This window comes from Eschrichtius robustus, chromosome 3 (assembly GCF_028021215.1).
Source record: "Eschrichtius robustus isolate mEscRob2 chromosome 3, mEscRob2.pri, whole genome shotgun sequence".
Lineage (NCBI taxonomy): Eukaryota > Metazoa > Chordata > Mammalia > Artiodactyla > Eschrichtiidae > Eschrichtius > Eschrichtius robustus.
The window spans coordinates 45,770,065-46,052,774 of record NC_090826.1 but is presented as its reverse complement, the minus strand read 5'-3'; the positions used below and the strand labels follow the sequence as shown (position 1 = coordinate 46,052,774).

General features: G+C 51.4%; 3 protein-coding genes and 1 pseudogene across 13 annotated transcripts; 2 read left to right on the top strand and 2 right to left on the bottom strand.

Annotated features, from left to right (window-relative positions):
* Positions 1-47,831: 47,831 nt before the first annotated feature.
* On the bottom strand, positions 47,832-48,143 carry LOC137761074 (transcription and mRNA export factor ENY2 pseudogene; annotated as a pseudogene).
* Positions 48,144-53,715: 5,572 nt separating this feature from the next.
* Positions 53,716-220,347, top strand: SSBP3 (single stranded DNA binding protein 3). 3 transcript variants are annotated; one of them, XM_068539955.1, is made up of 18 exons: positions 53,716-53,897; positions 54,917-54,989; positions 55,212-55,273; positions 57,879-57,963; positions 170,222-170,311; positions 192,796-192,876; positions 193,790-193,849; positions 198,013-198,079; positions 198,192-198,268; positions 206,431-206,495; positions 207,178-207,226; positions 207,848-207,883; positions 208,356-208,410; positions 209,754-209,824; positions 217,278-217,356; positions 217,594-217,622; positions 217,737-217,838; positions 218,708-220,347. In XM_068539955.1, exons 1-18 carry the CDS (start codon positions 53,842-53,844, stop codon positions 218,735-218,737), a joined length of 1,167 nt encoding a protein of 388 aa, XP_068396056.1. In that variant the 5' UTR covers positions 53,716-53,841; the 3' UTR covers positions 218,738-220,347. The 3 variants fall into 3 exon arrangements, with proteins under 3 accessions (XP_068396056.1, XP_068396057.1, XP_068396058.1); XM_068539956.1 differs by lacking the exon at positions 192,796-192,876 and having other exon boundaries at positions 53,719-53,897; XM_068539957.1 differs by lacking the exons at positions 53,716-53,897; positions 54,917-54,989; positions 55,212-55,273; positions 57,879-57,963 and adding an exon at positions 116,106-116,182.
* A 168-nt stretch (positions 220,348-220,515) lies between these two features.
* MRPL37 (mitochondrial ribosomal protein L37) lies at positions 220,516-250,000 on the bottom strand. Of its 2 annotated transcripts, XM_068539954.1 has the most exons (8): positions 249,597-250,000; positions 246,238-246,421; positions 246,028-246,143; positions 236,824-237,009; positions 234,331-234,488; positions 231,015-231,218; positions 229,238-229,242; positions 220,516-220,778 (listed from the first exon to the last, which is right to left on the bottom strand). In XM_068539954.1, the coding sequence occupies exons 1-8, from the start codon at positions 249,940-249,942 to the stop codon at positions 220,541-220,543; spliced, it is 1,437 nt and encodes a 478-aa protein (XP_068396055.1). In that variant the 5' UTR covers positions 249,943-250,000; the 3' UTR covers positions 220,516-220,540. The 2 variants fall into 2 exon arrangements, with proteins under 2 accessions (XP_068396055.1, XP_068396054.1); XM_068539953.1 differs by lacking the exons at positions 220,516-220,778; positions 229,238-229,242 and adding an exon at positions 228,914-229,136.
* Positions 250,001-250,099: 99 nt separating this feature from the next.
* CYB5RL (cytochrome b5 reductase like) lies at positions 250,100-276,672 on the top strand. 8 transcript variants are annotated; one of them, XM_068539950.1, is made up of 8 exons: positions 250,127-250,166; positions 254,589-254,743; positions 255,475-255,741; positions 256,662-256,810; positions 259,836-259,923; positions 263,307-263,411; positions 267,248-267,451; positions 271,298-276,672. In XM_068539950.1, exons 3-8 carry the CDS (start codon positions 255,550-255,552, stop codon positions 271,499-271,501), a joined length of 942 nt encoding a protein of 313 aa, XP_068396051.1. In that variant the 5' UTR covers positions 250,127-250,166; positions 254,589-254,743; positions 255,475-255,549; the 3' UTR covers positions 271,502-276,672. The 8 variants fall into 8 exon arrangements, with proteins under 8 accessions (XP_068396048.1, XP_068396050.1, XP_068396051.1 ...); XM_068539946.1 differs by having other exon boundaries at positions 255,338-255,741; XM_068539944.1 differs by having other exon boundaries at positions 255,253-255,741.
* The last annotated feature ends 6,038 nt before the right edge of the window (positions 276,673-282,710 follow it).

Below are 282,710 nucleotides of genomic sequence, written 5' to 3'. Positions count from 1 at the left end.
GAGTATAGAGCACCAGAGCCAACCCCTCAAGTGGAGGGCTGGCCAGCTAGCTGAGCCTATGATTCAGTCCCTCTGAAGTCCCCATGGTATAGAGGGCTGGACTGAAAGACAGGGGGCTTGAGTTCTCACTCTGCTGTAGGACTGATTTCTCATGTGTAAAATGCCCTATTCTGCTTCTGATAAACCTCTCTACAAGGAGCCACTGAGGGATGAAGGAAGACTTTGTGAATCCAAAAAAGCCACAGAACCCCAGGAGGATTGGGCAAAAACCCATGTCCCTTAGCAAGTTGCTCCCCTCTCCTGGACTCACTTTCCCCAACTGCTCAAAAGGGTGCTAGATTCATTGATCTTAAAGGTCCAATCCATCACTGGAAGCCGGTAGGATGCACCCACTGTCTGCCAAAGTTTTAAATTCTAGAGCCAACATAAAACCTCACGCACGACCGCAGAACTGGCGTTTGGAAGCCCTCTTCAGGCCTGTCACGGGTCACCGGGGGGAATCACTGCCACCCCTGCCCTCAAGGCCCCTCGCCACCCCGGCTGCAAACCTACTGCGGTGGCCCCTAGGGGGCAGTGTTGCCCCGAACTTGGGCCGCCGCGGCTGCTGCCCCCGCCCCAACGGGCGCCGGGAGAATACTTGAGTTCTGGGAATGTTTGACACCCCCCAGCACACACACCGCCCCCCGCTGCCAGCCCCAGCCCCGGGGGCTCCCGCGCCGCTCGCAGCCCCGGTGCGGACTAGCTGCTGGCTCTCCCACCTCTCCCAGCAGAATACACTTCGCAAGGACAGGGCTTTTATTTTTGTTTTCTCGCAGGAGTGGGGGGTGGGGGGGCAGGTATTGGTCTCAGGCTGCTCGCGCGGACTAGGATGTCTCTGTGCTCAGAGATCGAGGGAGAAATTTGTGGGGAAAGGGGGCTTGTTCTCCCAAGAACCTGTCAGCTGCTTCCCCCGTCAACCACGTATCCCTTTGATAAGGGGTTGGCGGGCATCCACCTCCTCCCCCCAGATCCTTCTGCAAGGATCCCCCAACCCCGCCAGGAAGCAGCCCGAGGCGGAGGGTCGGGGCTGCAGGGTCCGATGTCCCCGACCCCACCGCTAGCTTCGCCTTCCCCAGCTCAAGCCCAGGGCCAGGGGCCGGGACACAGCCCGCGTCTGAGGGGCTGGGTTTGGGGGGGTGACTTCTGCTGCTAAGTACCCCCACCCCCCAGCCCCAGCTGTGAGCAGCAAAGTCAGGGTCTGGAGTGAAGACGGTAAAGGGGAAACGCAGGGAAAACCCCATTCAAGTTTGGTCCAACGGTTTAATGGAGGTGGGGGGGGGGAGTAGGAAGAATTTAAAAGCCCCGAACCCACGAAGCAGACTTTTTAAAAAATTATAATTGAAAACATCTCGAAGTAAGGGCAGCCAGGAGCGGGCCAGCTCCCCCCCGCCGCCCCATCCCCCTCTCCTGCTCCCCGGAGTCCTATGAAGTCATGATAAGTAGGCTGCAAAAAAAAAGGGGGGGGGGGCTTGGAGGGGCTGCGGGCACCGGGGTCCCAGGCTGGGGCCCCGCGCGGACACAGTTTGGATACTATGGTTACGCGATCCGACCCAAACAGCGAAGGCGGACAACAATAGCGGCCGCCAGAGGAGGAAATTCCTTCCGGGGTGGACGGCGCGGGGGGAGGGGCGCCTGGCTGGAACGCCGAGGCGGCGGCTCGGCCAATCAGCGCGCGGCCGCCGGCGGTTTCAAGGTGCCCCGCGCCGCGCGCCCCCCCCTCCCCCCTCCCCCCCCAACCCCCCCCCCCCCCACCCGCGCTCCGCTCGGGCGCTGGAATTGCTGAGACGTTTCCCTGCACGCGCCCGGGTAACCCTGCGGGGGCTGCTGCTCAGGCCAACCCCCTACCCATCCCTTCTCCTCGCCCCCCTTCGGAGCCCACCGCCCTGGGAAGGCTGAGCGTTCCGCTGCTTGAGTTGCTTGCAGCTGAGGGAGGTGGGGGAAAAAAATCCCTCCAAACTACCCCTTTCTGTGGGGTTGGTTCTGCACAAGCCTGTTTTCTATTTTAAAGCATAGAAAAGAAAAAATGAGAGAGGGAGAAAGGAGAGAGAGAGAACGGGGAGAGCGAAGATCCACCCCAACTCAAGAAGCCTGGGAGGCTCTGACCTCTGCCTGCCTGGCCGCAGGGGCTGTTACATAAGTTGGGTTATTGATATTGGCGGCCCTGGCCGGGCATCTGGCATGCAGAGGTCCAAGGGCAAAGCTGGCATTTAGAAAAGCCCCCCTCCAGTTACTGTTACCTTCTTTATACTGGACCAGAGGAACCAGGGGCTCCTCTCGGCCGGCCTCTGGGTTATTTATGTGGTGCCCATGAGGTGACCGTGCCCGCTTCTCCCCCCACCTACCAGGGGGATTCTTTGCCCAAGTCCCCCTCCTTTAGAAGCCCCGGGCTGGCTCCCGAGCCTCTTTCCCCGCCGCCAGGCCCTCCGCGGTGCCTCCTGCTCTCCTGCCAGCTACCCGAAGCCGGTATCCTGGGCACTACGAGCACCGAGCTGGTCCCGTTCCTTTTTCAAACTGAACCAGGTTTCTGCTTTCTGGTGCCTCCTGAGCTCGGAGCAGCACTCGGATGAGGAGAAGATGCCTTCTTATGCATTGCCTACTGAGAGATTCACTTCTCTGGAAGGCTCTAACGCTTAAAAAGTATTTGCCTCTCTCCCCCACTGTCTCTCTCCTTCTCTTCATATATAATGGGGATAGCCCTAATCCGCCAGTTCCTCGCGTGTCTCTTTATAAATAAATAATGAGATTTTATTAATTATGCACGTATAGTATCTGCAAGCAGATTGCTCTGTCTCTTGATGCTTAATAATATTTTTTTTTTAAAAAAAGGAAAAACCCTCCACACTGAAGCTGGGTATTTTGGTGTTTGGTTTTTTTTTTTTCCTCCCTGCAAGCAAAAACTTCAAGGGGCCATATGTCCTCCAAGGAGGGGAGAGGAAGGCAGAAGTTGGGGAGTGCATGGGGTAAGAAAGGGAAGGATTAAAGGGGGTCCCTTTGCAGATTTTCAAGGCAGCTGAAGGCGAATTTCAAGTAGCCTGCTCATGTTTGTGATTGAGCTGCTGGTCTGAAAACATACCAAGGTTCGCCTGGGCGTTTGTGTGCTAGGCTGGATGGGCAGCTGTTAATAGTAAACAGGAAACCAGCAAGAAGAGAGCTGGCTGCAGCCCAGTCCCTCTCCCAATTCCGTGCCCCTCCTCAGAGCCCCCAAACCCCTGAGCTCTCAAAACACATTGGGTTTCTGAGCACTTGTGCATCAGTTTTTTCCTGGGTGCCCAACACAATTCCTGGCATATAGTAAGGGCTCAACAAATATTTGCACGTTGAACAAATGGAGCTTGGAGAAAATAGCCGGGTGGGAAATGGTTGCACAGTGGCCAGGGGCTAGGTCTTGGGGCAGTATGCCTTGAAGGCATAAAAGTTGGGCCTTTAGTCCTCAGACAATGGGGGAGGGGCTCACCCCTCCAGATTTCTGGTCCAGGAAGTGACAGAGCAGAGCTGAGCATTAAAAAACTAATCTGAGCGCGGGAGACCAGACAGAGGTGCAAAGATACAGGCATCGTTAGGCGGAGTCAGTATGGCTAGAGAGAAAAGGATACAGGGGTAGCCTCCTTCCTTTAGCACATGGAGATGAGGGACTGGGAGGGGTCAGAGGTGAGCTTTGATTCAAAACATTCTGGTTCCAGTTCTGAACAGCAAGTCTGTATAGAAATAGAGATTTGAAGGGTGCAGAGATGAAATGCAAGGACTGCTATAGAAGAGTCACCTTAGACTGAAATTTTAAAAACAGAAAAAAATAGAGACCCCAGAGGAGGCACATATAATTAATTGCCCATCAGGTTGTTTGTCCAGGGAATTATCATTTGAGACCCAGAGACCCCAAGAGGATCAGGGGCTAGTCGGGGGTCCCACAGCAAGACCATGGCCCAGCTATCATATCACTCCACCTTTTTTGTCTCCTTCTCAAGTAATTTGCACTACACGCACCTCATAGGAGAGAAACAGTTTTCTCACCCAGCCCAGGGCAGACCAAGCATCGCGACAAAAGGGTTAATTAAACTGGGTGTGTGTTGCGAAAGTTCAAAAATATTTTATTTTCAAGGGAGAAGTTCTGGATGCCATTTCTCCTGCCTGTGAGAGGTCTATATATCGCCAAGGAGTTAAAACATAAAAATAAAATTGTGCTGGCTGAGGTTACCACAAAGCTATCAAGCTGGGTCTTGTTCCCGGAGTCCTGGCATCTGCTGTGTAATTTGGGGAGCACTGACTCTCCCAACCGTGGGTTGGGGCGGCTGTCTGACTCCTCTCTTTGTATCCTTCTAATTAAAAGGGACCAGGATCCCTTACCACATGTGTGAAAGGACGTCTCTTGCACCAAGGAAAGGCGAGGAGATACAGATGCTATGGGCACTTGAGATTTGGGGAGGGGGTACCCGGATCCAGCATGAACCCATCCCACCACCTCCCACCCATACCCCTGGACCGGATGTGTCATGACCTGCTGTGTGACCTGGAGCAAGACTCTCAGTTTTCCCACAAATTAAGTTGAGGAAGGGAGAGGAGGTTGGTTGAAGATCAAGGATCCTTCTCGCTCTCTGCTTCTAAGATATGGGTCCAACAGGACCTCAGGGCTATCTTCCCTCGTGGTCTGTTGGGATGGAACCTCTGCCCCCATGCAGTCAACATGCCTGTATCCTGCCCCCAGTTCCAGTTGTGGGCCAAGGTCCAAAAACACAAACCACCTTTAGACCACAAAGTTTCCCAAATTGTAGACATGCCCAAGCTCCAATAGACAGTGTCTCCCACACGCAAATGCAGCAAAACCCTAGGTTCAGACACCATCTAGGCTGATAGGTCACCAAGCCCAGCTCACCTGGGATGCACATAAGCCCTCTACAACATCCCAGGCTAGTGTTCGTCCAGCCCTTGCTTGAATGCGTCGCATGACAAGGAACTCACTATCCCTTGTGAACCCAGCACAGTGCACCACTTACTGCTCCTGTCCACCACGAGGTCCTGCTAGGATTTCAAAGCCAGCATGTACCAGGATTGAGCTCTTGATGTTGTCCTCGATAGACCTGGTCCTCTTCCACTTCCTCCCACGTATCCTGGCACAGGCAACTGGCACCACAAAGTAAAAACTTACGACTTCTTCCTGATTTCTCGCTCCCCCTCCAATGAGTCAGTCCCCAAGTCCTGACATTCAGCCTTCTTACTGTCTCTCCAGTCAGTCCCACCTCCTCATCCCCACTGCCTCCTCATCACTCACCTGTATGGTAGCAGCTGATTCCTAGCTGGTCTCCCTGTCTCCTGTTTAGTCCCATCCAAATTACCCTCCATGCTGCCTACCAGCGGGCTCTTTCTAAACCCTTAACCTGAATATGACACTCCTCTGCTTATAAATAAATGATGACTTGAGTTGCCCACATGACCAAACTCCAAAATTCCTTAGCACAGTATTCAAGGCCTTTCTCGATGTGGTACAGACACAATGCAATCCCATCGCCCACTCCTCCTGGCAAATTTACCTCACAACACAGCCACACCGAATGGCGCGCTGTTCCCTGAACACACTTTGATCTTTCATGCCAGTGTCTTCGTCCATGCAGTGCCCTCCCCCTAGGACACCCCTCTCGGCGTTGAAGAAAGAGATGAAAACTACAGGGTCCCTGCCCTAGAAGAACCCACATTCTAGAGCTGCACTATCCGCTATGATAACCACTCACCATGCGGACCGATTGAGCCTATGAAATGTGGCTAATTCAAATGGAGGTGAGCAGTAAGTGCAAAATACACACCAGATTTCAAAGACATATTACAGAAATAATAATAGTAATGTAAAGTAGCTTGTTAATAATCTGTTTATGTTGACTCCATGTTTATCATATTTTTGATATTTGGGGATTCATAAAATATATTAGTAAAAGTAATTCCATCTGTTTCTTTTTTTTTTGGCTGTGTTGGGTCTTCGTTTCTGTGCGAGGGCTTTCTCTAGTTGTGGCAAGCGGGGGCCACTCTTCATCGCAGTGCGCAGGCCTCTCACTATCGCGGCCTCACTATCACAGGCTCCAGACGCACAGGCTCAGTAGTTGTGGCTCACGGGCCCAGCTGCTCCGCGGCATGTGGGATCCTCCCAGACTAGGGCTCGAACCCGTGTCCCCTGCATTGGCAGGCAGATTCTCAACCACTGCGCCACCAGGGAAGCCCTCCATCTGTTTCTTTTTACTTTTTACAACGTGGCTACTAAAGAATTTAAAAGTACCGGTGTGCCTCCCATTTGTGACTTGAGGGGTATGTCTGCGAGACAACGCAGCCAAGAGTACAGACGTGGAAACCAGTGGTTCGAATGATGATGTTGGGGAGTGACGATGGGGGGAAACACAGAGTGCTAGAGGCCAAGGTGAAGGCAGCGCCCCCCCATCTGATGGTGGTGAGTTTAGGCTTGCCAGCACGGCCGTGTCCTCAGACAGCACCTGGTCCAGCTGGCACACAAGGACAAGTGCTGGCAGAAGCAAGTGCAGAAAGGGAGGTAAGGAGTACATCCAGAGCTCACTCAGCTCCCACCCAGGCACTTTCTCTGGAAGCCATCCCTGACCCCCCGGTCCCATGCCCCAGCCTGGGTGAGTGCTCCTGAGGGCTCCCACAGCCCTTCTGCTTCCTTCCCAGTCACAGCACTGAGCAGTCTGCGCTGTCATCACCTCTGATGCTTGTGACCATCTGCCCACCCTCCCCGCTCAGGCCTGAGGGCGGGCGGCACCTCACGTCCTCACAGTGGTGTCCCAGGGCTTGGCACAGGGGGGACCTCAGTGAATGTTTGTTGAAAGTTGAATGAATTCCTTCGTTCAACAAACATCCATTGACCCTGAGCGACCTTTCCAACTACATCCTTCCACAACCCCACACATCCTGAAACGTGCCTTCCACCAACCAACCGAATGAACCCACGTTGCTGCCCAGAACAGTGACGGTGCTGGGTTTCACTGAGCACCGACCATGGTTACAGTACTTATGCAGGTTATCCTGTTTCATTTTCTCTATAATCCTGTGAGATAGATTCCCTATATCCCCATTTTTGTACAGGTGAGGAACTTGAAGCTTAGAGAAGTGAGGTGACTTGCCCAAGGCCAAGGTCACAGGGTAGGTCTGGATGGAGCTGACTTTCACAAATCCACCCTCCAATTCCCAGGCCTATGGCCTAAGACAGGGCTCATGCAGGGTTTTCCTGGGACTATCCCGGTAGACTGCTCTACACCGTCTCCCTTTACTTGCTTTCTCCTCCTTCTCCCTCTATGTCTCCAGCCTGTGAGAAGGCTGCGTTTAATGCAGACACCAGCAGTAGGGAGGGCCCCTACCCCACACCCTGTGCAGGGGAAGTGCCTCCCCCCAAAGGCCGCCCAGGGCTGAGCACCCCGCCCCCAGCTGAGGAAGGGAGGAGGGAGAGAAAGAGAAACCCACCGGGGCCTCTGGGGCACAGCCCTGAGGAGCCCCGGTGTTTGGTTTCAATTAGGAGGACAAATTCCAGGAAGCCAGGCCAGTGCTGGGGGTGGGGGGGTGCTCAGAGCAGGGCTCAGAATGAGGAGGCCCCTGGAATCTGGCCGCAGGAAGAGGCTCCCTTAGGGTGAGGGGCCCGCTGGGGAAGAAGCCTGGCCCCCAGGGCCCGGTTGAGGTCCCAGTTCATGGCTAACAACTTGCGGTGTGCTGTCAGGCGGGTGGAGAACATGGGTCAGGTGCCTGGCACCCAGTAGGCTCTCGTGGGCCCAGGAAGTGGGGGCCAGCAGTGCTTCTGTTCATGCTTACACTGTTCTACACTTTCCACCTCTGGGCGTGGGGAAGGGTGCCCAGTGGTAGACAATGCAATCTGCTGCGTGGCAAGCTGAGGGTTGGGCCCTGGGGCCCCCAGATGACTGAAGCTGAGAGCTCGTGCACAGTCCAGGAGCGACAGGTACAAATAACTGCCGTGCCACGTGGCCAACATCAGAACAGCACCAAAAGCAAGGCTCTGGAGGCTCAGAGGAGAATGGAAGATCCAAGAGGGAAGGCGCCTCATCTGTCCTGTTTATGCTGGTGTCCCCGGCCCCTAGCATCACGTTGGGCACAGAGAAAGCACCCAATAGATAGTCATTGAATTCATGGATGAACTCTTCTGGGAAATTTCAGGGAAAGCTTCTTAGAAGAGGAGTGCATCTAAGCAGGGTTTTAAGAAATGAATCAAAGCTTGGAGTACAAGAAAGGGAAAAAGGGCATTCCAAGCAAAGGAAATAGCTGATGCAGAGATGAGGCAGCAGGGAGCACGTGGCAAAGTGTTCATTGATTCACTCATTCAACAAATATTGATGTGGACGGACCTAGAGTCTGTCATACAGAGTGAAGTAAGTCAGAAAGAGAAAAACAAATACCATATGCTAACACACATATATGGAATCTTAAATAAATAAATAAATAAATAAATAAATAAATAAATAAATAAATAAATAAATAAATAAATAAATAAATAAATAAATAAATAATGGTTCTGCAGAACCTAGGGACAGGACAGGAATAAAGACGCAGACGTAGAGAATGGACTCGAGGACATGGGGAGGGGGAAGGGTAAGCTGGGACGAAGTGAGAGAGTGGCATGGACATATATACACTACCAAGTGTGAAATAGATGGCTAGTGGGAAGCAGTCGCATAGCACAGGGAGATCAGCTTGGTGCCTTGTGTCCACCTAGAGGGGTGGGATAGGGAGGGTGGGAGGGAGACGCAAGAGGGAGGAGATATGGGGATATATGTATATGTATACGTATAGCTGATTCACTTTGTTATACAGCAGAAACTAACACATCATTGTAAAGCAATTATACTCCAATAAAGGTGTTAAAAAAAAACAAATATTGATGGTGCACCTGTGACGGTCCAGGCACTGTGCTCTGCAGATGGCTGTGGCTAGACTGGAAGGGGATGAGCTGTAGGAGGAGGCAGGGGCCAGACCGCAGTGGCAGGAGTGGGGGTGGGCTTGTGTGTTTTGTAAGGCAGTCAGGACTCTGCCCTGTAAGGTATGGGCGGGGGGGGGGAGGGCTGAGGGGGTTGATATCTTCTGGAAGAAATCATGGTAATATAGGACTAGAGCATGGGAGGGGTCCTACCATGCAGATGCGGAGCCTGACGCTCTGAGCTATGTTGGCACTTGCTCAGGGACAGCTAGGTAGGCAGTAGCAGAGCCGGGCCTCTGGAGTCCCACCGCCCAGGGCTCAGCCTCCTGTACCAGGTCTCTCAGCTCTCCCCCAGTCCAGCCCCACCCTCAGTCAAAATCCTGGGTCTCTGGCTCCAGGTGGCTAACTCCCTTTCTGGGTATCTCTCCTCCTCTCTCTGGACCAAAGGGCTTGGACTAAGGTAGAGTCTTCCAAAGTGTGGGTCAGGTCCACCCAGTGGGATGGGGGATGAGGTCAGGGAGGACGCAGACCTGGCCACAGACCATGGAACCTCAGCTCATTTCAGGAAAGTTAACTCCTTCTTGATTCTTGCTCCTGACTAAGTCAAGGAGAAGGAGAAAAGCCCATTCTGAGGCTGGAATGTCTTTAAGGCCTCTCTGATGCTTGCTAACCTCCCTTCATAGCAAAGAGAGAGGCTACCTAGCAAGCAAAAGTTATCTAAGCTAGAACTGCTTTGTTTTCATTGAATTAATTCTTGTATTTACCTTCTGTTTTTGGAAAGCCAAAACAGAGTACAAATAGTTTCTTTTGTTAAAGTTTGGTAAAAGTGAGTTAATTTAAGCAGATGAGGTAAGATACAGCAAAAATCATGGAGGTGGTACTAATGACCAGGCTTTAGGGACATCCTGGCTGGGGCACCTCTGACTCTTCAGTTCTGACATCAGACAGTTTTCTAGGAAACTTAGAGTTTGGGTGCGCAGCATGCGGGATCACGGACCAGGGATCAAAACTGCACCCCCTGCAGTGGAAGAGCGCAGTCTTAACCACTGGACCACCAGGGAAGTCCCCTGTTCATCTTTTTTACTTTTTATTTTTTAAATATATATGTATATATTTATTTATTTATTTGGCTGTGTCGGGTCTTGGTTGCAGCACGCGGGATCTTTCGTTGCAGTGTGCAGTCTCTTCATTGCGGTGCGCAGGTTTCTCTCTAGTTGTGGCGCACGAGCTCTAGAGCGCAGGCTCAGTAGTTGTGGCGCGCGGACTTAGTTGCCCCACGGCATGTGGGATCTTAGTTCCCTGACCAGGGATTGAACCTGCGTTCTCCACACTGGAAGGCGGATTCTCAACCACTGGACCACCAGGGAAGTCCCCATCTTTTTTAAAAAGGGGGAGAATGGGACTTTCCTGCAGGTCCAGTGGTTAAGACTCCATACCCCCAATGCAGGGGACACAGGTTCGATTCCTGGTCAGGGAATTAAGATCCCGCATGTCGTGTGTGTGGCCAAAAAAAATTAAAAATATAAAAAGGAAAAGTTAGGAATTTCACTGGGCATTTCACAATGGAATTAACTCTGTTTACCGAGGAATTTCCCTCAGCACACTTCAATGCCAGCTACAACACTCTGACCATGCCCTCCGTGAAGGTGGGGATGAGGAAGGTAGCCAATCCTGAGCCACTGTCAATGTCCTTCTCCTGATTCTGGGGGTGCTCTAAGGAGGGAACTGTCTTTCTGTGTGCCCCATCTACCTGGCTGATTCCTACTCCCCTGCTGGGGAGCCCTTTCTCAATCCCCCCAGTATGCTCCAACCTGAGTCAGGGCCTCCTGTGGAATTCCAGCTTCCTTAGCATCCCAGGCACCCTAAGTCATCATTGCCTCTGTGTGTGCCTACTGTCCCATAGATGGGGAGACAGTGCCTATGTTGTCTCTACATCCCAGCGCCCAGCACAAGGTCTGTAAAAGCAGATGCTCAATAAAGCTTTGCTGAATTGAAGAGGGTACTTTTTAGTGTGCATGGTGCTGACATTAGTTCCAATCTCTCTGGGACCTTTCATGGGATTACTTTTCCTCTGTTGAGTCTCCTAAAGGGAAAGCTGCCTGTGAAGAGTAGCGAGAGGCAGGGGAAAGGTCAAGATCTAACATCAGATAGAGGTGCGTTCAAATCCTACTTTGCTGTTCAACTGATTTAGCTGAACCAGCGTATTGTTAAAGGGGATCCTAATCCCCACCACAGAGGAAGATAGGGCATGATGAATACAGGAAACAATGTGAGAAGAGCAACATCCACGGGTCAGGGACACACTTGCTTATTAAAACATGGAAGTGTTAGAACTGTAGAAAGTGCAGAAAGCCCAGACATCTGGGGAAACTCATTTTGCCCAAGGGACTGAAGCAGGGAAAGCTCTCTACTTGAGGGGACTTTTGAGTTGGGCTTTGAAGGATGAATACGAGTTGCCCCATGAGTTTGAGTTCCTCAAACAGGAAATTGAGATGAAAAGGCAGAGTGTCACACAGGGAGAGCACTCCCAGCCTCTACATGGAACTACAGCAAGAAGAATTTTAGTTAAGAAGAAGAAAGGACTTCTCACTCCAGAGCTTGGGGACAATTCTAGTCCAGATTCGACTAAAGGTGTAAAGTGGCCCAAGAAGGGTCAAGGGCCCCTTCATCATAAGTCAAAGGCCAACTTGTCCATCCCCCTATGGCTAAGCCACCCAATTACTTTGTCCCTAAACCTGCTTCCTTCGTGCTAGAAGGGAGTCCCTCCTTAAGTGAGGAGGGGAAGAAGAAGGAGGCTCCCCTCTGATTCCTGGGTTTATAGCCAACAGTCTGGGCCCAGGGCCAAGCAGCCCCCTTCCCTCCCTCTCCAAAAGCCTGATCCCCACCCTGCCTAGCTCCTTCATTTCTCCCTGCAGCCTTGATCCAGGGCAGTGATACCAAATTGGAAAATAAGCCCCCTCTCCTGGGCCGGGGAGGGACAGAAGGAGGCAGGGCCCATTTTCTAGGTCAGAACGCCTTGTCCTTGCCCTTCCTCCCCCAGCCCATGTTTTTCAAAACTAGACCTTGGGGAGAGAGGGAGAGGGGAGAGCGTGGATGCTTTTGTGTGTGTGACTGAGTGTGTATGTCTGTGTGGAGAGAGGGAGAGGGAGGGACAGAGAACAGAGCCTGGGAGTGTGTGTGTGGCTGTGTGACTGCGCGACTACGTGCAAGAGAGACCGGGGTGTATGTGTGTGTGTGTGTGTGTGTGTGTGTCACTCCATCAGCAAGCTGTACCTTAAAGGCACAGACCCTGCCTCTGCCCTGCTCCACTCCACCTCCACCCCAGCCAGAAACACCTCCCACCACCATCAGCTGGGAACCAGAGCCGGCCAGTCCCCAGTGACTCCTGCCTGAGAGAAGAGAAGCAAGCCCCACGCCTTGGCTGAGGCTTTGAGAGCTCAAAAACGGGTCCTACAGGAGGAAGAAGAGAGGGGCTTTATCCCTAAGGAAAGGAGGGCCTCCCAGAGGACTAGGGGCTGGTGTGGGCAGGGGGCCCAGCTCTGGGCCGAGACTGCCCGGTTGAGGGTCCCAGCTCTTCACTTACTAAGGGCAGGGTGGGTGGAAGGAGGCCACAACCTCCACACTCTTTCACAGGGCGGGGACTCAGAACAGAGCTGTGCAGCAGTCCCAGACGGAGACCATGGGCATATGGGTGGTGGCAGGACACCCTCGAGGGCAGGCGAGAAGGCCCCCTCTCAGGTCAGGCAGCCTTCCTGCCATCTTGGCAGCTGGAGCGTGCAGAACCAAGAGCAGGGGTGTTTGTTTTCTTCCCACAGCCACCTGCCCCTCCCCCCATGCTCACACAGGGTTTTGGCTCCAAGGCAGGAGGTGATGGGTGGAGCATTGAGAGGCTAAGACCTGGTTTCTCATTCTGCCTTAGCCTCCGACTCCTTGCCTGAATCTGGACAGGTCCCCTACCCTCTCTGGGCAGCCGCTGCCTGCTCTGTATAATGCAGACATTGGGTTCAGAGAATCTACCAGCTCTTCTGGCTCTGACATTCCCTGGTTCTGGGTCCTATGACGGGTGTCATGCGATGAGAACATGTCTCCATTGGAAGAGGATCAGAAATTACCCAGCCCTGAATCCTCCAGGCCCTTTCCCAGAGCCACAAAAAAGTAGGGTGCGCTTAAGTGTCCGTGAAAGTCTCCTGGTCCATCTCCTCCATTTCACAGGGGAGGAAACTGAGGCTGGGAGGTGGAGGATGAAGGTAATGATTTGCCCGAGATGTACAGGGACTGGGAGCCCAAGCCAGGACTGGAGCCCTGGTCCCCTGGTCAAAGGGGGTTCCTCCAGCTACTCCGCAGACCCCGAGTCGCCAAAGAGGCAGCAGGAGCCGGGAGGTCGGGAGGTCGGGAGGAGGAGGAGCAGCTGGGGGTGCGCCCAGCCGCCCCGGCCCCGCGGGCCCCTTCCGGCCCCTCCCCCAGCCTGCGCACCGTCCTGCCACCTGCTCCCCCGCCCGCCGGGAGGGGCTGCGGCCGCCCCCCCGTCCCCATGGCAACGCGCGCCCCGGGCCGGCCGCCCTGGCCTCTTTGCCGCCTCGCAGCCCATCTGGCCCCAAGCCCTCCCCAGCTGGGTCGCCTGAGGCCTCGGCCGCCCAGGGACCCTCACAACACCCCAGGGGCCCGAGACCAGGGCTGGAGCGCCAGCACTCATACTACCCATGCCAGCACCTGGGCTGGCTGCTGGGTTCATCCTGATGGGTCAGAAGCCACCCTGCCCTGCAGGACCTCACATTCCAGAGAGAACCCTCCCCAAAATATCCACCCAGTGTGGCAGGAAACAGCCACGAGATTAGAGGACGGCTTTCTGGAGCCAGCCACCCTGGGCTCAAATCCCCAGGTAGTGTGACCCTAAGCAATTTACTCAACCTTTTCCCCATCTGAAAAATGGGGGTGATCATAGAACCTGCCTCAAAGGGTGGTGTTGAGGGTTAAATGGTTCAATAAAGAAAAATACATGGAGTTAGCACTCAATAACTATCAGCTGTTATTATTACTGCAGGTGGCAAGTGCAGCAAGAGAGAGCTGGAGCCCAGAGTAAGGGGCCTAACCCAGCTGGGGGTGGGGGGGGGCAGGGATGGGCAGCATGGGTGGCTTCCCAGAGGAGGCCGTGCTGGTTGGAATCTTAGGAAGTAACAGTTAGCCAGGAAGCAAAAGGGAAGAGGGACCAGCAACAGCAAAGACAGAGAGGTGAAAAATAGCAAAGAGGAGAGTGGGCATGGGGGACGGGGGACTTATGAAGCCCCTCAGTGTTGCTAGAGAGTATAGAAGAGCTTGGCTTTTAGTCTTAAGGGCACTAAGACAGGAGCCACTGAGGAGTCTGAACAGAAGCATGCCATGTCCCTTGTTTTCTTAGACATCACTCTGGCTGCCATACATTCAATGGCTTGGAGGGGCCAGTGGTCCTTTTGAGAGATGGTGAGGCCTGAACAAGGGGAGATGCAAGGTCAATGGAAGGTGGGGACCTATTCATGGCTGTTAAGGAAGTAGACATGGCAGGATGGTGACCTGTGGACCGATGTGGCTAGACAGGGCAGAGTTAAGGATGGCCATGGACACTCAGGCAGTTGCTTTGGGCACTGGGAGGGCAGCAGGGCCAGAAGAGGGGCAGGTCTGGGGTTGGGGAGGAAGATGATGGGCTGTGAGTGTGGAAGAAGGGCGCAGGAGGTACTGCCCAGCTTGAGAACATTTGATTTGGGAGCCAAGACACCTGGGCTGGAGAGACCAGCATGGGAGACAGCAGTGCCTGGATGGTAACAAAGAGGCAGCAGGGGGTAAGGACCCTCACCAGGCCACATCCTCTTGCACAGAGAAGAGGACTTTTGCTTCATGATTGAATTCTAAGCTTTGTTTCCCTGGGACCAAGTAGAATCTGACCAAAAGGAATTCAGAATTTTGACCCAAATTCTATGTGTGCCATTATCTCTTTCTGAGGTTGTGGGGTTTGGGAGGAGCAAGAGAGTCCAAGGAGATAGCATGTTGTGCTGAGCTGTCCCAGCTCTGTCGTATAGCAGCTGTGAGGTCTTAGGCAAGTCTCCTTGCCAGCTGGGTTTCCTCCTAGCTACCTCCCTTGCAGGGTTATTGTGAGAATTAAACAGGTTTCTGGACACAAAGCTCCCAGCATGGCCTCTGGCCATCCTTGTTAAACATGCAAATTCCAGGAACTTCTCTAAGACCCAGGAATATGAATTTCCATGGGGGAGGGAGGGTGGGTCTGGGAATCGGCAGGCAAAACTGGCCCATCATTGGATCAAAGCTTCTAACTACCACCCCGGGACTTCCTTGGCAATGGTCCCTCCATAGGGCAGTCCACCCCTAACACTTGCGGCCTAGGGCAAGAGCTCAAATGGCAGGCCACCTGCCAGGTTCCTCCTTCTCTCCCCACCTGCTTCCTCCCTTCTGCAAGAGTCCTTGTGTTCAGACCTGGGGACTCAGCCCCATGTCCAAGCTCGCAGGGGCACCTCCCCTCCACCCCCGCAAACAGGTTCTTTGTCCACCCCACAGGCCTAGGGTTGCATACACCTGCAGCACAGTCCACTGGGAGGACAGACCCAGGTCCTGGGAGTGGGCTCAGGATGTTTCGGGCAGGGAATTCCAGATCCCAGGTGGGCATGTCCCCTTGGCCCCAAGTACACCTCACCTTGCAGGGAGGAGTGGGGCTGGAGGAAGGCAGAGGGGAACCCTACATAACAGAGTTCAGAGCAGAGGCCCAGCTGCCCAGGTCTGTGGGCTCCCCTGCCTCAGTTTCTATCAGCCTTTCCCACCAAGGCCCTCTGGCCAGCCCAGTGGTTCCCAACAGCCAGATCATGGAGGCTACAGTCATTTGTCCATCTGCCTGCTCCCTGCCCAGCTGAGGTCACCTCAGACTTTGCTTCCAGCCTCTGCTGACCCTGAGAAGTATGGGGTTCTGAGGCCTCCCACATAGCTACCTTGTGGGGCATCACAGCCTGTACATGACCAGTCCCTGGCTTGTCATGGGAGGTTCTATTATTGTTCTCCTCTATTTAAAAAAAAAAATTTTTTTTTAATTTTTACTTATTTGGCTGCATCGGGCTTTAGTTGTGGCACAAGGGATCTTCTTTGTGGCCTGTGGGATCTTTTCAAGTTGCGGTGCATGGGCTCTTCGCTGCGGTGTGCAGGCTTCTCTAGTTGTGGCACATGGGCTCTAAAGCGCACGGGCTCAGTAGTTATGGTGCGTGGGCTTAGTTGCCCTGCAGCATGTGGGATCTTAGTTCCCCAACCAGGGATCAAACCCTCATCCCTTGCATTGGAAGGTGGATGCTTAACCACTGGGCCAGCAGGGAAATCCCTGTTCTCCTTTAAAAATGAGGAAACAGAGGCTCAGAGAAGGCAAAGGAGCAATTAGTATTATAGAGCACCTACTGAGTGCCAAGCGTGAGGTAGGTGTTTTAAAGACATGACCACGCGATGCCCCTGTCAGAATTATCCCCAATTTACAGGAGAGGACACTGTGGCTCGGGAAAGAGAGGTAACCAGCCCAGGGTCACCCAGTTGGTAGGAGGCAGAGTGAGAATTCAGACTCAAACTGGTCAGACCCCCGAGCCCAGACCCCAGGGATACATAGTAGGCCTTCAGTAAGTCTTGCCAAGAGGAGCTAAGGTTGATTGGAAACCTGGGCCTGCAGTCTCCTGTGAGGGCCACGGAATGTGAGGAATGTCCACCCCCAGGTCCAGGCCCTGGGCAAAGTGACCTCTGGGGAGATAAAGTCGAATTCCAGTACTCAGGAGACCAGCAGAGGCAGAGCTGGGAGAGCTGGGGTGGTACTGCCAGGGACCAGGGCCAGCTGCAGCCGGGCACCAGCCCCCTGAGCCAGTAGTTACAACTGGGGCATGTGATGGGGGACACTGCTATACCCCTGCCCCTGCTGTTACCTCAGTTGGAATCTCCTTTCTCCCACTTTGCCAATGACACCTCAGTCACTATGCCTCTAACCCTGTCCCCAACTGTCACCTAAGCATTTCTACTTGGAGGGCCCTGGGGAATCTCAGCCATACTGTCCATAACTAAACTCACTGTGCTCCTTGACTTCTTCCCACCATCCTCCCTGGGAATGCCACCTCCCTGCCCCAGCTTGGTTGCTCAGATGTCAGGGTGCTAGCCTTGCCTCTTCCTTCTCCTCCTCACTCCATCCAAACTCAATCTCCTAACGTCTCTACCCTCTCCTTACTGACTCTGGCCTCCAGTCTCAGACCCTCCAACCCAACTCCCTGTGGCAGTCAGTGCAGAGTTGCCAGATACAGCAAATAAAAATATAGGACTCTCAGTTAACTTAGAATTTCAGATAAACAATGAATAATCTTTTTAGTATAAGTATGTCGCAAATATTGCATGGGACCTATTTATACTAGAAACAAACTATTTGTTGCTTATCTGAAATTCTGAAATTTACCAGGCATCTTGTATTTTACCTGGCAACCCTAAGCCAGTGTGTACTTCACCACTTAAAACTCTCCAGTTGTGTCCTGGGGGCAGAGAATGGAGAAAACTCCCATGTTTGGAGCATTTTTTCCCCACTGGTCCTTCTCTGCCAACCTTCAGCTACCTTTCAATTTTCAGAAGTCACTTCCTCCAGGAAGCCTTCCAAAGAGTTGTAGACTGTGTTAGGGGCTGCTCTGTGCAATTAGAGGCTCCCATACTTCGCTTATCAGAGCCCTAAGTGCACTGCTGTCTCCCATCAGAGGTCCATGAGACCAGCACCTTGTCCTTTTGTTCACGGTGTTCCCCAGCCCCTAGCACCATGTGTGGCCCCAAGAATAACTGCTGTGGAACCCTAGCTAAGCCCACTGCCTTCTCTGGGCCTCAGTCTCTCTAGCCAGATGAGACAAGTTCCTCTAAAACGGCCTGTGAGGCTCCTCCCAGCTCATTGCCTGCCCATTTCGGCCACCCTGCACTTTGACCCTGGAGATCATGGGCAGGGGTGGCATAGGGGGCAACTCTGAACTCAGTAGGGAAGACCTGAAGACCAGCCCCAGCTCTGCCTGTTTGCCACCTCAGGCAAGTTCCCCACCCTCTCTCAGCCTGACTTTTCTCCTCTGCCAGGCTCTAGGGAGGAGGGGGGTGTGGAGATCACACCGCCTGCCTGTAGGGTTGTTAGGAGGTTGAAGTCAGAGAGGTCAGAGAGGTAAGGCCTGCAGCACAGAGCCAAAGCCGGCACTTTGGAGGCCCTCAAAGAACACCAGGTGCCTGCCTGCTCTTCCCATTCAACTGGAAGGCCTAAATGCCCAGGAGGGACTCAGGCAGTGGGGGCCGCAGGAGCTCCAGGGGGAGAAGGGAGGGAGAAGCTGGGTTGGGAGCATTCAGGCAAGACTTTAAATCTGGTCTTCAATTTATTTATTTATTTATTTTTAAAGGGCCTGAGCATCTTCCCTGAAAGACTCAGAAATCAGTCCAGCCCAGCAGAGGGGGACAAGCTGAAGTCAATCAATCTCCCACTCCTTTGTGGGTAGGGGGTAATTTTTCAGCCTAAGTGGAAGGCAGGGAACATGTGGGTGTAGGGGGAGCAGACTTGGGAGACCTGGGTCCAAGGAGGCACCAAGGTGGGGGGCTTTCGCAGCCTTAGAGCTCCCCCAGTCTCCTCTGGGCTCCCCAGGCCACCCCAAATAAACATGCACTTGACTGAGAACAGGGTGCTCACCGGCTTCAAGACAAGCTCACCCCCCACCCCCACTCCAGTCCCCTTTTGAGCGGTGGACCCATGAGGTGGGGAATTGCTGGCAGGCCCCGGGGCCACCCAGCTCTAGGACCCGCTCTTCTAGTGCTTGGGCAGGGCCTTCCCAAGGACACTTTGGGGCAAGGAGGGGGACGCTCCCTTCCAGGACAGTCTGGGGTTCTGGGGGATGAGACGGCAGTGAGTAACTCAAGAGCTATGAGCCCCCATGAAATGAATTCTTGCCTCTGAACAGGAACCTTAAGACAAGGCTCTCTCATGCCACTTCCTTCTCCTCCTCCCGCTCCTGCTCCCCTGCCGTGTCTCCGAGCCTCTGCTGAACTAGCTTCCTGTGGCCCATCAATCAGGCCTGATCTGATCTCAAGACCAGAGAGGCAAGAGGAGGCAGGGAGGGAGGAAGAAAGGAAGGGAAGGAGGGAGTTGGCCTCCAGGGAAGCCCGGTCAGCGCAGCTCACCATTGCTGCCACGGTCTCCTAGGGCTCCAACCACCCAACGTGGCAGAACCTATTGTACAGGGGAGCAAACTCAGCCTCCAGGAGCCTCGACATTGTGACAGACACACAGCTGATAAGGAGCCAACCTTCAGCCTAGGTTTCCAAGGTGAAACCCAGGTGCTTCAACTGACCCCAAGGAAGAAGAGAGGCTCCCACATCCTGAGGCTGTGAGGCTTAGGTCTTTCGGTTCTGAAGCCAGTCTGAGCAGGCAGGAGGGCTGGACTGGCCAGTCCCTGTCCCAAACAGGCTCGGTGACCTGAGGCAAGTTACTTCACATTTCGGAAGATCCCTTTGTCCAGTTAAAATGTGTCCTGGAGTGACCTTTGCCCTCAAGGGAAAGGGGAGAGGTTCCTGGGCTTTGGAACTGGACTTGATTTCAAATCCTGGTTCTGCTCTTTCCTAGTTGAGTGGCCAGGGACAAGTCACTGCCCTCCTTGACCATCACTTCCCACCCCTGTGAGATGGGGTGATGAGACCATTACATGGGGTCTTTGGAACATTGGGAGAGCACAGTGCTTGGCACCTTTGAGGGCTCCACAGCTGGTGGGCGAGGGGTGGAGAGAACCCAGTGAGAAAGCCTAGTGACTGTGATGTGTGGGACCCAGGCCTACCAAGTTCCCACCTCAGGCAAGTGGCTTTCCCCCCACAAGAGGCCAAAGCACTCTTGGACCTGGGAGGGCAGACTAGAGACTCATTTGTCTGACCTTTCACGCTCTTGGACCCTCAGAGAACCTACCCAGTCCTGGCCAGTACACATCCATCCTGCTCTGTTCTTCCCCAAGCTGGCCCAGGCTCTAGTCCCACCCTACCCCCAGAACAAAAGGGACATTTGACATTCTTTGTCCTGTGCAGACTCATTCTCTGAGTGTAGGACCTACCAGGCCTTGCAGCTGGGACCTGCCGCCTCCCCACTTCCCCCAAGTCCTCCCCCCTCCCCCCAAGTCCTGGCCCAGCTCTCCCAAGAGTCTAGAGGAGAGGGAGGGAGGGAGGGAGGGTCCTTAAAGGAGCAGTCTGCTCTCAGAAAGTATTCCCCACCCCCACCACCAGAACTGGCAGGAAGGAAACCAAGTGGGGGAGGGGGACAGGAGAGGTGTCCAAGGAGATTACCGGCATGTGACTTGTTTGGGATTGGGGTGGGGGCTAAACTGGGGCTAAAACCTACTCTTCTCTGGGCTCCCACCCAAGGGCTCTTTTCATTAACAGTTTTTTAAGTATCTTTTAAAGGAAATGGTCCCAACCCTGCCTTGATTTGCTGTGTGACCTTGGGTGAGTTCCTTTCCCTCTCTGGGCCTTGGTCTCCCTTGTATAAAAGAAGAGAAGGAACTGGAGGATTTCTCACATGAGAGATTTCCTTAGCCAGACCCTGGCCAGGTGCTAGGATACCAGAGACAAGTCATGCCCCCAGAATCTAGTCCTAGGATTCCCCTGAAAGAGTCACAAAATGACTTTTAAGGTAAAAGCAATATGTTTCCATGAAAGTAGGACCACCCACCCCCCCATCCCCACTGCCAAATGGTAGAGGAGAACTAGCATCGCTTCCCTCAAATTGATACAGTCCTGTACGACCTCCAAAGCTACCCCCGCCCCTTCATCTATCAATAGTCTTGAGAGACAAACAAACCAAATAGTGTTCTCCTTTTACAGAAAATAAGGCACACAGAGGACAGGCCCCAACCCGCCCTGGGAGCTGGTGTCTGGAAGTGATGCCTGAGCACGGAGCCCAGTGGGGAGAGATGGGCGATGGATATTCTGGTCGAGGGACCCAATGAGCAAGGGAGAGGCACTGACACAACTTGCTGCGGTTCCTTTGGCTGGAGCTCGGGGTTTGCCAGAGGAGAGCAGAAAGAGGAGGCTGGAGGGTCTTGGCTGCCTGGCTTAGGAGTTTGTCCTCTGGGTGCTGAGTAGCTAAGGGGGGATTTTATGCCAGGCGGTATTTGCTCACCGCTGCTGTAGTAAAGGGAATGTATGGTGGGGGCCCAGACAGAGACCAAGGGACAGCTGCACACACAGGTACCTTCTGACAAAGGGGCCCGAGGAGCCTCAACACGCCATGGGGGAGGAGGAATGGAGCAATTCCTCCCGGGAAAGAGGGGAAGTGAGTGGGGAGATGAAGCAGGGGAGAGGAAATGAAAGATTAAGCGCATAAAGGCCATAAAGCTCAGAAATGTCCAGGCTGGATGGATTCCCGGTTTATAGATACATTTATGTTCTAGGATGCCCAGCCAGGCCTGATACCCCTGCAAGAGCAGCCACCCAGGGAGGCAAGGGGACACGGGGCTGGAGGAGACCCCTCATGCCGCTGTGCTCCTCTCTTGCCCCCTCCCCTTCACCTACCTCCAGCTCCTCCTGGCTGGCTGACAGCCCAGCTGGAAGCAATTGTGGGAGCCTCCAGCCTGGAGAGCTGCATCCCACAAAGGGCCCTGGGAAATAGCAGCCCGCACCCCAGACGGCCTGCAGCCCCCTCCCCCCCTGCAGCCCCCTGCCCGGAAATTTAAAACAACTGCTCTACACAGTCTTAAATCCTCCAGGAAGGAGCTGGAGTTGGCAGGAGGGAAGCATGAGGCTGGCCAGGGCCCTGCGTGGAACTCCCTCTCTCTCTGCTCCCACCCTGAATTCCCCCGAAAGACTACCTCCCACCTGCCCCACCCCGCCACAAAGTCTTGCCATGGGCTTCCCAGGTCCCGGGTTTCCTATGCTCGTGTTCACTGCAGGGCACCGCAGCTGCAGCCTGTCGGAATCACCAAGTAGGCTGTGAGCACCCAGAGAACAGAATGGTCCTGAGCCTGCTTGCCCCCAGCACCGGGTCTACCACAGAGCGAATGCACAGTGTATACATGCAGAATGAACAGATGAAGCCACCATGTGACCTTGAGCCATTGCTTGGCTCTTTGGGACTCAATTTCCTCATCTATCAGATGGGCACGAGAACTTTTTAACCCAGTCTACTTTCCAGAGTTGTGAGAGTTCAGTGAGAATCTTTGTGCAAGTATTTTATGAACCGCGAAGCTGATGAGTCACAATGATTCAATTCTTGCCTTGCTGGCCTCAATTTGCTCATCTGTAAAATGCGGGCCTGAGTTAAGTGCTAGCTAGGGTCTCTCCCAGCTTTGATATGATATTCTGAGACTTTCGCCAGTGATGAGGATGCCCAAACTTTCTTAGGTTCCTTAAATATCAGCTGGGTGGTAGGGGAAGGGAAGAGGGTGAGGTGACAGGGAAAGAGCCCTGCCTAGGGTTTAGAAGGGCACTATTTTAGTTCCAGCTTGGGCCCTGACTTGCTGTATGATCTTCTCTGGGCCTTAGTTTACTTCTCTGTAAAATGGGTGTGAGTGGACACAGGATGCCTGAAGTGACCTCTAGCACTCAAGTTCTATGATGACAGGACATTATCCAGAGGACAGTGGGGAGCTACTGATGGGCTTTGAGCAGGACAGTGGCATATACTAAGAGTCGTATTTCAGAGCACTCACTCTGGCTGTGGTATGGTTTATGCGTAGAAGGGTGAGGAGTCTGGAGTCTGAAGACCTGGAAGGGGGCTACTGCCTTTGCACAGGCAGCAGAAGATAGCAGCCTCCATGCCTTTCCTCATGCCATGCCCCAGGCCTGGGCTGCCCTGCCTCTTCCCAATATCTCCTGCTTTTTAAAACTCACCCATCTTTAAGACACAGTTCAAGGACCACCTTGTCTATGAGGGCTTCTCAGATTATCTCTGATGCAGTTAATGAACTCCTCCTCTGCCATCCAGTTTCCTAGCTTTGTGTACCTTCAGCATGGGATGAGTTTGAATTATTGGTGTGTGTGCGTTTGTGTACATGCATGTGTGTGCACTCTTGCCTGGGCTGTGAGCTCCTGAGGTAGGGTGGGTGCCCCATCCCTTCCCATATCATCTCCAGCACCCATCACCTGGCTTGGCCCAGAGGAGGTGCTCAGCACATGCAGAGGACTGAGGATGCCAGAACATTCTACTCCTTGAGTCCACCTACAGGGTAGGACACTGGGCTTCAGCCCCAGCTTAACTGCTAACAACCCTGTGACCATGGGCCAGTCACTTCTCCTCTCTGGATAAGGGTCCCTTTTGGCCACATGGGAATTATCTCCATTGTTCATTCTCAAGTCAGGACTCTGAAGGGAGAGACCATCCTTGGGCTTCTTCCCTGTCACCTCCCCTCACTCAGCATTTCCTTTTCTGTGCCCTGGATTACAGTGAGCTGTTACAAGTATGACTCCCACTGGAACATGAGCTCACTGAGAACCTCACCCCTGGGTCCTGCACAGTGCTCTCTGCTCGCTCAAGGGATGCTCAACAAGTCTGTATAAATGTCCACTCCTTGGTCCCAAGACAGGGTGCATAGTAGGATCTCCGTAAACAGTGATGTGAGATCAAATGTGCACCTTTGCAAGAGGCCAGGAGCCTTCACTGCCCAAGCCCCGCCGCAGCCCTGCCTCTGTCCACCCACCCTCCTGCCCAGCCATCCACCTGAGAGGTGTGGGGAAAGGGTGCTGTCAGGAGATGGATCTTTAGCCAGCACTGCTCTGCCCCAGGCAAGCCCTGCTCAAAACTCAGCCAGAAACCCCCTCCCACTCCCCCGCCCCCATGGGCTGGGACAGACCTCAGCCAGCAGGCCTCCCAGCTTTGATCAATACAGGGCAAGCAGCCAAGACGGCTGCAGGCTCCATCCTCCCAGGAGGCCCCAAGCTCAGCCGGGGTCACATGGGGGAGGGGGCTGCAGCCTGGCTCAGGGACTCTGGGGGGTGGGGCGGGGCAGGGCAGGGGAGAGCAGGAAAGGCAGGCATCACTCACAGAATCATTCATTCCTTCACCCACTCACTCGTCTGCCCACATATGTTCAGTCCACAAATATTTAGTGGGCATCAACTATGCACCAGGCACTGTCATCGGCACATGGGGACACCGTGAGGACAAGACAGCAGCTTTTGTGGAAATGAATGTTCTAGTGGGGAAGAGAGACAACAGATGAATGAACAAAAATAAGAGGTAGTTTCAAAAGGTGATAAAAATAAAATAGGGTAGGGTGACAGATCGGGGCAGCATTGCCCGTGTTGGCCAGGGAGGATGCTTAGCTGAAACCGGAATGCTGGTGAGATGCCCACCAGGTGGCTCAGATCAGACTCCCGGAAGCAGATGCCGAGATGGAGATTTGCACGCAGGCAGCTTGTTGGGTTGCTCAAGGCTGGACACCTATGGGCCAGGGAGGGAGGCAGTGCAGAGTCAAGGGAGAAGCTGGGCTACGCTGGAGTCACAGCAAAGGCCTCCGCTCACCCCCATGGATCAAGGAGCAAGGCTAGCCTTTAAGAGTTGTCCCAGCTCCAGGCAACCAGGACGGGCCTTTGTACCCTCACACCGACCAGCCATTGGGTAGCTGCCCCCAGGAAGGGGCAAGACTTTGAGCAAGCCAGCTGTCTTCAGCAGAGAGTCATTACCGGAGTTTCAACTGCCAGCTGCTGCCAGCAATACTCTCAGCAGCTGGGGGAATGAGGACCTCAGCCCCGAAGGGAGACATGGGGGGCACACCTCAGTATCCACTAGGCGGGCCAAGATCTGGAGGAAGAACATTCCAGACAGAGGGCACAAGTGCAAACTCCCTGAGGCGGAAGCGAGCTTAGCCTGACTGAGGCACAGAAAGAAGTCCAGCGTGGCCAGAGTGTGCCTGAGTGAAGGGGGCGTCACGGGACAGCAGTCAGAGAGGCAGGCAAAGGCCAGTCCAGAAGGGCCTTGTGAACCATGGGACTTTATCCTAAGTGTAAAGGGTCACCCCGGGAGGGCTTTAAGAAGAGAGCGATCTGATAATTACCTATTAACACTACCCAGGCTTCTGGGTGGAGGAGGGGAGGGGAGGGAGGTGGGCGGGGAGAGCAGTTGGGAAGCTGTGGGAGGGTCCAGGTGAGAGCCGCTGGTGGTTTAACTGTGACGGGCAGGAGTAAGCTACTCGCCAGGACTGGACAGAGCTGGGAAACTTCCAGAAACCTCTGGGGGGCGGGGGGGGGGGGTCTGAGCAATGGAAGTGTTGCAACTCAGAAGTGTTGCTATTGGAACAAGATAAAGCCACTACTCATCTATTCGTTTATCTAAAATATGTATTGATTGGGCATCTGCTCTTTGCTGGGGACTGTGCTAGGAGCTGGGATGACAGCAGTGAAAAGTACAGCCGTGGTTCTGACCTCACGACGCTTCCCGTCTGCGGGGGGTGGGGGGGATGAGTAGAAGCCAAACAAGGAGCTAATTGCTGTTGGGATCAGTGCTCTGAAGAAAAATCTGGATTTCCTCCTGTAAGCAACGGGGAGACATTGATGAACACTGATGCTTTAAACTTTTTTATGTTTTTTTTTTTTTTTTTAGTCTACTTACAAACAGTAGATTGTCCAAATCTTAAGTGCACTTCTTAATGAATTATAACCACCACTCAGATCAAGATTCAGAACATTTCCAGTGCCCAGAAGGCTCTTTCATGTGCCCTCCCAGCCATATCACCTACAGAGTAACCACTATTTTGATCTCTGTCACCACATATTCATTTTGTCCGTTTTGGAACTCCATATAAATGGAATCATATAGTATGTACTTGTTTGTGCCTGGCTTCTTTTGCCCAACATTATGTCCAAGGGATTCATAAGTGTTGCTACATGTAGCAATTGCCTGTTCTTTCTCATGGCTATATAATATTTCACTCTCTATATATGCACCTGTATATACACACACTATATTTTATTTATCTATTCTACTGTTAATAGACATTTGGGTCATTTCCAGTTTTTGGTTATTAGAAATAATGCTATGAATATTCTTTTTTAAAAAATAAATTTATTTCTGGCTGTGGTGGGTCTTCGTTACTGTGCGTGGGCTTTCTCTAGTTGCAGTGAGCAGGGGCTACTCTTTGTTGCAGTGCGTGGGCTTCTCATTGCGGTAGCTTCTGTTGTTGCGGACCACGAGCTCTAGGCGCGTGAGCTTCAGGAGTTGTGGCACTCAGGCTCAGTAGTTGTGGCGTGGGATTAGTTGCTCCGAGGCATGTGGGATCTGCCCGGACCAGGGCTCGAACCCGTGTCCCCTGCATTGGCAGGCAGATTCTTAACCACTGTGCCACCAGGGAAGTCCTAGCACCAGTTGTGTTTTTTAATACCCCTTTTCTTCTAATGAATTGTCATGGCCCTTTTGTCATAAATCAAGTGTTCATGTATGTATAAGCCTATTTCTGAGTTCTCTGTTCTGTATCATTGGTCTGCTTGTCTACTCTGTGCCAATACTATATTGTGTTAATTATTAAAGTTTTATAATGAGTTTTTATGTATGGTAGTCTAAGTCCTCAAGTTTTGTTCTTCTCCAAAATTGCACTGTCTGTTTAGGTTCTTTGCATTTTCATACAAATTTTAGAATCAGTGTTAACTTTTAAAAGCTGTTAAATTTTTTATTGGAATTACATTGAATCTACAGGTCAGTTTGAGAAGAATCAGCACCTTAACTGAACTTTCATTGTACTTTCTATATATTTAGGTATACTGATACTGTGTATAAACTTAGTAGACTGCATAGTAAACTAGATGATTAGATGTCTGTATCTTCCTTAAGAGGTGATCCCTTTTTTTTTTTTTTGGCCGTGCAACATGACTTGTGGGATCGTAGTTCCCTGACCAGGGATTGAACCCAGGCCCTCAGCGGTGAGAGCATGGAGTCCTAATCACTGGACCACCACAGAATTCCCCAAGAGGTGATCTCTTGGGCTACCAAGTCATCTTTGTATCCTAATACTTAGTAAAATGCATAGTATATGGTAAGTGTTTAATATAAGGTTAAGCACCTTATATTGAATGAATGAATGAATGGATGGATAGAATCCAAGTCACTTTACATCTCAGAGGTTGTCACTTTAATCTCTGCCATTGCCTTCACTCTTAATTCTGCAATCTGACCAGTTCATCAAAGTAAGGAATGAAGTTGGAGACAGAGCAGGTGGACAGCTCAACCATTCAATGCCACAGCTAAAGATAGAACTCAAACTGTATACCCTACTGTCACTGAGTTAGTGAGAGCATCTCCATATATGGACCTCATATTAAAAATGGGGTGATCCTCTGGCACTTTCCATGGCAGTTCTTAGCAATAAAGCTACTTATCATTGATATGAGAATTATTTCTATTTGAATGCCTCATAGGAATAGGAATGAAACATTCACTGTCCCCTTGCTGTAGTCCTATCACCACACACACACAAAAAAAGTACTAAGTCTTCCAATCTATGAACATGGTATATCCCTCCATTTATTTAGGTCTTCTTTTACTTTCTGAAGCACTAATTTAAAGTTTCAGAGTAAAGGCTTTGCACATATTTTATTGCATTTATTCTTAGGTATTTGATGCTTTTTGATGTTATTATAAATTACATTTTCAAATTTCATTTTCAAATTGTTTGTTGCTACTGTAGAAAAATATAATTATTTTTGTATATTGTCCTGTATCTAGAAACTTTGCTAAATTTTTTTTTTAATTTATAAATTCATTTATTTATTTACTTATTTATGGCTGCCTTGGGTCTTCATTGCTGCGTGTGGGCTTTCTCTAGTTGCGTCGAGTGGGGGCTACTCTTCGTTGCGGTGCGCGGGCTTCTCATTACGGTGGCTTCTCTTGTTGCAGAGCATGGGCTCTAGGCACGCGGGCTTCAGTAGTTGTGGTGCACGGGCTTAGTTGCTCTGCAGCATGTGGGATCTTCCCGGACCAGGAATCGAACCCGTGTCCCATGCATTGGCAGGCTGATTCTTAACCACTGTGCCACCAGGGAAGACCTCCCTTTTGGTGTTTTTTAAAATGCTTATTGAATTCACTGAAATACAAAAAGTACCTTAAGAAGCTAACTCCCCAGGATGAAGCAAAGTCCGTGTGAGTAGCTGGGCAGAAGACTTGGCAACACCCAGGCCTCCCAGGGATGGTTACACCATGCACATGTGAAGCCACTGGCAGGAATGCAGACACCTCCCTTTTTACATGGATCTCTGAAAAGGAGAGGATAACTTGCTTAGCAAATGGACTATTTTTCTAGATGGACTAGGGTAGGGTGGTGGCCACATATCTTACTCTGCCCCTTCAGCTTTCATTCCCCTTCTTTGGTGGCAAAACCCGCTTTTCCTTTCGGAGGAACTCTCTCCGTCTTCCTCTTGGTTCTGATGAGGCTGACCTCACGCTGCCTGGCTGATCAGAGCATTCTATGGCCTTTGAGCACAGGGATGGGGGCCTGAGGTGGTCACTTGATCCACAACAGGCCAATGAGAGGAAAATCTGGGATTCTTGGCAGAGCTACCAGAAGGGAATGCTGCTTTTTCGTGGGACTTACCAAGCTGGAACCATCAATGGCCATCTTGGCTTTTTAGGGAGAGTCTGTCTGAGAATGAAGCTGACACCAAAGGAAGCAAAGCCAAGAGTTAGAAACACATGCTAATGGTGGTGTTTGAGGGCCTGGACCCAGCCAAACCTGCTGCCAGAGCCACCCCTGGGCTTTTCAACTACATGAGCCAAAAAATTCCCTGCTTTGCTTAAGCCACTTCGAGTTAGGTTGCTGTCAAATCCAGATTAAGTCACTAGGTGTGGGAATCTTTTTATTTCTCAAAAGTCACATTAGGAAAAAGCAATTAAACTGGTCATAGTGGGGGTCACCACAGAGAGCCCCTGGGTGCCTGTGGGACAGGGCTGGGCAGAAGATTTACTTTCTTCGTATCTGTCCAGTTTTATGCCTTTAATTTTTTGACAATTAGAATGTATTTTCTGTTTATCTTTTTTTTGTTTTTTGGCCACGTTGCACAGGTTGCGGGATCTTAGTTCCCTGACCAGGGATCGAACCCAGGGCCCCAGCAGTGGAAGCACGGAGTCCTAACCACTGGACTGCCAGGGAATTCCCTATATTTTCCGTTTAAAAAATTCAGTTGTTTACATTCAAGCCATATAGCTTGTTGTTGAAAGAACAACAGTAATAGTTTGCTCACTTACCTAAGCACATTTCCTTATTTCCAAGTTATATTATGCCATTTTAGAAAATTTGAAAATACCAAAATATTGCAAAGAAGAAGAATCAAAGCATCTGTAACCCTGCTATGGTTGGCATTTTAAGATATTTCTATTTGGTCTTTAATTACTTTTCATGTTTTGTTGTTATTCAGTCTTATTTAATACCTATAGCAACCCCATGAGATAAGAACCACAAGTGCCCCATTTTGCAGAGGATAAAACTGACACTTAGGGACTTCCCTGGTGGTGCAGTGGTTAAGAATCCTCCTGCCAATGCAGGGGACACAGGTTCGAGCCCTGGCCCGGGAAGATCCCACATGCCGCAGAGCAACTAAGCCTGCGTGCGACAACAACTGAGCCTGCACTCTAGAGACTGCAAGCCACAACTACTGAGGCCTGCGTGCCTAGAGCCTGTGCTCTGCAACAAGAGAAGCCACCACAATGAGAAGCCTGCCCACCACAACGAAGAGTAGCCCCTGCTCACCACAACTATAGAAAGCCCGCGCAGCAACGAAGACCCAACGCAGCCAAATATAAAAAACAAACAAACAAAAAAACCCCTGGCACTTAGAGAGGATAAGTGACTTGCTCACTTATTCAGAGCTACTAACTGGTGGAGACATAACACACAGACACACACCTCACACACACATAATTTGGGAAAAAAATTGTCTCATACTATATAAGTAGTTTAGATTTTATGTTTTTCACTTAAAGTTATATTATAAACATTCCCCATGACATTGAGTATTTCTTTAAAACATGATTGTTAATGGCTGCAAAATATTCTCTGATATGGCTGAAGCATTATTACTTTTATCTCATCATAACCTCTGGCTATTACAACTGTTTCAATGTTTCTTTCTTATTCATTTTGTTGTGATAAACTCTCTAGTATGTGAAAGCTGGCTTCTCTGGTTATCTGTTCAAGTTAATCCCCAGAAGCAGACTTACTGGGTCAAGGAAGAGGAATTGTCTGCCACCCTGCCCTCCAGAAGGGCTGTTCCCAGGGACAGTCCCAGCAGCATCCGTGAGCGTGTCCTGGCCACCACATCCTCACTAGCATGAGTCACTATTTTACTCACCTGCCCACCCACCCCACATTTCCATGACATAACAAGTGTCTACATTTGCACTTACCCTTCTTGTGTAGAATGTGAAAGGTCTCGGATACCAACAGGACAGCAGGCTTCAGAATTTCCTATTACTTTTGTCTTTATCACCTGCAGTTTGGTCACAGGTCCTCACTCCAAGCCTCTCCTCTAAGTTGGAAATAGAAGCTCTCTCTTGGTTAAGAAAATCCAAACATGATTAAACAAATGGAAGAAGTAGTTGGGAATATACAAGACCATGAAGAGAGCAAGTTGCTAGCAAAGTGTGCGCTCAGGAATGAACACATCTAAATGAAGTTCCAGATAGAATCAAGATTTTAACATAGGGACTTCCCTGGTGGTGCAGTAGATAAGACTCCACGCTCCCAATGCAGGGGGCCTGGGTTCGATCCCTGGTCAGGGAACTAGATCCCACATGCATGCCGCAACTAAGAGTTCACATGCCACAACTAAGGAGCCCGTGTGCTGCAACTAAGGAGCTGGTGAGCTGCAATTAAGGAGCCCAGAAGCCGCAACTAAGGAGTCCGCCTGCTGCAACTAAGAACTGGTGCAACCAAATAAATAAATAAATATTTTTAAAAAAGATTTTAACATAAATGATGAAATCGAGAAAGTGCTAGAGGAAAACATGGATGAATTATTTCATAACCTAGGGAGGGCAAAGACTTTCAGGCATGACACTAACCTAGAAGCTGTCAGAGAAAAAAAATAATAAATTTGAGAACATAAAAAAATTAAAATTTCCATGTGGCAAAAACTCTGTAAACAAAGTCAAAAGACAATTAATATACATTATATATATATATATATATATATATATATATATAATATATATATATGCACTATTATAACTTATTTATAAAAAAAAGTCTAATTTCATTAAAATATAAATAATTTTAATAATTTAATGACTAACAGACATAAAAGTAAATAAAGGATATGAACAAGCTGTTTGCATAAAACAAAAACAAATGGTTAATAAACACAGTAAAAAGATGAGCCCCTTACTTATAATTCAATTAATTAATGCAAATTAAAACAATGAGATACCAGATTGTCAAGACTGTCAATGAGATCCCAATGAGATATCAGATCGTCAAGATGAAAAAGATGGCTAGAATGTTGACAAGGAGGAAAGCTAACTGGAACGTTCATACACACTTAGCGACTATATAAATGGGCATAGTAATTTTGGAGGGTAATTTGTTCCCCTATGCTACGCAATACTATGAAGCTGTTAAAAATAATGAAAAAAAAAAATAAATAATGAGATGTCCCTATATGTAATATGAAAAGATGTCTAGGATATATTGCTAAGAGAAGAAAGCAAGCTACAGAATAGTATACATAACATGAATTCATTTGTTAGAAATAGAAAGGATATACACATAATTTGTGTTTAGAGGTATATAGAAATATTTGGCAGGATACACAAGAAACTTCTACCTATTAGCTGTTACGGTTAACTGAGGGGGTTTAGGTGGGAGGAAAGGACAATGAGGGCTTTTACTTTTCACTTTTTCTGTACTATTTGAACTACTTTTTACATCACACATATGTTTTATTTAAAATATGTAAAACATGCATACGGGAATATTATTTCCCAAATTAAATCCTCAATGGCTTCCTTTTTCCTGTAGAATCAAGTACGACCCTCCTAGCTAACTCCCACCATTACTCTTCACCGTGCCCCTATGCACCATGCTGCTTTACACCTCTGTGATTTTGCGATGCTGATTGCTTGTCTCCCGTTCCCTGTTCCCCCATCATCTGCCTGGAAACTCCTCCTCATCCTTTAAGACCCACCTAAGCACTTCCTCCTCTGGGCAGTCTTTCCAGATTTCCCATAATAAAATACTCACTTCCTTGTGATACATTACGCATCCCTTTATCTTAGCTCTTATAATTTCCTATTAAACTTTATATTTGTGTCTGTCAGCTTTATTAGACACGAGTACCTAATATCTAAGCTTGGTTCATGTTTATAGACTGAAAAAATGAACACACCACTTGGAGTGTCTCTATTCCAAGACTCTTAAGTCTTTACTTGTTGTTCTCTCCCTGCCTTTTCGTCATGGTTCCCTAAAAGTGATACCTGGTCAGTGACCATCAGTACTATCTCTGCTGAAGAAAGCTGGCTTAATGTATATGCAAAGCACACACACAGACACACACACACACACACGCACACACAGAGAAATTCATATGTTTTAATTACAGTGTGATTCCATCCTGTGCCCATAAACTCATGAAGCCCCCCACCCAGGGCCGACACCTTGGTCTAAGCAGGCCCTCTCTCAGCTGTGGTACATTAAGGACCCTCTTTTAGCCTGGGAGCACACCCAGCCAGGGCTGTTGATGAGTCATAGGTATGTCTTTGCTGTTCTCAGACAGGAGTATGGGTGAGAAAGGCAAGAGTGTGTGAACCCCTCCCTTTAGGAGTCCAAGTGCTCTCTTGGATTCAGGGAGGACAATGATGGGGGGGGAGCACCCTCAGAAGACATGCCTCAGCCCTCCAACTTTACCAAGGGACTTTTCAAGAAACACCACAGGAAAATGTTTTGTTATTTGCTCTATGACAGTATCTGAGTTTGCTCTCTGTGATGTCACATGTTGCAACCATTAGCATTTTTTTCATCTTAAGCAACAGAAATAGACAAACGTGAGCCTGAAAGGAGTCCACTGGTAGGCTATGATGTGGCATGCAGGTGGACCATCAGGCCTTGGAGAGGACACCGTGGGTATAGTTCTGGAGATCCCGGCAGCAGGAGCCAGCAGACAGCCTTCCGAGGTGTGTATCAGACATCTCTCTGCCTGGCTCACATCCTCTCAGGCTCCCTTCTACTGCCACTGTGGTCTTCTCTGCAAGGGTTTTGACCCAATTTGCACTGACAGTGCTTCGTCTCAAAATGAGATGCGCCCAAGCTTCTCACTTCCTGCCCCAAGCTTCTCTCAGGCTGCCACTTGTGGTGCCTGTGGGAACTTGCTGGGCACGCACTCAGGGGCCACCCAGGGATGCAGGGGTGAACATCTTTACCCAGTAGGGTCAGGAGTCAATGGACACGGGTGTCTCCCTCTACCCCCCTTGCAGGCTGTTCTGAGACTCACGTTCCACTCCTCAGAAGGTTCCAGTGGACTGGAGCATCCAACGTGATAACCTTTGGTTTAGATTTCTCTTCCCAATTCCTCTCTCCTGCTCCTTGGAATCACTTCCCAAATATACTTCCTGCACAAAAGCCCTGCTCAGGCTCTAAGTTCAGGGGAGCCCAGACTATGACAAAACCTCATATTGGGGGATGGGTGATTGATTACTTTGCTTGAGACAGGTCAAGGTTCAGATTCCAAAGGAAGCATTTAATTGTCCAGGCTTAGATCATGGTCCATCCTTTGGTCAGAATGATGGCAGCCCCCCCAAGACTCTATCCAGTGGTGGAGGGATAGTTTCCCAAAGCCAATCAAGATGGTTATCAGAAGAAAGGCGAGAGATGACCTTTAGTAAGCTTGCCTACACTACTAGTATCTTGAGGCACCATGTACATACCATGTCTAAACCGAGCTCTTAACAAAGCTTGGAAACACCCACACAAACCTTCTTCTGGCATTGCCTTCTCAGTACATGGTATCACCATCCTCCCAGATGCCCAAGCCTGAGCCCTGGGAGGTTGCCTCATCCCCTCTCTCATCCCCACACAGCCAGTTCATCACCCAGCCTGGTACCCAACTCTGCCTCCTTACTGTGTCTTGACTTTCTCCTGCTCTCCAACCATCTCACTGCCATTGCCCAATCATCTCTTCCCATCTGCATAAGTCTTCCAACTGATCTCCCTACCCTAACACTCTCTCTCTCTCTCTTTCTATCTCTCTCCCTCCTGCAAATTGTTCTTACCTATTAGAGTGATTTTCCTATGATACAGATTTGAACACATCACTTCACTGCTAAAAACTCTTGGCCAGCTCCCCACTGCCCTCAGGATGAAGTCTTGGAAACCTCATGGCATAATCTTGTCATGACCTGGCCCTACTGGCCTCTCCGTTGTCAGCCCTTGCCATTCCTCCTTCCCATACAGCTTCCCCTGCAGCCACACTGAACTACAAGCCACTCTCTCTCATCTAGTCCTGGTGCCTAGAATGCTCTTCTGCAATAGTTAGCATTCTTTCAGCTGCGAGTAACAGAACACCTTGACTCAAACTGGCTTAAACAATCAGGAAATGCCTCTCTCACTTGGCATGGAGGCAAGATGGGTCCTAGGCACTATACAATTAGCAGCTCAAAAATGTGGAGGAGTCAGCTCTTTCGGCCTCATTCCTCTGCCACCCTTGGGAGTAGATTCATTCTAAAATAGAATCCTCTCCAGGTTGGAAGAAGATGGCAGTAGATTCGTACTTCACTCCTAGACATGACAACATCAACAGGAAGAAAGAGACCATGCCGAGTGTCTCTTTATTAGGCAGTTGGAAACTCTTCTTAGGAGCCCCCTAGCAGACTCCCCCTCACCTCACATTGTTCAGGATTGGAAACATGCCCATTTCTAAACCAATCACCAGCAACAGAAATGAGGTTATAATTGGTGGAAGAGACAGGGGTGGGGGTCAACCTCCATGACTACAACACCTCCCCACTTAATGTGTCTGGCCAATTTATTTCAAAACTCAACTCAAGGGGCTTCCCTGGTGGCGCAGTGGTTGGGAGTCCGCCTGCCAATGCAGGGGACATGGGTTCGAGCCCTGGTCTGGGAGGATCCCACATGCCATGGAGCAACTAAGCCCATGCGCCACAACTGCTGAGCCTGCACTCTAGAGCCCGCTAGCCACAACTGCTGAGCCCGTGTGCCACGACTACTGAGGCCCGTGCGCCTAGAGCCTGTGCTCCGCAATGGGAGAAGCCACCGCAATGAGAAGCCCGCGCACAGAAAGAGTAGCCCCTGTTGCCGCAACTAGAGAGAGACTGCGCGCAGCAACGAAGACTCAAAGCAGCCAAAAATAAATAAATAAAATAAATCAATTAAAAAATATATAAATAATTTTTAAAAAAACAAAACTCAACTGAAGTGTTATCTCCTCTGGAAAGTCACCAAATAGAAACATTCTTCCTCTTATGTGTCTGTCACCATCACCACCACCACTGCTACCATCCTCACCCTCAGACCGTAAGCTCTTTCACAGCAAGAAGCGAGTTCTTATTTACTCTGTATCCCCAGTGCCTAGCTCAGGGCTGGCATAGGAAAACCTCAATTAGTTTGTTGATTATTTCTGTAATTTAAAAAACTCTATTCTTTTTTTCTTTTTTTTTTTTTTTGCCATACCATCCGGCTTGCGGGATCTTAGTTCCCCGACCAGGGATTGAACCCAGGCCCATGGCAGTGACAGCACAGAGTCCTAACCACTGGACCGCCAGGGAACTCCCAAAAACTCTATTCTTTAAATCAAAACGTATTTTACCATATATTCTCTCTACAACCAAATTTTTCCATTTAACAATACATTATAAAAATCTTTCCATCATATTATATTGTCTTTTAAAATAGCTACATAGTATTTCATAGTATTGACACACTGTACCACAAATTATTTACCCAACCCCTATGAGTCTTTGGTCATTTAGATTGCTTCCAGTTTTTCTGCATTAGAAACAATGTTGTGGTAAACTTCCTTTCACATAGATCTTAGCCACTAAGATAAATCCCATAGTTCCCTATAATAAATCCCCACAAGTGGTGTGTGGTCTCAAAAAACAAATGGTTGCAAATTCTTTGATACTCCTCCTATCAAGTTCTCCCACCTGAAATCTGGGAGAACTTGTGCAGCTTTAACCACTAGAATTCAGCAAAAGTGATGCTATTTGACTTCTGAGGCCAGGTCATAAAGATTCATGCAGCTGGGCTTCCCTGGTGGCGCAGTGGTTAAGAATCCGCCGGCCAATGCGGGGTACACGGGTTAGAGCCCTGGTCCGGGAAGATCCCACATGCCACAGAGCAACTAAGCCCATGCGCCACAACTACTGAGCCTGCGCTCTAGAGCTTGCGTGCCACAACTACGGAGCCCACGTTCCTAGAGCCCGTGCTCTGCAACAACAAGAGAAGCCACCGCAATGAGAAGCCCATGCACCACAACGAAGAGTAGCCCCCGCTCACTGCAAGTAGAGAAAGCCCGCGCGCAACAACGACTACCCAAGGCAGCCAAAAAAAAAAAGATTCATGCAGCTTTCACCTCGGATTTTTGGAAAGCACCCTCTCAAGACTCTCCCGTTTGAAACCCAGGTGACATACGGTGAAATGCCCAAATCACACAGAGAGGCCACAACAATCCTAGCTGAACCTAACTTTTGAGTCATCCTAGCCTAGGCACCAGATGTGTAAGCGAAGAAGCATATGGAAGATTCTAGCCCCAGTTGTTGGAGTCTTGCTAGCTGAGTCCCCAGACACCATGGAACAGAGGATGGCCATCCTTACTGTGCCCTGCCCAAGGTGCACAGAATCCCTGAATATGATAAAACAGCTGTTGTTTACACCACTAAGTTTAAGGTTGTTGGTTATACAACAATAGTACCTAGAAAACTGGAAATTCCTCTTCTAAAGAGCATACACATTTTAAAACTTTTGATTCTTTATTAAATACTTAATAAAATTTTACAACTCAGTGGAAGAACACTTTTGCTTCCTTTGAGAAAGTGCCTCCATGACACAGGGGGGCATATGTATATCTGGGTTGATATCTTGAGCAACTACACCAACATGCTTTTGATTGGGTTCTCTGGAAACCGACTGACCCTGACTTTGAGAGTTGTAGCTCAAGGTTTATTGGAAAGTGCTCTTGGAAGATATGCCTGTAAGGAAGGTAGGAAGGCAGGATTGGTCACAGGTATAAGCTGACTTGCAATGTGGCTGTAACTGAGGCCTCAGCTGATCCTACAGAGAGCCCTGGAGCTGGGATGGCCCTTCAGAGGTGTCCCAAATTGAAGCGAGGTAGCTGGGCACGGCAGCTCCACATTAGCCATCCCTGGGAGGGGGCAGACCATTGGGTGAGGACCCCTGCAGCAGTATTCCAAGCAGCTTAGGATGGGTGGGTCAGCCTTAAAGAAGAGATCTAGGTGGGGACCAGAGTGTCCACTACAGAGTGTCCCCTTGCACTGTCCTGATCCATTTGCTTCCGTGAAGTTTGACCCATTTGGGAATCACTTCTCCAAGATTCCAGTTGGGTTTGTTTCCTGGGAAACTTGAAAGAGAAGGGTTAGTAGGGTGAACTACAGCACCAGCTGTGGAAGTTGCTCTCAAGACTACAACTGATACTAGTGATCACTATTCTACCACCTGATCTGGATTCTCCTCACCTGCTAATATCTCTTCTGGTCTAGGCAACTTTCCTGGTGGAGACCCAGACCCTCAACCATAAAGGGTCTGAACCCCACCTTACCACACTCTGCCTGGCTTGCTCATGTACCACGAAAGCCAGGCATGTAGCACACAGGACGCCCCTGTGGATTACCTGAACATGACACAGATTCTCCTCTGCTCCTACTGCTTAGCCATACCTCCTCCTGATGACCAGGGTCAATCACCTCTGCCAGGATGGGGATTCCTCTCCTTGCTGATGATCTTTAGGTCAAGGAGTTCAAAATAATCGGGCAGCAGCCATATTTGAAGTTCATTGTAACACTTCCTGTGTCCCCTGATGGAAATGTTACCCCATTTGGGACCTCTAGATCTTAAGAGCAGGACTAAGAAGTTCTACTTGAAGGGGAAGCGGGGAGGGTGTCACTTTGGGTGAAGTAGTTCCCTGCAGCCAAAGTCACTTCCCAGGGAGGAATGCTGTTGTGAGCTGTTGGCAGCCAAAATTCCCAGAAGCTGAGGGATGAGTGCATTGGTCCTGGAGAGGACATCTCAGTGAAGCACCATCACAGTATCCACTGCAACATCTGAGATTCATTCTCCTTCCCAGAAAATGGGAATAACAATGGCTTATTGGCAAGGGTACTGGTGAGGAAATAATACTATATATGTTTAAAATACCAGATTGTACTCAACAAAAGTAGTTTCTATCCCCTTGTGTCAAGAGCTCCATAAGTGATGTTTCCCTTTTTGCCTTGGCCAGCGAGGAGCTTATAGCTTTATCTGGTACTCAGTCCCAGCAGATGTATCATTCATTTTTATTCTCTTTTTATTTCCCTGGTCCTGCTTTCTTTTCTCTCTTTAATTAACCTCAAACACAATCTCTTTGTTGCAAGGTTTTTGAACTGGAATCATCTTTGCAAAGTGGCAGAGGATAAATAAATGCCTAGTAGAGAAACTTGCTGCTCTGAAGACAGTTCTTTCTCAAGAAGTGACAGTGCCTCACCTACAACACCGCCCCAGCACCTTGCTCAAACCTAGCCAAGCACTTTGCTACTGGGTCTTTGATTTGTTTTGGCATCTGCCAGCCAACTAGCACATAGGCGTGGGAATCCCTTCACTTAGAGGGTGACTCACAGCTCTGACAAGTTGAAAAAAATTTTTTTAAATGGGGGAATTAGTGTTATCAGGCACTTCCATCAGCCAAAGTCACTGCTGGTAATCTCTATTCCCACTCTCTTTCCAGAAGGAACCCTCCATTCACCCGCAGATGGCTCAGTTAGCAGTCCCATGCTGCTCTCGGAATTGACCTATGTAGAGAATAGAATGGGGCATATGTGGCCCAGATGTTGTGACTGAGCTGGGTCCTCCCATCCAGGCTATCCATTGGGTTTGAACCCAGCCCCAAGGCATTTGGGGGGCTCCGTCCTGGAGTCTGTAGGCTCCAGGTGGGCCTGGCCTTGTTTTCTGCCATGACATCCTTTCACTGTCTCCCAGGATAATTCTTGTAAGCAAACGCCTCCATCTCTTCCCTCCCTCCGTAAGAGGCCTCGGAGGAGTGCCAGTGGGGTGCCACACCTACTATTCTTGTTTCCATGTCACTATACAAGATGAACCACATTCATGAATAACACTTCCCTGGAACTCACATCAGAAGACACCCTTTTGCTAAAGGACTTCACATGTTCCATTGCTCCTGGCTCCTGGCTCTCCCCACCGCTCTCCCACTATTTGTGGTTCTATGTCAAGTTCAAGAGCTTGGGGTGTCCTGGATGGGCCTGGGTATTTAGCCTCCCAGAGCAGGGGTTTTGCTCCTATAACTTGCTTCCTCTTGCAATCACATCGTTGCCTGGCGAGAGTGGGCACCTGAGCTTGTTCAGGGAAGACTTATGGGCTAGGGCTCAACTTCTAAACTTTGGGTGCTGATGCCAAGAAAATGGCTGAAGTCAGGATACCCAGGTTCCAGTCCTCACCCTGCCTCCTGCCCGCTGGGTCACCTGGTAAATCACTCCTTCTCTCCAAACCCAGCTTCCTTCCCCGGAAATGGGTGAAATAACACCCGCTTTTAGAACAGCTGAGACAGTCAATGAGCTAACATTTGGAAAACTAGTATCATCTAATAGTTCCTGATCACACACCAGGCCAGGTACTTGGCCAAGCACTTATAGCTATTATCTCATTTAATCCTCCAACAAACCTAAAGAGTTGGTGTGACAACTTCTATTTTACAGACGAGGAACCCCAGGCTTACAGAAGGTCAATGACACAGCAGTAAGGGGCAGAACGAGGCCTCACACTTAGGCCTCTCTGACCCCAAAGTTAGAGCTCTTAACCACATAAGACCGGCCTTTACTCCCAGCACAGCACATGTTTCATATATCTTTCCTCCATTTTTTTTTTTTTTTGGCATATCCTGTGTCCTAAGAGAGAAGTGAAGATGGTATTCACTGAGCATGTACTATATGTGAAGTGCTTTATATACTTTACTCTAAATCTTATCCCAAAAGGATGGTATCCTGACCCCCATTCTCCAAATGAGGAAACAGAGACTCAGAGAGGTCAAGTAGTTTGCCCAAGGCCACACAGAGAAGAAGGGGTAGAGCTGAGGTTGAACCAGATCTACTGTGGGACTCCACATGGTGTTCCACCATCACATCCCACTATCTCTCAAGTAGGGGCTGTCTACAAGGCTGGTTACCTAGGGGTATACAGCCTCTTTCTCTGAACCCACCACATACTGTCCCCTCATGCTTCTAGGGGCCTAAAACACCTCTTCCTGGGGCAAAACCGTTGTCTTCCCCCAGGCCCCCAAGAAGAAAGTTTTAGACAGGCCTCTGAAGAAGCCTAATAGTGACTAGGGTCACACAGGGCAGTGAGTGGCTGCCTCAGAACCTTTCCCTACAGCGGATTACTGGGAGGGGCAGTCTTTTGGCCCTGGGAGGGTCTCACTGGTCAGGAGGGGCACTGGGCAGCGGAAGACAGTGACTCAGGAGCCAGCTGAAGGCATTAGAAACATCTTGCTGACTTCCCAGTTTTGCTGTCAGCTGCCCCAGTGCCTGGTCCTGTTTATAATGGTAATTGGGGGTGGGGGGAATGTGTGTAGGCAGCTATCTGAGGGTTGAAGCTGAAGGCTTAAAGTTAGACTTCCTAAACCCACATCAACCTAGGAAACATTTACAGGAAAGAATGCCACAGATGGTTTTGTGTGTGTGTGTGTGTGTGTGAGAGAGAGAGAGAGAGAGAGAGAGGGAGAGGGAGACCGGCAGCAACTGCAAGGCAGAACAGGGAGAGAGGGAGAGAGGGAATGAGAGAGACTGAGCAAAAGAGATAGACAAAGACAGAAAAAGAGAGAGAGAAGCAGAAGTTAAAAGAAACACAACAGCTGGGCCAAGAGAGGACAGAGAGAGGAGGGAAAGATAAGCAGCAAGGGAGAGAGAGAGAGAAAAAAAAAAAACCAACAGACATATAAAAAGATAATTCATTCGACAAATGTTTGCTGAGCACCTACTACATGCCAGGTGCTGCCTTAGGCATTGTGGATGCAACAATGGACAAAACAAAAAACTCTGTCCTCGTGGGTCTCTCTAGTGGGAGAATAGAGAAACCCAGAGAGACAGGTAAAAACCCAGAGAAGCCCACAGAAAGACCAAGAGGCAACTTTATGGAGAGACCCAGAGACAGAAGAGGCACAGAGGATAGGAGTGCAGAGATGGAGAGAGCAGTGGACCTCAAGACAGAGACAGGGCAGAGGGACGTGAAGGTGTAGGCTGGGAGTGCGGGTGGACGGACAGCATTCCAAGGGTGGAGAGGGCACAGCCCGGTGGACAGTGCCGAGAAGCCTTTCTCCTGCTAGCCTGCTCTGTGCTCCCCCTCCCCCCTCCCAGTGTGCTTGGGGGCAGGTCCCCAGCCCTTAGTGAGCAGGAAGCAGATCTCGTGTTCCAGTGACATCAGCCTTGGAGACTGTGGGCTGCTCTAGGGTCAGGATCCCAGTCTGACCCTGAGATGCCCAACAAGCACGTGTGGACTTCAGGTACTATCTTCTCATTATACGGATGGATGGGTGAACTGAGGCCCAGGCTAATGAGGCAGGAGGGCTGCTGGGCTTCCTGGGTTGGGGGCAGCGCTAGACAAAGGACAGAGTGCTGACCTGGGAGCCAGGGCCCCGTTTTTGAGTCTGGCTCTGCCCGTGATGCCTGGCTCTCCTCCTCACAGAGCGGTGGAGGGTGGGCTGCTACCACCGTGGAGTCTATGAATCATGTGAGAGTAAGTTTTGGAAGAGACCCGTGTTTGAAAGCCGGGACTTTGACAGTTGCTGATGTCTGTTTCCGTGGAAACGGAGCTCAGAATGGGAGAATGAGCTGGAGAGCTCTGCTCTGAGTGTCCCAGATAGCTGGGGAAGAGGGCAGCCACCACACCCTCCTTCCTCTGTGGGCTCTGGAGTCCTCAGCGCCCCAGGGGCTGACCCCACGGGAGGGGTGGCTCCCAGGGACATTGACTGAATGCTCACTGGGTGCCCCGGCCCGGAGCCATGAATGACTCGGATGAGGAAAGCCTGTGGTCTACACAGCACTCACCCTCAGGATGGACGTATTCTGTCTGAGCACAGATCCTTCGTTCACTCAACGCACATGTAAGCTAGGTCCTGGGCAGCACAGAGGTGAACAGGACACAATCATTGGCTTCCTTCAGGGTCCATGGGTGCCTACTCTGGGCCCCGAGTTCCCAGGTGCTCACAAAGTCAATGCAGAAGGTGCCGAAGCTCCCCGGTGCCCCCTCCTTGCACCATGCCACCCCCTCAAACTCCCGAACCAACTGTGGCACTCTGACCTGTTAGCTGTCCTAGGCGTCATGCTGCTCCCTTGCCTGGGATCCCTTTACCACTGCTGGGCTGCCTAGCAAACTCCTATTCAACCTTCAAAGCCCCAGCTCCAAGCTTACCTCCTCTGCAAAGCCCCCTCCACTAGACGGTGAGTACCTCGAGGGCCCAGGCCCAGTCTCCTCATCTCATTCCCAGAGAGGTTCCCATCTGTGTCGGCTGCTACCTTTACCATCTTCTTAGGGACTTTGCTCTAACGTCATCCTGGACATCTACTCAGGACCTCTGGCCTCTCCCTCTCTACTCCATCCTTCCAATCAGCATTTGCACAGGTCTAGTCTCTCCTGTCTTCAACCCAAACACAGCAAAGCTCCTTACCCTGAGGTGCTGGTCTGTCTCTTACCCCCTCACAGCCAAACTTCTTGAAAGAGTAGTCTGCACTGATTGTCTCTGCTCCCACGTGTTCATTGCCATGATCTGGCTTTTGCCCCCATCGCTCCCCTAAAACTGCTCTCACCAGCCCACCATGCCCTCTGCAGAGCGCTGTCTGAAAGCCATGTTCATGCACTCTGCTACTCAACCACTGTCAGGCATTCAACATCCTCCTTGCAGCATTGTCTTCCCTGGCACCCCTCCCCAGGCTTCTTCCCCACTGGCCCCTCTGGACAGGCCTTCTCAGCCTCCTTCACCAGCTCCTCTTCCATCAGACCTGCAGGTGCTCCTCAGAGCTCCATCTCCAGCTTCTCCCTGAGAGCGCTTGTCCGCTCCCATTAGGGTCCAAGGAAGGCCACCTCCTCCAGGCCACCTTCCCTGACCCCCCAGACCAGCTTAGCACCACTGCAATATGTAAAATGCCTGTATCCTCCGTCGTGACACTTGTCATGTTGTATCATAAGTACCATTGGAGTTGTCTGCTGCCCCCATAGGCTGCAAAGTCCCGGCGATCACGTCTACCCCTGGTGCCCAGGACACTGGTGAGCGATGGGCTGCAGAGGGAGACAGGAGCCAGATCGTGAAGGACCTTGAACTTTTTTACTGAGGACCTTGGGCTTCATCCTGCAGGAGATGAAGAGTTTTAAGAGAAAGAGTTTTAAGCACTGAGGAGTCTTAAGCAGGAGCATGCCATGGCCACACCTGTGCCTTAAACGCATCCCTCTGGCTGTCAAGGAGAGGGCGGATGGTTGGGGGAGAGTCTGAAGGCAGGGAGATCCACTGGGGGCTGTAATCCGGGGCTGGACTGCAGTGATGACAGAGCAGGGAGGGGCTGGGGGGAGCGGACAGAACGTGGGGTGCCTATTAGATACAGCTGACCAACCCTGGTGTTGGCTGGAGGTGAGGAAGAAAAGGAGCAGAGGTCCACTCAGGTTTCTGGCCCAGGTAACTGGCTAGGTGCTGGTGTGGTGTACAGGAAGAGGGACTGAACAGGAATCAGATAGGGAGAAAGAAGGAGTGCAGTTCTGGATACTTGGACTTTGAGGTACCTGAGGAACATCCAGGTGGGAATGCCTTGTAACTACACAGACATGGTGCTGAGAAAAAGCTCTGGGCCAGATTCAAGAGTCATCCTCATGGAGGTCAGGTGTGGTCCATGCCATGTGCATGGCTGAACTTGCCCAGCGAGAAAGAGGTCAAGGACAGAGCCTGAGAGATGCTCATTTGCGGTAGACTGTGTTACTGTTTAGCAAACATCCACCCCCTTTCTGTGGGAGGCATACTCTTCCCTTCCCTACTGAGGTTGGGGTTGGCCATGTGACTTGGGAGCAGATGCGATGCTCGCATGGGTTGGCTTGGCCCCTGGCGCTCTTTTCACCCACTCTAAAAAAACATGCCAGGCAGCCTCTGCCCCTCAGCCTGGGTCCGGGCAGGGGTGACCCACGGAGCAGGTTCGAACCGCACCCTGAAGCAGAGCCATCCAGTTGACTGCGGACCTGTGGGTGAGACATAAACGGCGTTTATTATAAGCCACTGAGGTAAGGGGGCTCTTTGTTATGTAACATTGGATTAGCAATAGCCTGACTAATAAAATTTTAAGAGGAGGCTGGAGAAAAAAGAATCCTTCAGAGGATAACAGGAGCAACAGTCAGAGGGGAAGGAAGGAAATCAGGAGAGAGCTGCATTCCTGAAACTGGTAGGAGCGGGTTTCAGGAGCGTCAGGACTGCTGATGCTCCGACGTCCGCGCTGTTTGCACCACGCCTGTTCTTCCTGACAGGTTATGCTTGGGTCACCTTAGCTACCCTTCCAGGCCTGAATTTAAATTCCAGATATTGATGACTCTCCGAACTACATCTTCAGGGCAGGCTGCTCTCCGGGGCTCCAGGCTCATTACCTACCTGTCTCCTGGATGTCTCCATCTGGACATCCAATGGGCTTTTCAAACTCATCACATCCAAGACTGACCTCTTCATACTCCCCACCCACAGACCTGCTCCCCCACCTGGACTCCCTGACTGGCAGCCCCGTCACCCACGCCAGAAGCATAGGAGTCATCCTTAGCACCCTCACATCCTGTCAGCTACCGAGCCTAGGAGATTCCCATCCATCAGCTTCTCTCTACCTCGCTGGCCCAGCATCCCTCACCGCAGCTGCCGCTGGGTCCCTCACTGCATTCCATGCTTGGCTCTTCCACAATGGCCCCCTGAGGGCTCTTTCTGAAGCACAAATAGGTCACCCCCTGGTTAAAGCCCCTGCCGGCAGGACAAAGACCAAACTTCTTAGCATGACACCCAAGGCCCTGAATGGTCCAGCGTCCGCTGAATGAATTAATGAATGTCATCCCTTCTGTCTGAAACACATCCTACACCTGCCCCCACTGCCTAACTCCCACTCAACCTTGGCCCCCTCCAGACAGCTTTCTCTGACCACCTCCCACTTCATCCCCCCCCTCCACACACACACACACACACACACACACACACACACACACACACACACACACACTGAGCTAGTTTAAATGCCTCCCACCATTTTTTTTTTTTTTTTTTTTTTTTTTTTTTTTGCCTGCGTTGGGTCTTCGCTGCTGCTCAAGGGCTTTCTCTAGCTGTGGCGAGCGGGGGCTACTCTTCGTTGCGGTGCGAGGGCTTCTCATTGCAGTGGCTTCTCGTTGCGGAGCACGGGCTCTAGGTGCACAGGCTTCAGTAGCTGCGGTGTGTGGGCTCAGTAGTTGTGAAGCGCGGGCTTTGCTGCTCCGCAGCATGTGGGATCTTCCCTGACCAGGGACTGAACCCATGTCACTGCAGGCAGATTCTTAACCACTGGGCCACCAGGGAAGTCCCGCCTCCACCCTTTTTTGGTGCCCCTTTTGAGGCCTCATGATATCTTGTATTGGACCCCTCTTGTGCCCTGCCTCATAGCTCTCAGCCCAGTTTTTTTCCTCTCTCTTTTTTTTCATTGTGGTAAATATACATAACATAGTATTTGCCAATTTTAACCATTTTAAGTGTACAGTTTAGTGGCATTAAGTATATTCATATTGTTGTGTAATCATCATCACCAGAAATTTTTCATCTTCCCCAAATAAAACTCTGTACCCATTAGACAACAACTCCCATCCCTCCTCCGCCAACCCTGGCAACCACAGTTCTAGTTTCCATGTTTATGATTTTGACTACTATAGGTACCTCATATGAGTGAATTCATACATTTGTCCTTTTGTGTCTGCTTATTTCACACAGCATAATGTCTTCAAGGTTCATCCATGTTGTAGCATGTGTAAGATTTTGTATTACTTTTTCAAGGCTGAATAATATTCCATTGATTAGATATACCACATTTTGTTTTTCTGTTCATCTGTTGATGGACATTTGAGTTGTTTCCATCTTTTAGCGATTGTGAATAATGCTGCTATGATCATTGGTGTAAAAATGTCTGTTTGAGTCCTGCTTTCAATTCTTTTGGGTATATATCTAGAGGTGGAATTGGTGGGTCATATGGTAATTCTGTGTGCAATTTTTGAGGAATCACCATACTGTTTTCCATCGTGGCTGCGCAGCTTTACATTCCCACCAACAGTGCTCAAGGGTTCCAATTTCCCTGCATGCTTGCCAACAGTTGATATTTTCTTTTTCTTCCTTCTTCTATAACAGGCATCATGATGGGTGTGAAAGTGGTCAGCCCATTTTGACTCCAGCCATTGCCTCGCTTCCTGAAGTATTACCTTACAGTACCTCCCCTCAGCTGTGGGAAAGAGCTCTTGTTTTCTGCTCCGGGGATTCTCTGATACCATGGCAAGAGACATCTGCTGAACTGCTGGGCATTCTGCTCCTGCCACGAGGACTAGCTATCAATAACTCCACCTGGCAGGCTCCTCTCTGCTGCAGAGACGTCCCTTCCCAGCCTGGAACATTCTCCCTTTGGTGGTTCACTCTCACACAGCCTTTAGAATTCAAACGTCACCTCCACAGAGAAGGCCTCCCTGACTACTAACCCCCATGGGATCATCCTCTACTTGGCACGGTTTGTCAGAACATGCTTACCTGTGTGCCTATGGAATTAACCCCGTCTTTCCCGCTGGGCTGTAAGCTCCAGGAGGAGACCACGATCATCTTATTCACCACTGTATTCTCAGCACCTACCACGATGCCCAGCCCATGCCAGATGTTCAGGAAGTGTTTGTTAAGTGAATTATTTTATTCAACATTTAACACATTTTTATTGAGAATCTGTTCTAAAAGTGGGGATAAAACTCCCATGCACAGTGCTTAAATTCTAATGAGGGAAATAGGTAAGAAAAAAAATAAACAAACATATGTCAGGTGGTAATGGTTGCTATGGAGAAAAATAGAACAGGATAAGGAGGGGGGGCGGGAGCCATTCCACAGAGGTGCATTAGGGAGGGTTCCAGTGATGTTTGATCAAGGACCTACAGGCAGTAAAGGAATGAGGGAAGCCTTGATCTGGGGGAAAGTGTCCCAGGCAAAGGGAATAGCAGGAGCAAAGGTATGGCAGGTGAGTGAAAACAGAGGCATGCTGGTCCAAGGCAGGGTAGAGGAGGCAAGGAGGAACCCTGTCACGGGACTGGACAGTTTTACTTTCAGAAATAAAACCACAAAACAACACAATCTAATTCAATCTTTTTTTAAAAAATTTATTTATTTATTTTTGGCTGCGTTGGGTCTTCGCTGCTGCGCGCAGGCTTTCTCTAGTTGCAGCGAGCAGGGGTACTCTTTGTTGCGGTGCGCGGGCTTCTCATTGTGGTGGCTTCTCTCGTTGAGGAGCACAGGCTCTAGACGCGCAGGCTTCAGTAGTTGTGGTTCGCGGGCTCTAGAGCTCAGGCTCAGTAGTTGTGGTGCACGGGCTTAGTTGCTCCACGGCATGTGGGATCTTCCTGGACCAGGGCTCGAACCTGTGTCCCCTGCATTGGCAGGCGGATTCTCAACCACTGCGCCACCAGGGAAGCCCTCTAATTCAATCTTAAAGGCTGGCATGCTGAGCAAGGAATGTTCTTATTCTTTGTAGGAGCTCCTTCTTTACACTGTCAGGTACCAGGGCTCTGCCTTTTGGTGTGATTTCAGCCACCAAGTCATCAACAGTAACGTGTTCTAGTCCTTTTTCTTTAATTACCTCTTTACAGTGTGCCTTCAACTGATCCTTCCAGCCACATTCAATTAATTTAGCTCTCAGCAACTCTTTGAGGCATTCTCTTTCTCCAGTTTCTATCAACTTTTGGTTAATCGTTGCTCTCATCTGCGCATCTTTGTTCATCTTACTAACCACCATCACCGCGGGTGAGGGCCGTCCCTTCCCAGGGACGAAATGACCCTTATGCTGACGACCGTTGCCTACCACACTCTTCAGCTGCCCGGACCTAGACCCTCCATGGAGCCTTCTCCTTGAATTCACGAGAATGAACTCCAGGCTGGGGCACTCTGGACAGCAGGTGAGGGAGGTGTAGCAGGAACCGGGGAAGGGGCAGAGTGTCAGCGTCCTCGCCCTAGCCACCCCTGGCATGAACTTGCTTTGTATATTTTTGTACTTCCCAGTGTCCCTGGCTCAGGGCTCAGCACATAGTAGGTACTTTCTAGACAGAACTAAACCCATCCAAGAAATTGCCTAAAACCCATTTTGCTACAAGGTGGCTCAGGACATCAGAAGGCGTCATCAGAAGATGTAAAAACACATTTGATTTTTTTTTGTAGCTTTTTTTTTTTTTTTTTTATGTGGGATCTTCCCAAACCAGGGCTCGAACCCGTGTCCCCTGCATTAGCAGGTGGATTCTTAACCACTGCGCCACCAGGGAAGCCCAACACATTTGATTTTAAACTTAAATCCTTTTCCTTCTTCCTGAGAACCTCTCTGTTTGCTGGCTCTGCTATGCTAATAACATCAGGAGTAATCATCTTTTTCAAGTTACAAAATGTTACCCTAATTACTACCTCCTTGGAGCCTCCACACAACCTTCACGGTAGTGACTCTCCATTGTCCAGGGATGTCAGAACCGTGGGCTCGGCCAACACTGACGGACAGCCCAGCAAGTGATTTCCCCATCAGTTCCTTCATTTAACATCCTCATTTCACAGACAGACTCAGAGAGAGAATATCATCTGCCCAAGGTCCACCAGCGAGGCCCTGAGCCAGGCTGAAGCCAAGTCTCCAGGCCCTGGATTTTGCACTCCTCCCATGGAAGCCCCCGATGCCCTTGAGGAAACTTCTGCTAAAACTGGGGCTGACCAGCCTGGGCCTGAGCCTCCCTGGGCAGAGTAACCCAAGGTATTGACCCGAGGTGCCTCCTCAAAATCCCAGGACCCAGTGGGGAGGAAGGGGATGGGCTGCATGCTCAGCATCCATTCGAACGTCCCTGGGCGGGGTGTGGAGGACAGTGCGGCAGCCCCCAGACTCCCAGCAGCTGTGGGGAACACAGAAACAGAGCTGCAAACCAGGGAGAGGAAAATGGATCCTCTGGCATTCTTGGCAAGCACAACCTCCTGGGTTGAGCCCATGGACCTGAAGCCTCATTCCTTTAAGTACCACCTTCTGGAGGCCTGGCCCCCGCCAACCTGATCCCAGAGCCCAGGATTTCTGCCCCCCCAGTTTCTGGCACCTGAGAGAAGGAGTGGTCATCTTAGCCTAAGCTTGTAATTCACCTCTCCTTCCCCTCTTCCACCCCACCTGCCTGTCCCTCCACATTCTCGTCACTCAGTTACTCACTTGTTCTGTTCCTTTCACCACTGTTGCTGTGCACTGGAGGTCCACAGGTGAATGATGATCATTCCCTGACCCAGAGGAGAGGCGCTCACATTCCCTTGGGGGAAATGCACACAGGACCACACCCATGCACAGAGGCCAACAGCAATAGGTCATGGTCAGGGAGAGGCAGAGGGGCCACCAGGGGATCCCTAGCCCAGACCAGGAGCCCAGAGATGGCTTCCTGGGAAGGCTTTCCCAGGCTGGATTTTAGAATATTAGAAGTCTGTCACAGGAAGAGCCTTTAGGGCAGAGGATTTCACACCAGTGTAAGCAACATGGCGTAAGGATTTCTGCCTTAGATTATTACCCAGTGCCTAGAACAGTGCTTGGTACATAGTAGATGCTCAATAAACATGTCCTAAGAGAAAAAAAAGGAAGGGAAGGAAAGAGGGAAGAAGGGAGGGAGGGAGGAATAGAGAGGGAGAGGGAGAGGAAGAAAGAATGAGTATAGGGTGGATGTGTAAAATAGCTTGGTGTATTCTGGGAACTGAAAGTACAGTAGTTGCAAGCTGCTATAGTTTAGGCGGTGGGGCTGAGCTGGGGGTGTGGCCTTATCTAATCTTATTGTTGTTGGTGTGCATTTCTTATTTCCTTACCTGTCCCAGAGCTACTTTGGGGATGAGCTCACTTTTTCCTTTCTTGTTCCCCGTAGCCCCTGGTACGTACATTGAGTGCTAACTGCACACAGGTACTGAACCTGTGCTGGGTGCTGGAGACACACAGATGACTCAGAGTTAGTTCCTGCCCTCCCAGCCCCCCAACCACCTCTGGCTGGGGAGACAGACAGTAAACAAATGGCCACAACAATGGGCAGAATGAATGGAGAGCTATTCTGGAGGTTCAAGCAAAATGAGACCAAGCAGAGGGTTAGAGGGATGGGTTTTACTCCAGGAGTGAAAAGCCGGGAGGTTTTTATGGAGGAGGCATTGGAGGGGATGCAAGCCTTAAAGAATGAGCAAAGAAGGGGGCTGGGGTGGGAGGCACTCCGGGCCAGAAGATGTGTGGGGGAGGGTGGGGAAGGTGGGGATTGGGGGATCCAGTGGAGAAAGATAGTCTGGGGGAATGGATGGGGCACTTGGGGTAAGCGAAGAGAGAGCAACTGCGCCCTAATTTCCCAGGTCTGCCCACCTATCAAGTTAGTCCCTCGGCTTCTCCAGAGAAAGTGCCATTCTGGGGTAGGGTGTTTGCTTCTGATCTGACTGCATTTTGGATCATTGTGCTAGCAACTGCACACCTAGTTGGGGCTGCTCAGTGGTCCTACTTCCTGGGAACCCATCAGCTCCCCTCTCTCCAGCAGGCTGGGAGGTTATGGCACCCTCCCTTCTCGCTCTGCCTGGGCCCTCCCACTATCTCTTTTTGGTCCACCATGAACCTACCAACATTCTGTGTCAAGCCCCAGCAAAGGGAAGACCACAAGGACAGAGAGCCTGGCACACGTTCCCCAAATGCATGCCACACCTGATCTGAAAGGAGGTGCTCGTCCTTTTTTCAGGGTGGGGTGTGGGGAAAGAAAACTATAGAAAGGAAATCTTAGCAACATAGAACATCAGACTCTCAAGAGATATTAAAGATCCCCCTTCCCATTTGACAGATGAGGAAAATGATGCACAAACAGATATACCTGTGTTGCAGCCCTAACTCTGACACAGCATGGCCAAGTTGGTAGAGACTGTGATGCAGTAGGGCCAGAGAAGGGCAGTGTTTTCCTTTAGCTGGGACCTAACCCACACTCATGACACTCATAATTTGTGGACCTTGCAGACCCAAGATGAGTCAGGCTTCTTGTGAGTCAGTCTGTTGACAAGCCATTCCTGGCCATTCCTAGCCCATCAAAAATAGAAGTCCAGGGGAAGGGTATGAGCAGGCCGATTTAATTAGTGTGGGCTCTAAGGTACCTTAAGTTAGCCCTATTAAATTAAACCGCCTGGGGGAAAAAAATAACTGTAATTATTTCCTTCTCTCCCCTATCGTTGTATTTCAACTCCCTCCCAACCTCCATGCTTCTCTCATTCACAAAACAACCTTTAAACTGGGAGCTAGCACAGACAACCAGAGACTAGGGTTCACTGTTTTCCTTTTTCTGCAACCTTCCCCTTCCAGCGCTAGGTCCCAACAGAGAACACAGTGCGTCCAGAAGCGTCGGTAGGGCCTGGCTGTATTCTAATTTAGGGAGGCTGCTACACTGAGCAGAACATTATTCCAAAAATGCACGCAGAGTCTCCTTCCTGAACCAATGCAGATCTGTTTGCTGCGGGGCATTTCTTTTTAAAGCCCCTTTTTCTCTCTTCGACAAATCAAAATAAGCAAACTTTAATGGTAGTGAATTATACTTGATTTTGTTGAATCTAGTTCTGAGTTTTCCTACTTGAAACGTGTTTCCCCAGGACACTGACCTATCCTTTAATTGTTTGGTGCGAGGCATGTTAGGGGGAGGGGCGTTACTTGTTTATTGGAACAGCGCTGTTAAAAAAAAAAAAAAAAAAAAATCAACCTAGGCTAACAGTTTCAAGGCTCCCCTAAAGATGTATCCAAACAGGCAGCCAATCAGCGCTTACACAGCTTTTTCTGCTTGACTCTTTTAAAGAGACAGTGCCGACAGTGTTTTATCACATTTAAAGAGAACCGCGCTCTAAAAACAGTCTGAAAATGGGGGAGTCTTCTCGTTTGGCTGGTTTCTCGTCTTAAAGAGTCTCTAATGAGGGACACTCGGTGTGTCCTCGGGTTCTCGCCGTGGGCAGAAAGGAGTCAGCAGCAAATAGCTGGGTCACTCTGCCAGCCCCCCCCCCCCCAATTTCCCATTGTACACCTGGGTCACTGACAATGGAAGCTTCCCCTCCCCCCACGCCTGACTCTAGTCCCCCGCTCCCCAATTTAGCTCGATTAATTTGAAGTTCGCAGATTTCTCCGGCGCGCATTCCGCGTAGCGGGGCGCCCAGGTGACGCCCCCCTACCCCGGAATGGCACCATCTCTCGTGGAGAAGCCGAGGGGCTAACTTGCTAGGGCGGGCAGACCTTGGAAATTTGGGAGCAATCACTCTCCGTTCTCTTAGCCAAAGTCCTCAGTCCCTTCCCCCAGGCTCCCCAAAGCAGTCCAAGGGCCATTTTCGCGCGACTCCACTTTGGGGTTTTCCAAAGTATTTTAATGATCTAGTAAAGGAGCAGCCTCGCGCTTCGGCGCCGGCTCAAGCCGCCCAGTTCTCAGCGTGGAGCCCCGGGCCCGGCGCTCCGAAGCCAGACTGGGCGAGAGGGAGGACCGGGGGCGGGGCGGCCAAGGGGGGGTGACGAGTGGGAGTCTGGGGAGGGGGCCGAGGTCGGAGCCCAAGGGGAGGGCAGGCGAGGGGGAGGGGGAGATAAGAGCTGGGCTGGCGCAGGGCTGAGGCTGGGGGAGGTGAGGGGCAGATAAGGGAAAGGGACGTGGCGGGGGGGAGCCGGCGGTGCTCCGCTCAGGGGTCCGCGCCCCCTCCCCTCCGACTACGCCGCAGCGCCCCCCCGCTCCCCAGCGGTCCACGCCGTGGAGAGCGCCCGTCGGACCCCCTTCTCGCGGGGGCCAGGGGACTAGAGCTCCCCTGTCCCGATTCGTGTCCCCTCCCCACATCTAGAGAAAACAGAGGCTCGCGCCCCCGGACACCCCCCCCCCCCCAAGTTGGCCCGCAAGAGCAGGCATAGCGGCTCCTCAGTGGCAGCCGCAGCGGGGACTGCCGCGGTCGGGCGCTGACAGGGCGTCCCTCCCGGGCCGCCCCGGCCCCGCCCCCGCCCCCGCGCGCCGATTGGCCGAGGCGCCTATCAATCGCGGGACGTTGACGCCCGCCTTGCTCCCTCGCCCGGGTAGCCACGTTCGGTTGAGCTCCAAGTAGACCAGCGGCGGCGGCGGCGGCGGCGGTGCTGGAGGCGCTGAGGGAGGCGCAGGCGGAGCCGGGCGGGCGCGCGAGCGAGCCAGTGGGCAGCCGGGCCGGCGGGAGAGCGGCGGCGGCGGCACCGGCACCCCAGGCCGAGCCGGCGCGGGAGGAGTTCCAGGGCGATGGGGCCGCGGCCGGGGCTGACGCTTTGACAGCTGGAAAGAGCGCGGAGCCAGCGCCTGGGGGGGAGGGAGGGGAGCGCGGCGAGGAGAGCGCGAGCGAGTGAGCGAGCGAACGCCGGGGAGGGGGCCGGGAGCGAGGGGGCAGCTCGGGCGCAGCCGGAGCGGTAGCGGCGGCGGCGGCGGCGAGGCTCGGCGCCCTCTTCTCTGCAAACCATGTTTGCCAAAGGCAAAGGCTCGGCGGTGCCCTCGGACGGGCAGGCTCGGGAAAAGTAAGCCCTATTTTCCAAGTGGCGGCCGCGCCGCTGCCGGGCTGCGGGCGGGTGGTGGGAAGCAGGTGGGCGGGCGGGGGCTGCTGAGCCCCGGGCCCTGGCGCCGCCTGCTTGGCCCCTTCCCGAGGCCGCGGCGGGCGGCGTGGGAGAGCCCATTGTTGGGAGCCGGCGGAGGTTGGGGCGTCTGGGGGCGCCGCCGGGGGAGGGGGCACTTGGTGGCCTTGGGGCGTGCCGGGCGCGGGGGCCCGCGGTGAGGGGTGGACGAGGTCCCGCGAGCGAGCCTGGGCGCTCGCTCCAGCCGGGGCGCTCGCCGCGGTGACGGCACTTTGCCCACCGGGCGCGGGCAGGGGGCGCGTGGCTTTTGCAGCCCCGAAGTCTCCTTTTGTCCGCCCGCGGCGTGAGGAGTGCGTGCCGGGGGCTTTGTTCGGCCGGGAGCGCTCTCCCTTCCCTGCCCTTGGCCTCGCCGCCGGCCCCGCGCCCTCCGGGGCGCCGGGCTGGGCAGGGACGGCGGCGCCGGCTTGGCCCTAGGCTTGGGGGACAGTTGTTTTGGGGGGAGGTGGTGAGGGCGGCGCTTTGCTGCCCTCTCCAGAGCTCGCGGAGCACCCCAGAGTCCAGGACTGAGTCTCCCCGGACCCTCAAACGTGGGAAGAGGGTGGGTCGGTGGCAAGGAGTGGATCGGGAAAAGGAGCGAGGCTCGGGGGTCGGGTGACTTGCGAGTTTGAGAGACCTAGGTGGGTTTGGTCCCGACAGTACTTGGAAGTTCAAGTTCGGGGGCTGTTCTCCAGCCCCCGCGGCTTTAAGTAAACGCGTTTCCTGATACCCACCTCCTAACTGCTGGCACCCGTGGCCCTAGGCAGGACCGAGCTAGCTGCTCACCTCTGGTCGGGGCCACAGTGGGACAGCACGGACAGGGTTGGAGGACAGGCTTGGAGGCCGGCTGGCAAGGTCCAGGAGCTTGCACCCGGTGTGGTCTGACGCCTTCCCTCTCTCTCTCTCTCTGCCCGCTACCCACTTTCCAGGTTAGCTTTATACGTCTACGAATATTTACTGCACGTAGGAGCACAGAAATCTGCACAGACCTTCTTGTCGGAGGTGAGTGGAACTCCCCCCATCATCCAATTTCTTGACACTCCTCCTCCTCACTATTCTTAAAGCCTTTGTTTTCTGGAGCAGCCACTGTGGCCACCATTTTGAATTTTTATCACCTTTTGGCATTTATTGTTAGTTGGTCTTCACAGCCTTTTGGCTCTGGGAAGCCCCTAGCCCACCCCTTCTCTCTGCTCCTCTAAGCTGTCTCTGCTCTCTCCTTTCTAGATTCGATGGGAAAAAAACATCACGTTGGGAGAACCGCCTGGGTTTTTGCACTCGTGGTGGTGGTAAGTTTGTGTGATAGTTTTGTGTGTGTGTTTGTTTTGTTCTGAGCCCCCGGCTCCAAGTGAACAAAGATGGGAGGTCTGGAGCGGGTCCCTCCATGCCTTAGTCTCCAGCGTTGCATAGAATAGGGTGCCACGGGGCCCTCAGGACTGGCAAAGGAGGAAAAGGGCATACGAGGTCGGTGCCTAAGTTTCTGCCTCCTCTTTGCCCACTGTTGAGAACCCTAGTAATCGTGCCTGGTGTTTGGATAGAAACTCCTTACTTTTACATCTCACTCTGAGGCGCTAGGCATGGGCTTGAAAAAAAAACCTGCATGGGTTTTTGTCAATTCTGCACGTTGCTTTAATTAGAGGGAGTGGGGGTGGGGCGGATGGAGGGGTACCAGGTCTGTTTTACAACTGGCCTGCCCCTTTCTTTTTCTTCTGTGAGTTCAGAACCTTGAGAGAGAAATCCATGGGGACCTTTTCCAGGCACCCTGAGAAAGAGCAAGAAGGGGCTGCCACTTCCTTTAAAAATACTGATTTAGACTGACTGGACCTTCTATTCCCGCCCCCCCCCCACCCCCCCACCACTCTAAGTATCCCTAAAACCACCAAGTTTCGTTTTACTGAGAATCTGGCAGAGTGCCTGTAGTTGGTAGATGGGGGCTCTTCTCTTGTCTGTGACCCTCTCCCAGGCCCCTGGGCCCTGTCCGGGTGGGACCACTGCCGGTCTGCTCCCGGTTTGCAGCCCGCAGGAGGGAGGCTTAGGGTCAGCGGGAAGGAGTTGCTGTGAGTGTAAGACTTGGGTGTTTTGTGGGACCGATTGGTGGAGTCTTTGACATCCTTTTCAAAAGGAAAAGAGAGCAGAGTGGCTTTTGATATTTTGGTGAAGTTCAGGAAAACGGAGTGCCCTGTCTTGGGATCTTAGTGCGTTTACCTGACCGCCAGCTCGCTGGGGTAACTGTTTCAAGTGTCTTTGACATGCATGGGGATGAAGTGTCTGTTCTAACTTGCACGGAGAAAATGAGGTTTTAATTGCTTTTGCCAACCTCGGAACTGCGGAGTTGGAGGCATTCGGTGTGGTGTAAGGATTCTGTCTGTAGGAGTGGGTGGTAGGTTTTCTGGGGCGGTTTTTGGAGAGGAGTGTGGGGTTGGAGCTGGCGGGTCTGTCCGTCGTGGATTTTGCAGAAATTTAGGCTTTTGAGTAAAAGTTACTCAGAAGGGACTGGGGAGTTTGTAGTGTTAGAAATTTTTAGTGTGTGGAGGAAGTTAGTCAGATGTGTGCAGCCTCAGAGCACAGAAAGAAATGTTCTTGAGCCTCCCTCTGCAGTCAGCAGAAGTCCCCGATTATCCTGTTCTAGCCTTAATCCCCCGCAGCTTCTCCAGCCTTATCTCAGCTCCGGGAACTAAGAGCGTGTCATGCTGGGCTCAGGCAGTGGTGGCTCTGTGATTTGACACCGACCGTGGCTTTTGGGGTGGCAGGAAGTGGTGGAGCTGATCTGAAGAGGGCCAGGCTGCGTTCTTCACGCACCTGGAGTGAGGTGCTTGTCTGGTGACTGGCAGAGCTGGCAGTTGAGATGGTTTCTTCTGTGCTGGCTGTTTGTGATGGTGACAGGAGCACTGGTCTGGTAGTCATAGACTTCCGCTCTGGTGCACATTTTACCCTTCAAGCAGGTTCCTATCCCTGGGCCTTGGGCTCCCGACCTGGAGAGGGTTTCTAAGGCCCCTTGTTGATACCAGTGACTACCCTGTGTTTGTATAGGATTTTACTGGTTGACAGAGGATTTGTATGTCTGTTTTCACATAGTGCAAAGTGTTGGGGTGACCGTACAAGAATCATGGAGGGGGGTTAGGCAGGGAAATCCGCCCTCTTCCTTTTGCTGGGCAGGTGGTTGTCTGAGGAGGGCTCTGTTTCAACATGAAAGAACGAGATACTTGGTTATCCATAACATAACCTTTGGCTAATTGATATATGTTCTTTGGTGGGCAGGGGAGGAATGGTTTCTATATTACCTCGGGCGAGGGCCTGGTTGAGAGTCGGGTGAGCTGGCAGGAGATGGGGGTGTGGGCTCTGGGATTAAGAACCTGTAGATTCCCTTTATTGCCAGAGTCACCCAGTTTGCTGTGCATATGAGTCATAGTCCTGACTTTGACAATTTAACCTTTTTATGAAATGCAGCCATTTTGGGTGGAGGTGGGAGGTGGTAACAGGAGCACAGATGAGACAGGCATGGATTCTCATCCAGATTCCTGTCTGTCCCATCTGGGCATCAGTGGGTGGGTTACGCTAACCTGCTTGAGCTTCAGTTGCCCCATGTATAACATGGGGATAAAATCACCTACCTTACAGCGCTGTGGTAGTTACAGGCAGTGTCATGGGCGTGAGGCATCCAGCACATAGTAGGTGTCTGATGGATGAGAGCTATTACTCTTAGTGCAAATGTCAGGCTGTCAGAAGAGGTTGGGTCCCTTTTGTTGTTACGCTGAGTATGCCCAATGAAGGCTGGGAAGGTGGGATTGAGCCTTGGGGAGACGTGGTGCTGTTAGCACCGTGCATTGTACACTTGCTGTTGGGCACACAAGTAATAATTAGTAACCTGATCTTATTTTATTTTTCAACTTGCAGCGTATTTTGGGACCTTTACTGTGCAGCTCCTGAAAGGCGAGACACTTGTGAACATTCAAGTGAAGCAAAAGCCTTTCATGATTACGTGAGTAACAAATTTTTAATCCTGGCGATAATTGCAGGGTTGGATAACTCGAACTTCTTTAGTACCAAAAGCAAATACACAGCCGACTGGCAGCGGTCTTTGTTTTCTCCTTGCCTTTCTTTTTGTCCTGCCCACCTCCCTGCTGCCCTCGCCCTGTACTCTCCTCCAGCAGCGGTCTAACTTGGTGAATGGTATTTCATAATGTTACAATTATGCAAAAGAGTGGAGATACCTATCTGGAGAATTAAATGGCGTTTTGCAGGGCTCAACCATGTGGGGTTTATGTTCTGATTGGGCGGTCACCTGGGAGGATGGTGGGGCTGAGCCTCTTTGGTGCTGGTTTATGAAGAAGTTGACCACAACCAAGAAAAATGAAAAGTAAATATGAAACTTCTGTTTTGGAGTAGAAGGCGTGTTTGAGTGAGAATTTGGTGAAATAGATTCTTAGGTTACTTTCCAGGGAGCGATCTTCCAAATTATGTTTTTGGAGGGGGGTGCGTGTGTGTGTTTATGGGGGGGGCTTGCGTTGTGTCCCTTAAGACAGTGTGTACTTTGAGGTCCTTGGCTGGTCCATAAACCTGTGTTGAAAATGTTCTTGTGAAGATAGTTTCATCACATTGTAGTGCTTTCTACTCTATCATTTATTCTCCCTGGGTGAGTTTCTTAAGATTAATGAAATGCTTATAAGAGAGATGTCTGCCACATGTCCATATCCCACCAAGGTCCCCTTAAAAAAAAAAATTGGACTCCAGTTGGGGTGGAGTCAGACGTATGATCAGATGAAACAGGTTAGGATCTTCTGGGGGGGGATGGAAGGGGAAGTGTCTGAAGATCTTCCCAGCCTCCTTTGCTTCCTGTTGGTCTTGTAGAAGGTTAAGTGTGTGTGTGTGTGCCTGTATGTGTGCACACACATGTGCACTTAAGAGGTGATTTATTGGATTTTGCACTTCTGCATGAGGTGGGAAGAAATGGTCCCAAAGCTCTAGGGCATGGAAGTTGGTTTTTTGAATGTCATCAGAGCCCACCCACTTGGCCAGGCCATCTGCATCCCCTGCATGCAGTTTGAAACTGGCCTGGGAGACCAGAACCCATTTGGTTGAGTTTCACAAGTGGTCAGATCCTATGCCACAAGTATCTTTCTGGTGAAAATTTTTCCTTGTAATATGAGGACTTAGAGACTCCCCTGGGGGCTCCCTGGTTTTGAGAATATTCAGTGCAATGAAATTTTGCTATGACTGTAAGGTTAATACCCTTGGAGTGGAATGCTGAGGAAATTGACCAGTTCTTGTGCCCTCTCCAGGGTTGAAAAAGAGAAGCTGCTGAATGGTACTTATGGCCTGGTGAACTTTTAGTAGTAAAAGGTGAGAGGGCTGGTTCACTTGTGATGTGGTTCTTCTGGGAAAATCGGTGGTGATGATCACAGGGTTTCCTGGGGTAGAGGCTAAGAGTTACATTAGCCGTATAAAAATAGTTGGTGAATTTGACTTTTCTACCTAGTAAAAATCGTGTGTGTGTTTTAACCTGTGGACGGCCAATTCCTGTGTGGCCTGTATTTGACAGCTATGCAAATGGTTTCATTATAGAGTGGGGCGGGGGACGTGCCTATTTCCAGTCACTGTCTTGATATAGGATGTCTGTGCTAACTTTCAGAGAAGTTAATAATTTTTAACTAAGTTTGTCTCTCTAGTACATAACGTGAGACTCTCTTTGGCAATTTGTGGTTTGGTCCGCCATCTTGGAACAGTATGGTGGTAGTGAAAGTTTGCATGGGTTTTCTTTCAGTAATTTGCTGAGGAAGGGCAGCAGAATTGTGTAGAGATTGCTGAGGTTGGTGTAGACATTTAGAAGAAGCTACCAAGAGCTGAAGTCACAGTGACTGAGGCCCAGGATTCACAGATCTTGGGATCAAAACCCTTTCTCCTGGTTTGGGATCCACTTGGTGTCATGTGGCCTGAGAGTCAGGTCATGTGAAAGGAGGGATGGAGTGATGAATGGGGATGGGGAGGGAACGTCTCTATTGTGAAGGAGTTAAGGGGGGTGGGTATTGAGTTGCAGGGGTGAAAGAGAAGCAATGGGAAAATGAAAAAATATTTAAGAAAATGAAGAAAAGGAACCCTCTTTTCTCTTTGACCTCCTCAAACTTTCATGTGTTCTCTCCATTCTCATGGCTACTATCTTGTTCACCCTCATCTTTTTTGCTAGAGTTATTGCTGAAGCCTCTTTTTGGATTCCCTTCCTTTTGTCTGGGGTGAATGCCTCTCTTATCCGTCACATCCTGTCCACTTTTCAGCTGCTTTGTGGAGGACTTTGGTGATAGTTTGCTGTACACTCTGATCACTCCTTCATCTCAGTGTCTATACAAACCACCTGTACAAAGCCTTTGTTGGTGGCTTTCCATGTGCTGGGCACTCTAGGTTCAGGCTCTCATTTCAAGCTGCCAGCGGCCCTGGGAGAGAAGACATGTTGCTAACTCCATTTTGCAGATGAAGAAACTGAGGCACAGAGAGGTTATCATAGCTGTAAGAATTAGGATCCAAACTCAGGTCATAACTGACTCCAGAATCTGTGTTCCTAACACTGCCAAGACTTGGCCACACAGGTCCATGGCAAATGTCACCCGTTTGCACCTATTCCTGCTAACTTCTCGTTCAGGTTTGTCTTTCTAACCACAGCTTATTCATTTTTTCCATGCCAGAGACCATTCGTCTAAGAGCTATTCATTTCTGTAGCTCCCACAATACCTTGCACATAGTAGGCACGCATGCTAAATGAATGAAGGTGTTAAGGAACTATGGGTAAGAAAAAATACTCATTTTTGGGCATTTTGGTAATTTGGATAGCCAGTAGAATATTGGAAGATGTTCTTTTAGTGACTCGTTTTTGCTGGGTCATCTTGAGTCAGGTAATTTTAATGTGGGTTGACTAGTTAGTTACCTTAATTCCTTTTTAGAAGATAAAGTGGAGTGTAAATAAGAGCATGCGGTAACTGGCCTTCTGTTTTCAATCAAGGAGATTCAAAGATTCTCATGGTTTGTCCGTGCAGCTCAGGTATACCTGCCTGGGCCTTAGTGGGTAGTGAGTAGTGAGTGTGTGTGGGGCATGGGTGAGGAGGGACTCCTGTGGCGCTGGGAAGGTCCTCATCCGGGAAGATCCTGGTCTCAGCTCTCCTAGAGAAATGAATTTGTGTTCCTGGCAAGTGGTCTCCCCTTCCTGGTGGTGGGTCAGTCCAAGCCAGGCTACAGGGCCGGGAATGAACCAGGTGACTCAGCGGAGAGGGGGTTTAAATTTTCTTTGAATTGGTGAGTTTTTATTTGAGTCACAGTCTATTTTCCTCCACACACCTGGAAACTTCAGTTTGCCTGGCTCATTGTGTATAAGCCAGAGCACCCTGATGTGGACCACACGTAATGAAGAGCGATGCAGGGTTTGGTACCCAGAATGTACTTTTCTGAGAAATTGGTTTACCTGAAGTCAGAAGAGCCCAGAGGCCATAGGAGGAGGCTTGCAGGGACCCTGCCTGTGGTTTCCTTGCTGTTCCCCTCCGGCCAGAGCAGAGGTTCTCTGGTGAAGCCCTTGGGTCCCTTGGGTTCTCTTAGATGCCGACGTCTGTCTGGTCCTGGCCTTTTGTGGAGTGGACAGTCCCGCCTACTAGCTCAGTGCTTCTGAGTTGAAGGTGCTGGAGAGCAGTGACCCTCACATTGCTGTACTTTTCAAAACGCTTTTTCAGTACATGGTTGTGGTTTGGCTTCACAGCTGCCTGTTGGTCAGGTTTTATTATTTAATCTCACCCCCATTTTACAGATGAGGAAACTGAGTTCTAGAGTTTAGATGGCTTGTCTGAGGGCATGTAGCCAGGAGGTGGCAGAGCTGGGACTAGACCCCCACTCTTCCAAATTCCACCTCTGAGCTTTTGACAACCCTCATTTGGTACAGAATTCCTGCAAAACAGAGGGAAGATATTATCATTTGACCCAAAGTGTGCCCATGTATAGTCACTGAAGAAATAAATTTAGCAGAGAATTAAACTGAAGCCCCTGAGAGGTGAATTGCAGAGTCACTGGCAGAGGTGGGACCTGGCCTCCGAGAAGGGGGTTTGTTATGGTGCGGTGGCTCTTTTGGCAGGGAAAATGTGGTAAAATCTATGGCCTTTCCTTCCAGAAAACGCATGTATCCCCACTGGGGAGACTTTGTACATGATTTCAGGAGGTTCATGGCTGCTGTCCCCTCTGTGATCCCCAGTGAAGAATGTGGGGTGCCAAGTGGATGTGGAGTCCCATGACCTTGGCGAGTCGTGGGCCTCAGTTTCCCTGCTCTGAAGACCTGCGGTCCCTTCAGGTCAGCCTCAGTGGGGCTGGCTCTCTTACCCCTGTGCTCCCCCCAGCAGGACTCAGCTGACCCCCCTCCACTCCCAGCTGTGAGCCTGTGTCTCCAGGCGGGTTGGTTAAAGTCGGAAAGTGCCCCAGAGTCCTGGGCGTGGATGGGAGCTGAGGTATTTGTGGCTCTGTGGCAGGGGTCCAGCGTCCTTGGTGGGTTTGAAATAGCAAAGTGATATTTGAGAGGGCTCTCCTTGGATGTGCCGAGCTAAGGTTCCTGCCAGGCAGGGAGTGTCCCCGCCTGCCAGAACCCTTTGGGGGCAGGGGTGTGAGAGAGTGGCAGCGTGGGTAGGAGCGGGAGGAGAAGGCCGCAGCTGGGCTCTGAGGAGCTGGGGGCGTGCTCTCCCCCGCGATAAGCCGGCCTAGCTATCTGCCCAGAGGTCCTGGCAAGTTCACGGCGTTGCCTTTGGCTCTGACCCTTGGCACCCTTGTGTGGCAGATTATAAAAACAAAACATACACACCGTTGTTTCTCCCCCCGCAACCCCCCTCATTGGAGCTCAGACTGTGTGTTGTGGCCTTTCTTCGGGCTTCCACCCTGTTTGCTGCAGCTCCTCTTAACCCCAGAGGCTGCCAGCCTCCTCTATCGGTAGCTAATTAAACACTAAATGAGTAACTGGACTTGCTTTTTTGCCAGAACCCGGGCAGTGTGGCCATCTTAATGGGTTTCAAGTGGCGGCAAGACCCCAAATTGCAAATCCTTGCCCTTTATTTCAAGACGGGAGGTGGGGCGGGGGGAGCAGGGGGGACCCAAACAAAGTTTTTGGCAGTGGTCACTTCATTTGAACTCCAAGACCAGCCGTGCGCTCCAGTCTGTGCATAATGCCATCTTTGTTAGCTAAGCCTTTGCAGACTTGGACCAAGAGTTAGCTGTGTGCCATTCTCCGCTCTGAGGGAGCTGGGAGACACCCAGCTCGATTTTCCAAGGCAAGCTGCTTCTGTAGCAGGGACCTCGGGCCAGAGCCTCCTCGCCCCTTCTCTTGACCTTCCCGCCTCTGTGGGTGAGTGTGTGTGTGAGCTTAAGAGGGAGCGGTGGAGGGGAGGTGTGTGTGCTTGAGGGCCTGTCAGCCAAGATAACAGAAATGTTACACTAGCTGTAGCCTTTATAATAGTGTCTGGGGTTTAGAGTATTTAGAAAAATTAATCTTTTTTAGCTTGGTAATAATTCTGACCACGGCACAAGTGCATTAGACGATTCACATAAACTTCTTTAATACATGTTGCTGGGAGCTTACAGAAAATAGACAATAATGATTGTTTTTGATTTGCCAGGGTAATGGGGTTTTTTGTAGCCTTCGCAAGTTGAGTTTTAGGAATGTTTCTCTCCCATGTTATGCTTTTTTTCCCCCCCTTGGGCCCTGAATCCTCTGGATTTTGAAGGGTTTGGGTTCTGACTGGTGGCTGGGATGCACCCCTGAGTTCCAGTTCCTGCTCTGTCATTTCCTGGAAGGGTGGACTTTTGGAGCCTTGGTTTTCCCATCTGTAAAACGGGGAAATGGTGAATCCTTTATGGGTTTGTTGTGAGGGTTAAGTTGGATTATATATGTAAAATGGTTGTCTCTCTGTGGCCAGTGCTTGGTGAGTTTGTTTCCTCTCTTTTTATATCCCCAAAGTTTTCCCCAGAACCTTTTAATATGATGGAGATAACAGCATGTTTTTCTGGAAGAGCAAGTTGACCCTAGGGAACTGGATACATTAATTTCCCGATGATGCCCTCCGGTGCCTGGGCTCCTCTGATGTGTCATGGAGTCCTCCCCCAAATACCAGTGTCTTGTCTCCCCACCCCCCAGACCCCTGCCAGGGCCAGAGCAGGCGGTCCTGGCATAGGCTGGCACTGATAAATGCTCCCCTGAGACGTCTGTGCCCCTTATCTGTGTCGGACAGAGTGGTCCTGTCCCACTCCCGTGTGTGGCTTCCGCACGGCTGAATGGGAAGAGCTTGCAGCTTGGCACGTGCAGAAACCTAGATGCAAATTTCGGCTTCACACCCCTTGTCAGCTGCGGGGGGTCCCCACTTTTCAAGGTCCATTCTCTTGACTGTAAGGTGGGCACAAGGGTCGTACTTGCTCAGCCTACTGTGGGGGTAACTGTGAGAAAGGCATGGAAAACTGTCCAGGGAAGGTTACCTGTGCAGGGCAGTGCTGTGTCAATGTTTGCAGGGATGACCAGCCTCAAAAGCCCCGCAGCTGGGGTCTTGTCTTTGTTCTCTTTGGTACATATGTTGCCCTGGCTGGCCGCGGGCCTCACTTGACCTTTGGATTGAGTGAGGAGTCCCTAAAAGGGCCCTTAAGGAGAAGGTGAGGAAGGGGTGTGTCAGCCATCACACGTCCACAGGAAGCTGTTTCTGGGTGCCCGAGGCCTTGGTCAGCTGGCCCCCAGACCAGGAGCAGAAGACACTGCCAAGTTTTGAGGTATTGATTCAGTCCAATTACTGAGTGCCCGCTCTGCTCCGTGTCCAGTGGAGGAGACAGATGCCGCCCAGGATGCACTGCGTGTGCTTAAAAAGCCTTCTCTTTGGAGAGACCAGGATGCAGAGCATCACGACTGGTCGTGGGAGTAGGTAAACAGCCCCATTCCCGCGTGGTGGCCGGGAAGGGTATTTAATGTAGTGTGTGTAGTAGCAGGGTTGCAGGTGGTAGAATTGGAGGTCACGTCTTACAAGGAGGTACCCTGAGGCCCAGAGGGGAAAGATGCCCCACCTGAAGTCATCAGTAGGACTCAAAACCTGTAAACCGTATCAGATTCCATAACTCTTTCCTTTGCCTTATGCTGTCTTGCTGCACTTACAAGCTGTGTGAACTTGGGCACCTTAATTAACCTCTCTGTGCTTCAGTTTCCTCAGGTGGAAAATGGGGTTAATAAAGTATACCTGCCTCATGAGGTTGTTACAAGGACTGAATGAGTTTATGCATGCACACACACATTAAACACGCACACACACGTGCGCACACACACACAATACATATTGTGTCTGGTACAGCATAAGTGTCATAAACGTGTGCTATTGTTCTTTTTTTTTTTTTTTTTTTAAATTTTGGCCATGCCACGCAGCTTGCAGGATCTCGGTTCCCTGACCAGGGATTGAACCTGGGCCACGTCAGTGAGAGCACCGAATCCTAACCAGTAGACCACCAGGGAACCCCCTGTGCTCTCATTCTTATTATCTCATTTCAGGCCTGGTATGAGTCCTGGCTTTCTGATGGCCGAAAGGGGGGGCAGCAGCAGAACGATGCTGGTGTGAGAGGTGTGCTCCTGGGATACGTGACCCACCTGTTGGTTGATTAGCACTTTGGACCCCTGGGTTTGAATCCACCTTCTTCAAGCAGCCGCGAGTGACTGGGGGTGGGGTTCACACATGCAGCCTCCAAACCAGCCCCGCTGCTCGTGAGGATGAAGTGCTGACGCGTGGACGCTCCTGGCCAGCACCGGCCTGTGGTGTTCAGTCATTGTCGGTTCCCTCCTCTTGTAGCCGTTTCCCTTGCTCTGGGAATCTGGAACTTCCCCAGGCCCCTCTGACCCGTCCCTGGTGTTTCTCCTTGGTACTTGAGATGGGTTTTTTGCTCCAGCCCTGCTGTAGAGCACATGCCAACCTGGAATGTGGCTGCCTCTACCAGGCCTGCCAGGGCCGCCCCCAGGGGAACACCCACCTTTTCTTCTGTCTTCCCCCCGGGAACTCTGTGACTTTTACTCATTTGCTCTTTGCTGCCTGGAAGTAGAGTGATGGGGGTCAACGTTGTATCTCTTCCTTTCCCTCTTCTAGATTGAAAGCTCCTGAGGGCAGGAGCCCTTATCTCCACCCCCTTTCTGCTGCCCCTGCTCCTCGGGCCTGTTGCAGAGTTTTGAGTAAATCCTGAGGGTGGTGAGCTAGGCTCTGGGCCTTGAAAAGCGAGAAGGGTTTGATCCCTGCCCAGGGATCAAGTATGTTAAATATGCGTTTTAATGGAGATGGACAAGTGGTGAATGGTAACTGTGAGTTGTGACCCGTTAGTGCTTTGTGAAATCAACTTAGTGGGTCATGAACTGGCAATTACAAAAAAAAAGAAACTCTGGGGCTTCCCTGGCGGTCCAGTGGTTAAGACTCCGCACTTCCACTGCAGGGGGCATGGGTTCGATCCCTGGTCAGGGAACTAAGATCCTGCATGCCGAGCAGAGCAGCGCAACCAAAAAAATCAAAACAAGACAGAACAAAAAAAGAAATTCTGTGTTGCAAAGAGTAAACATAAGCATTGTTTCGGGAAACTTCTGTTTTCAGCAATTTATGGGTGCCTATAAGCAAACATGTGCCCTGGGTTTTCAATGTAAAATTTGCCTTGTTGCGGGTCTCAGTCTAAACTTTGAAATCCGCTTACCCAGAAAAGGCTGAAGTTGAATCTTGGTTCTTATAGATTGTGTGACTTTGGCCAAGTGGCAAGCGATTGCTGACCTCAGTTTCCTGATGGGTAATAAGGAGGGAGTCAATCCCACCTCTGAGGGTTCTTGGGAGAATTGATTCCCTGCCGTGCTTCCAGGGTGGCGCCTGGTGGTTCCTGGGGACCTTTGCCTTTGGTGTTTGCTGCTGCCATATTCTTAGTTCATGGAGCCTGTGAGAGGTGCCCAGCAGTTGCTTGCTGAGTGCTGAATAAGCAGTGGCTCCCACTTGAAGTCCGTCGCTTGTTTCTGCTGGGTGGCAGCTCCCTCTGCCTGTCTGCAGTTGAGGTGGCAGTGGGGGGGTGGGTGGTGGTGGTCTCCAGCCCCTTGTGGTGGTTGTTGTCTGAACATCTGCAGGGCTCAGGCTCTGGTCACAGCAAGAATCTTGAGAATAGGTCTCAGGACATCCTGTCTGACCCAGGTTGGCCCAGCCTTCCAAATTCCCTGTCCCCTCCTGGTGACAGCTGTTTGCACAGCTCCGAGGCGGGCTTTGTGTCCCCCGCTCTTTGTGTGTTTGGGTGAAGCGCCTGACATTTCACTTCTGTTTTACAGTCCTCTGACCTTAAGAAGCACAGCTGCTCCCTGGGGCCCCCGTCTGAGGCTTTCCTCTGATCCTTCTCTCCCAGTCACAAAAGGCTGTTTGAGAGAGCAGGCTCTGGGGTGGCAGCCCTCCCCGCTGCCCGGGATGCTGGCTGCAGCTTTGCGAGTTCTTGGGATGGACAGAGTGTGGCTTTGCACACTGGCCCAGGATAGCAGTCGGCTGGTGGGCAGTTATTCCTGTGAGCCTGCTGCATGCGTGGCCCTGTGCTGGTTGGTGATGGGACTAAGGCAGTGTCATGGACAGCACAGAGGATTTGGACTTGGATAACCGGGGTTCAGGTTCTGTTTCTTTCAGGTGGCCTTGGGTAAGTCATTTGGCCTCTCTGAGACTTGGTTTATCTTTGATAACAAATGATGTGAAACAAGGCTTGGTTTTTTTTTTTTTTTTTTTTTTTTTTTTGCCTCTCAAGCTTTTTTTTGAAGCCAGGTGAGAGCAGATAAGAATGGTTTGTAAACTGTGGTCTATTTCAAATGTGAACAAATCATCAAATCATAGAACGTATATCAAGAAAGAGCCTCTCAATTTACAGAGGGGGAAACTGAGGCTTGGGGTAGAGTGGTAACAAATCTGTGACTGGATGGGCCCCTGATATCCGTGGCAGCCACTGACTTTAGAAAACCTGCACCTGGGAGGTTGGCGCCTGGGTCTGCCTCTGTGCCATTCGGTAGGAGTTTGCAGCTTTCTTTGGGAGATGTCATGGGCTTCCCCTGGCTTTGGCCGTGTGGCCAGTGCTGAGGGGGCAGACGGCCCAGTGGGCAGGCCTGGTGCCGGGCGTGTGCACGCGGCCGCTCTGTTCTGTCTTTTAGAAGGCTTCCAGGAGAAAATGTTATCCTCTCTCTGGAGGCCCTTCCTCTTGGCAGTGCCCACTGGTGTTACACGAGCGGTTCTGGCCACAGCTCTGGGCGCAGGTTTCCCTGCGGGTCTCCGGGCTGCGGAGCCACTTCAAAAGGGGATTTTACAGCATGACAGGGAATTTCAGCCACCGTGTTATCTCCGAATTGGCCAATTGATGGTTTCAGCAGAGCATTTCAGCATCGGGGAAGCCAATACAATTTGAGTTAGTCGTGATGGCTGCCACTTTAAATACCGCAGTGAGTTTCTGTCAGCGGGCTAACGCGCAGCACAGGGCATCGCAGAAAACCTGATCACTGGAGTGCTTCAGTCGATTCTGACCCCAAGCTACGGAAAATGAACTTAAATCTAGTGGGCTGTCGCCACATACTTTCTTCGGCATTATTTTGCTAGCAGCATCTTTGTCAAAGGGAACTGGAAGGGAAAAGAGCAGGTACAGATCACCGTGTTTGCCTGTGGCCACACCCGATTTGAGGGAGCGAAGATCTTCCAGGGGGAGTGAGCCGCTGGGAGTTGGGGTGGTGGTTTCCTGGTGAGGAACGAGTTACTAAACTACAGCGTCGTGCTTTAATAATGATGACTCTCTAGCGAAGGAGACTGGTGTTTATTGAGCACTTACTATGTGCCAAGTTTTTATTTTTTTTTAAAGTGTTCTTATTCAATTCTCACCCTATTCAGGCTGGGTAGGGGACAGGACATTCTTCCCGTTTCGTGAAGGAAGAATTGATAACAACGAACAATGATTGAGTGCTAACTGTATGTCAGGCACCTTTCTAAGTGCTTTGGGTTTTATCTCATGTTGTCCTCAAAGCAGCCCCGTGGGTCAAGTTCTGTTTTTTTTTTTTTTTTTTTTCTTTTAATTATTATTATTATTGTTTTTGGCTGTGCTGTGTGGCATGAGGGATTTTAGTTCCCCGACCAGGGATCGAACCTGTGTCCCCTGCAGTGGAAGCACGGAGTCCTAACCACTGGACCGCCGGGGAAGTCCCTAAGTTCTGTTTTTATTCCTATTTTGTAGAAAAGGGAACTGAGGCACTAGAGGGATGCAGGAATGTTGAAGGTGTACTTAAACTGAAGTGCTCTGCACTGCTATACCATGCTGTTTCCCTAAGAGTTAATACCAGATTTGGCATCTTTGCTGCTTAAGTAATTGGTGACCCACTGCCCAGCCCTGGTGGGTCTAGGTGGCAGGACTAGGTGGGAGTGGTCCCAAGGGGGCAGATGACCTGAAGCCCTGTCTGTGGGTCGTGTGGTTCCTTATCAGTGCTGTGCTTCCCAGAGGCAGAGGGGCTGGGCTGGTTTTCAGTGACCTCACCCAGGAAGGAGATATTTTGCTTCAGGCTCATCATATACCTTAAGGAAGAGTTTCCCCATCTCTTCACTTGTAAGGCTCCCTTTTATTAATCCCCTACCACCCCACGTGGACTCCATGCTTGAAAATATTTCATTTACCAATAGATTATATACATTGTTACCATTAATTTTACTGAAGACGTAGGAAAAACAAGTGCTATATGGTTGCTGATTAGAGCATTTCATCAGCTCAGAAAAAATTGGGAATTTGGGGTTTATTTCAGTTGAGGTAGACCCGATTTTGGTGTTGAATTAAAAAAAAAAATATCAGCCCGACTCCAGAGTCCCTGAAGTTTTTGAGGGACCTGGTTGGAGTCCTCAGGCTGGGAACCTCTGACTTAACGTCTGTGCTTCCCCCACCTACCTAGCAGTGTAGGTGGCTCCTTCTAGCTGTGTTCTAGAATGGCCAGAGTTGGGCTCTGGTGGAAGAAAGGCCCTCGCGTTCTCCCCTGAGAGTCAGGAGGGTCAGAGGTCAGAGTTTGCTCTTAGGTCATCTACCAAAGTTCAGGCAAGGCTGCCCTGTGAGGGAAAATGGGGGTTGGAAAACGGACACCACAGGTGTAAGCTCCTGGGTGGAGAGCTCCCACCTCTGGAGGATGCACCAGAGGCCCCATCCCTACACTCAAGTACCATGTTCCCTGCTGTTCTGAGCTGGCATCCAGTGGAGGAGATGGATCACTGGACTGTGAGTCCAGAAATCGTTCTTCTCAACCAAGCTTCCCCACTTATTAGCTGTAACCTTTGACTGGCCATTGTCTTCTTTCTGGGCCTCAGTTTCCCCATTTGTAGCATGGGGACAGGGAGGGATACAGAAGCGATTTCTGATGTAGCAGGGACCAGCCTTTATTGCACACTTACCCTGGGCTAGGCGCCGTGCATGGGCATCCCGTCTAGTCCTGTAACTCTACAAGGCAGGGGCTGTTTTTATCCCACTCCTTGGATGAGTAAACTTGAGGCTCCAAGAAGCGAAGTCATTAGCCTTGGTTATGAAGTCATTAAATAACGGAGCCCGATTTGAACCCAGGGCCCCATTCCTAGTCTTTGAGCCACACCGTTGTTTTAATAAACTTTAGGATGACTTTGAGAGATGAGGAACCTTGGGGAAAAAAAATGTTCTTAGAAAGAATTGAATCATTTCTGTAGAAACCTGTGAACGTGTGTCTTTAAAAAAAAAAAAAAAAAAAAAAAGATGTTAGTGACAGTTTGCTTCCCAGTGATATGAACGCAGATAAACCTATTTTGACTGTTAACTTATTTTGTTGCTTAAAAGCCAGTGACATGTAGCGTTGAATTTATTTTTCTTCACAGCGTTTAAGTGTTTGCCCCTTCTTGAGTGACGTGTGTGAATCTGGGAATTGCCTGTACTTTGGGGATCGAGGCCGCTGCTCGCACTTCAGGATTTTGCCTTAAGAGGGGCGACTCGGGGGAGGATTTGTGCGGGCGCAGGGTGGAGCCGAGAAGTGGCTTCCAGCCACGCGCTTACCTGAGTTTCAGGGTGCTGTTGGAGCCAGAGCTCACTCCGAAGTTGGGGTCACGGTGGAGAGCTGATCGCAGGAGTCTCTGTGACTAGAAGCCTAAATATTTATTCCGTTCTGTCCCTAATGAAAACAAATTGTCAACAGTTGTTCAGTAACTGACTAAATTAAAATCTGTAATTAGTCAATTGGATTAAAGAGTTGGCACAACCTGATTGTATCATGCTGGTTAGGTTATTAAGAGAAAGGGTGTGATTTTTAATTACTGAATGCTAATTTTGACAGTTTCAAAGAGAAACAGACGTGTTTCTCCCCCCTTTTCCTAATTTTGAATGGTTTGGAAAGTAAAGACACTCGATGTGTAAATTATGTGTTTTTTGAAGGAAAATAATCCGAGAAGGCCCTTCTGTAGAGTAGAGGGATTTTAGTTAAGAGGCCACATTGGATTTGGTTGAAAGGGTTAGTTGGAAATCCTTCCTTTCTTGAAGGAAGGATGGCCCGGCGTTTGGCAGCTTTGCTTTTGCTTTGAATGAGAAGTTGGATTTCACATTCAAGCAATTCAGTCATTGAGTTAGAGTCCTTTTTAGTGTCTCTCCCAGTCAGTCTCTCACCTCAAGGGGGTTTTGTGACCAGCGTCCTGGAGGCGAGAGGCAATAGGAGACAGAATCCAGTGAGGACACTACTGTGTGTATGAAGCACAGTGGGATGGCAGAGACACCACCAGCCCATGTGAATAACATCATCAGGCTTCTTATAAAGTATTTTCTGATATGCTGAGCAACCCAGTGGGAGGGACAGGAGGAGTGAAAGTTCTTACTGCCCTCCTTTACAACTGAGGCAGGTTGAGAGCTGGGACAGGAGGTGCCCAGGTGTGGAGGGTCCAGGCGGGAATGGGCTGGGGGCTGGTGGGGGAGGAGGGATGCCAGCAGACGGGCAGCAAGGGAATTCCGTTAGGTAGTGGTTGGGGCCAGACAGAGGCCAGAGAGGAGAGGGACTTCTTGCTGGGGAGGAAGGTGGGATCAGAAAGTAGGGCCTGTTTATGGATTTCAAGGCACAGAAAGCCAGCCAGAGCGTTGAGGACGAATTGGGTAGAGGCCAGTTTTAAAATGGAGCAAGCTCTTCTTCCTGTTTTGTTTTTCTGGGGGATGCTGTGTTGTTGCCTCCGCTGCGAGGCTGGAATATGGGTTGCGTAAGCAGCCTCGGAACTGGGAGTGAGGTCTGAGCTGCTTCCAGCCACAGACCCCGATGTATAGCCTGGATCCCCTCATCTGCAGAGGGGCCCTCCCCCCTTCTCCCCCGCTACCCACCAGCTCCTTGGGAGTTCACGACATGGTCTGCTCTGTAAGATGCTAGGCCTGTGGGTCATGTTAATTGGAGAACCTCAAGCCTCAGAGGAGGTCTAGGGATCACAGCAGGAAGGCCACCCAGCCCTCGCTTCTCCCTCCCCAAGTTCTGGGGGCAGCGAGAGGGTAACCTCGGCCGCTGGGCTGCCAGCTCCTTGCAGCCCTTCGGGCAACCTCCCTGTCCTGGGGAAAGCTGCCCTAGACCCTGTGCGTCCAGGAGCCACATGAATGGTGTCATCGGTGTTGAAGCACAGGCTCGACTTTCTGCTGGCTGGGTTTTCCGTGATCCTTTTTGGAAGCGCCAGTTAAAATGGCCTTTTTCAAGCCCCAGTTTTCAAGATTTAGTATTAGAGCTGCTAGTGATTTAGAATGAGTCATTTTTTCTTTTTGTTTTTAAAGGAGGCAATTTTGCTTTTTGTGTGTGATGGATATATGGCAGGGATGTTGGGAACCAGGGTGCAGAGAACTGGGTAAAGCCACCTGGGTTCAAATCCCTACCTGGGCCTTTACCACAGTATGACCTGTGCCAGTTGCTTTACTTCTGAGCCTCAGTGTCCTCATCTGTAAAATGGAGATTGCGCTCAACTTGCAGTACTGTTTTGAGGCAGTGGTGCAGAGTGCCCTGGAAGATGCCCGGTAAGTATTTCTGGAATGCCTGAATGAGAGACTGAAAGGTAGCCAGAGTTCTTGGGAAGGTATCCCTTCTTAGGGAGCTGTGCTGGGTATGTTTAGACGCATGAGTAAATGAGAGGAACAGAATAAAAAGCAGGAGGTATTTACAAGTGGTGGATTGGTGTGTGTTCTGAATTTGGAATTTCTCTTTCAGACTCAGGGTCCACAGCCAAGGTTAAAGAGGTGGGGGGGGTGTGTGTGTGTGTGTATGGGGGAGTGGGTTGTAGCAAATAGAAGAAAGGAAGTGACAGTGCTGGGAGAGAGTTTATTTTAAAAGCTTCCCCACTGATAGATTTGTAGCTCTGGGTAAAGAGGGAAGCTTGTAAAACTTGATTCATTTTCTTCCCGAAGTCTGTTTTTGGTGGGGACTGAGGGTGAGGATGGAGCTTCCAAGTGCTTTTAAGTTAGAAGTGTTTGTGTGTCTCCAGTGCACACCATGTGCAGGGCCAGAGCCGTGTTCTCACCCCTGCTCCCTGCCCCCAGACCATCTTTCCCTTCCCGGAACGGAGTGCCGGTTGCGGGGCTGTGCTCTGGTCTCATCTAGGGATGAGCGAGGACTTCCTGCACTTGCGATGACTTCCTACTTCCTTCCTGGCCTACGCTGTCCAGAACAGATCGGATTCACTCTTTTCTTTGGATTAGGAAACACGCCCTCCCCCGTCCCTGCCCAGGCCTGCTGTGGAGACATGGACGGGCAGCTGGGGTGACCATTGGACAGTGAGGAGCTAGGGTGTGTCCTAAACTGTAGGTCTGTGTGAGCTGTTCAGGAATGAGAAGCTCCTGCTCCCAACAAGCCACTGCAGAAATGGAAAGGTGGTCAGCAGGGAGAGCTGAGGAGGTGGTGGACCTTGTATGTTGGAAAAAAAATTGGGGTAGTTTGGAATGTTTCTGTGTTTGAAAATAAAAATTATGACTGTGTATTTCTGTCATTAGGGTGGAGTGTGAACCCTGAGACTTAGATACGAAATGTTGCCAGGCTGTAGTTAAGGAAAGGAAGGGCCAGGCTTCCTACCTCAGGGCCTTTGCACAGGTGTTCTCCCTGCTAGGAGCACCTCTCTCCGTTCTCTCTCTCCCTGGGGGATCCCTATTCATTGTTCACGTCTCAGTTTAGACGTCACCTGTTTTTTGTTTTTTTTTTTTTAATATTTATTTGGTTGAGCTGGGTGTCAGTTGCAGCAGGTAGGCTCCTTAGTTTCGGCACATGGGCTCCTTAGTTGTGGCATGCAGACTCTTATTTGCGGCATGCATGTGGGATCTAGTTCCCTGACCAGGAATCGAACCTGGGCCCCCTGCGTTGGGAGCGTGGAGTCTTTTTTTTTTTTTTTAATCTTTATTGGAGTATAATTGCTTTACAATGTTGTGTTAGTTTCTGTTGTACAACAGGTGAATCAGCTGTAAGTATACATGTATCCCCATATGCCCTCCCTCTTGAGCCTCCCTCCCATCCTCCCAACCCCACCCCTCTAGGTGGTCACAAAGCATCGAGCTGATCTCCCTGTGCTATGCGGCTGCTTCCCACTAGCCATCCATTTTACATTTGGTAGTGTATATATGTCAGTGCTACTCTCTCACTTCGTCCCGGCTTCCCCTTCCCCCCATGTCCTCAAGTCTGTTCTCTACGTCTGCGTCTTTATTCCTGCCCTGCCACTAGGTTCATCGGAACCATTTTTTTTTAGATTCCATATATGTGCGTTAGCATACGGTATTTGTTTTTTGGGAGCGTGGAGTCTTACCCACTGTGCCACCAGAGAAGTCCCTGACATCACCTAACTTTAAGAAAATTCTCACAATCATCTTTGAGCCCATGGGGTAGGACCTGTAAACTCGGGGGCTTGACACCTGCTGGCTTTGATACCCAGTTCATATTTGTGGACTGAAAGAGTGACCAGGAAGAACCCCCGCTTCCCAGGGCCCTGTCTCTGTGTTTGAACGGCTCCCTGAAGCCTCAGTGCCCTCAGAACATGTCCAAGTGTGGCTGCCTGTTTTGAGCCCTGGCCTTGGCATTTGCCTTTCTTTTTTTTTTTGGCCATACCGTGTGGCATGCGGGATCTTATTTCCCCGACCAGGAATCAAACCTGTGCCTCCTGCATTGGCAACGTGGAGTCTTAACCACTGGACTGCCAGCGAAGTCCCTGCCTGTCTTTTCCGAAATAGGTTTTTGACGTTGATGGAGCCTTAGACGTGAAGTGTCCTCAGAGATGTGTGCAAAAATGACCGGTATTGAATTATCCCAACTTTTGCCAACTTCTGATGCCTCTCAGGCTGAAAGCCCTGTGACTCTTCTCTTGCCCAGTTTTTGCATTTTGTGAAGAGGATTGAGGAGTGGGTGGGCAGGGGTGTGGTCTGGAATCCTGAACAGTGTTACTCAGCTGGAGTCTTAGGGGGATGTTAACCTCGGATGATGGGAAACAGCCTGGTTCTGATTCCTCTAACTCCCCCTGCTTATCTGTGCAGGAATATTTTATGATTTGACCCCCTGTAATTTAGGGTTGGTGTCGATTTTATCAGCCCACACAAGTCTACAGTTGACCTTTGCATTATCTGAGAAGACTTGTGTTTGCTTAGCCGCGGAGGATAAACAAGATTCCAGGGGGCGGCTCAAGACTTGGGCTGTGGTTTTTTGTGCAGCAGCAGTGTGGCTTCTAATTGCGAGTGGCTCTTACCTGTGCTTCGGGGAAGGTCTGGCCACACCCTGGCAGGGGCGGGGTTGGGGGAGTGCTTCTTTGGTTCCAAGCTGGCCATCCAGGCTTTTCCTAGGACATGAAATGCTCACTCCCTTTAAATCACCCCTTTCTAGTAAGGCTGTCGTAAGCATATCAGTTCAGGAGAACACTTTATCCAGAATCCGCTGAGGGGTCAGTGCACATACTTGTTTTTCCCAGGTATTCATCCGGTCAGTCTAGTCTTGCCTTTGAATAGCTGGTGCCCCTGAGATGTGGCTCCAGACAAAAGGACATGGGCAAATTCTTTGTCCTCAAAGAGCTTACAGACTATTCTTCCCTTTTATCTGTGTTTTAAGATCTGTGTTTTAAGATGCTAACCGAGCATCTTTAAATGGGAGACATATCCTGCAGGTTCAGATGGGCTTTTCTCCCAAGAAGGCACCGGAATGCATTCTAGCCTCCCCTCGGCTGCCGCTGCTGCCCCCGACCGGAAAACAGCCAGGTGGACCCTTGTCTCCACCTGCCCCAGGCCCCTGGCTGTTGTGCCGGCCGGCTCTGTGATTTTTGGACTGGTCACTTGAAGATAACTTGAGTGTTTGCTTCTTTGTCTGTAAAGTGATGGTAAAGGATACCTTTGTGGTCCGGGCGTCTAGTGTGTGGCTCCACGGAGCCAAGCCATCCAGGACCTCGTCAAGGTGTGGCTAAGAGTTTGGAGAAAGTGATGATTTGATTGCACCTTGGAGACAGGAGAGGAGTTGGAACAAAAATGTTCTTGTACGGCTGTTACTCTAGTGAAAATTTTTTAAGAATTGGTTACTGGAAACACAAATCCGCAAGGACATAAACTAAAAGAATGAAGGGTACGCTGGTTTTAAGGAAGCTTTCAGGGGTCTACATTCTCTCCGACCTGAGTTAAATTTCCTAGGCTTTACCAAAAACACAATCCCTCTCCGTGCGGTTGGGGGCTGGGCATTGCAGCCAGGCCCAGGCCACCTCCGAGGCACAGGTGCCTGCCACAGTGCCACCCTTTCCGGTGAGTCAGTGAGTTCATCCTGGAATATCCCGCCCTGGGGAGGGCCAGGGTCACGGGCTGGGGCCATTCTGGGCCGCCGTTTCTCAGGAAGCCGTGTTGGCCCCATCCAGAACTGCTTCTCAGACTCGAGATACACATGGCTTCTTTCCTACTCCCTTTTTTCTTCCTGAAAATGTTTTTTAACTCGGAGCATGTGTCACCGCAGAGTTCTTTTCACGAGGACAAAAGCTGGTTCTGATCCAGAGCCGATTGTGGCCTGATCCTTGGTCTGATTATTTGGCGGGGCAGTTGCTGGGGCTTGACCAGGGTGTAACTGGGACTCGAGCAGTTGGGCCGGTGGGTGGGGAGAGGTGAGGAGGAACCATGGGGAGGAGCTGCCGTGACAGTGAAGGGAAGGGTCGGGGGAGGGGTGATTTAGCCTGTACAGGCCACAGACAGCGCCACTCCCCTCCGGAACAGCAGCATCTGCTGCTCTGGCTGAGGATCTGCCCCTGACCCTGACGCAGGAGCCACGGCCACCACCAGCTTGGCCGTCCAGCCCAGCCCACACAGGAGGGAGGAACCTGGAGCAGCTCTCCCAGCCTCTCGTTGATTGGCCCGGCTCCCTTCTTCCTCTTCTGGGTACAGGCTCTACCACTCCTCAAGCCCCATTGTCCCCACTGCGAGCCTAGGAATGTCCCTCCCCAGGCCCCAACAAATGTGTGAGCCCCCAGTGCCTGGCACCCAGTCGGTACTCGTAAAAGTCTTGGTTTAAAACAGCGTGTGTGAAGGACTTGACGCGTTATGAGTGATGGTCTTTTGGGAGGGCGGGGACCGTACTGCCACGTGTCGTGCCTGGCGCATCGCAGGTCCTCCACTCTTTGGGTGAATGGAGTGGTGTCCAGAGAAGCAGGGCTCTGGCGTGGGCAGCAGCATGGAGGGAAGGAGCCAAGCTTGTTTGCGTAGGAGGGCTGTGGTCTCTGGAGGGGGCTGCTCCAGTGGCTCCTGGCTCTCTCCTCCTGTCCCTCCAGACAGCCTCCTGGCCTCACCCTTTTAACGGCCCCTTGGTTGGCTGGTTGGCTTGGCCTCCGTGTGGATGTCAGATCTGCTTTGTTAATGTAAAATGCGAGGGCGTCTTGTCTCTCCCTTACTAAAATCAAAATCAAACCCAAATTGAAATAAAACAAATCAGGAGCTGCAAGGAAAACAGCCCCGAGGTTTCCCTGACTGTGGCACTGAGAGCCAGACATTCAGGGTCTTTCTGGTCTGACCTTGCCCGCGTTTCAGATTTTGCCATCTTTATTGCAGACCTCGCCTTGGTGCTTGGCACGTTCACCGTCACTACAGATTAATCATTACAACCTCCCAGTGAGGTAGGCAGTGGTGTAAAGGGGAAAAACCCGAAAGGACCAAGCACACGGGATTTTAGAAAGCATCTGAGGGTGCAGAGGGGCCCCGGGGTGTGTGTTGCTGGTGAAAGCCCCCGCAGGCTAGAAAAGCCGGCACCTTGCTCCTGCCATCTTGCTCCTGTAGAGAGAGTATCACGTCTGTCACTGGCTGACACTTTGAGGGTTTTTCTTTTCTCCAAATAAATAATTCTTTGTCTCTCTTCAGGGTGGCAGATCAGGGCTGGAGAGAGGCAGCCGATCAAAGGCAGCCTTGCTGACTTTGAACAAGTGGGCTGAGGAGGGGGTCTGGACAGGGCGGGGAGGGGGACGATGACGAGGAAAACCAACACACCGCAGAGACAGGAGGGGTGACACCTGAAGCCACCACCTCCTAAAACCTGTGATCCTGCATTTCTTGCCTGGAGATGTGTGAGTGAAATATTAGGCTCAGTGGAGAGTTCCTTCCTCAGAGGAGAAAGCAGGCTCCCTTTTCCTGTCGCTTTGTCTCTTGTCCCCTTTGTCCCAGCCCTCCAGCTCTGAGGCCTCCCCTCCCCTCCCCTCGCCCCCCCACCAGGTTCCTTCCTTTGTGCCCCCGCCACTCACCAGCGAAACTTAACTCGGGCCTCCAGCCGCCTGAGGCCCCTGCCTCCTCTGCTCCCCATGAAACAAAAGTAGCTGGTAGGTCCTGGCTTGGCTGTCATCACGAGGACTCAAAGGAACCAGGCAGGGGCCCCGGCCCCCAAAGGTGGTGGTTAGTTTTGAAGGTTGCCACTGGCTGTTGGCAGCCCCTTCGGAGGGAGCAGTGTTATTGGGGGCACCTGCTGCCCTAGTTAGAGCGGTCTGGGGCTGCAGCTGTAGCTGGGGGACCCTCTTCCGTGGTGAAGCCCCTCTTTCTCCTGCTCTGAGTGGTCTTGGGCCTTTTCACTCATGAGTTCCGTGTGCAGCCCCTAGAAATAAGGACATGCTGAACTCTAAAAGAGCCAAACCTACACTTCTGGGTACGGAAACATCCACCTTTGTTAAAAGATTGTGTTAATCATCTTTAAGCAAGCGTTAGCAATCACCTGGGGTGGGGGTTAAGCAAAGATTGGGGGAGAAAAACTGAACGTTGGGGAAAAACTCTGTCCATTAACTTAATTTGCTGAGTATATGGGAAAGGATGGGCTTGATTTCGTTTTTCATGATGCAAATGGGAACTTCAGCGCTTGGTTTCTAACCTGATGGCTTCCTGGGTGGTGTGGCCCAGCGCAGGAGAGAGAGAGGGGCCTGAGGCCTGCAGAGGGGGTCTCTGGAGTCTGTGTGCATCTGTGAGGCAGAGCAGAACTGTGGCTGGTCAGTGTGGCTTCATTGTTGCTGGCATGGTTCTCCCTACTTAGAATATTGGAGTTCCTAATTTAATTACACGTGTTTAAAATATGTCCTAGAAGATAATGCGTAAATTTAGAAATATTGTATTCTGCCCTCAACTTGCATAAAAAGTATTTTTCTAAGTTTTCACATGCATTTTTGGCATCAGTGTCCTAAATGCTGTCACCAAAGCCACTTTTTATCTTCTGACCCACCTTTCTAATGTGTATCATCCACACTCCATCTAAGTTGTTTGAGATAACATGTTTTCAAATTTACTTATGATTTCTGTCGCTAGGAATTTTATCCGAAAGCCACAGGGACCCATGATAAAGTTAAGACAGTTGAATTTGTAAGATTTGTCTCCTAAGTTTCTATTGCTGGAAATGCTCCAGCAGATAGGAGACCCCTGTTCTGATGCTGGAGAGTGGGAGGGGGACACCCTTCCTGAGCGTCCCTGTGTGACCCTGATATTTCTCTGAGCCCCAGCGTCCTCCTCTGTAAAAAACAGAGGATAACAGTGCCTAAGGCTCGCTTCTCAGGGTTAAGTACGTGAGGAACGCAGGACAGTGCCCTGTATACAGCAAGCACTCAGCAGACGCATCGTTGGAGGTTGGACTGGTTGGAGCACTCTGGCCCTTCTGGTTTGTAGAGTGACTTTGAGGGCTTATCAGGCGAGGCCTGGGGGCAGCCCTTGTGGGGAAAGCCGGGAGGGACCATCGTGCGTTTTGGGAGTGGGAACTTGCCAGGGGAAAAGGAAAGGGGTTGCAGTTTCAGCTGATGAGAACCCAGTAATGGGGTGAGGTGAGGCCTGTGGACCCCTCTGATCGTCCCTGTGTCCTGTCCTCTGGCATTCCCAGAGTGGAATGTTTTAAAAGTCCTTGGTTTGGGGCCCCTGTGCCCAGGAGGTAAGAGAAGCCTTTACCAGTCTGTAGTTGGGACTCAGAAAACATTTAGGCTTTGTCTTTTAAAGATCTTTATTTCAAAGCTGGCAAAAGCTTAGCTGGAGGTATAACAGGCGCTGGGTTCTGCGTGTGCCCACAGATGTCTGTCATCATGGTTGTGGTCATTGTTTGCCATCTTGGGGCTGCGGGTGACAGATGACACTCACATCCCCCAGTTCTTGGTTGGGATGGAAACTCCTGGGATGGACAGTGGCCTCGGTGTGTGTGTCATGCGTGCCCAGGTTTACAGGGCAGATTTGCATCGCCGTTTGTCAATAAGTCCTGCTTTGAATATCCACCTCTGATGCGCCACTGGTGGAGGAGCTGGGATTCCCAATTTAGACACTGACGGTAATCTGAAACTGAAACAATCAGAAGTGTGTATCTCATGAAAAAAAAAGAGCAGGGGGGTTAACAGCTCGGGCCGGAAGTTGTCACCTGGCTGCGACTTTCCAGGTGGATGGCAGGGGTCCAGACTGAGCTCATGTGGAGGGTGCCACCTTGAAGCCAGTTTTCCCTCTTCAGATTATTGTATTTCGTTGGGAGAATTGGCGAAACGAAACAGAAACGGGCGGTGTGTTTAGTTACTTTGCGAAGCTTTGAGCGATGCATCCCTTCTTCCATTTGTGAACTCGATCCCTGGGTTAGCTGTTCCTGGCCCCAAAGTGAGAAAATAGAATGGAGAAAGAGGCTGGCAAGGGCAAAATCAGGGTAAACTTAATTTCAAAAGACTAAAGGTCTTACAGGAGGGGGTGGGGGGCAGGAGCCTGTTTCTTTTCTGAATGGGTAAGGCCTCAGGGTCCCTGTGTGTGTGTGTGTGTGTGTGTGTGTGTGTGTGAGAGAGAGAGAGAGAGAGAGAGAGGGGAGGGAGAGAGAGAGAGGGAGGGAGGGAGGGGGAGAGGGGGAGAGAGAGAGAGAGAGAGAGAGAGAGAGAGAGAGAGAGAGACCCAGAGCGAGGGGGCGGGGTGCCTAGGAGTGGTGGATGGCTCAGGCTGGGGGAGGGGTCACTATTTGCATAACTGATTGTTGCTCTTGGGGATTGTGATGGGGGATGGGAGGCTAGCACAAAGGCGCTTTCCTCCCTCTCCCCTCCCTGACCCCTCCTTTCCCCGCCCTGCTTCTTTCCTTTTTCTTCCCCTCCATCCCCTCCCCTGCCCCTTCCCATGCCAGGCCCCTGAGCCTGGTCAGCACCACCTGTGCCCCCATTAATGGCACAGGGTTGGCCTTGCTCTTGTTGCCCAGTGGACAGGGTTTTACTGCCCGGTCTCCAGTTGGCGGGCAGGGCTACCGCAGCCGCCTGTGAAGTTAAGATAAAGTCCAAAAGGAAGGCCTCTGGCTGTGCGCGTCTCTCTTTTAAGGCTGGTACTTTATAAAAACGGTTTCTGTGTGAGCTCTCAAGTTCTTGCCCCCATCATCTTTTCTGCCTAGAGGCTGGAGGCTTTTGGAGGGAGACCATGTCTGGTGTCCCCTCACATAAAGTGGTTTTCCGGGGCTATTTCCTGTGACCCACAGCTTGATACTTGCTGGAAAGGAAGGGGGCTGGTAACTGGGCTGTCCCGTAGCAGCTTCAACCAAGCCTCAGGGAATCCCACAGAGATGATGTAGAGACCCGTGTACCAGCGTGGACGTGAGACTCACCCCTGCAGACCCTAAACAGTAATATCTGGTGGGTCCACCATGCATCTTTGCTAAACCAGTAACCGAATGGGCGCATGTGGTGTGACCCCAAACAAAAATACATACTACCTAGCAGTTTGTCATCCACTTCTGGGCTTTTCTGTTTAGCATGTCTGTGTATCAAGTGCCTTCTGGGAGGCCCGTCTCCCTGTCCGGGCCTCAGTTTCCCCATCCGTAACATGGTGGTGATATTTCTTGGTCAGGCTGTCATGAGACTCAACTGAGATGCCCCATGATGATTATTGCCATAATGCTGAGCACATTGAGCCCTCCAGGCTCTGACCAGAGGGTCCTGCCCATTATCTGGGGACATAGGGACAGAAGCAGGCCCTGAACAAGTAGAGAACCACGTGGCAGAAAGCGGTTGGGCAGTGCGGGAAGATGACCTGAAGGGGCAGGCCAGGCCAGCATCCTCTGCCCCCCTGTTTGTTTTGCCGTAGGACAAGGTTTTCTGTTGTGAGGTCAGACTCCTAGGTTGTACTGAGGAGGTAGGTACCATATTGCCATTGACATCTCCCCGGGGGTGCCCCCTCCCCCACCCCAAGATTTATCTTTGTATTTATGCTCAGGCTGTGGTCCTTTCACACAGTGAGGACTGAAAACGTTGTAAAGCAAGTTCATGCCTTAGCTGCCAGTTAGCTCCCTGACACCCCAAGTTGGGTTGGGTGGGGATGGTATTTGAGCCATCAGCTTCAAATCCCTCTGGGTTCCTGGGGGGCTGGGGCTGTGTGCTTGGTATTCCTGGCAGGTCCCCTGCGGGGAGTGTGGGGTTGCTTGGCATCCTTGATGCCAGGCTGGGTGGAGGATGGAGGAGAGGGATGGGGAAGCTTGCTCCACGTGGTACAGCTTCACTGACTGCTTGGTTTCTCTGAGCCGCAGCTTCTTTACCTGTGAGGTGGGGAGAATGTAAGTATCCATTGCAGGATGGGTTGAGGGTGGTTGGTGAACAAATTTCACTCTGGAAAACGTTAGGTATTTGGCATTGATAATCCTGGAAAGGCTTGGACAGGTCAAGAACTGATGGGTGGGAGGGGTAGGGCCAGTGGTGCTTGAAGGAATTGATGACGCTGCCCTTTGTGGCTTGCTGATGGGATTAATAACAAAGGTCACTGGGATGAGACAGCTTTCCCAGGGTGTTTGCTCAGAGGGGCCATCTTCCTGGAGCCCATGCCGCCTGGTGAGTAGCTGTAGGAGTGGGGGGTCAGGCCTGCCAGCCACCTGGCTGCTCTGGCCACTGGCTCCACACACCCCATGTGCTGCCCACCACCCGATGCCTGCACACATTCCTGCTCCCCTGCCTCTTAGCTGCTCCTAGAAAGCTGCTTGGACGGCTTGGCACTCTCCGAAGGTGGACTCCCAGCCCCATGCCCATTGGCCCTTTGAGCCCTTCAGGCAGCTTTTCTTGGGAACTTCCCGGGTGCCGGCTCTCAGGGGAGGCATCAGTAATAGCCTGTCTTTCCTGTTGAGTAGGCTTACAGTCTAGTAGAGATGACAGAATGAAAGCAATGGTTGCTCCAGCTCCAGTGGTCCCAAATCCCACACAGCCCAGAACTGGCTCAGCCCAGGGTACTCAGCCTGGACACCTTGGTGTGTAGCCCCTGGGTATAAATAGGCTGGTGGGGGAGGGGGTCTGCTGAGCTAAGGTGCTGAGAGGCATTCCTGTTTTTTAAAAACACTTGCCAGGCCATCTAAATCCATCCAGGGCACCCCCAGAGGCCTGATTGACTGGATTCCCTTAACCCTTCCCAGCTCTATAACCAGAATCATGGAGGGCAGCACCTGCTTTTTATATAAGTGGAAACTGAGGCCCAGGCAGGGAAGAGGCTGCCTTGAGTGACAGAAAGGGGCCCCAGAGGCTGTTGAAAATTTCCCTTCAGCCCTTAGCAGCGGGCTGGTAGGTCTCACCTTGCTCCCAAGGCCGTTACCATTAGCAACCAACTTCCCCTGTTGGTTCTGGGGGCCCTCGAGGGGAAGAGGGAAGAAGGTGGAAGCCAGGCTGTCAGTCAGGTGACATTTGAGTGTCTGTGTCAGTGGGTTAGGGCTGGTGACACTGGGCGGAGGGCTGGGGCATACCAGAGTCATCCAGTGCACAGGCGAGGTCTTGCTACTAATTGTTCCCGGTACTGGGGAAATTACATGCAGGGACGCCTTGCTTTGTGCAAAAAGATGCCTTCCCCCCCACTCCCCCCCCCCCCCCCCCCCCCCACCTTATACACACAAAAGAAAGTTGAAGAGAAGCAAAGACAAAGTAAAGGCTAAAAGTAAGGTCTCCTTGGGTCAGGCAGACTTTGCTCTTGTCCTAGCCCAGCTGGTCTCCAGCTTTGTGGCCTTGAATTAATTGCTTGGCCCCTCTGAGCCTCCGTTTACTCATCCATAAAACAGGGATCAAGGCACGGGTGTCCATTAGCAGTGCTTATCACTGCCTGACACCCCTGAGCCCTCAGTAAGGGGTTGCTGCTCTAAGAAGAATTGGCAACCTGTGGTGGGTGGGTTACCGTTTATTGAGTGACATCTAGGTCCTGCCAGAGGCTTGACACCCAGGGGATTCAAAGCTGGGTGAGGATCAGGTTGGTTGTCGTCCAGAAGGGCAGACAGATCAATTGACGATTGAATAGGCAGGTCATGGTCAGTGCTGGGAAGGGGACACAGGCAGAATCTGAAGGCAGCCCAGAAAGGGGTGTTGCTGGCTGTTTCAGGGGCTGGGAGGGCTTCCTGGAGGGGACGTTGCAGCTGGGCCTCAAAGAAGACAGAGAGGAGAAAGTGGAGAGGAGGGCCTCCGAGGCAGCTGCAGAGCTTCGTCTTGGAAGATGTGGACAGTGGACGTTGATAGCAGCTGACATTTCTTCAGCTCTTAGTCTGTGCTGGGCCCTGGTCTGAGTGCTTTGCATGTGTGAAGTAATTTAATTCCCATAACGGACATTGTGAGGCAGATACGATCCCATTTTGTAGTTCAAAAACGGGGCCATAGGGAAGTTAAAAACGTTTTCCAGGCTCACACAGCATGGAAGACCTAGTGTTCAACCCCTGAGACTCAGGCTCCAGAGCCCACACACAGGCTGCTTGAGTCACTGCCTTGCCCTACAGGACCCAGGACTGGTTGTTGGGAGATAGATGCTTGTTAACTAGTGGTATGACCTACTAGTTGGGCAGGTTGAGGAGTCCCCCACCTCAGTTTCTTTATCTGTACAATGAGAATCACCCATGTCCGTGAAATGAGATGCAGTTCTTGGGTAGAGTGTGCTCTGTGGGCTGCATTCGCCGTCAGCCCCAGCTGCTTGAGCAGGCCGTGGTTGCAAGGTAGCCGATATTCAGTCTTCAGGCAGCCCCTGCCGGCTGTCCTTGTTCGGGAGCCTGTGGGACTGGGGCAGGATTAGATGGAACGTGGGCAGAGTGCCCAGTACAACACCGGGAGGCCATAGCCCCTGGAAGCAGTAGTCATTTTCATGATTCTGTCTTATCTCTTCATATTAGTAATTACTGTTGATGGTCCGCTCATCAGTCCTGTGGCGTGATTTTAGCCACACTTTATAGAAGAGGAAATAGCTTGGTGGGTGAATAACGCCTCCAAAGTCACAGTAATTGGCAGACACGCTGAGACTCCAAATTGGGCGTGTCGCACCCCTGTCCTGTGCTCCTGTGGTACATCACGGGAAGGCTCCAGCAAAACAGGGCTTCCTCGGAGACGGCCTTCCAGAGCACGCTAGTTGTGTAAGGTGAAGCATGCTGACGGCACGTGGTGTGCACACACGCTCTTTCTCTCACTTGGGCGCTTGAGCTCGTGAGAGTGTCTCTGCTCCACCAGCAGCACAGGGATTCTGTGAGCCGGTGTGTGAGCACGCCGTAAACCCAGTCCGGACCCTGGGCTACTGAGTCTTCCAAGAACAGGCTGCTCCGGCCCAGAGAGTGCGGTGTTGACCTGCAGGGCAGCCCGTGTGGTTATAAAAACAAAGCAGTGGGAGAAGTGTCCATAGCTTAGGGGTTGCCTGGAGACCCCCCCACCCCCGGCCCTTTGGTGTGCCCCTGTGGGTGGTCTTCTGGCAGCCACATCAGTGCTCTCCTCCCACCCCACCCTGCTGGGAGGAGGTGGTTGGTCCCATCGGTTTGCCAACTGGGCCGTGTGGCCTTGCGTGTTCCCGTCTCGGGCCCTGTGTGCCCACAGCCCTGTGCCAAGCAGCAGTGGGAAGAACCGGTGAAGACACAGGGATCCTAGCATCCCTTTGTCCTGTGTGACACAGCAGAGAACCAGGCCCTGAGCCCGTTCCCAAGGGGAGATTCCAGGCTCGCCTCCCTGAGGGCTGCCACTGCTCGCAGCCAGCACGCTGGTGCTAATTCTCTGTTGATTTAGAAGCCTCTTCAGGATCGTGTAGTGCCTCGGGGCCACTCTTGTGGAGAGGAGCTGTAATCCCTTAAATATAATAATCCCCTGCGCTGGACATGTTTAAGAACAGCCTCCTATACGTGAGCCCGTTGGCACCCTCCCTCCAGCAGTCTTCCGGGGGCGATGGACCAGGCTTGTTATCCCGTGTTGTTGATGGAAAGGCAGGTAGGTGGCTTTTGTGACTTTCCAGAGTCACAGGTCCAAGTATATGATGAAGCTAAGAGTCAAAATCCAACCTGAAGGCTAGTCCTGGCATCCAGGACAGACGGCAGATGCTTGGCACACAGGCCGACGCTCCTCACTCACGTCAGATGTTGCAAGTGGATCACAGTAACTCTCTTCCTTCCGACCCGGGTTCAGAATTCTTTCCAATACAGCATTCTAGTCAGTCATCATCAGTCAAACAACATCAGCATGTGAGATGAGTTCCTTGTGTCACACTCCAGGCTGGAAGTTGGCCAGTGATGTCGTGCGAGTTTCCTGGCTGTTCGAGTTTCCAGATAGGTGAAAGTTGGATGCAGAGCATCACTGAATTCCATTTGGAAGCCCCGTACCTGTCTGACAGAGCCAAGCACCAGCTTCCAGGAGGGCCTTGGAGGATCTCGTAGGGTGTGTGGTGTCTGAATGGAGAAGAGCTGCTTGAATTGGAGTGCCCGCTGGCCAGCCAGAAGCGAATGGACGGGGGGACGGGCCAATTGCCGAAATGTGATTGAACCCTCTTCGTTGGAGGAAGCACGAATGCCCTTCTCTTCCAGACACGCTGAGTTCCACTCCACATTTTGATTTCTCTTCGGATGTTCCCAGGATGACCTTTCAAACCACACAAGACCCTCCTAGGATGTGGCGATCCCGAGCAGTGGAGGAATGAGAAAGTCGGGGTGTGTGTGGCTGGCATGGCGTTGCAGGTACCATCCGTGGGAATCCTATCTCGGCCAAAATGACAAGGTCAAGTTGTGAGACAGGTGGGCGAGTCTGAGTTCTAATCCTGTTCTGGTGATCTTCACGTACCAGGTTTGAGCTTTAGGTTGAGTTTGAAGTCCTCATTCAAGTTGAACCTTGGATTCTGCAGCTGCCCTTGTATAGCTGGACCATGAGCACAGGTGACCGCAGTGCTTCTTCTCCTCAGCCTTTCCCCCACGCTGAGTCACAGAAACTGTGCGCCACGGTCACCTAACTAGTGGCTCTCTTGTTTTGATCGTGTAAGTCTTCAAACGTTAGCCGATTTCTTGCTGTCAGCCTCCACATGGATATTCTTGACCTTGGTTTTCAAGATGCCTTTTCATCCATCCACTTAGTTGCACAGTCCCTCTCATCTCCCCCAGCAGTGTCACCACTGTTCCCTGCCTTCCTGCCCATAGGCAGGCTCCTTGGTTCATCCCCAACCCTAAACCCGCAGAGCCTCTTTTGCAGTAAGTTCAGCTCAAACCCTCGCCTTTTCCAGATAGCCTGGCTTGGCTCGGCCCCTCCCTTTGAGAGGACTTTTTCCCACCTGAAATACAGATTTAAAGAAAGTCAACTGTAATGGTTAGAGGGACCTTACAGGACATAGGCTTCAGGAGTTTTTAACTTACTTTCTTTTTCTTTTTAGCTGGAGAGCCCTTTCTTTAAATGAAATCTTAGGTGGAAGGCCAAATAATAAAACAGAAGAACAGAGCCATCTAGCAGTTTAAGGGGAGTGGGGTGCAAAGGGTCCTGCCTGCTGAGCTTCCCACCTTTATGCCTCCCCCTGTGGCCCCCGTGGCCCTCTGATTTAGTCCAGCTCCCAGATGGAGAGGTTGTGCCCAGGATAAGGAGATGACTTGGCTGAAGATTCCCCAGGAAGTGAGAGGCACGGGGGTCCCCAGGCCTCCCAGCCACATCCAGGGTGCTGTCAAGCTGTCAGCCTTCCCCAGCTCTGTAGTGCGATGTTCAGACATGTTTCAGTAAAGCGTCTGCAGCCGGATCTTGTGGGAAATGCAGGGTTCAGCAGTTTCTCTAATGTAGGGCTTCTCAAGAGTTTGCAGTGCGTTAGGATGCATTGCAGATCTCAGAAGTGGGATAGGATATAGAGGGTGGATAAACAGTGTAAAATATGACGAGTCTGACAGTTATTTGACCATAGGACCTCATCTTGTTGAGGAATCCTAAAACTTTCATAAATAGTGCAGGCTGGGAGATGACTGGGTTGTGAGTTAGTCCCCGAATTTTTTCGAGATAACGGACAACTGTGGGTCCAGTCGGCACTCACGTTTTCCTGGGCTGTATCTCCATCCTTTAGAGCCGTCTGTCTGTCTTCACTAAGCACCTGTTTTGTTGGGTGAAGGGCTCCTGTAAGCCTTTGCCCTTCCATGTCATTAGATAGTTTCCATCTTTTTCAGTGATCACCAAGTATTCTGCTTCTTGGATGTGACATAATTTATCAGTCCCTCACTGTGGAACGTTAAGATTGTTTCCAATTTTCTCATACTGTAAACAACATCGTGGTGAACACCCTTGTGGCTAAGTGTTTGTGCACATATATGTGATGACGTTCTTAGACGTGGAGTGGTTGGGTCATACGGTATATACGGCACACTTTAGAAACAAAAACCTGGGGACTTCCCTGGTGGTCCAGTGGGTAAGGCTCCGTGCTCCCAATGCAGGGGGCCCAGGTTCGATCCCTGGTCGGGGAACTAGATCCCGCATGCATGCCGCAAGTAAGAGTTCGCATGCCGCAACTGAGTCCACATGCCACAACTACCAAGCCCATATGCCGCAACAAAGATCCCGCCTGCCACAACTAAGACCTATAAATAAATATTTAAAAAACAAAAAACAAACAAAAAAAACAAAAGCCTGTCATAACTGCCAGCACATTGCTTCACAAGCTGAGTTTCACCTCCCGGCTTTGTCTCTGATGAAGTTACTCATGAGTCCTACTCATGAGAAGGGACCTGCTGCAGAGGTGGCCTAGCCCAGGAGCCAGTGCTTGGGAAGTCAGAGCCGGCCTCCTGTCGTTGGCTGTGCTGCGCTGTCTGGCCTGTCTGGCACTGGAAGGCTGGGATCAGGCTCGTTCTTTGTGCTCTCACCCTTCCGATGTTGTCTCCGGGGCATGGCTCTGTGGGGACTTCATACATATTAATTGATTTAGATTTAGATGCTTTTCCCTGTGTAAGAGCTCGGTAGTGGAGACCCATTTATCTGAATGCTTTTTACATCCCTGAAACCTTGCATGAGAGGCGCAGATTGGACTGCAGAGACAGTGGGGCATCGGAGACCTCACTTGCAAGGTTTCTGTCGCCACTTTTATTGCCTGAATCTTGCCTGCCTCCGAAGTGAGGGCTGGTGTTCTCAGAAGGGGAGTCTTGGGGGTGGGGATTTATGGGCAGGAGTGGTTGGTGGCATTCTTTTTTTCTTCCTTTCTTTTGCCCAAGTAGATCATTTTGGAGAGGGACCGACTCATGGATATAGATTAGGAATAGACTAGGATTAATCCTTCACAACCAGGGGGAGGCAGCCATACTCTGGCCTCCTGTGATCGACTGCCGGAGCAGGACTTCAAGTGAAGCCTCATGGAAATCCAAGGGTAAATTTTAGGTCCCTCTCCCTTTCTGCACAGGGATTCAAGACTCCAAGAGGTTTAGAAACTTGAACAGGGTCCCTCCGCTGTAAGGAGAGGGGTGGTATTGGGACTGGAAGCCACGTTTGTCTGAATCCAAAGCCGGTTCTTTTTTTTTGGGGGGGGGGCGGCGCTGAGCCACGTGGCTTGGGGGATCCTAGTTCCCCGATTCCCCGACCAGGGGTCGAACCCTGGCCCACGGCGGTGAAAGCGTGGAGTCCTCACCACCGGACTGCCAGGAAATTCCCCAAAGCCAGTTCTTATCATGCTTTTTATCCAGGAAAATCGAACACTTCTAAAGTTTTATTAGAATTAAATCTGAATGGTTTCAAGGTCTTTTATTTATTTATAAATAAACTATAAATGAGCTATAAATGTCATCAGAGAGGTATTAGCGACACTTGGAGCTCCAGCCTCCAGGAAAGAGCAGTTAACCCACAAAGGGAATTCGGGAAGGCATTCTGGAGGAAGTGCCCTCCAAGAAGGGGAGGGGTGGGGACATTAGTAATGTTATTTAGCTCTCGCTTTGTTCCATGCAGTGTTCTCAGTGCTCCATGTAAATTAAGTCATTTAACCTACACCAATAACTATGAGGTCAGAACTAGAATTAGTTTCCTAGATGAGGAAATTGAGGCAGAGAGAGGTTAAGTAACCTGCTCAAGGTTACACAGCAGTAAATGTCTAAGCCGGGATTTGAGCATAGGCATTCCATGCTCTTAACAGCTGGGTTGCACGGCCCACCGGATTTCAAGGAGACTGTGGCCAGAGCAGTGTAGGAACAGCGTGAACAAGGCTGGGGAGCGAGACAGCTGTTGGCAGATCTGGGAAACAGCAGGGTGTGCAGGCGCATGGGAGTGGTGGTTCATGACGCGGTTGGATGGGGTGATCGCAAGCAGATCAGGGGGCACCCAGAGTCCCCAGTACCTGTCATCGTTGGGCCTCATCCCACCCTAGCTCTGTCACTTGAGTGGAGGGCACCTGCCCTCCCTGGCATCCTCCATGGCAGTGGCTACTCCCAACGCCTGGCTTCCTCCCACAGGCCACTCGGGAGCTTACAGGCAAGCTTTGGGCTGCGCAGTTCCTGAGCTGTTGTCTTTCACTTCAAGTTCTCAGATAGAAGAGTAGCTATTATCGGCATTTTGGTTATTGCTTTTTTGAAAGTAATTTAAGGAAATCTTGACTCCAGACCTGTCTTTCCACTAGCCATTGCACACACGCACGCACACGTATGAAAACATGCCTTGCCTTCCTTTAGGGTGCCATGTTGGTGACACGACAGAGCATGTCCTCACCTCTTGTACCCGTGGCTGCCATGGCGCTTTCAGCATTGTGTGTGATGCCCTTGCACTTTGACTGCTTCACCGCACAGCACAATGGAGCCTCTGTCGACGTGCCAGCTAATTAATTTTAACTTTGTGATGTTGCCCCGTCTCCATGCACCGTTCACATTGTCTGGTGTTTTCTTGGTGCAGATTCGAGGAAAGGTCTGGAAACGGAGGATGTGGATTCTGACCCTCCCTCTGGGCCCCTCCTCCCTCCTGCCCCTTCTGTGAGGGGACCCAGGGGGGTCCTTTCCATCTGCGTTTGCCTCTCTGCCTGATTTTCCACAGCTGTTTTGGGGGAAATGCTGGACACTCCTTTTGGGAGAGGTCTTAATTACTGGGGGGTGTTAAAATTGAGCACAGACCTCACTAATTTGGTCTCTACAAGGGCTGAGTTGTGTGAGAACCAGGAAAAAACTGAAATTGCAGACAACTGGTTAAAAAAAAAAAAAAAGGCTATTTGGGTTTGGTACTGCCAAGTTCACTGTCTACGGAGAGGCGGAGTGCCTGGGCTGGATTTGTAATTAGCATATGTGCTTCGGGTATGTGGAAGGGGTATTTCTTAAGGGCTTAAAATAGTCTGTCCTATTGGATATTAATTTGCTTAGTGCATCCCATGTTGTCGTCCGCCCCTCCCCATTTTTCACATTTCTGATGTTAAGCTTGGGTCAAGCATTAATATTTGTTTGTAGGATTTGGTTTTCTATTTATATTTTTCCCTGCTGCTGGTATTTTGTTTTGAGAAGGCTCACACTTTACTTTGTGTTAAATGGAGTCTGGGCTGAAGGGCAGGTGGGACCTGTCTGTCCAGCAGTTGGACCCTGGCAGGTACCTCCTCCTCTCCAGGCCTCAATGTCTACATCTGTAAAGTGGGGATGCTGGACTAGCTGTCTTCATTCTTTAAATCCCGTCTACTACTATATCCTTTATAATGGAGTGCATTTGACTCTGGAGTAGGGCTCAGCAAACTTTCTGTAAAGGGCCGGGTAGTAAATATTTCAGGCTTTGTAGATTGTATGGTCGCTGGCACCACCACTCAGTTCTGCATTGTAGCACAAAAGCAGGCACAGACAACGCAGAAATGAATAGGTGTGGCTGTGTTCCAATAAAACTTTATTTACAGATATAGGTGGTGGGCCAGATTTGGCTCATGGACCTTAGCTTGCCAACCCCAGCTCTGACGTGTTCTCTTTGGATGCTATAACATCTTCTCATACACCAGGCTAGTCTGTAGGAAAGAAGTACTTGAATTAAGGACCGACCGCTTGAGCCTTCCTGAGGGCTGACCTTGCCAGGAACCTGGTCTGTCGCCCGTGTTTCCTCTTCTGATAGCTGGGGAGGTGGCCCATCCAGACATCTCTAGAGAGGAGGTGTGCCTACCTCTATGCAAATCTCCGTTTCCTGAAGGATTGTTAAGATTTGGTAAATCCCAGGTTAAATCCGATTAAGGAAACTATTACAAAATAATATACCTTTCCCTGTGATGTACCTGTACAGTGGGAGGGAAAAAAATCAAACCTTGTTTTTTGCTCTTGTCAATGTTGTGGTTTTATTGACATTAAAAAAAATTGGTGGTGCATAAGGTGGTTTCAGGGACAATTGTACTGTGCTCTCCCCCACATAACCAACATAACTTCTTGGTTTTTTAAGAGGCTGTTTCTTTGAGAGCCGGAGAAGACTGGTTAGTGGGGGGGAAAGGAGTATAAATAAAGGTTATCCCTCTTCTTTGTAACTGTTCAGTGTGGTATCAGATGGCTGATCTGGTAGCAGGATTGTCTCTCATTTCCTTGAGTTGTGCTAAATACTTTTCTTCCAGGTGAAGAAATGCTCATTATTCACATTATTGCTGAAGGCCCTGTGTGTCCTCCTTTGTGTTGGGGAGAAGGAACACTTATCCCCTTCTCCCAGATTGGTAAAAACAAGGCAGCATGCAGTTAAGAGGTTTGCAGTTCTGGATTGAAAATCTCACTGTGATAAGCAAAGTGTCTTTATCATTTTCCCTGTGGAAACAGAACCATGACTTAGCAAACAGTTTCTGGGCGTTCAGGGGTGCTGTGCTGGCGGGGGCTTCCTAAGGCCTGGTGCCTCCCTTCCCAGGAATGCCCTCCAGAGAGTGGTGTATCCTGAAGGTGGTGGCTGGGAGGATTATGCCACACCCCTCTTTCCAGACTCCCCGTGTAAATATGCAGTCTAAGTAAAACAACAGTGTGCTATGCAAACCCACTTTGAGACAATTCCCTCTGTCCCACCACCCCCATCCAATAAGATTAAGACCCCTGGGAAGCGTATAGCTCTTGTAAATATGAGGTATTGCTGTTATCTGGGGGAGAGAATGAGGGGAAAAAAAATTTCACCACACTAAAAGCACTACTAACCTCCGGGGCAGCCTAACATGTGGCTGAGATGCTCTGACGAATGTTTGGACAGCTTAAGAAGATAAACTAGAACTTAAAGAAATAAAACCCCCTATCTGGTCTATGAAAAATTAGAGTTGGGGGCCTGCTATTTCCTGAAGCTTTCAAGGCCAGGCGCTTATGGGGTAGGAAACCTGCCATTCCCGACGGAATAACCTCGTCCCTGGATCTCTGGAGCCTGTGCCTGTGCAGGGGCCACCTAGAGGAGCAGGGGTGGGGTGGAGCTTCCACCTGTTGGGTCCTCACTCACCAAGTGGACGGCCACTGTTTGTGGCCTTAAGAGGGGGAGGGGTGGGTCTGAGCCCAGATGCCCCTCCCCCATTCATTAGCTAAGTCACTCTTTCCACAAAGCAACCCCTGGTGACCCCCACTCTTTGCCAGGTTGTTTTGGGGACATGAGGACTGTCGGTGTAGAGAGTCTGCACGCCTTGGCCATGAGGAAGTTTGTTCTTTTATAGGTTTTTAAATTTTTTTTAAATTAATTTATTTTTGGCCGCGTTGGGTCTTCGTTGCTGTGCGCGGGCTTTTCTAGTTGCTGTGAGCGGGGGTGGGGGGCAGGGGCTACTCTTCGTTGCGGTGCGCAGGCTTCTCCTTGCGGTGGCTTCTCTTGTTGTGGAGCACGGGCTCTAGGTGCGCGGGCTTCAGTAGTTGTGGCATGTGGGCTCAGTAGTTGTGGCTCGTGGGCTCTAGAGCGCAGGCTCAGTAGTTGTGGCGCATGGGCTTAGTTGCTCCGTGGCATGTGAGATCTTCCCGGACCAGGGCTCGAACCTGTGTCCCCTGCATTGGCAGGTGGATTTTTAACCACTGCGCCACCAGGGAAATTCCTAGGAAGTTTGTTCTTACTTGAGCACCTCCTTGGTGCTGGGAGTGTCTAGGGGATGCAGTGCTGGCAGTAACCTCCTGGTGTGCTCCTGGGAGCTCCTGGTGTAGAGTGAGGAAATGAGTGAGTAGTGAGAAAAGAGAGGGTTTTTTCCTCGCTAGGATATTTTTGTGGATGTGTTTATTTGTGGTCTGCTCTTCTTGTCCTTACCGTGGAGATGAAGACCTGGATGAAGATGATTTAAATAAAATGCCAGCCTGCGAATGATAAGATGTAAATTCTAAATTTTGCCTTAAGCCACCCGAGAAACCTTTGTCAGGCCTTGAGCCCTTTTCTTTCCTGATCTCTCTTAATTATTGCCCCCCGCCCAAGTCCCTGTCCAGGAGAACTTCTCGTTGCACCCTCTCTTAGTGAGGAAGGGAGAACTGAACCCATGGTGGGGGGGATGGTAACACCTCCCAGTCAGGGAGCGTTAAAAATGAGGCGTTTCACTTTTTAATGATAACACACATTGCCCGGCAGCATCACTGTGGTGTGGTGGTCCTGAATGCATCCGGTGTGTCCAGAAGGGTCAGTTATCTTGATTTTGGCTGTCACTTCTGCTGCTCATAGATGCTGTGTTGATATATACCCCTGATGAGGGCCTTGCTTGTTTGCCTGGCTGCCAGGCTGTGGGGAGGAGGGTGGAGCGGCCCCTGCTCTGTGAGAACAGGTTCCATACCGCCTCTCTGAGGCCACGCTGGGACCAAAGCTATCCTAGAGGCTCTTCCTAAATGCCACACCTCCTGGGAGGGCCTAGCTCTTATTGGGGGCAGCAGTCAGTCTCTGCTTATCCCTTGCTGGCCACCAGTGTGGGTTGAATTGCAGCTTCAGAAGGGCTCTTGTCTTCTTTTTCAGGGTGTTCCATTTTCCAAATGTTTCTCCTTCTCTCCTTTAAACTTCTGTCTGTTCAGTCTTCTGAGAAGGGAGCAAAAAGCTCAAGATGAACCGTTATATAAAAATTTATGTCTTCATCATTAGGACAGGTCAAGTTACAGATCATGAATCTTTGAATAATGATATTTTGTGGACTGGTCTTGATCATCCTTTGTCTTGAATTGGCTTCTCCCATTGAGGGTAGAAGTAAATTGTGAGGTTTAGAGCTGGAAGTGACATGGGTGCCTCTTTATGGGAGGGTTTGTAGAGCCTCGCTCTCTGCTAACCTTAACCCTTGCAAGGTGCTTTTCTATGCATTATCATCGTGTAATCCAGGCTGCAGCCTGCAGAGGTACCTAGGCATGGCCCCCATTTTGCAGAAGAGGAGGCTGAGGCTCAGGGAAATTCAGTGACATCCGTAAGGTTTCCGTATCCCAAGCTGAGCTGGGACTTGAAATATTTGGGCTCTAAAGCCTGTGCTTTTTCTGTGGGACCACACTGCCTCCTAGCTTCCTCCCTTGTGGAAACACGGGGTGTGAGGGGAGGTGGGGGCGAGGACCCAGGCAGGCTTTCTCTGATCAAAGCCATTCCTAGGCCAGCTTACCTGGATCAGAGACTTTCAAACGCATTAGAACTGGCTGGGGACCCCTGAGCCCCTCTAGCGCTGTCATTTTATGGTTGAGAAAAGACGGCCTAGAGAGAAAAGTGAGTTGTCAGGATCATACAGTGGATATTACTTGCTGATTCTTTTTAGATACTTGAGTGCATACCGAGCGCCAGTATTATACCACATCGTTGAGGATAAAGCAGTGAACAAAACAGACAAAAATTCCTACCCTTTTGAAGCTCAAACTGAGTGTTCCACATCCCCACACCACAACTTTTTCTCCCCAAGCTTCTAGATAGCTAGCTCCTTTATCCCGCCATGGACTCGGGGAAGGCAAAATAATTTTAGTTTAATATTTTGAGCTGAATGCAAAGAGATGGGTGAATCAGCTGGAGAAAAGAAGTTATGTAATTGCTTCCAAAACAAGAGAAAAAGAGATACTTGGATTACTTATTCGTTTACAGAGCACAAGTTGTGTGCTGGGCCCTGTTCTAGGTCCTGAGAATTCAGCAAGTAAACAAAGCTCTGCAGGAGTTGCCACTTAGGATAATGCACTTGATTCTCTTGGAGACCCGGTAGTGGTCGGAGGTCCCCCTTTGCCTGCGTGGTGATCACTGATTTGTGATCTGAACATTTCCCCAGGGTAGGCGGTGAGTGCTTGCTGTGGTCTGCCGTCCACGTCAATAGGCCAGGCTGGGTGCTGCTGGTGTGGGAGGACCGGGGCCAGCTCGTCCTCCTAGGATGATGAATGCTGACCCACTACATTTCTTACATAGGGTCTGCTGTCCGAACTTGTTTTCTGATCTGATTCTCTGCTCCACAGAAGCGGCGTAAACATTTGAGTCTTTACATAATGGAGCTTTTCTTACTTATCCAGCATCTCTGTCACCACCTGCAGCTTTTGCCACAAAAACACAGTGACCTCTGCAGCCTGGGAAGAAGTGTGGGTGGAGTTTGGATATTGGGGAAACCTTCTGTTTATCAAAAGCCCTCCTGCAGGTTAGTGAGAGGCAGGCAGAACATTTCCATATCCCCTTAGGAGTCCTATACTCTTTTTTTTTTTTTTTTTTTAAAGGAAAAGCTATTTTAAAACATGAAGGACTTGAGTGATCCCCTTTGTATTTTTCTGCCATCAGCATTTTATCAGTCGATAACCTTTAAAGTCCCTTCTGAACATGAGAGTCTTTTTGGCTCAGGTTTCCTCTAGAGCCTCTGCTTCGCCTCCAGTGACGGGGAACTCATTACCTGACAGGACAGCACATTTCACTTTTAGACGGTTAGAATGTTAGAAGTCTGTATTCTCGGTATTACCACCGTCAAGTGGAAAGACTTCCTCTTCCTTATGACAGCTTTTTCTGGGGGTTAATTATAGCAACTCATTCATGTTCTCGGTTCTTCCCATAAAACTCCTCCGCCTCCACCAATGGGTTTCCATTTAAAATAGCTCCTGTTCTGTTTTGGAAGGCATCTCGCCTGGCTTCTGGTTTGCCAGTGTTCTTCTGAAAGCGTAGCTTCCAGAACTGACCTCCGACCCCTACACTTTGGCTGGGCACCCTCGAAGTATCTGCAGTTGGCAAGAGGGAAAAGTGTGGCAGGGGCCGAAGATGCTCTTGAGTCAGGAGCTGGCTGTGATCCGCTTTACTCTGTGGTAGGTATTAAGTACGTTCCCAGGCCTGTTTCCTGCTCCCAAATGCCAACAACTCTGCCTCTTAAGTGAGGTTTAGTTTAATCCCCAACCTTACCTAAATGTTGCTTCTATTATTATTCAGAGCCGTGGGTAGAGTTTGCCTGTGTCGTTGAGCACATGGGTGGGGACGTACCAGTGGGATGCCGGCTCTGCTTGGAATCCTCCTCCTGCATCCTTTGTTCCCGGAGCCCTGTCCAGCTCGGATGGTACTGTTCTCCTGTTGTTGTTTATTAGGATGTCTTTAGAGATCAGACTGGACAACCTCCTCGGTTTACCAGCAGAGGAAACCGAGGCCCAGAGGGTCAAAGTCCACCTGTCCCTATTCTCCTGTCACACAGCAGGTTAGCCTTTGTGGCTGGAAGCCAGGCTTGTCTCTTTCGCTGGTGCTCTCTCTGCCCTGCAGTGAACCCCCAGCTGCACTCCCTAAAAAATTGGGGCTTTAGTTTAGCAGTTGTAGAATTGCTTATGAAGCTTCTGGTTGGTTAGCAGTGGGACTGGGATGTGCACAGAAGCCCTGAGACTCTACCCTTGTTTTCCTCTCCACCTGAGCTTGGCGTGCTGACCAGGCCTTAGGGGCACACATAATGAGAATCCAAGAGTTCAGGGTATCCATTATATACCGAGGGCCTACCGTGCACGAGGCGGGAGTGGAGAGCTGTCAGAGCACGACGGTGAGCTGCCAGATAAGAGGTGCTCCTTGAGGGCAGACAGGTGTGTGAGTCTTCGTTTTTGAATGCACTGTGCCCGGCACATAGTAAGTGCCCAATAAGGATTTGTTGAATGAACCAAAGGTTTTGTATAAATGAGACCAAACAATGCATAAGCTTGGTGGCAGCCTTCCCATCTGGTTGGTTAAAATGGAAAAAACAGATTCCTTTTTCTCTTGCAAATGTTCTTGGAGCTCCTGCCCTGTCCTGGACGCTACAGAGGGATATAAAGGTGCGGTCACAGCCCTGCCCTTGAGTAGGTTAGGGAAGGAGACCCTAAAATAAGGACTGTCCCATGCCTGGATGGTACAGGAGGTCCTCTGTAAGCGCTGGTTGCCCACCGGCCTTGGCTGTGGAGGGTCCTCCCTTGAGGGTCCCTCCCCAGCTGCTTTTATCAGTGTCGCATGGGTAACATGGTGCCCAGATAGGTGCCTGTTAAGCGTGCAGCCTGATGCTAATACTCCGGTTGAAGCTGCGCCCTCCCTCTCCCCAAGGGCAGGGCCCACCCTCACCCTCACCCTCACCCTCACCCCCACCCCCACCCCCACCCCCACCCCCACCCTATGGCCTCTCCTCGGCTCCTCTTTAACCCGACTGACCTCTCTGCATGCAGAAGGGCTGGGTGACCCGTGAACATGCTAATAAAAGTCATCACTCCTCTCCGGGCGCCGGGCCGTTTGTGGTACGTCTCGTTAATTCCTTGGCAGAGAGAACATTAGGACTTTAATTTGCTGGACTGGCCTTCCTCCCAGGTGTCCCCCTGCACGGGTGAGAGATGGAGGTGGCCAGGCCAGCCAAGCAGCAGGGGGTGCGGTGGTGGGAGGGTGTGCGGGGTTGAAGTTGCTCCTTTTTCTCTGCTAATAGTGTCAGCACCGTCTCCCTCTCCCCCCAATCTTACCGAAGCATGGCCCATCCTGCCCTGCGTCCCCCTGCCCCACTCTCAGTGGATCCCGAGCCCTCTGTTGGGAGCAGGGCTGTGAGCTGTGTGCGGCCCAGCGGCCTCGTTTATCAAGGGCCTGCTGCCAGGGGTGGGTGGGGGGAGGCACCGTGCCGGGCTCTCTGGGGAGATGCTGGTGGGCCGCCCCCCTGCCACCACTGCCAGGGCTTTCGCTGGAGCCCCGTTTGCCCCTGAAGCTTCCTCGCTCCCTGGCTGCTTGCTTCCTTTCCTCCCCTCCTCCTGCCCTCTTTGGCATCTTTTGCCTCTCCTCTCTGCCTCCCCTCCTTCCCAGAGGCCCTTTCTTGGTCCTTCGGGGAGCCACACAGGCCTCCCGCTGGTCCGTCCCTAGGCCAGTCAGTCAGGAGCCTGTGCTCCCACCAGGAGGCCCATTCGCTCCCCCCAACTCCCCCCTGTCCCCAAGAAGGTGAGGTGTGAGCTGGTGGGCTTCACCCCCAGTGGTGAAGCCATGGCCAGCGTTTTTCTGCCTCTGGGTGGTGTTATTCAGTGTCCCCCGTCAAATCCGAGAGGCCGAGGAAAGTCGTTTTAAAGATATATTCTTGAAAGACCCCAGGAACTTTGGTCCCTGAGCACAGAGAGGGCTGAGTGGTTGGCGGGGAGGAAGACTTCCTGTGAAATGGAGAGGGAGTACGGGGCAGTTCAGGGGGGCCCCCGGGCGCACCTCGCAGGGCTTGCAGATGTGGGGGTCAGAGCGGGAGAAGCCGGCTCCCCTGAGCCCCAGCGCTTGGCCTGGCCTGGCGTCCGTGTCCCTCAGAGCCTGCACTGCTCCCCCGAGCTGTGTGTGGGGTTGGGGGCTGGGGAGGGCTTGTTTGGCAGCAGGCGCCTATCAGACAACTGGAAAGTGCCAGTGCTTGCCCGGCCATCTGTCCCCGTCCGCCTGGCTCCTGGCCGCCTTCTGCCTACCCCAGAAGGCCCGCAGTCGTCTGCCGGCGAGGCCGCGGAGACTGGCCGGGAGGGGCAGGCGGAGGCCCATCTTGCCTTTGTTTATTCCCATCTAATTTTCGGCTCCTGCGCTTCGGACGATTTGCCAGGTGCATGAAAAGTTTGCTGCGCGACCGCATCGCGACGGTTTTGTGGTGTGGAGGTGGACAGGAAAGGTGGATCTGTGCCGCGCTTCCTTTCCACGGTTTGTCTGTTGGCTTAACTGGGGACCTTCGCCCTGCACCCGCACCCCTTCCACTCCTGCTGCTGTTTTTCTTTTTTCTTGCTTTAATTTGTAAAAGCGCAGCCTAGAGCAGGCCAACTCTCCCGCCATTTGGGTTCATCTGCACACCACCCTCTCCAAGCTAGTTAAAGGGTTAAAAATTATGGGGAAGTTCAGCCGGCACTTGCAAGATATGGTTGCCGTGGCAACAGGCCTTCTAATCTGGTAGGTGACCTGAAAGACTGGAGAAGATGTAGGGGTTGGTTTGGCATTTCATTATTTCATGAGGCTGCCTCTCCAGCTGGTTTCTCTGCTGAGCTTAAAGCTTGCTGTTCCTGCCACTAGAATTACTGGCACATTCCAAAACAACAGTGTTGATGGCACGAGCAGTGCATTAATGGGGGTCTGGCCAGGCCGGGTGGGCAGAGGAGAGGGAGCTGGGTTCCAGGAGCCCTAACATGGGACTGTGTCCCTCACACAAAGAGGGGGGTGTGGGTAAAAGGGTGTGCACTCAGGTTCGCTTTCTGCACACAATAGCTGCCTTCTTGAAACACCACCGTGTAAACTGAATCCTGTTTTTTAGTGCCCTGAGAGGGACTGACTTTTTAGGAGGATTTTAGGAGAACTTCTTTAGTTTGCCAAGAATCCTCCTTAGATCTGGGGGGGGGGGGGGCGCTGTTTAAAGTAGGGGGAGACTTCCATTGCAATTTCTACACTTGATGCCCTCCTCTTTTATTTACCTTCAGCTGGATGTTGTCCAGAAGTTTGGTTCAGTTCAGCACATTAGCTGCGTGTCTGCTGTGGACCCGGCCCCGTGCCTGGAGCAGAGAGGCGCAGGACGGAGTACCTAGTTTCATTCATTCACTCGGCAAATGTTGGTTGGATGCCGCATTTGGGAGAAGGGGCAGCTCAGATCACTGTCCTGGCGTGAGGGGCTCCGGGTGTGTGAGGGGCTTCTGCCTACCTTGCCCCTTACTTTTAGAGGGACCTTGTATCGAGGACAGGGAGGGGTTTTTTGGCTTGGAAAGGCATGAGGCATTCACATTTCTCAGCCCACCTTTCTCCGAGGGGTCTGCTCTGTTTGTCCCCTTTTCCTCTTGCCTGTAATTACCCGGAAATCCATGGGCCCGATAAATGGCACGTGTAGATGGCGTGTTCAGAAGTCCAGACCTTCCTAAACACAGAACATGCAGAGTTCTGTGTTAGCCTATGCCCAGGTTCTGAGGGATTGACAATTGGTGGCTCCCTGGGTTTCTCGCTTCTCCGGATTTCTCCCTTCTGGAGAGGTTGAGGGTTCCTGGGATTTGTGAGGGAATTTTATGTGAGTTACTCCCCCTTCCCATCGCAGTCGTGAGCTCTCTGAAGAGAGGTGTGTGGGTTAAAGGCCCAGTGGACAGTTTGGAGGATCACTGCTTCCACTTCATAGATGCAGAAGCAGAGGACCAGAGAGGCGAGAGTGTGTCTATTTTCGGGGCTCTGGGATCCCAGGCAAGGACTTGCCCCACACTGTACCGTGCCCTTGATGGGCTGCCCACCCATGTGTGTGCAGGTGCATGGGAAAGGTTGGGCCAGAATGTGATTCTTGATGGGCGGGAGTTTGGGGGATTAGGAGGTGCACGTACACTGTAGATGGCAAAGGGACACGCCCCCTTGTAAGACCAGGGGTGTGTCCATGGACAGCAGGATGCACTGGCTGCGGGCTTCAGCTCTCTGGGTTCAGAGGATGGGGCTGGGGGCAGTGGGATGGGAGATTCATCCCTTGCTGGCCAGCCTGGCCTGGCGTTGGGACACACCAGTGTTCTTGGGAGGGGACGTGGTCTGCCACCTACAGCTGAGACACATGGTCCAGCTCATCTTCTGGTCCCCTCTGCACCACAGTCTCCTGTCTGTAAAACACAGGAATTAACCTCATCATCCTCGGCCCCTTGGGTGCCTCGGTCCATTTCCGTGGATGGAAAAAGCATCTTGGCCAAGTCTCTCTCCTCTGCTGTATCTCAGACTGGCTTCTCAGTGTAGAATGTGGCTTTAGGGCTTTGTCTAGTTTTTATCTGTAATTTCATCTAATTCAATACATTTCAATAAGGGTTTGTTGAGTGCCATCTCCTTTGTCTTTGAGCTGCAGCATAGGGGAGAATGGGGGTCAGCCCATACCTTGGGGGCAGCGTCGGGACCCTGCCCATTTTTGTTGACTTCCACGGGGCCTGGGAGAAGGTGGCTGGAATTGGGTTCCGACTCTGCATGTAGTTCACTTGGATCCTCCAAACTCTAGTTTTCCTATGGGGAGAGATCTTCTTGGCTTGGGGTGGTGGTGGCGGCGAGTGTAGCAAGTACACAGGGCCTTTACAAGTGGAAGCATCTCAGAACAGCTAAAAGGAGAGGTCTTCAAGGTTGAAGCCTCTGGGATTGGGCTAGCTCTGCGTGTGTGTGTGTGTGTGTGTGTGTGTGTGTGTGTGTGTGTAAAAGTCACGGGGTGGAGTGGGGTGGGGGGAGGGGTGGCTTGAGCTGAAGATTTCTGGGACCTTTAGGATGTAAAAGTAAAGGTGACCTGCATCTTTCCCATTTTGGCTTAGATTTTGGCCCAGAGTTCTTCCTCTCACAATGGGCCTGATTTCTATGGAAGGAATGGATCTGCCCTGTTCTAATTAGAGGGCCGAGGTCTCATTAGATGCAAAATAAATAAAACAAACTGTGTATTCCACTCCAAAGTTGGTCGAGGCCCTCGGAGAACTGCCTTCCCCATTGCGGGGTGTGTGGGGGGAACCTTAGTGGATTCCTTACAGATGAGGAAACCAAGGGCCACATGGGATGGTCGACCACGTGGGGATGCATTACCTGCAGGGCCGCCAGCAAAACCTGGGGCTCCTGAGGGTCAGCTCCTCACTCTCACCCAAATCTCAAGTTTCTCCTGCAGTTCTAGGGTTTGCCATTCAGAGAGTGCCCCTCAGAGTCTGCTTATGTTTTGTGGGGGTGGGTGGGTTTTGTGCTCTGCTGTGGGGGGTCCTGGTTGAGCCTCATGGGCATTGTTGAGGTTCTTCTACCATTAGTCATCCTCTGTTTCATTTTTTTATTTTATTTATTTATTTTCTAAAATTAATTAATTTATTTTTGGCTGTGTTGGGTCTTCGTTGCTGCGTGTGGGCTTTCTCTAGTTGTGGCGAGCAGGGACTCCTCTTTGTTGCGGTGCGCGGGCTTCTCATTGCAGTGGCTTCTCTTGTTGGAGAGCATGGGCTCTAGGCGCGCGGGCTTCAGTAGTTGTGGCTCGCGGGCTCTAGAGCGCAGGCTCAGTAGTTGTGGCGCACGGGCTTAGTTGCTCCGCGGCATGTGGGATCTTCCCAGACCAGGGATCGAACCTGTGTCTCCTGTATTGGCAGGAGGATTCTTAACCACTGCACCACCAGGGAAGTCCCAGGCGGATTCTTAACCACTGCACCACCAGGGAAGTCCCCATCCTCCGTTTTAGAGTAGGAAAAATTGACAAAGAATTTACCCCCTTATTGAAATTCAGAGCAGTTACACTGTCCGCACATTTCTGTTAACAGTAATAATAGTAGTGAGTACAATGCTGATCATGGTAGATGCTTGGATGGTGAAAAAGAGGAGTGAAATGCAGCTGCTTCCTGCTACGGATCCTAGCGAGATGAGACTTATCAGATGGTAGCCACCCACATTTTATGTTTGCCTTGTTGTGTTAACGTTGCCATAGTAAGACACGACATGGGTGACTTTCTACTCTAGAGAGTGGGAGGTGAGGGGAAGGGAGGAAAGGGTTTGGAGAAGATATGGAGCCTCAGAGGAAGTGGGGGAGACCTGGTGGGACAGTTTCTGACAAAGGTTCCCTAGGGATGTTTTGTGGAAGTTTGACTTCTTTTCACTGTGTCACTTGAAGAAGCCACCTTACTTACCAGCCGAGAAATTTGGACCCATTTGGCTTTTCTGGAGGATGTCACTTCCTAGGGTAACAAGTTAATTCCTTGCTAGGGGAACTAGGGCTTGAACCAGTTCCCTTCAGGCTTCCTAAGGTGTCCTGTGCTAGTTCTGAAGCTTTGGGCTTTGATGAGCAAAGTCGCGTCTCTAGGCCTTTGGTCCTTTTATGTACCTTGAGCCCTGTCTAGCCCAAGGCTGTGCAGACTGAGGCTACTTGATGTGTTTTGTCCTTCATAATAAGGAAGACTGTTAGTTTGCTGGGAGTTCCCACTGCTTGGCTCACCCGGAGTTCCTTATGGAGAATAAACTTGATGTTTGCATGGATGGGTGGGTGGATAGATAGATTGGGTGGATGGGTGAGTGGGTGGCGGGCTGGGTAGAGGAGCAGTGCTTATCCAGGCTGGGTTGAGTCAGGAGTCCTTCCAAAATGCCACGTTTTGTTTGAGGACTTCTCTACAGCTGAGTGTACGGGCAGCAAGCAGGTCCCGAATCTCACGAGGGTCCAGCACAGTTTCTGATCATTCCCTTAGGGTATCTGCTGGAGATTCCTTCCTAATGCCCTGGTCCGTTGAGGAACCCTGTCTTACATGAATATCTCACATGCCAAAGGAGTATGGAACGATGAAGGAAGACTGGTTTTAAAGCTTAATTTATATTTAAATTATTACAGCATTGCTCTTGAGATCTGTGAATTTTAGCATTTGTAGCTTCAACAGTTCACAAGTGACAGGAGTAATTTGTAACCTCCCTGAGCATAACTTTGATTCTTGGCCGGAGAGAGGCAGGTGGGCTCGTGAGTCGCAGAGCTGGTGGGGAAGTCTGGTGCTCTGTCCGGCGCCCACAGCTCTTGGGTTCTGGTTGTTTCATGCATGGTCTAATTTCATCCTGACAGTAACCCTGGGAATCGGGCATAATTGCTGTGGTTTTACACCTGAGAAAACTGAAGAAATTATGTGTCCCGTACATGCTCATTTTGAAAAGGAGAAGGAAGAAAAAGTTACCTGTCTTTCCACCACCAAGACTAACTTTGTGCTAACTTTTTGGGGGAGTATTTCCTTTCAGGCTCTTTTCCTCCTCTTTCACTTAGCATTTTTGCATAATCATGTTCCAGTCAGAAAATTCTCATTGCGAAAAGTAACATTTAAGAAGCTGTGTAGGCTCTGTTTCTGTTTCCAGTCTCTGAGTCATTTTTGGTGTTGGCGTGGTTTTTAGAGGGTCTCTGTGTGGGGCTGTCTCCGTGCCCCTGGGCTGAGCTCACTGGGGAGCCGGAGTGTTCCTTTCAGCTCAGCGTCCCTGGCTCAGGCATTCAGACCCAAGCAGGGCCCTTTGTGTCTAAAGCAGTAGTTGATTGGAGTGCTAATGAATCAATTAGAAAATTACTTGCTGCTGAGATCCTCAGCCAAAGGAGGGTTGTGCACAGTCTCCGAAAACCATGGAAGGCCATACGCCTATAAATCTCTCTTGGCTGTGGCCCTCGTAAATCGCATCCCAGCCTTTCTTGGACCTGTTAATCACTTGAGAAAAATGGGACTACTACTGCTTTGCAGGGCTGCCTTTTGCTTGGCATGGCTTTCTAGCTGGTACTTCTGTCCATTCTTCCACGGGTGAGAAAGAGAAGACTAGAGTCCCTAGGAACAGCGTTTGTTCCGCACTTTTAAAAAAGAATCGTTTAGGGGCCATTCTCATGTTCTTACCTGGAGTCCCCTACACCAACCCTTTGGGAGGTACTGTTGCTATAATATATATGCCCATTTTTAGGAATGGCAGAACTGGAGCTCAGAGAGGCTAAAGCATCTGGTCCTCCAGTCACACGCTCGAGGAAGGCAGTGGATCAGCCTGTACACTGTCCCTCTGTCATAAAGCCTTTTTCACATGGATGCCCCCTGAGTCATACATCTGAGTGGGTCTTAATGGCCCCAGGTTGGGAGTGGCATGTGGGGCACAGCCAGCAGGGATGGATATGGTAAAGGCCTTTCCGGTGAATTACCCAGGGATGGGGTTTGGTAAGGTTTAATCTGGGGCAGATCTAGAGTTGGAGTGACAGCCAGCAGCCACGGCGGAAGGGCCCCTGGGTGGGTGATGTACCAGGGGGTTCCAGATGGCACCATTTTGTGTTATGTGTTCCAGGACACTCACCAGATACGTTTGAACCTGAAATGGAGATGGGTAAAGGAGAGGGAGGTTAAAGTGGATGACGTTGTCATGAATCCTGACTGAAGCGGAGCCATCTCTAGATTTTGATATGTTTTTCTGGCCCTCATTTTATGAATACAATGAAGGCAGCACTAACCTTTACCTGGTTTCTCCAAGAGGAGCCGGCATGCTTCTTCAGAGGCAGTGCAGTGCTGGGCTCCCTTTCTAATTTGGCTTCACTGGGAGGGAACCACTGGGCACCAGGGCCTTTTGTTCCTGGCTGGGGGGCAGGACTGCTTGTTTACAACCTCATATTCTGTCCTTTCATCGCCAGGATGTTCAATGTGTCATGGCAGTTCTGATGCTTCTGCCTTGGATAGCCAGCAGTTTTTTCATTCGTATAACAAACATCTGAGTGCCTACCATGTGGCAGGCACCGTTGTAGGCGCTGTGAGCACGGTGGGGAACAGCACAGTTGACATCCCTGTCTGTCCTCGTGGGGCTGACGTTCTAGTGGATGGTACAGAAATCTGTTGTGGACCTTGGGTCTCGAGCTGATTTGGAAGATAGGACTGTAATAATTCTAATCTCTCCTTCATAGTGGCTCTTTTTTTATACCCCACTTTGTGCGGGGCATCTTAGGTTTGCCATCATGTTCCATCCTCAGATGAGCTCTTTTAAGGCAGGTATTGTCACCCCATTTTTGCAGATGAGGCCTCAGAGAGCACATAGCAGGTGCTCGATAAATCCTTGTTGGCCAGCTGAATGGCATGCGGTTTGCAGATAGTGGAGCTGGGTTTCTAGCCCAGCCCAAGTTCTCAACAAGTTGTCAGGCTGCCTTTCCAGTGCTGCACCTGTCCTGTGAGGCTGGCTTTATTTTGTGGACTGGCTTTGAGTGTGAGTGCCAGAGCCCAGGAAGATTGTGGTACAAGGTCTTGGTGTGGTCTCTAACCAACTAGATCTGTATTATCATTCATCACTGCCACTGCCACTGCTGGAGGATGCTTTGTTTCTGGTGGTTTTATAGAAGTGGAGGTGAGATTTAGAGGCCACTTGCTTCCCCGGCGACTGCTGTCAGTCTCCTGCCCTCTCCACTTGAGGCACATTGGTACTGCCATGTGAGCTGTGAGTGTGGTAGGGGATTGAGACTGGGATGCGCCTGCCCCGATGCCCCAGGACCCCAGGTGACTCTTCTCCTTAAGCGGGCACAGGTGAGGCAACGTGTGGAACCTTGGGCCCCATTCATCTGCCCAGCCAACTCTTTGGCCACCTGATGTTGACTTGGCCCCCTCAAGTTCCAGGTATTGAAAATACAAAACAAATAAAGCCCAGCTTCTGGACGGAAGCGGGTTGGCTTTCTCTTTGGGGAAGCTCAGAGTGCAACAGCTGTGTGGGTAGACTGCTCTCCGGGTGTTAACCTGCTTGGCAGGCTGTTGGAGTAGAAAGTTCCAACAGGCGTCAGGCGAGTGGGGGAGGCATGTGGCTGGCCATGGGGAGCAGGGGAGATGGGCTACCTCCTTCGCCTCTTGTCTGTGCCCTTGACCTTCAGGCTCTGTTCTGAACTTTCTCCTTTTCTCTCTCCCTTTCTGCTGACTCTGCTAATTTCCACCTACCTTCCACCCCCTCCCCACATCTTCTCTATATTTCCTAACACCTTGTGCATTGCCTCAGACACTCCTTGGCTGTTCTCAGTTGACAGGGCAAGGGGCAGAGTCCACCACCAAGTAAAGGTCACCTTGTGTCACTGTGATCCAGCCTGGGAATGGGGACTCTGACCTGTCCCAGATGATGTTGGTGGAAAGTCAAGGGTGGTTGCACAGTTGTCAAGGTGGCTCACATTACCCTGAACTGGGAGCAGTGCAGAGAAGGAGGAGAGGGGTGGGTAAGGGCGTAGCTGGAGGTTGGCGGGTTGAAAATAATTCAGGGTGTATAAGTTTCCTAGGCTGCGGTAACAGACTGTCACAAATGGGGTGGCTTTAAACAGCAGAAATTTATCCTCTTGCAGTTCTGGAGGCTAGAAGTCCAGAATCAAGGTGTCGGCAGGGCCACGTTCCCTCTCAAGTCCCTGGGGGACAGTCTGTTCTGTGCCTTTCTCTTATTTTCTGGTGTTGCTGGCACTCCTTCGTGTTCCTTGGCTTGCATCTCTCCGATCTCTGCCTCTGTCATCCCATGGCGTTCTCCCTGTGTCTCTGTGCCTAAATTTCCCTTATTTTATAAAGACACCACCAGTCATTGGATTAGGGCCCACCCTAACCCAGTACAACCTCGTCCTAACTTGATTACATCTGCAAAGGATCTACAGACTTAGAACATAGTAGTTGATGGTTCGACTTACAATTTTTTGACTTTACAACGGTGGCAAAGCGATATGAATTCAGTAAAAAACCGTACTTCAGATTTTGAATTTTGATCTTTTCCCAGGCTAGTGATGGGAGGTAGATCTTCTCTTGTGATGCTGGGGCAGCGGCAGTGGACGCAGCTCCCAGTCAGCCCAGCAACCACAAGGGTGAGCAAGATAACGCTGACCGCCGTTCCATTTCTGGACCACCACTCTCTTTTTCACTCTCAGTACAGTATTCAGTATGTTACATGAATTAGCTTTTCAACACTTCATTATAAAATAGGCTGTGTGTGAGGTGATTTTGCCCAACTGTAGGCTGAAGTAGGTGTTCTGAGCACGTTTAAGGTAGGCGAGGCTAAGCTCTGATGTTCAGTAGGTTTGGGGTGTTAAGTGCATTTCTACTTAATGATATTCTCGTAACCCCATTGTAAGTCGAGGATGATCTGTATTTCCAAATAAGGTCACGTTCATAGGTACTGGGGGTTAGGACTTGAACATATCTTTTAGGTGGACACAATTCAACCCACAATACAAGGCGACAGTGCCTGTATCCAGAGGAGGTATTCAAATTCCTATTTTAAGGGGCCTTAAAGATCCTAATCGACTCTGTAATTTCAGCCAGTCCAGTAAATTTATGTAAGGAATCCACTATGTGCCAGGTTCCGGGCTTGGCCTTGCACAGAGATGAGATGCCTCCTGGCCCTTATGGTGAGAGGCTACTTCTGTGGAAACCAGGGTTTTTAAAAGAAAGCTTAAAGGAAATGTTCATGCAAGTGCCTCGGGGGATGACCTTAGAAACACCGACAAGCTTTTCCTTCCGGCCCTATTAATTTTGAGGCCAGCTCGATCAAGCCAGGACTTAACTCTCCCTGCCCTCTGGCAGAAGGAGATGGGGAAGGTGGCCATGAACCCGTGGATCTGGAGGCCTCTTTCTGTGCTTTCGTTTCTTCCCTGCCAGTGAGGGTGGGACTTAGAAGGTCTTTGAAGTGTGCTTCTTGGCGTCGGCTGTTCAGGCAGCCTTGGGAGCTAGGAATGGTTTTATTGGAATGGCGAATACTGGGCAGGGTCAATAAGGAAGTTTTTTTATAGTGGCTCCTGTGTTTTTGCTGTGGATACACGTGGGTCAGCATCTGATGGCTCAGGCCAGTGCCTTGTCTTCCCTCACAGAAGTTTCCCATTCAGGCAGAAGGATCTGACACTGAGTCTGAAAATTCTTCCCATGACTTTACAGTCTCCCTGGTCTGAGAAGGATTTCCACAGAGGCAACAAGAGTGGAGCAGAAAGCATTTGTAGCTATTGTGTTGGTGAAAACCAATGTAATGTAAATAGGAAGTCTGGATTATATGTATCCTCAAGACGCTGGGACTGAAAACCACATGCACCAAAAGAAATTTACAGTTGTGCACGGTTCAGAGCTCTGTCTGCTGTGGAGGGCTCAGGTGGTAGGGGTACGTGTTCTGTTCTCCATCCCTCCCCTCCTTGACCTGCCCTCCCCCAACCAAAAAAAAGAGAGAAAAATTAATTAGACATTTCCCCCAATTCTGTCACCTCTTTACCAGACCATCACCTCTCAGAATATGTGAGGTCAACTAGATCTGCCATCCCTTCTAGCCATCATTACAGAGAGGCAGAACTCTTTATGTGTCCCTGAATGACCACACCACAGAGGACCCAAGGAAGTATCTGGAATATGCTTTAGTCTCCCCACTCGCCCCCCAGAATGATACCTTTCCCATTCCCAGAGGGGGCCTTTAGGAACCTGCTTTGGGCAGAAGCATAAGTATTTATTAGGCCAAGCCTGATTGTGTGCTTTACCTAGGTAGCTTTGTAAGTAGATTAGTTTCATGTCTTCTTTACAAAAAAGTTCATGGATGTATGTTCATTGTGAAGGGAATTAGATAGTAAACATAAAATTCTGGCACTTCTACTCTCCAAAGATTAATGTTGTTAAAGCCCTGATTTATATCCTGTTGATGTGGCTTATTTCCTAAACATGTCCCTGCCCTCAGGAGGTAATATCTGTCCACTTGGCTGATTCAGCCTATCACCTAACCAGAGGTACCTCTTGAGACTCTAGATGGTGGATCTTGAGATTCTAAAACCTGTGTAGCATGTGGCTTCCCTTCCAGGGGGCTTGCCCACACACCTCACTGCCTGTGGTTCTCCCGACTCTTTTCTCTGGTTGGGAGCTCTTGTAACTGATGTTGCCAAGAACTACTTTCTTTCCCTTGGGGGGAGGGAAATGGGGTGTAATCCTTGCTCCAAATCCTAGAGTCTAGGACTGCCAGGTGGACCTCATGTGTCGAGCAGACAAGCTTGTATGGAGCTATGGTTTTTAACCTTTACGGGCCCACGGAGCCCTGTGAGACTGATAAACTCTGGTGCCTTCCGGTACTGCACGTTCACATGTACAAACAACTGTGCATAATAAGCCCAGGGGTTTGCAGACCCTTTGAAACCCATCTCTGAGGCCCTTCAGAGGCAGACATGCCACCCTCCACCCCGCCCGCCGCTGGCTGACATGGCCTCTCGGTGTCCGTTTCGCCTTCTGTAGGACAGTGGCAACAATAGTTACCCGACAGTTATGTGGTTGTGACAAGGACTGTGGTGGTTCTAGCTGCTCACATTCGGTTCTTTCCCCAGTGCTCACCGTGACCCAGTGAGGGAAGTCTTACCAACCCCATTTCAGAGATGAGAAAACGGAGGCTCAGATAGGTAAAGCCATGTGCCTAGGGTCATAAAGTGAGAGTCAGGGCTGGAACCCCGGCTGTGTGGCTTTAGAACGAGTGCCGAACGCCTGATTCACATCAAGGTACGTAGTAGATGCTCAGTAAAGGGTATCAACGATATTAAAAGCGGCAGAGGGTTAGGGCACAGCCAACCTGGTGGTAGTGGGGCTCCCCCTCCCCCACGGCCCCCACCTGTCCTAAGTATCCTCCCGATGCAGGATCCGGGCTCCAGGGTTTGTGGGGCGGGCGGAGGCGAGCGTAGATCCGCCAATCCTGGGAAATGTGTAAAATCCTGTTCCTGAAAACCGGCCGGGTTCTCAGAGTGTCCCGGCTGGCATGTTTTGCCAGTCACGAAACATGATCCATACGCTGTATTTTAGGACTCCCCATCTGTCAGCGTTGAGGAGGGCTTTCACTTGACGGAGCTCAAAGCCTGCCAGCTCACCCGGGGCGGGGCGGGGGGGGAGAGGTGGGCAGGAAGGATCTGTGACAGCCAGTGGATCTGTTCCTCCAGGGAGGGTGCCGTCTACCTGGTTGAGGGGCCGGGAGCCCGAGAGAAGGGGTGGGGCGTCCTTGGGTGCCTTGGCCAGCAGCCTCGCAGATCCCTTTTCCCATTACTTCACTCCTTTTTTAGACAGATCCCCACTTGTTCCTTAAGCAAATTGAGGTACGGGGGGTTAAGGCTCTTGTCCAAGATTTTGAAGCTGCTAAGAGACCAAGCTGAGATTGAGCTGAAATCTTTAGGTTCTGTCCAGTGCTCTCTGTTAGCCGAGGCTCTCCTCCTGTTTCCTGGGTTCTCCGGCTCTGGGTGGTGCAGGGCTGGGTGGGAGATGCTCCCTGGGAGAGGGAGGCAGTGAGGAGAGGGAGGGGGTAAGCCTTGCTCTCAGGTCCACCTGGCGGGGCGTACTCCAGGCCTGCCCCCCGCCCCACCCCTCCGGCCTGCTGGTGGTAGAGGAAAAAAACACTAAGAGGGCTATTGATCCACCCTCTCCTCTGAGGGAGGGCCGCAGCACATTCAAGCTTTCTTTTTAAAAATGCATTAACCTGACCGTAAGCAGGCCCCAGTTTAAAAATAAATAAAAGTAAGACAAGAAGCAAAACAATTGGGAATGGGGACAGGAAAAGGGTGTTTGAAGAGGGTCCTTCTCCATGTCCGTGCCAGTTCCAGGCCGGGATGCCATGCCTGGATTCTGGAGCTCGGGACTGCCCTGCTTTGCTGTGCCCTGGACCATCTGCATCTCTCCTGGTGACATCTGTGCAGAGGAAATTTCCCAAAGTCCAGAGGTTCCAGGAAACCCTTTGGGGGTGGGGCAGGCTGGAGCGTGGAGGCAATCCATGTTTGAAAGCCTGCCTTGCCAGCCCCCGATCTGGGCAGTTTGGTCTCTGTTTTGGCCCTCAAGCCACACTGGCCTTCTCTTGGTTTCTCAGAAGTGCCTTTGCACGTGCTGTTCTCTCTGCCTGCTGCCTGGAAGGGGTGTCCATCTCTTGCCTTTCTCCCTGGGCTGCAGGTTAGCACCTGCACTCATCTTACAGATCTCAGCCTAAAGGGCACCTCTTGACCCTGGTGGGTCAGGCCTCCTGTTATATACCCCCGAGTCTCCCAGTACTTCCCCATTGTAGCTCTTACCACAAGCATAATAAAAGAATTAACTTACATTTTACAGCATTTAGTAATGAAGCTTGAGGAAAGCAGGGACTGGTCTGTCCTGTTTGCTAAGTATTCACTGTCCAGCTTGGTACTGAAAAGGAGCAGTAAATCCTCACGGAATGGGTGGATGGCGGGTCAGGGTCTATTCCATTTGGCCCATAGATACGGTTTGGGTGAGGGTAGAAGGAATAAACATTGTAATCAAAATTCGCTGCAATTTTCTAATGTTTCCAGAGGTGTGGGCCCACTTTCAGGTCAGGATATGGTTTCAGAGTGGAGCCCCCAACCCTTGAAAGGAGGAGACTTCTGCCAACAGAGCAGTAGTTAGGGTGCAGGGTCCCCGAGCTGGTGCCCCTCAAAGGTTGCCCGTTCTCTTGGTGGGTGGGAAGACGTGGGGTCAGAGAACAGAAACCACTTGGCTAGGATCACACAGCAGAGCCTGTGAAGGCTTTTACTTGGGCCCCGGTTTAATTGTTAAAAGGTGATTAATCAAGCACCAGCTACCTACTGGGCAGGCATCGTTTTACTGCCCCGCGTGGTGACACCAGTTCGTGGAAGAGGAAATGGAGGCTCGGTGAACTTTGGTACCTGCTTCAGAACACAGCAGAGGCAGCATTGGAGCTCAAGTCTTTCTGATTCCATAGCGCGGTGCCTCCCAGTGAGCGGGGGTTGGAGACAGCCTTGGGTCTTGGATTGGCTCTGGTGGGGACCCCCTGCCTCCTACTAGCCAGGGGAGTTGTGACCACTTGTAGGAGCCTCCGTTGCTTCCAGGCATCTGGGCTCAGGGGAACGATGGTTCCCGGAGAACCCCCTCTCCTCCTCCACCTGGCTCATCTCCTTTTTCTGTGTCCTCCCTCTCCTCTGCTGAGGAAGCCTCAGAAATTCCTCTCTCCTCCTACCAGTCGCCATTTCCCTGGGAAGCCACTGGGGATCCTGGGAAGGTTCTGAGGGTGATAAAGCAGAATTTGCACCATTCCGGGAGTAACTTTCCATCATTTGTGGCTAAAAATAAAACGTGTCCTTGCTCCTCACTGCTTGTAGGCTTTCTTATGGGGTTTCAGTGGGAGCCACTTTTCCGTTTGTCCCCTTTCCCCATTGACTCTCGGCGGGTGTGGGGCTTCCCACAATTTGGGGACATGGGTGGGCTTGATGCCACTCATCGCCTCTGAGAGCAGCGCCCCTGGGGCCTTTCTGAGGAAGCGCTCTGCTTCTCTGTGGCAGCAAACAGCCACATGGTCGGGCGGGCCCTCTGGCACACGGGCCACCCGGGGAGGTCTACTCCCTTGGCAAATACTACCGCAGCCGAAGAGACAAGCCACCTTTCGAGGATTTTCTTTGTGTAGCCTGCTTCTTTTTGATATCAGGAATGCACAGAGGCAAGAGAGATAAATTAATTTGTTCAATTAATTTTGTAAATATTGACCGAGCAGAAGTTTTATGCCAGTCACATGTCAGGGACCCGAGGGCTTACCAACAAGCAACATGACACAGTCCCTTCCTTGAAGGCACTTATCCTCAGGGTCGGGGGAGAAAGATGTGAGCTTTCAGACAGAACTAGAGCAGGGGAGACACAGAGTCCTGCTCCCCTCACCACCCTTTCTTCTAGAATTCACTTACGATGTGTGCCTGAGTGGGGAGCTAAAAGCTGAACCGTACATTGTGCCTTTCGCTTTTTTTAAGACACTTGCAATTCCCCTCTCCCCCAGTAAATACTTTTTTGTGTGTGTTTACTATGTGCTGGGGCTGGGCACCCTGCTAGAACTTCACTTGTTTTTATTTCACTGGACTCAACGTGCCTGTGTAATTACTACTATTGTCCTTATTTTCCAGTTGGTGAAACTAAGACCCAGAAAGGTGAATTAACTTGCTTAAGATCCCACAGCTAAAATGTTGCAGAGCCTGGATTCAAATGTAAGCAGATTAATTCCAGAGCTCACTCTCCTAACCGCTAGCTGTATAGACACGTCCTCACTGAGAACGTCTGTCGGCTAAACATCCACTATCTGCCCAGCATGAAGTACTCTAAATAGATGCTTTCTCTTTAAAAATCTTCATTATGCTTTCTATTTGGTCTTTAATATTCCTAGTAACCCTGTGGGATGAGAGAGCACTCCCCAACCCCAATCTGCACACCCCCCTTTAATCCAAGGTCTCTGTAGAGGGCACTGTACTTCAGAGGCTGGAATTAAACCATGTTGTCTTAATCCAGAGCCTCTGGGTGAGAGAAGGGCCCTGAAATCATTCTGCAAACTGTAAAGTGCCCCATGAAATGAAGGGCACGGGAGAAAAGGTATGTGTGTAGAACACTGACTTGTAACACCAACCTCACGTGTCGTACTTGGGGATTTCTAGCACGGTTGTCACGGTCTGGTTTCAGGTACCTGTGAAAAATTATGGTAATTAAAATGTAATTTGGAATCCCCAGTTGGCTCCCAGCAGCTGGTCCAGATGTAGGAGGCTGGGGCTGTCTGTGCTGGAACAAGCTGAGGCTTGTTAGGGGTGTCACTTTGTTCTGCCCTTTGTGTTGCTGGGTAGAAGGGTGGGGGCACAAGATACAGGAGCTATTTTTACACCATTCACGTCATGTTCAGTATTACTGGATGTTTGTGGTTGGGTCCCTGTTTAGCCTCAGCCGGGAAGCGAGAACTCCCTTGGCTGCCTGGGTCTGTATGGAAACTCAAGCTCATGCCCCTTGGGTACATATATTTCTCTAAAGGCTGTGCCGTCACCCTGGGTAGTTTGGAGTTGTCGTCTTAGGTTTAGATTTTCCAGGGCTCTTCAGACTCCTTCCTGGAGCGGAGGGGGCAGCATAGGTAAGAGACCATAGGCTTATCCCCTCCCTTATTGATTCAACAGATGGTTTTCCAGTTTGAGGTACATGCTAGATCTTTTTCAGGTACTTGCAAAGTGAAGTCAAATAAAGTATTATCCCTCAAGGGTTTTATTTTATTTTTTAAAAAATTTTATTTATTTTTATTTATTGATTGATTTTTTTTTTTTTGGCTGTGTTGGGTCTTTTGCTGTGCGCGGGCTTTCTCTAGTTGCGGCGAGCGGGGGCTACTCTTCGTTTTGGTGCGTGGGCTTCTTATCGCTGTGGCCTCTCTTGTTGCGGAGCACAGGCTCTAGGCGTGCAGGCTTCAGTAGTTGCAGCACGCGGGCTCAGTAGTTGTGGCTCATGGGCTCTAGAGCGCAGGCTCAGTATTTGTGGCACACGGGCTTAGTTGCTCCGCGGCATGTGGGGTCTTCCCGGGCCAGGGCTCGAACCCGTGTCCCCTTCATTGGCAGGCGGATTCCCTACCACTGTGCTACCAGGGAAGTCCCCCTCAAGGGTTTATAGTCTGGTTGGGGAAATGGAAGATAAACGTTTGCTTTAGCTTATGCAAGCCGAGCATATGTGCCAGGTTCTGTTGGAGGTCCTGCGGATCCAGTGCTATCATAGTAGGGGGAACAGGGCCGGTGGGAACACAGAAGAGGGGCGCCCAGATCGCACGGATGGTCAGAGACAGCTTCCTGGAGGAGGTGATGAGTTGCAGGAGTTGACCTAATGCGTTGGGTTTCACGTGTGTACATGGGTTTATTTGCTGTTGAGCTTCATTTGTACAGTCGGTTCCTCAGTACCTGCGGGGGTTGGTTCCAGGATCCCATGGATTTGGTGGATGCCAAAATTCATGGATGCTCAAGTCCCTTACATAAAAGGGCCTAGTACAGTTGGCCCTCCGTATCCACAGGTTCCATTTCCGCAGATTCAGCCAACCTGCGTATCGCGTGGATGAGGAACCTGTGCCTGTGGAGGGCCGAGGGTATACATATGTGACATTATGGTTATAGTCATTGTATCTTATTCAGTTGAGGTCCTGGAATTTTATTTTTATGCCCAAAGGGCTCGCTGCCTTTGAAAAGCACTGTATGTCACCTAAGCCCTTGTTGCTTCAGAGGTCAGAGATGGGAGGTCAGCCTCAGCCCCGCAAAGCCTGCCCTTGAAGGCTCTGCCTCCTCTGGCCTCTTGGCACTTCCTGCCTCTCTTCCTCTTAAAAGGGCAGGCCAGAGTGGGTTATTGCACAGCAGGGGTCAAGACACCCAGGTCCACAAACCCTGGGCCCTGGCCTGGCTGGCGCACAAGGCCTTGAGTGTGCATGCCAGGGACGGGCATCGGGTCCTACCTGCGTATCCTGCTGATTGGGGTTTGTGGCCCTGGGGGAGGAGGGTGGTTGGTGGATCTCACTGTTTAGACCAGCTGTGGGGTCTGTCGCAAAGTGGAAGTACCAAGAAGCAGAGTGCTCACCTGAGGCTGCTTCAGAGCAGGGCTCACACCTGGAGTTTGCAGAATATGTCCTGGTTCAGTGCTCTCTCCACTTCCACTCTGTACGTATGCATTCATTCATCTAACATAGGTTCCTGCATAGCATCTCTCCTCTGCCACGCCCAGGGCGGGGTGTTGAGGAAGCCAGTGAATTAGGTACAGCCCTGCCTCTGGGGTAGCTGACAGTTCTGGGTGGTCCCCGCCCAGGTGGCCACAGGGGCCTGACCCGACATGTGCCTTCTGGGACCCTCTGCAAATAGCTGGAATGTCTGGAGCGTTCCCACCATCCTTGTGAGCCACATGCTGACACTGCAGCGTGCCAGGCCCTGTCCTTGGCGTGGGATTATTTGCAGTTAGTATTCCAAATGTCAAGTTCCCCTTGGCTTGAGCTGAGCAGACGAAACAAAATGGCAGGCAGATTAGAAGGGGCTTGAGAAGCCTTTTAGGATTTGAAAACCGTACTTTGTTGACTTTGAAAAGCTGCTGAACCGGGCTGCTCTGCAGAGGTGGGGGCGTCTGTCAGGTGCCCACTGTCTTCCTGGGCCTGGGAGGGCCTGGCCAGTGCTGCTCTCTCCTTCAGGTACTTGGGAGCTGGGCGGTGCCCACTGAGCTTGCACAGCAATTGAGTCCAGTCCCTTTTCCTTAGTGAGAGCAGAGGGGAGGAGGGTGGGAGGTGAGGAGCTAGAGTCTCTGAGGTTTCAGAAGGGGTTTGAGTGGGTCCCCCAAAGTAGGGGGGGCATGTCAGTCAGTATCTGTTTAAACTCGTGTTTGCGTTGCCTGATGTTGAGACTGGTAGGTAAGAAGGGAAGTAGATGGCCTGCCGTATTATAGTCCCTCTGAATGGATGGTGAGAGGTTTAAAAAGCTAGTGCTCACCAAAGGTGCAGAAGTACCTGGCTGGGACCTGGAGTGTCATTGCCTTCTTTCTACAGATGTGCAGAAAGATGTGGTAGCTGAAGCTCAGAGAGGTTAAGTAATTTGTGCAAAACCACACAGGAAGTGGTAAAGCTGGAATTTGAGTAGTCTCTCTGGCTCCAGTGCCCATGCTTGTCCCATGACATCACATTGACTCCTCCCTTCTCGTGAGACTCATTTCTCCTGCCCTTCCCCCAACTGCTTCCTTTTCCTGCCTGCATTCTCCAGGAATCCCTCTGTGGGTGCTGCCTCATCCAGCCTGGGAGAAGTAGTAAGAGCTGAAAGTTTGAGAGAGAACCCCGCCCCCAACTGCTTTTCCGCCACATTCCAGGGGACAGAGTGCTTGTCTTCCTGGATCTTACGTGCATACTTGGCTCCTGGGGACAGGCAGAGATGAGGCTCACGCCTTGTCGGCCCTCTCAAGGTCCCAGGAAGGGTTTGTGAATTGATGCGTCTGGGATCGGGGAGATGGACTTTAAGCGGTGTGAAGCTCTGTAGTCTGTGGTGGGCAAGTTTTAAGGCTGGCCTGACACATGACCTTGAACCCCACCCTTAAATTGGCCTCTGTTTCCTGCAGCCTTTGCGGGCTGATTGCATAAATGTTCTCGCATGGTGCACAGTTGCCTGGCCCCAGAGTCTGGAAGGTGGTTTTTGCCCTTTCTCTCCTTTTGCTTTGCCCACGTATGCGTGAGTGCCTTTTATTCCTAAGAAACGCAGCTTTCTCAGTCCCCATCCTGGAAATATTGCTGGAATGCAATAAATCTGATTGTGTTTATGTTGAAGAAATGAAACACATTACTGTGTGGGGAGGAATGCAGGAGATGCCTTGCAAGGGGGCCGTGTTTATGACAGCAGTTTGCACATGTGGCTTTATTTTTGAAAGCATGGTTACCCCTCCTCCCCCCACTTCCTTGATAGAACCCTGGTAATAAGAGCTGTCTCATGTATCCGGGTGTTGGGGTGTTGGACAAACAGAGGGCAGAGCTGGCCAAGACCTTCCCAGCTGTGGCTGTCACCTTCTTAATTCTGAGAGTCTGACTTCTTTGGGCCCTGTCATTTCTCGGGATTTTCAGCTCTTCCAGGGACAGTGCCTCTGTGCTGGTTGAGTCAGAGCTGATTAGTGAATCCTCCCGCTCCCATTCTAGCTTGGAAACAACAGGATGAAATTCAATAGGCATAAATGTAAAGTCCCATAGGTGGGTTAAAAAAAAAAAACAAACCCAACTTCACAGGCACAGGATGAGGAAGCTTCATTTGAATGGCGAGCAAGAAAGTGACCCTCGAACGTACCAGTCAGTCAGTTCTGTGTGCCAGCAGTTGGCCATCACTGAAAGAAAGTGACGCAGACTCGCTGAATGAGGATTGTGTCCATAAGGAGAAGGATGATGTTGTTAATAATTCATAATAATAGCTAGGTGCTTTACACGCATTATCATTCCATCTTTAAATCCATCCTTTGAGGTAAGTCAGAGGATCTTCTTTTTTCGGAAGAGGAAAAAAGAAGTTACACTGTGCCCAGTGTTACACTGCAAAAAAGTGGCAGAATCAGCTGGAACCCAGAGCCTGTGCTATTTTGAGTGAAGTAGAGGGTCAGTAGATGGTGGAGACTCTGAATGAAGAAACGCTGAAGGAAATGATGGCATTTAGCTTGAAGGCAGTTTTAATAACGTCTGACTTTTGTATGGTCCTTGCTGTGTGCCAGGCACAATTCTAAACAGTTGATGGATGTATGTGTGTGTGTGTGTGTGTGTATGTGCATATATATATATACCTCAACTCCATTATTATTTCTGTTTTACAGAGGAGGAAACTGAAACACAGAGAAGTTAAGTGAGTTGCCCAAGATGATATAGCTTCTAAGTGGCTGAGCTGGGAATCAGAGCCAAGTAGCATGGATAAGTGTTCTTAATTTTTAGACCATGCAGCCTTGGGGAGACTGGCTGGGGTGGGGAGAGAGCCGACTGTCCTCTTTGTTCTTTGCGGCAGACTGTCTGTAGGATGCTGGCTGCTGTGTTTGGATCCAGGGCAGACCAGGGCCTGCGGGTGAGTGTGTAAATGCGAGAGGGTCAGCTCTCCTAAATCTGGACACCAGGTGCCTGTGGAGTAGGCCCTTTGAGGGGAGGCAGTGAGCTCCCTGCTGCCGGTGACTCCTCATCCGTTGGGGCTCCTGCAGAGGCGAGAGGGTGGAGAAGACCACCTGTGTGGGGGACGAGAGACACCCCACCAGGGCCCACCCATGTAGCTGGCTGGCTCCCAGCCTTTTGTTGAGGACAAGCCCAGCTTTCCTGGCACGTCCCCCACCCCAGGCAGTGGTGTGTCCCTGTGGACCGCTGGAGGGGAAGTGACCGGGTGTCTGCCAGGTCCAGCCTGCCCTATTAGGAAGCCCCGGCTGTCAAGCCCAGCAGAATTGCTGACGGAGGCACCGGGAACAATGCTGCGTGGGAGGAGGTGTGTGCATGCGTTTGCTCGCCTCCTGACCTGTGTGCCAGCAGTGACACACTTTATTTGTCCCCTCTGGTCCCCTGTGGGCACTTAGCCGGGCTCTCTGATGCTTTTGACTCGCACTTGGGCTCCTGGTCCAGCTGCAGCTTTGGCTGCAGGCAGGGAAGCCAGTCAGCTGGCCCTAGTCCCTCCTGATGCCAGGGGAGCTGGGGGCACTGGCTCTGGTTTGTCCTGATTCCAGGGAAGTTGGGAGCACCCCTTCGGCTTACATGGTCTCCTCAGAGCACTTCCCAAGGAGGCCTGGGAGCCTGGCACCTCCTTGTCAGATCAGGGAATGGAGGCACGGAGAAGCGGAGTGACTTATTGGAAGCCACATAACCAGCGAGTATGGCTGAAGCTATAATCAGGTCCTGGTGACTTGAAACAGGGATCATTTGGTCCAGACCTCTGATTTTACTGATGAGGAAACAAGGCCCAGATTTGCAGCTTGACCTGGCCAAGGCATCTCAGGTCATCAGTGACAGAGCCAGAGCTAGGACCCAGGTCTCCTGCCCCCAAATACTGTGTCCTCCCTACTCTGCAGCCCCCTCCTCCACTTTTGGTTTCCTGGCATCTCATTTCTGCTGGTGCTTCTCCTGCAGGGCTGGTGCAGTGACTGTGACTGCCACACAGGTTTCCTTTCCCCCACTGCTTCCATTGCCTTCTTTGACTGCCAGTGTCTGATTATCCCAGTTGTCACTTCCTTTGCCTCCTAGGACTGGTAGCAGCAGCTGGCTTATAGGAATTTAGCCAAGTGGAGGGAGCGTAGCCTTAGCCAGGCAGCTTTGGGATCCAATCCCAGCTCTTCTACTTGTGAGCTGTGTGACCTTAGGCAAGTTGCTTAACCTTTCTGAACCCTGGTTTCTCATCTGGGAGTTAAGATGATTTGGACTAGATAACCTCCAGTGGCCTTCCAGTCCTGCAGGTCTTTGACTAGTGATTTTCATGAAAGTGAGTGTGACCCACATGGACCTGCGTTTGGAGGCTCTTGGGAAGGGCAGGTGACATAGACTAGCGGGATAAGGCCTGTGTTGGGAGGCACAGGGCATGCATGCGTTTAGAATTCTGGCTTCACTGGAGGCTGTTGCCTTGGCTTTGGGTGCTGGTGGGTGATCGGGGCAAGGGACCCCGCCATTCTTTGTCCCTTCTTTGCTACTTCTTTCTCTGCATGCATGCTGTGGGCATGGACACTGTTTGTCCTTGGTGGTGACCACTCAGAGTAGAGAGGTTGCCGGAGGAGGGTTGGCCAGCTGATTGGCATGGCCTGGGCCAGCCGGGCACAGGCAGGTGTCAAATCCTGCAGCCTTTCACCTGGATTGAATGCCGCTGGATTTTGTCGTGAGAGGAACTCAAGCCCTGTTATTAGGCCCAAGAGATCTCTACTCCACATTAGATCACAGGTGTGAGGTGCAGGGAGGGGTGTCAGCGTAAAACCAGAAGCCTTTGGCCTTTCGTCACTGTGTTCAGTCTTGCAATTGTGTTGGCTGTTTACATGGTTTTCATTCTTTGGTTTTTGCCTTGGCTGTGAAGTTGTACTATTTTCTGAATTAATCCTGTTTCATGTAACCTGAACCCAAGTATCTGGCCATGAAGGGCAAGTTTTTTTCTCCTCTTCCTTAACAAAGGATATCCTAGACTGCAGCATCTGGAAATGATTTGGCATCTGGTTTAAGTATGTGTGCGTGCATGCACACACTTCTAGAATATAACATGCCCTTACCCACATAATACGCCTTTGTCTCTCCATATACCTGTGTTTCTTTCTGTGTAGATGACTTTACATATGGAGGTCATTATATCGGGACATATGCTTACGTGTGTATACATGTATAAACCTTTATTTCTACTTAGAATGAGGAAATTTTCAAGGGCTTGATGTGTGTTGTGCGGTGCAAGGGCACTTGCACTGATGGATGTATTTTTCTTTGAGAGGTTTAATAAACCATTTAGCACTGCCTTCATGACTGTAATGAGCTGTTTCCGCATTATTCCTAGGCTCTGCCTTAACAGGCCTCCCAAGACCCCGTCCCCACTATAGTGTGGCGGCCCCCACCCAGAGTTGGGTGCTCTAGAGAGATGGCATGGTTCAAGGTGCCCCTTGTTGACCATCTCTTAATGGTATCTCTTCGCTGCCTGGTGTTGGCGTGGATGGGAGCCTGCCTGTCCTGGGGATTTCTGGGCCCGTTGTGTCCCTCAGATTTGGGCTCAGGGAAGGAATGTTTTGACGGCACAAGGTTGGAGCTGTGGGTTGTATTGAGATTGGGCTGCATCAGCAGGTAGAGCCTGTGTCCTCACCTCGAGGGTGATAGGCAGGGGGCTCTGAGTACCTCTGTCCAATCTGGTGGAGGATGGCCAGGGGAGGCAAGTGAGATGACGGTGGAGAGAGAGGACACCCCCCTCACTCCCCCATGGACTAGGGTTTGTCCTTGCTCCCTTTTGCCCCAAGGGACTGCTGGGAGGCTGATTTATAGTAACATCTTAGACTCAATGCCAGGAAGACTGTGGTAACCACAAGGGTGAATAAAACAGGAATGGGCCTTGGAGTAGGCAGGTGGAGGTGAGCGAGGCTGGGTGGATGATGCCTGGGGCGTGTTATTAACTCGTCTCTGAACTGCAGGTTAAGGTGGGGGGGGTGTAAGGTAAAGTGGGGTTGGTAACAGTCCCTCATGGTCACCCTCTAATCCTCTTTCCCCTGGCACTAGTGCCCCCTGGGGTAGCCTCCCTCCGTGGTGGCAGCAGTTACATTTATCAATTTTTGCTTTTTTTCTGGTGACAGTGGAGTTTGGCCCAGGTCTCCCTCTGGCTCAGGTCTGATGAGAGCCCTTGAGAGCACTTTCTTATGCATTTTCAGTCCTGCCCTCTCTGCTTTGGGCACTGCCTAAGGGGAGAATAATGCAGGTCTCTTTCCTCCTTCTGCTCAAGGCTCTGGGTCGGGGGTCGGGGTATTAGGGGCCAAATGATTCCTAAGCCAGGATACTTTCATAACAAGCCATTCCATGCATCATTGTGTCAGGGCAGCAGGTAAACCCGGATTGTTTGGGATGCACAGCCCTTTAGTGAATGTCGAAGGTTCTCCCCGCAGCTTATGGAACGTTTGACCAAAATCCACCTGAAAAGCAATCCAGGGTTCCTCTCCCTTGCCCACCCCAGCCCTAGCAGCCTGACGGGAACTGTGAGGTGAGGAGGGCCTTCCCCCAGGTCTCAGGGAGAGGTGCAGCTGTTTTGTGTACAGCATTTGCTGCCGTGGCATCCAGGTTCTAAGAAGCTGGGGGCTCCCTGCTTGGGATGGTGCCTCGGAACAATTGGTGGGGAGCTGGTTCCCTGAATTGGGTCTGGAAAATGTCCATTTCTGGTGAACCCTCACAGAGCCTATGGTTTCCTTGAGACTTTGTTCAGCTCCCCTGTAGCATGGGGCCTGGGCTGAGCCTCAGGGCCCCCCGGGGGAGGCAGAGGCCCTTGACAATGGGCCACGTGTGATTGCAAGCCCCAGCCTGGCCGGCCAGCCTGCCACCTCCAAAACATAACTCAATATTGATTGTGCAGGAGGTCCAGACTCAGTCATATACAGTAATCCTCGCTCCTTGAAGGGAGAAAGGAAGTGGATTTGTCCCTGGTACAACATGCCTTGAAAAATGAATCTTGATTTAAGATTCAGCTTTTTGCAGCATATTTTAAAATGTCAGAGAGATAAATATGCAGGTTTCCTAATGTGTCTGCCTTGAACAGCCTTTAAAAAAAAAAGTCTATCATTCATCCTCAGGGTCACAGGTGTGTTCAAACCCCCCCCCCCCCACCTCCCCCGCTCCTGCCTTTGATGGTGTGGTGTGTCCATCTCTCTTCCATGAGCAGAATTTTGTTTGGGCCTCAAAGTCCCTTTGTCCCAAAAGTCCAGGAGATACATTTGTTTCCCCAGTTTAAAGGTGTACAGAGAGTTTCCAAAATATTTTTTGGAACTTTCTGTTGGACCTGTGAAACAGGCACTGGCTTCTAGCTACTTAATCTATCAGGGGACCCTTTTCACTTCCCAACCCACCAGCCAGAGGAGCCAAAGAGGAAAAATGCATGCTCCAGCCCCTGCCCTCTGAGATGGGCATGCACCGGCTACTGTGGCAGTAGAACTGAGGAAGGTGGGCCTGGTGTGAGGGGAGCCCCATTCTTGTGGTGGTGCCTTTGGCCAGCACTTCACTTCCATGGTTGGGGTAATGGCGCCTTCTAAGCTCAGTTCAGATTTGGAAGGGCTTTGGGCCACAGGTGAGGGAGATGCTGCTGGAAGGTGAATCGGTCGTGGGGTTTATATCCTGTTGTCATTGTGTGTGGCTTTTAGCAAGATACCCTGGCAGCCCCGCTGGTGATTTTTGTCCCAGAAGGAATTAGAGGAACCCCAGGGTTTTTCAAGATGTGAGTGTGGATGTCAAGACATTGTTAGGCTGGCTGAGGAACTTAGAAACCTCAGTGGCCAATGCAGCCTTGTGCCTGGGGGAGAGCTGCCAGGGGAGCTTGTGGTTTGACAGGTAGTCATGAAAGTTTAGGCCTGGAAGGAACCTGGAGGGGTCTCTCTACTCTAGCTCCTGCCATTATGTAGATGAGGAAATGGAGGCCCAGAGAGGGCCAGTGACTTGGCCAAGGTCACACAGAAGATCAGCTGCCAAGCCAGAACCGGAGCCCAGCCCAGCCCAGGTATCCTGACCCCAGTCTGATGCTTTTCATCACCTTGATTTACTATCTCAGGTGGGCCTCACTGGTGACTCAGAGGTCCTGACTGCAGCACATGAACAGAGCTTGGCCAGACACCGGGCTCATGCAGGGCCGCCTGCCCTATTCTGGGTCAGTGGGTTAGATTTCTGAGGACCGTCCCTTTGGCATTGAGGACCTTGCCTGTGCTCATTGTTCCCCTGCTGGGTCCCCAGTGTGTTGCTGTCAGGGTGCAGGGAGAGAGGATGGGAGGGTGGGAGGCATCTTCCTGCATGGGATCTGCCTGGATATGAGGTCGAGGTGGCTGTGGAACAGAAAGGGGAGACCCTGGGGTAAAAGCCCCCATTCTCCCTCTCAGTCCCTCTAGTTGCTCTTCCTCTTCCCTGAAAACCATTTTGAGGATCATAACATTCATCATGAGCTTTATTATGGGCGACTCTTCTTCATGTTTAAAAATAAACGCTGGCATACAGAACTATATTTGGTATATGGAAGTCTTTTGCATATAAATGTGCTTAAAGGACAACTGCTTTATTGAAGAAGCAGAGTGAGCCCCAGCTAGCGGGGCATGTGGGGGGTGGGTGCTGAAGGGACCCGGACCGAGGTCTGCGTTGCTCAGGACATTTGGGTTGTAGCCTTCAGTCCTGTTGAATCTGCCGTCCTTTCCCCGGGGACAATTGCAAAACAGGATAACTGGTACTTAAAAATTCATAGAAAATGTTCTTATCACAACGTCATAATTGTTATGACTCAGAAAAGTAGAATTGCCAATCCACTCTGCCTGTCTGCCCTCACTTTTGTTGCCTACCGAGTCCCCAGCAGCAGCTGCAGAATCATAAAGAGAGAGAGGGGAGAGAGGGAGAGAGAGAAAGGAAGAAAGAAAGAAATCCAGGGCAATGCTTTATTTATGTTAACGGCTACATTTGACTTGAAAATTCTGTCCCCTGAGCCTTGAGGTCAGCACATTACGGAGTGATTGATGGCTGTCAGGCGCGGGCAGGGCGGCAGATTGCAAAGGGGAAGTGGACAGATGATGCCCTGGCTTTCGAGGGCTTAGCAGAACCCAGGCCTTGAAAGGAACTCGGTGGAAAACAAAGCAGATGGAGAACTCTGCCTTGGCCCCTGCCTTTTCCTTTATTCTCTCTTTCCTTTTTCTTCCCTTTTCTGTTGAACGTTAGGAAGTAGGGGGGGCACCTCACTCCATCAGCACACCCCAGGAGTATCGCTTTTGGGTGTGACACCAGGTAGGATCCTAGAGAGGCCGGACCCAAGAGGGCGCCCCCATTCGAAGCAGGTGTCTGCTTAAAAACCACCAGGCTCTTCCATCACGTCACCCGCTGTTAAAAGCCCCGTAAGCATCCCCCACCTTCTCCTTGGCCCCATCTTCTGAATCTGAAAACCAAAACAGGGAGGACCAACTCTTGGGGCAAATCGTTCCCACCATACGATCTGGGCTACTGAGGATTATGTTTCCAGAGGGCTTCCCGGCTAATCCTTGTGTGTTTTCACCAGTAAAAACAAATGGTATCAGACTCCCAGACCTGTTTACAGATGGGGAGACACGGGAATGATGGAGGAGCTTTGAATTTTAAACATTAGCTAATGAAATTGCAGACGGGGGCACTGGGTGGAACGGCCTGGGTATTCCCATGGAACGTTTCTCCGTCAGCTGTGAGGGAGAGGCCGGCCGGGCTTGCTCATGTGCTCCACAAACATTTATGGAGCCCCTTCCCTGTGCCAAGAGCTGCGTGAAGTAAGAGCTCTCGGAGTCCTGCCCTGGGGTGTCCCAGCTCCGTCAAATAGAGAACACAGCCTCTGTGATGGGGACTGCGGGAGGAGAGGCACAGCTCAGGATGCCGGGGACTTTCTGCAGGGAGGAGGGCGCTGCTGACACCTCACGAGGAGGAGGGAAGGGAGCCTGACCTGGCTAAAAAAGGGAAGGCACTGGGGAGGGGAGGGCATTCCGGGCAGATGCTGATGGGGGAGGTGCTGGGGGAGTCGGAGGTGGGCCTGGAGCACTGTGTCTCCGCTCTAGAGGCCCCGGCAGGATGACGGGAGGCTGGAGCTCGTCATTTCCCCTGCCTCCGCCTTCCCCTCTCATTGCTGCTCCTGTGCAGTTGTGTCAGAGACAGGACTGTCTGTTCATTCATCCGCTAATTGTTTTGATAAGAGACTCTAATTATCCACTGCGATCATCAGATTACCCTGAGCTCCAGGAGGGAGATTTGAGTTTGAGCTGCTGTGGCAGCCACCAGCAGCACCATCTCCACTGAAAGGGACCCAGCGGTAGCACCTGGCCCACTGTGCCGCTTCCCAGTCAGTGCCTGCAAAGCCATCGCATGAAGGGGTCACAGGTGCCCGGGGATGGGCCCTGGAAATCCACCCGAAAGCTCAACCTCTGATGTCAAGCAGGACAGGACTTCCCCTTGGATTATCTTTGCCACTGTGTTAAGTCCACAGATAAGAGGTTTGGTTCTGGGGATTTCAAAACAAAGGTTGAGGAGTGTGGAGAAAACCAGAGAAGAAGCAGTAATGCCTCTAATGAATTGACATCAGCAGTCAAGACAAATTCAAATGCCTTTTTGGACCGTTCGATTAAGTTCTACTTACATGTGATTTTGGTATAAAGAGAGCAATAGGCAAAAAACAACCAGGAAGGCAGATTATAAATTAATCCAATCATTGAATCCTCCAGCAAAGGTAATGGGGAATGATGGCATCGTAATTGATCTGATACGGACTCTTACATCAGTGGGAGCTGCAAAGTAAGGGAGCATCACGAGTGATGGTGAGTGACCCATGGGAAGATTTGGTAAGGTATGTGTGACCTTACCCCACAGGGCTTGTCAGAGGGGAGGGGCCCACCCTCAGGGCCCACCCTCAGCTCCCGTGTTCAGGCAGTGTCTGTAGATCCCAGAGGGGCTGGAGAGCCTGGTGATACTTGAGCTAGAAAAACATGTTTCCATCCTGCCTTCTCTCCATGAGATCAGAGGCTGGCCTGGGCTGTGGGGTCTGGCTGGGATTTGGAGGGGCGGGCGGGGTGCCGTTGCCTACGTAAAGTTAGGTCCTGGCCTGAAAGAGTGGCTGCCGTGTGTGCTGGTGTCCGGGGCGTTCGTTGTCTTCCCACTGATACAGTGGAGCTGCAGTAGGTGATCACTCAGTTCCCTTTTGGCTCTACGCTCTGAAGCTCCTTTACTCTTGAACCCCCTCTCCCACCAAGGCAAAAGGGCAGAGAACTTCAGTCTGGCTCTCATTGGTTCCACAGTGCCTGCCGTCTGCTCCGACGTACTTTCCTACATCCTGGAAGAGCGGGCACTCTCCCTTTGTCTTCATATTTGGGGCTCAGCTAGCTGGGAAGTTTGGCAACACGTCAGGCCATATATCTTGAAAACCGCCCTCCAGAAACTACCTCGTTTAGCAGATTTACTGACGTATTGGGCCTGCCTGTTCTCGAGGGCCGCCATCCTAAATCACAGCAGGTCCACTGGACTTGGACGCCTCAACGCAGAACTTTTCAAAAAAAGTTCAGGCAGGATATATCACTGCCCCATTAACTCCCTGCCATTAATCTACTCCTCCTAAAAACCTGAAGTTTTCCCAAAAGGACTGGAACGTGGTGAAAAACGGACCCATTTGGTAAATTCTGTATATCAGGCTGGTTTTCTCCTCTCCTCACTCCCCAGCAGGCCTGCCTCGATCGCCTTGGTGATGGGATACCTGGGATGCCACGTGGGCGGGTGAAGCTGCAGCCTCGAGGGGTTTCTGGGGATGGACAGCACTCTTCAGGGGTTGCTGCTCTTTAGGCCACCCTGACCTGTGGAATCCCTGAGTGAAGTGTTCTCTGGGTGAGGCTTGGGGCCGCCATCAGGAGCGGTTACAGAAACTTGCAGTGGGCCCCTAGTGAGGGCACAGAGGCTTAGCTGAGCTCAGTCTTGCTGAGGGGATGGGACCCTGTCAAGGACTGTCTGGGAGGGGCAGACCCGTTCACTGATTCATCCCTGATTGCTGAAGAGGGCCCTAAAGGCTAGTGAGAGTCCGTCCACACTTTTTTTTTTTTTTTTTTTAACATATATATGTATCTGGTTTTTTTTTTTCAAATTCTTTTCCCGTTTAGGTTATTGCAGAATATTGAGCAGAGTTCCCTGTGCTATACAGTAGGTCTTTGTTGGTCCATCCACACTTCTGGTTCCGATGACTAGAGGCTTCCTCCTTTTGGAAGAAGATGATATCCGTGAGCTGGGGCTTTGGAGCCCACTGACCTGGGTTTGAATGCCAGCTTTCTTGGTCAGTAACCTCAGGAATTCAGGGGCATTTGAAAAAGAAAAGATACGTGACTTGGAAGTGAGGGGGCCTGGGCTGAGCAAAAGGAAGACAAGGAACAGCGATGGTCTCCAAGTCCCCCGTCTCCCCCTCCTCCATCCTGCATCTGTAAAATGGGGATGAAGCTTATTCTGCAAGCATGCTTGAGGATTATATGAGTCAATTCTTGTAAAATGTTTAAGATAATACCTGGCGCAATGCTGGCTTTCTGTAAATGATACTCTGAAAATCTGATGGGGGGCACACAGCATACCTGCTGCACCCCACTTGCTCATCCTGCTGAGATGGGCCCATGGCAGCCTGAAGGAGGAAGTCCTCTTTTTTGCTAAGTCCCCACTGCCCTCCCCCCAGTCTTTGCAGTCTCACTGTACAGGTAGAAGAAGCAGAGTTGGAATGTCTCCGTAGGTCAGGGCTTTCCCTGGCTCCTTCCAGAGTCAGTCCTTTTCACCTCGAGAACAGGTGAGAATTCTGTGAATTCAGTGTATGTCTCTGCTGTCACTGGAATCCTGGCTTCTGGAATCCAAGACGGAGCTTTTCCCCCAAGCACCTACTGCCTCTGCAGGCTTTTCTCCCTGCCCTCTGCTTGCCTGAAGGCAGATAGCGTGGCTGTGAGGCCAGGACCAGTCCTCTCCTGCCTGTTGGGACAGGGTCTAGAGAGCAGGCCAGGACAGGAGGCTGGAACACCCCCTTCTCCAGGGAAGAGGGGGAGCCTCATTCCAGCAGGACACCTTGGCATCCCGCCCTGCTGGAGGAACTGGTTTCCAGGGCCTGACTCCCAGCCCCACCTGCTGTAGGGGTCCTGGGGGCTGGGGCCACGGATCTGGTCTGTGTTTCTTGGAGTAGTTTACTTTTTCCTCCCCCTTTGGCGAAAGTACCTATTATCTGTGCATCTCCTGGCCTTTTGCAAAGCTAATTAAGCCCTAGAGGCAGAGTTTTGGGGCCTAGATTTTTTTTCTTTCCCAACTAAAGAGTTGTTTTAGGTGCTCTGGGAGCTTAATTGACTTGCTCAAGGGCTGATCATTGGATCCGGGGGCTGGGATGGGGGAGCGTAAAGGACCCAGAACCTTTCCCCTCTGACAGCCACCCTCCTGCCTCCTGAATGTCCTAATAATTCAAATATCCTTGTCATCTCTTTGTCCCGGTAGCCTGGAGTCACCTCCTGAGTTCCTTGAAAGTCTTAGGCTAGAGTTCAGTGAACAAACTGTGGAGTGTAAGTCATTATTTATCAGTATTGTCCCGGAAGGCAGGGATCTTGTGTGTTTTTATTCCCAGTGCCCCAGTAAGGTATCTGGTGCAGTTTTGGAGGAAACCAGTGATTGTGTGGGGTGTGTGCCCTATGACAGGTGCTGCGTTGGACTTTCAAAGCCACCTGATAATGCCAGTTGACCTGGAGGCATAAGTGGGTTGTTGGTTTTACCTGAACCTGGCTGAGTTGATTGGGGTGCTGAGGTTGGGGGTGGGGTATGGACAGCTGACTTGTTGCTTGGAGCCCATAGCTTCTTCCTCTGTTCATCCTGGGAGGCAGAGCCTTGTCTTCTGCATCTGTTTAGTGGACACCCTGCTTGACTTGGCCTGGCTATTACCTTTTGGTATTCGGTAGGTGCCATCTTACATTTATGTGCCAGATGCATTATTAGATGGTGGTGATAAGAACGAGCTACATTGTGGGCGGGCCCTTGAGGGGCTTGCCTCCTGGCCCAGGGGCAGTGGCTTAGTGTGGACCTGGATCAGAGAAACCTGGCCCCTGTCCACACTGGTGGCTGCTGGCCGTGGCTGCTCACGCACGTACACCTCAACCCACTGATGCATTCTCCTTGCCTCGTGCTGCTTAAGATCTCAAGTCCACAAGATTCTTTAGCCCTCGTCAACACTGTTTACCACCCCCTATCGCCGGAACTGTGTATTACTCTTTCTTGCCCAGTCCACCTGTCCCGGCAGCCAGGGACATGGGGGTAGAGCAGAGACACGTGACCAGACGAGCGCCTTCTTGTGCAGTGATCTTAAAAACTGCTCCTTGGGACAGTTACAGAAAGATAGACAAGATGAAAAGGCAGAGGGCTATGTACCAGATGAAGGAACAAGAAAAAACCCCAGAAAAACAACTAAATGAAGTGGAGATAGGCAACCTTCCAGAAAAAGAATTCAGAATAATGATAGTGAAGATGATCCAGGACCTCGGAATAAGAATGGAGGCAAAGATTGAGAAGATGCAAGAAGTGATTAACAAAGACCTAGAAGAATTAAAGAACAAACAAACAGAGATGACCAATACAATAACTGAAATGAAAACTACACTAGAAGGAATCAAGAGCAGAATAACTGAGGCAGAAGAACGGATAAGTGACCTGGAAGACAGAATGGTGGAATTCACTGCTGCGGAACAGAATAAAGAAAAAAGAATGAAAAGAAATGAAGACAGCCTAAGAGACCTCTGGGACAACATTATAAACGCAACAACATTCGCATTATAGGGGTCCCAGAAGGAGAAGAGAGAGAGAAAGGACCAGAGAAAATATTTGAAGAGATTATAGTCGAAAACTTCCCTAACATGGGAAAGGAAATAGCCACCCAAGTCCAGGAAGCGCAGAGAGTCCCATACAGGATAAACCCAAGGAGAAACACGCCGAGACACATAGTAATCAAAGTGGCAAAAATTAAAGACAAAGAAAAATTATTGAAAGCAGCAAGGGAAAAACGACAAATAACATACAAGGGAACTCCCATAAGGTTAACAGCTGATTTCTCAGCAGAAACTCTGCAAGCCAGAAGGGAGTGGCATGATATACGTAAAGTGATGAAAGGGAAGAACCTACAACCAAGATTACTCTACCCGGCAAGGATCTCATTTAGATTTGATGGAGAAATCAAAAGCTTTACAGACAAGCAAAAGCTAAGAGAATTCAGCACCACCAAACCAGCTCTACAACAAATGCTAAAGGAACTTCTCTAAGTGGGAAACACAAGAGAAGAAAAGGACCTACAAAAACAAACCCAAAACAATTAAGAAAATGGTCATAGGAACATACATATCGATAATTACCTTAAACGTGAATGGATTAAATGCCCCAACCAAAAGACATAGACTGGCTGAATGGATACAAAAACAAGACCCATATATATGCTGTCTACAAGAGACCCACTTTAGACCTAGGGACACATACAGACTGAAAGTGAGGGGATGGAAAAAGATATTCCATGCAAATGGAAATCAAAAGAAAGCTGGAGTAGCTATACTCATATCGGATAAAATAGACTTTAAAATAAAGAATGTTACAAGAGACAAGGAAGGACACTACATAATGATCAAGGGATCAATCCAAGAAGAAGATATAACAATTATAAATATATATGCACCCGACATAGGAGCACCTCCATACATAAGGCAACTGCTAACAGCTATAAAAGAGGAAATTGACAGTGACACAATCATAGTGGGGGACTTTAACACCTCACTTACACCAGTGGACAGATCATCCAAAATGAAAATAAATAAGGAAACAGAAGCTTTAAATGACACAATAGACCAGATAGATTTAATTGATATATATAGGACATTCCATCCAAAAACAGCAGATTACACGTTCTTCTCAAGTGCGCACGGAACATTCTCCAGGATAGATCACATCTTGGGTCACAAATCAAGCCTCAGTAAATTTAAGAAAATTGAAATCATATCAAGCATCTTTTCTGACCACAACGCTATGAGATTAGAAATGAATTACAGGGAAAAAAACGTAAAAAAGACAAACACATGGAGGCTAAACAATACGTTACTAAATAACCAAGAGATCACTGAAGAAATCAAAGAGGAAATAAAAAAATACCTAGAGACAAATGACAGTGAAAACACGACGACCCAAAACCTATGGGATGCAGCGAAAGCAGTTCTAAGAGGGAAGTTTATAGCTATACAAGCCTACCTAAAGAAACAAGAAAAATCTCAGATAAACAATCTAACCTTACACCTAAAGAAACTAGAGAAAGAAGAACACACAAAACCCAAAGTTAGCAGAAGGAAAGAAATCATAAAGATCAGAGCAGAAATAAATGAAATAGAAACAAAGAAAACAATAGCAAAGATCAATAAAACTAAAAGTTGGTTCTTTGAGAAGATAAACAAAATTGATAAGCCATTAGCCAGACTCATCAAGAAAAAGAGGGAGAGGACTCAAATCAATAAAATCAGAAATGAAAAAGGAGAAGTTACAACAGACACCGCAGAAATACAAAGCATCCTAAGAGACTACTACAAGCATCTCTATGCCAATAAAATGGACAACCTGGAAGAAATGGACACATTTTTAGAAAGGTACAACCTTCCAAGACTAAACCAGGAAGAAACAGAAATTATGAACAGACCAATCACAAGTAATGGAATTGAAACTGTGATTAAAAATCTTCCAACAAACAAAAGTCCAGGACCAGATGGCTTCACAGGTGAATTCTATCAAACATTTAGAGAAGAGCTAACACCCATCCTTCTCAAACTCTTCCAAGAAATTGCAGAGGAAGGAACACTCCCAAACTCATTCTATGAGGCCACCATCACCCTGATACCAAAACCAGACAAAGACACTACAAAAAAAGAAAATTACAGACCAATATCACTGATGAATATAGATGCAAAAATCCTCAACAAAATACTAGCAAACAGAATCCAACAACACATTAAAAGGATCATACACCACGATCAAGTGGGATTTATCCCAGGGATGCAAGGATTCTTCAATATACGCAAATCAATCAATGTGATACACCATATTAACAAATTGAAGAATAAAAACCATATGATCATCTCAATAGATGCAGAAAAAGCTTTTGACAAAATTCAACACCCATTTCTGATAAAAACTCTCCAGAAAGTGGGCATAGAGGGAACCTACCTCAACATAATAAAGGCCATATATGGAAAAAAAAAAACAAAAAAAAAACTGCTCCTTGGGAAGGCTGCAACGAGGGCCACACCTGTGGAGCTGTGCCCTCTCCCTTCCCCACCTGCAGCCTTGGATGTCAGATGGACCTACTAAGTTTTTGCTCCTGGAGCTTTGGAAGGGGCACGGTAGAGCAGTTGGCATTCCATTTTTCCAGCCCCTTTCCTGACCAGCTTTCTGTTTTTATGTCCAAGCTATCAAGCAATGCATAAAACTTTATGGTTTTACTCTCTTCCTTGCTTACCTAACCCCCTCACTTTATAGACCAAAGGGCTCAGATCCCCTCTCCCCCCGAGTCCTCCACTGTGAGGGCCGTTCTATCTATTTGTACCCTGGTGGACTTCAGCTCCCTTTAACTTATCCTGCCCTGAATGATCAGAACAGCACAGAGTAGACACTCCAGGATGTTTGAATGAATGAAGGAGTCTAGTCTGCTGTCCTCGAAGGGCTCATTGTGTGCAAGTCATCGTGCTGAAGTGGTACACATCCTTCATTTGCTGTGCTCAGCAGCTCTCAAGGGTTGGCATCGATTTCCCTGTTTTGCACAGGAGGAAGAGGCTGGGGCTCAGGCAGGTGAAGACCCTTGCAAGCCCCTGGCCCAAGGGCTACGTTGCAGTATCTGTGGGATACTTCGGTAATGCAGTGAGAGCTTTCAGGATGGAAGCCCTTGGACGGAAGCCAGAGATGGACACCATCCAGCCACTTGACCTCAGGCAAGTGAGGTCCTGCTTGAGTTCTCAGTTTCCTCATCTGGAAACTGGAGGCACTGGGATGAATAGGGACTGCCAAGTGTCGCCAGAGTTCTCTCCGAAATGCCCATCTGGCTCTGCTACACCTGTGTCTGTATATCTCAAGGAATCTCTGTCTCCTCTGCTTCAGGATGAAGCAGACTCTCCTTTAATCACGGCATCCCTCATCTCTCAGGCATGAACAGAGGGGCTCCTTGGAGTTCCCTGGACATTGCACATTCCCTCGCACCACGGTACCTTGGCACATGCAGTCCCCTCTGCCCAGGATGCCCGACGCTCCTTTTGCTTGCTTGGAGGGCAAGTGTCCCTTGACAGCTGGGCTCTAGGTTCTCTTCCCAGCAAACCTTTTCTGCCTCCTCAAGGTAGAATAAGCTGCTCCTTTTTTTGTACTTCATTCATTCCACAAATTCACTGGTTGAATGCCTCCTGTATGCCAGGTGTGGTGCTAGTTGCTAGAGTTACCGAGACAGCCTCTGGAGCTTACCTCTGTGGATAGAAGGTATTTATCTGTTTGTCTCCCCCGCCCAGTTTCCTTGAAGTTGGGGCCCATCTCTGTGTCTCTGCCCCGGATTCTTAGCATCTGAATGATGCTCAAGATCCTGACTGACTACCCAGCAACTCGGGTGTTAACTTTAAAACCTGTTTGGTGTTGTCTTTGGCTTCTTTGAAGTCGGACCTCTCCCCTCCTCTGTCTTTTTTTTTTTTGGCAGTGCCAGCATTCTTACCTCAGAAATGGGCTCTTCTTCCATGTAACTTTTACTTGGTGCTTTTCCCCCCCCCAGAGTCACTGGTATTTGCATTGACTCTCTCCTCCCCTGGACTGGAAGCCCCTGGAGGCCAGGGGCACGGCTGAGTCACCTTGAAGTCCCGCTCCCACCCATCTGCCTGGGGTGAAGCAGGTACCCAGTGCATGGGTGGATGGCAGGAGGCAGGGGTTGTTGCATTGCAGAGGCGTCTGGGAACTGAGGGAGCCCCGCCTTCTCCTGTCAGAGCCTGAAAAATTGTGAGGTCTCTCCAGACTCTTGAGTTTGAGACCAGTTTCCCCAGCATTAGTCTTTGTGGTTGGCTCAGTCTTTGGACCTCCCAGACCACCTGCCTCCTTCAAAGAGAAGGGCCAACAAAAGAACAATAAAAATACCGGAAGCAGCATGTCTTAGCTGCCTGCCACCACGCCCACGTGCCCCCCGCCCCCGCCAGCGTTCTTCAGGACCCTGTTTTACAAGCTAATAAATTGATGCAGAACCTGCTTTTGGCCATTTTTCCTGGAGGTGGTCATTGTCCCTTTGGAAAGCTGGCGCCTGCCTGGAGGGTTGATCATTAACAAACTCAGGCGCGGTCTGGGTGGTAAAGGCAGTAACACAGAGAGTGGGCTTGCCCTGGGAGGGGGAATGTTAAGGACCTTTCCAACAGTTGGGCTAAGAGTGGGTTCCAAGCAGTTATAAGGTTCAGTAGGAAGCTGAGCCACGAGGCAGTGCACTCCTTCCAGGAGAACCCCTGTTAGGGGGAAGACCTCGAGGGTTCCCCTGCCCTGCTTTTTACCTCCCTTCCTCCCCAACAAAAGCACATCTGCGTACCTACATGGTGGCTGGTGTAGACCTGGCTGGGAGCTACACAGGGGTTTACAGTCCCGTTCCTGGAGGAGCTTTTGACGATTAAACAGTCGCCGTGTGGGGGGACGTGAGCTTTATCTCTGATCTAGTTCCGTGACCTGGACTCAAGTCCAACTCATTACTTGGAAGCTCTGTGAGATGGAAGTCGGCTCATCTCTGAGCCTCAGTTTTCCCATCTAGAGGTTGGGGATGAGGATGTAGTCCCTGCTTCTGCTTGTTATAAGGATTAGAAAAAATGCAGGTAGAAGCACTTGACACAGACTCGGTGCTAATACTGGTTGGTCCCCTGCTCTTCTCCATTGAGCATGGTCTGCAGCAGCCAGTGTGGTGATGAAAACCTAGAACACTAAGGATTCGGCCACAGAATTGCAGCGTTTGCAAGCCTCAGTTGGCTCATCTATAAAATGGAAATACTCATCAGGTTGCTGAGGGGAGAAAATGAAATCATGGGAGGAAGGTGCTGGGTATATCCTGGGACAGGAGATATATATATATGTGTATATATATACACACACACACTTCCCATCACTCCCTCAATAAGTTTTAAGGATATATTAACTGGTGTGTAGGTCAGGTTGGTGCAAATAGTATAATAGTCTAGAAGATTTTTGCAGTAGGAGAGCAGAGGAGGGGGGAAGATTCCTGACTGGGGGTGGGGGATCTGGAGAGACTTCTGGGAGGTCGTGCCACCTGCTTCATCAGAAGGAGACCTGGTGGGCGGGGGAAGGCTAGGGATGTGGTCCTTTCCCAGCATCCTGTTCCTTTAAGCCCAGGCTTCCAGCTTCTCCACCAGGAGGTGAGACTCTGCAGAGAGCTGCTTGGAAAGCTTCATCTTCCCCCTCCCCCAAACTCTGGGGGTGTGAAGATGAACTGGTGTAACTATAGCTTGGTGTTTTGGTGTCTGTGAGAAAAGCAGAATTGGCTCAAGCTGCTTTCTCAGTTAAGGGGATTTAAGAAGAAAAAAAAAATTAATCCAACCCTGGTGATCAATCTGACACCTTCCCTTTGAGCCCCAGATGGCTGATTGGTGTAGAAAGTTGGCCACTGCTGCTGTTGGGGAACGGAATGGTGTTTCTGTCTCTCTATATTGAAAATGATGGCTCTCTGTACGTGCTTGCACACTATTTATAAGGCCTGCCTGCCTGGTTTGGTTTTTTGGAGGGTATTTCAATATTCCCAGAAGGATCCTGTTGGTTAAATGTCATTCTTGGAGGTGTCATGTTAACAGGGCTTGAAACCAGGTTCGTTTGCCATGGTTCAGAGTCTCCCCCACCTCTTCTCCCCTTGCTGAAGTCCCCAGCCAGCCTGGAGATGAGGTAGATGGCTCGGAGCAGGATGGAGACCCAGGTTTTGCTCTCCTCCTACCTTAGGTCTGATGCCCCTTGTCTTTTAAAGACAACTTTAGCGGAAGTTTGGAAAGTGAAAGGAAAACATTCACTCTACCATTATCTTATCACAACTTCTAGACTTGGACAAAATGCTCTCCCGGTCTGCACATGTGTTTGTGGTCTGCTGCTTTTTCTTTCGATAAGCGTGTTTCCAGTTATTCCTAATTATCCTCTGACGGCTGCATAGGCTTTATTTAACCATTCCTCTATTACTGGATATTCCTTCCTGTCCTCCCCCCCCCCCCCCACCATTGTATATAACACTGCAATGAACATCTTTGCATTTCATTTTGGATGACTTCCTTGGAATAAATTCCCAGAAGGGAAATTACTAGGTCAGAAAGTATGGACCGCTCCTTTCAAGATCCTTGTGTCACTTTGCCAGATTATTTTCAAAAGGATCATCTTCATGTATACTGATTCTCGAACAGATATAAATGGGTATTCTAACTGCATTTTTACTTGTATTGGGGATTATAAAACAAGTTTTTAAAGGAAGGTCTTTTTTTGCTCTAGATGAAAAATGTTGTAACCCGGACTTTTCTACTTTTTGTACCAACCACCAAGTCCAACTGCGGTGTGCTTCTCGTAGTGCCAAGGGGAGCATGGTGAGTGAGTCCTTTCTGTTCCCTGACTGCCAGGGACTCACAGCCGCCCAAGAGAGGAGAGACAGGTGGCCGGTGGGAACAAAGGTAGAGCAAGGCGCGATCTCGCGCTGCTGCCTGAGCTGCCTGTGCTCTCAGAGGTTGAGGAAGACCAGGAGAGCCGGGGCCCTGAGGAATGGGCACAGCCGGTGCTTGCTCTGTACGAGAAGGCTCTGGGAGTGTCCTGGTTCATCATTTTGTTCAACAGTGTGTATGGGGCCTCCTGGGCACCAGGCTTAGTGGGGATAGGGAGATGGATAAGAGCCAGCAGTCTCTCCAGGCAGACGGAATCACACAGGGAGTTTCTATATGATGTGACAGATGGCTGGAGAGGGTGCCATGGATGATCAGGGCCGGAGTGACAAGCACTGCCGTTCTTTTGTTCTTCAGATTTTTGACTCCCTTCTCCCTTTCCTGAGCACTGGGGGCTTCCCTTACTTAACCAGCAAGGAAGGTTGGGCAAATCAACAAGTATCCCCTCCTCGTCCAGTGCTTGTACCCAGCTGGCTTTCGACCACATGGAATTTCCATGCTGGGAAGGGACGTTGGAAGCCAGCACCCCAGTCCCTGCTGGGGTGCTTGCTACCTAACTAGGCTCACTCCACAGACTTTTTCTCCAGAGCCCTTGGAGGTCCTTTTTAGGAAGGATCTCAAGAAAAATGTAAGGTCATAGAATATTTGTCCTGGGAAGCAGGGTTAGAGGTTTCAGACCCAAAGGCCACATCTCTTGGTCACACTGTGATGTATAGAAGTGTGCTTATGTCCTTTTCCTTGTGGGTCTGTGAAGTGGGAAGTCCTTTATTCTTTCTGCTTCTCCACAGAGTTTGTGCTGCATGGTGGGTCCTCAGAAGAGCTCACACATTGGGTTGGTGTGGTTTGTCATTGTGTGGTCACCCTCCCCTGCCCCCGGCAGAGAACCAAGTGATCCTATCTCTCCTTGCGGACTGGGTCTAGGGTTACATGTTGGGGGTGGGTGATCTTTGGGTTCCTGGGAAGAGCCCTAGGATAGGAGGGGAAACCTGGGTGCTGGTCCTAACCCTGCTACTTATTAACTGGATGGCAAGGCCCCTCCCAGCCCCCATTTTCCATCTTGGCCCTTCTGGTACCTTCCAGGCCTGAAAAGTAAAAATCCCAGAGTTTGTGCTTACCAGCTGCCTGAGGTTTGGGAAAGCTTAGCTATCTTGACCCTTAAGTAGCATCCACTTAAGACCTCTGCACAGAGGTGATGGGCAGTCTGCAGCCATCGGGGAGAGGGGGCCCTCTAGGCCTCAGCATGTTCGTATAGGACCCCAGGGGACTTGACTGTGGATGTTAGGAAGCAGCACACAGCAGGCTTTGGTGTGGTCATCTTCCCCCTCCCCCCACCTTCCCCAAGTTCCTGGCTGTGGAGCAGGGAACCTGAGGCAGGAGAGAACTGCACAACCTGCAGATTGTGCTGGGAGAACGGAGGGTCATAGGACCCTGCTCCCAGCTGCCTTCCATTGTCTGATGTGGCAGTGACCGTAGCGCACTCCCCCCCCATCCTTTTGAGAATAAACATATCAACAGGATTGATTACCCGATTGGTCCCTGGGCAGCTGGCTCTGGCCTGCATCTGGAGCCGATTTCTCCGCTGTCACACACCTATTGTCTTGGATCGTTCACTTCCACAAATCAGAGGTTGGCTTCACCGCCCTAACCCTACCACGACCCCCAGATGCTTGTTTGTCAGTCGAATGAACACTTCCTGCTCAATGTAGGAAAAAAAAAAAAAAAAAAAGCCTGAAGCACACAAGGGCAGCCCTCACGTTGCCCCCCTCTGCTCTGATGCAGACAGGATGTTCCCATCCCAGCCCCTCCCAGGCCTCTGCCCGCTCTGGGCCTGCCTCTCCAAAGTGGATTCAACGGGCAGGAGTTTCCAGGAAACTGGACCATCACCCCCCACCCCCACCCCCACCGGAGGGGCAGCTTGGAGGGGAGGAGACACCCAGGGACTTCAGCTGTGTGCTGTCCCCAGGTGGGACCAGCAGGTCGTGAGCCCTGGCACCCCTCTGGCATGGGGGTTGGTCTGTCTGAACACTGGGTTCAGGATCTAGGACAATAAGATGGGACAGCCTTAAGGGCCCAGGGACGGTTATCTCTCGCCTTTGGGCTCCGGGTGGGGTCTGTGAAGGAGTGCATGGAAGGGGTTCTCTGGTCCTCTATGAAATCCTGCCATTCTTCACGGCTTATCGTGAGCTTCACCCTCCTTGTGAACGGAAGCCCCCTCTGACCACTTGCCCCAAGCACTCTCCCTTTCCTTTGAAATACTGCAAAGTTCAGAGCTGGTGCTGTGTGCTGGAGCCCTTTTTCCTGTGGGCTGCTGCTTTGTTGCACAAGAATGAGAAAGGCCAATTGGCCAGTGAGTGCTGGAGAGAGGCAGTTGGGTTTAGGCTAAGACAGACGTGCACCGGAGCCTCCACCAGCTGTGGGGAGGCCTGGCTGCTGTAGATGTGAGGCCACAGAACCCTGGGCTTTGGTAGAGTAACACAAGGAGTGTTTCTTTGTGCCGTCTTCTTGCTTTTTCATAGTGATGATAATTTGGCTCGTTCTCTAGCTGTCGATGGATGCACAGGGTAGTGGGGCTGGGGGCAGAAGGGCTCAGTGCAGTGGGGCTGCTTTCCTGAGCCCGCTGACGTGTAGCTCCCTCCCTGAGAAACCGCTGTGACGGTGGTGGTGACACGGCCAGGCCAGCTGTCGTCACATCTTCCCTTGTGGGCTGCTTGTCTGGCTCACGTGCTTCTGATGAGGGCCCTATGAGGTAGGCGGGGTAGACTCGATGGGGCTCTTGTTGGTACGGTCCTTTATAGTTGTACAAGGCCTTTGCTCCTCCTGTCCTTCGTGAGCCCCATAACAGTCCCACAGATTAGGCAGGGTGCTTGTCTTCCTTCACTCGGGCCCCGCGTCCCCCAGGGCCTGGGAGTCTAGTGGGGGTTGGAGCCGGCTTTGCCCTCCAGGTTCTCCACACCACCTCGCTGCCCTCTGGCTTTTGTTGAGGAGCAGAGTGTGCTTCCGGCTCGGCCCTTCCCGTAGGTATTTCCAGCCTAAGAGGACCTTGGTCCTCACTCAGAGCTGTGGGTGGGTTTCTGCCTTGAGCCCAGGCTGCCCGGGGCCAGACTGTCACTCTGCTGCCCCCTTCTGGGGTGGCCCGTTCTCTCCCCGTGCCTGTCTCCACCTTGCGTGGCGGGAGCAGGGGGAGAAATCTGTCACTGGTGGGTGTCGGTGAAACAGACCCCAGCACGTGTGGCTTGGAAGACCTCAAACTGCTCTAGACCCTGGAGAGATGAGGGTGGGGACCTGGCTCCTTCCAGCTGCCATCAGCCCTCAGTGCAGAGACCCAGACACGCAGACGGCAGGCAGGCTCACCGTCTCACTCAGCTCTCCTCGTCCTGTAAAGTGCAGTTGTTCCCCTGCCCATCACGTGTTGTAGGCATTTCAGTTGTCTGACAGACCAGACAGTGAAAATACCGGAAGGGGGAACCTATCCTCTTCCCAGGAGTAAGAGAGGCAGGGCCCAGTCCCCGGCCTTCCGACTCCCATCCCGGGACACCGCCCACCCCAGCCCTGCTTTTCCACTTAGCTCTTATTCTCCCTGTGGTCTGGACTAGTACTTTGCAGATCGCATCAGGGAACCACTTACCCCAATTAAAACAGCCAGGGTGGGAGCAGGAGGAAATGGGCTGGGGTGTGTTGGGGATGTTTTAGCCAATGCAGGGAGTGCTTTTTAAAAGGCAGGTAGAAAACTTTTTCCTCTTTGTAGATCAGTTAAAGACCCTTCTTAAAATTAACCCCTGGAAGGTGTGTTAGTGGGCTCTGTTTTCCTATGTATACCCAACTCTGTGCAAACTAATCCCCCCGCCAAAACCTCCATACTCTCAACGCCTTTAGAAATTTCTGTGAAAGGTGACCAAGTGTTTTTTAAAAGAGCTCCCCCTCTGCGATAAATGCCAGGTAGTGACTGAGCCCGCTCCCACCCCCCCACCCCGGGGAGAGAGAAGAAAGCCTGGCTGAGTGTTGAAGAACTGGCCGAGAGAGGGTGGGAGGCTGGCTGGGCCTCCCTGAAGTCCCCGCGGCCTGCTGGCAGCAGCAGGCACGGAGACGGGCATCTCATCAGAGCCGGGCAGATGGCGTTCACCTGCTCGGGATGCGCTCCCTGGTGCTGGGGCCCTTGGAGTTGCCGGGATAATAACAGACAGCTGCTAGCTCTGGGCCGAGGTCTGCGGGCATTCAAAGGCTGGGAAGTGTGCGGGGAGAGGGAGCGGCTCCCTTGCTCGGGGCCTCCCCACCCGCACGGCTCGCCTTTTGTTTTGAGATTTGTACCCCCCTCCCTCCCACGTCAACATCCGAGCAACAAGAGCGTTTTAATAGAGGACAGTTCTGTTTTGGAAACGACAAGAAAGCGCCTTGTCGAGTGTGACCTGGCCTCTCCTTTGTCCGGCCTCCCCTGCTTTGTGTGCGCCTGCAATGGGTTTTGTTCCAAGGGGCAAAGGAGTTGGACATGGATTTGGTGTGTTCCTGGGGTTTTCTTTCTTTTTCCTTTCTTGGCAGCAGCTAAGGCTTTTGGTTATTTCTGAGCATAGGGCATTTGGGGAGTTGGGGATTTTCGGGACCACTCCAGGGTCTTTGAGTTACCGTGTGGTGTCAGGAACAGTGAGCGGCAGAGAAGACAACTTTCTGACCACCTGGCGTTTTCTCAGCCCATTGTGTACGTGTGTAAGGGACAAGTAATTTCTCACAGCGCGGTCGGCCTGAAATCCTAGTAGGAACATTTCCCAAAATGTCAGTGGAACTCAAGGCTGACTGTTTTGAGAACCACCTTCGTTTCCCTTCTCTATCTGCACGGAGAAAGGATGCTAGTGTTTCCTTGGTTACCTGGTTACGACGTCTTGGTTAAAGTCTGCGCAGGCCAGCGTTGACTCCATCTGGCCTGTCACGGCAGCAGCATCCACTCTCATTAGGCTACTTGCAAAAATGTGTATTGTTTGGGGGCCGCTCAGCTTGATGGGGTCTGGTAGAAATTTTATAACCTTCCTCAAGACAGAGCTCACGCCTCACTCCTTCAGGCCGAGACTGGAAGGCAGGTTTGCCAAGCAAACTAGTGGTGTTGATAAGATGAGGAAATCTGCTTGATGATCTTTGGCTGCTCAGAATCAATGTGTTCTGTGTGCTTACGTGCACTGTGTGTGCCTCGTACAGTCTATCAAAAGTGCGGTATAACTGTGTTACAGTGGTAATCAGACCAGCCATTCATCTCCTATCCCTAATTATTCCAGATCAGTGGAATTTTTCTTTTACAAGCCACTGGCAGAGATTGCCTTTTTCTCAGATATTCTCTTATTTATTTATTTATTTTTTGGCCGCACTGTGCAGCTTGCGGGATCTTAGTTCCCTGACCAGGGATCGGACCCGGGCCCCTGGCAGTGAGAGTGCGGAGTCCTAACCACTGGACTGCCAGGGAATTCCCTTTCTTATGTATTCTTAATTTTCAGAATGGACCTAGCAGTGAATCCCTGCCCTCCTGATCAGTGGCCTAGCCTACTCTTCTGTTAATTATTGATGAGCAACTCTGGTGAGGGGCTTGGGAGTTGTTTGTTTGGGGAGGGTGGAGATGTGCTTTCAAATATTGCTTAGTTTACTCTTTTTTAAAAATTAATTAATTAATTTTATTTTTGGTTGCGTTGGGTCTTCGTTGCTGTGCGCAGGCTTTCTCTAGTTGTGGCGAGCAGGGGCTACTCTTCATTGTGGTGCGCGGGCTTCGCATTGCGGTGGCTTCTCTTGTTGCAGAGCATGGGATCTAGGCACGCCGGCTTCAGTAGTTGCAGCACGTGGGCTCAGTAGTTGTGGCTCGCGGGCTCTAGAGCACAGGCTCAGTAGTTGTGGCTCGCGGGCTCTAGAGCACAGGCTCAGTAGTTGTGGCTCGCGGGCTCTAGAGCACAGGCTCAGTAGTTGTGAGGCACGGGCTTAGTTGCTCCGCGGCATGTGGGATCTTCCCGGACCAGGGCTCGAACCCGTGTCGCCTGCATTGGTAGGTGGATTCTTAACCACCGCGCCACCAGGGAAGTCCCTGCTTAGTTTATTCTATAAACTAGGGATGCAAAGATAAATGAAGACAGGGTCTCTGCCCTCAAGGGTCAAGCCCACCATCAAGTAAAGGCAGACAGCACTGAACGCAGTACAGTGGTGTAGGTTCCATGCAGGGTCCGGGCCAGGCTACGTCGGGCAGGGAGGATGGGGAAGGTTGGTTCTGCAGGGTCGGGGGAGAGGTGGGGTGGGTATAAAGATTGGTGGAGAAGGTAATTACTTAGGAGTTGAGAGTGGGTGTTTGCTGAGCAGCCAGGACGGTGGGGAGGCAATGTGCCCTCGATTCTGGAGCTGGAAGAGCAGGAGGAGAATGTGATGGGAGTGTAGGGTACCCTGAGGTAGCCGGGCCTGTGTGGCTTCTTAAAGCCTGGGCTTCATTCATCCTGGGCACTGTGGGGACAGGGAACGGCTGGAATCCTATCTGAGTCTTCATTGTTTCACCATTAGAGTCCCGAGGTTGAGTGTCAAGGTCAGTAACGGTGGTGGGCCCCAGTGGAAAAACCTGTGGGTGTCAGGTAGACGCCAGCTCTGCCAGCTACCACCGTGTGATCCTCAGTAAGCTAAGCCTCAGTTTCCTGCTCTGTGGAATGGATCTTCTAAAGTATTTATCAATATATCTTGAGGTTGGTGGGAAGGTTGATAAAGAGATGTGATCATAAGTGCTTGGCACTTGGAAGCACCAAATAAACATGTACCATGATTATCATCTATGTAATGATACTACCAGTAACAGCTCTTAAGAAATGTCAGGGTGCTAGCCTCACTCTGCCCATCCAGCGTCTTTCCCATTCATCCTAGGGATAGCCCAGGTCAGGGGTGAACATGGTTGGGTGAGGCCTTGATGTGACCGTGGCACTCTCCTTCTGTTACACAGCCTGGTTTCGAATAACCTGATGTTTGCCGATAATGAGCCTGGTGTCCTGGCCTGAAACTCTATGCCTGTTTGGACCTGTAGCTTTCTCCCAGTCCTCCAGTGGATGCGCTCTGTGACACATGGCCGACACCGGGCTGGGGCTTATCACGCCAAGGTGTGCATTATCGTTTTCCTCCCATTCTTTCCCTTAGCACTGCCTCCTCGGGAAGGCTCCTTGGGTTCTATGCAAGCAAGACTTGGTCCTGTCCTGGGAGGGCTTCCCATTCCAGGAGGAGGAGTAAGAAGGGAACCCAGGAGCTGCCAGACTGGACAAAAGGGTGCCAGGAGTTGAGGACAGGATGGGAGTGGGGAATCCATTCAAGTAGCGGGGAGTCTGGAGAGGCTGCTGAGGAACGTAGCGTTTCCAAGGACCTTGAAGGTTAGGGAGTTTGCACACATGCGGAGGGATGGGAGGGTATCTTGGTAGAAGATAAAGATAGATGGAAGAGAGGAAACAGCTAGCAGGTAAGGGTGACTGGGCTTGGGACAAAACTGGGAGAGAAAAAACAAGGTCTGCTAGATGGAGAACCAGATAGTAATGACCCTCTTTGCGCCCTAAAACCAAGTGAGAGTTTCCTTCTGTCTATGGTGCATCTTTTATAAAAATACCCAAACTTGAGACCCCTTGCTGCTTCTCTGTGTCTCCCAATTGCCTAGCCTGCAAAGGAAGCCAGTGGCCTCCGGCTTGAAGCTTTCTTCCATTTTTAGGAACCTTCCGTCAGCCTGTGCTTGCTCACTAAGGTAAGTTTCTGCTCTCCTAACTGGATCTAATTTGCTGTTCCTCAGCCGTGACATCTGATAATAGAAATTTGACTCTTTATTGAATGCCTATTGTATGCTGCCCACCGTGCTAGGCAGTTGCTGTGACCCCATTGACTAGGGAAGGAAGGCATTTGGGGGACCAGTGACACTGGGAAGGGAAGGGCCTGGGTCTGTGCTGGGTAATTCACATTTACTGAATCTCTTGGTTCCTCATAAGGACCCTGTGGAGTAAGGTAGCAGTTCCCTTCTTACTCGGTAAACAGCCTGAAGTCTCTCAGCTTGCAAACGTAATCAAAGCTGGGATATGTTACCTCTAGCTGTGCTCCCGTTGCCACACCTCCCCCTAGATGCACTCAGCCCTGTTCTCTGCCCTGTCTTTCTCCTGTCGTGTACGTGCTGGCCTAAGAGTCCTCCACTGAGAGCGGCACCAGGTCCCATGCATCCTCGCCCCTTCACGGTGGTGGTGTTACGGGTTTTTCTGTGTCGCCTTCTCAGCAGCTGCTGTAGTGGACCAAGGCTCATCTCAGCAGAGGACAGCTCGGGCCCAGGGGTTGTTCCCATGAAGTGAGGACCAGTCTGTTCTCTGAGAGCATCCCCAAGCTCAACCTTCAGCCTGTACCAACAGTATTCCCTATTAGCAGAAAATCCTGGGGTCTGGCTCCAGCGACCCCTCGGCACTCTGCTTTTCCAACTCTGCCCCGGCTGCCCTCTTGCCGCCTGCCCCCTGTGCGTGTGACCTTTGCACATGCTGGACCTTCTGCCTGGAATGATCTGGTTTTCTGGAGCCCCACCTGCTGCACCCTTTGCCTGCCCCTACTTCCCAAACCCTCATTCAGGGCCCTCTTCCTCTGAAAGGCCTCTTCAGCACCCCTGTGGCCCACATGTCTGGTGCTCAGTTGGAATGTGTGTTTCTTCGTCCTCAGGGGAGACCCGCTCTAGAGCTCTTTAGCTCAGGAAGTTGAGGCATTGCTGCTGTTTTCTGGAAGGCAGCTAGGTGGGTGACTGGTTCTAGGCCCCCGGAGTCACATGGAGTCATTGTTCCCAGCCCCCAGCTCCTCACGGTAAACAGCTTGGCTGCCTGTTCTTCTTAGCAGAAGGCCCAGGTCAGAGCCCTGCCCACTTACCATGCCTTCTGTCATTCGGCTCCCACATACTCCAGCACGCCCTCCCCCAGTTATATTCAGATCTCACCCCTGCCCAGGCATCCTGCACAGGCTCAGGGTCCCCCTGCCCCCACCCCAAGCTTCCCCCTGCCCTGTCTTCTTCTTTCTCCTTTTCTCTTGTCTACATCGTCATTCATTCAGCAAACATCTTGGAGGCAGTGCTGTCCAATAGAAATAGAATGGGAGCCACAGATGTCATCTTAAATGTTCTGGTAGGCACATAAAAAAGGTAAAAAGAAACAGATGAAATTAATTTTAAGAATATATTTAGTCATAAGCAAACATGTCCAAAATATCGTCATTTTAAGAAGTGATCAGTATAAAAATTATTGGACTTATTTTACATACTTTCTTCTCATACCAAGTCTTTGGGATCTGGTCCATATTTTACACATCTCAGTTTGAACTGCCCACGTTTCAAGTACTCAGTAGCCCCTTGGGGCTGGGGCTTCCACGCTAGACCTGTGGGTGTGGGGAGTTAAGAGCACAAGGTTTGTAGAGTGGTGGGCTTGTTTTATGTTGTCTCTTGACTCTGCCGTTTATTAGCATTGTGGCCTTGGAGGATGACGTCCCCTCTCTGAGCTGGTTATCTGCAAAAGCATGCACCCTCACCTCATGGGGTTGTCGGAAGAACTGAATGAGGCGGTGCATGCACGGGCTCAGCACAGCGCCCAGCACATAGTATTGGTGATTGTTTATGTTGAAACAATGACCCCTTGAGTGACTACCAGGGGCTGGCTTGGTGCCAGGACCTACCCCCTGGCCCCTGGGCTGACCATCAAGGTGGTCGATATCGAACTGCCTACACAGGGGCCATGAGGGGCAGAGAGATGGACCCACTCAGGACAGGAGCTAGCAGGAGCATAGAGGAGGGAGTTGGTAATCAGGAGAGGCTTCCTGGTGGAGGCGCCACCACCCCAAGCTTACCTTCTGTTCCTTGGCCTCCAGAGCCCTCTGTGACAACACTGGCGCCCCTGCAGCTCCTGTTTGCTAACTCTTTGTCCTGTGTAATTAGTGTGGTGTGCCTCCCTCTTGTCTCTAATTCCGTTGTACAGCATGTACTTTATTATATCAGGGTATAATACTGTGAGGCTGGCAGTTATCTTGTTCACTAATTGTTTCACGTGTCTGTCCCGTCTGCCCTGCCAGATTACCTGCTCCTTCTGAGCAGCCTGCGCTGTCTTCGTGGCTTTTGTCTCCCCAGCCAGGGAGGGCTGGGCATCAGGGCCCAGGTTCGAGTCCTGCATCTACCACGCTGATTTGGTCTGTGGCTGCAGACAAGTCACTCTCCCTCCTTTTACAAACAAGCAGGGTAACACGGGGATATTTAAGCCCCATTCAGCCCTAACATCCTCTGATTTAGTGGGTATCCCTCCACTGGTTGATCTTGAATGTGCTCAAAGTGGCGCACTGTCCTCCTTTGCTTAACGAGTAAATATGGAGCATCCACGAAGTGCCAGGTGTTGGGAAGATCATGATGAATGAGACAGATTTCTACCCTCAGGATGCTTACGGTTTAGAGAAGGGAACAGATTTAAAGGAGTAAAAGTGTCCATATTATATTTAATCAGAGTTTTGATCTGTATTCGTTTAGAAGATCTGAATACATTTTGCAGAGCCTTGCCCCGTACTATGCACTGGAGGTGCCCTCACGCGTACCGGCTGGAGGGGAAAATAGACACACGGACACATGCACAGGAAGATGTCATCACGCACGTGGGAAGGGTCGGGGGCACCAGGCTAGAAGAATGGGGCTGGGGGGCTCCTGGGGGGGTTTTGCGCCTCCTGCCCAGAGTCCTAAGAGTCGCAGAATCCAGAGTGAAAAGCACAAAGTCGGTGCCTCCTTGCTTCCCGTGGAAGCGTCCTAAGGCTGGGGTGTTTTGCTGCTGCCTTGCATGTATGATTTGGGGGAGGCTCGGAAAGGGCTCTAAACCCAAACCAGATGAAGGCGTTGCCTACGGGTGCCTGGGAGCTGGGGACGGCCCCGGGAGCATGTGGCTGGGTCACCCTTTATAATTACAACATTGTGGTGAAGGCCCTGGAACCCGGGGTGACGGCGGCTGGGGGATGCCGGCTTCCCATCTGCTTGGCCTCCTTTGGCTCTGAATGGATTAGTTCTGTTTGGGTTGGAGCTTACTGTTGTGTGTGTTTTTCATCCCCCTCCCGTTTGTTCTCTCTCCCTGGCCTGAGTGCCCGCTCAGAGCTGCGAGGGTCCCGGCATGGAAGGGAGAATTGTGAAGTGGCCATTATTCAAACAAGAAAGGGAATAATTGGAGTTTGTGTTCTTTGGGGCTTCTTTGGAAACTGGGATGTGGCTGGGGGCGGGTGGGAGTGAGGCCTCGGGAAAGTGAGAAGGTGGGAGCGGCCGTCGAAACTGGGGTATGGTATGGTCTGTGTGAATGACCCCACCTGGTACGGGGTGCCCCTCAGGTTAGTTGGTGCTGGGAAAGCAAAGTTGATCTGGTGTTCTTGCAAGTGGGGTGTCTTGAGTGGGCTCTAATTCATACCAGGCGATCCTGGTGAGGCTTCTGTTGCAGGCAGCTGTTGGCAGAGAATGGGTCCTATGGGCTGTGTGATGTGGTAAGAGACTCCGTGTGGGCCTGCCACTGACCTCGTCAAGGGGCCTCTGTCTGAGCCTGTCTTCCCAGGCTGCCAAGTGGGAATTGTGATTCCTATCATGCAGGCTTGTTCGGGGGGGGGATGTAGGTCAGTGTGTAAGATACCCAGCGCCACCCGGCAGACCGGAGAAGTGTTCGGTAGAGCCTAGGAGTGCCCATGTCTTCATGCCACTCCGGGGACACAGGGCACATGGGGGTGTTGGTAGTGCCCGTGGACGCTGCTGGGTTTCTCGTTGGGCTCAGGAAGCTTTTGCAGGTAAAGCAGGCTTGTGGGGAACCAGCGCTGGTTTTACCTCCTCTTTGAAATAGAAGGGCCGTCCCTCTTGTCGGGGTCCCTCAGTCTCTGCTAGGAGCCCTGCTGTGGAATGGGTGTTTTGGAGAGAGGGACTGGGGAAGGCAGGGGAAGCAGCCGTGGTCTCGGCCTCTTGGAGTCCACGATTCTAGCTTAGAATCAAAATTTTACACATGTAGAGCAATTAGAGAAAAATAACAGATGGTGTCTGATCAGATGTCACCGCCCCAGACTGCCCCACACCCCAGCAGAAATAATCCTCCTTTCTCTGGGATCTCGGAGCTGGGTGCAGGCCTGCGTGGTATCCTGTGTTGCGTTGGTATGTAATTGGTCGTTCGTGCCATTAATGGTACAGCAGCACATGTTTCTTGAGTGCTTCACGTGCCAGGTCCTGTCCTCAGTCCTTCCTCCTGTTTTGGTTAAGCACCTGCTCAGGACACTTGGGCCAGTGTCTCCGCTTGGGGCTTCCAGGCTGCCCGGTGTGTTCCCTGCTGCTAGGCTCCAGAGCCCCTGAGCCGGCTCTTCCCGTGCTGCCTCTCGACCTGTCTGATGCCCCTCTTTCTTGGATGTTTCATCCTGGTAGCCATCTCCTGAGTTGGGTCTTGCTGTAGGAGCTTTTGGCCGACCTGGAGGAGTCGATGAAGACCCTGGCCAGCCACCGGTCCAGCGCTGCTAACCAGCGGTGTGATGTCGACGCTCCCCTATCCTCCTCGGGCCTTCCTTCTCCTGACTTTAAAAAGCTGGAATTGGAGTAAACCATGTCTCTGGTGTTGGTTCTGAGACTTCAAGTCTCTTTTGGAAGTTGTGTTGGCCTGGAAATGCCTTTGGTGTGCCGGACCCTTAGCTGGGTATGGAGATGCCTAAGAGGCCATCTGCCTTCTGGAATCTGATGGTCTAGTGAGAAAGACGGATGCAAGCAGATGATGATGGTGCTGCACGGGGCCCCGTCACTGCATGTCCCAAGAGAAGTCTCTCCTGGCTCGACCCAGAGGGCTTCCTGGGCGCAGTGGCATTTTGTGTGGGTCCCCAAGAGAAAAAAAGAAGCAGAAGGTGATGACTGAAAGGGAAGAGTGAGATGAGAGCATTCCAGGGTAAGGGAATAGTCTGTATAAACGCTTGGAAGGTTGAAAAGACTTGCCACGTTCAGGAAGGAAGGCTTGGGGGGGCGGAGCCGGAGCTGTGAAGGGCCCAGCTGGGCAGCGCAAAGCTTGGAGCGGGGTCCTCTGAGGTTGTGAGCCTGCCTGTTAGTGGCCTGGTTAGGTTTGCTTGGGGAAAGGAGGAGGGATAAGGGGACGACTGGGGCAGATCCACCAGCAAGGAGGCTGGTGCACTGATCCGGCCTTGAGGAGCGAGTCCAGTTGAAGGGTGGGGAAGACGTGGCCTGGGGTATTGTGTGGAAGCTGGGAGTCAGCCCGGCCTATTGAGAACTGGCCTATTGAGAATTGGGAGGATTGCCCACACCCCCCCAACTCTCGCACATTTTCTTAATAATTTGATGCCCTTGTGCCCAAGATGGTGGGCTTAGGGGTGATTGTAAACAGCCTAGATTTGCTGAAGGCACTGAAAAAAAAATTAAAAGCCACCTCTATCTAGATTATCCAAAGAGCAAAAGTGTGGTGGAATAAGGAGCGCCCTGGCCTGGTCCTGGGCGTGTCTGTCTCTTACTGTGGGCCTCCATTTCCCCTTTGGTGAAGATGGCAGGGGTGGGGGAAGGCATGGGACCAGTGCCTGCAGTGTGCTAGCCTACCCCCATGACTGCTGCCTTTGTTTCCAGGGGTTGGTGGATCACGCAGGGCAGGGTGGCTCCATTCTTGGCAAGTGGAGTGGGAAATGCCAGTGTCTTAAAGCGAGTTCCAGAGGGGGTAGGAATGGGTGTGTGTGTACTCGGTTGGGTGTGCCCCCAAGCATCTCCCTTGGACAGGGCGTCTGTGCTCATCCAGCTTGGAACCTGCACGGAGTCCCTTCCCTTCTAAGATCTCGTCTTCCCTGTTAAACATTAATAATAACTGACCACTAAGACTGAGCCCCCAACACACTCTGGGCGGTTATCGCCTGTGTGTGTGTGTCTCCACGCCTGTCCTTGACCCAGCATGGCACCCAGAACAGAGCAGAGTACGTGTGTGTGTGTGTGTGTGTGTGTGTGTGTGTGTGTGTGTGTGTGTGTGTGTGTGTGTGTGTGTGTGTGTGTGTGTGTGTGTTTTGTTGTTGCTACTTTGGAGCCACTGCAGAATTTCTCATCACTGCCAAGTTACTTCCTCGGGATATATTTAGATAGCGCGAGATGAGCGAGAAGTGGGCGATGTGTATTTGCACAGGGATGTTTGCACACGTTGACCGTGGTGTTTTTGGAGCCGATGTCCAAGAGCTGGCTCCTTGCTCAGCCCTCCTCACATACTTGTCGGGGAAGGGCTGTGTGTACCTCCTCTCAGGGGGACGGGATGGGTGGGGTAAGGGTGGGGGGCAGGACAAGCCTTCTCTGCCAGAGGAGCCATGTGGACCCCAAACCCCAGGCCTCTGCTCTCTCCCTCCCATTGTGAATGAAGTCGGGGTCGAGAGCTGCAGAACGAATGGGGGATGGCAGCCGTGAGGCCTGCACTCTGCCCAGAAGGGCTGCTGTCTCCTGACGTTATTGCGCCCTGATAAGATGAAGACAATTACTTGGTGGTTTGTATTTATTGCGAGTCGTGGAGACAGCGCCGGCTCTCCAGGGTGGGGTAGGCAGGTCTGGCCCTGCACCCCTGCTCTAAGCGCTTTCTCCCACTTCCTTCCCTCCTGCCGCCTTTGCAGTGTGCCCTTCTTCTTTCAGTCTGAGTGTGTGCCATCGGCATGGCAGCATGGCATGGTAGGGCCCAGAGGGGTCCGACTGCAGCCGGGGGCCTTGGGTCCAGAGTGGTCCTCTCGGACCTCCCCAGGCCTGATCAGCTTACAGTGGGGCAGGGCAGTGCTCTTCTGTTATTAAATTCAGAGCCATGGTCTGCATGATGGAGGCAGCTTTAATGAGATTAGAAAGCTTAACGGAGAGGCCAATTAAATCTGGGCCCGTACCTGTTTGGGCGGCTGTCTAAGCCCCAACCTGCATCCAGAGGCTTCCTGCAGGCCTCCTGGGAGCCTAGCTGGGGAGGGTGAGGGGCAGAAGAGGCTGCCCATCTGGCTAGGCACCCCCAGACCGGGGGCTGGTCAGGGCAGAGGCCGGACCCAGGAGGGATCTTCTGGGACATCTGATCCAGGAGCTCCCCAAAGCTGGATCCCTACCGCCTCGGGAGAGCAGCGGCTGCGTTGTTGAGAGTCCCCAAGTGATTTTTTTTTGGCTGCGCCACATGGCATGTGGGATCTTAGTTCCCTGACCAGGGATCAAACCCGCACCCCTTGCCGTGGAAGCACGGGGGTCTTAACCACTGGACCGCCAGGGAAGTTTCCCCCCAAGGTGATTTTGATATGCAGACAGGTTTGGGAACCAGGAGTCGAATCCACCCCTGTTGTTTTATAGGTAAGGGGAAGGGACTCATGGGGGCAACCAGCCAGTGACTCCTAGCCACAAGCCTTTGTCACTATAGTGTCCTCCCTTCCTTTCCAGCCCCTTGGATTGTCTGGGGGCAGGGGATGCAGTTGCCCTTCCATTCACACCCAGTTTCCTGTTTGTTTCTTCACACTCCTGTGTCTGGGAGGCCAGGCAGGGAATGGTGACTTCCCATTTCACAGATGGGCACGTTAAGGTTGAAGAAACCTGCCTCACACTGGTGCCAGCACTGGAGGGCCTGATTGTAGGGTTAAAGTCTTTCCTTTCCATGACTGAAGTCTTCCTTCTGGTTCCCACTAGAGGGAGTATGGTATGTAGGTGTGTGATGACTGGACCCAGCCAGGAAGAAGCGTGACCTTGTAAAGACACTTAACCGTTGTGGTCTTCATCGGCAAGATAGGTCGGATAGGAAACAAAGGAGCAGGCTATTGGGAGGATTAAGTGAGACCAGCCTCCTTTGGCGCCTACGTAGTGTGGTGGGTTACTTCTGTTCCTGGGAAGCAGAACCAGCAAGCTTGGGGGGGCAGAGATGGGAGCACTGAGAGGCTCTACAAGTAAGCAGTTCCCACCTGGTCCCTACAGGGCATGGGCCTTCCTTGGTGGAGAAAAAGTGGAGAGGAGGGTTTAGAAGGAGTGTCCATTCAACAAAGTAATTATTGAGCACCTGATGGATGTAGGCCTGGCACTGTTCCGGGGGAAGCAGAAACTTTACTTTCACAAACTCTGTGAAGCAGGGCATATTATTCCCATTTTCTAGATAAGACTGCCAAGGCATGACGTCTTGGGAGACCCAGGTCTTAGACCTTTCCTGTCCTCCACCCAGGTCCATGGGCCCGAGGCTGTGTCTATTAGCAGAGGGGCTGGGCGACTTCTTCCTGTTCTAAGGTTCTAGATTCACATTTTCTGGAGGCCTGTGGATTACCCAAATCTGATTAAAAACTCCTGTCTTCAGTGGAGAAGACCAGACAGACCACAGCCTCAAACGCAATTAGACAAAAGTAGAAGAAAACCAGACTCTTTTAGACCAGATTTGCAGCAGAGTGGAAAGCTTGGTCATCATCCTTTAAGGATGGTCCTGCCATGTCTATGTGACTTAACACCTTTCAAGCTAGGAACAGAACTAAGATTCATATTCAACCCTTTTCCAAGGTTTCCGTGTTTCTCTTCTCCAGTGATTGCTTGAGAAGAGAAACGTGGAAACTTTTGGAAGATAAGGCCCCTCTTTGTCCCTTTTGACATTTGGGTTTATGAGAGTATGTTCTGTTCTTTAAAGTTGCATCTTTATAAAGGAGAAAAACAAGAAGAAATTTCCCAGAAGAGCCAGACCTAGCCTTGTCCAGAAACTCTCTCACAGCCCCGAGTCATTCAGTAGTTATTGATTATTAGACATAATAAATATTTGGATTCTACTTTTTGGAACCAGTAGTCCTTCAGGGAGATAGCCTTTGTCCATGTAATAAGGCCAAGTAGATAGTGTTGGAGGAGTCACAGAGTTTCACGTGGACTTGGAAGAAGAAAAAATCATCCTGTCCGGTACCCAGGGCAGCATGAGGGATGGATGGATTGGAATGGCAGACACCAGCAGGGAGGTGGGCATTTTGGGTGGAGGGATGGCATGTGCAAAGGCTGGGGACCAGCATGTGCTTCTCATGGCTGAAGCTTGGGGAACAAGAAAATAGGGAGGTTGGAATGGGAGGAAGAGAGAGGCTGAGATGAGATCATAGCCCTTCCATTATCTCCTTGTTTGCATTAACTCATGCCAGCCCCAGTAGAGGTATTGTCTTGTATTGGGGGAGAGCATCTCAAGACAGAAGTGAAGTGTCTGCCTCTGAATTAGCCAGGGAGCTGGGGAGCTGAAGCTCCTCCCCTGGGTCCAGTGCTCTGTTCACTTTACCATGGCAGCCCTTGGTTAGGAGTTCATTGGTATTGAATGTTCCATTGGATGCCTTGTTGAGACAGTTGCAGGTGGAAGCAGGTATCTTCTAACATGGAGTTCTAGCTCACGAACCTACTCAGGGACTTTCATGCTTGCTCTGGGCTGGGAAGCAGGGACATTTGAGCTGGGCATGGGTAGGTGACTAGGAGTTCTATAGGCAGATAAAGGGAAGGTGGTGGAGGAGCTTGTTGAGCAGAGAAAGTAAAAGTAGCACAAACAGTGTCCTGCGGGGGTGGGGGGGGGGGCGGGCGGCGCTGAGATTTGATTGGTGAGGAGCTGGAGCCATTCTCAGGACATGGTAAGCACAGAACAGGGGTGCAGCCAGAGGTCCCTGTAGGCTTAGAGAGCCTGGTTTTTGCCCACCCTCCCCCCCTTCTCTCTGCCTCTTACCCTTCTCTTTTCTCTGCCCGGTCAAGTGAGGGATTGAATCAAGGAGGAGGAGGAGGAGGGGGAGGAGGAGGAGGAGGAGGAAGACGCATTCCTACTGAGTGAGCTCAGGGCTTGCTCTGTGGCTTGTCTCTGATTCCAAGAACCATGTCTTTTTCAAACCTGTGGCTTGGAGGGTCCAGCTGCGAAGGAAAGTCCTCACATTGGCAGAGGATTCCTCTGTCTGTGGGGTGCATTTTCTAGGACACAGAGAAAGGCATCTCAAGGTGAGAACTCTGCCTTGATGTCTTCCTCACCTTCCGCCCAGGCCCAGGAGGGGCCCCTCCCACCTCTGCCTGTCCCCAAGCCCTGAGGTAGTAGGCCAGTTCTCTGGCCCCTCTAAGAAGCCTGTGGAAAAAGTGGCTCCCTGGGCCAGCGGAGCAGACATCTGCTTTCAGGGAGGCTGAGAACCGGAGCATCCAACCTGTCTGAGAATAAATAGCAGGCTCTGCTTTGGAGATGGAAGGGAGGCTTGACCCAGAGGGCTGGGAGAGGTGGCTAGATCTCAGCAACTCATAAAGACCATGCGGTCCCCTCAGCTGCACCCAGCCTGCTGGGCCCAGGCTTGGCTTCCTTCCTAAGTGGGAATGATAGACAATGGCAGTTTAGCTCCTAGAGGCCACCCCACTCCCTCGCATTGCTTTTGTCCTTCTTGGAACTACAGATGCTTTGCCCAGATGTTAACCTAAGCTGTCTCCACAGCTGTCTTGGGAGGGGAGGTATAATGATGATCTCATTTTACTGACCTGACTCTAGGAGAAGTGGCCACCCAAGTCATTTGCCAGAAAGGCCGAGCAGCACCTGCGCCCAGGTTTTCTGAACACCCAAAGCTTGGGTTTTACAGGCAGAGGAAACGGCCTGTTCTAAAATGTGTGTGGGGATGGTGGGGTGCGCGCATATGTGTGTGTGTGTGTGTGTGTGTGTGTGTGTGTGTGTGATCGTTTGGAGGGGAGAAGGTAATTGTATGGATGTAGCCAAATGGTAAGTTAGTTGCTGACTGAGTTAGCTAGTCTTGCAGTTTGACCTTGTGGACATGGCGACTATTCTTGATAAGCAGGATTTCTGCAAGAACTTGATTCATCCAAAAAATATTTACTGAGCCAGCACCTTCTCTAGGCTGTGCACACCATTCCGGCCCCCGTCCCTGCAAAGACAGTTGGCTAATTTAATAAGGAATTAACAGTCAGATGTGACACGTGCAGTGATGAGGAACACATAAAGGATGAAGAGGTATCGCCCAGGGGGAGAGAGTGCAGGAGAGTGTTCCAGAGAGAGGGGCCGGCCTGTGCGGTGGGGTGGTTGAGCATATTCATCAAGTGACTTTGGGTGAAAGAAAGTCCTTGTAAGCTAGAGAGTACTAAATATATGTGAATAGTAATAGGTTATTCTTTTTCTAATGGGGCTTAAAGGATCTAATTTGTTGGACCCTGATGAAGGTCTCTGTATAAAGACCTTCCTTTGTGCTTTCAATACCGTATGGATTGATGGGGGGGAGTTGGGCGTGGACCACTGTGGGAAATCTCGTGTATGTTTCAGAAGCCAAGTTTGGGTCAGAAGTCGCAGTAGATAAAGTCCCCTGGCCCCTCTGAAGCCTTTGACTGGTCAGGTCATCTCTGGTCCTTCCAGGCTGGGCTCCTGGCCCTACCCCCTTATCAGTGTTCTTACTAGGATCCAAAAGGCTGAGTGTGCCCTTGCACGCTCTGGCCCCATTTTGGGGGGACGCTAACAAGAAAGCCCTGCCTTGTGTGCCTGGTAGACACTCAACAAATATCTGTGGACCTCTTTGTGATGACCTCCGAAGGGCAGCCCCGCCTTGCCCTGCAGCGCTCTGGCCAGGCCTCAACAGGCCGCAGAAACCCGCTCTGCCAGCCGGCCTATGTCGAGGACTGAAGTAGCATGCGGCTTAGTTCATGCAGGACCTACCTCTTTAGCCCCTCTGCATCACTTTCGGAGCAAATTAAACAGTCCACCACCCTTAGTGGGCCTCCTGCAAGCTTGCCAGGGTAGGCTCTGTTCTAGAATGCCACCAGGCAGCGTGGGGTATGAATTGTCTTTGAGGGGCTGATACCTGTAATCACAGAATTTGAGTCAGTCAGACTGGCTGCGTTTGGTTCCTTAGGGACACTGAGTTCCAGAGCTATTACCGTTCCTGCCTCAGAGACAGAGAGAGACACGTGCACACACAGACGTGTCCAGGATCTGTGACCTCGTGAATCCTCTTGTTGGGGGTGTTAACAGTTCTGTAAATCCCCGTCCTGGCTCCCTCGTCTCAACACCACTCCCTGTGTTTGTTCAGAGCCCCGGGGACCGGGAGCAGGGCAGGACACGGGTACTTTTCTCCAGTCTCATCCAGTGCAGCAAACCTTCATTGTGCACCTGCTGGGTGCCTGGCCTTGTCCTGGGAAGACTTCCTGTACCTGCTGCATTTAGGTTTGAAGGACAGGTAGGGCAGCAGGGGAAACCATAGGGAAGGCAGGAGCCTTCACAGAAGGAAGGGAGCGCTAGGCGTGTGTTGATGGCGCAGCCAACCCGTCAGTATCGCAGGGGGCCAGGGCAGTGGGTGGGGAGTAGAAGGGACTGAGTTCTGTCATCTCATTCCTCGTGTAGCCTCAGGGTTCACCCACCTTAACCCTGTCGTTTTATAAATGAGGTACCTGGGGCTCCGAGAAGGGGGCGGGGGTTGCCCTGTTCTCATTCACCTAGCTAGTTTTTGGGGCGTTATCATTGAGGCCGAACTGTAGTGCCGTTTTGTGTGAGCTAAAGAATTTGATAGAGGGGAAGCAATGTGGGGTTTGAAGTCAGGTAGACCTGGGTTCAGATCCCAGGACTGCTAACTTCCTGGCCTGCTGTGGAACCATGGGCAGATCAGCTCTCTGAGCTTCAGTTTTCTTTTCTGTAACATAGGGATGATAATGCCACCTGCCCCCTGGGACTTTGAGGGGATCAGAGATAAGTACAAAAGGGCCAGGCATTTAGGAGTTGCGTGTTACTGTCAGCTGTTGCTGTCCTGTCACTCCTGTGGGCAGTACAGGGAGAGAGGGAAGGTGTGGCCAGAGCATGCCATCTCTGGAGGAGTAGAGCCCTGGCTGGGGCCCTCTCCCTGGCTTCCCCCTGTCCTGGAGGGCCGAGCCACAGGCCCAGCTGTTGCAACCCAGTTGCTGGTGACCTCGCCTGGCAGATGCCCAGGAGCCCTCCAGATGAGCTTCTCCACCTTCTGCCTCTTGGGCAGCACTGACACCTGAGCTGGAGGCAGGCTGGCACCCGGATTGCAGGCAGGAGAGCCTGTCCCCCATGTGACAGCTGGGCATGGAGGGCTGCCCAAGTGGACAGCGGCAGACTCTAAGTGTCCAGCTTCTCGTGGCATTGTTTGGTCCAGTTTCCTTTGTGTTTTGACCTACATCATTCCTTATTTGCTAAACCCTCTGAGCAGGCAGCAGTAATAAATCAATTAATGACTCCAATGAGTCGTTCAGTGGCTGACAAAATAACAGTAAGGCCAACAGCTTGCATCTCTCCAGCAGTACCAAAGGACCCTGTTTGACCGGCATGGGGGACGAAACAGAGACTGTTAGCTAAATTAGCGCAATTAGTGCTCGCTTTAAAGGCTTAGGCGGCATCTGCTCAGCGCTGAGCCCGTGTGCCTACAGACCTTCCTGGCCCGTCAAGAGAGCCCAAGGATTCCCGGCTCCTTCGTTAACACACACCCCTCCCCAGCCAAGTGTAAACTTCCCCACTTTGAGGTCAGGGGACCCGGGTGAACTTTTCAGACTGTGCACCTTGTCCTGTCAGGACAGAGGCTGAGCCGAGGGAGGGTGACCCTGTCCCCACTGAATCTGGTGCCAGCTGAGCAAAGTGTGGGTCCCCATTCTTGAAAGGTGTTCCAGGGGCCATACCTTTAACGATTTCTCTTGAACTTAAAAAAAGAAAGTTTCTGAAGTGGGTGGTTTTTTTGTTCTCTGCACACCTCAGTCCTGGCAGGATTAAGTTGTCATTGGAACTGAGCATGTGTGCAGGCCCATGCCAGGGAATTTTCCACTTTGCAGAAGCAACTGCCAGTGTTCTTGTTAAGGAGCTGTCACTGGCCTACTATGACATGTTTGCAGTTGTAAGAGGCTCCTTTAAGACAGTGGGAAGTGTGTGTGTGTGTGTGTGTGTGTGTGTGTTTTGCTAATGGTGTAAACCAGGGCCTGAAGCTCATCTCTCTTTAAGAAGAAAATCAGCGTTGTACAAACAGCGTGCTGTTGATCCACTCCTCACTGTTCATTTGCAGGGGGGACCTATAGCCCTTAATCTCCCTTGTCTCACGTGTACACGCCTAGGACCCGCGCCCTCTGCCACGCGGCCCAGCTGGGGAGGTGTTTGCACACGGGGGAGGGCACTCTGGCTGGCATCCGCAGCATAACCAGGTATTAATTACACGGGGCTCCACCTCTCACACAAGCGATGCCCTCTGATCCAATTCCAAGAAGAAGCTGAGTGCTTCCTGGGATGGATGGGGAGGGCCCGGTGGGATGGTGGCCATGATCTTCTCAGCACAGAGAAGCCAGCTCCTCTTCCTCTTGGAAATGTTCCCACTGGGGTGCCTTTGTTTCATTTTTTAAAAAAGTAGAGAGAGGTCGCTCCTCAGAAGACTGGGTTCTGTCGAGCCGAGGACGTTGTCCTCTGATGGCCCTGACCCTTTCCATGCTCTGGCCTGCCCCGTGTTCATGGAATCGTAAAAAGCAAACGCGCCTGTTTTCCACCTGGTGCTGTGTCGCTGGCTCAGGAGTTTGAGCCCCTTATCTGAGGAGTCATATTCAGGTTCCCCACACCCCTGCCCAGGGTAGAGACCCCCCCTCCCCCTTAATAGACGATGATGAAGGGCTCAGAAAGGTAAAGTGAGGTGCCCGTGTACCCCGGCTGCTGGAGAATGGAGGGGCTGGGCCTAGAGCCTGGACCTCTCCCCCCACCCCTTTGGGCAGCATCTTTAAGCGTCAGTTTCAAAACAGACCAGAGAAGCCGGAACACGGCTAAAAGGCCTGGGCTTGACTTCCAGTTCTGCCTGGTCCGAGCTGAGTGACCTTGGACAAGTCCCTGAGCCTCTGTTTTCTCATCTGTAGTCCCTGCCGGGTTGTTGGGAGAATGGGGATGAGCTGCACCAAGGTTAGCTGGCGAGCTGGGTGGGCAGCTGGCCCCCCTTCTTCTGAAGAGCCTCCCTCTGGGGGAGGGGAAGTGGGTAAGCCCCACGCCCACCCCGTCAATGAGATGGAGTGGAGCTCTGGGGAGGGCAGAGGCCTGGCGGGATTTATGCTCTGAAGGAGAAGCTGTCAGAAGGCCTGGTTCCAGGGGAGGGCTAAGATGACAGCAGTAATCTCTCACCTCTCTATCACCTCCTGCATCTCCGAGGCTTGCCGTCCTTTAAGGCCCTGGCTTGAGTGCCACCTCTTCCATAAAGCCTCCCTGATCCCCCTAATCCCCGCCTCGCGGCGCCCGCCCGGAGCACCTTCCCACGTCCCTCAGTTCTCTCGCGGAGACTCATTTCATCCCTTAGACCTTAAGGGCAGAGCCGAGCCTCTGTCATCTCCCACCCCGGCAGGCACAGTGCATCCCTGGCGGCCCAGGAGCCAGTGTCTGCTGAACGCATGGACATGTATAAAGCACTCGTAACCTTTTTAAACTCCCCACCTCCCTTGTTTCTCCTCCTCTTCCCACGATAATTTGCCTATGAGATCCAACAGACTCTTCACCGAGATCTTGCATTCCTACACACACGCGTGCACACATACACACACATACACCCTTAGTGGAGGCCAGCTCAGTGAAATACTTGCCGGAAGGAGCAGAGTTAGAAGGCCAGTCTACTTTGGGAAGAGAAAAACATGTGGATGATCTCAGGTGTAGAGAATGCCTTGTGCTTACCTTATGTTTGTAATGATGTCTGTCGTTTCTTTTCATAAGCATCAAAAAGCACACAGAACTCTCCTTGAGAACTGCAGGGGTTGGTGGCAGAGTGAAGGGGGGGGGTGCATTATTTGGGTTTCTCAGGCCGAAATTGGGGGTGGAGGGACAGAGAGACTTAAGTTAGAACACTTAGGATAATGCACTTCTCTGGGCCTGTTTTCTTACCGGTAAACAGCAGTGACACCTTCCCAGGGATGTTGAGGAGTAAATTGTACCCCCCCTCCTTCTCTCCTGATCTCTGGGATCAGGATAAAAAGGCGTTTGCTTCTCTCTGCCCTCTCTGCGTTCCTGCATCCATCCTCTCTGCCCAGGGGAGACAGAAGTGAGATGGGGACTTTGGGGAAGAAGCTCTGGTGTCAGGACAGCCCTCACTTGGGCCTGATGGCCTGGCTGTGCGAGCTGGGGCTTTTGTCACCCTTTCTCAGGTTGCTTGGCTGAGAGCTCAGTGTGATGCCCACTTGGTTCACTGTAGCAGCAGGACCTCAGCCGCCTTGGAGCTGAGCAGAGGCCCGGGGGCAGGGAGCTGAGCAGAGGCCCCGGGGGCAGGGCTAGCAGGAAGGCTAGCCCTAGTCACACAGCAGGTGGTTTGCAGCCTGAGCTGGAACCCTGATCCCAGGATCCTCTGTCCAGGGCTCTTTCCTCTCCTAATAATCCCCAGAAAACGCCAGGCGGTGCTGGGTAGTGTGGCTCTCCCCTTTTCAGAGGGGAGGCTGAGGCAGTCCCCGTGGCTCTGTTGTGGCCGAGTAGAGATGAAACCCAGGTACTCTGACCTGGAGTGCGCTTGTGCCCTGTCCCCGCTGAGCCACCCCGAGGTGGCATGGCCCACTGCTTCCTGTGCTTTCTGTGGCTCAGAGCATCTACCTCTGGACCCAGGGCCATCCCGCGGCAACGGGAGAGACGCCCATTCCTTCGTGCACATGACGACCCCCTGGCTATTTGGAGGCAGGGACCCTGTGTCGCTCACTCCCGTGTGTCATCCGAACCTATTTTTAATGCCAGCTGGTTCTGTCTCTTCACGTAGCAACAGCTCTGTGTTTTCTCACACATTCCCTTCTGTGGTCTGCACACAAAACCAAGAGACCTCTTCCTTACCTTCCCCTTTTGACCTTGCTTCTGTCCGTCTTGGCGTTTCCGTCTGGGTGATGAGATTCCCTCCATTCCCTCAGCTACATCTTCAGTCAGTTGATACTGCTAAAATTCCCTCTAGGAAACTTGGCCCAGAGGGCCCCAGGTCACTCCAATATTTTGCAGAGAATGCTGAAGGCTCTGTCTTGATGACACGTGTGTAAGCATCCCTCCTTCCCCGGGACACGAGCATCCCTCAAAGGGCCTCATTTCTCAGTGCAGGAGTGCCCCCGCCCCCCGAGAGTCCTCCACTGCCCAGCTGCGAGCACACAGCCACACACCACACACCACGTGCCTCTGGTGTCCTGAGTGCTTGGCCACGTGGCCTGTGTTGAGTTTCAGTCAAGGAAGGCTACACTTGGTGGTTTCACATGTGGGCCCCGTGCTGCTACATGCCTGAGTATTGGGGTGGGGCGAGGAGGGAGGGGATTTGCAGAACAAAGTTCCATTTTGCAGCCTTGTAAACCAGTCAGGAGGGGTTGGCCGACCTGGCAGGAGTCCCGCCGTTCACTCTGAGCATGTTTTTATTCAGTTTTCCAGGAGTTTCATGTGCATAGAACTACTTTAAAAAGAGAATAAAAACGGGTGGGGGGATTCCCATGCTAGTTTGTGAGTGAGGCTAACTGCGGGTCTCAGGGTAAGGCTGGAAGGTAATATCTTGTAGGGAACGTCCCCCAGGTCTCCCCTTCTTGAAGGAAGCATGAATGTTTGTCACCTACCACAAGATACTACAAGATCTGAGGTGGGAGGCTCCTGGGAGCTTGTCACTTGGTCCCTCTGGACTGACCCTGTTGTTCCTTGAGCCGCAGGGGACTCCTTGCTACGGAATGAGGAAAAGGCCCAGCACCACATCCAGGACTTGCCAATTCCATTCATTTGTGGAGCCTTGGGTAGTCTGGTGGTGGTGGGTGGGTTGTCAGTGGTGCATTGGGATGCCTGGCACGGGGTAAGATGGGGTCAGGTGGGATTCTCAGAAGTCCTGGGCCTCTTCTGCTGGGAACTCTTCCCCGTTGCCTAGAGCAGCAAGTCCAGATTCCCTAGCACAGCTTTCAAGCCTCCTCCCAGTAGCTTAGATCCCGAGGCCCCAGGTTTGAGCCCTGCATCTCTACGGGGGGGGAAGGGTGGGTGGGGGGAGAATGTGCTTATTCTGGCTGGCGCACACCTCCAGGGGAGGTGTCTGGATCTCCCCTCACTATTGACAACCATATTTGGATGGCAGGGGAGGCCTGTAGGTGGAGTGGCATATGTGAAACCAGCTGACGTGTGTCTGGAGCACACAAACAAGGCTGAGGGGCTGCAGGGAACCCCTAAGCCCTGGTGGCTGTGTAACCGCCCTGGGATCATAAAGAAACCCTACTCTTTAGGGAGAAAGTTGTAGGATGAGCCCTCCTTGGAAGTCTCCCTGGCTGTGAACAAAAATAAAATACTTTACAGGGAGGAGAATTTTCACAGTTTCAGGCAGATGTCTGAAGGCACCTCAGGCTTTCCAAGTGGACAGTATCCCGGAGGCTTGGAGGAGGCAGCTGGCTGGAGTGGGCCACACCGCTCAGTGCAAGGCCTGTTTTCTATTTAGAAAAGAATTTTAGTTAGTTTTTAAAAAATGCCTGAGTTACCAAACTGCGTGCCCTATTTGATTCTGCTTTTTTTAGTCCATGTATGCACGTATGCATATATGGGTAAAGATTGGTGAGGGGGGCTGCTAGGGGGTGCGGTTGGTGCAGGGGAGAGCCCAAGTGTCATCAGCTGTTATCTGCAGGCTTCGGTAACAATAGGTTTCTAGGCGGTTTTTAAGTTTTGACCTCTGAGTGTTCTATAATGAACGGAGAAGAGTTGAAATTCAGGGTCTTCCTGTTCATGCAGGAGCTGCGGTTTCCAGTCCCTGCCCACCCTGGGTGTATGGACTGGGCTGGGGAGAGCACCTTGGAAGAAGAGCCCTAGAGGTCACCTTCTCTAATTCCACCATCCAACACGTGGAAAGACTGAGGCCCAGAGAGAGAAGGGACTTGCCCACGGGCTCCCAGCCAGGACCCGAGCCCACGCAGGTGGTCTCTGGCTTCTGACTCCTTCCTCCCCTGCTCTAGTGGGGAGTTCCATCCTGGGCACCTACCGCAGCCCCGATGTGTAGGCCTCAGTGAATGTCACGGGGTTTGGGTTTGGGTTTTGTGTTTTTAGAGAAAACTCACATGAGACGCTTTGCTGAGTGCTTTAATGGAGTTCTAACTCCAAGTTGGAAACCGCAGGGAGAGGCCAATTCCTAGCAATCTGGAAAAGCCTGGCTTCAGATGGCCAGGCTTGAGCCAGTCTTTGACTAATAAAAAGTTGTAATCATTTATTGAACACCTGCTGTATGCCTCACATTGTGCTGGGTCTTAGAGATGGGTAAAACAGCCCCTGCTGTTGAGGAGTGGGGTGAGGGCAGTGTCATGTTGATGGATGTGGAGGGGGGGGGGCCCTTGGATTGGGTTTTATGTGCAAGAATTATTTCTTAACCCTTTTGTCACCCTATGACACTGGTTGCTGCTTTCATTCTGTTCTTTGTCCTTTTCTGCTCTTTTGAAAGTTTTCCATTAGGAGCACATGTTCACTTCAAAATCAAAGAATAGCAATGATTGTCATACTCTAGGACACAGGGTTAAGCACTGCAGAGCTACTTAATTTTACAGCTGGAAGAGCCTTTAGAGGATAAGGATAAGTTATCTCCTCAGCTTCCTGACACTTGAGTCACCATTAACATGAGCTTCCTTTCATTGGAGGATAGCAAAAGTCCATTCTCCACCCAGATGTCAATGAATTATACTATCCATTTACTAGAACCATGGTTATTCCAGCCCTGACATTCAAAGGACCACGGGCTCACTCCTGATTTCGTAGGAAAATGAGATCTTGGCGTGAGGGAGCCTAGTAAGTCATGAGCCCAGGTTCAAGTTTTCATTTAAGAGGTTTTTAAAAAATTGTTAAGATATCCATATGTTATATCCTTAATATATAAAGAGCTCTTATATATCACTAAGGAAAAAAGTCAAATAACTAAATAGCAAAGGACATGAATGATTTGCCATTTGTTTTACTAAATGGCCAGTGTAAACCGTTTCAAAAGGTTAGTGATCCAAAAGATTAAGTCAAAATACCAAAGAGATCAAAGAGATAAGATTTTGTAACCTACTAAGTTAGCAAACAGGAACGCAATGCCCTGTTAATTAAATTGGTTGAATAATGATATTAGGCTCATTGAAAAATCATGTTTTCTTTGGCCATTTAACGAGAGGGGGGACAAGTGCTTATGACATTATTTAACAAAATACAGTGACTAATTTTCTTTTTACTTTGCTATGTTTTATAATAGGCAAGTGTTTTATATTAAACGATAAATGCTAATTTAAAGAACTGAGTTGCTGAAGCTTTCCAGATCTTTCTTTAAAAACAAAGCATAGTTTCTGAACTGAAGGCTGAGGAAGAGTAGATGTGGACTCTCAGGAGGACAAGTAGAAAAAGGCCGCCTTCATCCTGCTCTCCATATAGATATTTGTTTTCTTATCTGTAAAGTCGGGGTTCTTATGTCTGCCTCAGAAGGCCGCCTGGGGGTTCAGGGAGAGGTGGTGTGAAAATACCCTGCTCGTTTCTGAGCATCATGCCAGATGGCCCCCGCCATCCACCCCGCCCAGGGTTGGGCCATCCACTCCATCCTTCTCACACTGTTGTCAGGAGCTCCATCTTCTCCATCCTCACCCTGAGAACAAGTCAGTGCCACATTTGCCGAACAAAACATTTAGTCAGGGCAAGAGAGGGTTTTGGTTTTCCCAGATGTATCGCCTACACTCACCCGCCTTTCTGATCATTGCCATTGGTCCAGTCACCATGCTTGACTGGTGACTTCAACAAAGATGTGAATAATTGGAGAAAGATCACATCCTGGGAGGATCACATCCTGCCTCTGTTTGGGAAAGGTGTCAGTTCTCCTCCAAATTTTTATATATATAAGAACTCTTTTCTTTTGGTAGGGAGATGACTCTTATAAACAATAGGAAGTTTGGGGGGGTAAGTAAATAAAAATAAACAAGAAAACTTCCACTAAAGAATTGAAGGAGATAATAAAATACATTGTAAAACTCTGTTCATTAGAATGGACAGAATTTTAAAAGCTCAGAAACAGACCCATGCCTGTGTAGGAATTTTTGTCTCTGATTTCAAATGAGTGGGAAAAATTGTACTGAGCCAACTGACTGAGGAGTAAAATCCGTATTCTTTACCAAAATAAGTTCCTGAAGGATTAAAGAGTTAAACGTAAAACCGATCTCTGAAAGAACTTGAAGAAAATATAGGAGGATGTTTACCTCCCCCTATTTAAAAAAAAAAACTTTTCTGCTTCTGCTGCTGAGGAGTAATCGTTGGCTGTAAATCATGAAAAGTTGCATTTTCACAGAACCACCAACCACAAACAAACAATGCAGCTAATGGATAACCTGGCATATTCCCCCAGGCGACCCTCATCCTGGATAGTCCTGGGGCAGGGGCTCGGCCTGGGTAGGTGTGGCTTCTCCTCCAAGCTGAGGAGGTGGGAAGGGGAAGACCTGATCCTGGTGTTTTGGGGTGTTCGTAACACATTACAGGATAGTTGGCAGAATCTCTTTACAGGGAGTGTTGCTTTTCTGTACGCAGGATCATTCTGAAAGGTTGGGCCGGAGTAGCCAGCCCCATCCCACCCTGTTTTTTACCTGGGGTCTGTTAAAACAGCCACTGTGGGCCTGCTGAATCCTCTTTGCTTCCACATTACCAGCTTTCCTGGTTTACAAAACACAGCCCATCCCATTGCTTAATCCTCCCCAACCCTTATGAGCAGGCAGGAGGACCACAGTGACAGGAAACGAGTGCAGAAGGGCTGAGTGGCTTGCCATCGTCGTCCCTTGCTAGTACAGGCAACAGTGCTTGAACCCCAATGTATTGATTCCCGGGGCTGTCTGTTTTCTTGCTGCATGCAGTGTGTTTGGGGGATTCACACATTCCCTTATTCCCTTCCATCCAAGTTGGAAGTTAGGCGTTCTGGGTCCTGTTTTCTGGCTGAGGAAGGGACAAGAGAAGTGACTCCTTCAAGGTGTTGATGGCAGGCTGCATTCGTTTCGTTTCCTGACCCCAAGCGGCTCGCTCTCGTCCCAGAGAACCAGTCAGACCTCTGGGAGATGATTGGTGATTCAGAGGCTCAGTCCTGGTGGGGTGTGGGAACATTCGAGGTTGGAGGTGGGTTTCCTGCAGGAGGAGCCCCTGGGAGGTGTAGAGTCGGTGGGGAGGAGCAGGGCCCAGGTGGGCCAGTCAGGCCTGGGGCTTCCTGATCAGCCTCACCCTCCCATGTGAGCACAGGGCCAGGCACAGACATGCCGGCCACGTGAACAGGTGGGACACAGATTGTCTGGAAGGAGGCCAGGCTGGGAAGAGCAACGTCTGTTCACCCCGGGAGGCATTTGTTGAGGCAGATGTACCAGGTAAATGCCAGAATAGCAGCATTTAAAAGGAAAAGTAACGACAGTCTCCCCATCGTGCAGCCTACCCCATCTACGGCACCCAGGACCCAGACGGTGCCAGAAACATGCCTGTCTGCCCCCACCCTCTCTGGGGACGTTTCCCAGCTGGGCTGTCTGTTTATTCACTAAGTCGTGCGTATTTATTGATCTTCTCCTCTGTACAACATGCCAGCCTCTTGGAGAGGGCACAGGCATTTATGAAGCACCTCGCCTGCCCTGAAGGAGCTTCGTAAAGCAGCCGAGGGGGAAGCCAAGATATCCTTGGTCAATAACAGCTACTGCTGCTTGGCAGCGTGTGTGCACGTGGTGGGCATTGTCCTCCCATTTTAGAGATGAGGAAATGGAGGCTCAGAGAGTTCATCCCTCGCCCACTGAGTGACACACCTGGGAAGGTGGTGTTTGGCAGGGGCGGGGGCGGTCTGTGGAGGATGTGGGTGGATGGGGGTGGGGTGGGGGTGGGAACTCCCCATCTCTCGATGTGGGTGCGGCCTCTCACTTTGCACCTTCTCTTCCCCACAGAGCGCAGCCGCCGCCCCGAGCCCCGTGCTTGGCAACATTCCCCCCAACGATGGGATGCCGGGAGGCCCCATCCCGCCAGGTTTCTTTCAGGTACGTGCTGGGCCCTCCATCCTTTGCTCCTTTCACTCCAGGCCAGGCCCCGGGCAGGCGGGAGGGAGGGAGAGAGAGAGAAGTAAGTGGTAGCTCAGTTTGCCATGGTCTAAATACAGTTGCCTTTATGCTGGTTCAGACCCTTCCCATCCCATCCCTCTCTCCACCCCTTCCAAAAACCGAGGAGGGGAGAAAAGAAGCATGGAGAGCAGACACCCTCCTGCATGTGCTGTGTCACTTCTGCCGGAGTTTGTTTTCTTCACACCAGCTTCGCACTCACGACACAGCCCGCCCCTGGTCGGGGCTGCAGCGGGCTGCTTCCAAGTCCGTGTAGAGCTGTCTTTTAACAAAAGGCTTTTTTTTCTTTTTTAAACAAGTAAACTGTTCTTTGTTTCTGTTTTGTTGCTGCTGTCGTTGTCACTGTTTACTTTGCCTGTCCAAAAACTACAAACCTTAGGCGTAATCTAAAAAAAACAAAAAACCCACCATCCTGGCAGGTCTGGGAATCCTTTCCCTCTGGTTAACCACTTGATTTTTTCCGAGTGTGATCACAGACGGCGTCCCACAAGCATCTGTGCCCGTGCTCTGCCCGCCAAGGCAGGAGCAGCTCTCATGTGGGTTGAGAGCCTGGTCTTCCCTGAAAGACACCTTGTTGGGCTGTCTGGGTGCGGGGTGTGGGGAGATGGCTTTCTGATTTGCTGGGGTGGGTGCACCTGCCTCACCCTCACCCTGCCTCCTCCTCCATCTCTGCTGTCCCCTCCGGGAACTCGTTGGATTTAAACCAGACTGAGACTGGGAAAGGCCGTCAGAGAGAAATCGGCGTCTGGGGCCGGAAGGAACTTTTATGATGAAGCTCTTGAGTGTGACATTCTTTCCAACCTGTCTGCGGCCGGGTTTGAGAACCTGCCTGAGTTCCCCACACCTTTTGAAAGGTTAGCTCTTCCAGATAAGAGTATGGAAAGAGTTGTTGTCTAGAAGAGAAGGCAGAGATTTCTCTGTGTAGCTCATGAATTCAAAACTGGGACCAGTGAGGCAAAGTCTGAGGAGCCTTTGGCTTGGTGACAGCCAGAATTTCGCACCGCGTGCATCTCGCCGTGAGCCGTGGGCCACAGGAGGCAGGGGCTCCCTGGCACTGGAGGTATGAGGTATCTTAGCGAAAATGGGACAGGCACCTCTAGGGGATGTTAACATGACTTCCTCCCAGGATAGGAGGTGACCTGGAAGACACTTCTGCTTTGCAAGGTCTCACATTATGGTTGATGTTAACTCCCAGGAGAGGAGGGTTAGGACATGCTGCTTACCAGCCAAGAAAGGGAATCAGTGAAATATGGGTGTTCTCCAACAGAAACAGCAGGTCGCCTACCAAGATGGCGGTGAGAGGAGTGAGAGGGATTTAGGGATGGAAACTCAAGGCACTGGATGGCCATGCATGTGTCTATATGCATTCCTAGCATATGGTCCACACTGGGACCTTGTCCCAGGGATGGAAATGGGTGTATAGGCTTCAGGTTGGACCAGACCAGGCATTGCCTCGGGTGAGGCTTGGGGTAAGGGCACAGACATTGGGTAGAGGGACCAGACTTCGAAGAGAGAGTGAGATGTTCAAAGCCTTGGAAACCCATGAACCCAAGAGAGACAGGAGCCTGACAGGCTTCTCCCTTTTCCCCAGAGGAGAAACCCAAGGGGCTACTGCCTGAGAGGGTCATCCATGCCAAGGGGCAGCCGCCTTCCTGGCCACTGCAGACGGGTGTTCTGCACCCAGCTGGTGGTCTTTCCCGTGGTGTTCTCTCTGGTTGGGACTCCTTTCCCAGGCTCACATATCCTCACCAGTGATGCCATGGCTGCCCTTCACACAGTGCGGACGTGGCTTTCCTGCCTAGTGGGCAGAGCTCACCCAGGTACCAGGCTCCACCTGTGTGCATCCCTCTTGAGGCTGCTTGCTGGCATCTGGGTGCCCAGTGCAGGCCACTGTGGCAGGAGAGGTGGACAACAGCCAGCTGTATTTTTTTTAAATAGGCCATCGTCGTCTTCTTTGGCCTGAGTCCGGGGCAAGGAGAGGTCTGCCTGATATGTGGGCAGCTCCCAACTTTCTGCTTTGGTACAATTGTCCATGGTTAAGGCCTAATTCCAGACATACTTCTTAGGCCCTCCCATGTGACATTCAGGGGTGTGTGGTCAGAAAGCCCAGACTGATTCCTGTCCTTATTAAGCCACTACCAGCTACCATCAAACAGAGGTAACTTTCGGATCCGCCCCATTTTTTTTTTTTAAAATATTTATTTATTTGGCTGTGTCGGGTCTCAGTTGCAGCACGTGGGATCTTCATTGCAGCATGCAGGATCTTCTGTTGCGGCGTGCGGGCTCATCGCTGTGGGGTGTGGGCTTCTCTGGTTGTGGCGCGTGGGCTCCACAGCATGTGGGCTCAGTGGTTGCGGCACGCACAGGCTCTCTAGTTGTGGCGCACAGGCTCAGTAGTTGTGGCGCGCGGGCTTAGTTGCCGTGCGGCATGTGGGTTCTTAGTTCCCCGACCTGGGATCAAACCTGCATCCCCTGCATTAGAAGGCGGATTCTTAACCACTGGTCTGCCAGGGAAGTTCCTGGACCCACCCTCTTGACTTGAGGTCTTCTCTGATCCCCAGTTAGGGTGAACCATCAAGAGCTTGCTGGATCATTAAGCAGGGGGCTGTGTCCCAGCCTCTCTGCTTCCTGGGTGACTTTGGCTAGACCCCTACCCCTATTCCCACCCCAAGGGGCATCATTTCTCCATCAGTCAGATGAAGGTGGATGAGGTCCTTCCTGGTCAGGGTGCTGAACTGCTCGGGCTGGGTCACTGTTGCGGGGAAAGGATATCTCTCTGGAAGGAGGTAGTGGCTGCCCATTTCCGGAGCAGGCCGGCTCCCAACAGGAGTATTAGCTATTGATTGCTGGCCCTGACCCTCGCGCACCTTGCAGGCGGCCACTCTGATATTAGAAGGGAAATAGAGATGGTATCATGGTTTTATCTCCTGCCAACAATTGCACTTCTTCCCCTACTTGGTCACGGCCTGGCAGGCAGCTCTGCTGCAGGAGGGGCTTTGCACCAAGGAGCCAGCCTGGGTTGGCTGATCCAGCTTTGGCCAAACCCTGCCCCAAGGTGGCCAACCTGGTTTTCTGGTCAGGACTCCAACCCTAGTTGGTGCTAAATTTAGTTGAGGACTCCAAGGTGGGTGTGAGGGACCAGCTTTTCACCCCCACTCCTGGCCCCTTAGAAAGCAACACAGAGGACTTCCTGCCTCAGGCCTCTGACTGTCAGGCTGTGAGGCTCCACTTGGGGTCAGAAGGTTTGGCCATCTTCACATTAGGTCCCATCTGTTTGCTCTTCCTTATTCGGTGTTGGGGTTTCCGAGGTGGACAGTGCCTGTGGTCCTGTGGCATGAGATGTGTTTGGAAGCAAGCTGAGGGCTGACGGGGTGATGGTTTGGGACCTGACCTAACCACACCTCTCTATTGGGGAATATTGTGGGGTTCTATGGGTCATGGGAGACCGTAGCAAGGACATTCTAATTCTTAGTGTTCCTTACAAAAAGACCGCCTCAATCTTGGCATCCCCAGCACCTGGTGTGCACTGGGGACTCAGGAAATGTTTGAACTGAGTTTGTGTTGCTCGTGTTACTAGGAGTGGAGCCCAACCGGCCCCCAAGCTCTAGGTCCGGCATTCTGACCAGGCTAGGCGGGTCCAGGGGTGGTGGTGTGGAGAGTGGGGAAGGACTTGGAGTTCTGGAGCCTGAGGACACGTGTTCTAGCCCCCTGCTTGTCCATGTACTTGCTGAGTGACCTTGGGCAAGTTGCTCCCCATCTCTGGGCCCCAGTTTCTTCAGCAGTAGACAAAGCAGGGTGGACCATATGGTCTCTGAGGGCCCTTCCCACTTGGATTTTCTGCTTTGGATCCAGATGGATTTTACATAATCAAGCAGTGGCATTTTTTTTTCACGCAGCTGAAGTCAGTTGGGCTGCACATCTGGCAAACTCAGCTTGGCTTTGGCCAGGCCTACTGGTCTGGGTGGGTCCCCAGCTCCTTGGCCCTAAGGTGGTTTGAAGGGAGGCGCCGTCCAATGAGGATTTCTAGGTCCAGAGCTGGAGAACTGCAGGAGGGCAGGGGGTCACGGAGAAGGGAGCATTGGGTACAGGCTGTTTTTGTTCTTGTTTTGTTTTAAATTCCAATAATTGTTTTCAGTTATGAAGTGTTTTTAGACATGCAGCCTGCTTTCATTCTGATCACAGCGTTTCTGCAGAGGAGGCATGGCTGATTGGGAAAGTGAGACTCAGAAAGGTGAATGACCTGCCCAAAGTTATCAACCGAGGGCTGGAATCAGAGCCTAAACCCAGCTTCCTGGTTCCTGATCCTCGTGTTCTTCCACAGCAGTCAGGGTCCTAATGTAGATACATGTCTGATTGTCTAGGAGAAGAAGAGAGAATAGAGAGCAAGAGAAAAGGGGGGAAAAATAATGGAAGGAGAAGGAGAAACTCTAGCCATCTTCTCTTAAAAGTAGCCAGGGCTTCCCTGGTGGCGCAGTGGTTGAGAATCTGCCTGCCAATGCAGGGGACACAGGTTCGAGCCCTGGTCTGGGAAGATCCCACATGCCGCGGAGCAACTAGGCCCGTGAGCCACAACTACTGAGCCTGCGCATCTGTAGCCTGTGCTCCGCAACAAGAGAGGCCGCGATAGTGAGAGGCCCGCGCACCGCGATGAAGAGTGGCCCCCGCTTGCCACAACTAGAGGAAGTCCTCGCACAGAAACGAAGACCCAACACAGCCAAAAATAAATAAATAAATAATTAAAAAAAAAAAAGTAGCCAATGTTTCCATTCAAATGCCAGCAGAAGTCATAGGTCTACAGACTGTGCCTTCTCTGGAAAAGACAGCCCTGGGGGACCCAGCTCCCTTTGCCAAGCTCAGCCCGTCCTGCTCTGAACATGCCCAGATACTTTCCGCCACGGTGGCGGACATGTAGGGCTTGACATGTCCCCCGTTCCAGTGAGTCCTCATTTCTGCTGGCCCAGCCCACCCACCTTTGAAGGAGGTTGAGGTCTGCCCCAGAGAACCCCTCCCCGTCAGTTACAGGGGGGAGAGAGAAGAAGAAACAAATGATGTGTATAGCCCAGGAAGCAGAGAAATGATCTAGAAATAAGAGGGAGAGAGGTACACATGACCTTGGTCCTTTGCTATTGAGATTATATGATACACTTCTCTGCTTATCTCCCACTGGAGTAGCTGGGGTTTCTCTGGGAGAGAAGCAGCCTCAGGAGGGTTCTGATGACTGACTTGAAGTATCTGAAGTTCTGCCATGTATAAGATATTCAGCCCTGCCTCTGTGAGGTCAGCCCGTAGATCGCAGATCCTTCTGAGAAAAAGAGAGGGAGACCACTTGAAGTCTTTGTAGGGAAGACATTTCTACCACCTGCTAATTTAATGATGAAGTAGTGAGCTCCTTGACACTGGTGGTAACCAAGCAGAGACTAGATGCCCAGCAGAGAGCCTTGACGACTGTGAGCCTTGGGGTGGGGTGATGTGTTTCCAGGGAAGATCAAAGCCCAGCAAATGAGAACATGCCGGCAGCAGCAGCTCGGGCAGTTCGCAAGAGCTGGGCCGTTTCCTGCCTTCCTGTCCAGCGGGAAGCAGGCAGCAGCAGAGTGAGCTGACATTCTTCCTGCCAGAAAGCTGCTGCAACAGGAAGGACTACTCTGTGCTGATGAGGGCAAGTCTGGGACTAGGGGAGACTTGGGAAGAATTAAACCACCTTGTTTTTGTGGCTTTCAAAGCCTGCTACTAGGGAGGATTTGAGGGGTGAGGGCCCAGATCCCCACTGGACAGCTGGTGAATCTGAGGCTAGAACCATGTGAGGCCTGGCCCCGGCTTGTTGTTAACTCATCGGCCAGACATGGTCTCTAAGGGCTCAGCGACCTCCCAGCCACCCAGCCGTGCTGAGCACTGCAGACTAAGGAGGCAGCCAGGGAACCTGCCCTCAGTGGCTCACACAGACTGTCTGGTGAAGGAGGCAGGGGTGATTACACGGAGGGGCCATTGTGCCTGGGCGTGGATGTGAAAGGGCAAGTTTGGGATGGCAGGAGGTCCGGACAGACACACGAAGGACTTGAACTTAAAGACAGAGGGGAGCCGTGGAAGGTCCCTAAGAAGGGGAGTGATATGGTCCCAGGAAGAGCACCAGTGGCCTGGAGGGGCTGGGCTCATGGCAGGCTGGCCAGCGTGGAGGTGTGAAGCCCAGGCTGTGGTCCCCATGGGAGGTGGCCAGGCCTGAGCTGGAGTGATGACTGAGTGCGGTGGCTGGTGCCCCCTGCCCCCGACGGGTGACCCCCGCGCTGGATGTTTTAGCTGGGGCGGGGGGCGCGGGGAGCAGGGCCAGGAGGAGGCCTGCTTTGGACTGAGGCGCGGGGTGAGGCCAGAGCAGGAGGCAGGTGTGGGGCTGAGAGTCAGCCTCTTGCCGAGTCTCCGGTACCTCCTACCCTGTTGGAGCCTTCCCTCTGCAGGGGACGAGACCCCGTATGCGGTCTCGTGGCCTCCCAGGCTAGCCCTTCCTGGCCTCCCCAGCCGTGCTCCCAGGTCCTAAAGTGGAACTGGCCGAAGCCCTCTCATAGTTGCTGGTGGAACGTCCTCCGGATCAGCGAAGGTGCCCCCTCTGTGATCTCATTTGCCTGTTAGGTAGGCCTGAGAGCTGCTAGCATTCCCACGGTCTGGATGAGGAAAGCGCGGCTCAAGTTGGCCAGAGTGCTGCTCAGGGAAGACAGGCCTGGGCGGGGTGGTGGGGTTCGGGGCTTCTTGATGAACTCCCTGTCTGCTGGGGAGCAGATTCCTCCCCTTTCTGGGCCGGCTCTCCGACCCCAGCCCCTTGCCCTGTCTGCTTCCCTGTGGGCGCAGGGGGTCTGATAGGTGCACTGGTCTGTGGGAGAGAGGACAGAGGAGCTGTGTCCGGGGTGAGCACGCCGGGTCCTCCGGGGGACAGAAGCACCCCCCCGTCCCCGCCCCTCGCCTTGCTGTCTGCCTCCAGACTGACAGAAGGCAGGGTCACCCCTGCTGAGAAGGATTAGAGCGGAGGCGGGGCGCTGCAAATGCTGGGCCCTGGGCCACGGCTGGAGGTGGGAGCGCTTGTTGTTCCCACCCGAGCCCCCGCCTCTTCCAAGCTGACTTGCTGCCCGCAGCAGCGGAACGCCCCCCCCCCCCACGCCCCTCCCGTTACTGAGATGAAGCCAGGGGCAGCCTTTAAGCCTGAAGACCCCTGCCCTGGGAGTTGGACGCCTGCTTTGAGTCCAGCCCCCCTGCTGCTAAACTGCTGTGTGTCCTTGGGGGGCCACCCTCCCCTCTCTGGACCTTAGTTTGCTCATCACTCTAGTGAGGGGTGCCCAAGAGGCCTTTATGAACCCCTGCCACTCTGAAGCATTGTGCACTGGGCTGTTCCTCCCTTCCCTGCCGTGGACCCACACGCAGACCTCGCCCCATGTTCACCCGGCCTGTGCGGAAAGGCCAGGGCAAGAGAGGGGGAAAAAAAGACTTTCTTTCTTGCCAACACTACCTCCACAAAGGTCAGTCTGTGCTCCCGCCCCGCCCGGCAACCAGCCTGGTGCCTAACGTCTGCCCAGCGGCAGATGACCGGCCAGGGCTCCTAGCAACCGTGGACAAAAGGTTACTCCTGACGTGCCAGGCTGCCTCGTCCCCTCGCCCTCCTTCCTAAAAAGGGTAAAAAAAAGTTGCCACCGTGACCGGTGCTTGTGCCTGAGTGCACGCGTGGGCATGTTTGTGTCTGCACACGCAGGCCACCTCCCCCTCCCCAAAATGTGAACTCCACTCTCGCTGATGAAATGGAAAGTTGAACATAAATCAGTGTCTGCCACCCTGTTAGCTATGCATCAGCAGTCAGTGCCTGGGAGGTTTGCTCAGTAACAAAGCACCCGGCGGCTCCTCAGGCCTCGACCGCCCCCTGTCGTGGAGCCAGCCCCACACCCGGGAACGCGTGGGCTGCAGCCGGCCCTGCCGCCCGCCCCTGCCGCCCGCCCCTGCTGCCCCAGACCCGTCCTGGCTCCAATCCCTCTCCAGGGAGAGGCCGGGGAGCGGCTCCGGAGGGACCCTCAGACGTGTGGGAGGCCCGGGGGCTGTGCTCAGCTGCTGCTCTTCCCACCCCGGGAGACCCCAGGGGCCATGACCCCCGCTCTGGGCCTCTTCTCTTGAGCTCTAAACCGACTCCCGAATCTCTGACTTTTATGGATCTGATGCCAGAGGATTGGTGTCAGCAGCGCCTTCACCTCTGGTTTGTTAAGAGCTTGGGCTGGTTTATCCTTCTCCCCTTTGGACCTGGGTTTCTCTTAGAATTGAATTTCTCCCCCTGTGCTGGAGAGCTGCTCTGCCATGGGTGCCTCCATTCCCCCAGAAGATTTCCCCACCTCTCATGGGTGGGGGGCAGGGGGTGGGGTAGACCCTCCTCGGCTCCTGCTCCCTTCTCTACAAATCATGCTGAGATGTTTTTTCCTTTTAAAAAAAAAAAAAGATCAAATTTCTCAGCCCTGTAGCAGAAGAGGTTTGAGGAAGGGAATTCCAGCGGAATCCTGGAATTAACACACCTTGGCATTACGTGGATTGAGATAGACCCCCTGAATAAGATCGTGCTGCCCTGAAAGGAAAGTGCCCTTTGAGGAGTCTGGGCTGGGCCCAGGGCCTTGGGCCCAGACCGGGTGGTCAGAGGGCTTTCTCTCATCTTGCTGAGGTGCTCTTCTAAGAGCTGGGGACATAGCAGGAGACCCATAGTGTGGATTTTGGGTTCATGTCCTGCTTCTGCCTAGATTAACTCCCCAGCTGACCTTTCCCTGACAAGCTCCTTCCCTTAAACGAAGGCCTTGGAATCAGTGAAGCCTCTGGCCTAGGCCCACCCCTAGGTTCCAGGAAGCCCCATCTCTTGCTAAGACCAAAAGGGTGGGATTAGACTATTTAAGAGCACGGGTGGGGCCATGGCTTTCATGAAGTGTCAGTTCCGTGCTGGGCTCTCCAAGGGGCTCCCTGACCCTGGGGACACCACTTCAGCTGTGTCTGCAGTGGAGGGGAGCAGAGGGCACTCAGCTGCAGGAGAGGCCTGGCCAAAGAGGGTTGTCAATGCTCAGCGGCTGTGAGCAGGGGCTTTGGAGCAAGACAGCCCACTGCCACTCCTGGTGACGTGTTCTGGGCGGGTTATCCGAGCTCTCTAGGCACTGATCTCCTGGGCTGTGCTGGGAAGCAGTCACTCGGCACATTGCAGTGCTTCCTTTTCAGAGCGCTGGTGAGGATGGCCTATACACATGCACGTATACTCGTGTTCAGTGATGGTTTATTGCTGCCGTGGAAACGTGACCCAGTGTTGACCAATGGTCAGAAGCCCAGCGGCTGGGCCCCTGGAGCTCCCACTTGCCTGTTAGCTCATCTGCCCCCTGTGTGTCCCATCCCTCCTTCACCCTCTCTAAACGTGCTTCCTGACAGCCCTGGGGTCATGCAGCCTGGGTTGGCACATTGGTTGCCTTGGGAAAGTCCATTAAGTTCTCTGAACCTCAGCTGCTTCACCTGACAGTTTGGGGTGAAGATACCCCCTACCTCTTGGGGCAGATAGGAGGACACCACGAAATGATGCCTGTGAAGCCCTGCCTGGTGCGGGTAAACACTCTGGGTCCTGTGTTGTGGACACAAGCACGGGTGTCCTGGGCTGTTCTTTTGTGCGAGCTAGAGGCCAGGATGGAGGTAGGTCTTCAGCTCAACCAAGAGCAAGGGTCGCCGTGAGTTTTCTCCTTGTTCCATAAGGAATCTCGGGCTCAGTTACAGCCTTGGTGGCAGTGAAGTGTGGGAGAGGTTCGGGGTATTCTCGAGATTGATTGGCTTTTTAGTGCTTAACCCTTCGGTTAGACTGATGCTTTTGGCACCTGCTAAGCACCGGGTCTTATTTGGCCCTCTGACATGTCACCTTACTTAACCCTGCCCACGTGGCTGTCCCCTTGGGCCCTGCCACCTTGACTCCTTGTCCCTTGTCCACCGACAGGAGCTGACGGGGGAGGTGGAAGCAGGGAAGCAGGTTGTATGTCCAAAAGCCTCTGACTCTGTTCCTGCCAAGCTCATCAGGGTGAGCTTGCTATTGTGAGTTACTGTCAGCTCTCCCACCAGGGGGCTGGGTCTTTGCTTCTACTGTTGTCCCTCAGTATCCACGGGGAGATTGGTTCCAGTACCCCTCACCGATACCAAAGTCTGTGGATGCTCGAGTCCCTTATATCAAATGGCCAAGTGCAGTCTGCCTCCCTATCGTTGGGTTCTGCCTCCATGGATATGGAGGGCTGACTGTACTCCTGAGTTCTGTCACTAGTGACTCACCTGGGCATCACTGGAGTTTCAGTTTCCCCACCTGTGAAACAGGAACAGCTCTACCTGCTTCACCAGCTCTGAGTTTGGGAATGTGTTCAGAATGAAAGGCAGATCAGGTGTCTGCACAAGGGCTTCTTCCCAGGGGCTGGTTTCTGGGCATCCGTTCCTTCCGCGCACATCCAGGAGGGACAGCTCTCCGCCTGGCCCTGCTGGGCTCCCAGGGCTGGGAGGCAAGGCAGTCCCTGGCTCCAGCTGTTCCTGGTCCACGTGGCAGACTCCAGCCTGGGCTCACTGCAGGTCAGTGGAGTGGCTCATCCCCTCCGTCAGGTGGTCTTCTTCTTGTCAGTGGTGTCCCTTCGTTAAAAGAATAAAGTCCAGGCTCTTTTTAAGGCATCCAGACCTCTTTGTGATCTAGCCCCTACTACCCTCACCCCGTTGTTGAACCAGCTCTTGGTCCCTGGGACAAGGGCCAGAGCTTTTGCTCTCAGACCCAGCCCTGCCCCGCCCAGCACGTCTGCAGGGCCTCTTCTGCAGATTGCAGAATTCTCCCCTCCCCTTGAAGCCTCTTCAGTCTCGGGTCATTTTTATTCAAGAAGACTTTGACAAAGTCTTGTCCCATCCTTGCTTCAAGGTAAAAAAATGTACACCCAAAATGTGAATCTGATTAAGTGCCTCTTCCGCAGATTAATTATAATAACTGACCCCGAGAGACTTATTCTGGAGTTATGGAAAGGGTCTAAGAGTTTGGAGACTTGCAGTCTGTTCTGGGGCAGTGCCTTTATCTTTCTGGGCCTCAGTCTGCCCATCAGAAAAATGTAACGTTAGAAGGAGTAGACATGGGAGGTGCAGTGGTAAACAGAAGAAACCCAGGCCCTGTCCTCTGGGGGCATCAAGGGCTTTGGGGGCAGAAGAAGTAATGGAGCACTTCGAGGGCCAGTTGGCTTTTGTGGAGTTGGCTGAAGAGCACCCCACGTCAGGTGGGGTTGGTGAGGGCCATGAGTCCAGCCTGAGACTAGCTCAGATTCGGACGGGTTACATGTTAGTGGGCAAGGGGGCAGCTCCCTGGGAGTGGGGTAATAGGAAGGTTTAGTCAGGGAAAGAGGGGCTTCCTGAAGGATTCCTTGGGGCGGGGAGGATCTGAGCACAGCTCTGTGTATCGGCAGCTGCCCTGTGGTGAGGGCTGGTCCCCAGCACGGGACTAAGTACTGGACGCTCGGTATCTGTGGCTCTCTGGGGGGAGGTGGGGTGGCCTGTTTTACAGGCGAGGTTAGGGAGTTTGGGAGGGGACTGCAGACGTGCCCCTGGCCCATGAATCTGGAGCTCTTCCACATGGCTGCCCCTCGTGTTGCCACTGAGGTTCTCCAGGTTTCATAGCCCACTGCCTGGGTGACAGTGGGCGGGGCTTCCTCAGCCCGTCTCTCCCTGGTGTCCTGGTTCTTTCCCTCACCCCATCCTGTTGCTTCTCCTTAGCCGAGGAAGGAAGACGAGATCTTGGTCCATTCCCCAAGCTTCTCAGGGGAGAAGAGGCACGAGAAACCACCCAGTCGTCCTGGAAGCCACAAAACTAAAGGGGGAACCTTGGCCAACTTTCCTCTTTCCTTCTCAGCCCTCTTCTGCCCAGTGGACAGTTGGGGTTGAATTCTGGCATCTGGATTTATAGCTTCCACAGCCTTGGTCTCCCTGCCCTAGTTGGTATGACGAATCTGTACCTTTTGGATCGCCTGTCTGGGCATAAGGGGGTAGGGCAGGAAGGCTGTGTGCACGCATGTGCCCGGAGAGCTAAAAGTAGAGCAAGAATTCTCTGGGCGGACGAGGCAGTGCCTTTTTAACATGCACCTCGCCTTCACTGTGCTGCCGTGATTAACAGTGGAGCCTGAGTGTTGGCGAGAGGTGGCGTGGAGGCTGGCGGGCAGGAGCGGGATGCGTCTTTGCAGCCCTGTCCACTTTCAGAGCGAAAGGCAGTCTTTTGTTGGGTGGGGGGGAGATTTGGTTCTCTTGGCAAGGTAGGCGTGTCCTCCCTGTGTTCTGCAGGATTGGCATGGTTCTGGATCCTGGGTGTGTCTCTGCCTCTCCCACTTACCCACAGAGCCGGTCTCTACTGCAACCAGTAGACGTCTGGGAGGAGAGAGTGTGCTATCCGGATGTCGGCCAGAAACCCACATGGCTGGGACTGGGTCTCGGAAACCCTCGCCAGCATTAAAGAGGGCTGGCTGTTCAGGGCTGGAGTGTGGCTTAGTGGGGAAGCAGGTAAACACTCCATGTGTAGTTAGCAAGAGATGGGAATTAGCACCCCAGTTGTGAACTCACTGTTTTCCAGTGGCCACAGGTCTTTATTCTAACTCGGGGAAGGGCACAGAAACGTCTTTGGAAAGGAATGGAATGGATGTGTGCTTCCCAAGACATAGGTCTGATCACCACTCCCTTGCATGAGCTCCCAAAGGTAAATGACCCCACTCCTCAGCCTGAAGGTCCCAGCCCCAGGGTCACCATCTTGTGCATGAGGCCCCACCCCAGCACCATGCCCACTCTTGCCTCTGCCACACAGATGCCGATCTCAGCCCAGAAGCCCCTTTCATTTCTGCTCTGCCAGAGGACGCCTGTTCATCCTTCCACGCCCTGCCTACGCAATGTGATGGTTCTGTAATCGCACACCTGGTACCTGCCTCTGTTGGAATGCTGCTCTGGTCACAGTTACACCTTGCTCTCTCCACACTGCCTGGGACTCTTTCAGGGAAGGCCAGAGTACTGCTTATTTTTGTGTCTCCAGTGCTTAGCGCACACTCAGCCCAGGGTGCTGGGACCCAGTGGCTGGGTGCACTGCCAGGTGGACGTGGGTTCTGCCCATAAGTTCTGCGTATTAATGCTTTTTCCTGTGTCCCTGGAAAGAGTGCTGAGTTCTGTGGACACAGGCACATACAAAGAATCTTGAGCAGGGAGGCCTCAAGGGTTTAGCAGCAGCGGCTGGAAGCACAGTCGCCTCTCCTTGCCCCGCCCCCACCCCAAGCACAGCCTTTCAAGGTAGGTAGAGCCCTTTCCTGAGATAACCCTAGAGAATTCTTCTGAATTCACTGCATAGGTGAGGGTCAAACAGCACGAACCTGCTGAAAGAATTCAGGGTTGGAATCAAGCCCCCAGAATGTTTTGTGCTGGCGAGCGAGGGAAGAGTGTGTCCCCCAGCATTGTGGCAAGAATGAACGCAGGGAAGATGGTGAGCAAGGAGATGCTCTGGGACCAAACAACTGGTCATGAATGCTGGTTATTGTGTTATAGTAATGAAAGATCATTTTGTTTAAGACCAATGGCCCAGAAAACCGGGGCTCAGAGATTGGTCACATGGCATGTTGGTGGGGGAACCAGAACTCAGGTTTGCTGACCCCGGATCCGGGCACTCATTCTCTTGTCGTCAGTGGGATAGATCCTGGCTCTGGTAAATAATGCTGTAATGTCGCTGGACTTCAGTGTTCTCCTTTGTAAAATGGGGTTAATTTTTGCTTCATTTATCTTATTAAAGAGATGTGAGGTTAAAATCAGAAAGTAGATCTAGCACTGTTTTGCTTTTCCTTGAGAATTTAAAAAGACTCCAATTTTTTCCCTCTTCAGTCTTGAAAACCATTACTAAGCTCAAGGGTCAGCAAACTTCTTCTGTGAAGGGCTGGATAGTAAATATTTCAGGCTTTGTGGGCCATCTGATCTCTGTCACAACTGCTCAACTGTACTGATACAGCATGAAAGCAGTCTCAAAGACGGTACACAAATGAGCATAGCTGTGTTCCAATAAAACTTTATTTACAAAAGCAGGTGACAGGCCAGATTTGGCCCTGAGCCATAGGTTTGCTGACTTTTCCTGTAGCTCAGCCACAGTGGTGGCCGTGCTCTTGGGGTCCTCGCGCGGCTGCTGACCCCAGCCTCCACGCTGGGTGTGGTGCAGGGCGCCAAGCCAGGACGTGGGACCAGTGAGCCCACGTCCCTGGGGCTTGGCTTTCCCGTCTGTGCGCGGGGCTGAGGCAGAGTCAGGGAGCAGCACTGGGGGGGGCTCTGGTTAGGTCTTGGACGCCGCCTGTACTTTCATTTGCCATGTTTCCTCCCTTTGTTTTGAAAACCGTCGCCTGCTGATTCTGCGTCTCCTGTCTCCATGGGACCTCTCGAGTAAAACATGATCTGAGTGCCTCCTGCGGGGTGTCCTGGCAGCCCGTCCCGGGAAGCCAGATTCACAAGCGCACAGACCTCTCGCCCTCGCCACCTGCCCAGCACTGTCCTGGCTCCTCAGAGAGGCACGGGGAGGAGGGGAGGTCAGCCGGGGCGTTTGCTCAGCCGGAAATCAATGAGTCTTTCACTGATCCTTGCACAGAGTGGACCTCGGAAGCTGTGAGGATTCCTGAGGTTATGCAGAGGTGACTCCGAGGGAGACACGTCGTATACTGTCCTGCTCCTCTCACTGGCAACTTCCCCACCATTCCAGGAAGATGGGCTACCACCACTTGCCAGACCTACCCCCCTTACCTGGTGCCCACGGAGGGCCGTGATTGCTGTGGGCTCATCTCCCGGAGGCCGGCAGCCCCCTGACTGTGAGCTCTCAGGGCTGTGCTGCAGCCCGGCCATTGCTCCACGGTTGGGTGTGGCCCAGCTCAGCCCCCTCTAGCCTTCAGTTGGTAACTTCAGCTCTGTCGCCAGCCTCTACTGCCCACGTACAATACACACATAAAGATGCCTCTTCCGCGTAGGGGACAGATAGAAGCAGGATAGGAAGGCAACTGTCCAAGTCACTGCCAAGTTCGTTCCCATGGATCGAAATGAAGAAATAACTTTTTCTGAGATGAGCTGCATATCAGAGGGAGGGGGTTTAAAGCCCTCCCTCCATCACCCCTCCAGGTGGTCAGCCTCCTGCCACAGGGAGGCTATGGGTGGAGGCACACCGTGTTGACAGATTTGGGATGTCGGTGGCACACGGGCACACCTTGGCCCTCTCCCCAGAATGGGCTTATGGCATTTCCTGTCAGCATTCGTGTCCAAGGAGCAAATTGGATTGTCTGTTGCATGCCTGTTGCCATGTGTATAATTAATGTAATTTTATATTCACTCAGTTACAGTGACACGCCCAACGGGCGGATTGCACAGGCCACCAGTAATGCGGGTCATCTGTCTCCCGCTGCCAGTTGATGAAACCCACCCCTGCATTCTTGCCACACCACTGGCCAGTATCCCCAGGAGTCGGGGGGTGAGGGGAACAGGGATGTGTGGAGCGTTTTGTTTCTTGGCAACCTAAAACTTCAAGTCCCCTTTCCCCAAAGGCCTTCTGACTAAAGGCAGATTTGGCCTTGATGGTAATGACGGGGTGTTCAGCTGTTCCCAGAGCACTGTCACAGCTTTTCTGCAAAGAGAGTGTCACCTGGATTCCTCGCTCCTTACAGAGGAGCAGCCCCATGCCCGGGGCTGTCAGGCAGGACTCCAGCCCCAGTGCCTTGGGCTCTGACAGCCGAGTTCTCCCCACTGGCCCACCTCTGCACACAGAAAACGTGGGACTCAGTCTCATCTCTGTTTCTCTGAGAGTCCATGATGTCCAGGCAGGTTGGAGGCAGCTTTGGGGAGTATGGGGTGGCATTTGGCGAAGGAGCCGTGAGTTTTGGAAATAATAAACTTAGCACATAGCTTTTATTACCTTTCTCCTTTTAAAAAAAAAAAAATTTAATACAGATTTTCTTTTTTATTTGGTTTTTAATTTTATGGTACTGTCCTCCCTCATTCCCAAGAGTCTTTCGGTCAGAAGACCAGCGTGGTCATTCCTGTTGTTACTAACGTTTCCTCCTGGTTCCTAGAACCCAAAAGTGTTAGATGTGCCCACCCAGGGGCTGGCTGACCGTGGCTGAGGGGTCCGCCTGCTGGCCACACCTCACTGCTCAGCTCGGGCCCTGCCCTGGATGTCCACGTGGAGACTGTCACTGCCCTGGAGGAGCCCACGTGGCGTCCACAAATAAGGCAGGATGTCCAAAGAGGATGCCGCACGTTTGGAGTGCACCTGGCTGGGTAGAATAGGCCAGGCTTCGCAAAGTAGGATGCGTGGGCTTTCAACAGGCTGAGGAGGGCGATCCCACAGAGTATGTCTAGCTCTCGCTTTCCCTGTAAATGGGCTGTGAGTGGCTCTGGAGCATCAGGCGTGGGGACTGTGGAAGCTTGGGGACCTATGCCTAGCACCGTCAGCTGTACCACCTCCCTGCAATACCTGTAGAATATCCCATTTTCCTTATGAGGAAACTGGACTCACAGCATGTCCTGGAGGAGCTGGGATGGATGCGAGGAAGCTTTCCCCATCGTGCACAAGCGCATCTCTCAAGGATAGCTTCGGGGGGCGGGGGGTGTGTGCATAGGTGGGTCCTGCTGACGGTTCTGAGGTGCTTTTCTGCAGAGACCTTGGATCTGTTGTACTCTGCTCCCCACCATGTCGATGATGGCAAAGGCACTTTCACTCAACTGTCAGCGTCTAGGGTTTTAGTGGAATGGTCCATAGCAGAGCCTGCCCGGGCCCTGCCTAAGTGGCTCTCGGAGGCTCCCACCCAGTGCCAAAGTGGCAGGAAAAAGAATAAGGAAGTGCGGGAGTTAACGTATTTCCGTAACGTCTGAGGGGAATGGCAAGTCCATTAACAGGGTCTGGGGCAGAACGAGGCCAAGACAGGAAGTGGGCAAGTCACCTTCCTTTTCCCAGATTCAGTGGCAGGGATTTTCCAAGTTGGGGTGTCCCTTTGGCACAGGTCTCCTTGCCGTCACCCCATGGAGGCAGTACTGTACGATGGAAAGAGTTCTGACCCGCCAGGGGTCCCCAGTTCTCATCCCTTCTCCCTGTTGGCCTCCATTCTGTGGCCTCCCTGGGCCTTGGTTTACCTGTCGCCTTCTCTTGTAACCCGTGGCAGTTTAAACCAGCACTCCAGCCTGTTTGTCACTGTGTCCTCATCCTTCTCCCCAGCTAGCCTGGGAGCTTCCAGGGCCAAGACGAGTCCAGTGCACTTCTGTGACCCTCCCTCACCCCAGCATGGGCTGGCCAGACGCATGGGAGGTCAGTACCCAGGATATGTATGTGAGTGAGTGGCTGTATGCACCCACAAGTCCTTCAGCCTCTAGGAGCACTGCTCACGGGCTTGTAGAATGGTGGACCAGCTAGGCGGCCCAGGACTCTAGAATCAGCCTGGACCCACCACTTAATAGCTTTGTAATCCAAGGCAAGTGGCTTTGCCTTGCTGAGCCTCAGTTCTGTGGCTATAAAATGGAGCAATTAAGAGCCCTTCCAGTGAGGAGTTGAGATGACATGAGCTGATGCAAGTGAAGGCCATCTGTACTGTGTGGCAGGTGTGGCTTCATTATTATTACTGTAATTGTTCCCATTTCACTGATGAGAGAAGTGCCGTCAGTGGCAGAGTCAGGATTTGAACCCAGTTCTTTCCAAAGCCTGCTTCTTTGTCTGCATGGATGGGGACATGATATCATGAAGAGAGCGAGCCCTGGGCTGGAGTTAGGTGATGTGGCTTAGGTGGCTCAGCCGCCAGCTTCATCTCTGTGGCCTTGGACAAATCACACCTCTGTCCTGCGCCTCTCTTCCCGCCCCCCCGATGAACGAAGAGCATTGGAAGAAGTGATGATCTTTCAGGGCCGCCAACAAACAGGTAACTGCTGGGCAGGTGTGGTTCTCCCCAAGCTTCTGGTGGGACCCCCAGCCTGGTCCAGCCCTATATTCTGCTCACCTCAGATGTCTGCCCGTATCCATCTCTCTGGCATGTCAGGAGGGTTGATTGGGCAGCACCTAGGATGGAAAGCCTCCAAGGTCTGTGAGGAAGATGGTCTAAATGGAGCTGGATGCAGAGGGTCATCCTGGCCAAGCAGGCTTCCAGATGCACCTACTTTGGGTTCTTCTAAAGCTTTCAGCAAGTAGAAGCCAGGAAGGCCCCACTGGCGGGGTGAGGGCGGGTGGGAGCGGGGGAGAGTTGTCCTGTGTGAGAACACTCAGTATTATCAGCTTTAAGACTCCCGCCCTCTCTCACCTTCCACCTCCGTTCTCTCCACCTGCCTGCCAGATCTGTGCAGCATCTGGGGAAGAGAAAAGCCAACATCCCAACAAAGGTCAGAATCTTAAAACAAGTTCTTTTTTTTTTTTTTTTTTTGGTCTGCCTCCTACATAGCCTTTTGCTCGAGTGGGTAACAAGTTGAAAAGACTAAAGGTCTGTTTTCTCTAAACCTACCTGTCAGTCTCTTGTTGAGAATGCAGACTAGAAAGAGAAGAACACGTTTTTGTGGTTTAATAAAGCACAGGGCAGCAGATGCCATACCTCCTCATGGAGATGGGCAACACGTCCGTCATCATCTTTACACGAGCAAACATTTTCCCACTGTGGAGCCCCGTTCTCAGCTGCTGAGAACAAGCCAAGTGTGCAGGGCCCTCCCTGCGCTGTTGCATCCAGTCTCAGGGACAGAACCCGGACACAGATATAGTGACGGAGAGCTGTCAGGCTGAGTGGGGGTAGCAGAGATACAGAGGATGGAGATTTGGGAGGATGTGGGTGACCCATTGGCAAAGGTGGGCTTCTGGCTCCGTGGAATAAAAGCTTTCTGGCTGTGACGTTCCCAGTAGGGCTGGGGGCCATGCTGGGAGGTATATAAGCAGAGCCTGGGCAGCCTGACTGGGCCTGGGAGAGGAGCTTCATGCCCTGGGAAGGTGAATGCTGAGCTGTATCTTCGCCTGTGTCCAGACTGTCGTGGGCTTTTCTCTCTGGGTGACTGGCTGGCCTGGGCTAGGGTTCTCGTGTCCTCGGCACTCCAAACCCCAGCTCCAAGTCAGAGGAGAGACTTCAGAACCACTGCCCCCTCTCAGGGCTTATCAGCCTGCTCCCCACGGCTCCCCCCAGGACAAGGAAGTTGCTGGGCTAGGGCCTCACTGACCAGCCACACTCACTTACTACTACTCTTTGTCATTTGTCTTGAAGCAGTGGCATGGACGCCAAGTTGTTCCCTGTCCACTCATCAGGGCCCAGGCAGCAGGGTCCTGCAGAGAGCTTCTGGGGGAGGTGCAGAGGTGAAGCACACACACCAGCCCTGCCCTCTGGACCTCCGGGGGCCCAGGCAGCCGGAATGCAGGGCCAAGGGGCAGCTTGGAATGACAAAACTCGGGTTGGAGTGCTGGCCTTTAGCAAGGACTCTTTGACTGAGGCCCCTGTCTGTGGCTGTCTGAGGGGCTTTACTTACTTTTTCTCTGATCACTCAGCGAGTCAGCTGCTCTTGACCTCCCCTGGCTGCCGGGGTGCACAGGTGTGAGGGACCTGCCCGAGCCACACTGCTGGCCCTGAGGGTCACGATTTTACCAGGGAGAGCAGCGAAGGATTGGGAGGGAGGAGGCACTCCTTCCTGCCAAGAGCTGAGGACCTGACAGAAGGCCTTTGCCCCCTCTTGGAGACTGGACCTCACCCTTGAACCCTCCTCCTCCATTCTTTTCATTTTCCTTTTTTGGGGGGTTGGCTTCAAATTATCTTATTTTGTTTACATTGCACCCAAGTTTCACGGTACAAAAGACTTGCAGGTGCAAATATGTCCCGCCTTCATTAACTTCCCCTCCCTTTTTAATTTATGTGATTTCAATTTTCCTTCCCTGTACTGTTAATTAGGGGACCCTCTAATCAGTGCCATTATCACAGTGGTATTCATGTTTAGGAAAGCCGCTAAACAAATGCTTGCAAAATTGCTAAATGGCTAATTAATGTCTGTTAATTAAGAAAATTGCTCATGGTAACAAACCATGCCGTTGCTGGCAGCCGCTAGAAAGACACACACTTGTTGAAATTAGTAGCGTGGCAGGTAGGGGAACATCTGCTCCGCGGAGCTTTTGGGAAGTGAGCAGCCCCTCACTTGGCCGAGAAGCTCCAGGCCTGTCCTGGGCATGGCCCCCTCGCCTCTCTCTGCACACCTCTCTCTGTCTCCATGCCCACCGGCCCGAGCCCACCCCTCCGCCCGCTCCCAGCTCTGGGCTTTGGTTCCTGAGCCAGCAGCAGGCTGGGCAGCCTGGCTTGGAGGGAGGAGGCTGAGGAAGAAAACCCTGCCTGGGTCTCTCAAAGAGCCCTTCTCCCTCTCTTTCTTAATGAAACCACACTCATCCCCCACGCGTGTTTTGAATTTTTCTCAATTTCCAAGGGTAGCAGCACAACCCCCAGTGCAGAGTGAATTAGGGTGTGCCCTCATCAGCAGGACCAGCCTCCCACTCCCAACGTCCCGAGTGAGCAGCAGGGCACTTCCCCGACTGGATTTTCATGCTTTTTGACTGTGACCCGCAGTAGAAAATACATTTTTTAAAAAATTATTTATTTATTTATTTATTTATTTATTTTGGCTGTGTTGGGTCTTCGTTTCTGTGCGAGGGCTTCCTCTAGTTGCGGCAAGTGGGGACCACTCTTAATCGCGGTGCGCGGGCCTCTCACTATCGTGGCCTCTCTTGTTGCGGAGCACAGGCTCCAGACGCGCAGGCTCAGTAGTTGTGGCTCACGGGCCCAGTTGCTCCGCGGCATGTGGGATCTTCCCAGACCAGGGCTCGAACCCGCGTCCCCTGCATTAGCAGGCAGATTCTTAACCACTGTGCCACCAGGGAAGCCCAGAAAATACCTTTGATGGAGTGACCCAGTACACACACACACACACACACGTATGTTTATAAACAGAGATTAATGAAAAGTATCTGCCTTAAAACACACAAGGCTGTCCAATATTTTCTATTCTTTTTTAAAAATTTATTTATTTATTTATTTATTTTTGGCTGCGTTGGGTCTTCGTTGCTGCATGCAGGCTTTCTCTAGTTGCGGTGAGCGGGGGCTACTCTTTGTTGCGGTGCGCGGGGTGCTTCTCGTTGCGGAGCACGGGCTCTAGGTGCGCGGGCTTCAGTAGTTGTGGCTCGCGGGCTCAGTAGTTGTGGCTCATGGGCTCTAGAGCGCAGGCTCAGTAGTTGTGGCACACGGGCTTAGTTGCTCCGCGGCATGTGGGATCTTCCCGGACCAGAGCTTGAACCTGTGTCCCATGCATTGGCAGGCGTATTTTTAACCACTGCACCACCAGGGAAGCCCTCTATTCTACTTTTTATTGTGTTCCACGTTTTTAAAAACAATGGCTGCAACCCACTGAACTGATTTCACCATCCACTAATGGACTGAAGCCCACGGTTTGACCAACTCCGTGGTTTAAGGGAATTCATCTGCCCACCTCTTCTGTGGGGAGTCGAGGCCAGCATAGCCCAGGGCTTCAGGGGTCAGCTTGGGATGGGGGTGGCTGGAATGGAGAGCCCCATCCCACTGCTCCCGCACACACCCGCTCAGGTCCGGCTGCAGGGATCAGGGTCAGCCTTGGACCCATCAGGCTTCTCCTCCTCTCTCTGCCATCTACCGGTTATGTGGCCGTGGCCAAATCTCCTCATCCTTGAGACTCAGTTTCATCATTGGTGGAAATAGGAATGAGAAACCCATGTCACGGGACCAATTGCAAGTGAAGGCATGTTAATGAGTGCGCTGAGTGGGCGCTCGGTGACCGTCTCCTCCTCTTGTCCCCCATGTGTTCAGTCTCTGGCACCACCTCGCTCCTCCTGTCTGTTCCCATTCATCCATCAGGGCCCCTCCCCTCGGTAGACTGGTCACTGGTCCTGGCCCACGACCCGTCTCCATCCACCCAGCCCGGGAGCTCCCGGAGGGCAGGGCCTCCTGGTCCTTCCGCAGCCCCGGGGGGCGGCTCGTGGGTGCCCTGCAGGGTGGGTCGGTTTCTGTGCGTCCCTGCGCTCTGCCCTGATCCCATCTCAATCAACGTATTTAACATGGCAAACTCCGCTGCAACGGCAGACCATGCCGGCCCGCTCCTGTGTGCTTCCACAAAGGAGCTTGATTTTATTTGTCGTGCCTGTAAATCCCCCGTGAATGTGTTTATCAGCTTCTCTCCCTCCTGTCCGCCGTTCACACCGTTGAGCCGGCGACCCAAGCAGCAGCTTGCACCTCCCCGCCAACCAGAGCCCTCCGCCTGCACGCCCGCCCTTTGTTTTGGTTTAATTTTTGTTCTTTTAAGCTTCTCCTGCGCTTCTCCATGTGCTGTGATCTATAACCTGCCTCTACTGTCTGGCCTCACAGGGTCCTCCGGGGTCACAGCCCTCGCCGCACGCACAGCCTCCACCTCACAATCCCAGCAGCATGATGGGACCCCACAGTCAGGTAAACGCACTGTGGCTCGCCCGCCCGCCGGGGGGCGCGGGGCGCCAGGAGGACAGAGCCAGCAGAGGAAAAACAAAAATTAAAATGTGCTCTGGCCATTGCTTTTGAGGAGATTTGACCAAGGAGATATTTTTTTCCCCCCCAAAATATATCTTTTTTTTCCTAAAGATAGTCTTCATTCCTTGGACATCACATCCCGCTTGGATATGAAACCAAAAGAAAAGGAAAACTATTTCTGTGACCTTGTCAGCGACCTTTGCGTTTTTGTTTTTTCCTCTCTCACTTTTGGTTTGGTTTTTGAGTTTGGTTGACCATTGTTTGTAACCAAAGCTGCATCCCTGGCCTTTTCTTTGTGCACTCTCGCTGCTGAGAAAGCTTTCTTGCCCATTCCCCCCCGCCCCCCCCCCCCCCCCCCCCGCATTGAGTTAGGGCGCCCGCTGTCCCCTCACTGTTTTCATTGTGTACCTCCTCCCCCGCCCTCCCACCCGCGCTCCCCTTCCCCACCCCCTTTGTCGGTGTTGTGAGTGCGTGTGAGCGCACATCCAGCTTTGTCTGCACGCTTGAAAATTTTCTGTACAAGTCCCTTTCCGATTCTTTCACTTGCCCTTACCAAGAGCAGAGGTCTCCTCCTCTGCCCTGCATTGCTGTAACCGTTCCTCCGCGTCCTGTGCCGGGTCCCAGTTGCTGCCCCGGCAGGCATCCAGAGTAGATCTCCGCCAACAGGTGCAGGGTGTATGCATCTATCACTCCCTCCACCCAAAGGAAGTTTTGCCCGGAGGGAAGAGGCCACCGGGAGGAAGAGAGTTTAAACGATGACTAGTTGTAACAAAACTGGACTTTGTGGAGAGGAGCGCATTTCTGTCTGTCACCGTTCAGTGCAGGCTGTCATTGAACTAATGCCCTGTAATTGCAGCCTTTTATGTCACCGCGATACGCAGGCGGCCCCCGGCCCCCGATCAGAATGGGAAACCAGGTACTGTACCTTTTCATGTTCTCTCCCCTCACTCGGCCACCCGTGAACCCGGCTGGATTTGGACTCAGATGACAATCTGAGAGAAGGGCTGGGAGGTGGAGGGACAGTTTTAACGTGGGAGGCTTATAAACAGGTCCCCATGCAGCCCCTCCCAACATTTCACCTGCCTCTACCGGTGGGCTTTGGGCAGTCAGTTCTGGAGCAGCAGGCCGGGAATGCAGGGTTTCCACTCTCCTAGAGAAGGTGGTAACGCCCCAGCCCCTCCCCTTCCAGCCCCTTCTTGGAAAAGGGTCTTCCTTCTTAATGAAGTTAATTGACAACGTGCATTTTTTCCTGGAAGCTTTTGAGAATTGCCAAGGCTGGTAAATATAATCCTGCTATTAAGGGGAGAAATGGCCAATAGGAATGCTTAGATCAGGAGCCTGGATGCAGCGAGGAGGACATTTGTGAGTTTTTAAGCAATGTCTGCCTGCTTCCCAGACCCAACTCAAAATAAGAAAGGATTTGTTCATGTAATTAGAAAAGTGGTCTGCTTACGGGGAGGGGTTTTCAGCCTGGAGTTGTGGGCCTTATGCTGGCCCATTAGGGTTGGCAATTCGAGGTGGTCTGGAGAAATCGGTCCCCAGCTGCCCTACCTGATTCAGCCCATCCAGGGGCGGGAAGAGAGCTGCAGAGGTAAAGATGAATTATCTTCTTTTTAGGGTAGACAGACTTAAACTTTAAATAAAAAATCAGGGAAATTTCTTTTCATGCCCATACATCTTTGTATACATAATTCTTAGAGTGACCTTGCAGAAGCCCTTCAGAAAGTCTGACCAGAAGTGCCAGTACATCCAGCCCTTGTTGCCTTTGGAGCTGGGAGTTAGGTCGCCAGCTAGATTGGCATTACCTGAATGTGATCCCTTTCATTCTCAAGGCTCTGCAAGAAAACTCCTGAGTGAGACAATACAGGGACTTTGGAGAGATGCTCATAACCAGGGGACTCCGATTTTAAAGTTAAATAGCCTACCAGTTTCCACTAATTCTTTTTCTCCAAAAATCTTTTCTTTCCTGTTTTCTCTGACATGAAGGGGAAAAATTCGGACAAGAATTAGAGACCCAGCTTTTTGAGCAAAGAGGGACCCTAGGATATATCATAGATGAGGAAACACAGGGTCAGAGTGGAGCAGTGACTTCCTTAAGTGTCTCAGTGAGCTGGGCTCGTGTCAGTCTGCAGCTCCTGGCCCAGTGCTGTTTCCTCTCCACCTCGCCAGGTTCAGTTAGCTTTCATAGGTGTAAAAGTGCTGCCCCTTGCCTTTGGTTTTAACAGGCCATCAAGTGGGCCTCCTCTGCCATCACATGCACGGACCCCAGCAGCAACTGTCCCTCCTGCCCACCCAGGGCTCTCCTTAGCCCAAACTGGCCTCTGCCCCAGGGACGGAACAGATGCTTCCTTATCATATATTGTGGCCCTTCCTCTAGCAATTAAGGGACACGAGAGGAAACGTTTGTTTCTATTTATCAATTAAGCATGAGCAAGTGCCCAAGAGGGCACATGGAGAATAAATCCATCATCTGTACCTTGCATTACAAATCAATCAGGCCAACCTCCCCACCACTCCCCCATTGGAAATCTATACCGATTTCCAGCTTCCTGTGGACTCAAGACATTTCTGTCCTCCAAGGGGGGATGTGTCCCTGTCCCAGGAACTGCCCCTGGGCGTCTCTTGGAGAGTGCCTCAGTTGGGGCTGCTGGTCCCACAGAAGCCTCTATGCCACCCGTTAGCTCAGCCTTCCCCAGGGCAGGAGGAGGAAGCAGAAGCAGCTCAGGCCCACGTGACCTCCTGGGTTAGGGCAATGAGAAGGGCACTTAGGGAGACCAGGAGCTCAGGGTCGTTGACCTGGCCCTAAAGCCTTGCAAGGCCGTCCTCCATCTGCCTCCCTGGCTAGGGGTTTGGAGCCTTGTACAGAGAGCATTGTGGTGTTTCAAGCCAGGGTAGATGGGTGGGCGGTGAGCAGTGGGGTTCAGCAGGGTTAAGGAGAGGAAAGCTAGAGTCTGGGGTTGTCAGGCAGCCCTGACATCACATCCCAGCGGAGCCCCTACCCCACCCAGCCCGCGGATTCGGGCAGGCAGCTGAGTGACCCAGCAGATTCTGGTGGGATTTGTCCGTTCACTGGGCAGACACTTCCTGCGCCTGCCCCATGGTGCTGTAGGCGAGGCGCTGGCCTACTTCCAGGAGCCTGTGGGACAGCCCCAGAGCATCTCTCTCCCCAGCAGGCCCCAAGGGTGTGTGCACGGCTCGTGCTTGCAGTCCCATATATGAGCCGTTATTTTTCTCCTTTCTTACGCCTGAGGGCTTCAGCCCTTGCAGTGCGGCCCCTTTTACCTTGGTTGTTGCACACCTTCCTTCCCTGGTAGAGGAGGCCCAGACTGCCTCATTTCAGGGTCACTCCAGTGAGGGAAGTGACTCCCGGGTCCCTTCTGGGCCTCCGGGAAGCCCTGCTCTGCTCCTGAGTTCTGACACACAGCAGGGTTAGGGGAACCCAAGGAAGAGCCTCCGGCCAGAACTAGTGGTCAACACTGGGCTACCTGGAAAGGAAGTGGTTGTCCAACCCCCTACGGCCGCTCCATCAGAGTTAGATGGGGGCTTACCAAGGCCTGGGGTGGGGGTCTCCCGGCACCTCAACATCCCAGGAGCCCCCAAACCAAACAGCCTCAGTGGCAGGTCTTCCTGTGTCCTCTCGGAGTCCTGAAACCAGGCTCGAGAAATATCCCAGGCCCCCAAGTGGGCAGACACAAACCAGCCAAGTGATTCAGAGCTTGGGAACTCGGGAGAGGAAGCAGAGCTGGGAGGAAGCAAGAGGTCGGAACAGCTAAAACCCAGGGCCACAGAGAGGGACACTCCGCAGCCCCAGGCAGATGGAAGCAGCAGGTGCCAGATGCCACTTCTCAAACAGCAAGTACCCGCAGGCTTGCATGGCGCTCCCAGAAGCCTCCCCCTACCCAGACACACGCACACAGGCCATTCTGAAGCTAAACAGTGAGAAGTTGTCCCTTTGTTTCCCACCACCTCGTTCCAGAACTGGTTTGGAGTTTCCTGTTGGGCCAGCCGCTCCCCACTCGGCCATCATCCCCACAGCACAGTCGGGGCTGGGGGACCCTGGGCGAAGCGGGGGGCGGGGGTGGAGGTCCCCATCACAGGTGCCCAGCTTTCACAGAGGCTTTCCTCTCCAAGCCAGGGGCCTGTGCTTAGTCCTAAGGCATGGGGTTCTAAAAGCAAAGTTCCCTTTCCCTCCCCCTCCCCCAGCTCTTTCCTCTTTTTTCATATTGCAGCTGAAATAACTTCAGTCTCAAATAAATCGCTTTGAAGGGGTTTTCGTAGCCGGTGTGCCAAGCGTTCACTCAGGAAACCCCTGGCCCCGTCCTCACCTCTGTAGTAGTCACACCAGCGTGCGCCACGTGCACCAGGCTTTGGGCGGCAGGTTGTCACTCAGCATCCTGCTCACTCTCTCCTAGAGGCTGCCTCCTCCACCCCTGGGGTCCGGGTCCCCGGTGTTCTTCCTGGCTCTGCCTGCAGGCAACTGAGGGCTGACTGAGGGCCCTCAGGCCTCTGGACCTCAGCTCCCTCGTCTAAATCTCAAAAGCCGCCTCCTCCCCTGCCCCCTTGAAAAAGGACCTCCCACGGTGGCAGGATTTTAGCTAGTGGGTCTCTCGGGTCCCCACAGTTGGGAGTTGGGGATAAAACGAGTTACATCTCCACTCTCCACGAGGCAAAGGAGAGACAGGGTTTGGCCTAAACTGCATTAGCTGGAGTTTGGGTGGTAAATGGGAGGGAGGGAGCAGTGCTGCCTCTGAGGGGGTGTGGCTGGTGGCCCGGCCAGAGTGTGACTGGGCTCTGGCTGGTATGCAAACCTGCCAAGACGGCAGCGCTGGGCCCGTGGTTCCTCTCCCAGAGATGAAGCCCCCATGCTGACCTACCCATGCTGCAGTTTTCCGTAACGCCAGCTGGAGCTGACTGCTGCTGCCCCGGGGGCCCCCCAGCCGGCGGGCAGCAGGAGCGGTCTCGGGGAGGCCATGAGTGGCCCTAAATGGTCAGGTGGGGAGCCTGGGCAGGCAGGTGCATTCCCCTCTGTCCCCAGCTCCGGGGGGCAGCCACTCACCTCGGGTCTTACGTCTCTTTCAGCCTCCGGGAGGAGTTCCTGGGACACAGCCACTGCTGCCCAATTCCATGGATCCCACGCGACAACAAGGTAGACAAGGCAGGGTGGGCCACCGGGGTGGGGGGGCATCGGGAGGGGCTCCCCCCGCCACTGTCTGCCTCCACCTCCTGCCACTCACGGCTCACCCGCTCTTGTCACGCAGGGCACCCCAACATGGGAGGATCAATGCAGAGAATGAACCCTCCCCGAGGCATGGGGCCCATGGGGCCCGGCCCACAGGTAACCGACCGCCTGTCTGTCTGTCCATCTCCCGGCCATCTGTGTGCACCCGCCTTCTCTCCTCTTTCCAAGTCTGTTAGCCTTTCCATGTCTCGCAGCTCAGAGGGGTGAGGGGAGAGGGCGTGACCAGGGCCCCAGCGGCCCGTTATGCCCACAGCTGGGCAGCCCACCTGGCAGAGTTGAGGGGACCCCCAGCGAGCTGGGGAAGAGGAGCATTTGGGAGCCTTCCATGGGAGGGATTTGAGGAATTTGGAAGGCAGGGGTCTATGTCCCCGAGCAGCAGTGTGGGTCCCCAAAGCTTCCTCCCACCCTTGGGAGGTGGGGTGGGCCTGAGCTGGCTCAACGGTCACAGTTTGTTGGGACCCAAGGCAGGATATTACATAATTCTGTCTGCAGCTCACCATTTGTCTGACTTTGGACGAATCACTTTCACCTCGGTGGCCCCAGCAGGCCCCAGCGTCCCTGCCAGTCCAGTGGGGGGTGAATCTGTAGCTGTGGTTCTTGGTGGTACCACCCAGCTGCGAGGAGCCAGGTCTGCCAGGGCCCCGGCGCTCCCTTCAACTCAGAGCTTGTGCCATTTTCATACACCAAGCTCCTGCCTAAGCTTTCTTTTGCCCAGAGGGCCTCCATTGCCAAAAAGGACAGTTTAGAAACCTCTAGAGGAAATTATCTCAAGTGCCCTGCCCACCCCTTTATAGCAGCAACACAGCGGTCGCTCCTTGGGACACAGCTCCATCAGGCAGGGGTCTGGCAGGCCATTCCTGTTCCAGCACCTTCTCACAGTTGGCTCCCGCTCTTCTGAGTATTTGAACGCGGCTCTGGGTCCTGCAGGCGCTGTGGCAGAGAGTTTGCTGTGCTCTGTCCTCCTTGGGATTTCTCTGGTATCTGACTATCTAAAGCCAGAAGTCTGAGTAAGGAGAGGGGCATTTCACAGTGAGAGCAGGAGGATTTTGTTCTAGGGTGTTCCTTCCCTTCTTTTCTGCCCTGCCTGGAGGCCTGCTTGTCTCTCCCACTCCTGCTTGTCGGTGTTGGGATGCTCTGGGCCCCTGCACAGGTTTCCGGTTCCCTGGGGGTGAGGTCATGCCCCCACTCACGCACACATGCCTCCCTTTTGGAGGAAGAGGCGTCTGCCACACCCCACAGTCCTCCACTCTGTCTGGAATTGTATTTACAGCACCCCCAGCTGCCGCGTTCTTCTCGGTGATGGCAGCAACATCTGTGGCGTTGAAAGATTTTTAGGGAGGTCCTTGTCTTTCGTTGGCCCCTTAATCCTAAAAGGAAGCAAGCCCACACCAATTGCAGCTCCAGTTTTCTTTTCTTTCCTCAAATCCCCCAGAGCTTGTGTTTTCACCAGCTCCTTTTAAGCTACCAGAGTGGCCCCTTCCTGCCAGGCGGCCGGCTTGAGCTGACCTCCGCAGGAACCCGTGGGAGGGGTGGCAGGGTCTGAAAGCCAAGTGTTCCCTCTCCTGAGTCAGAAACTCTCAGATTCCTCAGCCACACACTAGAGATACTCTTGGTGTGGAAATAAGCAGTGGCCTTGGACTTCCAGGATGTCCAGGGGGTGGGGGAGTCTAGGGGACACAAGAGGATGGAGTAGTCCACCACCCACCCCTCTTGATTCTTGGAGACTGAGCAGCTGCATCTGTAAAATGGGAAGGAGACCAGTACTTCCTTGTGCAGTTGCTGAAAGGAGGAGGCTCAAGTTCTTGGCGCGATGCTTGGCCCAGGGTAGCCTCTTAGGAAGCAGTTCGTGTTTTCCAACTTGGGGCCTTAAAACCAGTGTTCAGGACTCGAGCTGCTTGGGTTTGGTGATTGCTTCGCATTTCTTTTTATTTTTTCTGGCAAAGGCCATTAACAGCTTGTTAAGTCTGTAGTAATACTGAGGTTCCAGAAGCTGGGAATGGATAATTATCAGACGGACCAAGGGCAGAGTGTCCCAAAGTCGAGGACTTCCTTCTGGCTTAGCGGGAGTTTCGTCGTGTCCATGTCCCTGAGCAGCAGCCTGGCACACTCTCATGGCACGTTTAAAGAGGGTGGGGGTCCTGAAGGCTGAGGTCTTGCTGGAAAGGGCCCTCCTGGCCTCACCAAGCAGGGTACAGGGGTGGAGCTCTTGTAGGCTCGGAGGTCGGTGCCCAGAGGGGAGGGAGAGGCTAGCCCTGCGGTGAGGCCAGCTGACCCTTTCCACCCCGCCAACCTCAGGGGCTCTGAAAACATCTCTCCTTTTTTTTGTTTTTCTTTTTTTCTGGTTTTATTGAGATATAATTAAGATACAGCACTGTGTAAGTTTAAGGTGTACCGCATAATGATTTGACTTACATACATCATGAAATGGTTATCACGATAAGTTTAGTGAACATCCATCATCTTATATTGATACAGAATTAGGAAATAGAAAAAAATGTTTTTTCCTTGTGATGAGAGCTCTTAGGATTTACTCGTAACAATTTTCATGTGTAACATAGAGCAGTGTTTATTCTGTTTATCGTGTTGTATGTTACATCCCTAGTACTTACTTGTAATTGGAAGTTTGTGCCTTTTGACTGTCTTCATCCAGTCCTCCCCCCACAACCTCCTCAGCCCCACCTGCTGCCAATGGTAACCACAAATCTGATCTCTTTTTCTGTGAGTTCATTTGTTTTTGAAGTATAATTGACCTACAACACTGCGTTAGTTCCTGTTACACAACATAGTGATTCAGTATTTCTGGACATTTCAAAATGATTGCCACAATAAGTCTAGTTACTATGATGTGTCACCATACAACGATATTATGTAGTTACTGACTGTATTCCTCACACCGTACATTTCATACCCATGACTCATTTTATTTTGCAACTGGTTGTTTCTACCTCTTAATCTCCTTCACCTATTTGTTTCCTCCCCACCCAACTCCCCCCCCCCCGCCCCCCGCCCTCCTCCCCTCTGGCAACCACCCATTTGTTCCGTGTATCTGTAACTACTTCTGTTTTGTTACGTTTGTTCATTTGCTTTGGTTTTTAGCTTCCACGTATGAACGAAATCATACGGTATTTGTCTTTCGTTATCAGACTTATTTCACTTAGCATGATGCTTTCAGGGTCCATCCATGTTGTCACAAATGGCAAGATTTCAGTCTTTTTTATGGCTGAATGATATTCCTCTGTGTGTGTGTTTACCACATTTCCTTTATCCAAGACGAATGGGTAGGTTGCTTCCATATCTTCGCTATTGTAAAAAATGCTGCAGTGAACATAGGGGTGCATGTATCTTTTCTAATTAGTGTTTCTGTTTCCTTCCTTTCCCATATCATTTGTGCCCCTCTGGGTAGGGTGCAGTATTAAATTCCAGAGCCAGACCTCCCTTAGAGCAACCCGGTTGTCCTCACCAGCCCCTCACTGGGGGCAGAAAGACCTGGCCTTGAGTGAGCCTGGGCCTGGGCAAGATTGGGGTATGAGATGGATTGCAGGTTCTGGGGTCAGCCAAGGAGTGGGCATCGTAGAGCCTGAAGTTTTAGACCCCCAAGCTGAGGGTAGGGAGAGGACAGGACCTACCCCCCAAGCCCTTTCTCTCTGTCCCCTGAGGGTGCTGCCCTGATCACTCAGAGTGGACAGGAGAGGGCTGAGCTTAGTGCTAGGAACACCGTCCTGGCCTCAGCTCAGCCTGTTTGGGCCTCCAGTCCCTCATCTGCAAAATGGGTGACCGGGTGATGACCTCACAGGGCTCGTCGTGGGGCTGCGTGAAACAGCAGCTGTGAGACAGACCGCAGCACAAGGCTCCGCAAAGCATCGCACGGATCCCGTTCCCTCCTGAGAGCCTGGGCCCAGGGAGGGAGCCCTGTCTCTGCCATGCCTGGCCTGTTAAGAAAGGCGACCAAGCCCCTTCAGGCAGTCTTTAGTAAGCACCACTGCATGCACAAGGCTGTGCTGAGACTGGACACAGAGGTGGGAAAACTTCAGCCTGTTATTCCAAGTGGAGAATAAGATTTCTAATAGTGGGACCACTCTAGAACTTTCTGAACAAAGAATAGGTACAGTGTGGTCTTGGGGCTACTTTATAGGTTTCAAAACCGAATGGAGTTACATCATACTTTTTGAGGTTGTGTATCATTTTGACCTAAATGTCACAAAGGAACCAGCAAACCAGGCATCACCCTGCCCTTTGCCCTCAGTGCCTCAGGCAGATTTTATTCTGGTTTTGTGAAGCAGCCAGTGGAGAAAGGAGGTAGTATTTCCAGTTAATTGTATCCTCTCTTTAAAGACTTATGCCCATGCCTGTGTCAGGTGAGAACTTCTGCCTCAGTTTTTCAAAAGTGAGTCCTGTTGGGGTGAGGCTGAAACTGGCAGGGCTCTGAAGGCTCTCGCGGATGCCACTTGCAGTGCGTCTGGTATTCTGGTTGGGGTGGGGTCAGCGTAGCCTAGAATCAGATGCCAACCTGGCTTGTCTGCATTTCAGAATGTTCAGGTGAAGGATAATCCACCATCCCTAGAGACAGTCCTGCGCCACCAGGAGAAGCTGCATCTCCCCACTGAGCCAGGACAGTCCAAGCTCAATGCCTCTGAGCAGAGACCCCAGAAAGAGATGGAAGGATCGTAAACCAGGCCAGGGCACCCTGGGCTGGTGAGGAGAGAGGGGAGCCACTCAAGGCACTTTCCCTGGTGGCTCCTCGGAGACCTTCCAGTGGGGCTGGCCAGGCTGCTACATGATTAGAGGTGGTGGAGGGCAGGCCCAAAGCCCAGGAAACTGCCCAGCAACCTGGAGACCCCTTTGACAGGTCTGTCCTAAAGACTATTCTTCTGGGCCCCAGGCAACATCAAAAAAGAGCCCCTGTGCCAAGGAGTTGCAGGAAGCAGAAGCAGCCCCCGGCCCCTGCCAGCTGCAGGGTGCCTTTCTGCATCGCCATGGACCTTGCCCAGGAGCACAGAACTGAGACCAAGAGGGTGGGGCCTGACCCTTTATAGTTCCTGACCACGGATCAGCCCCTCTGCCCAGGGTCTGGAGTGCCCTCGTCGGGACAAGGTGTGGGTGTGGGGAGGTAGACAGACACACACGTGCACACACCCCTGTGGATGTGGCCGGCTCCACGGCTGCACCAAGGACTCCTCCCAGGTCTCCAACTGCCCCGTCCCTGCAGAGTAGTGCTGAGGACAGAGGAAGAGGGGGTGTCTGGCTATGGCCACACCTCAGAAGCCAGTGCTGCGGGCAGGTGGGCACTGGGAGAAGAGAGCACCATTTCTACTGAGTCCGTGAAGCTGTGCTTCTAAGCCCTCCCATCCTCTGTGAAAAGGCCAGTGTCTCTGATTTGAAAACTTGCCTCCGAAACCTGACTGTCAGCCTTACTTTCACCCCTGATTTACTGTATGGCCTTGGGCGAGTCTTTGGCTTCTCTGGGCCTCCAGTTTGTCAACTGTGAAGTGGGAACATGTAAGTGGCGGTCAGGGTCTGGGCCTCAGCAGGAGGGAGGACCTGGCAGGCCTGCTCCCTCCTGGGCAGCGGCCGTGCCGGCTTTTGGGAGGCTCCTGAGGGGGTCGGGTTAGGGCAGCAGGTGGTGCACCCGGAGCCTCCCCTGAGGGGCTGCATGTCCAGACGTCTTTCAGGAGTGAGCACCCTGCTTAATCGTCTCCTCGCCGCACTCTGCTGCCACGTCCTGGGCTCCCGCCGGCCCCCAGGCCAGCCTTCCACTCCATCCCCACAGTGCCGGCCGCTCTCCTGGGTGTGAGAGGGAGCAGGATGCAGCTGCAGCCCCCGGAGGAGATCTCACTCTCTATCTGGAAGACCTTTCTGGTTGGCCAGGCTGCACACAGTGGAAGAGTGGGCTGCCTGGGGAGGTGGTGAGCTTCCTGTTCTGGAGCAGCGGAAGCGAGGCTGAGATTTGTACAGGGGATTTAGTAGCTGCACGTGGGCTTAGAAAGGGCCCTTTAAGACCTCATGCTTCAGGCAGCATTAAAGGCTTTGGCGTTTGCTCTGCTAACATCCCAAATCAGTACACACCTCTGAGGGCTGAGGGAGCACTTCAGAGCCATCATTTCATTTGATCCTCACACGGCCCTGTAAGGCTGGGGGCTCTTTGTCCCCATCTTATGGACGAGGCAGCACAGCGGAGGGGTTGCAGCTCTGAAGCCATGATCATAGCTGCACGAGGGGCCATCACTCTGCTTCTGCGCCTCAGTGTCTTAGTCTTTAAAGTGGGGATAGTGGTGAGGTGGTGGTGGTTAAATGTAGGTGATACTAAGCCCGTAGCACAGCCTGGCACGGAGGAAGCATTGTTATTTGTGTGGTTTGCCCAGAGTCAGGCTGTGCTGGCGCAGGCTCTCTGTGTTCTGACCTCAAATCTGTGGCTCTGCTCACCACGCGTGACATCGTCTATAGGGAGGGACTGGCCCCTTTGTTCACTGATCTTGCCGCATATTTGCTCCAGGGCAGGTGAGTGTCTTCCGGCCCAGGGACTCAGCCCTGAGCAGGCACGGGGGATGCCGGCTGCCCGAGGAGCCCTCCGTGGCCACCCTCCCCCGACTGCAGGCCTTGCTGTCTGCCAGCCAGCCTGGCGCTGCTGCTGTCATTGTGCACACCCTGTCTGGACACTCTCACTCCAAACCCCTCTCTGGGTGACCAAGCCAAGGAGGTGGTCCCGAGATGGTCCCTGGCTGGAGAACCTGCCACTAGCCTGATGGCGGCTCTGTTTGTCAGCTCGGGCCCTTGAGCCTCCTGTTGTGTCCCCACTCCCACCCTCCTCCCCACCTCCCAGATGTGTGGTGTAGAGAGCAGACCCTGAGGCTCGCAGATCCAGGATTAAACCCCAGCAGAGACATTAGCTGACTGTGAACTTGGGCACATCTTTCTCCCCCCAGACCCTCAGTCTCCTCTTCTATAAAATGGGAATAATACCAGCTTCATGTCATCGTTACAAGGTCCAAACCAGAGACTGTATGTGTTATGTGCTCAGTAAGAAACGGCCAATGCTGGCTGTTCCTTTGCCATCAAAATTCCACCAACCTACTACTTTCTCCTACAAAGGCGGAGCTCAAGCTACAACCAGCCTCATGTTACTTTCCACTCATTCACTTCTTCACTCCATTGATGATTCAGCGCCCAGTCTGTGCCAGCTGATGTGTGTGCAGTGACGGGGGATATGAAGATCAGTAAGATAGAGTTCCCGCCTTCCAAAGGGGTTCAGAGTCCAGTGGGAGAGATGGACATGTGGCCACGATCATAAGCCAGAGTGCTGCAGGCCGTTGGGGGAGGACATTACAAGGCACTCTGGGAGTGACTAGGATGGAGCAGTTAACCCCACGGGATGAGCAGGGAAGGCCTCACAGAGGAGGTGCTGTTTGATCTGGGTATTGGAGGATGTGTAGGAGCCTGCCAAGTGGAGAAGGAAGGCAAGATATTTATTCCTGCGAAGAAAATAGCTCTGGAAGAGGGGAGTCGGGGAGCAGTGGTGAAGGAGATGAGCCAGGTGAAAGGCCTGGGTGCTTGGTCCGGTTGCTCTGACCCATCCCACTGCCATGGTGGGTTGTGCCGAGCTGAGTTGGGACTCCTGCAAGTTTCCAAGTTCTGTGTAGACTCTTAAATGGAGCAGTGATTCCCTTGAGCAGGGAGACAGAGTTTTCCTCCTGCTCCTCCAGTACTGTGCCTGTTGAGGGCCGCACGTGCTGACACCTGAATGAGGTGACTGTATGGGGGGACAGCCCAGACCTGGGGCAGGGTGGGGTTTGTAGACGCCGGGCTGCGGGACAGGCCTTTTGGGAGTACGCCTCCCTTTCCACGTGCTGACTCAGCCCTGCCCCCAGCCTGCTGGCGGTTTCTTCTCCCTAGATTTCTAAGGTGGGTGGTGGTCACCAGCTGGTCCTGTTACTGAGTCTCTTCCCCTTTCCTGCCTGAGACCTGAGGGCAGGTGCCAACTGGCATCATGAGCTCCTTCCTGGATGCCCGTGTGCTTTCGAGAGACCCATCCTGAAACCCCTGAAGATGCATCTAAAACTGTGACTGTTCCTCTGTGCTGGCTTGTCATTGTGGTTCCTGTCAGTTGGTTCCCTCCCCGCATTTTTTTAATGAATGTATTACTTTCTCATCAGATCCTTTTCACAGACTAACCCTCTCGCTTATGTTCTGTTTGTTTTTCCCCCTCCTTCTCTCTCCGGTTCCCCTTCTCCTTCTCATAGACTGACGCTTGGTTATCGTTGCAGAATTACGGCAGCGGCATGAGACCACCACCCAACTCCCTTGGCCCCGCCATGCCCGGGATTAACATGTAAGGCCAACCGCCCTGCTGGCGGCTCAGAGCCCATGGCTTTCCCCGCCCTTTGCTCCCCCTGAGAGGCGTGTGATGGGAGTAATTACTGGCACCTCTCTGGACCTCAGTCTCTCATCAGTAAAGTGAGGGTGTTGAGCATACCGGTGATGAGACCTCATACACCCCCATGTAGTGCTTGTCTGTGCCGGGCAGTCTTCCACGCTTGCTACATGGATTAGCTCACCTAATCTTCATGATAACCCTGTGAGGTGCTTATTATTACCCCTATTGACAGATGGGTAACTGAGGCACAGAGAGGTGAAGTAACTTGCCTAGGCTCACACAGCTCTATAAGTGGCAGGGTCAAGATTTGAAGCCCTGTACGGTTGATCACTCTTTCAGGGCTTCAGTGGTGTAGCCCCTTTGCGGTAGTTGATCCCTATGAGAATCTCTGTATTCCCTTCCTAGGAAAATGCATGTGCAGAGGAAATATTATTTTCACAAATTTTGCACATAATTTATAGGAATCTATAGATTTCTATCCACGGAACTACACATTATTACCCCAGAACAGCTCTAGGACTGTATGAAGGACTTCCTGTTAGTGATTTCAGCCCTCTTGTTCTGACCCCGCTGGCACCACCCCCTTGGTGCTTACAGCATCTTTCTCATTGTCTCCATCTCTCTCTCCCTCTGTCAGGGGCCCGGGAGCTGGCAGACCCTGGCCCAATCCTAACAGTGCTAACTCAGTGAGTACCCAGGTTGGCGGGGGGCGCTGTCTGCGAGGGACTCGGTTCTAGGGCGCAGGGTGGTTCCTGTCCCCAGGTTGGAGGTGTCATGGGGAGTGGGATGCGGCAGGATTCCACCTGATGCCTCCAAGGAGAAGCCCACCTGTAAGGGGAGGCTTGGGAGTATCACGCTGGGGCCATCAAGGGCTCTCCCCGCTGCTCTGCAGAAGCCGAGGTGTGAGCTGAGAGCCGGGCTCAGAGCCCTGTCTGTGTAGAGGCTCCTGCCGACCTCCCCTTCCTTGGCCGAGCTGGCTTCCAGCACTCAGAGGAAGGAGCTGGGAAGGGGCTCAGCACAGACAGTCCAGGGCAGGAGGCCGGGGGTGGGGGAAAGCTCTCACTTTCCTGTCCTAGAACTGGAGGGTCTCCCGTGCCTATGGCCCCCCAAGGCTCTCAGGATCGGTTCAGCATAGGAACTGGACTTGGCTCACATCCCTGGCCCCCCTAGAGACACTTACCAGCTGGCTCAGTGTGTTTCCCATCAAGAGTGGGGTTGTGTCGCCCGAAGGATTTGGAAGGTAGAGCGCTCATTGCCTGTCAGAGGAGGTGTCTCTGAGGTGTGGCTCATCCCCCTCTTGTTTCTAGATTCCATATTCCTCCTCATCACCCGGCACCTACGTGGTAAGTGTGTGCAGGTTTGGGGCATTGCATGTCTAACCCCATGTGACTGTGTGTACAAGAGTACTTGGGGCGGGGGGGTGGGGGCCCTGTCTCTTTCCTTTCACAACATATTCTGAGCACAGATTCCAAACTGTGCTAGAACTTGCTGTCAGTATTCAGGTATCTGTACTTTCTGGTGGCCCAGAAGTCCCCAAACAAGACCCAGAGTTGGGACCCCCATTCGGGGGACTGACCAGTAGGCCAGTCAGCTTCCACTACAGGCCTCTGGTTTCACCGGTCCCCATGTGTGTGAGCATACACGCACACCCACAGCTACCTCTTGGTTTAAAGAAAGGAAAGGGGGAATCCAGTGCCCCCAAGCCTTAAAACACCTGGGCCCCGGGTGAGCACTGGCCGCTGATCTCCCCACGTGTGTCATCACCATGGGTTTTTTACCGTGGGTTTCTGATGTCCGTTTTTATCTCATCTCCAGGGACCCCCTGGTGGTGGCGGCCCCCCAGGAACACCCATCATGCCTAGTCCTGCAGGTAAGAATGCTGGGGGAGGGGTGCCGCTGAGGGAGTAGGGAGTCCTGGAGGGGCCTGGGTGCAGAGCCAGGGCTTGCAAGCCGCTCTTCCTGAGCAGTGCGCCCCCCACCCGGCATCTTGGCACCAGGGATTTAGTGGGCAGGAGGCCCCGGTGCCACCAACCTGCGATGTGGCCTCAGCCGGGTCACTCCTCATCTCCAGTGAAAGGACAGGGCAGAGCAAGGAGATCCGGGAACAAGGGGTCTCACTGCTTTCGGCTCCCGCTGATCAGAGAGAATCCTGTCCTGGTTGTCATTTCTCTAGATGACTGAAAAGGGGCTTTGGGGTTCTGGCATCCTGGGACCAGGACTGTACAGCGTGATGCCTCTTGAGTGTCTAGAGCTATTGGCTTCTGGTCCTCTGTATCAAAGATCCCTTTTCCCCTTTTCTTTAATCAGAAGAGGGCATGTGCTCATAACACACACACACACACACACACAGACACACACACACACACACCCCCCACCCCCCCCATCACAACTGTGTTTTTTCCCTGCTAAGAGTAGCATACCATCAACTAGAAGGAATTCAACATACTATCTTTACCCACCCCCAAAATAAAAAGTGAGAGGTAGTTGGATTTCTGCCCGAGAAATACGGTGCCTGCTCCTGATATAAACATGTTAGCTGATTTCCTAAGGAGACTTTTCTGGCTAATTGGGGACACGGAGGAGTCCCTCTCTCCCATCCCCTCAGCTCCCCGTAGCAGGGAAGCTGCTCAGTGGCAGGGGTGGATCTGGCGGCGACCGTGATATTCCCGCTCCTGCTCCCTCTTTCTGCTGCTGCATTTTTATGAGCTGCATGACCTACATTCAGACTGGGTCACATTAAACCACTCCATATGTTACTGCGTCTCCAGCCCCATCCCTGCCTCTCCGTCCTGCCCCATCAGCTTGGCAGGGTGGCCCCATCAGCTTGTGGTGTTTCTCTTTCCCAGTTTGATTAACACTGCCGGGCGGGGTTGCGGGGAGAGCACAGGTGGTGGTCTGGCCGCCCCTGCATTGCCAGGCAGTGTCTGGGGACCAGATTTGGTTTGTGATGGGGGAGACGGCTTTGCCATGTCCACATTGCTTTCCAGGCACCCTGAAGTCCTTCCTTTCAGGGTTGAGTGGTTTTCACAGTTGAATTTTCTGTGATTAAAAACTTTGTGAATCTTCATTAAATACAAATTAGCCAGAAAATGGTGGTACTTAGAGGAAATTTTAGGTGGTAAAATACAAAAGAATGAGTTCAAGTGCCATGAGTTTGTTTTAATTAAGAAGTGAATTAATCACCCCGACTTGCGGGTTTCCACTGTTCTACAGATTCAACAAATTCCAGTGACAACATCTACACAATGATTAACCCGGTGCCGCCTGGAGGCAGCCGGTCCAACGTAAGTCAGCTTCTAATAATTTACACATCAGGTACTGCGACAGATCCAACTGACTTCGTCGGCTGAGCGGAAAGCAAGCTTAGCTGATGGCAGCCATTTGTTACCAAAGATGGATAAAATAAACCATCAGAAAAGTGATTGACTCTTGGGCAGCTTGGTTCCCATTTCATAGCTGGCAGCGGGTGGGGGAGAAGTGGGTGGGCTGATTCCCACACCTCTGGTCAGAGTGGGGCGCCCAGCCTCACGGTGGGGACCCCTGCTGGCCCGAGCCGGCTGTTGACGGGGAAGAGCAGCAGGCTGCAGGTGGGCCTGGGCCGGTCCCTGCTCGGCTGACTGTGCACCTGGGCGATGTCTCAGGTCCGTATCCTTGGCTGTGGAGCTTCGGGGGGAGGCCCCCAGGGGCCTCCCTGCTGTGTGCCTCTGGGAGCCCTCAGACACCCCCATCTTGTAACCTCTCTGCCTCTCCTCGGGCCCTTCCCTCATCTAGAAGCCACTTCCTCCCTTCTTGGCCTCTCCAAGTCCCAACCCATAATGATGTTGTCGCTCAAATTCCACTTGTTCTGATTCCTGCTCACCTACTCCCTCGTGTTCCCGCGCCCATGTCAGGACTGGACTGTGCAGTGGCGGCCTGTCTCCCTCTCCCGGCTGGGAGCTCCCTAAGGACAGGGCTGGTCTGACCCACAGACAACCCTTCCTTGCCAGGCAGGGGAGGTGAGTCCCACTGGCCTTGCCCTCCGGGAGCTCAGGGTCTGGAAAGGAGGCTGTCACGTGACCAAATCAGTAGTTTGTGGACTGCAGAGCCAGAGGGCGGGCTTGTGGCCCCAAGGTTGGCTCGGGCCCTTAGGGATGCGCAGTTTGGTTTTGCCAGTTCGGTTCCTGATGTGCCTCCTGAATCACCCCATGTGTTAAACCCTGATTATGGGCTGCCCTGTGCTGGCCGCTGGGCGTGTTTCGTCCTCCAGCAGCCTCTGGGTGAGGGTCATTGGCCTGCCTCTGGGGGGTGCCGAGAGGGACCTTACCCGGGGTCCTGGGACTGAGAAGTGTGGGAACCTGGCTCCTCAGCTGCTGCCCCACCACCATCTCTCCGCCTCTCCCGGGCAGCCAGCGTCTCCCATAGCCCCTGTTTCTCCCTAGGGTGGCCAGCCATTTGGGTTTCAGCACTGAAAGCCCTGTGTCCTGGGAGATGACTTACCAGGACACAAAAATCCTGGGTTTTGGCAATGGATGCAGGTTGGGCAGAAAAGTGTGAGACCCATATGGGGGCCCCAAAGACAGGACTGAGCACACGAAAGTGGCATAGACTCCCCACTTCCCACGGTTGCCGTCACCATATTTTCCTGAGCACAGATGCCCGCAGTCGTGGTCTGTGGCTCTCAATGGTGGGTCATCCGTGTTGCATCGTTCCGAGGGGTACGGCTCAAGCGCGCTGCATCCGGGCCCTGGCGGAGTCCACCTTTGACTCTGCTTGCGGCTCAACTGTTTGTGTCAAGATAGTGCGGTTTTCATTTTTCACATTGTGAGTATCACGATCATGTTTTCTGAGAGCTCAGATAATGAAAATGAGAACGATGAGACCACCAGCACCAGCGTGACCCCGACACCTCCAAAAAAAAAAAAAGGGGGGCTGAATGAATTTTAATGACAGGTGTGAGGACACATACAACTGGGTCAGGGAGGCAAATAACCAAAACGGAACGTACCGGCAAGTGTACCGAAAAGATGAGAAGGGGCGTGGGTGGAGAAAGGGTGGGAGAGCGCATTGTAGACAGAACTGCACAGTCTGGGACGAGACAGGCACATCCTTCTAAATCAATCAAAAGTTTTGTGCGTCCTCCAAAGAGACACCAGTGCTCAGTGTGCAAAACAGCAGCTGCCACATTGGCCGGGGCATGAACACTATCGGCCCTTGAATGAACACCATCGCCATGTTGGTCCATGAACTGAGATGACTCCATGAACTGAGAAGGTTACATTTCCTGACTCAGAGGCTGCAACTAAGTCCTGTGGGTGAACAGAAGGGGGAATTTTGATGGCAAGTGTGTTGGTCCTTTACAGTGTGCAGCTGATTCTATTGCATCTTCAAGAAAATCAGGGAGCTTCCTTCATCATATCACATGGTTCATCACACCATGGCAACAAAACAGTCTCCCCAGCTTTTAGGTACTTTGACTTGAAAACTGGAGCTTCAAATCATAATCTTGATTTCTACAAAGAAGATGTTAATGAAACTGCAGAAAACAAATAAAAGATTGTTGTTCTCCTTGTCCAAATGCAAACCAGACTTTGCTCGTTTATCTGCATATTTGGCAGACAGTGCAGTTAATTTGGCAAGTTTCATTTAGTCTATAAACTTCTTACCTACTAAATGCCCCACACACCTTGTCCCCGACACTGCTGTCAAGGGGGGAGATTTGCTTACCTGTGATAATCCAGCTTTCAAAATGAAACGTTTTGGTCACTTTGTCAATTTGCTCAAAACGTGCAGAAGCACTTAGTGAGATTTTTGAGTTTATAGGAATGGAGAGAGCCTTGGACACACGCCCACAGATGGCTGTCATTGTTGCTGGCCACAGAGAAGATGTTAAAATGTCAGCCTGCTGTGATGCTCTTCTCTGATTTGGAAATATGACGAGATGAGAATGCAGAAAGGAATTACAGTAAAATAGAAACGTAGTTGCTGCTTCTCCAGAACTGTTTGATAATCTTTAAAGAGGCCATGAGGAGCCTAGATGAGGCTGAGTGGACGGCACTTGAGCTGTTCCGATTCGTGGGGGGTTGTGATAAAGCCTCATACAGCCAAAGTAATGGCTCACCTTTGGAAGTGAGGCTGCTTGAGGACTCAAAAGTGTCACCGGTAAGGGCAGCCAAGTTAGGACTTTCCCAATTTCTTTATTAAAACTGTAACTTATTTAGAATCCAACTTAGATCTCACAAGTTCAGATTACCTTTGTGCTTTAAAACCAGTTTCCCTAAGAAAGAGAGGTTTAATCGATAATGATATCCAGTGTGCTCGAAATGTTTAGAAATGATGGACATCGTAGGCAGGCATAGCCCATCTGATGAGCTTCTAGATGAAAAGGGCCTGACTGACAAGCAGCTGATCTTCCAAAACCCGCCTGTAGATACAAAGTGGTTGGACATCTTTGGAGAGCTGGAAGCGATTCCTACAGATCCAAAAACCTGTGCACGTAAGCAAAATCCTAAGCACTCTCTATGTGCAGACTTGTTTTTTTTGTTTTGTTTTTTTGGCTGCTTTGGGTCTTTGTTGCTGCGTACGGGCTTCCTCTAGTTGCAGCAAGCAAGGGCTACTCTTCGTTGTGGTGCGCGGGCTTCTCCTTGCGGTGGCTCCTCTTGTTGCGCAGCATGGGCTCTAGGCGCACAGGCTTCAGTAGTTGTGGCTTGCGGGCCCTAGAGCGCAGGCTCGGTAGTTGTGGCGCATGGGCTTAGTTGCTCCGCAGCATGTGGGATCTTCCCAGATGAGGGATTGAACCCGTGTCCAGGGAAGTCCGTGCAGACGTGTTTGTGGAGAGGATAGTCTGGTGTTACCACGTTGGACTGACACCAGGGCTTGATAAGAGCAGAGCGGCACGTCAGTGCATTTTCCATTTGACCCTGTATTCAGTTTTGCCACTACATAAAAGGAAAGAAGGATGCCCGAGAGCCTGCAGGCAATTCAGGGAAGTATTAGTGGAAAAGCAAGCGCCATTTGCCCTGTTGGACCCCTGAAAGCAAGACGGGTCCCCAGCAGCTCTAATGGACACCACCCCTGCCACAAAAAAAAAAAAATCGGCCAGGCTCTTGCTTTGGCCATGTCTTCTCACACTGGCATGGTCTGGTCCAGAAACGTGGCCTCAGGAGGTACCACCAGTGTTCCCATCAGTACACAGAGGATATAGGACTGAATGATCTTCATTGAATGGATTATCCAAGACATCTACCCAATGAGAGAAACTGCTAGCTTTTTGTACGTAAAACCTTTTTTAAAATCTTAAAAAAAAAAAAAAATAGGCAGAGCAAAAATATCCTATTGTGATACAGGACAGAAAAAAAGTCAGTTCTTAGAAACTAAATATAGGTAGTATCTGTTTAATCAGTCTTATTGTATTTAGGTTCTCTTTTGAAAAAATCTTACGTGTGTGTTCAATAAATACACGGTAATATAGCCTACAACATTTAAATATCCAGTAAAGAGTTAAAATAATTTACTGTGTCAGAAGACAGAAATATTATAAAAGTGTTGTGTTTTTTCCACACGTCATTTGTTTAACTAGTCCTCCTACTGTTTGCCCCTATTAACTAGTTCAGCTGTTCTTTAAGAGCATTTAAGTAACAGAAAAGTAAATACAGAATAAAGAAGTGGTGCTGGGACAACTGGATATCCATGTGCAGACGAATGAAGTTGGACTGCTTCCTTACAACATACACAAAAATTAACTCAGTGTAGACCCTAGGCCTAAATGTCAGAGCTAAAACTATCAAACACTTAGAAGAAAATGTAGGAGTAAATCGTTGTGACCTGGGTTAGCAAAGCCTTCTTAGCTACAACACCAGAAGCACAAGTGACAAAAGAAAAAAGTAGCTGCACTAGACTTCATTAAAATTTAAAACTCGTGCTTCAAAGGACACTGTCAAGAAGGTAAAAAGACAACCCACAGAAAATATTTGCAAGTCACATGTCTGGTAAGGGACTTGAATCCAGAATATGTAAAGAACTCTTAAAACTCAATAATAAAAAAAAACAAACCAACTTAGAAATGGCCCAAGGGGACTTCCCTGGTGGTCCAGTGGTTAAGAATCCAACTTGCAATGCAGGGGATGCCCATTTGATCCCTGGTTGGGGAACTAAGGTCCCACATGCCACAAGGCAACTAAGCCCACACACCACAACTACAGAGCCCGCATGCCGCGACTACAGAGCCCACGCGCTCTGGACCCTGCGCCCCACAACTAGAGAGAAACCCACGTGCCACAACTAGAGAAGAGCCTGCGTACCACAACTAGAAGCCCACACGCCACGACGGAAGATCCACATGCCGCAACTAAGACCCAACGCAGCCAAAAAATAAATTTAAAAGCAAATGGGCCAAGGATCTGAATAGACATTTCTCCAAAGGTGTGCGAATAGCCAATAAACACATGAAAAGATGCTCAGCGTCAGTTATTAGGGAAAAGCAAATGAAAACTACAGTGAGATACCACTTCACATCCACTAGAATGGCTAGAATCAGAAAGATAATGAGCAGTGTTGGCAAGGATGGGAAGAAATTGGAACCCTCACACGTAGCTGGTGGGAATGTGGAACATGAAGTGGTGCAGATGCTGTGGAAGAGTCTGGCAGTTCTTCGAAAGGTTAAACAGTTACCCTGTGACCCTGCAATTCCACTCATAGGTATCTACCCCAGAGAAATGAAAGCATGTCCACACAATAATTGTACACAGATGTTCACAGGAGCATTAGTCATGATAGCCAAAAAGTGGAAACAACCTAAATGCCCATTGACTGATGAATGAGTAATTAAATGTGGTATATACATACAGTGGAATGTTACTTGGCCGTAAGAAGGAATGAAGTACGTGACACGTGCTACAACATGGATGAACCTTGAAGACATTTTGCTAAGTGAAAGAAGCCAGCCACAAAGGTCACATATAATTCTGTTTGTATGAAGTGTCTAGAATAGCTAAATCTGTAGAGACAGAGAATAAATTTGGTTGAGTGGGCCTGGGGATTCAAGGGGGGGATGGGGAGTGACTGCTAATGGATGCAGGTGATGAAAACGTCCTAAAATTGATGGTGGTGGTGGTTGCACAACTCTAAATACACTAACAACCACTGAATTGCATATGTTAAATGGGTCAGTTGTATGGTATGTGAATTACATCTCAATAAAACTGTTAAAAAGAATAACAAAAATACACATAATATGTAATTTAAGATACCTGTTTTTTAAATATATATGTTACAGTAATAACGCATGTGCATAATTGTTTATTATCACATTTTGGGATTCTTTTGGTCTGGTATGACTGTGTCTGGGTTTGCCTCCTTAAAAAGTTGGTCACCCTCATCCTCCTATCACTTGGGTTCATAAGCATGAAATTGGTGGCCAGATGGCAAAATGTGCCCGAAAGCCTGTGAGTGGCCCTGGGAGGCCACTGGGGAGGCAAGGATCCTGCCCCCACGGGGTGTGTGAGTGGGCGGCGGGGTGAGGAAGCGGCTGGTGCCCCAGCCCCTCCCCTGCAGTCTCGTCACATCAGTTCCTGCTCCGGCCACTCCGTGCTGCCACTTGCTAGGAGGCCTCTTACTTCTGCTCAGGCAGGACCCCTGCTGAGAACAAGGCCATGGTCCATCTCTGCCTGTCCAGATTCTATCCCTCAATTATTTTGGCGCTCTGCCTCCTCCTCCATGCAGTCTGTTCTGATTTCTCTGCCCTTTCCCCAGTGCCTTTTTTTGAAGCTGCACCCGTGCTTTGTCTGCAGCTCTCTTTGGATCTCAGCATCCTGTGGGGAAGTTGGGTGTCCGTGGCTGTGCTCCTTCAGACTGAGGCCCAGGTGTGACTCAGCTCTGTGTCCTTACTGCCCGGCACAGGCCTCCATTCTGCCACTTCTGTCCCCTGTCCACCCTGGCATCCAGTCTGTATCCCTGGGCCTTGGCTCTCCAGAGTGGGCTCAGCCATCCCTTGGTGGCCATGTAATGTGACCTCTGGCCTTTGGTTGCTGCTTTGCTGAGATGGGGGGGGTTAGTTCCAGACAGACCTGAGGAGGCGGGTAGAGCGGATTACACGTCTGGTGTCTGGTTTGTCTGCACCGTCAGTTCTGCTCATTAGTGAGCTCCCCCACACAGTCCCAGCGAGAGAAGTCCTGCCACCCACGCCCCAGCTCCCCACACGTTTCTGAGGAAGAGCCTGGAGGAGGCTAGTGTGATGGTTCCAGGGCCAGGCTGCCCGCGGCCCAGCCCCAGCTCCTCCATCTCTCCTACCTGGGAGATCGTGGGCAAAGCGTGGTCCACTCTGTGCTTCAGTTTCCTCATCTGTAAAATGGGGAGGAAAAGCACTAATGTTTTTGTTTCCTGGCCTGGCAGTTGGTCACTCAGTCTGTGTGAGGTTCTCACTGGCGAGCCCTGCATGCTGCCCCAGGGATGGAAAGAGCCCGGGATGGGATCCAGCAGGCCTGGTTTGAGAGCTGTCTCTGGGTGGCCTTGGGCCAGTCCCTCTCTCTCTCCGGGTTTGTTTCCTCCCGTGGTGCATAGGAGTGAGCCCTTCTGCCTTGCCCAATTCCTAGGGCCGAGGGGAGGCACCGGCTCCGGCCTCCTGGTGTTAAATGCCTGAGTGTGTGAGAGTGACCCCGCCAGAATGGAAGCTCCCCGGGGATGCAGCTGGGCGTGGGAGCCCCGTGAGGGCTGCGGCCGAGCCGAGGGCCCACTCAGCTGCCACGCTCTGTGCTTCTCCCACAGTTCCCGATGGGTCCAGGCTCGGACGGCCCGATGGGGGGCATGGGTGGCATGGAGCCACACCACATGAACGGCTCGTTAGGTGAGTCAGCGCCCTGACCTCATCATGCTGCCCCCTGCCCGACCCTCCCGGGAAGCCTCCTCTGCCTTGGCTCCTGGCTCCACTAGGCCCTGTCCCCACAGGAAGATCCCAAGAGGAAGATGTTGCCTAAGTAGAAGATCCTCTTTGCAGAGATGTTTGGGCTTGGGTGGAAGGGTTTGGAGGCCCCTGCACAGAAGGGTGGGCAAGAAACTGAACTGGATTCTTTTTTCCTTTCAGGGTCAGGTGACATAGACGGACTTCCAAAAGTGAGTGTGTATTCCATGTCTCCTCCCTGACAGCACCACCCAGAAAGCCTTTCCCCCATCTGGGGGGCAGGTTGCTGGGGGCACGGGGGCTTACCTCCTCTGCTCTCTCTGCAGAATTCTCCTAACAACATAAGTGGCATTAGCAATCCTCCAGGCACCCCTCGAGACGATGGTGAGCTAGGAGGGAACTTCCTTCACTCCTTCCAGAACGACAATGTAAGTGTGCCTGCCACCACCCTCATTTCACCCCTGGGTCCTCACCGTATCCCCTGGGGCCTGTTGATTTAAGTTTCAGAGTGTCCTGGCCAAGACCTGCCTGCTGGGCCAGTGTCCTGGCAGCTGTGTCGTGGGCCTTTCACCTCGGTTATCTTTCCACACAAAGTGCAGAGCCCTCACCTCCCCCACCCCCACCCCCCCCCACCCCCCCCCACCCCCCGCTGCGTGGCGCTGACCCCTGCTACCTGAATCTGACCTTCCCGAAGCATCCACGTGGAGGCGCAGCGCCTCCAGCACTGAAGAAGCTGACGTGGCTGGCCGAGCCCTGGGCTCTGGCCCACTGGGTCTCTGTCCCAGTCTATTTCCTCCTGTCCTGGGGAGGGAGTCTCACGCAACCAGTGACTTCCCGGGGTCTCGGTGCAGAGGAGCTGGCCGTCTGCTTTTTCACACTGGGCCTCTATTTACAGTCTCATCTGAGGAAACGATGTCATGGTTAAGCAGCTTTTGAGAACCCCAGGCCGGCTCCCACCCCAGGGCACCCTGTCTGTGCTCCGGCTCGTCAGACCCTAGTTCTCTGCAGTCGGTGGCCCCGTGAGGGGAGGGCAGGGGCTGCTGCTGCTTTGCTTGGAAAGAAGGGGTGATTTGGAGAGGGAAAGGGGCCAGGGGAGAGGAGTCAGGGACACAGGCTGGTGCCGAGAGGTGGCTCCTAAGTCCCTACTGCTGGCCCCCTGCCCACCCAGTGCCATCATGGGTGTCTCAGCCCAGCCACCCCCAGACAGGCCCAGTCCAGCTCTGTGCAGTCAGACCTCCACAGGGCTCTCCCACACCCTGGCCCTCATGACCCTCCTTCTCTGCTTCTCCCCTTCCAGTATTCTCCAAGCATGACGATGAGTGTGTGATCCCCCCTCCTCTTCTCTGAGACGCTGAGAGAGCCGGCATTGCAGGCGGGAAGATGCCAGAAATTATGCAAGAAGAAGTGAGGTGTCATTACCCAGGAGCTGGGGGAGGGGCATCTCCTGCTCCCCCTCAACCCTCCCCCTCCCCTCCCCCAACCTTTCTCAATTTTAGTTTCATGCAATAAAAAGGCCGAACTTTTTATTCCATAAAACATGAAGGACAAAACTCAAAAATATATTTCAAGTCAATGACCAGAAAAATCCCACCCCTTGCCCTTTCCCAAAAGGACCTTTTATGTACATGACACATTTTTGTTGTTTTTTGTTTGGGGTTTTACCGTTGTTGGGATTTTTTTAATTTGTTTTCAGGGGGGTTTTTTGGGGGAAAAATTTTTAAAAATGGAAGCTTCTAGCAAGCCCCCCCGACCCCAATCAACCTCTTTGCTTTCTTCTTTAAAAAAAAAAAAAAAAAAGACAAAAAAAAAAGCGAAAAACGAAAAACAAAAAACAAAAACCCAAGCCCTGTTGTCTGTCTGTACCCAAGCCCTTCCACCAGGAAAGCTAGTCTAGGTGTGAGATCTCACCTGTCTTTGTAGCCATCTAAAAATAATAATAATAATTATAATAAACTGGGCAGTTTACAATCGGTGGTTTCTTTCAAACGGCCTTTTTGGGAAAGAAAAAAGGAGTCACCCTTTTCCACTTGGGGTTTTTGGTTTGTGCTGACGGGCAAGGGAAGGGCAGGAACCTGTCTTGTTTCTGCTTGGTCTCCTGGCGAGGTGGCAACAGCAGCTGCACAGCTTCAACCCCAGACCCCCTCCCCCGTTACGTGGCCGGAGGGGCCAGACCACCGACCGCTTTCAGGATCCCGCCCCAGCGGAGCCATGCTGCGACCCAGTGGCTTGCACTGTGTTCCCAGGACTGCTTCCTCTCTCTTCTGGACCTCTCCCCGCCCAGCGTCCCGCCCTCCAGCCCCCTCCTCAGCCCCCACCCCAGTCTTCCCAGTGAGAATCCTGCCAGCGGGGTGGTGGCCTGGAGCGGAGTGGGGGAGGCCGCCCCGACAGGATGGCTATGACCTGGGACATGGAAACTGTGACCTCCGCGTTCTCATCCCTCGAATCGTCCTCCTTGTGTGTGCAGGCAGTGGAGGGCTGGAGTTTGGGTTTTCTTTTTTTTCCCTCTTGATTCTTCTTTTTCAAAAATGGGATATTGACCAGAATTGCTCTGTGTGCGCTTGGAACTGGACAGAGAGACTTTGGAATAGCTGTGGGGGGCAGGGGGGACGCCAGCAACCAAACAGATGTGCTGTTTCCGGTCCTGTTTTTATTTTCAAAAACCGACAAATGCGACAGTGGAGCCTGTCCCCTCCCAGGAGGGGTGACTTGTGGCCTCCCTCACCTCACCACCCCCCATCGAAACCTCTGTGTCTTGCGCTGAAGACACCAGAATTCTTTGTACATTTACATCCCTCCTCCTCCTCCTCCTCCTCCTCCTCATCCTCCTCCCCCCCTGTAGCTGGTCTTTGTTTTCGTCCCTCCCTTTCTGATCCATGTATATCATATTATGTGAGATATCATCTGCCTGAAAAAAGACCTTGTGCGGATTATTGGGAACATTGTAGCTGTTTCTGTGTTTTTTCTTACCTTGTAGTCTGGTTCTGAATTAAGAGAGGAAAAAAAAGTAATTATGATACATTGTAGTTTGTGTACGATATATGTTGATAACGTTTTATTAAAGGGACATCTTTTTTCCGCAGCCCTTCCTGACATGTTTCGGGGGAACGTGGGTTGGAGTTCATTATACTGATTACAAAATGCCAGGCAACTGGTTGGGCAGAATTTTTGTTCCTGGTGCAGGGCAAGATTTTGGTTTGTGCTGTTTCAGGAGTCGACCTTCTTTTCCTGGGTATGTTAATCTTCTGTGGAGAGTTGGGGAAGATGGGTTGGGAGGACATTGTCTCACTTCAAATATTCGGGGACATTCTAAAAGGCAGTTGCGGTTTCTCATCTCGCAAACGCATTTTGGTTTGCCAGAGTATATTTTTCTGGATAAGGTTCCCGGTGTGCTGTTTTCAGTGGAGAGTCAGCATCGGCTAGGCTGGCCCCATGGGCTGCAGCCACGCCCTGCTTTCTCCCTTCAGGTGGAATTTGCTTCACAGGTCCTAGGGTGCCGGGCCACAGGGGCATTGAGTTTTATTTTTTCACCTCCAAGGCAACAGGGGGCCCTTGAAAGATTTGAAGAGTGGCACACTTTGACTTGAATTTTTGAAAACGGTGCAGGCTGCATCCTGGAAGATGGTTGGGTGGGGCTGGACAGATGCGGGGAGACCCGGTCCCAGCCGCCGTCTAGGCAAGAACTACTGCGAGCCCACCAAGTCAGCAGCTGTGGATGCTGATTTGAACAACATTTAGAAAGTAGAACTTTCTGCCTCCCTGGAGCCTCTGGGGCCAGGCCCGCAGCAGGAGGGGAGGGAAACACACGATGTCTGAGCAAAGTGTGGCTTTAGCCCGCCTTTACAAGGTCTGAAGGGACCAGTTTCAGATCCTGCAGGATCTGTGTGGCCCTGAGCAAGTTAGTTCATAACCTCTGTCCTCAGTTTCCTCATGTATAAAATGGGGATAACGATTTACCTATCATGTGGTGGTCGTGAGGATAAGCTGACATTTGTGAAGTGTTTAGAACAGTGCCTTTTAAGCAGTAAGAGCAGCAGTGTTAGCTGTTGGTGGTATTACTCTTTTGGGGAGCATCTAAATGGGTGTGATGATTAGCTGGGAGGGCCTAGAAAATTCCATTTGTCCTTCCGTCCTCATCGGGGAATAAGGCTTCCTAGGCTCTTCCTCAGCACAGACGCCTTTGAACTACTGGGAAAACATCACTGTTGGACACATGAGGAGACGCAGGCTGTTACTGACCTGCACTGACGTTCCTGAAGAGGTGTTTGTTCACCAGCACTGAGCATCTGCCACGTGCCAGCCCAGCGCTGAGCAAAGAAGGTGGAGATGACGGGCAAGCTTCCACTCCATACCCTCGCTGCCCTTGTGCTCCCCAGAGCAGGCCTCAGGCGCAGGTGGGAGCAGTGGCCTGGAGAAGGGAGCCCAGGTCACAGGGGTCCCTACAGAGAGGAAGGAAAGGGCCCCCAGCCTGTAATGAGAGCCTGCTGTGGGCCTCACTGCCCACCTCTGCTGGGGGCGGGGTTCGAACACCGGGCACCCTAGCACACCCCTCAGCCTGTGATTCCCCCCAGCACCCCCAGAGTTGCCTTTGCCACACTCATGGCCCTGATGAGGGCTGGTTTGGGGTCGGCCTTCTCAGCAAGAGGTCTTTGAGAGCACAGGCTCCTGTTACCCCCAGTGTTTTCACCACCCTGTCCTGTCCAGGCCTGACTGAGCAGGGCCGGGCCAAATCCAGGTTCTGCAGCCAGGATGAGGGTCTCGGAGTGAGAGGCAGAAGGTGGGTGTCATTCCTATGCTTTCACAGAGGAGGGCTTTAGCCCATCACTGAAACTTGGGCAGGAGTGGACAAGCCAGGCCAAAGGCCCCAGCTCAGCAGCTGCTTTCCTACTACTCATCACTACCCACAAGGGCCTAATTATAGTGACCAGCCAGCCTGGGGGTCGAAGTGAGGGCCCTGTCCTTCCTGGCTGGGCACCCCTCCCTGGATCCAGAAAAGGAGAGCCTTGAGGCAAACTAGCTGATGCCGGCGGGGCCTGCCCGGGGCAGGGGACAGGTGTGTGTGGAGGGGGCTTGGAAGGGGTGGGTCAGCAACTACCAAGGCACAGAGCCAGGGCAGGACTCCAGTTTGGGCTCAGCTGGGGCCATTCAGCCTGATGCCCTGGGTGACCCTGGGGAATCTCTGACTCCCAGCCTCTGCTGTCCCTTGAGGATTCCACAGACTCCAGGGGCCTGAGCCCAGAGTACATCCCAGGCTTCTGGGAGGGCTCTGCCCTGAACTGAGTGGAGCTGGAGCTCCCCTGGGCTCACTGGGTGGGAGCGCTGGAAACAGAAGACCAGACCAAGCGAGGGGGTGCTAAAAGAGGGTCCATCCTGCCCTGCGCTGGCACTCTCCTCTCCATTCCCAGGTGTCTATGGAGCCCCAGTCTTTGGCATCTGTTACCTGGACATTCAGCTACCACCTTGGTTTCCTGCCTCCATCTCAGCCCTTCCAATACCACAAAGACCGAACTCACTCACTCCTGAGCATCCTTAAACTCTTCCATCCATCCGTTCACATATTTATGGGGCACCTGTTAACATGCCAGGGACTGTCCTAACACTAGGGATACAGAGGGGAACAAACGGCTGTGGGAGGCTGGCGACGCCCGTCACTGAGGTGAGGGGGGCTGCGGGAAGAGCAGGTTGAGGTGACGCTCCACGAGATGCTTGTTCAACATCCAGGTGAAGAAGTCAAGCAGGCAGGTCTCGGCTAGAGACATACTTACTTAGGGAGTTGTTGGCCTTCAGATGCTCTTGAAAGCCATGAGACTGAGATCATCTGGAGAGTGAATGGAGAAGGGCCCAGGGACTGGGCCCTGGGAAACAGGAAGAACCAGCAAAGGAGGCAGTGAGGAGGCGAGTGAGGTGCCCGGACATCAAGGGAAGAAAGCTGCAGAGAGGAGAGTGCCGCACACGGCCTGGGATCCAGGGCACGCTCCTCGCCTCATTCAGGCCCTGCGGGCCTCTCCTGCTCGTTCTCAACCCTCAGCACTGCATGCTCCGGTGATGCAGAACTCCTCAGGGATCGCTGCCCACTGGGGCCTTTGTTCCTGCTCTTCCCTCTCGGCACGCCTGTCCTACTTGCCCTTTAGAATGCAGCTCACGTGGGCCGCCTTTCAGGAAGCCTTGTAGGCTGAGGTGAAGGCTTTCTTTGAGCCCCCACGACCCCTATGCTGTAAATGGTTCAACGTGTGCCTCCCCCATCAGACTGGGAGTTCCTCGAAGCCTGGGACCATGCCTGAGTGTTTGTCCCCAGAGTGAGTGACCCAGCACAAGGCCTGGCGCCCAGCAGGTGTTCAGGGAGTGTTCACGGAGTGAGTGGATGCTTGCTGAGTACAGTCACTCCTGCACTCCTCCCCACTGCATGCTGTCACCTGGGGGTAGGTGCTCAGGTGTGGGGAAAGAGGTGGCCTTTATGGCTTCAGCAGATCCAAAGGAGACTGACGACTCTGTCACTGCCCACCCGCCAGCTGGGAACTCCTGGAGGACCATGTCTCATTCTGTATCTCTGGCTCCCAGCACAAGGCCTGGCACACACTAGGGACTTATAAAAGGAGCTGAATTGCTGGATCCCCTAGAGGTCTGTAGTGGGGAACCTCAGGGCTCAGTCCCCAATTCTAGCCTATTCTTGGATTCCATCAGCCCAGCTGAGGATGAGGAGACAGATGTGTTTTGTGGGGTGGGTGACAGAAAGCTGGGCGGGGCTACGCTGCTCCTGACAGGCTAGACTCTTGCCCTGGGCAACAAGCCCGCACCCTGGATACGGGCTTTGGGTATGAGGAGACATAGCCAGGTCGTCTGGCATGGGATAGACTGAGGATCTCAGGTGGCAATAGCCAAAGCAGTGTCCAGAACAGGGGAGAGGCTGGCCTCACTCCACCCTGCCATCCTCAGCCCAGCTGAAGCATTGGGTCCCTGCTCTGTGATACAGCCTGGAGCAGGTGGCCGAGGTAAGCTGTGGATTGAGAAATGGCTTAGAGGCTCAGTGGGAGGCAGACACTGGGCTATTTGGCTTTGAGGCCTATTATTCCCAGCTTCAAATCTCCCCTGGCTCAGAAAGCAGATGGGGGTGTGAGGCCCCAGCAGTCAGAGCTGGGACCCCGGAACTGAAGCTAAAGGAAGACATTCCTCCTGAGGTGTGAGAACGCTTAGCAGCCACAGTGAAAAAGGCTGCTTCGAGAGGTAATAAGTTCCGCATCGCTGGAAGTGTGTGAGCCAGTGGGGAGGGGAAGAATAGGGGGCTACCTGTGTTGGACAAGGGGGCGTTGGTTCCCGGGGTCTCAGGTGGAGGGCAGAGGGAAAGACAAACAAACCCCTTCTCAGGAGCAGAACTGGGGTCAGAACCAGCTCACTCTGACTTCTAAGTCCCTCCCAGCTTTTCAGCTGTTCCATGACCTCTACGAGAGATCTCCACAGACTCTGCTGCTGTGTCTCGTATTCCTTCTGCCGAAGACCACACCAGGCCCGGTTCTGCGAGCTCTGCAGAGAAAGGCGGGCTGGCGGTTGCAGGCTGGGTGCGGGGTGGGGTTCTGGTGGCGGAGCCAGTGCTCCAGCAGGGCCTCCCCGCCTCCTCGCTACTCCACAAACACACCAACCCCACGTCCATCTCAGAGCTATCGCGTTTTCCCCAGCGCCTTCCCAGCCTGCCCCACACTTCGTTCAGTCTCTACTCAAACACTACCTTCTCACAGAGGCCTCACCCTGTGAGGTAAGGGCCGACACACCCCGTCCCCAGCTGCTGGTGGCTCGGTGTCCCTTCCTGGATGCTGCCCTGGGCCCCAGGGGACTGCCTCACCCAAGGTTTCACCTCCTCCCAGACGGTGGCCAGTGGCCAATGGCTGACGTGGGACCTCAAGGCCCCACACTTGGCCTCGATTCGGGATGGCTCTGAAGAGCCACCCGGCACCGAGCTCTCTAGAGGACCCGCGGGGGTCTCAGCTCCCCCTGCCCAGTCACGCCCTCCTCCCTTGCTCATGGGTCTCTGGGGAGTGCGCCCCAGTAAGCCTGCTGCCACAACTCTCCATCTCAGAGTCTGTGCCAGGGAACACTTGCCTTCGGATCCTCTGACATACCTTTCTTTCTGCACCATCTCCCCACGTTGGAATGTAAACTCCATGACAGTAGGGACCTTGTTTTGCTCAGTGCTCTCTACCTGGGGCCTTGCCTCATGCCTAACACATACTAGATGCTCACACACACCCGTGGAACGAACCAAGTGGCTGAGAGCTTATCATCCTGAGCTGAGGAGGGGACACTGGGATTCTCTGCAGGTTCCCAGACATCTCTGGGGAGAGGGTTCCTATAACAGGGTGGTCTTCCAGCAGCCAAGCAGGTAGGCCCCATGAGTCACAGTGATTTATGTATTCATGTTAAAGGGAAGACGGTATGAGACACCCAGGTCACATACACACTTTAAGGGACTTTGTCCCGCCACAAAAGAGGAAGCAGGGAGATGCTGTCTAAAGCCTGAGGTGACCCTGGCCTGCTCCTACCCCAGTCTCGGGCCTGCTGCTGAAGGACAGAGCCCAGCAAGTCACAGAGCCTCTGGCGAGCACCTGCCCTACGGTCCAGCCTGAGTCAGCCTTGGGAGAGGACAGAGACGGCCTAAAGGGCCCCCCGAAGTAATCCCACCTTTTCACGGAGCTTCTGAAAACCTCTAGACCCATCTACTTGAAACCTCCTGGTCAAATGCAGCCTGTTAATCCCAAAGTAGGGAAAACCTGAAAGGGAGGTGCTTTATTCCCACTCTGCAGATGAGGAAACTCAGGATCTGAGTGGAAGGTGGAATATAGGAGACTCTTGGAAATGGCGTTCCCCAGTCCACTGATGCCTGCCAGAAATGAACTGAGCTTTCTAATGGATCAACATGACACTTAAATACATGACCAAATGAGAGTACGTTCACATGTGCTCACAATGCCATTGTCAAAATTTTGGTTCCAAATGCCTGTTGCTTAAAAGTCCAAGTCCATACGGGGCGACTTTTATACTAACAGTGGGACATCCCCGTCCACCCTCCTCACACAGTCCTCCTCCTGCCTCCTTCTCCCAGACTCGCTCTGACCAGGTGAGTAGTCTGTTCTCAAGTCTAAGGCCAAATAGGGCCTGAAAATCATCCTGTATTTCCTCCCTCCCTGCGTTTAACGAGGAAGGTAAGAGGGTGGGGAGGATGCGGTAGGTGGGCGTTTGGGATGTGGGGAGGTAGGCACAGCTCTATGGAGGAAGCAGCTGTCATCACATATGAACTCCCCAGTTCTTCACTCTACGCCACGTGGGGTCTGAGCCTCAGTCTCCTCACCTGCATGGGGAGGACAGAAACGCCAGTCCTGCCTGCCTCACTTTGCAGACCGGCTGCAAGGGGCTTGAAGGGAGAGAGCAGTGGGTGCCAGGCTCCAGAGCTTAGCTGCAAGGTCCAAGTGGACAGACCAAGGCCAACCACTAGGGCTGTCCTCACTCCAGGGGCTGGGATGAGCACCCAGGTCTGCCGTGTAACACTGGCACCCTTCCAGGGCAGTCCTCAAGCTGCAAGGTCACCTGCTGATGGCCCACTTACTCGCAGCCTCTGACCCACACGCTCAAGACCCAGGCTGGCTTCGCCCTCTCACTCCCCACTCTCCCACCAGTAGCAAGGGGGCTTCCGCCCCCTCAGCCTGGCTTCAAGCCACCACCATCACTCATCCAAGAATGACCACAATGGCCTCCAGCTCTACTCGGTACAGTCACCCTGCCAACTCGCCCTCCACACGCCCACAGAGTGTTCTTTAAAAAAATCCCTTTGACTCAGCAATTCTGCTTAGGAATTTATCCAGTGGCTGCGCTGGCAGAAGTACTCTAAGATATGCGAACAAGGATGCTCGCTGCAGCATTATTTGTAATAGCTAACAACTAGAAATAACTCCAATGTCCATCGACAGGTATTAATGCAGCTGCTCAAAAAAACAACATAGCTCATATGTGCTGATGGGGCAAGATCCTGCGATCCCAAGGTATTAGGTGAAAAAAGGAAGGTGCAGAATGGTCTATAAATAGGATGACACTAAGCAATGTAAATATATGCATCCTTATTATACATATACATTTTAATGGCGCTACATGAGAAACTCTTAAGTTGTGGTTACCCTTAGGGAAAAGGACCAGGGTTGCCTTGGGTGGGGGGACAACTTTTATCTGGGGAAGCCTGAAGTGCCAGCATTCAAGGCCTTTGAGAGCTGGCCCCTCCAGCCTCACCCCCGACCTCCCTGCGCTCCCCATTTCCAACCACTCCCCAGTGCTCCAGGATCTTCTTCGTCTGCCTGCTTTTGCACACCCGCTGCATTCCCCAGTAACCCCTTCACACACACCACCACCAGCCCAATCTGTCCTTTTCCTGGTAAACCCTGCCCCGCCCAGCCTAAAAGGTACCTTGTAGAGTGGAAGGAGCACAACCTGGGAGTCAGGGACACGGGGCTGGAAACAGCACTGTTATGGATGGAGGTGACATGGGCTCCCGGACCCCTCTTCAGAGTGATCCTCCCACAGCAGAAAGTGTCCTGGCTGCCTGCTCTCAGTAAAGTCCCTCGGGAATTGCACTCAGCCCAACAAAGCCACCTCACCCGAGGTCTCTCCCACATTGGGAGCAGTGTTATCCAGTGACTGGTGACAAGTCACTGGTGTTTGTAGAAAGGCTCAGCACCTCGGCTCCATGAGGACAACTCTGTTCCAGGGGGCCCACGGAGCCGGGAACCAGCCAAGGCCTCAGGTGCAAACTCACTGAGCTCAGTCCCTCCTCCACCCGGTGCTGCTATCATCACTCCCCGCAGGTGCTGATCCTCAAGGCTCTCCCCAAGCTTTCACCTGCAAATCTCCATCTCAGGGTTTCCTACAGGAGCCGACCTACAACACCAGCTGCATGACCTTCAGCAATTCCTTACACTATCTGCACCTCCTCATCTACAGGGCCCAGAATGCCGCCCGGCACACAGTAGGAATTCAACACTTTTCTTGAATATGGAAACATCTACCTTGCAAGGGTTTTGTGAGGACTGAACAAGATGCTGTGTATAAGCTGCCTGGCCCAGAGCAGGACTTGATGCTATCTGAACAGAGGCCAGCTGAACCAGGGATGTACTCAGTCCATTAACCAAGGTACTAGTGAGAAATGTACAATGAATATTCTATTCAGATCTTCTGCAGTCATTGTGGAATGTGTCCACAATTTAAGTAATGCCATAGAACCCAGCGACCATCACAGAACACCTAATATGAAGCAAACAGTGTAGGTCATATTAGCCTCAAGTTTCAGATGAAGAAACTGCAACTCAGAGAGATGAAGATTCTTATTTAAAGTCACAAGATGGGTCACGGACAAAGCTGGGGTAGGTCAGGCTCCAGGGCCAGCACTTGTGCAGAGGCAGGCTCATGGCAAGGGCGAGCACGCAACTGTGGGTGCCCCTCCTGATGGCACCCCCACAACAAGCACAGGCTCCAGTGCACCAGAAGGGCTCTTTATTGTCAGCGAGACCACCAGCCAAAGGAGCACTGGGCTCCGAGCAGGCCCCAGGCACCACCCAGGCCCCAGGATCCTCAGGGGGAGAGGGGCACAGGGAGCTCCAGGCCTCAGAACGGTCCTTGGCTCACACAGCACCGTGCAAATACAGAGCTAAAAACTTCCTGAATGTCTCTGGCTGGAAACCAGTCGGCCCAACAGGTTCCTGGAAAGAACACAGCCCATTAGGATCCTGCTACTAGGTTTAATGGCAGCAATTAAAACAAAGGTCGGTTTCATGCAAATCCTAAGTGCCTGGATAATAACTGTTTCTTTCTCTCACGACCAAGGAGGAGCGCTGGGGAGCTGGTGCCAAGAGATGCCGGGGGCGCTGGGCTAGCGAGGAGGATATGAAGCATCCCAGCACCTTTCAGCCAAATCGTCTGTTGACACTGCCCTGATCCCTAATCCTGCTCACCTCAACCACCACAAACAAATGTTCTGTTGCCCCTTTTAATTCCCAGGGACAATAATCCCTCACTCCTTCCACATACATTTATCAGGCACCTTCTCTGTATCAGAGCTGTGCCCAGTGCTGGAAACCCAATAATGACTTGAATCTGGCTCCCACCCTCAAGGAGCTTCCAGCCAGGTTTGCAGTAGTGATAATACAAGGTGATGGGCCTCATAATAGAAGTAGGAAAAAGACGCTAAGAAAACAGGGGAGAAAATAACTAACTCATTGACTTCCATACATGGAAGAGAGCATGTATGAATGAGTCTTAAAGGGCAAGTACAACAGAATGGGCCAGAAAGAGAAAAGAAAGGAGACTTCAGAGAGGCCAGTATATGCACCGGTCCGGAGGCACGAATGAAGGTGGGAAGAGCTAGGGCGAGGCTGGAGCCCAGGGTCCGTGCTGGTGGAGGTGGGGTGGGTGCGGGAAGAGACAGGTAAGGAGGAGTCACGTGAGCACACCAGCACAGGCCTGGCACTGAGTCACTACTTTGGAAGGAAGAGGCTGAAAGAAGAGGACCTGAACACGTGACGGGGAGAGGGAGAGCACAACTAAGCACAGAGGGACACGGAGGAGGCTGGCGTGGCCGCAAGGGGAGGGACAGTGAATGGTGTCTGGAACCAAAGAGAAGGGACCAGACCAGTAGGCATTTCAAGGGTAAACGATACTGACAGACGCTGGAGAACTCATCATTCCACTAACATACAGATAATGTTCAAAGGCTCAACAACGACATTTAAACAAATCTACTCAGGCCCTGTGTGGGACATGGCTAGTCAGCCACAGATCCAGCAGTACCCCACCCTGTTCTCTCTCATCCCCCAATCCTGTTTTGTCTCTTCAGAGTGCTTATCACTGCCTGATATTATATTATGATTCTATTTAGATACTGCCACTGCCCACTACACAGAACACAGGCCTGGTCTCTGTCAGCTGAGCACTGGAGGTGCGGCAGTGAGTGACAATGCCATGGAGGAATGAAATGAACGCATCATTCATGGACTCAGCCTTTGAGGAGCTCAGTGCTCGTTTTAACAGAGGAGAAGAACACATAAACAGATAACTATAGGACAGCAGCATGACTGCGCTGTGATGGGGGGACCCAGGGGCTATGGGAACCCACCCAAGGTACTTAAGCAAGGCTGGGATTGGGATGGTGGGTCTTTATGCTAAACCTGGAATGACAAATAGAGGACAACCAGATGACAGAGAAATGGGGAAGGCTGGGTGGGGGAGAGGGAGGAGGGAGCAAGAAGGAAGCAGCCTCCTCTGTAAAAGGAACAGCACCTACTGGGATCCTGAGCTACTCAGGCAGCGGCGCATACCGGAGAGCTACAAGGAGCTGGGCGTGGTGGGCGCTGAGGAGCGCGGGAGGTGAGGTGAAGAGCGGGCTGGGGCCCAGGGTGGAAGGCGCTGGTTTAGGTAATGGGCAGGGCTGAAGTAGCCCTCCAGGCAGAGGTCCTGAGCGTGAAGACCCTAAAGCCGGGGCCCCACTCACAAGCATCCCGTCAACCCCAAGCCAGGCTCACTCTGGGGAGGGTGAGTCCTGGCCCTGAGCCCATCACCAGGCCAGAGGCGGCTGGACTTACCACAACTGCCTTCCTTCTGACCACCGGGAGACACCAAAAATGCGCATAGAGGAGCTGATCCGAGTCTAGCCAGACTAGATTCTTGACACCCTCATCAGAGGCCAGATCTGTGGTGTTCAGCTGTAGCACCAGGAACTGGAAGACACGTCCATCAGTGCCCACACTTTGCACGACTACTGGCTGCTCCAAAACCTTAGTGTCGTTCTGAGAGGAAAAGAGGACAAGTAAATCAAATCAGAAATGGTGGGCTGAAAGGAGCAGCACAAACCAGGCAATTTCTAGTTCTGGCCTTTGAAATAAACCCCCACCCCTCTTTAGTGGTTCACCCCGCAGGACACTGAAAACAGAATGCGGAGTTGAGGGCACTGTCCAGGGCCAGGCCTTCTCACCCACACCCAGCCTGGCTCTGCCTGGCCTCAGATGCCTCGTGGCCCCGGGGTACCTGCTCTTCAACTTGAGCACATTAAAGTACTAATTCCTGCCACTGAGAGGTGATTGCCAGGCAAGCTGCACAGTACAGAAGGATGAGCTGGGAGGTTAATGACGGCGAACCCCTCAAACTCATGGCCGTAACCTGACGGTGACAACAGTGATGTCTATCAAATGCTAACCTGGAGGGTCAATTCATATAATATATGTAATCTCATTCGGTTCTCACTCCATTTGACAGTTGAGGAAACAGACTGGGTGAGGCAGTGACTCATCTGAAGTCACAACGATGTGTGGCATCAGAACCTACAATGGCTAGTGCTAGACCAGTCACACTTTCCATCTGCCTTACTTTACTCCTCAGGGCTGGGCATCTGGAATGCCCTAAGCCTACCGGCAGGCATCTCACCTGAGCTTCAGCCTCTCGGTGCAACTCTGAGTATGTGTCAGATTCCTGAGTGTCCACTCCAGCTGTGTTGGCCCCAGGATTCCACCAGTCAACACATTTGCTGATTACCTCTTTCAATGAGTGCCACTTGGTAACAGTAATACTACTAGCAACCATTTACTGAAGGCCTCTCATGTGCCAGGCATCACACCAGTTTTACATAAAGTCACCTCTAATCTCATAAATCCAGTGGTATATACCCACTTAACAGATGAGGAAACTGAGGTTCAGAGAGGTGGTATAATTTGCTCAAGGTTACCCAGGATCAGACCCCAGGCTATTAAATCACTTGGAATCTTATTGTTCTGGACTACACCTAGTGTCCCATTGTATCTGATAGTAGCTCCTCTGCCATTCTCAAAAGTATCCCAGTCTGGATGACAAATCATATGTTCACCCTACTGAGCCTGCAGGAGTCCAGTTTGGTGACTGCTATCCACTGGACAAAGATTCAATAGGCAGGTCCCATGAAGCAAAGCATCCTTGATTCAAAGATGCTGCCTACATTCACCGCTCCAGGGCTGAATCTGACTTTAGGAATAGCTAATGTCAGACCTCAGTGTAGGCCACACTGGGACCGTTGGCCTTAGAAATACCTGTTTTTAGCTGCATGAGAAATAAAAAAGAAAAGTACCTCTAAGTGTTAGCTGAGAATTCTGTATTGACTCTTATCTCCCTCTACAGATCAATAAAACTGCAGGTAGTACATAAATTTCTCAGCAATTTTACCTTTTACACAGAGGCTCTTCCCATAATTGCTCAACTTCACATCCCCAGGAATAATTTGTACCTGGAGGGGGTGGGGGAGGCATCCTCTCCTACCCAACTGGGTGGCAATTAGTGACAGCATTGCTACCCATGCTCTGCTGGCACAGAAGCTACAATGAGCCTGCAGGCCTGGGACCTGGCATGTGACTATCTCTGCCTCCCTATCCTCCCCCAGAGTCAGGAGGCAGCATGTCCTTTGAAGCTGGAGAGATCAGGGCTCCAATGCTTGCTTCCCTACTCATTAGCTGTGGGATCTTGGGCAAGTTACCAAACCTTCCAGAGCCTTCAGAAAGTATGTCAGAGAATGGGAATTAAGATAACCTCCCAAGGACTGGAAAGACACAAGAAGGTCACATAAAGATGTGACAGCTGCTAATCTCTTAGCTGTGTGACCTTGGGGAAGTTATTGAGCCTCCCTGAGCCTCAGTTTCTTCATCTGTAAAATGAAGCTAATAGTATCTGCCATGGGGGGTTGCTACAAGGATTAAATAATGCAATGGTTCTCAAATTTTAGTGGAGTGGTTTTCAAACTTGAGCTTGTACCAGCATCACCTGGAGGTCTTGTTAAAACAGACTGCCAGGCCCCACCCCCAGAGCTTCTGATGCAGGATGTCTGGGGTGGGTCTGAGAAGGTTGCATTTCCAACAAGTCCCCAGATGATGTTCACGCTGCTAATCCACGACCATATTTTGAGAACCACTGCTATAAAGAGCCCTAATTAAATGTTTGGCATGTAGCAGATGCTCAATACAGGCAAGGTCCATACTACTCTCTATCTCATTAGGCTAACCACACAGTACCAACCCCACCGAGACCAAGTAAGATGGGAAACAGAGCATTCTGAAGTTCATCACTCCTCCAGGAGGGCCTTAGGCTCTAACCAAGACCTGGGAGCCCGACAGCAGCCCTCAAAATCATCCCTCCCCTCCCGCCCCACAACACACACAAAAAGCCAGGGATCTGGTGTCCCAGGCCTGCTTGGGGACTCCCATATTGCCATCCCCTTCCTGGAGGCCTTCGCTTCCCCGCCAGGCTCTCCTCCAATCTTGGGACACCACTGTGTGACAACCACTCAGCCTGCATTCTGTAACATCTAGGTCCCTGAGACCTCCTCTTAGAATCAAAGGGCTACCATCCAAGTGGTATCCTGGGTCCTCAGAACCTGTCCTGAGTGGGCAGGCAGGCCTGGGCCATCTCCTGCTTCACTTCCTCCTGCCTGCCTGATGGAGCCTTGTGCTCTGGGCTCCAACAGTACAGAACAGAGGCAGTGTGCTGCAGCACAGACAACTGAAGCCTTAGGAGTTGGGTCTACCTAGTCCCAATCCTTTCTCCACCACTTACTGCTGTGTAATGCTGGACAAGCCTCCCTGGGATTCAGAGGCATAATCTGAAAAATGGGGATCATAATGAAACCTTGTGGGTTATTGTGATAAAAAAAAAATGAGGCATCTTATGCTAGAGACAAGCACATCGTAGGCCCCCAGCAGATGGCAGCTCATCTCTGTAGGGTGAGTGGAAGTGCCTGTCCCTAAAACTCCTCAGTCAAGCAAAAAAAATAAATCCCTCCATGCCCCCTTTCCTTTGAGTAGCGTAAGGCAGGAAACCAACACAACGTAAGGCAGGAAACCAACTCAACGTAAGGCAGCTTGGTGGTCTTCCCCACATACGTACCCCATAGAGGAGCCGAGCCTGAGCCAGGGCATTGCCAAAGGCAAACAGGATCATCTTGGCCCGCAGCTGATCTGGTTGAAAGCGGTGTGGTCGTAAATTGGCTGACTCCAGCAAATACAGGGTGTGGGGATAGGGGTAAGGATAACCCTCTCGGAATCCTGCAAGACATGTCATCATGTGGAGGGGTAGAAAAGATTAATCAGCCTGCCCCAAAGCCTCAGGAAAGTCACCCGACCTCAGCTTAGTGCCAGGCACGACAGAGACTCAGTAGAGGTAGATATTATCACTATAGCTCAGTGGCTGGCAAACGTCAAGCTGCCAGCCTAACCTGGCCCGTTTTTGAAAATAAAATTTTTACTGGAGCACACCCACACCCACTCATTTACATATGTCTATTACGTAGCTCTGACAGAGACCATACGTGGCTTGCAAAACCTAAAATACCATTTAGTTCTTTACAGAAAATGTTTGCCAACCTGTTCCAGGTGATTCTTGCAGGCTAGCTCTAACTCCACCCCTTTCTCGCTCATTCAAGCACACAGTTGATAGTGATATTAGAAGGATAACCTGAAATCTATGATAATTATTTTTTTAAAAAGCAAATCACTTGCAAAATTCAATACTTGATTATTAGTAACAAATGACTTGCCTCATACCTCACAACACTATGCTGAGCATCAAAGTTCAGCACTTGTTCATCTCAGCCACAACCCTGCCAGGTCACCACTGCTTCCCCTACATGGCCATGAGCAAACCCTCGGAGGCTGGGGGCTTCTAGAGTGAGTGACCTGGATTAGCGAAAGTGGGTGAAACAGAGGCAGAAAGAGGCTGGGAAAGTGTGGGCTCTGAAAATCCCAGAGGAGGGCACTACTTAAGAAAAAGAGACATGACTTTCCTGTCTGCCTCAGTTCCTCCGCACGTGTGAGTACCCAACACTCAGCACTCACTCTCTGCCAAGCTCTAACACAGGAACCAGGAACAGAGCCCACGTGGTGCCTGCCGCTGCCTTTGAGGGGCTCACCAAGTCTAGAGGGGAGACAGACAGGAAGACTGATCACATCCACACAGAAGGACATGTCAAGACACGAGGGAAGCCAGGGAGCTGTGTGAGGACAGACGAAAAGCCCCTGACCAGACTGCAAGGTTGCAGAGCATTTCTGGGAAGAAGTGAGTCCTAAGATGAATTGTGACAGATGAGTAGTCATTAAACGAAGACAAAAAGAGGTGAATGGTCAAAAGTGCAGGCAGAGGGAAAAGGGAGTGCCAAAGCATGGTGGTGAGAAAAGGCACAGTTGGAATACAGGGGGCTTGTGGGGGAGGAGACAAAGATGAGGCTGGAGAGAGGGGCAGAGGGCAGATGTGAAGGCCTTCACGTGATAAGCTAAGGAGTCCAAACTTTATCCAACAGGCAATGGGGAGGTGGGCACAGAGAGCAATGGGATTAAATCTGTGTTCTATAAAGACTACTCTGGGGCTTCCCTGGTGGCACAGTGGTTGAGAATCCACCTGCCAACGCAGGGGAGACATGGGTTCGATCCCTGGTCTGGGAAGATCCCACATGCCATGGAGCAACTAAGCCCGTGAGCCACAACTACTGAGCCTGCGCTCTAGAGCCTGCAAGCCACACTACTGAGCCTGTGTGCCACAACTACTGAAGCCCACGCGCCCTAGTGCCGTGCTCTGCAACAAGAGAAGCCAATGCAACGAAGAGTAAACCCCCGCTCTCCACAACCAGAGAAAGCCCGCGTGCAGCAACGAATACTCAATGCAGCCAAAAATAAAATAAATAAATTTATAAAACAAACAAAAGACTACTCTGGAACTGTGAACTAGAGGGACCAGAGAGAAAAACAGCCTGGGTCAGACTAACCGGTTGAGAGGTTGCGGTAACAGGCTGGATGAGAGACAGTAGGGACTGACCGAAGTGTAGCTGTGGAAATGGAGAGAGGTTAAGGAGAAAGGTGCTACCTTAATGACTGAGTGGATGGCAGGAACTGCAGGCCTGCGCAGCCTGACTCCCTAGTTTCTGTCTTGGCTCACTGGGGAGGTGGTGGTGCTTTGTTTGACGGAGGTGGGATGAAGAGCCCCATTCAAGGTCTGTGGGGCTTCCTCCATCCTAGCAGGAGGTTGGCAGAGTTTACAGGGTACACAGAGAGGGGGTGCCTTTCAAGGGAACTATGAATAAAGGAAACATTTGATGCCTGGTCAAAAGCCCCTCAAGCTACCCATTACAACTGATGTAACAGAATTACCTCTCAGGGGTCAAAAGTAAAGTCAGCCTTTGAGCCAATCCAAACCTCCCTGAGTCTCAGTTTCCTTGCCCATAAAATGGGGTTTACTGGTACCTATCTCACAGGGCTGCTACATGGCTCTTAGGAGAAAATGCACATGAGGTGCCTAGCAGATACTAAGTACTCAGTGTTTCCTTTCTCTTTGGAGAAAGCTTGTCCCTCATCTGCACACTGCCTAAAAGTCAAAGGCTTTGATACTTACCTGTGTCATCGTTCACATCATAAACATTGCACTCCTGAAGACCCACAGTGGGAGATATGGGATAGAAGGTCTCAAGAACATGATTCTTAGTAGCTTCTACTTCCTCTCGGGAGGCTATGGGGGGCAGAGGATCCTTGGCATTCAGTTGGGCTCCACTGGAACCATGGACCTGAATAAGAGTAGACCCTAAAGGGGGAGAAAGACGATTAGTCTAACCTGGTCTAAAGCCTTAGCTAGGCAAAGTCTAAAGCTTTCATCCTGCCATGCTCCTCAAGTCTTTTACAGCTTTACTATCTGATCTGCCTCATCACAGAAAACAGAACTTTGGAAATTCATCCTTGCGCTTATCATGTAAGCAGGTGAGCCTCCTTCACTTGATGTCTGGGTGCCATCCTCTGCCTCTGCCTCTGCCTCTGCTGGGCCTTGGAGTAGACAAGGAAACATCAGATCCAAAGGACTGAGTAGCCTGGCTGAAGTCACAGAACACGCATGTAACAGGACTGCAGTTGAAATGAAGGTCACATCATTCCTAATCTAGTGATCTTCATTCTAAAGTCATTCTAAAGAATAGAAGGGGACACGAGAACAAGATGGTGGAGGAGAAGGACCTGAGCTCACCTCCTCTCACAAAAACACCAAAACAACTAACTGCTGAACAACCATCGACAAAAAAGGACTGGAACCTACCAAAAAAGATATTCTACTTCTAAAGACAAAGAAGAAGCCACAACAAGATGGCTGGAGGGGTGCATTCGAAATACAATTAAATCCCACATCCACTGAGTGGGCGACTCACAGACTGGAAAATAATTACATCACAGAGGTTCTCCCACAGGAGTAAGAGTTCTGAGCCCCACAAAAGGCTCCTCAGTCTGGGGGTCTGGCATCAGGAGGAGGAATCCCCAGAGCATTTGGCTTTGAAGGCCAGTGGGGCTTGATTGCAGGAACTCGACAGGATTGGGAGAAAAAGAAATGCCACTCTTGGAAGGCGGACACAGGGTCTCGTGTGCACCAGGACCCAGGGGAAAAAGCACTGACCTCATAGGAGCCTGGGCCAGACCTACCTGCTGATCTTGGAGGGTCTCCTGGGGAAGTGGGGGGGCGGGGGGCAGCTGTGGCTCACAGCGGGGTCAAGGACTCTGGTGGTGGAGGTACTGGAGAGTACTCATTGGCGTGAGCTGTCCTGGAGGCCACCATTTTGATGCCAAGACCTGACCCCACCCAACAGCCCACAGGCTCCAGGGCTGGGATGCCTCCAGTCAAACAACCAACAGGGCGGGAACAAAGGCCCGCCCATCAGCACACAGGCTGCTTAAAGTCTTCCTCAGCCCACAGCCGCCTCTAAACACACCCCTTGACACGGCCCTGCCCGCCAGAGGGACAAGACCCAGTGCCACCCACCAGTGGGCGAGCACCAGTCCCTCCCATGAGGAAGCCTGCACAAGCCTACATGTAAGAATGGATACTACAAAACTCTTAGAGGAAAACATAGGTAGAACACTCTGACATAAATTGCAGCAATATCCTTTTTGATCCACCTCCTAGAGTAATGAAAATAAAAACAAAACAAACAAATTGGAAACTAATCAAACTTAAAAGCTTTTGCACAGTAAAGGAAACCATAAACAAAACAAAAAGACAACACACAGAATAGGAAAAAGTATTTGCAAACGATGCGACTGGCAAGGGATTAATCTCCAAAATATATAAACAGCTCATGCAGCTCAGTATCAAAAAAAACAACCCAATCAAAAAATGGGAAGAAGATCTAAATAGACATTTTTCCAAAGAAGATATACAGATGGCCAAAAAGCACATGAAAAGATACTCAACATCACTAATTATTAGAGAAATGCAAATCAAAACTATTAAGAGGTATCACCTCACACCAGTCAGAATGGCCATCATCAAAGTCTACAAACAGGGACTTCCCTGGTGGCACAGTGGTTGAGAGTCTGCCCACCAATGCAGGGGACACGGGTTTGAACCCTGGTCTGGGAGGATCCCACATGCCACGGAGCAACTGAACCCGTGCGCCACAGCTGCTGAGCCTGCGCTCTGCAGCCCGCGAGCCACAGCTACTGAGCCCGTGTGCCACAACTGCTGAGGCCCGCACTCCTGGAGGCCGTGCTCAGCAACAGGAGAGGCCACTGCAATGAGAGGCCAGTGCATCGCAGTGAAGAGTAGCCCCCACTTGCCACAACTAGAGGGAGACCGTGCACATCAGCGAGGGCCCAATGCAGCCAAAAATAAATAATAAATACAATAAATAAATTAAAAAAACAGTCTACAAACAATAAATGCTGGAGAGGGTGTGGAGAAAAGGGAACCCTCCTACACTGTTTATGGGAATGTAAATTGGTACAGCCACTATGGAGAACAGTATGGAGGTTCCTTAAAAAACTAAAAATAGAGCTACTACCATATGATCCAGCAATCCCACTCCTGGGCATATATCCAGAGAAAATCATACTTCGAAAAGATACACGCACCCCAGTGTTCACTGCAGCACTATTTACGATAGCCAAGACATGGAAGCAACCTAAATATCCATAAACAGAGAAACAGATAAAAAAGATACATATATACAATGGAATAATGGTACATATATACAATGGAATATTACTCAGCCATAAAAAAGAATGAAATAATGCCATTTGCAGCAACATGGATGGGCCCAGAGATTATCATACTAAGTGAAGTAAGTCAGACAGAGAAAGACAAGTATCATATGATATCACTTATATGTGGAATCTAAAAAAATGACACAAATGAACTTATTTACAAAACAGAAACAGACTCACAGACTTAGAAACAAACTAATGGTTACCAAAGGGGGAAAGGTCGGGGGTAGGGATAAATTAGGTGGTTGGAATTAACATATACACACTACTATATATAAAACAGATAATCAGGGGCTTCCCTGGTGGCGCAGTGGTTGAAAATCTGCCTGCCAATGCAGGGGACACGGGTTCGAGCCCTGGTCTGGGAGGATCCCACATGCTGCGGAGCAATGAAGCCCATGTGCCACAACTACTGAGCCTGCGCGTCTGGAGCCTGTGCTCCGCAACAAGAGAGGCCACGACAGTGAGAGGCCCGTGCACTGCGATGAAGAGTGGCCCCCGCTTGCCGCAACTAGAGAAAGCCCTCACACAGAAACGAAGACCTAACACAGCCAAAAACAAACAAACAAATAAATAAATAAATAAGACCTCACCTCAATCATCACCTCCTCTAGGAAGCCTCCCCCAATTCTTTCCATAAAAAAAAACAAAAAACAGATAATCAACAAGGACCTACTGCAATAATGTATATGGGAAAAGAATCTGAATAGATATATGTATATGTGTAACTAAATCACTCTGATATACACCTGAAACTAACACAACATTGTAAGTCAACTATACTGCAATATAAAATTAAAAATAAAAAAAAAAAAAGGATTAGTTAAGAATAGTTTTTATCCTAAAAGAAAAAAGAAAAAAAAACATTTGTTAAGGTGTTAATCCCGGGTTTCTTGAGAGAGGGACTGACCAATGCGCTCTCCTTCCCGTGTTCTCTTTCCAATGAGCCTTGAGGCCTGGGGATCTCTGTGGGCTCAGAGGCTGTGGGTTCAGATCTTCCCAGGCACCTGCGTTAAGCTGGGGACGCAGAAATGAGTGAGAGTAACTCTCTGCTTTCACGGAGCTGGCTAGGGAGTACAACAAAAGTATGAACCACACTCGGAGATAGCAGAGGTGGGGAAAACTGACCTCTTCTGGGATGCCTGAGAAGCTTCCTGAAGGAAGCAATGCCTTTAAACTTGCTTCTGAAAGATGGATAAGAGCAGAGCTTCTCAACACTGGCGCTCTTCACATTCTGGACGAGGTAATTCTTTGGTGAGGGAGGCTGTCCTATGCACTGTAGATATTTGGCAGCATCCCTGGCCTCTACTCACTAGACACCAATAGAACTTCCACTACCAGCCCCGGCTCTGGTTCAAGTTATGACAGACAAAAATGTCTCCAGACAATACCAAATACCCCGTAGAGGGTAAAACCGCCCTTGGTTGAAAACTGCTGTGTCAGAGTTTGCCAGGCAAAGAAAAGGGAGGAAACTGTTCTAGTGAAGGAGGAGTAACATGTTCCACAGCAAAAAGCATGCTGCACCATGGCAGAGCTTAGGGAAATAAGTTCAGATAACTGGAGTATGATATGGTAGGGAAGGAGGGATGGAGAGAGAGAAGTACTGAAACTACAGGCTAAGGAGAAAGGCTACCAAATCCAGGAAAAGGGCCAGATTGCCCTCAATAGCTCAGAGTAAAAAAAAAAAAAAATAGAGCCAGTCAGAAAGCCTCACTTAAGTCAGATTAGCATATTTGCCATAGGGAGACATAGGTGTATGAGGAAATGAACTGACATCTGACTGAGCAGCAAGCCTGCTCGCTGTGAATGTGTCCAGATGCCCTTCATAGAGGTCCCCACAGGAGGCCAAATGCCATCTGGAAAGACTCCTGGAGAATGGCCTCCTAAGGATTCTCCATGGGGTCAAACCTTCCTCCTGGTGCTTGGGTTTTGAGAAATACAAATCAAATACTACAAATCGCAATGTGATGGTAACTGACCAAGGCTGATGATCCTATCTGTCTAAAATCTGGTTTGGCCATAGCAAAGATCAATAAAACTAAAAGTTGGTTCTTTGAGAAGATAAACAAAATTGATAAACCTTTAGCCAGATTCATCAAGAAAAAAAGGGAGAGGACTCAAATCAATAAAATTAGAAATGAAAAAGGAGAGATTACAACTGACACTGCAGAAATACAAAAGATCATAAGAGACTGCTACAAGCAACTATATGCCAATAAAATGGACAACCTGGAAGAAATGCACAAATTCTTGGAAAAGTACAACCTTCCAAGATTGAACCAGGAAGAATTAGAAAATATAAACAGACCAATCACAGGTAATGAAATTGAAACTGTGATTAAAAATCTTCCAACAAACAAAAGTCTAGGACCAGATGTCTTCACAGGTGAATTCTATCAAACATTTAGAGAAGAGTTAACATCTATCCCTCTCAAACTCTTCCAAAAAACTGCAGAGAGGAACACTCCCAAACTCTTTCTACGAGGCCACCATCACCCTGATACCAAAACCAGACAAAGGTATCACAAAAAAAGAAAATTATAGACCAATATCACTGATGAACATAGACTCAAAAATCCTCAACAAAATACTAGCAAACAGAATCCAACAACACATTAAAAGGATCATACACCATGATCAAGTGGGATTTATCCCAGGGATGCAAGGATTCTTCAATATATGCAAATCAATCAATATGATACACCATATTAACAAATTAAAGAATAAAAACCATATGATCATCTCAATAGATGCAGAAAAAGCTTTTGACAAAATTCAACACCCATTTATGATAAAAACTCTCCAGAAAGTGGGCACAGAGGGAACCTACCTCAACATAATAAGAGCCATATACGGCAAACCCACAGCAAACATTGTTCTCAGTGGTAAAAAACTGAAAGCATTTCCTCTAAAATCAGGACCAAGACAAGGATGTCCACTCTCGCCACTATTATTCAACACAGTATTGGAAGTCCTAGCCACAGCAATCAGAGAAGAAAAAGAAATAAGAGGAATACAAATTGGAAAAGAAGAAGTAAAACTGTCACTGTTTGCTGATGACATGATGCTATACATAGAAAATCCTAAAGATGCCACCAGAAAACTACTAGAACTAATCAATGAATTTGGTAAGGTTGCAGGATACAAAATTAATGCACAGAAATCTCTTGCATTCCTATACACTAACAATGAAAGATCAGAAAGAGAAATTAAGGAAACAATCCCATTTACTATCGCAACAAAAAGAATAAAATACCTAGGAATAAAACCTACCTAAGGAGGCAAAAGACCTGTACTCAGAAAACTGTAAAACACTGATGAAAGAAATCAAAGATAACATAAACAGATGGAGAGATAAACCATGCTCCTGGATTGGAAGAATCAATATTGTGAAAATGACTGTACTACCCAAAGCAATCTACAGGTTCAATGCAATCCCTATCAAATTACCAATGGCATTTTTCACAGAACTAGAACAAGGAACTTTACAATCTGTATGGAAACATAAAAGACCCCAAATAGCCAAAGCAATCTTAAGAAAGAAAAACAGAGCTGGAGGAATCAGGCTCCCTGCCTTCAGACTATACTACAAAGCTACAGTAATCAAGACAGTATGGTACTGGCACAAAAACAGAAATATAGATCAATGGAACAGGATAGAAAGCCCAGAAATAAACCCACGCACATATGGTCACCTTATCTTTGACAAAGGAGGCAAGAATGTACAGCGGAGAAAAGACAGCCTCTTCAGTAAGTGGTGCTGGGAAAAATGGATGGATACATGTAAAAGAATGAAATTAGAACACACTCTAACACCATAAACAAAAATAAACTCAAAATGGATTAAAAACCTACATGTAAGGCCAAACACTATAATTCGCTTAGAGGAAAACATAGGCAGAACACTCCATGACATAAATCACAGCAAAATCCTTTTTGACCCACCTCCTAGAGCAAGGGAAATAAAAACAAAAATAAACAAATGGGACCTAATGAAACTTAAAAGCTTTTGCACAGCAAAGGAAGCCATACACAAGACAAAGAGACAGCCCTCAGAATGGGAGAAAATATTTGCAAATGAAGCAACTGACAAATGATTAATCTCCAAAATATACAAGCAGCTCATGCAGCTCAATATCACAAAAACAAACCACCTAATCCAACAATGGGTGGAAGACCTAAATAGACATTTCTCCAAAGAAGACATACAGATGGCCAACAAATACATGAAAAGATGCTCAACATCACTAATCATTAGAGAAATGCAAATCAAAACTACAATGAGGTATCACCTCACATCGGTCAGAACAGCCAACATCAAAAAATCTAGAAACAATAAATGCTAGAGAGGGTGTGGAGAAAAGGGAACCCTCACACACTGTTGGTGGGAATGTAAATTGATAAAGCCACTATGGAGAACAGTATGGAGGTTCCTTAGAAAACTAAAAATAGAACTACCATATGACCCAGCAATCCCACTACTGGGCATATACCCTGAGAAAACCATAATTAAAAAAGGTACAGGTACCACAATGTTCACTGCAGCACTATTTACAATAGCCAGGACATGGAAGCAACCTAAATGTGCATCAACAGGTGAATGGATAAAGAAGATGCGGCACATATATACAATGGAATATTACTCAGCCATAAAAAGGAATGAAATTGAGTTATTTGTAGTGAGGTGGATGGACCTAGAATCTGTCATACAGTGAAGAAAGTCAGAAAGAGAAAAACAAATACAGCATGCTAACGCATACATATGGAACTTAAAAAAGCAGTACTGATGAACCTAGTGGCAGGGCAGGAATAAAGACACAGACATAAAAGAACAGATTTGAGGGCACGGGTGGAGGGGGAAGGGTAAGCTGGGACAAAGTGAGAGTGGCATTGACATATATACACTACCAAATGTAAAATAAATAGCTAGTGGGAAGCAGCCACATAGCACAGGGAGATCAGCTCGGTGCTTTGTCACGACCTAGAGGGGTGGGATGGGGGGGTGGGAGGGAGGCTCAAGAGGGAGGGGATATGGGGATGTATGTATACACATAGCTGATTCACTTTGTTGTACAGCAGAAACTAACACAACATTGTAAAGCACTGATACTCCAATAAAGATGTGGGGGAAAAAAAAAAACGGGTTTGGCCAACAGCACTGTCATTTAATTAGCATGTGTCCTCCCTTACTGGGTATGCAAACATCATACCCACACCTCAAGAACAGTTTTCTCAAGTATTTCCTGTTTCCTCACACATAATATGCAAGGAAGATAAATATGCCTGGACCTCTCCTAACCTTGGGTTTTAGATTCTCCCCACAGACCACTCTACTGTGGTTTCCAATTCAATTCCCTCCACATCCCTCCTCCAGCAACAGCTCCAAATGGGGCAGTTTAATTAGAGGTAATACTTGATAATGGGCCAACAAGTACTCCTCTATTAATGAGGTTCACTAACTTCCTTAGTGGTGCCATTACCTCTACAAAGCTGACTCCTTGCCAGGAAGTCCATACTCAAAGGGCAAGTTGGAGAAACCTGACCAAGCAGATGTCCTGAAAACCCCAAATTACTCCACAGCTGGTTTTCCTGCTCCAGGATTCCACCAAAGACAGCACTTGTGATCTCAGAACATCCCTGTCTAAAACATCTGAGGTTTGGTATTAATTCACCCGTCCCTTCAGTCAGCACCTTTTGCGTGGCATGAACTGTTAGACACTGTGGACAAAAATGAATATGACACAGTCTCTATCATCAGAAGTTCAGTTTAGTGGGGCAGACAGAAAAGATGTTAGATAATCACAATATAGTATAATGTGTGTTATGATAAAAGTAGGCATATGGACACAAGGAGCTCAGAGCTAACCTGTGGATTCACATGGGAAGGGGGCTTGAGCTGAGTCATGCAGACACGTAGAATTTAGTCAAATGAGGAAAGTAGAAAAAAGCATTCCAGACAGAACGTACAGCACATGCAAAGGCAAAGCTTGATGCCAAAAAGCTGCAAGTGGCTAAGTGTAAACTGGGAATGGAGGTGGGGGCAGGAGAGCAGGAGATAAGACTAGAAAGACCAGGTGGTGGCCAAATCACAGAAAGCCTTGGACACCACGATGAATGGTCAAGCTATTGCGAGACAATAAAGGATTTGAAACAGGGAAGGGACATAAGACAACCTGCACTTTAGAAAGATCACTCTAGCAGCTATGTGGAAAATGGATTTGGAAAATGAGAAAAGCATGAATGGAGTAAGAAGGCTCTTGCAGTAGAATACGAGCTTTGGAGTGCAGATTGTATGTTTTATTACTTCCTTATCTTCAACATTTAGGCACTGAGAGGCACTCAACAGATACGGTTTGAATTAAGTCTTGAAAAGAAATGATTAAAAACGAAAAAGGCTGGGTTATGGCTAATGAAATGACACTGAGAATGTCATTTCAATGTCTGAGCCACAAAACTGGACCATGAAGGATGGGAGTGAGAATAGGTATGGCAGCAGGGAAGGGAATATAAGCTGGTGATGGGGCTAAGAGCAGAAAGACAATGAACAGACAAAGGCTTTCTGCTATACAGGAGGACCAACCTCGATTCCAGGTGGTGGATAACATGTTGTTTTGGGCACAGATCCGTCTGGCCAGAGAAGGATGCTTGAGAATCTGGGATTTACACAGCTGTATCAGACTGTCCACAATGACTGGGCTTGGAGAAAAGAAGAGACATTTGGAGATGTAAAGCAACAGGTTGACTCCAAGATCCATCAGCTGGAAACCTTATTGACTTGGGGGAGACTTACCAGTAGGTCTCTCTCTTGGGGATGTCTTCAGTAGAGTGCCAGAGACGAGCGTGAAAGATCACATTCAGAACACATTCATCTTGGTTCTCTATGTGGTTCCTTGGATCGTCAGCAAGGCTAAGCACTTTCTCAGGAAGGCCTTCTATTAACTTGGTCTTGGTAAGCCAGAGAGCCTGCTTTACACCTTTAGAGTCATCAGTCACAAAAAACGAAAACCAAAAAAAAAAAAAAAAAATCATTCAGGAAGAGATGCTTACCCCTGCCGGGTAGCATTTTGGGGAAAAAGCAGCCTTGAGAGAGAGACGGGATTTGTTCCGACATCTGAGGGGTGAGAACTAAAAGAGCAGAAGCTATGAGAGCCAGATTTCAACTTAGCTTCAGGAATGACCATCTAGTTAAAGACAGTTAACAGTTGATCGAGGCAGTGAGTACTTGCCCCAGGAGGAATTCAAACAGCCACTAAGATGGCTGAGATCATGAGGCTGAATCTTGCAGGCAAGGATTTGTTTGTTACCTGCAGAATTCAGACCCCAGATTACAGGACTAGATCAATAGATGCCAACCTCTCAAAACCTAGATCCTTTCTATTAACCCACACCCTAGTCCCTGACTGGAAAAGCTCATGTCTGCCAAACATACGTCATTTAACAGATATGGGCCCGGGATTAAGTGCATACTGCTCTATCAAGGGAAAGAGCTTTTGGAAATAATGGAAATAACTTCTGGATCATGAATAACTTGAGGAGCCCTGAGTTTGGGAGCACTAGATAATCTTTCACATCTGACTCTGAGATTCTGTAACAAGCTATTTTATAAGCAGATTTTTGTATGAAGCCCTATGAAATGTACTGCTGTATTTGTCAAAAGAATCATACTGAGGACGTTGCTCAATTTATTATGCAGGGTCCTGCCTGAGACCTTCTGAACTTCTCCCTGGCCTCTGTACAGGAAGGTTGGGCTTTTCCTGGGTAGAGTACTGTTTTGTCTTTTGGACATGGTGAATTGCATAACTCACAATGTTTCTCTATACCAGGGGTCAAACTTTTTCTTAAAGGGCCAGACAGTAAATATTTTCAGCTTCTGGGCCGCACAGTCTCTGTCACAACTACTCAGCTCTGCCACTGTAGCACGAAAGAAGCCATAGGTAATAAGTAAACAGGTGTGCACGGTTTCGGTGTAATAAAGCTATTTATAGAAAGAGGCAACTGGCCTAGTCAGCGGACCCCATCTCTGTATCATTTGTTGACTGCTAGCAAGCTGAGGGTCAACTTTGGGGCTCCCCTGGACAAGTACAACTTCACAGAATGGATTTTTTGTATTCACTTCACTGTTTTATTTTTCCTTTGTGCTGATCCCCTCACCTATTTTTAATTTAATCTGGCTGTGCTACAAAATTTCTGTAAGATGCCCAAAATACTTTTCAGGAAAAGGAGTATAAATAAACTAAAAGATTTGATTCAGAGTGCTTAGTCTCTAAAAACTAAACTAATTTAACCCCCTTACTCTCAGTGGGATGGGCTATGGTGCAGGCTACTCATCTCAGTTGAAAAGACATCACTTGACTCAGGGATGTATCTTCATTTGAAAAACTATGTCTGGCATTAAAGCAAACTTAGCACACTTTGAGGGAAACACCCTCAGACAATTTCTTCTGTGGTGATAAATGAAAGGTAATGAGACTTTTCACTTTAAGGCTCATAAGACATCAGAAACACAAATATTTAGAAATGTTAACTTCTGGATTTTGTGGTGCAGCAGGAAGAACCCTGGACTGGGGGTCGGGTAACCTGAGTTTTAGTCCCAACACTGCCACTGTTCCTTAAACTTGAAAATGGATAAAATACAAAGAATTTATGGTTCACTAGTGTATGAATAATATGTAAGAGCTGCCATTTACTGAACATTACCATCTACTCTGTGCCAGGAGCTTTAACTACAAGTTGGATGGGATTTTATGGAATGGAGGATGAAACTCAAGAGACTAAGGAATTTGTTTCAAGTCCCAAAGCTCGTAAGCGATGGGGCTGGGAGGAGAACCTGAGTCTGTCTATGTTAAAGCCCATGATCTCTCCATTACCCCAATCTGCTTCTCTAGCCCTGTATCTTGCAGTTTTATTACAGACTTTACAGGACCTCTCTGCATATGGTGAAAGCATAGCGTATGTTTTCAGCCTAGTCAAACAAGTTAACCTTAACTTCTAAGACACAGCTAATGAATTTCATCCACATGGTAATGTTACCAGGGTCACTCAAGGGTGCCAAGTCTTGTGAGGTCCTTCACAGCACCCTGTGAGGATACTGGAAGTGTTTAAAGGCCAAAAAAACAGCTTTCAGGAATGGGTTTGAGCAGCTTAAGAGGCTGGCCAGTTGACATAAGTTTTTTTCAAACCTAGGATTTATTATCTGGCTTAGTCCCCAAATCCTGCCAGGTCTCTTTCTTTCCTAATTACTTACTGGAAAATTCTGCTCCCACTTACCTGGACCATTTTGTGTTTTCAGGACCAGTCCTAACCCCACTCTGATTTAGGGACTAAGGAAGAATGAGAAGGAAAAAATGGGTAAGAGGACTCTCAATAAACAACCCCCTCCAGGGACTCTGGAACATAATTTCCGGTACTGCCCCAGACATACAGATGGTTTTGGCTAAAGTCATTTTGACCTGTTCTTAGTGAGAGTGAAAGGGAGCAGAAGTGGACTAGATGGATTTTAGGTCCAGATCCTTTCCCTGAAAACATCTCAGCTCTGACCGATGACAAAGGACATCGACCTGGGAAACCAGAGGTGTAGCCCTGGCTTCACTAGTAACCCACAGTGCACCTGTGAGCAGATCACTGGCAAATCACTTCCCCTCTGTCACAATTACCAATCTTAATTACCAATTAACTTGTTTGACTAGCCTGAAATGAGGCGATAGGCCTGCAGATTAAGCACTGTTTCTGTTGTCTCTTTGCACTATAATCCCCCTCCAACTAGTTCTCAAACATAGTTACATCTCCAGGGTGCAAGAGCTGGGTCAATGTGAACCACCTAGTCAAAACCACTCATTTTACAGGAAATGGAGGCTGAGAAAGCTTCAGCCACTTGCCCAAAATCACACAGAGGGTGAGGGGCAGGGCTAAGCCTAGAAACCAGATCTTTTCACTTGGCCACTAAAACTCTAATACTCCCTCACACATACTGCTCTTTACATCTCACTTAATCCTAACAATTCGCAGAAGATGAGAATCAATATCGGGCCATTTCGCAGACGGAGAAACCGAGACCCACAGAGTTTCAACGTCTTGCCCAAGGCCACAGAAGGTCGGCGTCAGTGCTGGGTAGAGGACCAAGGTCCCCTCCCGCCCGTCCTGGGGCCTCACCCTCGAGGAGGCGGCAACGCTGGTGGAAGACGTAGCAGGCCTGGTCTTTGTACAGCGGGTGCTCGTGAAGCGGGGGCAAGCGGCGGAACTTCGGGGGCGTCCAGCCAGGGTCCCAGGGTGGGAAGACTGGCCGCGCCAGACCGGGCATAAAGTGCATCTTCCCCGCGTAGGTGATGGGCTCTAGTCCAGGAATCTCGTACACCCTGTCCGGGGGAGGAGGCTCGGGCTTCCGCGTGGAGCGCACGCCCCACTCATACGCCCCGCGTCTTGGGGCCCCGCAGCTCCCAAGACCGAGCCGCCGGGGGCGAGCAAGCGCCAGCCTTGCTGACCCCGACGCCAACGCCATACCGATCCGCTCGCTTCAAGATCTCCACCTGGACGCCGCCATCTTCCCGCGCTCAAGGCCTGCTGGGAACGAAAGGAGCCGAACGCCGAGACTCGTTTTATGAGTGGCAGCCACTTTAACCAATCATCGTCAGGGCATGGTTGTCTTGCCCCACCCTGCAGGCCGTCAGCAATTTCCCACAAGTGGAACCCTGCCTGCCTCCCCGGGGAAGCGCAGGAGAGTAGGTGAGTGCTTGTGATGGGCAAGGGGACTAGGAGAAGAGCTTCAGGACTTCAAGCCTGAACTCGGGACAACCTTGATCGCTTACGAGCAATTGGAGCTTGGACAGGGCACTTCCTTCTGAGCCTTAAAGTCACTCGCTGTAAAAATAGCGATAGAAATGCCTAAACTAGCGCTTCCGCTCAGCACCCGGCGCGCGGTGGGTACGCCGTAAATTTCCTTGCCTCTCCAGCCCTTCTCACGCGGAGCCTGAGCGTGGCCCTGGCACCACGCCGGCGCCGCATCGACCGCGCTGCACTGCACGCCTCCTCCCCAGCGCCCAAAGTTAGTTCCTTTCCTCGCAATGTCGCGTTTCGCCTCCTGGAAGCAGGGCCAGAGCGGCGGAGGTGTACCTTGCTCCTTGCGCAGCACGTATTTATCAAATGCCCACTGAGTGTCAGGCACTGCTGAGCATCGGGTTTACACTGGTGACTAAAACAGTTGTGCGGTGTAGAGCGTACAGTTTAGTGGGAGATACAGACAGAAAGCAAGCAAAGTAAATAAATAGCAATTGCAACACACACCCACACTTCATATCCCTTTTCCCCAGTTATTTTTGTCTTCAGTATTTAACACTAACATAACATGTTTTCTATTTTGATCTTATTTAATGACGCTCTCACTAGAATATAAGATCCATGAGTGCAAGGGTTTTTGTTTCTTCACTGCTGTGAAGCCTGCTCCTAGACCAGTGCCTGGCACATAGTAAATATATGCTTAATGAATGAATACATAATAATGTGATGAATAAGCAAATAGGGTACCTTCTAGAGAATGAGAAGGGGGTGGTTCAGGGGGGGCTCTGAGGGCAGGTGACCTTGAAGCAAGGCCTGAGGGTGAGGAGAGTCATCCAGGCAGAGGCAACAACATGTCAAGGCCTGGCTTCTTAGACTGAAAAGGTAGAGGCTGAGAGAAGATGTGAACCTGGTCTTTAAAATTCATGACTGACGTGGCCAGCTTCTCTACTAATTTCCAAAATACTAGGGAGAGTGGGATTAGTAAAACATGGAGAAAGTAAATTTAAGGCAAAGAAGGATGAATAACCCTCACACTGTACAGCAGTTTACAGTTAATAGGGTTCCTTCACTTACCTCACTTTATCTCTGAAAAACCTTTTGGGAGTAAGAAATCAGCATAAAGAGGGAATCAGATCTCATTCACTCTTAATACAAACCTGGTACATAACATGCAAGAAAAATTGGTTGAACTGATGTGACACTAAGCTAGGTTGCAAGCTCTGTGAAGGTAGAGCCCATGTTTTATTAACCTCTGCTGTATCCCAGCACCTAGCACTGTGCCTGGCTCCCAGACCTTATATGTAAACTGAGTACTCACCACTCACCTGAGCCTTCCATATGCCAGGCCTGTGCTTGGTGGTAGAATACAGAAAGAATAAGACACCTGCTTGGCCTCAAGGGGTTCTCAACCTGCTAAACCTTCCTGAAATGATAGAACCAGCAGTAGAACCAGGTTTTCTTTCCTCTATAAGAGAAAGATTTATTGCACACAGAGGAACTACCCTTCTAAAACCAATGATAGTAAGTGGTAAGAGAACTTGGACAAGTTCTGATCAGGAGAACACTGGGCACCACGCAAGGAGATTGGATTGTATCTAGTAGGCAGCGGGGAGCTATTGAAGGTTGCTAAGCAGGGGACTGGTGTGATCAGAGCTGGTGGGAGGTGTGCTGATGGATGGTGTAGGGGGAGACTGGAAGCACATCGTTTGGGCCCATGGGAAGCTCCAGTGTAAATGGGTGTGGAAAGCAGGAAAAGTGGGAAAGATCTTAAAGGTTAGGGCTCCTGGGAAGTGATTGGTAACCAAGAAATGGGACTTCACTGTCTTCTAGCAGGTGTGGTGGTTTGCTCCTCTGCTTTTCCACAGACTTGGCCCACACCTTGATTCTAGCACTTTATGCACGAATGAAGCTACTGCCCTTGGGAGGCTCCAGGGTGCCCATAAAATTCAGTGGCAGTTTGGCAAGTTGGGTCCCTGTTCTGTGCCAGCCCAGTGCCAGGCACTGGGAATTGGAGATGAAGACACTCTCCTCTGCCCTCTAGAGCATGAAATCCAGGGAGAAAGAGCAGCCTGGAGTCTTAAGAGACCAGGTATGTGCACTAACTTTACCACTCCTGCCTCCTGGCCTCAGTTTTCTCCATTGTGAAATGAGGAAGAGCATGGCCTACTTATGTACAGCTGTCGAGAGGACTGAGTGAGGCAGTGCATCTGTTCTTATCCCAGTTCTTATCTGTTTAGTGGAGGACTCTTCCAGGACAGAGATGAGTGTCAGTCACCTCTTGTGTCCCAGCACCTCATTCAGCAGCCCCTGCCCAGTAAGTGTCTAAGAGGCAGGAATGAATAGGAGGAAATCAAAGACTGGAGCTTTTTTTTTTTAAATTTTATTTATTTATATTTTTAAATATATTTATTTGTTTATTTTTGGCTGTGTTGGGTCTTCATTGCTGTGCGCGGGCTTACTGCGGCAAGCAGGGGCTATTCTTCGCTGCGGTGCGCAGGCTTCTCATTGCGGTAGCTTCTCGTTGTGGAACACTGGCTCTAGGCACGTGGGCTTCAGTAGTTGTGGCATGCGGGCTCAGTAGTTGTGGCTCGCGGGCTCTAGAGTGCAGACTCAGTAGTTGTGGCGCACGGGCTTAGTTGCTCTGCGGCATGTGGGATCTTCCCCAACCAGGGCTCGAACCCGTGTCCCCTGCATTGGCAGGCGGCTTCTTAACCACTGTGCCACCAGGGAAGTCCAAGACTGGAGCTTTTAGAGGAGTGATATTTACATCAAATAATGCTCTGGGACATCAGACTTCCCCTAAGTTCTGTTCTCAGACAAGAGGGAGAGAAGACCCTCTTTTACTTTGATTTGCCTGTGGATTTTTTAAAAATATTTATTTATTTATTTGGTTGAGCCGGGTCTTAGTTGCCGCACGCAGGATCTTCATTGCCACGTGTGGGATTTTCATTGCGGCATGCGGGATCTTTAGTTGTGGCATGCGGGATCTTTTAGTTGCAGCATGCAGGATCTAGTTCCCTGACCAGGGATCGAACCCGGGCCCCCTGCATTGGGAGCGCGGAGTCTTAACAGCTGGACCACCAGGGAAGTCCCTGCCTGTGGAATTTTCAATGAATAGTTTCCTTACAGGTGAGATGACCAGGTCTATTTCTATATAAACTGTAGAGGTCCACATATAAAGACAGAGAACCTTGATAAATCCCAAACTGCCCTCACAGAAACATCTCAAAATAAATCATAACCATTTAAATTTTCCTCCCTGATCTTTCTTTCAGACAATGTTTACCTAATGGCCCTGAAACCAAGCTCCTTTCCTTCTTTCCTTCCTTTCATATAACATCCATATTTTTTGGGGGGGGGGCGGTTTTATGGCTGTGTTGGGTCTTCGTTTCTGTGCCAGGGCTTTCTCTAGTTGCGGCAAGTGGGGGCCACTCTTCATCGCGGTGCGCGGGCCTCTCATTATCGCAGCCTCTCTTGTTGCGGAGCACAGGCTCCAGACGCGCAGGCTCAGCAATTGTGGCTCACGGGCCTAGTTGCTCCGCGGCATGTGGGATCCTCCCAGACCAGGGCTCGAACCCGTGTCCCCTGCATTAGCAGGCAGATTCTCAACCACTGCGCCACCAGGGAAGCCAACATCCATATTTTTAAATGTACACTGTGCTAGTTCATAAAATGAATAAAAAACAGGTCTCTGCCCTCAAGGAGTTCACAGTCTCAAAAGAAGAGAAAACCACGTAAACATGTAATTTCTGAACAGTGTGAAATGCTATAGGGTAGAGATTCATTCACTGGAAGAGCATTTATTGAGCACCTGCAGTGACCAGGGCTGGACCAAGTGCAGTGAGTGCTGCAGGAAGCAGGAGGCCAAGCAGGCCTTCAGAGGCTCCAGCCTGTTCTCTTCCTTTACCCACTCATCCCTCCCTTGTTGTCAGTTACCCAGAGCTCCATCTCCAGACTCAGGTACCTAGACCTATTTAATCCAACTGGCAGCTGGATTTTGCCCTTGGATGTCCCACAGGCACTCAGTGTACCTCAAACTGAACTTAACCATTTCCCCCACTTCCTCTTTCCCCTAAAACTCAACTTCTCTTGGACCCACTATCCACCCATGGATCCAAGCCAGACACCTGGATGTCCCTTCAACCCCTCTGTCCCCCTCACCTGCTCACCTCACAGCCATCAGTCTCTGTGTCCTGTTAATTACTGCTTCAGGATTTCTCTAATTGACCCCTGTCCTCTCGTCCTCCCTGAAGCTTCCCTGAAGCTCTATCCCCCTCACCTGCTCACCTCACAGCCATCAGTCTCTGTGTCCTGTTAATTACTGCTTCAGGATTTCTCTAAATGACCCCTGTCCTCTCGTCCTCCCTGAAGCTCCCCTGGTCCAGGTCCTCATTACCTCTCATCTGGACCATCATGACTTCCCTCCTCCTCCTGTTTTCCTGTGATTGAAGAACAATATGTTCTGAAACCAGACAGAACAGAGTTGAAGTCCCAGTGCCATCATTTGGGGACCTTTGTCACCCTGGGTAAGTTATTAAACCTCTTCAGACCCCAGTTTTCCCATCCATAAAATGACACTTCCAGGACTGGCCTTGTTGTAAAGATTAAATGAGATGCAGCAATTTGATAGGTGACTCACCAACAGTGGTGAGTAAAAGAAACCAGACACAGAAGAATGCATTCATATGATTCTGTTTAAAGGTAGAAACTAAGCAAAGCTGATAAATAGTGGATAGGGTTGCAAATAAAGGTGGCACAACTAAGGAAAAGCAAGGGAATGATTATATCAAAAGTCAGGGTGGTGGTAATGGGGAAGGAAGGAACACAAATGTGTGGCTTCTGGGATGCCAGCAAGGTTCTTTTTACTTGAGTGAGTGGTGGTTACAAAAGGGTTCTTTTATTTATTTTTATTTATAATTTATCTATAATTTATTTTTATAACTTTTATAAATATTAAGTTGTACATAAATGTTGTACTTCATCATTTAAAATATTTTAAAAATTCAGTGAGATTTTCTATGTAATCTTAATCCAGCACTCCTCAGAGCACAGGAAGAGGTCAAGAAACCGTGGTTGCCCGTTCCGATCGCTGTGCCCTGTCTCCCTCCCTCCCCCACCAGGCAGCAGATCCCAGCATTGATTCATCCCTGTCCCCAGTGCTCACACAGAGCTTGGCACCTGCAGGCCTCAGGGAGAATGAGCCGAATAGAGGTGACCAGAGCGTAACCACATGTTTTCCCTCTCCAACGCTGGCAAGGGAGCAGGGCCTGGGCCTACCCTGGGAAGAGCACCCAGTTGCCCGCACCCCCTGCCTGACCAAGGCCCACTGACAATGGACAAGGGGGAGGAAGACGACGAGGAGGAAGCCTGGCTGCAGCTTCGGCCGGTGGAGCCCTTGCCCTCCCAGTGCTGCGGCAGTGGCTGCTCCCCCTGCGTGTTCGACCTCTACCAGCGAGACCTAGCAAGTTGGGAGGCAGCCCGAGCCAGCAAGGACATGAGCCTGCTGAGTGGAGAAGAGACACAGGTGAGGGGGAGCCGCTCCTCAGACATGAGGGCCAGGTGGCAGCGTCCACCTGGCCTCAGCCCTGTGCAGTGTACCTGCTCGGGGAAGCTTCCTCTGACTCTACAGCAGAGAGAAAAGAGTGGGCTTAATGGAAGCAGACTGACCCAGGTTCAAAGCCTGGCCTTGAGCTGGTGAGTGGGGCATGGGGCAGGTGGCGAGGGGAGGTCCCAGGAGTGAATTGGGTGTGGGCATTTTACAGGAGAGGGAGATCTGTGAGTCGTGGCATTCAGAGAAGACTTCCCGGAGGAGGTAGAGGTGGGGTGGAATATTAAGGACAGTGGCCTGAGACTTGGAAGACATGAATTTGAGTCCCTGCTCATGGTGTGACCTTGTACAAATAAGTCACTACCACTCAGGCCTCAGTTTCCCCACATATAAAATAAGGATATTGGATTAGATCATCCGTAAGGTCCCATCAACTTCTAAATTGTGCAAATCTGGATTTTAGCGGGTTTGAAGGATGCGTAGGTCTTTCATACACCGGAGATGAGTGTTCTGGATAGAGGGCATAGCTTGAGCAAATAGACTCACAGGTAGGAAGCCGCAAGTTATTCTTGGGGGTACAGAGAAAAGTCTGGTGTCTGATGCCTGGGAGATAAAATGAGCCTTGGGGCCCATCCACAGGGCCCTTGAGTGTCCCGTTAAGGACCTTGCACTTTATCCTGGGGCTGAGGGGAGCCATACAAGACTTCAGAGCAGGGTGAGCCCAATGTAAAGTGTTCTGGCATTCTTAGAGCCTGAAAGGGAAGTAAGGTGGGACTACGCTATTACTGAGAAAACTTATTGGCCTTGATAGCCTCTCCTTGTGGGGAGGATGCCCATGGATGCTTGCACGTCTCTTGAGTCCCAGCTTCTAGCTGTTGAATCTTTTCCTGTTGCAGAGCTGTCCTTCCAAACTGAGCCCAGAGACCTTCCTGGCCTTCCTCATCAGTGCCACAGACAGACTCACTAAGGACACCTACCTTGTCCGGTTTGCATTACCTGGGAACAGCCAGCTCGGCTTGCGGCCTGGCCAGCACCTCATCCTACGGTACACTCAGGTAGTGGGAGGACCCAGGCTTTGCAGCCTTTCTCTGCCATTTGCTAGCTGTGTGGTCTAGGGCAACCTTGCTTAACCTTCCTTAAACCTCCATTTGTCATCTTCAAAATAAATGTAGTAATACATGACTCAGAGAGCTCTTGGAATTGAACTAGATAATGCATTTTCATAATAAATAATAATAACAGTAACAGCAAACACTTTTTTAGCACTTAGTATCCAAGGCACAGTTCTGTGTGCTCATACGTATAAGCTCATTCATTCCTCACAAAATCCTGTGTGGTAGACACCATTATCATGCCCGAGAGGAAACTGAAGTCAGAGAGGTTTAGTAACTTCCCCAAGATCACACAGTTAGGAAATGTTGGAGCCAGGATTTGAAAGCAAGCAGTGTGGCTCCAGAGCTTGTGGTATTAACCTCATATGATTAGCACCAGTTGATAGAGAAGACACTGTTGTTGAAAATAAGGGAGTTGCCCAGTATCACACAGCTAATAAGGATTCAAACCCAAACAGCCCGCCTCCTGAGTTACACCCTTCACCTCCTCTGAACTTCCTTCTTCCTTCCAGCTTACATTTGTGCTCTCCTCCCACCTTGATCCCCACCTCCACCTACACAGGGACAAGACCCTTTGGGACCTCCAGATGGAGGTGACTGCCAGGCAGTTGACTCTCTGGGTCTGAAGCTCAGCAGAGAAATCTGAGCTGCAGACGTGGATCTGGGAATCATCCAGGTATATTGTTATGCCTGGATGGCATTCGGGAGCATGTGGGGCATGGAAAGAGGGAAGGAGGCAGGACCGAACCCTGGCAACTCCAGCATTTATAGTGTTGGCAAGAGGAGGCAGAGCCAGCAAAGGAGACGGAAAGTATAGCCAGAAGACGAGGAAGGAAACCAGGAGAGAGCTTATTACTCATCACACTCTGGCCACTTGCCTCGCACTGACCCCTGGTGTTTGTGCCCAGCTTGTTCTGGCCTGTGGCCTGGCTGACGGTCCTTAAAGGTCACTGTTCCAGTGGACAAGAGGGGCCACAGGACAGGTCACAGCCCCAGGCAACCCTCCATCCATAAGTCAGGGATGCCCAGAACTATCTGCCTGTAGTCTGGCCCCTCTCTGTCACTCCAGTGACATTCCTAACACATGCAGCTGACCACATCCCTCCTCATTCAGCCCCCTTCTGGTACTCCACAGTGCCTCCCCAGTGACACTCTAACCCAAGGCCCCTGCCTCCTTGCCCACCAAGTTCTTCTCCACCCACCCCCAACCACCCCCATACGTGCCCCTTGTTCCAGCCCTGAGGTCCACTCGCCAGTTCCTGGCTTGCACTACATTATCCTACCTCTAAGCTTTTGCCCAGGCTGTTGCCTCTGCCTGGAATTACTTTACTTCCTGCCCATTGTTACCTGTTAGTGGCCTGCTTGTCCTTTAAGACCTTCTGAGCTCAAGGCCTTCTGAGGTTCCCTAGGTGAGAGTGCCTGTCACTTTTACCTCTGTCATAGCAAATGTCACAGTGCCCTTTGCATCCGAGCCATGCCATATGTTCTGTTTGTTATTTCCTTGTTTGTTCTGTAAGCATTTATTGAATATTTCTGCCCAACTTTTGATACATTAGGACAGGCCTTTTTAATCTTTGCATACCTCAAAGAAGAAAATTTTGGACATAGTAGGGCTCAAGAGAGGAGTGCTTAGGTGCTCCAGGGAAGCCTCGGTTTCCTCATTTTGGTTATTGTTTGAAATAAATAAGATACTGCATATAATATGCTTGGTGCATCATAGGCGTTTACTACAACATGGCTGCTCTTATTATTACTCATGACTGTGCTCCCGGCCCCCTTGTTGATAACACTGGAGGGGATTCATGCATGGCGTCAGGCTTTGGACTAGGGCACCTTTGAGGATCCTTTCACTTCTGATGCTCCTGGCATGTGGTCGTGTTTGATAAATGTTAAACGCTTGTTAAATATAGTTTTTTTTGGTTTGTTTTGTTTTTATTTATTTATTTATTTTTGGCTGTGTTGGGTCTTCGTTTCTGTGCCAGGGCTTTCTCTAGTTGCGGCAAGTGGGGGCCACTCTTCATCGTGGTGCGCAGGCCTCTCACTATCGCAGCCTCTCTTGTTGCGGGGCACAGGCTCCAGACACGCAGGCTCAGCCATTGTGGCTCACAGGCCTAGTCGCTCCGCGGCATGTGGGATCTTGCCAGACCAGGGCTCGAACCCGTGTCCCCTGCATTGGCAGGCAGATTCTCAACCACTGCGCCACCAGGGAAGCCCAATATAGTTATTTTTATCTTGATCATTCTGTGGTCTAGGAGAGGTCAGGAAAAACCCCAGTGATGTCCTAAAATAGCTCACATCATCAGTGTACTTTTTTTATTTTTTTATTTTTTTAATTTATTTTGGCTGCGTTGGGTATCCGTTGCTGCACGCGGGCTTTCTCTAGTTGCAGTGAGCAGGGGCTACTCTTTGTTGCAGTGCACGGGCTTCTCATTGCAGTGGCTTCTCTTGTTGTGGAGCACGGGCTCTAGGCACGTGGGCTTCAGTAGTTGTGGCTCGTGGGCTCTAGAGCACAGGCTCAGTAGCTGTGGCGCACTGGCTTAGTTGCTCCGTGGCATGCGGGATCTTCCCGGACCAGGGCTTGAACCCGTGTCCCCTGCATTGGCAGGTGGATTCTTAACCACTGCGCCACCAGGGAAGCCCATCATTGTACGTTTTGAAGCACTTTTTCATCTGTGACCCCTGTGGAGCCACACAGCAGGGGCATAGACAGTTGTCCCCATTTTACAGAAGGGGCAGCTGAGGGTTTAAATGACCTGCCCAGGGTCTCACAGCCAGCATGTGGCAGTGGGGGGAGCCCAGTGCTATTTTCTTCTGCTCCATCTTGCCTGCCCCTCAGTGAGGACCACTGGGGATGACTGGGCCCCCACCTTCACTTTCACCAGCCTGGCACAGATTCGGTACTCTGAGGGTTTGTTGAATGACTGGCTGACTGCCTGACTGAGTGCTTCTCTTTCCCAGAGGGATAGTAGATGGCTTAGAAATTCAGAGAGCCTATACGCCCATCAGCCCTGCCAACGCAAAAGGATACTTTGAAGTTTTAATCAAGGTGAGCCAACTCACACGGATGCTCTAAGAGGCTGTGGACTGGACCTCCATTTGCCAGCTTGGTCAGGGTGGGGCACTTCCCTCTGACATGGGAAAAGCCAGCGCTCACATGGGAGGAGGCTGGCTTGAGGGAAGAGCAAGGACAATGAAAGAGGCCTTTTCTCAACTCCTCCTTTCCTGGGGAAAGGAGGCTACTGGTCCACCAACAGAGGGCATGTTCCTGATAGATTTTATGAAAAACAGGCTTGGACTGAGAAAAGTAAAGCTGTTCCTCCTCACCTTCTTCCCTATTGATGGAGCGTAAGCACTGAGCCGGGGAAAGGGGAACCAAGTCATGTGCACTTACTGTGTGCTGGGCACGGGTGTCCAGGGAGAGTCAGACACGGCGCCCACCCTCAGACAGGGGCCAGACTGGGGCAGTACAAGGTGGTAGATGCTGTGACGGGAGGCCCCAACCCAACTCAGGGCAGCTGGGGCTGCAGGGAAGGTGAGCTGGGCTTCCCAGAGGAAGCTGTGTGTCTGAGCTCTATATTTAAGCTCAGGAGTGGGAAGGAAGCTCTGAGTGCTGTGTCAGCACGTACAGCGGCAATGGAGGCATGATTTGGGGAACTGTTAGACATTTGTCCTGGAAAGCTTTTGTAGGCAAAAGATGGGACATGGAGGACCTTGGGGGCCAAAGTAACCTGAAATCATCTCACAGGTGGGTTGGCAGGGGTCGGGGCATTTGAGTTGGGCCTTGAGGAAGGAATACAAGTTAGCAGTGGCATTCCAGGGGGACGGATAACCGAAGGCAGGGAGGGGTGAAATAGAGCAGGGTCTTCTGGGAACTGTACCCAGTCTGAGTGGCAGGAGGAGAGTTGCTTGTAGGGGCAACCGAGATGGGTGGGGAAACTGGCAGAGATGAGATGAACAAAGTGGGCTGGATGCAAAATATCCCAGAGACCCAAGGAATAGGCAACAAATGTATAAGACGTCACGAAGGTCCAATTATGTGCAAAAATAATTAGGTTGAAATACATGAAATTGCTGACATGCTAACATTTTTGACTTACAGAAACAGCAGTTTCATATGGGTCAGCCTAATACATAGCTCTAGATCATTTCCCAAATGGAATCCTAGGGAACACCTATATTTAGGAATGGTTTTCACATCCTTTGTCTCCCTTGTAGGACAGGAATTATCCCCATTTCACTGATAAGCAAACTGAGGCCCCAGGAGGGCCTGAGGCTCCCCAGGTAGTAAGAAGTACAGCTGGTAGGTGAGCCCTGGCCTTCTGACTCCAGGTCCCCAGCACCGTGTCTGGCTCCCAACCATCCCCGCCTGCCTTCAGAGCTGGAGTATTTATTCCCTCACACATAAGCTTGGATGGGATCCCTTTTCCACGCAACTGTTTGTCTGGGAGATTCCACAAATCCTCTCCAAATGGCCTGCTTCCCCAAGCTGCTTGTCTGGGTGTGTTTCTATTGAAAGGATAAGCCTGGAGACAGTTCTTCAGGGCAGCTGGATCTCTCCCAGCTGTAAGGCTGATTTTCTCCTTCGTTTACCGGAAAGCCTCTCTTTAGAGAGATGCTTAATTATCCCTAAGCCGCTGGCTGGGAAGAGCTGGAAATGTCTTTGCAAATTGGGAAGGCAGGAGGGTTTTGTAAGGTTTACCCTCCCATGTAGATGGGAAGGAGGAGCTCCCATTTCTCTGGCACCTTCTGGGCACCAGGTACTGCTTCTAGCTCTTTATTTTAATTATCTCGTTTCAACCTCATAATCACCCTGCAGAGTAGATCATATTCTCCCCACTTTACAGATGAAGAAACTGAAGCCCAGAGAGATGATGTCATTGTCCCAAGGTCCCTGGGGTAATATGATCTCAAGTGGAAGAACAAGTTCAGTGTCAGTTCTGTTTAACAAGTGTGTATTGAGCATTTACTCTGTGCCAGGCTCCGTGTGGGTGCCAGAGGCACAGAAAAATCCTTCCTTTCTCCTTGAGTGCTGTCTGTGCCATAGGGCCACTAAGGCCACCCCTGGGGCTGTGCCTCCCTGATACTGGGGCCGCAAAACAAGGTGTGCGCTGAAATACAGCCTCCAGCAAGTTAGGAGAAAAACTTAGCCTCCTCCCCAGACCTCTTCAGGTAAGTGGAAGACTTCCCTTGCTTTATGCATGTGGTGCCTAAGGAAGGCAGGGATGGTACCAGAAGTAGCTGTGGGTGCTTAAAAGCATGTCTGGTGACCAAAGCCCAGTCTCTCCTTCAACCCTGGTTATAATTTCTCCAGACACCCTTCCTGGGCTGTCTTACCCCTGACCATACCACACCTGATGCCCGGAATTCTCTCTGCCCTTCCCGCATCCCCAGTGAGTTTGAGTCTACCCAGTCTTCAAGGACCAGCTTAGCTTCCCCCTCCAGGAAGCTGTCCTCGATCCCACTGCACTGGAAGTGACTGCACCTCCTCAGGGCTCTCCTAGCACTTCATCCTTCTCACGGGGGGTTAGGTAGTCTCTACCTCGTATATGTCTGAGACTTAGGTCCCTCTTAGATTGTGAGCTCCTTAAAGGGAGGGCCTGAATCTGGGTTCATTCATTCATTCATTCAGATGTTTAAGTCCTTTCCATGATTCAGGCACTGGCTGCCTCCATGGAGCTTAAGGTCCAGCTGTCTCCCCTGCAGCCCCAGCATGGTGCCTGACACAGAGTCAGGGCAGTGTGCCCTTCCCCCATGGAGGAATCCCCTCCACAATCTTCACTTTTTTCATCCAGCCAGAAGACAGTGCAGGGATATGCAGAGATTGCAAATGAGGCGGACTCTAGCCCATAAATATATTTGGTCTTGGCCTGCACAGTGTTTTAAAATTTTGAATTAATTGCCAACATCTCAAAAATGGGAAAATTTTCACAAAAATATGGATTTCCTGCCCCTCTTAGAGAGTCAGAAGATCCGGCGTCGCTGGCCCCGCGGACTGTGTACTGGAATTTGCAGAGTGGTTTCCTCCTTTAGAAAGAGTATTCACTCACCAATTTACTGTAGTCCCCACCACTCACTCTTGTCTCCCTGACGCTGAGACAGTTAGTTGCCATCAGTCATCTCATACCCAGTTCTTCACTCAGTTATGTTACCCGCATGGCCCTTGTAGTTATTTGGTTTGAGACCTCTGTAGTTAAGGCTGTAGGTCTTACGGATTCTCATCCCAGTCTTACCATTTACCTTCTGTGTAAGCTTCTTGGCCTCATCTGAAAACGGGGAACGACAGTACCAACTTCATGGGTGATTAGGATTAAATGAGACAACACGTGTAAAGCACTGAGAGTGCAGGAAGGGCTCCACTTTCGAGGCTGACGTGGTTTGTATTGGCAACATGTGCCTGTCTTAATGAGGTCTCCCTTCGTTTCCTCCCAGTGCTACCAGACAGGGCTGATGTCCCAGTATGTGGAGTCCTGGAAAGCAGGAGACACGGCTTTCTGGCGAGGACCTTTCGGAGGCTTCTTCTATAAACCAAACCAGGTCAGTGCCCGCACTGAGTCCTCAGGCGACCCCTCCCAGCTTAGCTTCCAGGAATGTGGTTCTCATATTTCAGGCCATAGAATCTCACTGTGCCATTCTTCTTGAGCCCAAACCTAATCCCGAGAGTATCCTTGGGGTTGGACATGGGAGGAGATGGGAATAGGCACTAAGAAACAAAACTGCCTGCCCTTGTTCCAGAACCATTCTTGCCTGCCCATTGCTTGGAAAAATTCAGACTATGAGCTAGGTATTTAGGGCCCTTATGCCATCTGACTCTCAGATATCTTTCCAGTTTCACATTCCATTTACAAGACTATGAGACCACTCCCTAAGTACACCCTGTGGCTCACTGCTTGGGAGGCCCCTGCTTCCCAACCCAAAGGCTCTTCCCCTCATCTTCACAGCATGTTCACATCCTCCCCTGACATTCCCAGGAAGAATCAGTAATTTCTCATCAGTTGGTGCATATCTGGAAAGCAGTTTGACAATATGCACTGGGAATCTTAGGAATCTTCACACCCTTGACCCAGTGCTTCCACTTCTGAAGTCTGTCCTATGGAAAGAATCCAAAATGCTACCTCTTGCACATGTTCATTGCGGCTTTATTTATAATAGCAAGAAATTGGAGACAACTGAACATCCAACAGCAGAACAGTTAAGTACACTGGGTTACAGATACGTGATAGACTACTATCTTGGATTTTAAAATTATGTGTATAAATGATGTTAATGCTTAAGCTGTAAGATCAAGTGACAAACACTAGGTAAACTGAATATACAACATTAGGAAACTAAGTTAAATTGCACAGAAAATATATACATATTTTTAAAGAATTCCTTTTCTTTCTTTTTTTCTTCCTTTCCCTCTCTTTCTTTCTTTTTTTTGGCCACACCGCATGGCATGCGGGATCTTAGTTCCCCAACCAGGGATTGAACCAAGGCCCCCTGCGGTGGTAGTGCAGAGTCTTAACCACTGGACCACCAGGGAAGTCCCCAGAAAAAATATTTTTTTAAAAAAAGCAATAAAATGTTAGCAGCTCTGGGTAGTGGAATTATGGGTGATTTTTATTTTCTTCATTATGTTTTCCAGATTATCCGTAATGAGTACCTATTACCTTTACAATTAGGAAAACAAAGCAAAACAAAAACAAATCATTTTTCCTCTCCATTCCTTTTTTTAATTGAAGTACAGTTGATTTACAATGTTGTGTTAGTTTCAAGTGTACAGCAAAGTGACTCAGTTATACATATGTATGTGTGTATGTGTGTGTGTATATATATATATATATATATATGTATATATATATATATATATATACACACACATACACACATACATCTATTCTTTTTCAGATTCTTTTCCCTTATAGGTTATTAGAAAGTATTGAGTATAGTTCCTTGTGCTATACAGCAGGTCCTTGTTGGTTATCTATTTTATATACGGTAGTGTATATATGTTAATCCCAAACTCCTAATTTATCCATCCTCTCCCTTCGCCTTTGGTAACCATAAGTTTGTTTTCTATGTCTGCGGGTCCATTCTTTTTGTTTGATTTAAAAATAGCTTTTATTGGTATTTTCCTTACTACAAATGCAGCACCTGTTCATTACCAAAAAAAAAATTCAGCAGATATAAAGAAGCTAAAAGAGACTTCCCTGGTGGTCCAGTGGTTAAGACTCTGCACTTCCACTGCAGGGGGCACGGGTTCGATCCCTGGTCGGGGAAGTTCCGCATGCTGCCTGGTACAGCCAAAAACATTTTCAAAAATAAATAAAGAAGCTAAAAGAAGAAATAAAGAATACTTGCAGGCCATCTTCCTGGACATACCAGTCTTACTACCTTGGCATCCACAGACCCCACTGGAAAGCCCTGCACTTCCTGTCTGGGAGGGTGTAGGGCCCGGCCATGAGGGAAGAGACATGGTGTATCACACATGAACACTTGGCCGCTGAAACTGTGGCTAAGGCTCGGCTCTGCGCCTGTGAGGATGCTGGGATGCAGCCCAGTCTTGCCACTCTGCAGCCATCTTCAATGCAGATGGATCACGTCAGCCCTGAGACTGACACATTAGAATCTGTCTTGCATTCATTCCACAGACTTTCATAGGTATTCACCCAGGGCCAGGCCAGTGCTGGACCCTGGGGGCTCAGAGATGCGTCAGATGAGTCCTGTCCTCCAGAAGCTCACAGTCTGATGGGGAGAGAGGCGCACAAATAGATGACAACAACACAGTGTGACAAGTGTGAGGAGGGATGCACAGAGGGCTGTGGGAACACAAGAAGGGCCCCTCACCTGCCCCTGGCTCAGGGAAGGCTCCCCAGATGAGAGCCTGAGCAGTGATGGGAGAAAGGGGGAGCACGGCACGCTCCGTGACTGGGAGGCTGGGAGACCATGAACACAGGACAGGATGATGGGCTAGTAGTAGGGCTCAGTGAGGGAAGGAATCTAATTGTATTAAGCCCCAGGCTCCATACCAGGCACTTGATTATTTTTTAAATTTTATTTTAGAATTTATTTTATTTTATTCATTTTTTTTGGCTGCGTTGGGTCTTCGTTGCTGCACGTGGGCTTTCTCTCTAGTTGTGGTGAGCGGGGGCTACTCTTCGTTGCGGTGCGGTGGCTTCTCTTGTTGCGGAGCATGGGCTCTGGGTGCGCGGGCTTCAGTAGTTGCGGCATACGGGCTCAGTAGTTGCGGCTCGTGGGCTCTAGAGCACAGGCTCAGTAGTTGTGGCGCACGGGCTTAGTTGCTCCGTGACATGTGGGATCCTCCTGGACCAGGGATCGAGCCTGTGTCCCCTGCACTGGCAGGCGGATTCTTAACCACTGCGCCACCAGGGAAGTCCCATACCAGGTACTTTATGTCATCTCTTTAATCCTCATGACAGTTCTGAGATAGGTGCTATTCTGGGGAGGTGCTGTTATTTTTTTACCAGTGAAGAAACCAAGGCTCAGAGAGGTGAAAGAACTTGCCCAGATCACATGACTGGGGGTTTACCCCCAGATCTGCATGACTCCTGGTACTCCAGGAAGCATTCCATGCAGTAGTGTGGTGTGCAGCGGCTGTCACTAAAGCTGGTGAACACTCAGACTGCGCACAGAGGCCTAATCTCTAGAAAGATGTCGGTGAATACCTCACTGTGTGGGTCAGGCACTAACCTAGGCACTGATCTTAAGGAGGCCTAGAGCCAGGAAATAGGTTTGGTGATGGGGAGCTGATGGAACAAGTGCCTCTTAGGAGCTCACTTTGATTGCCTGGCTCTCTGTGCCAGGCACTGAGGTATAGTATCTCATTTAGTCTAGAGACGAGCAGGCTCAGGGTCCAAGCCAGGGGCCTCAGATCTCTGCAGGGTTGCCCTGGGGCAGAGGAAGCAGCCCGGAGGGCAGGACTGGGATGGGGGTGGGAGGGCAAAGCTTTGGTGGGAACAGGTGTCAGCTCAGTGTGAGGTGGGAAGCCTTCCCTGGCAAGGGGAGTCAGTCTGTAATGGAGCAGACTTCCTTGGGAGGTAGTGGACTACCTATCAGCAGAAGTATGTAAGCAGAGTCCCGTGGGGATGCTTTAGAAGGCAGCCAAGGCACTTGCAGGATGACTGCACCATCATGTTCCCTTTCAGCCTCCAGATTCCATGATTTCTGTTCCATAGACCTCATAAGCTGTAGCCTTTCACAGGCAAGGATGGCTTTCTGGAGGAGGTAGAGAGGCGAACTCAGATGGGTGGGACACCCAGGAAGGGCAGTGCCATCCAGTTCAAGCAAGCCCAAGAAAAGCCCCCATAGTGGATGGGTGGGGTCAGACCCCTTCCCAGCCCACCCCTGTCATGTACCGTCCTGTTCCCTAGTACGGTGAGCTCCTCATGCTGGCTGCTGGCACCGGCCTGGCCCCCATGGTTCCCATCCTGCAGAGCATCACAGACAACGCAGAGGATGAGACCTTCATCACCCTGGTCGGCTGCTTCAAGACCTTTGAGGGCATCTACCTGAAAACCTTCCTCGGGGAGCAGGCTCGTTTCTGGAATGTCCGCACCTTCTTTGTACTCAGCCAGGTGAGCCCAGGGGGATGATTTCCTTCCCTGATTGAGACTCTGCTGTTCCCTGCACCCATCTTGAGGACATGCTGTGGGCTCTCTGCCCCGTGCCATAATAGTCATCCCTGCCACTGGTGGAACCCCCAGTGTGTGCCTGGCAAGGAAGGCAGGTGTTGCCGTGTTCATTATGCAGATGAGGAAGCTGACGCTCAGAGGTGAAGGCACCAGCTGGTGTCGTGCTGCCAGACAGGGTGAAGCCAGGATATGAACCCGAGACTGTCTGCTTCCAGAGCGCCAGCTCTCACCCACCATGCTTTGCTGCCTGCCATCCACCCTCTGGCATCCTCTGTTGTATGGGCGGGGAGCCTGGTTGTAGAATCAGTGGGCCAGGCACAGACGTCCTCTGGCTGTGATAGCTCCTTGAGGCAGGGACCACGTGTCTGGATCACCACGCTCTCAGTGCTTTGCACAGCACCAGGCATGGAGTAGGCACTCACCCTGGCAATGGCTGGTGGAGTAAACCGGATCCAGTTCACTGCATTTGTTAGGGTCTTTTCCACATCACTTTGTTCCCGCCTGGGTACAAAGCTGCTTTCAAACCCTCCAAGTTACAGCCACTCTAGCTGGAAGCGGCTTTGCCTCCTGAGCCCTCTTCCCTCTGGTTCCCCATCCCCTCCATTCATTCAAGCCACCCCTCTGGGCCCTCCCCACAGGGCCGCGGCATGGAGGTCTATCTTGCCCCTTACCTCAAGCCAGGCCCTCAGCTATCTTTGTTCACTGGCCTTCGCCTAGTCTGTAGCTTTATTTCTCTTTCCTGCACGCCCTGGGTTGAGGTTCCCTGCTGGTGCCTCCCCTCCATTCTCTTGGTCAGGGTCAGCCTCATTGCCCTGTACTTTGGAGCACCCTTGTCATCAGTTTCCTCTTGAGACAGCTTTAGAGTGTCCCTAAAGACTTACATGATCCTCGACATTGTGGCTGGGTGGGGGAGGGTGTCAGGAAACCAGAGGTCCTGAGGTCCCGAGGGGCCAGAGTCCACAGGCCTGTGCATGGGGCAGAATGCTCAGTGGCATGAACACCGAGTGGGTCGTTCTTGGTGAACATTAGCAGCGACAGCAGTGCCCAAGGTCAGGGATGAAGCAGAGGGCTAAGGTACAGCCGAGGGGAGAGGGGCAAGGGAAGGGCCACTCCCGCCAGGAGCACACTCAGCCCTGCCCAAGAGCTGGTCAAGGAAGGTGGCAGGAAGGCAGGCACCTGGCAGAAATGCCCTGGCTGTTGGCCAGCCTTCCTTTCCCCCACCACGTGCCAGGTGCCAGGGATTTAAAAATGAAAATGGGACGTCCCTGGCCGTCCAGTGGTTAAGATTCTGTGCTTCCACTACAGGGGACGGGGGTTCAATGCCTGGTCAGGGAACTAAGATCCCACATGCCACACAGGGCGGCCAAAAAAAATTTTTTTTTAATAAATAAGAATAAAAATGAAGATGACCTCTTACTGCCCTCCAGGTGCTCATCTATATATATGGAGACAGCCACAGAGATGGCTGACAAGGGCTCCCCTTCATCGAGCACTTTCTCTGTGCCTAGCACTGTTCTAAGCACTTTATGTGTATTAACTCATTTAATCCCCACCACGATCTTAGGAGACTTATACTGCCATCATGGCCTTTTAATAGATGTGGAAACAGAGACACAGAGAGGTTAAGAACCTTGCCCAAGGTAACACAGCAAGCTGGTGGCGAGGCCATGCTCTTATTGCTTATCAGTGTAAGACAGCACAGGGATAGGTGCTGTGGAGGGTGTTCAGGGTGCTGGAGGCAAACAGAGAGGGCTTCACAGAGGAGATGGCATTTGAGTCCGGGCTTGAGGGCAGAGTTAAAGTTCACCAGCAATAGGGGACCTTCTACCCTGGGCCGGGGCTTTGATGAGGCCAGTGCCCTGGGGTTGGGCAGGCGAGTGGGCTGGCTGTCAGTAGCCGGGGAAGGTGAGGGATGATGGAGTGAGAGGTGCCTCCTGCCTGGCCGTGCTCCCTCCACTCTGGGTGCTGCCTGGGCCATAGCGACAGCATCATCAAGGGTCTCCCTGCTCCAGCCGCTCCTTGACGATTTGTCCTTCATCCTGCAGGTGGAAGGGCAGCTGTGACCACATCACTGCCCTGCTTCCTGTCCTTCCCTAGCTCCACACCGCTCTCAAGACTATGTGCCAGCCCACATGGCTGTGCCAGCCCTCCATGGCCTCGCCTTCTGGCCCACTCCCGCTGCATGCTGCGTTCTGGTGTCACTGGTCTGCCTGTGGTCGCAAGCGCTCTGTGCTTTTCTGGCTCCTGGGTCTTTGCTCGTACGGTTCCCCCTGCCAGGCACACTTTTTCCCACTTCTTCACCTAACACCCACTCATCCCTCACATCTCTCTGCTAAGGTGTAATTCCATCCTGGGAACTTTCCCTGAGCCTCCAGGCTGGTGTAGATGGTTCTGCTGTCACGACCCAGGCTCTGCTTCCTAGCACCCACCCCATTGCATCATCATTGTTTATGGGTCTCCTCGCCACTTGAGCAGCAACCAGACCCCGTGCATCTCTGGGTGCACAGTCAAGGTCAGCTGCACTGAACCTAACTGGCCTGGGGGGATCGGGCATTGGGAAGGAGGGGCAAGGCCAATAGGCCCTACTCGTTCCTGCCCTCGAGGGCCCATCGGGCAGGTCAGAGCACAAAGGGCACGCAAGAAGGTGCAGATCATCAGAGAGTGTCCCCTGTCAGCAGCACAGCACTGTCCTCAGAGGCCCTCGGGGTCTGATGAGCTCTATGAGTGCGCCTGAGATTCGAGGCCGGCATTCATGGAGCCTCTCTCAGCGCTTCCCCATCCGCTGCGCTCATCTCAGTAGCTCAGAGAGGTCACGGCTCCTCACCAGAAAATGGTGGCAAAGCTTGGATTCCAGCCCCAACCCCTCTCTCTCCATCCTGTCTCGCTGCTTGGCCCCAGGAACCAGAAGTTCATCTCAGTAGGGTCTGCAGAGGTGATAGTCCTGTTCTGTTGGGGGTTTTGTTTTGTTTTGGACGCTGGTTACATGGTTTCTTCTCTTTGTTAAAATTCTCCAAACTATATAAACTTTACGGTTTTTATACATATGTTATACTCCAATAAAATGTTTACTTAAAAGATATTCTTCTAAGCAGTGGAGATTTTCTTTTGTGACCCTGGTAATGAAAACCACAAGCTAAGTCTAGAGGGGCAGAAAGAGAAGGAGCCTGGGGCATTGCACACCCCCAGAATACTACCTCTAGCCTTTTCATGTGAGAGAAATAAACCCTTCTCGTGGTTAGGGCACTGCAGTCCGGGATCTCTGACACACAGCCAGATGGGGCCAGGAACCCTGTCTGTTTAAGGCAGCTGCCGTATCCCCATTGCCTAGCACCGGGCCAGGCACAGAGTCCACTCATTAAACATTTGTTAACTCAACAAGCTAATTGAAATCTTAAATGAACAAAAGTTATGCTCCGAGGGTGATGGTGATGGATAACCTTGGAAAGATGCTAGGAGACCCACAGTCATGGTGAGAAAACATTCCCCCCAGAGTGACAGGTGCAGTGGCCCCAGGTTCTGGTTCTGCTGCTGCCCCTGCGTCATCGTGTGCCCCGAGAGGCGTCCCTCCTCCCTGTGCATCAGCTGTTGTAGAGGATAACTACCTACCCACAGGCTTCTGTGAGGGTGATTGGAGTCCCAGGGTGAGGAAGTGCCTGGCCCGTGGTGGGGCTGGGTGAAGGTTGGCTTCCCACCCCCTCTGCCTCAGCTTCCTTGTTTGCCAGAGAGGAGCTGACCATGTGAACTCTGAGGACCCCCAGTAGTCACCCCCACTGTTTCTCATCCTCCCAGGAGAACTCCCTAGAGCAGCTTCCCTGGAGTTACCGGGACAAGACTCACTTTGGCCGCCTGGGCCAGGACCTGATTGAAGAGCTGGTTGGCTCCTGTCGGAGAAAGCCGTTTGCATTGGTCTGTGGCTCAGCTGAGTTTACCAAGGACGTGGCCGGGTACTTGCTGAGTGCAGGCCTGGCCGAGGACTCCTACTTCCTCTTCTAGGCCTGGCCTCCCTTCTAAAGCTCAGGCCAGGGGCCTGACACTGGGCCGCAGGAAGGGACACAGACTGGAATCCAAAGACATGAATGGAAGACCGCTGCTGACTCTCCAGGTGACCTGGGACAAATGTCTTTACCTCTGCACACCTCCGTTTCTCATCCACCCCACGCAGTTCCTGACTCCCTCAAGCAGGCATCCTACTGGGAGGAGGGAGATGGAGCTGTAGGAACCTTGGGGAGGAGAGTATCCGGCCGGGAGTCAGGGAGGACTCCCTGGAGGGAGCCAGGTCCTGGCTGGGTAGGAGTTGGCAGGAGAAGGACTAGGAGGGGCTTTCCTGGTTCCTCAGCTTCAAGGGTTTGAGAGGGGCTCCCACTGGGCCCTGCCCTGTAATGCCTGTGCCAAAGCCTGCTTTCCCTGGAGATGTGTGTCTCTTGTGGCCTCAGGGCTGGCTCAGATGAGGTGCTCACTGGTTAGGGAATGACCATAGCGGAGGCTAGAGGAGGCACTTGCTGTATGTACCTCCAGTGGCGTGAGCCTGACACAATGAAGGTCGTGGGTTCTGTGACCTGACCATGTCTCAGAACAAGGTGGGGCCCTAGATTACCTTTATTTTGGCACCAGGCCTTTGGTGCTGCAAAAGGCTTCACTCTCAGTCTCCTTTTCCTGGCTCAAGAGCCCAGCCCAGAGTCCTTTCCCCAGCAAAAGAGTCGTGAAAGCAAATGCCCCTCCCTCCTGCAGGCAGCCAGCTCAGCCATGCCTTCAGCTGCAGCGCCCTGGTGATGGTTGCTATGGAGATCTAAAGATAGAGCAGGAGTCCGGAGACCTGGGTCCTTCTCCCTGCTCTGCCCACTGAGCTGCTGCTGCTTCTGAGCCCCCCACCCCTCCCCTCCACACCCCACCCCCTCCATCCTTCATGGGGCATATGCCCTCCACAGGGAACCTAGCAATCCTGGGCAGCACACCGCAGTTAATGAATTCTCCTTTCTGTAGCCTGGGCTCCAGTATGCTGCACGAGCTCAGGCTGGCTACAGGCAGTCTCAGAGTTGGAATATTAAGCCATGGAATCTCAGAATCAAAGAACCATAGAATCGTAGAGTTGGAATTTTGCAGTCATAGAATCACAGCTCTCATCATATCAGAGGTTAAAGCTCAGGACTCCAAAAAGCATCCCATCTACCAGACTCATCGTATCAATGGGGAAACCAAGGCCCAGCGAGGCCATGTGACCTGCCCAAGGTAAAACAGTTCATGGCAAGGCCAGGGTCAGAAGCCAGGTCTCTAATGTCAGCCCTGTCCTCACAGTTCTGTACCAGTGACTTTTAAACTGGGCTCTGCAGGACACTACAGTTCCTGGCACGACAGCAGTGAAGGAATGGCCAGGTGGGATCTCCAGGCCCCCTTCCAACCAGAACAGTTTTGTCTTTATCCCATTTATATCTTGGAGCTTGGAGTCATTTTCATTTGTGAAACAGGGTTTTCCTGCACTGTCCAAAAAGTTGCAACAAATCTCCTTGCTGTGTCATGTTCAATAAATAATTATGACAAGCAGGTGGGGGATGGTGCCAAAGGTTTCAAACCAAGTTTCACAGACAGAATTCCACGGTCAAATAGATGTAAGGAATACTGCATGTGACCTTCACCAGGAATCACGTGCACACGAGCATATTAAAGGCTCTGAAAAGTCCAGTGGTGAAGAAACACTTTTCATTTTATTTAACCCAGAGTTTCCCAAGCTTGTTTAATTAGAGAACACTTTGAGACCAGCATTCCATGGACTACTTCAGGAAATGCTGGTCTGTTGCAAAGCCTCTTTTCAGCATAGCGTAATCAGTGGGGAGGCCCTTCCCTGAGAGGCAGAGGTCCCGAGCAGGAACTGTGATTTCGTTCGGCCTCTCCTGTGACTTGACCAAGACTCTTTCTCAGGGCCTCTGAATCTATGCATCTTCCTCCGCCCTTTCCTCTCCCTCAGTTAGTGCATCCTATTGATTCTACTCACAAATACTCCTGGAGGGCCTGTTAGGAGCCAGGCTCTTAGGCACTGAGGGAAGGACAATGAACAAGGTGGGTACGGTTCTGGGAAGCTCCATTGGGGAGCTTATAGTCCGACAAGGAAGGCAGAAATTAAAGCTGTAATTCTAAAAGGGATGAGTATGCTGAAAAGGGAAGTACGGCGCACTAGGAGAATGGATGGCAATGCTCTAGCCTGGCCTAGGGGAGGCCAGGGCGCACCACTGCCCTGAGGGTAGAGGCCTCTCACTCGCAGTTAGGGGTGGTAGGTGGTCCCCACTTAGGGAGTGAGGGGTCTGGGGCAGTTCTTGTATGTCTGTCTTTTCCCGTTTTAGATATTTGATGTTTAGCTATTACCATCCAGTGATAACCAACAGCCCCTCTTACCCTAGAATGTGTCACCCTCCCCTTCCCCTCACTCCGTGTGGGATCTGTGCGGTCTAGATGCTGGTGGGGTTCCGTATGGGACATTGGTAAAGACCCAGCCACGCCCTTGGTGCCAAGATGCCGAAGGGCTCATACCATCCGGAAACTTGAGAGCTCATGGCTGGGTCCTGTGCCTCGAAAGATGATAAGTGAGTCCAAGAAGGGGACTAGTTGGAGTGCGTGAGCACGAACCTCTTTGAATCAGGGTGAGGTTCCCAGCTCAGGGTGAGCTGGCCCGTTCCTCCCATCTCTCCTGGTGATGCTGTCAGGGCGTTGGTGGCAAAATCAATGGCTGCCTTGGTTCCGCCCTCATCATGTTTTGCCTGCAGCATTCCCGTCCTCAGCCTCCAACCTCCGGCCTCTCCCCTACACCCCCTTTCACACTGTGGCCAGACCCATTTTTTTTAATTGTAGTGATAACACTGTGCTGGCCAAAAAGTTCGTACGGGTTTTTCCGTAAGATGTTATGGAAAAACCGGAACGAACTTTTTGGCCAACCCAATACTTAACATGAGATCTACCCTCATAACAAATTTCTAAGTGTAGGATACGTTGTTGTTGAGTGTGAGTACAGTGTTGCAGCTCTCCAGAGCTTATTCAGACTGCTGCTTCTAACACGCAGATCTAAGCCTGTCACTCCCTTGCTTAAATCCTTCAGTGGCTCCCTGCTGCCCTCAGGGTACAGCATCGTGGCTCTGCTTACCTCTCCAGGCTGATTCTGTCTTACTACCCCTCCCCTCAACTCTTATGTTCCAAGCACGTTCTCTTGCGTCCTTCAGTCCCTTCACATTTGCTGCTCCCTCTGCCTGGGCCAGCCTTCCACCCTCCCATCTTCCACTCGCCTAAGCCTCCTTGTCTTTAGAGGACTTAGCTTAGTGTCACTGCCTCTTGGGAGCCTTGCCTGCCTCTATACTCCAGGCTAGATTACTGAGCAGAGTCTTGCGCGTTCTTCTGTTGCTGCACCCATCAAACTGTCTCTTATGCATGTGAGCACATCAGGGGTCGTCCCTGTTCATTGTGTCCCCAGCGTGGAAGGGTGCTCAGTACATCCTGGATGTCAAACACCTGAATGATAAACAGCTAACATTTCATGGAGTCCTTTACAGGTTGCAAAAGGCTTTTCACCTACATTGAAGCATGCAGTCGTCACCAAAATGCATGCTATTTTATTACCCCAATTTACTGATGAGGAAACTAAGTTTCTGAGACATTAAACAATTCTCCAAGGTCACGCAGGGGTACATGCTGCAATTGTTATAAAGGCTGTATGTGACACGAGGGTGCACCATCAGACGTGTATAAAGACTTTCACTGCTGTACTGTTTGAAACCGCAAAGAATGGAAACTACCTATATGTTCATCGGTAAGAAAACGGAGAAATACACTGTTCTATGTAGACTCACAGTGGAATACCATACAGCAGTTCAAGTGAGTAAACTAGATTTACATGTATCAACATAGACTAAATCCTAAAAGCATAATAATTGAGTGAAAACCAAATTGTAAAAGGAAAGGTACAGTAAGATAGCCATATTTGGAAAATTTAAAAACACAAAATAATACCAAATGCTCAGGAAGGAGATTCACCAACTTCAAGGACAGTGGTGACCTCTGACAGAGAGAAGGGAGTGGGATGGGATGGGATGAGGGCTTTTATCTGTGTCACTTTACTATAAAAATATTTGAAATGAATATAGCAGAGTATGATCATCTGGTAAATCTGGGTGATGGGTTCACCGTTGTCTGCTTTATTAATGTTCTGTCTTTTTCTGTGTTTGAAATAGTTCCATACTTAGAGATTTGTTAAAATAAGATTAAATATGCCTGGTCAAAGTGCTTCAGAAACTAGAGGCTTAAAAACATTCATTCCTTCTCTCCCACCTCAGGGTAGGCTGTGCCCTTTTATGCCTCCAAGCTTTTCAATCTTTCATTTGAAACTACTGCGAGTACCTACCGTGTGCCCTGATTAGTCACAACAGTCAATAGTATAAACCATGCCCAGCACCCATAGCTTACATGCTGTTCCCTCTGCTTGTCCCTCTTCTTTTCCTCGTAAACTCAGACCAGAGTGACTTTCCAGACACCACAGTTTTGGACTTTTTGTTTTGTTTTATTGTGTTTTGTTTTCGTTTTTTAAGTGAGGCAGACCTAGGTTCAAATCTCTGACTGATGCTGTAGGTATACAGGGCAAGTAACTTGGCCTCTCTGGGCCTCAGTTTACTTACTCATCTATAAAGTGGAGATGGTACCGCCATCTCCCGGGACTGTGTGAGGATGAGGGAAACGTATGTGATGCCCAAGCACAGCGCCTGGCCCGGAGCGAGTGTGAGAACCAGCCCCCTTTCTCTCCTCTCCCTGGAGGCCCTCCCCAGCAGTGCCTGGCTCATGCTGGCCTCTGGATGACAGCACTTGTTCTCAAACTTGTCACTATCAAGAACTCCCTTTTGTGGACTTCCCTGGTGGTGCAGTGGTTAAGAATCTGCCTGCCAATGCAGGGGACATGGGTTTGAGCCCTGGTCCGGGAAGATCCCACATGCCGCGGAGCAGCTAAGCCCGTGCGCCACAACTACTGAGCCTGCGCTCTACAGCCCGTGAGCCACAAATACCGAAGCCTGTGTGCCTAGAGCCCGTGCTCTACAACAAGAGAAGCCACCGCAATGAGAAGCTCATGCACCGCAACGAAGAGTAGCCCCCGCTTGCCGCAACTAGAGAAAGCCCGCGTGCAGCAACGAAGACCCAATGCAGCCAAAAAAATAAATAAAAATAAATAAATTTATTTTTAAAAAAAGAACTCCCTTTTTTGTTATTTTCCCCATGCTTTGGAAGATTTTGATCCCAAATTGCATGTATTAAGTCATTATTAATTTATTTCCCATTTTTTATTAATCAAAGACATAGATAGCTACCCCTCAGAGCTTCTGATCTGTGCAGCCCGCCAGGAGCCGCACGTGGATGACATAATTCCAGCCAGAGGCAAAAGAACTCAGCGGTGTGTGTGGTCTGGGTGGCCCGAGGAGGGCAAATGTAGATGCACCTTACTCATTTTCTTTTAATTGACCAAGAGCTGTGGAAGCGGCTGGCCTTGCCTGGGTGGGTGCTGCTTTCCCAGGTCACTGACTGATGGGCCCGGGGCTGAGTTTTCCCTGCCAGGCTCTAGTACAGGGCCCCATGAAGGTCCCAGACCCTTCATCCCACAGGGCTCACTCCAAATAGATGGCATGCACCAGTGCCATGCTGAAGAGCGTGGGGTTCACGTAGTGGGAGATGGCAAAGCTGTCTGCATGTGGGTCCCACAGGCACCCGCTGGAGACCACCACGCTGTCCTGCCCCTTGCTCCCGATGCTGACAGAGCACACCAGCCTGTAGCGGGGTGGGGTGACAGTCTTGACCAGGTCCTGGATCTCGGCACTCAGCACAGCGGCCAGGTGGGCACACAGGGCCGGATGGTAGGCCACACCAGCCAGCTTGTTGGGCAGGTGAGCCTGCATCAGCTCCTGCGCCTGGACCCAGAGGAACTTCACCTCCAGCCTGGCCGCCCGCAAGAGGACATGGAGAGAGGGGAGGAGGGGGGTGATGGTGGGGAGTCTTTGCAACAAGGCATACAGAATTGGGGCTTGAAGCTTGTATGTTGGACATAGAACCCTGAGTCTGAGCAGTGGGGTGGACAATGGAATGTAGAACCTGGGACACAAGAACGTAATTGTACAATTCTGTAGTCCTGTGCTTCCAAGGGGCTCAGCCTGTGGTAGGTGCCCTAGCGCCCACGGCCCCGACTCCCCTCCCACTCCCTGCATCCCCAGGCCTCTGGCCCACACCTGCTCCTGGATGATGCTGATGGGCAGGTGGCGGTTCAGCTGGAGTCACGACTGTGTTCTCGAAGACGTCCAATTCTGGAAAAGTGAGCATGGAGGTAAGTAGCACCTGCTGAACGTCTCCTGAGCTCCAGGTCTGAGTCATCTGTTTCAGGCTGGGTGTGCCGCAAAGCTGACTCTGAGTGGGGATGTGGATGCAAGAAGTTTATGTGGGAGGGGATCCAGGGAAGCACGGCGAGGGAGTGGGGAGGGAAGCCAGCACAGCGTGTGTTGATGGGCAGCTTTTCCCTGCACAGCTGGAGCTCATCCGCTGGGGTCCTGCCACTGACCGCAGAAGGCACTCAGAACTACCCCACCCAGGGGCGAGGGAGCTGGGGTGTTTATCCACCAACATCCATTGTCTCTCTGGGACTGAGGCTTGTTCCAACTCCTGGCGCTTGTGGCCTCCCAGGTGTGGGCTCAGCCTGGCAGCCAGAGAAGCCCCCAGGCAGGGAGACGCAGGAAGCCCCCGGTGCGTGTTCCTCCAGCTGGGCCAGGGTGACAGAGGTGGCACATCAACAGTGTCCACTAAGTTATCTCACTTAATTCTCACCATCTTGAGAGCAGTAGCTTCCCTGTTTTAGAGGCAAAGAAACGGATGCTCACAGGGTAGAACAGCTGATGGAGAAAGTGGTGTTGCATGAGGGCAGGCACTGTAGCCTGCCCTATCCCCACCCACCATCCCATCCAGCACAACGTCTGGCCAGTGAGTGTTGAAGGGGCATCAGAGATGTGTGCAAAGGAACAGGTATGAGTGGCTATAGTCACAAAAGGGCATATTCACACTCAGCAATGGACAGTCACCCACAAAGAGATCAACGTACGTGGTGCCCCATGCATAGACACTAAAGTGGGCTCATGAGCCCAAGAAAACAGCGTGACCAGATGGCAACACGGGTGCACCCAGAGACAGACAAATATGCACAGTGACAGAAACAGCATGGCAGCACACCACCCCCAGACATACAACGCCCTTTCAGGGACAGCTCTGTTTCCAGTAGCTCTAGGGTGCTGCAGAAAGGAGGGTCCTCTCTACACTAAGACACCCCCTGGAAGTTTGAGGTGGGTCCTCAGGGCTCAGCCGTGGGAGTCTGCACAGCAAGACACTGGAAGGCCCCCGACTGCCCAGGGTGACGGTCCTGTTGATGGCACAGGCACTCCCCAGTGACCCTGGCGGGGTGGCGGCGGGTGGCCTTCGTTCCTTCTCCACCACCTCCCCTGGGGACTGGGAGAGCAGTTGAGGCCAGACTGCTGATTGGAGGGAGGGGCAGCCAGGCAGGGGAGGCCCCACCCAGAGGTGACTTCAAGGAGAGATGGGTTAGAAAAACACATGCGAGACCTGGGGTCTGTGCAGCCTCTTTGCAGCCTTTGTTTTTCTGTTTTGTTTTTTAAAATATATTTCTTATTTATTTATTTATTTTTGGCTGCATTGGGTCTTCACTGCGGCTCACGGGCTTTCTCTAGTTACGGCAAGCGGGAGCTACTCTTCATTGCAGTGCGTGTGCTTCTCGTTGCGGTGGCTTCTCTTGTTGCCGAGCACGGGCTCTAGGCATGCGGGTTTCAGTAGTTGTGGCACGCAGGCTCAGTAGTTGTGGCTCGCGGGCTCTAGAGCGCAGGCTCAGTAGTTGTGGCGCATGGGCTTAGTTGCTCCACGGCATGTGGGATCTTCCTGGGCCAGGGCTCGAACCCGTGTCCCCTGCATTGGCAGGTGGACTCTTAACCACTGCACCACCAGGGAAGTCCTCTGTGCAGCTTTTGGCGTTCACACAGATGGAACACAGGATAAGGGAAGACACACATTCCCAGCTTACTGTGTGCTGGCACTCCTCCCATGCCAGAGGTCCCCACCCACCTACCCTCACAACGCCTGGCAGAAATGTGACAGGCAAGGAAATGATGCCTGTAGAAGCAAAGTGACTTGTACAAGGTCGCACAGCTGGTAACTGCCAGAGTTGTGATCTGAACCCATATGGTCTGGGTTCCAGGGGCTCCGGGCTTAACCCCCACACCAGACCACCCTGCCACTCCACTGGGCGGGGTTAAAAGCACACGCTTCGGACACAGAGGAACATGGGCTCAAATAGACAAGGACACTTCCTGGTTGTGTGTCCTTGAGCAGTTCAATCTATGAATGGCTGCCGAGCACTTAGCATGTGCTGGGGGAGGACTTGCAGTTGGATGGAGACAACGAAAGGATATGCTCTGGGTGAAGCTTGTGCTGGGCGGTGGGATGAAAACCCAAGTAGATGGAGGGTATTCACAGACAAACCAGGCAGCCAGAGCACGGGTGGTCCTCTCTGTGCTAGGGGTGCGCCCAGGGAGGGGCACACTCCCAGCTTGGGGTGGGGTCAGGATGACTCCCTGGAGGAGGTGACAATGTTTTGAAGGATGAGTAAGAGTCTGTCAAGGGAAGATAGAGCAGAAAGAAAGGCAATCCAGGCTCAGGGCACAGCGTGTAGGAGAAGTGAGAGAGACACGGGTAGCTGGGATGTGACTCTCAGGATGGGGACAAAGTCTGAGATGCGCTCCATGTGTGGGAGGGTGGTGGGGTGTCCTGAAGAGGCATGAATGCCAAGCAGAGAACTTTGGATTTTATCCTGAGCAGAGGGCTGACATGGTCAGATTAGCATTTTAGAAAGATCAGAGTAGAGAGTGGGTGGGGTGGGCAAGGAGCAGGCGAGAGCGGAGACACGCGGGCCGGTGAGATGGAAGAGCCTGCTGTAGAAATGCAGAGAGAGATGGGGAGGGGGTAGTGATGGTTTCAGAAGTTGTGTCAGAGCCTAGAGTGGTGACCAAACTCAAGTGTGACTGCCAATATGGGGATGAGGGGAAGTCGAGGCAGCTCCTGCGTTTCTGGCTTGGTGGGTTGGTTGTGCCGCCACCTTGAATAGGAAACCTGAGGGAGAAGCAAGTTTGGGGGAGGGGTGGCGATAAGTTCAGCTGGGAGCTGTGGGGGACCCGAGGGGCGCTATGGTGGTTACCAGCCCAACGGCCATCCTTGCTCTTGCTAACCAAAATTCTGGAGCATGCTGGAAGTGAAATGCCTGGTCTTTCGGGATGAATCATGCTAACCTCCTCTTGCCAGTGATGTTCTAGGAGTGGGCGTGCATCCCAGTTTGGGCTCTCCCAAAAGCAGACCTTGAGACAGGATTTGAAAGCACATGGTTTATTTAGGAGAAAGGGGGTACACTGATGGGACTTAGTGACCAGAAATTGTTGGTGACCAGGACACATAGTTTGACTGCAGCGGGGGAGTGCAGCCCAGCAAACCTTGGAAGAGGGAGAGGAGGGGAGAAATGGAAGAGATAAGTGTAGACACTGCTCTCAAGAAGCCTGGCAGTGAAAGCCAGCAGATGGGTAGGGTGAGAGCTGGAGGGAAACACAGGCTCACGGAAAGGGTTTGTATCCCCAGCCACGGTGGGGAGACCTGCATGCGCTTAACTGTGGATGGAGAGTGCCAGCTGGGCAGGAGAGGCTCTAAGGATATGGGGGAGGCGAGAGCTACTGGAGAGCTAGGTGCCCAAAGCAGTGGGAGGGCTGGGCTCCCGGCAGAGGCTGGAGGGATTGGCCTCAGACAGGAGGTGGGAACACCTTCCCCAGAGGCTGCGGGGAGGGATGTATGAGCACAAGGTGAGGTCTGTAAGGTGAAGGGGCTCCTGCTTTACTGTTTGCCTTTTTCCCTCCACGGGAAGGGATGGGGTCATCTGCAGGAGAGGTGGGGATGCACTGTCTCGGGGAGACTGGTGACCGCCTGGGATGGTGTCTGTGGAGAGTCACAGAGAGAGTCACCTGGGGAAACATGGAAAGGCTGGGGGGCGGAGCTGAGACCCTAGACGAGGCTGGAGACCATGAACAACGGGTGCTGGTGCTGACTACATGGTGACGGGACTCTGCCCAGCAGCGCCCAGAGGTCCAGACACCCGGCGGAGAGTGTGGTCAGCGGGGCTTGTCCAGCAGATGTCATGAAGGGAGGGCAGGATGACCCTGAGCCTGGAATCTCAGCCCAAGGAAGAAGATGGGGTGAGGGATATGCGAGGCAGGGCAGGGAGAACAGCAGGGAAAGGAGACTGGAGCTTCACTGGAGTGCAGGGAGAGAGGCGGTTGCTCCAGGGGTGGGACAAACACTTCACAGATGAGGGATTCAGGGGGTAACAGGTGGATGCTGTCACAGCCCTGCCCACACCCTGTGGCCCTCACCATTCCCAAGCTCCTGCTGCGACCCCTGGACACTGGGGCATACACAGGCAGGTTGGAAATGCCTGGGAGAGGATGGCCTCGAGCGGCCGTCACCCAGGGGCAGCTGGCAGTGGTGGACAAACACGCTGCCTCCTCCTGCCTCACTGAAACACCATCTCCCAGAAGTGCCCTTGGGGGTGGAGCCTCGGCTGCCCACGGTGGTCAGCTGCTGGCTAACATACCCTGAATCGGCTTCTTCTCACCCCCGTCTCCCTGCCCCCCTCCCCTACCTGTGCTTCCGGGGATCACCTCCCGGATAAACTCCGTGTCCTCAGCTCTCTGCCACAGGGTCTTCTTGTGAAGCAACTCAAGCCACGACAGTGGCTCAAACCCTCTGCACTTCAGCTTCCTCCTCTGCAAGATGGAGGGTCCGATATGTGCCTCTGAAACTGGGGGGACACAAGCACAGGTCTGGGAGGCTCAGCACCATGCCCAGTACTCAGCAGGCACTGGGTTAGCGCCCTTACTCATACACACAGTAGGTGTTTAATAAAAGCTCCGGTCCCCTCAGACGGCTCAGGACACAGAACCTCTCTGTTCTGGCCAATCAGGCCCCACTGGTAAGCCAGTCCCTCAGGCCTGACCATTCCCGATGCTCTTGGCTGAAAGCCTTCCAGGTGGCCTCCCTCCCGTGCTGGCAGCAAAGGGCTCCCTGGGGACCTCCTGACAAAAGGATGGGCCAGAGGCAACAC

Bases quoted from the DNA above. Each gene is read 5' to 3' on its own strand.
- SSBP3 (XM_068539955.1), top strand. From the start codon at position 53,842: ATGTTTGCCAAAGGCAAAGGCTCGGCGGTGCCCTCGGACGGGCAGGCT. The intron at 206,496-207,177 runs GTAAGGCCAACC...TCCCTCTGTCAG, and splicing joins GCCATGCCCGGGATTAACAT to GGGCCCGGGAGCTGGCAGAC. The intron at 217,839-218,707 runs GTAAGTGTGCCT...CTCCCCTTCCAG, and splicing joins ACTCCTTCCAGAACGACAAT to TATTCTCCAAGCATGACGAT.
- MRPL37 (XM_068539954.1), bottom strand. From the start codon at position 249,942: ATGGCGTTGGCGTCGGGGTCAGCAAGGCTGGCGCTTGCTCGCCCCCGG. The intron at 246,144-246,237 runs GTAAGTCTCCCC...CTTTTCTCCAAG, and splicing joins CCCAAGAGAGAGACCTACTG to CCCAGTCATTGTGGACAGTC. The intron at 231,219-234,330 runs GTACGTATGTGG...TTTTCCTCTCAG, and splicing joins AGGCTCGGCTCCTCTATGGG to AACGACACTAAGGTTTTGGA.
- CYB5RL (XM_068539947.1), top strand. From the start codon at position 255,448: ATGTTTTCCCTCTCCAACGCTGGCAAGGGAGCAGGGCCTGGGCCTACC. The intron at 255,742-256,661 runs GTGAGGGGGAGC...TTCCTGTTGCAG, and splicing joins TGAGTGGAGAAGAGACACAG to AGCTGTCCTTCCAAACTGAG. The intron at 259,924-263,306 runs GTGAGCCAACTC...GTTTCCTCCCAG, and splicing joins ACTTTGAAGTTTTAATCAAG to TGCTACCAGACAGGGCTGAT.